Source organism: Camelus dromedarius, chromosome 15 (assembly GCF_036321535.1).
Source record: "Camelus dromedarius isolate mCamDro1 chromosome 15, mCamDro1.pat, whole genome shotgun sequence".
Taxonomy (NCBI): Eukaryota; Metazoa; Chordata; class Mammalia; order Artiodactyla; family Camelidae; genus Camelus; species Camelus dromedarius.
Window position 1 is genome coordinate 12,801,433 of NC_087450.1, and position 239,821 is coordinate 13,041,253.

At 45.8% G+C, this 239,821-nt stretch overlaps 4 protein-coding genes across 5 annotated transcripts; all 4 read left to right on the forward strand.

The window, feature by feature from the left end:
- The first annotated feature begins 32,064 nt into the window (after positions 1 to 32,064).
- CD207 (CD207 molecule) lies at positions 32,065 to 37,934 on the forward strand. Its single transcript, XM_064494251.1, has 6 exons — positions 32,065 to 32,173; positions 32,231 to 32,347; positions 33,774 to 34,148; positions 35,312 to 35,463; positions 36,452 to 36,570; positions 37,057 to 37,934. The coding sequence occupies exons 1-6, from the start codon at positions 32,065 to 32,067 to the stop codon at positions 37,205 to 37,207; spliced, it is 1,023 nt and encodes a 340-aa protein (XP_064350321.1). The 3' UTR covers positions 37,208 to 37,934.
- A 6,398-nt stretch (positions 37,935 to 44,332) lies between these two features.
- CLEC4F (C-type lectin domain family 4 member F) lies at positions 44,333 to 55,628 on the forward strand. The gene is made up of 7 exons (XM_064494252.1): positions 44,333 to 44,450; positions 45,232 to 45,348; positions 45,663 to 45,764; positions 47,603 to 48,778; positions 53,145 to 53,296; positions 54,153 to 54,271; positions 55,220 to 55,628. The coding sequence occupies exons 1-7, from the start codon at positions 44,390 to 44,392 to the stop codon at positions 55,362 to 55,364; spliced, it is 1,872 nt and encodes a 623-aa protein (XP_064350322.1). The 5' UTR covers positions 44,333 to 44,389; the 3' UTR covers positions 55,365 to 55,628.
- A 7,400-nt stretch (positions 55,629 to 63,028) lies between these two features.
- On the forward strand, positions 63,029 to 69,667 carry FIGLA (folliculogenesis specific bHLH transcription factor). 2 transcript variants are annotated; one of them, XM_064494409.1, is made up of 4 exons: positions 63,029 to 63,266; positions 65,738 to 65,890; positions 67,485 to 67,638; positions 69,597 to 69,667. In XM_064494409.1, exons 1-4 carry the CDS (start codon positions 63,066 to 63,068, stop codon positions 69,650 to 69,652), a joined length of 564 nt encoding a protein of 187 aa, XP_064350479.1. In that variant the 5' UTR covers positions 63,029 to 63,065; the 3' UTR covers positions 69,653 to 69,667. The 2 variants fall into 2 exon arrangements, with proteins under 2 accessions (XP_064350479.1, XP_031322330.2); XM_031466470.2 differs by lacking the exon at positions 69,597 to 69,667 and having other exon boundaries at positions 63,057 to 63,266; positions 67,485 to 67,805.
- Positions 69,668 to 76,116: 6,449 nt separating this feature from the next.
- ADD2 (adducin 2) lies at positions 76,117 to 171,728 on the forward strand. The gene is made up of 16 exons (XM_031467226.2): positions 76,117 to 76,450; positions 124,195 to 124,312; positions 128,368 to 128,584; positions 129,965 to 130,103; positions 136,390 to 136,541; positions 136,992 to 137,072; positions 140,572 to 140,721; positions 142,078 to 142,221; positions 144,199 to 144,297; positions 148,735 to 148,911; positions 152,642 to 152,899; positions 153,938 to 154,057; positions 155,323 to 155,412; positions 157,333 to 157,480; positions 158,767 to 158,892; positions 165,420 to 171,728. Exons 3-16 carry the CDS (start codon positions 128,402 to 128,404, stop codon positions 165,725 to 165,727), a joined length of 2,175 nt encoding a protein of 724 aa, XP_031323086.1. The 5' UTR covers positions 76,117 to 76,450; positions 124,195 to 124,312; positions 128,368 to 128,401; the 3' UTR covers positions 165,728 to 171,728.
- The last annotated feature ends 68,093 nt before the right edge of the window (positions 171,729 to 239,821 follow it).

The window sequence follows — 239,821 nt, forward strand, 5'->3', positions numbered from 1 at the left end:
CTGCTGAGACAGACTGCAGCAGAATTACTGCACAAAGTTCTCCAGGAGAGAGAAGATGAGGCAATGGAAACGCTGAGGGATGGAGAAGGCCGGGGTTCCTTCCCTAGCCTGGAGAAAGCCAGGGAAGGCTTCTCAGTGGAGGTGGCGGCCAAAGGTCTCAGGCAGGGTTTGTCAGGTAGAAGTTGAAGGAAGGACAGGGCGGGCGACCTTCGCGTGCATAGGCTGAACAGTGGAGAGCTTTGTGGGTTTGGAGACGCACGTAGTGGCCTATATTTTGCGGGAGTGTCGAGCGTGGGTGGGAGAGTCCGGGAAGGCGAGATTCACCATCCCCTCCAACGGAATTGGAAACCGACCTCACCACTGGTCATTTACACTATTTTAAACGATTGCTGCATTAATGGGGGCATACTTACATGATCATTATTTTTTAAGATTGTGTTTTATTGAAAAGGAGCTCACGTTTCCTTATTTAAAAAAATACCACTTGTCCCTTGGGAAGCAATTCCTTCTTTTAGCCACAATAATATATATCTTAAACACAATACATATATTACTTGATTGTTTCCATAATGAGAATATATTCATGTGTTATATGGTTAATTAAAAATCGTAAGTTAACACAAATTTTTTGTAAAATAATCAGACTGAATTGTAAACAAGTTTCTCTCTTTAATCCTCCCTCCAGAATTGGCATGGCTGATAGTTTTAATATTCCATATGCAAACTATATATACATATTTTTAATTGAAATATAGTTACAGTGTGTCAATTCCTGGTGTACAGCATAATGTTTCAGTCATATATACACATACATATATTTGTTTTCATATTCTTTTTCATTGTGGATTACTACAAGATATTGAATATAGTTTCCTGTGCTATAAAGAAGAAATTTTAAATCTATTTTATACATAGTAGTTGCAAACTATATTTTTTTTGCAACAATGGTTCATATTATCCCCGCTACTCTACAAACTGCCCTTAAAAAAATTAGCAATAGGCCATGACATTCTTCCATGTCAGTGGACATAGCTCTATCTCATTTTTAATAGCTGTCTATATCATTCTATGGATGTTTCACCATTTTCCCTCTATTTAAAAATTTACATAAATAAAATATGAAAGTCTTTTATATCAGAAAACAATTCAAACAATGCCAAAATATAAAGATAAAACATGAAACAGTGTGGCTTTGTCTGCTGTTTTGCCTCTTCGTGTTGCCACCCCATTCCTCAGAAGTGTGAGGTGACAGATTTGGCTGTTGTTCCTTTAGCCCTCCTTCTGGTGTTTAAAAAAATTGTTTTATTCATTCTCTTCAGCCCACACACTTTCCTTCTCCTCCCTGGCACAGTAAGGGACCAGTGGGTTGTGTTTACTGTGTGTATCTCTGTCATTTTATGTTCTCACAAAGTATGTGTGTGTGTGTGTTTCATTCATGTACATTGGGTTTTCTATTTCATTTTTTTTACATTACATTATTTTTAAAATGTTATTTTTTAAATAATTTCAAATTTATGGAAAGTTTGTAAGAATAGTACAACAAACTCCTGTATTCTGATTTCTTAGCTGCGTTTGCTTTATCATTCTTTTCCCTATGTATTTATAAAATTATTGTTGTTGAAGCATTTGAGAATCAATGACAGACAGCATGCTTCCTTATTCCTATTTCAGTATTTCCTAAGAAAGGAGACCTTCACCTACATGACCTCAGTGCAATGATCAAAATCAGGACATTTAACATTGATACAATGCTGTTATATAATCTTCAGATTTTACTCAAAATTTCCCAATTGTCCCAATAATGTTCTTTATATTATTTTTTTTCTAGTCCAGGATCTAATCCAGTATCACTCATCGCATTTAGTTGCTAGTCTCCTTTAGATGGAAACAATTCATCAACTTTTCATTGTCTTTTGTAACATAGACATTTTTGAATATAGACCAGTTATTTTATATACATTATGGTTTCTTTAATTCTTTTATTTTATTGAAGTATACTTGGTTTACAATATTTCAGGTATATAGCAAAGTGATTCTGTTATATATATATATATGATATATATTATTTTTCAGATTCTTTTTTCATTATAGGCTTTTATAAAATATTGACTATTGCTCCTTGTGCTATACAGTAGATCCTTGTTGTTTATCTATTATATGTATTTTTATTTTTAAAAATTTTTTCATTGAGGTATAGTCAGTTTACAATGTTGTGTATTTATGTATCTGTAGTGTATATCTGTTAATCCCAAATTCCCAATTTATCCCTCCCCCTCCACATTATGGTTTATTTAAAAAAATCTGAAACTTACAGAAAAGTTGTCAAGTGCGAAGATCTCACCCCACCCCAGACCCATTTGAGCATGGAAATTGCTGACATATGCTTTATTTTGTATTTCTAACCAAGGGCACTCTCCCTCATAATCATAATACAATCATCAAAATCATAAAATTAACATTATAGCCATCAACTACTCAGACCTGTTAAGCTTTATCAGTGGTCCTGACGATATCCCTGCAGCAGATGAATCCAGACGAGATTGTGTGTTACACTGAGCTGTCATTGTCTCTTCAGTCTCCTTCAATCTGTAACATCCAGTCTTGTCTTGACTTCCATGGCCGGTTCTCATGTTGTAGAATGTCTGTCAGGGTGGGTTTATCTGATGTTTCCTCATGATTAATTCAGATTATGCATCTTTGGCAGGCGTATCACTGAAGTGATGCTGAATTCTTCTCACTGTATCTTAACCAGGTGGGGTGTAATTTTGATCAACCCCTTTGCTGGTGATGTTAATTTTAACCATTTGAGTAAGGTGGTGTCTGCTCAATTTCTCCCTGTAAAGTTATTGTTTTTCCCTTTGTAATTAATACGTATTTTTCAAGAAGGAATTTTGAGTCTATGTATATATCCTGCTACTTATCAAATTCTCTCTGCATTGTTTATATCAACAAATCCAGTGGATTCCTATTGTAGTCAATGGGTTATCACTTGTTACTATCATTATTTACTTCATTGTTTACTTTGCAAATTGTCCCAAGTGTAGTCAGTTGGAATCCCTTCAAACTGGCCTCTGTGTCTTTTTAAAAACAGCTTTATTGAGATGTAATTCATATAGCATACAAGTCACCTATTTAAACTGTACAATTCAGTGGTTTTTAGTATATTCAGAGTTGTGTAACCACTTCTACAATCAATTTTATTGATTTATAAACATTTTCATCGCTCCTCAAAGAAACCTCAAACCCTTTAGCTGTCTACTCCTAATCCTCCCCTGTCCCCAGGCCCTGGGCAACTGTGTATTAATCTACTGTCTGTCCCTATGGCTTTGCCTATTCTGGACATTTCATATAAATGAAATCGCACATGTCACAGTCTCGTGATTGGTTTCTTTCATTTAGTGTAGTGTTTCCAAGGTTTATGCACTTTGTAGCATGTAGCACTATTTCATTCATTTAAAAATTTTTTTATTTTTATTTTTTAGGAATTTTCCATTCATTTAAATTTATTTTTATTTTTTAGGAATTTTCTCCCAAGTGGGAGTCCCATAGCTTTTATTTTTATTTTTGAAATATAGTTGATTTATAATATTGTGTTAGTTTCAGGTGTACAGCATAGTGATTCTTTTTTTTTTCTTTTTTTTTTAGATTATATTCCATTATGGGTTACTACAAGATATTGGGTAAAAACTTTACTCATTTTTAATGCTGAATAACATTCCATTGTATGGACATATCACAATATGTTCATCTATTGATCAGTTGATGGACATTTGGGTTGTTTGTACTTTTTGGTTATTATGAATAATAATGCTGTTATGAATATTCCTATAAAAGTTTTTGTGTGGGTATATGTTTTCATTTCTCTTGGGTATATACCTAGGGGTGGAATTTCTCAGTCAAACAGTTAACTCTCTGTTTAACTTTCTGAGGAAGTGCCATGCTGTTTTCCAACGTGGCTGCACCATTTTACATTCCCACCATTCCAGTTTTTCCACATCCTGGCCAACACTTGTAATTACCTGTCTTTTTGATTACAGCCATCCTAGTAGGTGTGTAATGATATCTCACTGAGGTTTTGATTTTCATTTCCTTGTTGCTGACTGTCTTTTCATGTGCTCATTGGCCACTCATCTATCTTTGGAGAGATGTTTATTCAGATACTTCGCCCGCCCATTTTTAAATTGGATTATTTGTATTTTATTATTGAATTGTAGTATTGTTTGTATAGTCTAGATATGTCCCTTGTTTGATGTCTTATTTGCAAATGTTTTCTCCCATTCTGTGGGTTGTCTTTTCAGTTTTCTGATCGTGTTCTTTGAAGCACAAAAGTGTTCACTTTTGCTGAAGTCCAATTTATCTATTTTTTCTTTTACTGCTTATACTTTTGGTATTATAGCTAAGAAACCATTGCCAAACAAAAAGTCATGAAGCTGTAGGCCTATGTCTTCTTCTAAGAGGTTTATAATTTCAGCTCTTACACTTAGATCTCTGACTCATTTTGAGTTAATTTTTTGTACATGGTGTGAGGGAACCATCCAACTTCGTTGTTTTGCATTATCGATATCCAGTTCCTCCAGCACCATTTTTGGAAAAGACTATTCTTTCTCCATTAAATTGTCTTGGCACCCTTGTCAAAAATTCCTATCTCTTTTTGACATGTCCTTATCATTCCTTGAACATTCCTTTACTTCCTGCCACAAGACGGTTCCATTTTGCCTTGTACTTTTCCATGCCCTAGCTCTTTCCCCAAAGGAGTTCTGGTTCTTTTGGTGGGAAGTGTTATTTAGAAGCCACGATCTGGGTCCTGTCTGTGGCCATCGCCATTGGGACCTGCAGCTACAAGACCTTCTCAGTGGCCAGGGCCAGGGAGTATATGGATGTACCTAAAACACATTTATACTTACATTTGCGGAGACTCATAAATTCACACCAATAGCTCCAATTCCAAAGCAGCATCACGGGGCTTCTTTCTAGTTTTCTTCTTTTCTGTGTTTGTAAGCTCCTTCTCTGAAGTGAGAAACCTGCTTCCTATTATCCTCAGTCTGGTTACTTGGTCATTTCCCTGGTGTGTTACCAGTTTTCTGTTGCCACCTTGCCTCCCCTCACCCCCTGGTCCAAATGCAGGGGCCCTTCTCACCCTATTGGGGCTCAGACACCCAGACTGAATCACTGCGTCTCCCTACTTGAATCCCAACCCTGGATCACTGTGGCCCGCACCCACCCTTGTGTGGACATTTGCCTTTCTGGGCCCCACCTGCTGGCTTTTGGGCAGAATTTTCAGGAAGGAAGAGCAACATGATGGTGTTAAAGATCCATCGCTGTTGCTCTGTGCGCACCCAGTCTGTTGCTTCAGGCGGCTGTAGAACACTCCACTGTGTGTGGCTCTGCTCTTCCCGGCAAAGACACCCAGGTGACTCTAACTCCCCTGCCACCTCAAATAACGCCACAGCGAACACCCTTGTGCAGGTTTCCTTAAGCACCTACATGAGATACCTTTGGGATCTGTACCCAGGAGTGGAGTTTCTGGGTCACAAGGTGTGAAAATGTCTAACTTGCCTGAACACTGGTAGCTCGCTGCCCGGATGGCTGCTCCAGTCCACACTCGGCAGCCATGCATGTAGTTTCCTGTATCCACATATCCCCTCCGCCCTCCACATGGCATGTCCCCCTCTCTAGTTGCAGGTCTACGAGGCATAAGGGGATATTTTGTTTTAATTTGCATTTCTCTGATGATCAATGATCTTGAGCATTTCTCCAAGTGCTTGTTGGCCTTTTGGCTTTCTCAGGTCTGTCCCTAAGCATTTAGCTATGTTAGACCTCTCTTTCCTTAAGATCTAAATTGATCTGACTGTGATAGTATTGTTCTCCAACTTTCTTCCCTCAATTAAAATGTCTTGAAAATCTTTTTAGCAGCTGCATGGAAGTCCACTGCTTGGGTGACCCATAAAATAGTAAGCCATTTCCCTACTGAAGGGCATCAGGGCTCTTTCAGGGGTTTCCCTGCCACAGACAAGTGCTCCCATAACCATCCTTGACCACACATCTCTGCACTGCGGCAAAATTTCTTTAGATGAGTTTCTAGAAGTGTGTTCTTTAATTTAGAATGCACGTTTGGAGACAGTGTATTTAATCACTTGTAATAGTGTCCTCCAGTCTACAGTGGAGACTTAGGACTCAGTCAGATGTAAGTTTGGGAAGAAAGAGGCATCACTGAGAAGCACTCCTGGTTTTGGAAATACAAAGAGGTGTTGAAGAGTTAGGTGGTGAGGAATGTTCCTAGGAGACAGAGCTGAACACACAGGAGGAGCCCACCATCTTGGCCAGGATATGCCAGGCAGTGGAGGGTGACCCCCCCGACAGGCTTCCTGAAACTGCCCTGTAGACTCCGCCAGGTCCAGAGTCAGAGGCTCTGGAAGGAGCCACCAGGAGTTCTGGGTCCACTGATAGGAGTAAGAAGTGTTATATCCTCATAGGAACAGTGACTGCCCTCCCCTTAAGCTCCCTCGGTGGCCCCAGAGTGTGGAGGTGGACAAGTAGACAGCTGCCTGATCATAGATTTATTCACAGTCTAAGTTTCTCTTCTCCATGAGGATTGACAGGATGTTGTTTTCGGCCATGTACAGTTGGGCAGTTTGTGCACTGTACAAGGTCACCTGACCCAGAAGGTAAACGGGAACTGAAAACCAGCCTAAGCTCATTTTCACAGAGGTGCTGCATGGGTTAGAAGTGGACCTGCTTCTGAGCCATGGAGAGGAGGCCAGTGTCCAAGGCTCCCTGGCCTCAGGCCAGCCACATGAAATTGTCCATGAGAGGGTTCTCAGGGCCTCTGTCTCACCAGCCATCTCTTTCTGAAGAGGGCATGTTTCCCTTCCCAACAGTCCCTCAAGGAGAGTAGCCCAGACTCTCTGGGAAAATCCCACCCTGTACCCCTTTGGGCTGCAGTGAACAGAATAGAAAAATTTTCACAGGCTACAAGCTGGGTTGAGCCTCCAACTTGCTTTCTTTGGGAGAGAGATGAGGAGGGCTAATTATATATACCAGCTTCTGGTAGTTGAGGAAGAAACTAGAAAGATAGTATTTCCTCTTCCTCCTTTTGGAATCCACAGCCTGTGACAGATACAAGCACAGGTAGAAGTAGGCAGAGCCAGACAGAGAAGTGGTCGTGGAGACCCAGGACCAGGCAAGGCACCCTCAGGGGCTAAGCATCCAGTGTGGGCTGGATGGACCACTGGGGGCTGGGGGAGGGACAGACCATCCTTTCACACAGCAGGGAGGCCAGGCTGCCTGAACAGAGCAAAGCTCTGTGTGGCTGGAGTCTGAGGCTCTGAGTGTCTGATTTGGACCGAAGTTTGGGCAGGGAGTCTGTAGGGCCCTATGTAGGTTTCCCACAGCCTCATCCCAACTCAGCTCCTTGGCTTCTCCCCAGCTCCCTGAGCAGATATTTTTATCAAGGCTGGTGCTGGGCACTGGTAACGCCAAGCAAGATGACTGACTCCTGTTATCTCCCCAGGGGAGCTCCCAGTGTGAGCCCCTGTGGTGGGTCGAGTGGGTTGGGGGGTGGGGGAAGGGAGCAGAGTCATGCACAGAGAGGCAGTTATGATGCAATAAGAAAAGCGCTGAGAAGGGCTGACGTTTATTAAGCACTTATTTGTTGTGTGCTTATAAGCTCCGTCATGACCCAGTGAGGTGGGTTCCACTACCCACATTCAATACATGGGGAAGCCAAGGCTCAGGTAGGTCCCGTAACTTGCCCAAAGTCACACAGTAAACGGTGAGGCAAAGTCTTTCAGTCTCAGGGCAAAGACTGTTCCCTTCACCACTTGCAACCTTGTCATATTGTATCACCCGGTCCTGGGTGTCAGGGACCGCGGGGACGTGCGCCAGGCATGCCACTAGAGCCCCGTCCCTGTCCTTCTGCTAATTTTGCCGCGAGGTGGGGATGCCCTTTCTCTCCTTCTCCCCCCACCGCAGTTGGGTGCCAGCCTGTCCTCCAGCCGGACGCTGGGCTTGCCGGCCACCTCCAGGGAAGCGGCCTCGTGCCGCCCCCTGCTGGCTGCAAATTTACAGCGACGAGGGGGCTTCCACCAGAAGGGATTTCCCTGCGCATGCGCCCTGGGCGGTGGGCGCCGGTCCTCACGGTTCCTCGTGACACCCCATCCCTGTCCCGGGGTCCAGGGTAGCGGTGGGGGTGGGGGGAATGTCTCGAAGAGAGGCCAGGCCGAGCAGCTGGTCGCGTGTCTCAGTTCTCTGGTTTACCTACCTGCGCCCAGGGCCCTGGTTCCTCCAAGGGGTGGGAAGGGGGCGGGACCGAGGGTCCCCTTGGGACCTGGGGCCCGGAGAGCTGTGGCCGGGGCGAGGGGCGGCCTATATGCCTTCCTGAGGTGCGTCCTGAGTACCGAGGGTCCAAGGATGATGAAAACACCCACTTTGAGGTAGCCCCGTGGGCTGACGTCGCCGCCCTTCTCTTACTGTCTTAGAGGCCATTTTGAGTGTCTCGTGGGGGAAACAGACATAGGAGCAGATGACACAGGATGACGCATAGGAGGTGCCAGGAGGGTCAGGGGTCACCAAGAGGTTGCACCCAAGCAAGGCTTGGTAGGCTCTATAGGACCCCACCAGGTGGACCTTTCCTATGCAGAAGGGCCCCCGGGAAGAGGGATGGTGGGGAGATGTTCCGATGTGGGCATCTTGTCTTTTCTGTTCCCAGTGGCAGCGCCTGTCTCTTTCCTGAGCTTCTTGTCTTATATCTTGGCACACTGGGGGAGATAAGGTCCTTCAACACTACGCGGTGACAGTTCCTTACTGTGTTTGCCAAGTTAAGAGGACAATTGTTACCTCTAACTGAAGAGATAAAACATGACCACAGGAACACCAAATGCGTCAGGGAAAGGTGAGTCCCCCTAAAGATCAAGAGGACAGACCTTTCCCAGACCCTTATCCTGTCCAGTGGGAAGGACTTCCCTGTTCTCCTGGAGAACAATCACAGAGGGGAGTTGGTTAGAGGCTGCTGGCTTTCATCCCTAGATCTGTCCACCTTGGACTATGGGTTTCTGCGGCTCAGTTTTGTCATATGTACAAAACTGGAGGCAATGGCCCTTGGCCATTAATTCATTGGTCTGTCTGATAGTGGGATCTGGGTGCTCCTGGGATGTGGTAGACCCCTGACCAGGACAGCGGCTATCAGGGGACATTGATATGGACAGATGTGTGGCTTGTGTAAGTGGAAATTATCTAAACTGGACCTGAAGGATGCCACTGGGAATTTGTGTTGTTTTGGGCACTGGGCCCATTTCAACATAAAATGGGATGCTGTATTCCTCAAGGCAGGGGGCATGACAGATATGCAGGTAACTAACTTGTGGTAGAAACTGATCAGGACTTTAAAGCAGCTGCCCCAAAGGCAGCAGAGAGTTCAGAGAAGAGAAACAATCTTCTTGTTGTGGTGTTCAGAGAAGACTTAATGAAGTACATTGTGTTTTTGATGGTTTGTGAAAAATGGGGGAGGGTTTCAACAGGCTGAGATGACACGGACAGTGTCGTAATCATTAAGACATTAGTTACTAGGGAGAGGTCCTTGGGACCTGAAGATAAAATGCTGTGGGTGTGTTTGAGAGATTTATTAACTAAAAAAAATCATGTTTAAAAATCCCAGAAGGAAACTGTGAAGGATAAATAAATAGGAAATTTGAAATAAAAGTTAAGAGTTATGGCAGGAGACATACAAATGCCAGGATCCAGATAACAGAAGTCATGGAAAGAGAGAAAATTAAATGTGTAGAAGAGGAAATCTTTTAAAAAAAAAATAACAGAAGTAAGTTTCTTGAAATGTTAAAAAGATGAACAACCTCCAGTTGAAAGGGTGTACAGAGTATCAGACAGGAGAGAGAAGAAAAAACTCACTTTTAGGCACATATGATAAAATTGAAGAATATTAAAGACAAAAAGAACATTCTAAAAGCTTCCACAGAGTAAGAGCAGATGATATCAAACACAAGTCAGGTTAACATTAGATTTCTCGGGTGGGGAGAGTAGAGCGCAGTGGTAGAGTGTGTGCTTAGCATGCATAAGGTCCTGGGTTTAATTCCCAGTACCTCCATTAAAAAATTTTTAAAAGAAATAAACCTACTTACTCCCCCCCCACCAAAAAACAAAGAACGAAAGAACCCCCCCCCCCAGATTTCTCAATAGTAACACCTGATACAGACAACAATTAAGCAGTATTTCTAAAATACTGAGGGGAAAGAATTTTGAAATTGAAATTTTAAATCTAGGCAGATTGTCATTCAAATATCAGGGCATAATAAACATTTTTTCCCTCAATATATACTGTAGAATGAGCTACACTGAAAGCACTGTTGGGGAAAGAACTTAAAAAAGAAGAGAAACAAACTTGGCTATACGTTGTTTAAAAAGGTACATCTAAAGCATAAAGACATAGACAAGCTAATAGTAAAGAGATGGAAAAAGATTTATCAGGCAAATAATAAACATTAATATCACAGACGTTAAGGACAGGGACTCTAAGGACTTTAAGATAAACCTCATTAGGGATGAAGAGGGACACTGATAATGACAAAACATTCACCAAGAAGATGTGACAGTTCTAAACATGGGAACTGGGGAGAAGCCAAGGAGCTGAGTTGGGATGAGGTTGTGGGGAGTCCACACAGAGCCCCACAGAGTCCCTGCCCAGACCTCAGTCCAAATCAGACCCTCAGAGCCTCCGACTCCAGCCCCATAAAGCTTTGCTCTGTTCAGGTGATGCTCAAGTTTCTGGCTTAGGTGGCCAGACATGGGGGCAGGGGCAGACTGGGTGGCCGAGGAGGGGCTGGGAACCGTGGTAGACAGATGTGGATGTTGGGCTCAGGTTTTGCTGCCTTTGAAGGGTCCGTGTGATAAGCAAGGAATGTCTCATGAGTTCTGACCTAGTGAGTGAGGGCGTAGGGGCGGGATTACTAGTATTACTAGCCACATTTATTGAAGGGATCTGGAACCCCTAGAAGGCCAGGATTCCATCATATCTGTCATCCGGTCCTACAGAATTCCAAGGAGGACCCGATTCAAGCACGTAGTAAAAGCATTAATCAGAGGGACTGTCCTCCTGTGCTCAGCCAAAGGTAATACTGCCATCTATGGGTCAGTGGAGGGGAGAGCATGGGTGTAACTAATAACACAAGGGGAGCGGCAGTGGCAGGACCCTCAGGAACCGAACTCCAGGTTCTTCCTGTTGACTATTGGGAAGTGAACTCTGCAGTGATGTGATGGTTGTTTAATGACCAGAGGCTTGAAAAGCAACACAAGAGATGGATGGACCAATATGTGAGCCTGAGCTTGACTTAGGAAGGGGGAAAAATTAAGTTTCTGGATGTCTGTGTCTTACAAAAGCAGAGCTAAAGGCTTCCTTTCTAGAATGTGACTCCCCCCTACAAAAAAGTGATGAGGATGGGGTACATAGTTGTGTTGGGAAAGACAGTGGATCACATCTTGGGGACCAATTTAGTGCTGAACTTACTCAAAAACAGCCTGGAAAGTCAAGTATGTGTCTCAGTTACTTAATAATACCCAACCCTTGCTCACCAAGTGCCAGACATTCTCCTAGGCATTTCAGAACACGTATTAACTCATTAACTCTCACAACAATCCTGTGAGGTAGATGCTATCTTAGCTCCCATTTTATATATAAGGGAGTTGAGGCTCAGGGAGGTTGAGTAACTTGCCCAAAGACACACAGCAGGGGGAAACCAAGACAGCAGCACCAGCACTGTCCAGCGTCTCTGACCAACAACTACTGTACATCCTTCTAAAATGCATCACATGTTCCCTAGCTTCCAAAGTGGAGCATGAGGAGCATAAAGTAAGCATTTATTGGTGGTTTTGATTGAAGTGTTCATCAGCCCTGACAGCACAAACACAGCGCTGGGTTCAGGGGCTGCTGAGAAGAGGCTCCCAACAGCCAGGACACTTGGGGTTCTTGAGTCTACTTTTTGTAACCTTTATCCCATGGAGGGATGGACAGTCATGGAGGTGTTTTAAGCAGGGTAATGACATGGTCTGATTTAGGTTTTAGAAATGGATTTAGGTCTTCTCCAAGGGTGGTGGACGTGGGAGCTCAGTGATGACTGTGGACCCAGAGCCCCTCCCTACAGGTGTGGCCTCCTGGCATGGCTTCTGGGGACTGGTGCGGGGAGGAGGGGGGACTGCGAGTGAGGAGAAGAGGGGCATGGAGGACCCAGTGAATTGTGGTCAGATACTTTCTCTCTCATTCTCTGTTCTCTGCCCCTAGTGCCTCCCAAGGTGACTGTCCTGCTGGAATGCTCTCGAAGACAGTGTCCCCTGACTGCCCTTGCTTCTGGCTTTTGCCTTTGCACTGTCTTGTTTCACTGGAAGAAGGACTAGGCGCTCGGTGAGTGGGGCTGGGGGACTCAGGGAGATGCAACCTTTTGTCTGTGCACTGCCCTGGTGCTGCTGACTGGGGGTGTAGGGCGGGGCTGTGCCTACCTGATGGGGCAGAGCCAAACGGCAGTAGCTGCCGGGTACCCCGGTGAGTGCCTTACCTCCTAGTGCTGTGGGCACCGCTACCCCAGCCCTTTCAGTGAGCGCAGAGCCCCAGGCAATGAATCCTGTGGGTTTCTCCAGTCTTGGGATGGGAGTGGGATGGGAATAGGATGGGGGGCTCCTTGGAGCAGTCCAGTCCAGGGCACAGGGGACCAGGAGGGGACCACACTCAGGAGGGGGAGTCTGGCAGGCACTGCTTCTCCCCTCCTTCTTCCTCAAAGTGCTCCCCACGGGGTGCCCACTGGACACTGCTTTTCCTTCTTGGCCCTTCTCTGCTTTGGCAGTTGTCTGTCCCTGGGCAGCTCTAGGCAAGTCCTCTGGGGGAAGATCTCGGCCTTAAGCATCTTAGCAGCTGCCATTCTCGTGCTAGATTCAGCTAGGGTGTGGAAAACGGAAGGAGAGAGAGTGAGAGAGGGGAGAAGGTGAGAAGGGAGATGTTGCTGACCTCAAGAAGGATCCAGCAGCAGCTGAGGGTAGATTTGGAGGAAAGGATCTTTCGTAGGTTTTCTTGAGAGGTCAGTCCTTCTCCTGTCCAGAGTGCAGAGCCCTAGTTGGGGGTGGGTGGGAGCCGTCTGACCCGAGCTCTGTCCTCAAGTCCTTGTGGTCTCCTGGGGGACGGATGCTCCCTTCACCTGGACCTGTCCTGCCGACTGCATGGTCGCAGCAGCACTCTGCTGGCCCCGGCATGAGATGACCCATAGGTCCTTTCTGGTTTTTCAATTTTTTTAATTAAAAGTTCTTTTGTATTTTTACATTTTAAATTTTTTTATTGAAGTATAGTTGATTTACAGTGTTGTGTTAGTTTCTGATGTACAGCATAGTGATTCACTTATACATATACAGATTCTTTTTCATATTCTTTTTCCTTGTAGGTTATTACCAGCTATTGAATATAGTTCCCTGTGGTCTACAGTAGGACCTTGTTGTTTATCTATTTTATATATAGTAGTTTGTATCTGCTAGTCATCTTTCTTCTTCTTCTTTTTTTTCATTTTGTTGTGTGCAGCATGAATCTGAAACAAGCAAGGCCTTCAAGAGCAAGGAGGATGTGTCCTGATTTGGCAGAAAGATTGAGTCACCGGCTTGGTGAGATCCTTCAGAGAAATTTCACGCCCTTGGGGGTTTCAGCATGAACCCTTTCACCCACTTCCTGTCCTTAATCTCCACTCTGCTAGACCCTCCCAGTGGCGAGTGTGAAAATGCACCTGTCAGATCTTCAACTCCAGGGAGTGTAATTGACAGAGGTCCTCAGGTGCTGCGCTCTGACATCCGTCACCTCCTTGGAGCTGAGACCGCGCTTTCCAGAGCGGCTCCCGGCCAAAGGCAGAGCTCAGTGGGGACACTAAGTTAGGATCCCAGGGGGATGCCTGGGAGATGTGAGACCCCTTTGATGGGTCACTGGCTCCAGTACTCCCCGTTGGCCTTACCAAACACTTGTTGGATGACCAGCCACTTGGAATGGTTCCACCCAACCTCCCTTCCTCTTCACTGGGGTCAGATTCGCATCTCCGTCATATGGCTCCCCAGCCACTTCCAGCTCCCTCCAGATTTCTGAGCACAGTTTGATTCTGTCTTGATGCCTGCTTCTGGGAAGACTTAAACTAAACCACCAACCTTGCTCAAGAATGGGAACCCCCTTACAAGTTTTTTTTATTTAATTTTTTAAAAATGGATTTACTGGGGATTGAACCCAGGACCTTGTGCATGCTAAGCAAGCACTCTACCACTAAGCTATACCCTCCCCTCTGGGAACCCCTTTTGAACTCTTCCTATCTGGGGTGCTAATCCAGACCCCCACCTTCACTGAGCTGCTGGCAGTGAGGGGTGACAGGGAGCAGGGGAGGCATTGAGGTGCTCGGTACCCTGGAGCAGATGCCTGCCCTCCAGCTTCCTTCGCCAGGACCTCCGAGGCCAGGAGATCTCTGTTCAGTGGGGCAGCTAATCTGTCGTGACTGTGGCTCTGGACGGCCTCAGCAGTGCATGGAGGGCAGGGATGTCCGTCTGCTTGCAGTGTCCGCCTCCCCCTCTTTCACTGCTCTTTGGCATCATTCTCTCAAACTGCCTCATTTTGGGTGCTAGGTAAATAAGAGACAGGGAAGAGCTGCCAACGGCATCACCCACCCATTCCCTCCCCACTGTCAGCTTCCCTTTGGTGGCCTCACAGGAAAGATAGGGCTCATGCAGTCTCAAATTTTGGGAATGCAGACAACTGCAAAGGACAAGAACTCTCCCACAAGAATAAAGCCAAGACACGTGGCCTCAGAAACTTCTGTAGCTTCCTTTATTTACTTATTTTAAATTTTAACATATTTATTGAATGTTTATTGGGGTAGACACTGCCACTCATTTTGATCCAGCTTTATAAGTCCAGGAGGGAGGTACTACTGATTACTCACTCTGCTGGGCTGAGCTGACTTGCTCTGAGGTCATCAAACTGGGAAATAGTGGAGCCAAGATCTGAACGGAAGTTGTCTGACTTCACAGCTGCTCATTCACTTAACACGTTCTGAGCACTTGGGATGCAACAGAGAGCAAAACAGGTGAAAATGCCTGACCTCATGGGGCTTATAGTCCACGGATTGTTCTGCTTCACCAACTGTCTTTGCCAGGAAGATGGAAGACTCAGCTAGGTTTGAACCCTTGCTCTGTCACATGATGTCTTTGATCCTGGCCAAACCACTGTGGCTTTCCCCCCCAGCTTCCTCTTGTTCAAGGAGGCAAAGCCTGTCTAGCCAAGAGAGGTTGTCCTGGATGGGATGAGGCCATGCAATAATGTGTGATACATTCTAGATGCAAAACAGAACATGCCCTAAACAGTACATAGGACTGGAAGGAGACGTTTGTGACACAGCACACCTGGGGCACAGGGCTGGGAGTGGAGGTGAGGCTCGTGTCAGACTGTCATGCTGTGGCAGGCGTGGTGAGGGCCTCGGCCACACCAGGGCCTGGCCACATGGAATACTGACTGCCTGGTGGTGGCCTGGCTGGCATGTCCCCATGGACGCTGGCGTCATCTCTTTCACTTCTCCCCAAGGCTTCCTCTGCTGTCCTGACAGGCATCCTGGAAGGATCTTCACCTTCTAGCTTGGCTAAGATGTGTTTAAAACCCTTGATGATACTCACCATGTTAATCTGAGCTCTGATGTACCTTGGTCTAGCTTTCGTCATGTTTCTTGTGCTTGGAGTTTGTTGAACTTCTTGGATCTGTGGGCCATAGTTTTCTTTAAGTTTGGAAAAGTTTCAGCTATTTTTCTTAAAAAATTTCTGTGCCCCCTCTTCTCAGGAAATCCAGTTGGTTGCTTAAAGTCGTCCAACAGCTACTGATACTTTTTTCATTTCTTAAATTCTTTTTTCTCTCTTTTGGGATAGTCTCTATTGCTATGCTTTCAAATTTACCAGTCTTTTCTCCTGCAATGTCTAATCTGTTGTTAATCCCTTCCCACGGTTTTCTGTTTTGTTTTGTTTTTTGTTTGTTTGTTTTGTTTTTTCAATCTTAGACATTAGAATCTTCAACTCTAGAAGTTTGATTTGGGTCTTTTTTTATTTTTAACTTCCATGTCTCTACTTTCCTTTTTATTTTAGTTTAATTTAATTTGTTTTGTTTTGTTTTAACATTTTTTATTGAGTTATAGTCATTTACAATGTTGTGTCAAATTCCAGTGTAGAGCACAATTTTTCAGTTGTACATGAACATACATATATTCATTGTCACTTTTTTTTCACTGTGAGCTACCACAAGATCTTGTATATATTTCCCTGTGCTATACAGTATAATCTTGTTTATCTATTCTATGTACAACTGTCAGTATCTACAAATTTCAAACTCCCAGTCTGTCCCTTCCCACCCCCTCCCCCCAGCAACCACAAGTTTGTATTCTATGTCTATGAGTCTGTTTCTGTTTTGTATTTATGGTTTCTTTTTTTTTTTTTTTTTTTTTTAGATTCCACATATGAGCGATCTCATATGGTATTTTTCTTTCTCTTTGTGGCCTATTTCACTTAGAGTGACATTCTCCAGGAACATCCGTGTTGCTGCAAATGGCATTATGTTGTTGGTTTTATGGATGAATAGTATTCCATTGTATAAATATACCAAATCTTCTTTATCCAGTCATCTGTTGATGGACATTTAGGCTGTTTCCATGTCTTGGCTATTGTAAATAGTGCTGCTATGAACATTGGGTTGCAGGTGTCATTTTGAAGTAGGGTTCCTTCTGGATATATGCCCAGGAGTGGGATTCCTGGGTCATATGGTAAGTCTATTCCTAGTCTTTTGAGGAATCTCAATCCTGTTTTCCACAGTGGCTGCACCAACTGCATTCCCACCAGCAGTGTAGGAGGGTTCCCTTTTCTCCACAGCTTCTCCAGCATTTGTCATTTGTGCACTTTTGAATTTGTCATTTGTGTGAGGTGATACCTCATTGTAGTTTTGATTTGCATTTATCTGATAATTAGTGATACTGAGCTTTTTTTCATGTGCCTGTTGATCATTTGTATTTCTTCTTTGGAGAATTGTTTGTTAGGTCTTCTGCCCATTTTTGGATTGGGTTTTTTTTTTTCTTATTAAGCTGTATGAGCTGCTTATATATTCTGGAGATCAAGCCTTTGTCGGTTTCACTTGCAAAAATTTTCTCCCATTGCGTAGGTTGTCGTTTTGTTTTACTTATGGTTTCCTTTGCTGTGCAGAAGCTTGTAAGTTTCATTAGGTCCCATTTGTTTATTCTTGCTTTTTCTACTTTACTTTTAAACATATAGAATGTAGCTACAGGTCTGTTTTAATGTCTTTCTCTGCTAATTCTAAGGGGGTTATCACTTCTGGGTTGATTTCAGTGGGTTGATTATTCACATTGTGGGTCTTGTTTTCCTGCCTCTTGACATGCCTGGTAATTTTTGATTCGATGCCATACATTATGAGTGTTTCCTTTTCGGGCACTGGCCATTTTTGTGTATTTGTGAGCCTTTGCTTTATCCTGGGGTGTCGTGGAGTGACTGGGTAACAGGTCCTTTCAGGTCTAGCTGTTACGGTTTGTAAGGCAGGCCCAGGGAAGTGCCCGGTCCAGGGCTAAGCATTCTTTACAGCTGAGACAGTGCCTTCCTGGGAACGCTATCCAGGGCCCAGTGAGTGACAAGTTTTTCAGCCTGGCTGGTGGAAAGAGGCGCTATTCCACGCTTTGTGTGAGCTCCAGCCACCTTTCCTTCTAATCCTTTTGCACGGCCTCCCCAGCTTCCTGTGTTTCCCCCACCCCAGGCTCTGCTGGAAGTGCAGGGGGCGCTCTGTATCCGTGTGGCTCTCTCCTCTTGGGTGCTCTGTCCTAGGTACTCTGGGTGCTCTGTTCTAGGTACTCTGGGTGCTCTGTCCTAGGTACTCTGGGTGCTTCCGTCTCCCCGGACTCTGGGAGTTTGCCTGGCTCCGCCTGTTCTTCCTCCCTGTGTGTGGAAACTCTCAAGGTAGTGAGTTGAGACAATCGTAAGGCTGACCTCACTTGTCTCCTTCATCCCATGGACCACACCCTTCTTTGCCTGATGTCCAGTGTCTTAAAGACCATTGCTTCCAGGTGGGAGAGTAAACACGGTCTCTGTTACTTCTTCTTGGCCAGGAGTAGAAGACTTCATTCAGCCCCTTTAGTCTTGAACTGCCAAGCCAAATTCCTGGGTGGCTTTAAAGATACAACTAGAGAGGACCCCAGGTGATCTCGGTGGATTTGGGCTCAGCCCCTCTTCTCAGGGGTCACACAGTAAAGGCAGCATCCTCCCCGCACCAGCTGGGTGTGGTTGGTGTCACAGGTGTGTGACATGTCCGCTTCTGTGGTCCCACAGTGGAGGCCTCGGACATATACCTGGGGCCAACACGGGCAGGAAACAGTCTCTCTGCCTAATAAAGGGGCATCTTTTTGGTCTTGGTCAAGGGTCCTTGAGACACGGGCTTTTGGGTAGAGTTGCTTGCTAGTTTCTATGTCCTCCATCAAGACATGTTTGCTTCAGGGCTCAGGTGTCGCTCTCAGAGGGCAATAAGCACTTGAGTCCAGGGGCTCCAGAGCACTTGCTGGCCCAGAAAATTTCCCCCTTGGTTCCAGCCAAGAGGGCTCAGGACCGGAGCAGCATCAGGGCTGTGGAGCCCAGGAGACACCTGGAGGCTGGGCTGGACCACACTGGGGCACGCATGCTGGTTCCCAAAATCCTGCTTAGGAGGGGCTGTCGAGCTGCATTCAGTGTTTTTTTTTTTTTTAAAGAAAATTCATAACTTGAATCTAATCGTGAGGAAACAACCTGACAAATTCAGAATTAGGGGCATTCTACAAGCAACTGGCCTGGACTTTCCACAATGTCAGTGGCATGAAGGATAATGTGCATGACTGATGGTGGAGGTGGTGAGGCCGTTCTAGGTTACAGGAAACTACAGAGCCATGACAATCAAACACAATACCAACTTTAATTGGATCCTAGAGTCAGGACTTTTTATTTTTTTATACATTTATGTGTAGCTTCGGTATTGTAGCCATGTTAAATTCCTTGGGTGTGGCAAAGGAATTGACTATGAGAGACTGTCCTTGTCTTTAGGAGAGAAATGCTGAAATGTTAAATAATGTGACCATGGTGCAATTTACTTTCAAATGGTTTAGCAACGAAAAATATGTATATGTAATACAAACATACATATATATATACATATATACATTTGCAAGTGCAAAGGGCCTGGGGAAGAAACAGGCTGGGCATATTTCCAAATGTAAAGAACGCCAGGGGAAAGCAGTGGTGAGTGTGGGAATGCAGAGACAGACAGGTGCTAGATCTTGAAGGGTTTTGTTAAAGATGATAAAGATGTTTTATTTTAAGGGTAATGAGAATCTTTTGAAGCAAGGGACTGACATGATCAGACTTCTATTTTAAAATCCCATTATGCAACTCATTTCTTCCCTTCTACCTGGGAAAGGTCCCCAGGTCCCTGGAATTGCGACACCCTTGGAAAGGATTTGTGTTCCTTGTAGACACGTAGCCATTCCCTCCACCCATCTCTCTGGTGGCCAGACATGGGGCCTTTGTGGTCCTGGTGGTTCTTGCCCCTGGGAAAGTACCCAGGAACCAGAGGGTTTCGCTGGCAGGTCACCCTCTCCTGAGAAGGGGACCATACATCACACCCAGGAACAGGAGTCATGCCCACATCAGGGAGATGTGGTTGTGAGGGGCAGCCAAGGAAGAGGAACGGTTCATTCTGGAATTTACAAAGAGAACTTCGAATAAGCAGCAGGACTTTGTTGGTGGAAACTGGTGTAAATAGACAAGTAAGCTCTTAGAATAGAGGATCTCCAAGAGGAATGGGGGCTCATTCCTTCCATCTTATGCTGAGTCTTTGCATCTTCTCCCCACTCTGGTCTTCCTGAGCACAAGCTTAGCATGCATGAGGTCCTGGGTTCAGTCCCCAGTCCCTCCATCAAGGAAAAAAATTAAATAAACCTAATTACCTCCCACCAGCAAAAAAAAAAAAAAAAAAAAAAAAAAAAAGGCTATGATGGGGATATTTACACAAGGATAATGGGCAAATATTACAAATATTACAAAAGAGGGCTCCCCCCCGTAGAACCGGAGGGCCAGTTGTTAATCGTATATGAGCATACCAGTACATATTCTATGTGTTTAAAATTCTTTTCTGCTCCTCCCCTCTTTTTTTCCCTCTTTTTTTTCCATATTGAAGTTTCTCAGGATTTTCCTTTTCTCCTAGACTAATGGACTTGACTTTGAGAATAGGTTTAACCTTGAGCTTGGTGCTCATAAAAAAGATTGTCAAGACGTAAGGAGAAGATGCTCCCTCCCACAGAACTGTTGGAAAGCAGACCTGTTTAAAGTGAGTGCTGATAAAGAAGTGTATTGAGAATAGTCACAAAGAGCATCAGTTTTACTCTCCTGCCAGTGGGAAGACTTGTTGAAAGTATATAATCCTGTTCTTTTGTCATATAACAGAGGAGTCTTTTAAGACGCCTGGATTTCAGAGATTGTTATATACTGTGAAGTGAAAGCCTTTGACCCTTAGAATTCCACAATTCTGACTGACTGTTGCTCAATGGTTTGATGCTGTGATAACAATATTTATAGTGGCATATTTTTTTTCTGAAGGCATAGCTTGCAAAGTCTTAAGTTAGTCTAGCACAGGGACTTGGGCACTTCCCTGCCTACCTCCACGCATGCGGAATTCCTTATTTAAAGGGTCTGAGAGCACATGAAATTTTGCAGGACCACTTTGCACCCCAGGGCCACTGTGACTATGTGGTCTCAGGGTTGCCTGTCCATTTCCTTGTCTTTGGTGAGTTTCCTCTTTCGTTCTCCTCTATGCCGTTGTCAATAGTCGGTCTTCCTTTCAGTTCCCCATATGCAGTTCCAAGCAGATGATTTTTCTTAGTTCCAGCAAAAGATCTTTTCCTCCTACTTCATCGAACAACCAGAAAAGATTGAGAGGTAAGTAGTCAGAGAGAACCTCCCAGGCAGTTTACTAGGAATAATGGTAGGAGCTAACCAAACCTGCTTCCACCCAACTAAAATGAAAAGAACACTGAATAAAAGCAGCAAAGGTCACACCAGCCAAGAACTTTGAAAAGTGTTATCTGGAGCCAAAAATTTGGAAATGAGATTATATAATCCAACATGAATCTCCTGGAGAGTTCAGGAGGCCTCGTGACATTCTGAAAAATGTCATTAATCCTGACACCCCAACATACTCTACACCAAACCCCTGACCTAGTCCTGTTAATTCTGTTCCTGATGTATCTGGAATCCTCCCAATTTCTCTTTATACCCATATTTTTTAATGGGTTATTTTTGGTGTCCAGGAAAGTTATTCATGTGGATTATTTTTGTCTATGTGATTATTGACTCTCAACAGTTTTCATAACTTTCAGATTTCTTAGGTAAAAATAATGTCATGTGCAAATAATAACAACTTTGTCCTCCTCTTAAAAAAAAGGTTCAGGGGGAGGGTATAGCTCAAATATTAGAGTGCATGGTTCAATCCCCAGCACCACCTTAAAAAAAAGATAATAAATAAACCTAACTACCCCCTCCCCCCCAAAAAAAGTCTGGGACTTGCATGAAAACTGAAAAATGTTGATTGACAGATATAAAGAAAATAGAGAAACTTCATGTGCATCTAGATATGAAGGTTATTTTTAAGGACATCAAATCCTCCTAAACTGTTTTATAGCTTTACTAAAATTACTGAAATTACTAAAACTGAGTTTTGCTTAAAAAGGACTCTGTTTAAAAAAAAGAAAAAAAAAAAAAAGGACTCTGTTTTTGTAACTTGCCAAAAAGTAATTTGAAAGAACCAGTTGAGAATGGCTAAGAAAATTTTAATTAATAAAAAGTTTAAAAAAGGGGGACCGGTCACATTTTAAGATGTTTCGTGAAGCGATTATTAGCTTGGTAATATTGAAAGGATTCCAAGATAAATGAAACAAAATTGAGAGGCCCTTAACAGACCCCAGAATAAAGCACTTTATTAAGATCAGAGGAAGCACCTGCAGTTAATGGGGAAAGTACAGATTAGTCAACAGAATGGCGCTGGCATCCTCTGCTTAGCATGGGCACTATTGAAGGGGGTGATGAATTTTTGTGTGATTAAACCGGGGAGGCGGCAAGACCACAGAGCAAACTGGAACTTGGAAAGCGGAGGGAACCGCCGTCTCTGTCTGAATTTCCTTCCTTGGCTTCAGGCCAGCGTTTCTCTGAATGGGAAGTGTCATCCATCAAGTAAATGTCGAAGACAAATGGTAACGGAACTCTGCTATAAACAATGTTAAACAGATTTTCTTAACACAGGACGTCTCAGAATCTTTAATATGTCCACGGTTACCTCGAATCTCTACGAAAGGTATACAGCATGGACTATTTACCAAACTTATTTAATGCTGGTACCCTTTTGAGGCAGAGTGTATTTCTGTGTCCCATGCAACACATTTGAGGAAAACTGGATCAGTCTTAATAGGAAAGGAGCCATGTTGGTGGGTATGTCATTCTGAGTTCTTGGTTGGAAGCACAAGCCCATGTCTGCATAATTTAAGCATAAAAGGAACTTATTGGGAAGGTAACCACTTGCTCTCAGACTCAAGGGGAAGACTTTGAAAATGGGGCAGGATGAAGGAAGGCTGGCCATCAGAGAAGACTCCTGAGATGTCCCTTGAAGAACCTCCGATATAGATAGAGCACATTGTCTCAGTCACGCAGACGGTGTGTTCTTGATTCTCTGTGCACGTGTTCTGTGTTCAGTGCATGTGACCGACAGACGGGGGTGGGTAGCTCTCCTCAAGGCTTTGTGCACAGAGCAGTTAAGCTATGGAGTCTTGAGGTTTGTTTTATTGGCCACAAGATGGCGCACTTCTCGTTTCCATTTCTGTTTCAAGACCCAGCAAAAGCAGGGCACTGAGCATCATTCCGGCACATAGTACCCGGAGAGCCTCCTTCCTTTCCAGCCTAACCCTGGTCGGCAAGAGCATGCGGAAAGCCATTTAATCTATTATACACTTAAGCAGTTACAAACTCCACATGATCACCAGTGACAGCAGGGTCTGCTCGGTTACACTGGCAATTTTACAAATGTGCTCCGAGAGTGAGGACCACTGCAATGGGACTTCGACATGTAGCTCTCATTCTCCTACCCCCTCCTCCCCCCGCAAGGGATGGGAGCTCTGGGCAAAGGCAGTGTGAGAACATGGTTGTCCTGGGGTTGAGGGTCAGATACTTTGCAAGAAACAGATTTGCAGGAAATGAATATATCTCTGTACTATGTTTTAAATAAAAGTAGTTTGGAAAAATGTCCTGTTTTACATCATTTTGAACTACATTTTTTTGGGTCATTGCTTTAGACTTAATCTGGGGTAGATCTTATTTTTCTTATTTGTAAGAAAGCAGGTAGATGCCAAGAATTATCCAGAGAGAATTGCAGCCCCCTGCAGGGCAGGAACCATGGAGGTTTTGTTCAAAGCTGAATCCTCAGAATCTGGCACAGAGTTGGGCACACAGTGGGCACTTGATAAATTTCCCCAGGTGGAAGAGTGAATGAGAGGCAATACCATCCATTTCCGTGGGGATGTTCCTGGTAGAAATGTGATGGAAGACGCTCATTCTAAGGGTTTTGGATCAAAGCAGCAGCAGCAGCAGGAACATTTCTAGGGAGCAGGGGGAGGCAAATGAAGGCTTAAGGTTCTATCTGGGAGACTGACTCAGCTCAAGGGCCAGGGATGGAGAGCTTAGTGGGGTAAAGAAGTTTGTAACCTTAGGAAGATGGGAATAGAAACTAAAAGCATAAAATCGCAGCTGAGAGCCGTTTTCTCATTTACTTTCTGAAAAAGAGGAAAATGGAAATTTTTGGAAAAAGAATCCAGTTGTTAAAGCTGAAAGAGAAAGTTGGAGGGAACCACCCACAGCCTTGGTGTATGAAATGAACGGTGTTAACGATTTATTAGAACGCGGGTGGATGTTGGGATTTTGTCATTTCTTGGCTTAATGATTTTGGTTTGTGGAGGATAAATGTCCTGTTATGGTATGGGAGATATTATCACAGGATTTTGGGGTTTTGGAGGTCCCGTTCTTTTTTGGGGGGCTGGGCACAGGTTTGAACAGTACACGCAGCACAAAGAAGTCCCATTAAGACAGAACTGGACAATTACTGGATTTAACTTACTCTGGGCACTGGGAGCTTGACTCCAATGTCCAAGCAGGATCCATGCGGTCAAGGACTAAATGATTGTTAGACAAGTTATTTATGCATTATGCATGGAGGTGAAAGGTCAGCTTTCATTCCACCCCCTCCCCACTTCTGGGGGAGGGGACCCTGAGCAAAAGCAGTGAAGACCGTGGAGGAGTGAATTACAAAACACGTGCTGTGGGTTATGCTGTTGCCACTGTCTCAGTTCTGTAGTTCCTCCTTGCTAACTAGTTAGTGTTAACTCGTGTTAACCAGCAACTAGTTAACTAGTGCCAACTCCTGACCAGCATTGCTCAGGGGACGGTTCTGATTCTGGGAATGCTCTTCTGGGTGTTCCATGACATCCTTCCACACAAAGGTGAGGTTGTGCCCATTTTCAACTCTTGTCCTTTCTGTGTTCACGGTCGCAGTAACCGGCGGCTCTCCATCGTAGCTCAAGTTTTGTATGAGCCGGAGAAGAATGGCTGGGGCGCAGGTGGATGGAAGAGGCTGTGATTCTTGCCCCATGTTGGGTCTGTGGTCTCCAGGGCTTTGGGGACTCCTAAAGTTAACTAGCCTTAGTAACCGGTTTACTGAACGAGCTGGACTAGTTGGAAAGCATCCTTATGATTTCCCATCATTTGCCCTTCAAGCTTGCTTTCCTTTCTGGTTCTTCCTCACACTTCGGTGGAACCTCAGGCAGGTGTTAGACCTTTTCTGATCACATTCATTCACCCCCCAGATCGAGTCAGATAATCACAAAAGTGCAAATACCGATCGGATTTGAGTTTCTCCCCCTCCCCAGGATGAGATGGTGGAGGGAGGGCTTGGTCTTGTCTCATTCCCCTCCTTTCTCTCTCCTTCACTCTGCCCCCGCCTGCACCCAGACTACCTTGCTCCAGGTGGCAGAAAGGTCCTCCCTGGTGGGAACAGCTGAAATCTGGTACTCACGCCTCTAGATGGAGCATGTTGTAAATGTCCGTTCCTTTTCCTCCACGTGCATTTGGAGGCCTGGGGGAGACTGTGTTGCCGGAGGTGTCTCACTGGCCTTTCTCTGTGTGTGACCTCACCCCAGCCCCTGCTTTCCTGTGGACCCATCAGGCACTCATCCAGGTGGTCCTTATCCGCTCAGTCCCTCTAAGTCAATGAAGAGTAGTTTCCTATGGGGTGAGGGTGTGGTGAGGGGTGGGGAGTAGATCTGGTCCATTAACACACATTTGTTCCCCTCCAAACTCTGGAAAAGCAGATTTCACTTTTACCTTCTGTCATTCTTCCCCACGCTGCTGTCCCAAGCAGTAGCGAGCTACAGCCTTAGATTCCCCCCTTCTTTTAAAACAGAACTTTTTAAGAGCAGTTTCACGTTTACAGTAAAATTGAGCAGAAAGTATGGCACTTCTCACATGCTCCCTCCCCCCCGAGGGTCCCCCCAGCCTCCTCCACTACCAACATCCCCCACCAGACTGATGCTTTGTTACAATCGATGAGCCAACATCGACAACATCACGATCACTCGAAGTCCATAGCTCACATTAGTGCGCATTCTTGTACATTTTATGAGTTTTGACAAATGTGTAATGACATATATCCACTATTCCAGTATTGTACGGGACAGTTTCACTGCCTAAAAATCCTCTCTGCTTCACCTATTCGTCCCTCCCCCCCATAAACCCTAGCAACCACTGAGCTTTTTACTGTGTCTGTAGTTTTGTCTTTTCCAGAATATCATATAGTTGGAACCATGCAGGGTACAGCCTTTGCAGATTGGCTTCTTTAACTTAGTAATATATATTTAAAATTCCTCTATGTCCTTTTATGGCTTGATAGCTCATTTCTTTTTCTTTTTCATTATTTTTTGAACCCCCAGACAAATTGTTCTTTTGAATTTCTTGGTTTTCAATTACTTCTAGTGTTACCTTCCATTTTTATTTTTATATTCCTCCCTTTCATTTTTGAAAAAAAAGTTATTTTTTACTGAGATAACATTATATAAGTGTCATGTGCACAACCTTGTATTTCTACCTTTGCATACACGACAGCATGCTCACCACCAAAAATTCAGTTTCCATTCATCACCAAGTAGTTGACGTCCTTTGCCCATTTCACCCTCCCTCCTGGCCCTGCCCCTCTGGTAAACACTGCTCTGTTTTCTGTACCTACATGTTTGTTTTTCTTTAATTTGGTTTGTTCATTTTTTTGTTGTTTTTTTATATTTCACATATGAGTGAAATCGAATAGAACTTATCTTTCTCCATCTGACTTATTTCACTTAGCATAACACCCTCAATGTCCATCCATGTGGTTGCAAATGGCAAGTTTCATCTTTTTATGATTGAGTAGTATTCCATCATATATATATATGTAAACACTTGGGTTGTTTTTATATCTTGGTTATCATAAATAATGCTGCAATGAACATAGGGGTGCATACATCTTTTTAAAACATTTTTTATTGATTTATAATCATTTTACAATGTTGTGTCAAATTCCAGTGTAGAGCACAATTTTTCAGTTATACATGAACATACATATATTCATTGTCACATTTTTTTCTCTGTGAGCTACCACAAGATCTTGTGTATAGTTCCCTGTGCTATACAGTATAATCTTGTTTATCTATTCTACAATTTTGAAATCCCGTCTATCCCTTCCCACCCTCCGCCCCCTTGGCAACCACAAGTTTGTATTCTATGTCTGTGAGTCTATTTCTGTTATGTATTTATGCTTTGTTTGTTTTTTTTTGTTTGTTTGTTTTTTTAGATTCCACATATGAGTGATCTCATATGGTATTTTTCTTTCTCTTTCTGGCTTACTTCACTTAGAATGACATTCTCCAGGTGTATCCATGTTGCTGCAAATGGCATTATGTTGTCGGTTTCTATGGCTGAGTAGTATTCCATTGTATAAATATACCACATCTTCTTTATCCAGTCATCCGTTGTGCATACATTTTTGAACTAGTGTTTTCACATTCTTTGGATAAATACCCAGAAGAGGAATGGCTGGGTCATGTGATAGTTCTTGATTTTTGGAAGAATCTCAATACTGTTTTCCATAGTGGCTGCACCAATTTACATTCCCACCAACAGTGTACTAGGGTTCCCTTTTCTCCATGTCTTTAACAACACTTGTTATTTCTTGTCTTTTTGATAATAGCCATTCTAATAGGCACGAGGTGATATCTCATTGTGGTTTTGATTTGCATTTCCCTGATGATTAGAGCTTTTGAGCACCTTTTCATGTGCCTGTTGGCCACCTGAATGTTTCCTTTGGGAAAATGTCTACTCAACACCTCTGCCCATTTTTAATCATGTTTTCCTTGTTGTTGAGTTGTATAAGTTCTTTATATATTTTGGATATTAACCCCGATCAGATATGTCACTTGCAACTATCTTCTCCCATTTGGTTGGTTGTCTTTTCATTTCTTAAATGGTTTCCTTTGCTGTGCAGGAGCTTTTGAGTTCGGTGTAGTTCCAATTGTTTGTTTTTGCCTTTGCTTCCTTTGCCTGAGGTGAGATATCAAGAAAGATATTGCTAAGACCGATGTCAAAGTTGTACTGTTTATGCTTTCTTCTAGGGGTTTTATGGTTTCACGTCTTACATCCAAGTCTTTAATCCATTTTGAGTTGATTTTTATATATAATGTAAATAGTGGTCTAGTTTCACTTTTTTTGCATGTAGCTGTCCAGTGTTCCAATACCCTTTATTGGAGAGACTATCCTTTCTTCGTGTTATGTTCTTCGCTCTTGTGTCATAAATGAACTGTTCATATATGTGTGGGTTTATTTCTGGGCTCTTAATTCTGTTCTGTTAATTTCTGTGTCTGTTTTTCTGACAATACCATGATAGCTCATTTCTTTTTAGTGCTGAGTAATATTCCATTGTTTGGATAAATAAAGTTTATTCATCTTACTATTTATTTATTATCACCTACTAAAGGCCTTAGACTTTTCATTCATGTGTCAAGTATCAGAACTCAATATCTCTCAAACTCCAAAGATATATATCAAACTTTCTGAATGGTTCTATTAAGGCTGCCCTAACTTAATATGTTGAGGAAGTGTGGCAGGCAGAATAATGGCCACAAAGATGTCCACCTCTTAATCCCAGAACCTGGAAGTACATTAAATTATATGCCACAGTGGAATTAAGGTTGCTAATCCGATGGCTTTAAGATAGGGAAATTATCCCGGATTATCTGGGTGGGTCCAACGTAAGAGATCTTAAAAGTGGAAGCAGGAGGCAGAAGACTCAGTGTCAGAGTAATGGGATGTGATAAAAACTCAATCTGCGGATGCTGGCTTTGAGCCAAGCAATGTGGGTGTTGAGAAGGGGGCGTAATTTCCCAAAAGAAAGGGTACTCTTGGTATCAGGAATGGAGATGAGAAGGATGCTGGGGAAAAGTTGCAGTAGGTGTCCCTTTTGATATATATACACAATTATAGTTGGTTACAGCTATGGATATAGATTTATATGTATATGCATACACATGTGGACAGCTAAGAAGAATGAAGCATGTGTACAGCTGTTTTTTTTTTTTTTCTGTATGTTAGATAATTTTTTCTTTTCACTTACCTGGAATTTTTCTGTAAGGAATATCATTAACAAAGAAATAAAAGATGCCAAAAGAAACTATGCATGCCTTTCCCAAGAGCCCTTTGTTACTTCCCTGCTGCGAATTTGCCCTTCCCACTAAGGCCCCGGGAAAGAAGGACTCTTTGATCTGGATGGTTCAGAGCAGCCTCCCCTTCCTGGAACACAGCGATCCTTCCACGCGGCCAGAATGCTCACTCATATGCGCACCACACGATTTACGATGGCACCAGACCAAACGGTCTGTTGACTGAGGTCCCTCCTGTTGTCATGGTGCCAGAGAAACACTGGCTTCCCACAATGTCCGAAAAAAGAAGAACTCATTTGCAGGGTCAGGGGAGAGCTGGGGAGGCCCCCTGCTGTGTCCTCCATCCTTTACAGGCTTGGGAGAGTCTTCCCTTCTCCCTAGGGTCAGCATGCCATGTTTCCCCAAAAGGAACACTATTTCTGTGGGCAGCCTCCATGACTGTCTTTCTCCTTGTGTCTGGGGCAGAGCAGGCATTCCAGAGAAATGGATAAATGGTCCCACCTGCTATTCCTTTCTTTTTGGTTTCTCTGCAGTATCCTCTGCTTGCAGGTCACACGTCCAGAGGGTGGCATGGAATCCGTCAGTTATCTAGGGTCTGCTGGTCAAATCCTGCATCACATCATACACAGGAGTCCCCTGTGAAGCCTGTGGATCAGCCTGACAGCTGTAGTCGCCGTCCCCTTTCTCATTTCACAGTCATTCTCCCTTCCTGTCCATCCCTCCTGTCCTCCCCACCCCCTCTCCCTGGTTTGCTGTCTACTCTAGTTTCCATTTCCAAGCCTTGAACGGAGGGACTCGAATCACCACTCCTAGGAGATGACATTTCAAACAGCCTGGGTCTCTTTTCCACTCCCATTGACTGTGTTCATGGTCCATCTCCAAGCAGGAGAGCCCCAGCCAGAAAGGAGACAGTGGCCAAACTGCCTCCTTCTTCCTCTTTTGCCCAGAGGAGGGCTTAGAACCCCAGGGGCATGGCAAGTGGGGAAACAGAAAATTGAGCACTGCCTTTCCTTTTCCTCATCACAGCAGTGATTTTTGACCGCTCTAGACTTGGCCCCAAGTTCCTCCTCTGTTTGGAAGAGCTGGCATCTCCTGAGTGTCCAGGAGAACTGCCCACCTTCCTGGCTGGAAAGCGTGGCTGAGGCACCCACATCCCACTGGGTCTCTTCTCCTCCCAGGCTGTCAGGCCGGGGGCCAGATGGGGCACCAGAGGGGTACGTGGGAGACGGCTCAGGAGTTACCTACAGATGAGCATGGCCAGAGGAAAACGGCTCGTGACTCACATCTTCCCTGCAAAGAGGGAAACGAAACCCCTCCTGGCCGGGACTTTTACACAAACCATCTCTGAAACCCCAGGGGCCCGCAGGATTCTGGCTGCTTCTTGCTGAGCTTCCTTCAGCTGGATCAGCCTTTGGTCCAGCGATCAGCAGGGTATCTACCTCTCACTCAGAGTAAATGCCTCCCAAGCCCAGCCCCAGCTTGGTGAGGCTTCCGGGCCCTTTCGTGAGACCACTGGGAGGGCACGTGGGCGTTCCACTAACAACTCATGCTGCACACCAGCAGAAGTTTGGGGAAAGTCAACTTTCCAACAGACAGAAGGGGTCAGACATTCCCGTGTGTTATGTGGTAGTTGTTCTCCCTCAAATGACCCTGGAGGAGACCAGGACCCCCAAGAGCTCTTTCTACCAGAGTTTTGAGGAACTTGGGTTCCCTTTCCAGCCCAGGCGCTGGGATGTGGGTGTGGGGCCGGGAGCCTGGAGCAGAAGGACTGAGATGACTCTGGGATTCGACTGGGTGCCAAGCATCTTCCATCCAGCCATCCATCTTCCATCCACCCGTTCACCCATGCATCCATCCATCCATCCCTCCATCCATCCATCAGTTCATCCATCCATCCATTCATCTGTCTTCCAATAATCCATCTTCCAGCCATCTATATATCCAGTCATCTATCTATCCATCCAATTATCTGGACTGACTGCCTTCCTTTTCTCCTTCCTTCTCTCTCTTCATGTTTCTCTCCCCTCCTCTCTTTCCTATCTTCCAAGAAATATTTGTTTAGAATCTGGTATGTAGCAGGTTTCTCAGATTTAGTAGACTTCATCTTTTCATGCTTCTTTAAAGCATGAGAAGTTGCCCACTGAGCTCCAAATCAGCTCCTCTCTGCCCTAAGCCTCTCCTTTGAATGAAAGAACATTCATGTTCTGAGTTGCTGAGACTCCACTTTGTTTGAGATGTTCATGGTGCAGGAAGCAGAGAGGAGAACCCAAATCTTACATTTCCATTTTGAATCTCCAAGCCTCATTTTATAAGGAGATACTATATCATCTAAGATGCCCTAATAACAGAGAGTAGAATATTTTATTGCAGTGGTCTCCTTACTGGACTCCCTACTTCTACCCTGGTCTATGCTCCTCACTGTGATCAGAGTGATCTGTCTTCAATGTTCCTGTCCTTGTCTCTCTCCTGCCTGAAGTGTTTCACTGGCTCCATACCACCCGCAGACCAGAGTTCAAGCTCCTTAACGTGGCCCAAGAGGATCTTTATGATCTGACCCCAGATGCCTCCTTAGCTCATACCCTCCCTGCTCCTGTCATATACTATATCCTCCAACAGCACCAAAAACCTTACGATTCGCCGGAAGCACCATGCTATCTTCTGCCCCTTATGTTTTGAATATGCTGATCCCTCAACTTGGAAATTTTTAAAACCATTATTCCAGTTTCTGAACTTCCTTTGAACTGTGCACATTCATCTGTTATACTCATCACCCTGTATTGTAAATTATTTGCTCAAGTCTGTCTTTCCTACCAGACGGTGGGAGCACTGTGAGCTATGCATCTCTGCGGCTCAGTCCTTGTGCGGTCCCTGGTACCTAGAAGGCACTCCATCTATATTTGTGGGATGAATGGCTGGCTGGCTGGCTGATGGGTGAAGGTCATCTTATAAGAGAAATGGGAGAGCTTGAGGACAAGATGGTTAAAGTGTCCATGTAACAGACCCCCAGAGAAGGTGACAAAGGCCTCTTCCTGAAAGCTCAGATCTTTAAGGAGAGGACTGTGCTGTGGTCTAGGCCAGGCGAGGTGTCTCAGCCAGAAACGGGGAACTTTGGGATGACACAGTGACCTCTGGGGCACCCACTTCCCATTTCCTCCAGATAAAAGGTCCTTGTGGAGGCAGCCGACCAGGGGCATCTGTGCCACGAGGGTGAGCGTGCAGGATGAAGGGCGCCGAGAGCGAGGTCCCCGACGCGCACTTCACTGTAGATAAACAGAATGTCTCCCTGTGGCCTCGAGGCAAGAACCTGCGCAAAGCCTGCTCGGAGCTTGGCGCCCAACCTGCTGTTTGCTGGTCCTTCAACAAATGTTCTCCTTTTCTTTCCGCAGATCCTCCTCCCAAGACAGGTCGGTCTCTGGTTCTGGGGAGATGTCTCACCGTCGGCGCTGCGGTCATCTTCCTGACGCTGGTCCTGCTCGCCTCGGTCCTGCTGCAGGCCATTCTCTGTAAGTCCTCGGCTTTGATCCGGGCTCAGCCCTTCTCCACGGCTGGTCAGTTCCCTCGACATCCAGACCCTCTCTCTCCTGCTCTCTAGTGGTCCCTCCCGCCTGTGGCCTTTTCATCATTTCCCCTCTTTCCACGTGCAGTCAGAGAGTCCTCCATCCCCAGTAAGATCAGCTGCTGCTCCTTTCTTTCCAGTTCCAGGGAGAGGGTCCTGACTGGGAGCAGCATGCTTGTGCTCAAGGGTGCGGCTCTTTTGTCCTCAGGGAACCTGCGCCCATCTTCATCCTCTGTCATTTTCTCCTTCCTCTCTGAGCACTGGGTCCCTTCGATACAGAGCCTCGTGGGCAGCTCCCACCAGTGAGCAGGATGTTTCCTGACCCTACAGGGGATGGAGTCCCAATTGTATCCTCAGCCCCTGCTACTAGATGGAGAACCTGACCAGCAAACCAACAGATCTCCACAGTTCACGCCCCTCACCCCTCACCAGGACCCCTTCATCCTCCTTTCATCCTCCGGTTCCCACAAAGATTATGTCAAGGGAGATTTCTCACTTCTTCACTGGACGAGTGACTCATCTTTCATCCTCTTCTGGCTTTGCCAAGCCTCACGGCCTCTGCTGCTGGTAGAAGTTTCTTTCTCTCATTAGGTCTCCAGAAAGCAGAGAGAAGGAAGTTCTGTCTTCTCCCTTCAAGGCTTCGGGAAATCTCCAGTCTTGGACTGGCAGGCTCTGAGCAGAGTCTCCTCTGCTTTGAACCCATTTGGTTTCTTTTGGTTTCTTCTACGGCACCTGAGCCTGTGGCCTGAGCAGAGTGTGACAGGGGTGGGACAAGGGAAGGGGAGAAATGGATTCAGAACTCTCCCTTTTCATGTTCTTTCTTTGGAGAAGCCACTTCCAGATTAGAAATCTGCATGACTGGTCCCTCCCATTGCCATGAAGGGACTATGGGCAGTCATGGGAGGGGTGGTGCTGCCCTAGCTGGGGGCCCCTGCAGGTGTCTCTGTAAAGAGAGGGCTGGGAATCAAGTGATGGGGCCCAGAGGGATGTGGCAAGGGCGACAAGGGGGTGATGGAAGGCAGCCCTTTACCAAATGTGCCCTGAACACTCCAAGAAAATTTGGGACTGGGTTCCAATCCCTACTTCTGCTGGCCTGTGAGGTCCTCTAACAGAGAGCCTGTGTTTTATCAATCTTTGCATCATCTGCATCTACCAGAGCTCCTGGCACATGGAAGATGCCCACGGCACGTGTGTTGAATGAGTACATTATGAATGAGTACATTATAAATTAGTGAAGGGCAGGCCACTGCTCCTTGGGTTGGATCCTTGGGAAACTTGAGCGCATCCTTTCCATTCCTTTTACCACCCTGGCAACACCTCCTTTCAGCCCCTGGGGTTCCCCTTGGCTGACCTCTTGACCTTCTCAAATCCAGATCCCTGGTTTCTGGGCACAATATCAGATGTCAAGACCAACGCCCAGGTGCTGGAAAGCCGTGTGGACAACATCAGCGCCCTGAGTTCTGAAGTTAAGAGGAACAGAGGCGGCGTGGAAGCAGCTGGCGTGCAGGTCCAGATGGTGAATGCCAGCCTGGATCACATGCGATCTCAGATCCGGAGGCTGGAAACCGGTGTGAAGGAAGCCAATGCACGGATCCAGACACTAACAAGTAGTTGGGAAGCAGTTGATAAGTTAAATGCCCAAATCCCAGGGTTACAAAGAGATCTGGACAAAGCCAGCGCTTTAAATGCAAAGGTCCAGGGACTCCAGAGCAGTTTAGAGAACATCAGCAAGTTGCTCAAACAGCAAAGTAAGTGACCTGGGAAAGAACGTTGCAAGCTGACCTGTGGCCTGTAGGACTTTGCCAATTTCAGGCATGAGGCCATGGGGCTGGGGTGTGGAGGGAAGAGAGAGAGGAGCTGGGCAGGCACAGCTCCAGTTAAGAAGAGAGGGCTCAGCATGAGATGGGCTTAGGGGCTGTTCAGGAGGGAAGGGACCAGGGCCCAGCCTCGGCGCCCACACCAAGGCATGGAATGTGATGGCATTACCGAGTCCCTCTGTTCTGACCCACACCTAGCCATTTTCCATTAGCTCCTTACCTAGAGCCCAGGGGCTCAGTCACTTGTGACGGCGCATGGAGAATTACTCATCCCTTGTGGAGAGATTGAGCCTTTTTTTATTTATATTGAAGTATAGTCAGTTTACAATGTGTCAATTTCTTGTGTACAGCACAATACTTCAGTCATATAGGAACATACATATATTTGTTTTCATATTTTTTCACTATAAATTACTACAAGATATTGAATATAGTTCCCTGTGCTATACAGTATAAAGTTGTCATTTATCTATTATATATATAGTAGTTAATATCTGCAAATCTCAAACTCCCAGTTTATCCCTTCCCACCCCTATTCCCCCCTGGTAACCATAAGTTTGTTTCCTATGTGTATGAATCTCTTTCTGTTTTGTAGATAAGTTCATTTGTGCCTTTCACATATAAGTGATATGATATTTTTCTTTCTCTTTCTGGCTTACTTCACTTAGAATAACAATCTCCAGGTCCATCCATGTTGCTGCAAATGGTATTATTTCATTCTTTTTTATGGCTGAGTAGTATTCCATTGTATAGATATACCACAACTTCTTAATCCAGTTGTCTGTTGATAGATATTTAGGTTGCTCCTGTGTCTTGGCTATTGTAAATAGCGCTGCTGTGAACACTGGGGTGTTTACAGAGACTGATTCTTGATCCATCCTCTCTCACTCTCCCTTCTCTGAGCCTGAAGATCTTACCAGTCTCACTCAGACTTTCAGGATCTGAGGGAGTGTCCCTAAACTCTTACAAGAAACCAAAGACCTCAGCGCCCAGACGCATTCACTCTGTCTCTGGGATCCCATTCAAGTAACCCTGCCTAGCCAGCACAGAGATAACAGAAACACCAGTGTTCACATTTCACCCTTGTTCCCCAGATGACATTCTACAGGCAGCTTCTCAAGGCTGGAAGTACTTCAGGGGGAACTTCTATTATTTTTCTCGAATTTCAAAGACATGGTACAGTGCCGAGCAGTTCTGTATGTCCAGGAATTCACACCTGACCTCAGTGACCTCAGAGAGTGAACAGGTGAGTGCTGTCCTGTGGGCTCTAGGAAGGGGTGTATTTTTAGCTGTATCAGTGAGGATGGGCAAGATTATGCTATGGTGAAAAAACCCCCAAATATCAATAATTCTTCAGAATTACTTCTCACTTATACACTACATGTCCTACAAGTGGCCAGGGGTTCTGCTCATTGTGGTTACTCCAGGAGCCAAGCCAAAGGAGACTTCATCTCAGCATATGTTTCCACAATTGCTAAGATGAGAAAAGAGAACATGGCAAATTGTGTGTTGGCTCTGAAAGCTTCTGCCTGGAAATAACAGACATCACTTCTGCTCACATTTCATTGGCCAAAGCAAATGAGGCAATATTCCTAGCACCAAAGAGGGCAGGATAGTACAATCTTTCCATGTGCCCCCCAAACAGAAAGATTTGTGAATAGTGTTAACGACACTGTCTAGCCCAAGACATCCCCCCACCTGGTGAGGGAGAAGATTGAACAAGCTCCCTTCATCTGGAGGTGGGCTGGAAAAGCAGGTCAGAACATGGGCTCTGGAGTCAGAATCTAGAGTCCCGACCCTGCCCCTAGCTAGTCCTAGAGCCCTGGGTGCATCACTCACCTTCATTAGGCCCCAGCCTATTCATCGATGAAACATACATGATAAAGTGCCTGCCTCGGAGAATAAATGAGTAAATGCACGTGAAGGCCTAGTGCCTTGCACTTATTAAGTGCTCACTAAATTTAGCTGTCATTACCTGAGCCATTCTCCAGGGCTCCTGCTCTGGGGTTTAGCTGAGTCTTTCTTGTACTCCAGCACCTGCCTCCCGAGGGATACAAATGCTTGAGTCCCGAGTCTGTGAGTGGCAGGGAGGGGAAGAGGCTTGAGAGAGGTCAGTGTGAGTGATGTGACTGTGGGTTCCGGGGCTGTCACAGAGGACGGATGAACACCCAGAGAGACAGATGCTCCAACTCTGAGTCGTCGCAGAACCTCTGCTCATTCTGTCTTTCCTGCAGGAGTTTCTCTACAAGATGGCAGGCGGACTTTTATACTGGATTGGCCTGACCAAAGCAGGAAGTGAGGGGGACTGGTACTGGGTGGATGATACCCCATTCAACAAGGTCCAGAGTGCGAGGTAAGCCTGGAGAGCCCCCCTTCCCAGGCTGACTTTCCTTGGGACAGGACCAGGGCTGGAGGAGTGGAGTAATGTTCCCCCCACCCATAGGGTTTGTGGTTTTTCTCTGTTCTCGGGTGGCAGGAGCACTGAACAGAGATTGAGCTGATCCTTACCACAATCAGCTGTGGGACCAGGAACAAACCCTTGGCCTATCCATGCCTTCCGGGGCTTGGCAGCATGGCCGTCCACCCAGCCTTGGCAGGGACCCCCTTCTAAGTCTAGGTCGTTGCACTGTGGGTTTGTGCAGGGCTTCGAGATGGGTGGGCTGACTTGGCCTTGACTTGGGGGGCAATTGCAGACACAGAGGTTGACAGTTCACCAGTCCCCTTCTTCTCGGGCATGGGTGCAAAGACTTGCTATGCTATCATCCAGGACCAAAGCTGGGGTTGAAGTCACTCATTTATTCCCTGAAAATACATTTTTCTTTGCTTTTTCTTTTGGTAGGTTCTGGATTCCGGGTGAGCCCAACAACACTGGGAACAACGAACATTGTGCCAATATAAAGCAGTCCTCACTTCGGTCGTGGAATGATGCCTCCTGTGACAATACGTTTCTCTTCATCTGTAAACGACCCTATATCCCATCAGAGCCATGACAGGACTGGCCCCCAAGCTTGCATTTTGAGCTACAATGTTTGCTGAATGCGAGGAAATGGCACTCTCTCATCTACACTCCAGGGTGACTCTGACCCTGAATTTTTCTTGCTTTAAAATTGTCCTAAAGGCAGCCTGGAGTCCATCTGCTTTGGCTGGGAATTCTCTGAGCTGAAATGGAAAGAAGATCTCGGGTTAAAATAGGAGGTGAAGGTGGAGAGGATTATGCATTCAAACTGCCCCAGTGAGGTGAATCAGGACCCACAAGCTGGGGCAGCACCTGGGGTCCCATCCCTTCAGAGAACCCTCAGTTTCATTGCATGAAGGTTGCTTCCGACCACCCAAGCAGTTCTCCTGAGACTGAGACTCAGGGCTTTTCTGGTTGACCCCCACAATTCCCAGTTGCCTGCTTAGGCGGCTGTGTTCTCAGTGGGAGGAGCTCTGTTCTTGGTGACCTTCTTCATGCCATGTCCCCGTGGCCCCTTCATCCCTGTCCTCTGAGATCGGAGCCCCTTCCTCTCTAGGATGGGCTCAACTGGTCCAGATCAGGGGCTGCCATGGAAATGTGTCTCCTTAGAGCTAGATCAGCATCCATTTGCCTTCTCCCTCCACCTCCCTCACTAAACTCTGGGGCCCGTCTGTCTGCCCAGCCCCTCTGCCTCACCTCCTTACCCCTCCACTTTCTCCTGCATTTCCTCTCTTCCCAGGGCACAGGGGAAGTGGTCTTCAGTAAAGAGGGCATCTCCAAGCTTCATCTGAATAAAATGCCGCCTGGGTAAAGGCCAGTCTCTTCTGTTGCTTTTGTCCCTGGAGGTACAGGTGAATGTTGAGGGGAGGACATAAGCTTTGCCTGACATGAAGTTCTGGGGTGTCCTCAGGAAACGGGAGTTCAAAAAGGACAAAGAGTAGGAAAGTTGTAGCCCCAGAAATGCGGTAACATATGAGCAGAACTTACCTCTGGTTTTGACTGAAATGCGGCAGAGCGCGGCGCCAGTGTCTGCAGCATCACCACCCTGTTGGCAGTCTCTCCTCACGGATGTTCACGGACCATCTTCTGTTCTCTGGCTGTGTGTCATGTTTTTTCATCCTTCTTTCACAAAGAGCAGCCTCTTGTTTTAGGTAAGTTCCAGGTTCCAGCCCCACCTTCTCAAGTTAGCAGCAGAAGTAGCATTTGCAATCTTCCTTGGAGAAAGGTGCAAGCCTGTTTACAACAGCCAAGACACGGAAGCACTCTAAATGTCCATTGACAGATGACTGGATAAAGAAGATGTGGTATATATACACAATGGAATATTATTCAGCCATAAAAAGGAATGAAATAATGCCATTTGCAGCAACGAGGATGGACTTGGGGATTGTCGTTCTAAGGGAAGTGAGTCTGAAAGAGAAAGAAAAATACTGTATGTTATCACTTATATGTGAAATCTAAAAAAAATGACACAAACAAACTTACTTACAAAAGAGAAACAAACTCACAGACATAGAAAACAAACTTATGGTTACCATGGGGGAAACGGATTGGGGAGGGGCAAATTGGGAGTTTGGGACTTGTAGATACTAACTACTGTATATAAAATAGATAAACAAGTTCCTACTGTATAGCACAGGGAACTATATTCAATATCTTATAGTAACCTATGGTGAAAAATAATATGAAAAGGAATATATGCATGTATATAATAAAATTTAGAAATAAAAAAATAAATAAAATGCACAAACTGGAAAAAATATACAAGGACCTACTGTATAGCACAGGAAACTATAGTCAACATATTGTAATGGCCCATAATGAAAAAGAATACAAAAAGGAGTGTATATATATGTATAGCTGAATCACTATGTTGTACACCAGAAATTAACACAACATTGTAAACCGACTATATTTCAATTAAAAAAAAAAAAAAAAGAAAGGTACAAAAGTGTGATCCAAGCCCCACTGATCAGATTCAACCAGGAGAGAACTTTGATTTGGTCCTGGAGTTTGTTTAGGCCTCAGAATTTTTCTGCATGAGAAATTTATTTAATTATTCCAACATTTATTTATATCAGTATGGATTCATGGGTTTTACACTTTGAGTTGTAATCGAATACTTCCTTATTTATTTTCTTGCTCAAATTGTTCCAGTTTAGGCCATTGGGAGCCCTTTCAGTCTGTTGGCCCTGCCCCCTTTTGATACACCTTCATCTTTATGTTTTAAGCATCTCCTTACTTTCTGGCACTGCAAGGTGCTTCAGGCTCGTTTTGTATATTTCTTGCCCCCGTCCTAGAACCAGCCGTTTCTCCAAAGAGCCCTCATTTCTTGCTTTGGAGAATAGTATCAGAAACCAAGATCTGGGCGCCTTATGTGGCCAGTGCTATTGGGGTGTTACTCCTGCTTTTTGGCTTAGAAAGCTCGGCCATGTACGTGTGAATACGTAATTTTTTTTAAAGATCACTCTGCCTGCAACGTGGTGACAGGGCTTCAGGGAGGCAGGACCAGAGGCAGGGAGAAGAGTCAGAAGATTAAAGCCGGGTGAGATGCTGGCCTGCTTCGAGGCCTGCACTGTGAGGGACTGGCGTTGCTGTTGGACTTGATGTGGGGCATAAAGTCCGGGCGCTTTGTGCAGACAGACGCAGGTGCTCACATAATGCCATGAGGCTGCCCCTCTCCTGCCCTCCCCCAGCTGCCTCTGGTTTGGAAATAGTGCCAAGCAGACCCTCCCCGATGGTGATCTGGGTGGCTCCATGCCTACAGCCTCACAGCTCTGCATCTTCAGAGGAAAGAACTTCCCTCTTCCAACAGTTCCAGCAAAAACTCAGCACCGGGTCGCATGCTCAGCCCTGAAGCAATGACGGAGGTCAGGGAGTTGGGTTATGTTGTTGGAGCCACAGGCTTATTCCTGGAAGTTGGTTATGGGCTCAGCCTCGCCCCTTCCAGGAAGACAGCGTGAGGGTGGGGTGGTTCTCAAGTCAAATCCCGGGAGAGAGGCCTGATGAGGGCCCTGCTTGCAGCTGTGGGTCTCTCCATTCCATCCAAACTGTGGGATCGGCCACTCCTGGAAGACAGCAGACCACCCTCTGTTGTTAGGGGTTAATGTGAATGGTTGAAAACTGCTGGGGTGTCTGAAGCCAGGGGTCTGCTCCTCTAGGAAGATGGCCCTGTCCGTTCTGCAGGGACAGGGACAGGGACAGCAGAGTGTGAGAGGTCCCCACCCATGACTGGTTCTGCTGTTAACGCACAAGATGTCCATTGGGTTTTTCTGGCCAGAGAACAGAGAAACTTCTCAGCAAGGATGTGGCCGCCTCCTGGTACTTCTTTCCTGTGGCAGGTGTCCTCGTTGGAGAAATGAGAGTGGGCAGGGGAATGGGCACAGGGGAGGGGGTGAGAGGAGGAGCCCGGCTGACCCAGCCTGGAGGGCTGTGCTCCCTCCTGGCCCAGACTCGCCCTGCTGGCTGGGCAAGGGTTCCCCAAAGTTCTGCTTTTGAGGCTCCCCAGTGTCTCAGGCCCCGGAATAAACAGCTCCCAAGTGGGCTGATCTGGGCCCTTCCTGTGTGTGGGGAAATAGAAACCAAAACAGGCGCTTTCTTTTCTGCTGTCGCCCCCGGGCTTATTTTGGGCCTCTTGGGAGGTACCTCCGGCAGCCCCCTCCCCTGCAGAGGGCAAAGGGCCTGGCGGATGCTCGTGGGGTCTTAGGCAAAGCTGCCGATTGACTGCTCCAGAGATTGGGTGCCTTCACATTCCTGTGTCCTCTCCTCTGTGTCAGCTTTCAAACAATGGGAGGGAGGTAGCAGGCTGGTGGATGGTGGCTCTGCATTCTACACACACACGTATGCACACACATGCACACTGCACACACACACGCACACATGTATGCACACACGTACACACCACACATGTACACATATGCACACACATATATACACATTCACACATCACACAACACACATAGCACACACATACACATAGACACATACACATACATGTCACACAGTACACACATTCACATATATGCATATACACATATATCACACATATACACACAGAGATATACGCACATGCATACACATGCAAACACTACACACATCTCACACATATCACACACATACATGTCACACATACACACATACCACATATACACAGATATACACACATGCACATATGCAGACACACATACATACACATACCACACACCACACCCATACACACATAACAATACACATTACACATACATATCTCACACACACACACACACACACACACTGCCACGGCATCACGAGCTGGGTGTAGGCAAGATCTCCCTTCCTCACCCTGCAGACCAGCTGTGCGCTCTGCTGGCTGCGCTGACGGTGACCATCCATGACGCGGGCTCCTGCCAGACCATCCGCGACACGGGCTCCCGCTAGACCAGAGCCGTCCTCCTGGCCTGGCCACGCGAGGAGGCACTAGAGCTTCTCCAGCACAGGAGCTGGGCAGTGAGCTTCTCGGGCGGTGCTCGGGCCCTGGGGGAGGCTGACTCCAGCATCTGGGGAAATGCCGTGGGAATGGGGAGTAGGGGCTGAAGGTGAAAATAGGAAAAAGCAACACAATTTGGATGAAACAAGCCATTTGCAAGGTGACTGATATCTTATAAATGGTCTGAGGGTGAGACCAGGGACAGATGGATAATTAGATTTTTAAGAATTGGAGAAAATGAGATCCATTTTGATAAGCTTGTAACCATCTGAAGTAATGGGGGACGGAGGAGCGAGAATCTGCCATTATGCTCAGAACTGGCTTTGGGAGGGCTGCCTTGGTCAGCCACTGGGGGGTATGGATTCTGTCCAGCTGGTCACCTCCACGGCGGGGGTGGGGGGACTTGGGCTGCAGGCCACTGGGACCCCTCTCCTCCGTGTCTTCTAGGTCTCCACCCACAAAGGCCAGGAACCCCCTAGAGCAGTGTTTGTCCCTCCTGGGAGTCAGGGGTCTCGCCGGAAAGTGGCACACCGGCTTACCCACTGGTTTCTCCTGAGTTGGTCCCCAGCCTGGCCGCCAGGGCAGCGCAGATCCAGCAGCTGAAAGTGAGATCTTGGGTCAACGTGGGTCTCGTCTGGTGTTTTCTGACGTCACTTCTGGCACCAAATGTGTGGTATTTTCTGAAACCAACCGATTCTCCGACGTCAGCTGGGTGTCCTACAACTCGATTCAATTCAGCTCTGACACTCACCCCCGGAGTCACCGCAGACCCTGCAGGTTAAGGGCGCAGTCCCGCAAGACTGCGCCACTTCAGGCGCCACCTGCAGGCGGGGTCTCTAGGCGGCCACGCTTCTGCTCAGCCGACTCCAAATCTGGGGGTCCCCATGACCCCTCTCAGGTGGATAATTCACTAGAATGACTCACAGAACTCAGGAAAACACCGTAATGCTATCGCAGCTTATGATGAAGGATACACGGAAGAGCCCGGTGAAGAGGTGCAGAGGACAGGGTCCAGAAGGATCCAGAGCAGAGCAGCCCCTGGCCCCATGGAATTGGGGCGCGACAGCCTTCTGGTACGTGGATGTGATCACCAACCGGGAAACTTCTTGAAATCTCCTCGAATCTCTCTCGTTGTTTGCGAGCTTTTATAACCCAGTAAGAGAGACGAGAGTTTGGTCTTTCTGGGACTATGTTCCATCCTGAGACCATCTAGGGGTCTATTCTGAGTCCTCTCGTTAGCATAAACTCAAGTGTAGCGGAAACGGGTTTGTTTGAATAACAAAAGGCACTTCTATCACTCGGAAAATTCCAAGGGTTTTAAGAGTTCTGTTCTAGGGACTGGGACAGAGGCCAAATATATATATATATTTTTTTCATTTATTTTTATTTTTTCAAGCTTGAGTCTTGTATTTTTATTTATTTATTTTAATTTAAAATTTTTTTAAATTTTATTTTATTCAGTTATAGTCAGTTTACAATGTTGCATCAATTTCCAGTGTAGGACACAATTTTTCAGTCATACATGAACATACATATACTCATTTTCATCTTCTTTTTCACCATGAGCTACCACAAGATCCTGTATATATTTCTCTGTGCTACACAGTATAAACTTGTTTATCTATTCTATATATACCTGTCGGTATCTGCAAATTTTGAACTCCCAGTCTGTCCCTTCCCACCTCCCTCCCCGCTGGTAACCACAAGTTTGTATTCTATGCCTATGAGTCTATTTTTGTTTCATATTTAAGTTCATTTGTCTTCTTCTTCTTCTTCTTTTTTTTTAAATTCCACATACGAGCGATGTCATATGGTATTTTTCTTTCTCTTTCTGGCTTATTTCACTTAGAATGACATTCTCCAGGGACATCCATGTTGCTGCAAATGGCGTTATGTTGTCATTTGTTATGGCTGAATAGCACTCCATTGTATAAATATACCACATCTTCTTTATTCAGTCATCTGTCGATGGACATTTAATTTAAGTTTTTTGTTGCAGTATAGTTGATTTACAATGTCGTGTTAGTTTCTGGTGTACAGTGTAGTGATTCACTGACACATATTCTTTTGCATATTCTTTTTCATGATAGGTTATTTATTACAAGCTGCTGAATACAGTTCCCTTTGTTATACACAGTAGGAGCTTGTTATTTATCTATTCTGTACATAGTAGTTTGCAAATACATTTTTTATTCTATCACAAACCTGAGGTCCTGAGTGGGCAGTGAGCCACCTCAGTCCTTCCTTTAACCTGCAAACGTCTGCTCCACCAACCCAGCCCCTTCCCTTGTCTGACCTCCTGTTAATTGATAGGGTCTGAGGCTAGGATTAAGTTAGCCATAGTCACAAGGATGTTTTTTTTCCCTGCAAAGCTGAGAAGGAACCCCTGACCCCCTCCTAGGTGACTGGGGCAAAGGTGTCTGTGACTTTGGGGTAGAGGCTTGTGTTTGGGGCTGCAGTGGAGTGTGGAGTGGGGGGAGGATGGGCCTGAGGGGAGGGCAAGGGAGGAGGGAGAGGATGGGGGGGAGGTGGCGCCTGGCGCCTGGGAGTCCTGAGGGGAAGGGCCCAGATGAGATGCTTCTGCAGAGTCAGCAGGGGAGGGAGGCAGAGCTTCGCGGGTGGTTAGGACTGACCCAGACGTATATAAGTGTGAGTATCTCTGCGGTTTTACTTCCCACCACCGCCGGCCCACAGCACGGCCCTCAGGAGCCCGCAACGGGGAGCAGCCCCTGGAGGAGGGAGGAGGCAGAGATGAGTGGTGACAAGGTCCGCTTCTGCACAGACAGCCAGAGTGTCTCCCTCTGCTCCCAAGGTGAGAAAATGTCCTGCCCCAGCCCTCGGCCAGCCTTCTCAGCCCCTGCCTGGCAGGCCCTGGCTGTCTCAGCTTCCAGGGTGAACAGGTCTGGAGAAGGAGGGTCGGGGGATGGCAGAGAGCCCCCAGCCCACACCCCATCTCCACGTGAAATCTCCTCAGACCCTTTCCCATGAAGATGGCAACCTGGCAGAGGAAAGAGTGGACTTTGAATTCAGGGGGACCTGGTTTTGAACCCCGTCTCCGCACACTAGGCTGGTCCCGCGAGGCCTCAGGGGTTCGACCTTCAAGTGGATTTCCCTGTGCTGTCAGCCCCCCGACTCCCAGGCACAGCCCTTCTTAGGACACCCACAGGGGGGCTTTCTGACCCAGCCGAAGGAGGCTCCAGGGCTGATCCATGGCAGCTTGTTGGGGCAGTGGCAGCCCCCAAGGGCCACGAGGCTTGCTCTGGTCAGGATTCACAGAGCAAGGCGAGCCCTGGGACTCCGTGGTCAAGGCTCCTGCTGTGTCTCTCCCTCCTTCCTTTCTGCTTTCATTCAGATGACCCCTTTGTTGACCCCTCCTCTGTGCCAGGCTCTGTGCCCTGCGCACGTCCTGCAGGTTCGGGGCTGTGGGCTTCTCTTAGCCTCTGAACTGCTACCACGCCCCCTACGAGCCCTGGGGAATGTTTCCAAGCACTCAGGCATGGTGACTGTCCTCAGCCCCTCGGACAGGCCGAGACACTGAGCCCGTCCAGCCCGCACAGCGCACTCTCCTTCAGAATCCTGCTTCCCCCCGGCAGGGCTGGACTCCGCGGCAGTGACTCCTGCAGCCTCCAAGATGCCCCGGCGTTTGTGGGCCACCCTGGCCTTTGTGGCTGTGACCCTTGTCTCCTCTCTTGTGGCTCTCTTTGTTGTGGGTAAGCTCCCAGGTGACCTGAACCCCACCGACTCTCTCCTTCCGGCATAAAGGCCCCAAAGAGCTGCAGATGCACCCCCTCTGCTCCCAGAAGGGCAGCCCCCCTCCAGTCCCAGGCCCAAACCAGAGCTCTCCTGGCACCCGACCGAGGCCGCTGTCCAACCTCCCCGGAGATGAGGCCTGTGAGGGGAACTTGGTGGGGGGTTGGTTGGTACCGTCTCCCCTCCTTCTGGAACCCTGACTGGGGGTGGGGCAGACTGTTCCCCCAGGATCAGTGCTGAGGGGCTGTGTTGACCCAGGAATGGGGTGTCTCAGTTCTACAGAACCCAAGACCTGAACTGGAGGCCTCCTTCCAAAAGTTTCAAGCCAGGGTTCCTGGAGGCAGCAGTTCTGGGCAGTTTCCCGGGGAGCTGGACCGTGAGTAGCCACAGTGGAGGGGGTGGGAGCCGGGGCCTGTGGGTGCCCAGAACCCAGAACACGCTTCCCCCGATACCCTGAGGCCCCTGAATGGGTTCCATCTCCTCCAAGAAAGGCATTACCTTTTTTTTTTTTTTTTTTTTAAGAAAACAGCTTTCTTGAGATATAATAGATACATAATAAAGTGTGCAATCTTGTAAGTTTTGACACATGTATAAACCCATGAAACATCATCGCAGTCAAGACAATGAAAATATTCAACCTCCTCCCCCAAAGTTTACTTTTGCCCTTGGCTATCCTTCCTCTCTGCTCCGCCCTCGTTCCCAGGCAGTTGCCACTCATCTCCTCGCTGTAATACAGATTGCTTGGCTTTTTTAGAGTTTTCTATAAAAGGATCTTTAGTATGTATTCTTTTTTTGACTTTCATCAGTCATGTGATTTGCACATTTTTTCTCCAAGTCTGTGGCTTGCCTGTCTCTTCTCTTAACAAGATTTACACTTCGATAAAGTCTAATTTATCCATTTTTAGTTCTTATATGAATTGTCCTTTTGGTCTTGTATCTAAGAAATCTTTACTTATCTCAAGGTCGCAAAGACATTCTCCCATGTTTCTTTCTGGAAATTTTTATAGTTTTCGGTTTTACATTTAGGTCTATGATTGACTTTGAGTTAATTCTTGTATAATGGTGCAAGGTGTAGATTGAAGTTCATTTCTTCTTTTTTGCATGTGGACATACAATTGTTCCAGCGCCATTTGTTGAAAAAGTTATCCTTTCTCCATGAATTGCCTTTGTATCTTTGTTGAAAATCAATTGTCCATACACGTGTGGATTCTCTCTTCTGTTCCATTGAGCTAAGGCATTTCTGGTCTTACCTCAGCATAATGGCTGAAGTTTCACACGCCTACTAGGTAGAGCTTTAGAAATAGGGCAGGAATCTTCTGGAAAGGATGCTTGTCTACTTGAGTCCTTCTCCCTATTCCTGAAAGGAGACTGGCATCAAAAGCCTCCCACCATGAGCGTCTGAGTTGAGGTTCTAGCTCACGAGATTCACAAAGGATGCTAGTGGGACCAAGGGCAGCTGCAGATGGGTTTGGTGGGAAAGACCATGCAGACGAAAGGGGCTACAGAGATTCTCCTTGAATGACCCCAACGACCAGGGCTTTTCACTCAGGTCTCCCATATCCTCAAACGGTTCTGCAGGGACCCGTGCCCTATGTAACATTGTGCGGGGGGGGGGGGGGGGGGCAGCCCTTTAAAGGGCCATTGCGGCTCAGGGTCTGTTATCAGCTGGAGGGCTTCTACCATAGCCCTGTGGTTGAGCAGAGTGCTTCCTCCATGGGCACCTATTTTGTTTAGCTTGTGACTTTTTCCCTCCACGGATTAGTGATCAGAAAATGTCTATGTTTGTGGTCTACATGGTTTTACGAAGAAACAACAGTGAATCAAGAGTCTTCGTGTTTGAACAAATGTAGCATAGGACTAAACATGGGCTCTAATCATATCTGTCTTCTTTGCCATAATGACCTAATGGTGCTAATGGTGACACTGCGGTGGAATTAATTGTCAAGAACTCTAAATGATACAATCGGTTACTTTCAAGTTCAATTATAACAGCCAAATCATCCAGTGGGCAAGTATTTCAGTCCTTCTGCTCCTGAGTTCATGTGGGATAGCTAAGTAGGTCTTCATTTCGTTTTGGGGTTCACATTCTCAGGTGGCCCATCCCCAGGGTCTGGGTGGCTACGGGGAGCAGCAGGCTACTCGAGGAAAACTCAGGGTCATGCCGTAGACACTTCCCTTGGAAGCTGTCAGCACGTTCTGGCTGGCCTCTATCGTGAATGCCCCGCTGTGTAATGGGCATCTCTGGCTGCCTTCTCCATTTCCTCTCTTCAGATCCCTACCACCTTGACAGGGTAGCAGAATTGCAAGAGGCTGTCCAGATGTGCAGAGGACATGTGGAGAATTCCAGCGCCTGGAGCTTGGAGATCCAGATGTTGATGTGCAGAGTGGACAATGTCAGTTCTCAGATCCAGAGCCTCGGGGGCCGCCTAGACAATGCCAGTGCTGACATCCAGATGGTCAAAGGCCGCCTCAAGGATGCCCACACCTGGAGTTTCCAGACCCAGATGTTAAGGAGTTCCTTGGAGGGGACCAGTTCTGAGATCCAGAAGCTAAAGGGAGACCTGGAAGAGGCAGAGGCTGTAAATTCTCAGACCCAGAGTTTCTTAAAAAGCAGTTTAGGAAACACTAGCATGGAGCTCCGTCTGTTAAGCAGAGGCTTAGATGATGTCGACACGGAGATCCAGGTGTTGAAGGCCGGGTTGGAAACAGCAAATGCTCAAATCCTGTTGGCAAACAGTAACTTACAGAATGCTAGTGCCCAAATCCATGTTTTGAGAGGCCATCTGGACGGCATTGATGATTTAAGGGCCCAGCAGCAGGATTTTAGACGTGGTTTGGAAGGAGCCACTAGTGAGATGCAGAGACTAAAGGAAAGTCTGCAAAACACAAACACTGTAAACTCCCAGACCCAGACCTTTATAAAAGGCAGTTTAGACAACACCAGTGCTGAGATCCAGGCACTAAGAAGTCATTTGGAAAGGGCTGGCGATGAGCTTCACTTGTTAAGAAGAGATTTGGAAACAGCCACTGCCCAGACCCAAAGAGCAAACGGTCGCCTGGAACAAACAGATGCTCAGGTGCAGGTTTTACAAACCCGGCTGGAAAATGCCACTGCCTTAAAGCCTAATATTCAGGTATTAAATGGTCAGCTAAGGGATGCCAGCCGAGAGATAGAGACCCTAAAACAAGGCATGAGGGATGCTGCAGCCCTGAATTCCAAGACCCAGATGTTAGAGAGCCAGCTGCAGAAGGCCAGTGCTGAGATACAGAAGTTAAAAGGGGATTTAAAGAACACCAAGACACTGACTACGAAAATCCAGGAGATGCAGAGTAGCCTGGAGACCCTCCGTGCAGCCTCTGCTTCGCTGGAGCAGCAACAGAGGACCCGAAGTAAGTGGGAGAGAGGAGAGGGCTGGGGAGGGCAGAGGCTCTCCCCAGCCCCCTCCTTTGGCTTTCTTCAGCATGCACTCTGCTGGGAAGGAGTGTGGAAGGGCCAGATCCAACCAAAGGCAGCATAACCGCTGCTCTCAAGTTGCTTATTGTGTGGCCAGAGGGGCCAAACAAAACTTTGGGAAACAAACGATGTCTGGTGGAGATGTATAAGGGGCCTGGATTGTGTTAGGGGGACCAGACAGCCTTCTTTCCAACTCTCTGCTATCCCAAATATGGAGCTTTGTTCAACTTCTCTGAGCATCACTTTTCTCATCTGCAAAGTGGGGACGATAATACTGGCTTCACAGTGAGGATCAAACGAGTTAATGCATATAAAGCATTTAACAAAGTACCCAGCATTCATGCAATCATCTGACAAAAATATTTTGACGTCCTGTTGTGTGTCAGGGGCATAAAGATGAACAAGCTGTGAAACACACAGATGGGTAGGGCAAGCGGCCTTACACGAGAGACATGTGGAGAGATGTAAGAGGCGTTATGTTAGGAGCCGGTCTAAAAACCGCGGGTGGGGAGGAGCCAAAAGAAGAAAAAGAAGAGATCTGGGGGCTAATGTCCTCTGGTGTAGAGAAGGATCTTCTGACGGGGGAGGAAATCTTTTGAGGGAGAAAGGATCAGAAGATTCTTTGATGGGAAGATGACCCTTGAACTGAGTCCTAAAGGACCAAGAGGTGTTTGCCAAGCAGGTAGGATAAGGGAGCAGCAGGTTACAGGCATGGAGATGTGAGCCATGAAGTTCAGGAAACTTCAGGCAGTTCGTCTGACTGGACGGTGGCCAAGAGGGCGGTGGATGAGGTGCAGGCTGAAAGGACAGTGGGAAGGGACCAGAGTGGTGGCTTTCAAACTGTTTTGAGTGTAATCAAAGCATGACATTCATTTTACATTGTGACCCACGTAATTATGTCTGTCTCTCTCACACACACACAAACACGTATCACAAAGCAAAACTTTTACCACATGAATGCACTCTGATATTTTATAATCTATTCTTCAAAAAAAATCCGTCAACACAACTCACTAGTGGGTTGATGATTGCAGGGTGAGACTCTATGGAGAAAGGTAGGTGGATCCAGAGAGACACCAGCTAGATGCGAAGGCCTCTGAGCTTGGGTTTCTTCCTTTAGGAAATGAAGCTTTACCGGAGGGCTTCACGGAGGTTGACTAGATGGGTCTCCCGACTGAGCCAGGGAGTAAAAGAGGAAGAAGAGCAGTGACATTTGGACATGCTGAGTCTGCAGTGCTTTGGGGATAGTCAAGCGGCTGTCATCTGCGGGCTGTCGGGAGCACAGGAGAGAGGCCCTGCTGCAGAGAGGGATGTGGGAGTCCTGGGCATGCTGGCTCTGGTGTGGCAGTGGGAGTGGGGGCGTTTGCCTGAGATAAAATGCTTCGTGAGAAGAAGGCTGGGAGCCGAAATAGGAAGTCAATCTTCAGGTGGCAAGAAGGAAAAGAGGTGTTTTTGGAGGCTGGAGAAGGCAGTCTTAGAATCAGCAGGAGAGCTGGGACATGTGCCGGTGGAGAAGACAAGGAAGGAGGGAATTCCAAGAAGGGAGTGGCTAGTTCTGGCAAATGTCTGAGAGAGGCCAGGTAAAAAACCAATAAGCATCCACTAACTTCGGGCAACTAGTAAGTCACTGGAATAAAGTTTCAGTGGAGAGTTGTATGTGGCCTGGAGGCCAGAACACAGTCAGCGTGGCGTGAATGAGGGATCAGGTGCCCAGGTCATTCAAGGACCTTGGCTGAGAAGAGAGGGACAGAGATGAGGCTGAGGTGATGGGGATGGAAGGGGGGAAGGAGGGATTAAAAACAACCTGTATCATCCACATTTATATCACAAAACTTTCATATTAATTATAGATAGCAAGGCAAATACTGAAAAAGGGAAAGATGAGAAAATGACCACTTGTATTTCCATAAAAAATGTCCATTTTTAAAAATAAGAACCCACTGCTAACATTTTGGTGAACTTCCTCGAGAGGGTTTTTCTGGATTAGCATAGGCTTGATCTGAGGTAAGAAAAAGGAACCAGCAAAGAGGAAGGAGGTTGAAGGAGAGAGAGAGGAGAGGAGGACCGCATTGCTGAGTGATTGGCCTTGAAGGGGTGGGGACAGTACTTGAACTTCTGAGGCTGGGAGGGGAGGAGGTGTGGAAGCAGATGACCACCCAGGTTTGCAGATGCAGCCACTCAGAACTGACGGAACTGATATCCAGTGGTGTCTCTGTAGGTAGAGGAGGAGGAGGTCCCTGGTTAAGGGTGAGAGAGGAAGTAGGGAGCGGGGAGGGAGGGGGTGGTTTGGAGCAGCTGCTAACGAGATGGGGCTGACAGATGAGGGGCTTGGCAGACAGTACCGAGGACCCACTCTGTCAGAAGCCCGGACGTGTTCCCCTCTTAATGCCTCTCCTATGCCCCTCTGCTGTCTAACTCCATCCTGTGTCTTCCCACAGCTTTGCTATAGACTGGTGTTTCTCCACCATGGGGTGCATATTGGACCCACTCATTAAGGTTTTAAAAAATGATGCCTGGAACCCACCCTCAGAACTCTTGACTTTTTTTTAAAGGAGGGTCTGGGATGCAGCCTGGGCATCAGAATTTTTTTAAAAAAGCTCCCTATGTGGTTCTACTGGGCAGTGAGGGCTGAGAACCATTAGTTTTAACTTTTTCTTAGAGGGCCAAGCAGTAGATATTTTGGACTTTTGGCTGCACGGTCTCTGTTGCAACATCTCTGCTGTTGGAGTGATAAAGCAGCCAAAGACAATGTGTAAATTAAAAGGCGTTGCTGTGTTCCAGTAAAACTTTATTTATAGGAAGAAGCTGCTGGCAGGCTGTAGTTTGCCAAGCCTCGGTTTAGACCACTGGTTCTCAGACTTTGGAGTGCATCAGAATCACTTGGGGAGTTTGTTAAAACACAGATTGTCAAAAAAACAATTTTGGATTCAGCTGGTCTGGGGTGAGTCTGAGAATCTGCTTTTCAACCAAGTTCCCAGGTGCTGCTGATGCTGCCAGTCCGGGATGACACTTTGAAAACCCCTGGTTTACACAGTCACCACCCATTATTCAGACACTTGCAGTCGTATTGCACCTTGTGTCTCTGGCCTGATTAAGACTGCCTTCTCCCTGTTCAGCCTCCACGCTGTCGCTAGGTTGACATTTTTACAGTGCAAGTCTGAGCGTATCACCATCCTTCTTAAAACCCTTCATGGCTTTCCATTGCTCACAGAACAAACAAACAAACAAACCCAAACTCCTATACACAGGATGCACGATTTAGTGCTGGTGAACCCATCCACGTTCATCTCCCAACCCTTGTGCACTGACCATACCAAGCATTTGAACAGATCAGGCTGTGCCACACTCTTTATGCTTTGCGACAACTCTTTCCTCTGCCCGGAATGTTCTCCTTGGCGCTGCCCACCTGGCAAACTCTTCCTCAGTCTTTCAAGACTCAGCTCAAGTGACCTCTCACGGAGAGTGTCCTTCTTGAGTCCCACTTCCAGCCCAGGCAGGACAGACCACACCCTCTTTCGTGCCTCTATTCTAACATACAATGGTTTTCACTCAATGCATCCGCGACACCTTTTTTTTTTTTCTTTTAACATCTGTTTTGTTTGCTAGACAGTAAGTTTCTTGAGGGCGTGAATCATGTCTTATTGATCTTTGTATAACAGTCCCTGATTCGTAGATGGTAAGGAATGTGGAACAGAAGAAATGAGTGAATAAGTGAGTCTGTCTTGGCACCACTTCAAACAGCTGTGTTACAGATGACGATGGTTAAGAGCAGAGGTGTCACAGCAGGGAGGGCTGAAACAGCTGGGAGAATCAGGGCTGGTGCTCATGGGGTGAGCTGTTAGGGTCTGAAGCTGTGAGGTCAGGCAGACCAGGGAGTGACAAAGGTCCCAGATGGGGTCCTGGGTGTGGGCAGCTGACGGGGATGGAGACCAGGTCAAGGAAAGGAGTGATGCTACAGGATGGCTGTGAAATCCCCCAGGGAAAGGGCAGGAATAGGGTGTAGAGGACTGTCAGGTGATGGTAGTGAGTCGGGAAAGAGGGTGGTATAGCCAGGAAGCAGGAGTCTCGAAAGAGTGATGCTGGGAGGCAGGGCTGTCTGAATGTCCCCAGGGTGATGGAGCCAGACATCCCGAGCTGATGTCTTCTGGTGTATTGGGTAGTTGCTGGGCGAGTGGCCTCCCAGACCTTGTCCCTGTGGCACTGGGCATCGAGCATCGCATGGGCTTGTGACCCTCAGTCCCTGGAGAGATGGGGAGCCGCAACCAGCTCCTGGTTCTCTCTCCTCCCCAACCTTTGCTCCAGATCAACTTCTCCAGCTGATCCTGCAAGGCTGGAAGTCCTACAATGGGAACTTGTATTACTTTTCTCTTGCCGAGAAGTCTTGGCACGATGCCGAGCAGTCCTGTGTGTCCCAGGGAGCCCACCTGGCCTCGGTGACCTCCGAGGAGGAGCAGGTCAGAGCCGTGGGCTTGGGGTGGTGTGGGATCGGGGACTTTGGGGCTTTGGGCTTTCCCCTCCCAGAGCAGCCGTGGCAGAGACCCGTGTGTCACCTCCGTCAGTCGGGGCGCAAATGTGTATTGAGTTCTTATAAGCATCTTGTCTGGAGGTACAAGCACTGCCTGCAAACCCCAATGTCCTCAGTGAACGAGGGAGACACTAGAGGAGTCAGCAGTGCGGAAGCACAGGGAGGTGGCACCACGTGATGTCCCTTAACGCGCTGGATGCCTGCTTCCCTCCCCACCCCCTCATTTTCCTCTCAGTCTCCCTCTCTAGTGGTCAGTCTTGATTTTAATGTCAGTCCATCTAATGGGTGTGGAAGGCCCATGAGCAGAAGACTCAGGCTTCCCGGGAAGGCCAGACACACATAAGAGTTTGAGGACCACCAAAGGCAGCATAGCTCCGCAGTGGCCCACAGGTTAAAGGCTCTTACCAGAATTTACTAGGGTTATTGACAAGGGACCCCTATAGTTTTCGTCAAATTCATTTTACAGACTTGCCCGTCTCTTGTGGTTCTCCTGAGACTGTTCTCGTATGTCTGTCAAAGGATATGCTATTTTATAAAACATACCTTCTTAAAAAAATCATGGTCAGGTCTGTCTTAATCCCAATAAAGCCACACTCCTCATCAAGTCAACACAGGAGAAGCTGGGCTTTGCCTGAGGGGACCTGGCTACTGCCCTAGATCTGGAAAACAGTGGAATGCATAGGGAGGGGCCCAGCTCCTGCGGAAGAGTGGGCTTCATGCCCCCCACCCCCCAGGCCTAGGGAGGGAGAGACTTTCACACGAAGTCACTGCCTTTTTCTCTGCAGGCATTTCTGATGCAGTTCACAAGTACCGCTTACCACTGGATTGGCCTCACTGACTGGGGCACGGAGGGCCACTGGCGCTGGGCAGATGACACACCATTCAACAGCGCCAGGAGCAGTGCGTGAGTCCAGCCACTCACTGTGTGGTGCCGTCCTGGGCACTGGCTTGGGCAGGCCTGGCTAGAGATGCTTGTGTGTCTCTGTCCTGTGTATCTATCCCTGCCCCGTAAGCGTTAGTGTTCTGTGTGATATATGTGTATGATGTGTGTATGTGTATGTGTGTATGGGATGTGTTTATATGTGATTGTGTATGGTGTGTGTAATGTGTGTATGATGTGTGTGGTGGGTTTGTGTGTATACATGTGATTGTGTGATGTGCGTGTGGTGTGTGTGTGTATTGGGTGTGTGTATATATGTGTGGTGTGTGTGGTGTGTGTATACCGGGTATGTGTATATATGACTGTGTGGTGTGTGTAATGTGTGTGTATGGTGTGTGTATACTGGGTGTGTGTATAGTTGATTGTGTGATGTGCGTGTGGTGTGTGTATAGATGACTGTGTGGTGTGTGTGTGGTGTGTGTGTATTAGGTGTGTGTATATATGATTGTGTGATGTGCATGTGGTGTGTGTATGCTGGGTGTGTGTGTAGATGACTGTGTGGTGTGTGTGGTGTGTGTATGGTGTGTGAACACCAGCACAGCTGTGGTCGTTGCCTGGGCCCCTCCACAGGGGCGTCAGAACCGGGCAGGCAGCCTGTCAGCGGGTCTTGCTGGGTTTTTTTGTTTGTTTGTTTGTTTTTGGTTTTCACCTATCCTGGTCCTAAAGAGCCTCGCCCCCATTGGAAGCTATCTAAATGTGACTTTGGGGGTGGGGACTTGGAGCTTTAGATAACCTTCCTGTTCCTCCATTCTCAGTAACTAAGAACGACCTTAGCAGCGCCACCTGCCCGGGCACCTCTGGCCCCATCCTGGGGCTACCAGGGGATTAGGGACCTGTGTCACGTCAGCTCCTTATGCCACAGCAGGAGGAGGGGACACTTCACCTGGCAGAATAAAGCCCTCTTGTCTTCAGGTTTTGGGACCAGAATCAGCCGGACAACTGGCGACACAGGAACGGGCTGACAGAAGACTGTGTCCATGTTCAGAAGAAGTGGAATGACATGTACTGTTCCGCCCTCTACCACTGGGTCTGCAAGAAGCCCATGGCCGGGGTGTAGCCTGAGGGCAGGCCCGAGCTGAGGGGTCACGGCAGCTGCCAGCTCTGGGTCCTTCTCCAGGACACCTTGGGACCCTCTGAACTCAGCTTGATCTCTGGGGCCTTCCATTGGGCTTTTGTTTTTCCTGACCTGTCCTTTTTTTTTTTTTTTAAATCTTTCAAACACATTTACCTCATGCAACCCTGCACAATCAACAAGTCCTCAAGGCCAGAGCCTTGTGCCACTGTATCCCCCTCCGCAACCAGCCTGTCAAGACAGCAGGCCCTCAATAAATACTCGGATGAACAGAAGTTTTAACTTGTCTGTGCGGCAGCCGCCATGCTCGCTTCTTCCTGGATTGCTTCTCCTTCCCTGTGTCCCTTCTTGCTGAAACAAGCCTATCTTTGTTTAAGGGCTTTATAGCTAGGAACTTTCAGTTGGTTCCTTGAAAGACGGTGGAGGTTTAACACAAACTACCTGGACTTGGTAGGGGTACAAATTCCCGGGAAGTCATGGCCACCCCGGTTGTTCTCTGCACTTTCTTCGTTGCAGATGGGGCTGGAGCTGGATTTTTCCAGACCTTTAAACCACTCCAAAAGCTCATTTATCTCCTGTGGCTGGCCACGTCCTGTCCTCAGAATGTTAGCTCTCAGAGCCACATCCTCCACTTTCCTTGTGCACATTCACCCTCCCCGGGACGAGGATTTCTGCCCGATCAACTGAGAATGAGAATTTCTAGGGCAGGTTTTCGCCCCGCCCACCGGAGTCCCATCCTAGGCATGCGCAGGGAACGCTATGCAAATTTCTGGAGCTGCTTCTCTGCATCACTCCCCTTCATATTCTGCCCCCCCAATTATAGAATGCTCAGTCTCCCCAAACTCCCATCTCTCTCTCCTCAGTTTAGTGGGCCTGCCATGCTCCCTGGGGACACCCTCCCCCCTGCACAGTGGTCTGGGAAGATCCTCCAGGAACAAACCCAGGAAGGTGGTTGGGTCAACCAGTCAGACCCCAGTTGTTGTCCAATGTCTGAAACAATTGTTTCATATATTTTGTCTAGTGTTCTGCTTGCTTATAGAAAAAGGGCTGGTCCGGTTTCTCATCATGACCAGAATTGCTTGTTTAGGTCTTCTGCCCATTTTTAGATTTTTTAAAAATTATTAAGTTGTATGAACTGTTTATATATTCTGGAAATTAAGGCCTTGTCAGTCTAATCTTTTGCAAATATTTTTTCTGTGGGTTCTGTAGGTTGTCTTTTTGTTTTGCTTATGATTTCCTTTGCTGTGCAGAAGCTTATAAGTTTAATTAGGTCCCATTTGTTTATTTTTGCTTTTATTTCTATTGCTTGGGTAGACTGCCCTAGGAGAACATTGCTGAGATTTATGTTGGATAATGTTTTGCCCATGTTTTCTTCTAAGAGGTTTATAGTATCTTGTCTTATGTTTAAGTCTTTAAGCCATTTTGAGTTTATTTTTGTGTATGGTGTGAGGGAGTGTTCTAGCTTCACTGATTTACATGCAGCTGTTTCCCCAACACCATTTGCTGAAGAGACTGGCTTTACTCCATTGTATGTTCTTGCCTCCTTTGTCAAAGATTAATTGACCAAAAGTCTGTGAGTTTATTTCTGGGCTCTATTTTCTCTAAACGTCCTGTGGAGGATGTATTGAAAGCTGCAATTTCCCCAAGAATGAGAAAGGCAGGGGAATTAAGTTCTCTGCAGACTGACTGGAGCCATCTGGGGAGCTAGAGTGAAATCTGCTGTTATCCTGAAGTCAGCTTGTTCCACTGATCCATACGTCTGTTTTTGTACCAATACCATGCTGTTTTAATTATTGTAGCTTCTAATAGCTTTTGTTTGTTTGTTTATTTCTAATAGCCTTTGACTCAGGTATTTCAGTATTACTTTGTTTAATGTCTAAAGATTCATAACCATGAAATCTACTAGAAGAATTTTACTTTTTTTTTTTTTAATGGAGATTCTGGGAGATTAAACCCAGGACCTTGTGCATGCTAAGCATGTGCTCTACCACTGAGCTCTACCTCCCTCTAAATTTTACTTTTTATCAATATTCATTCAATCAGGGAGTATTTATTGTGCTTCCGCTATGCACCAAGCACTCTTTGAGGGTTTGGGGATTCAGCAGTGAACCAAATAATGAAAAAACCCAGCCCTCATGAAGCCGGCATTCTAGTAGGGAGGAGAGCTGGTTAGGACATCCGGCCCCTTCTCATAATAGCCACAGGCAGGAGTCTTGTGATGCTTGCAAGCTGGGGCTGGGGCCTTCTGGAGTAGCAAGCAGCTGCTCACCATTGATCCAGCCAGCTGTGCTCTGTGGTCTGCAGCTAACGAATCAGGAACAGGTAAACGTGAAGGACTCTCTCCTGCTCACACTCCAGGGTCACGTGCTTGGGCTGGCCATGTCTCTCCTGTGGAGGATGTTCTGAAAGCTGCAATTTCCCCAAGAATGAGAAAGGCAGGGGAATTAAGTTTTCTGCAGACTGAGCAGAGCCATCAGGGGAGGCACAGTGAAATCTGCAGTTGTCCTGAAGCAGTCGGCTTGTCACCCTGAGGTGCTGGCTTCCACTGTGGGAACCCTGGGCAGCTGCCACTCTCAGTGACCACAGATGGCACTGGTGGCAATAGCAGTCTGTGGCAGATGATCGCCACCACACGGGGTATGCTGCTGCCCGCTGGTGCCCACAGCCTTTCCTCCCAGAGCCATCTTTCCAGTCTTTCTGGGTATAAGGACCCCACCTGACAGAGGCTGAGGTCTACACCTTGGGATCTGGGGGCGAGCCTGACTCTGGCACAGGGAGAAGACAGCATGCACTTTCTGGTTGTCATGAACTAACCTCCCAGGCCTGGTTTTCTAGGGGAAGGGAACAATTTCTCAGTCAGGAGAGAGAGCATGTTTTGGAGAAAGACGTCACAGCATTTTGAGGATGATGGAGGTCACTAGTTTAGAAGGAAAGGTACCCCTACTTATCATAGTTGACAATTCTGAGTGTCCTCTGCCAACTGATATCCCAGCCCATGCTCCGGAATTCTTACAGCACTCGCTCCCATATACCCAGATTTGGGGCTGGGCCTTGGCCCAGTCCCCCACGCATTCCTACACCATGCCCACCGGACAGAGCCTCTCCCTTTGCATTGCTCTCACTTATAAGGGCCTATTATAAGTGGCTGCACCTCTGTCTGCTACCAGCAATTCCTGGGGCTCAAAGCCAAACAACCCCAGAGACCCCCACCACCAATGAAAGCTCCAGGCTCCCAGGGAGAGTCACAGGAGAGTGAGGAGGCCTGGGTTGCATTTCGGAGGGGCAGTTTAGGGTAGAACAAGGGGCTGCCAGCTGGGCCTCAAAAAGGGCCCACATAGCACAGTGTCCACAGCACACTTGTGCCTCTCAGTTCCCCCCTAAAGCAGCCTGCACCCCGCTTCATCTAGAACTTCCCAGAGCCCTGCTTTTCTTGCATCTTACCCTCCTGGGATCTGACGAGCACTTCCCACTCCCAGCTGTACAGGTCCCAGGACTAGGATTCTGGGCCCCCTTCAAGGTGGCCCCAATGAACCTCTCATGACATCTCTGCTGTGGGGTCACTGGAACCGAGCCCCGTACACACCTCAGTGTCCCTCAACCAGCTTCTGCACTGTTGCTCAGAACATCCCTCTGCCTGGGTCACCTAGGATTTGTCTGTACGATAGCTGAGTTTCTGGATGTTCTATCTGGTTCATAAACTGTGATTGCTCTTCTAGCCATCACATCCCACATCCAATGTGGCGGGAGTTACATGAGGCAGGAGAGGCTTGTGGTTATAGACCCAGGGTGTGTAGCCAGACTGTCTGGGTTCAGTTCCAGCTTTGCCCCTTTCTAGCTGGGAAAGCCCATTACCTGACTTTTGTGTCTCAACCTCCTCTCCTGGGAATAAATTAGAATCCCTCTCTTGAGGCTGTCGGGTGGGCTGAGAAAATGAATGCACCACGGGCTTGGAATATGCATGGCACCGGGTCCCATTGTACAAGCCTTAGCTGTTACTGTTACGTCAGTGGCCTGGTGGATTTCTCACTGCATCACAGAGCAAGGTTCTTTTCTAATCCCTCCTTTACAGAAGGCAAGACGAGGCTTAGAATCTGAATGAATTACTCAAAGGCCCTAGGAACCCCAGTGTCTCAGAAGCTCTTCCCCTCTGACCCACGATGAACCCTCGGGCCCTTTTAAGTCTCAGCTCCTGTGTGAGGCTCCATAGCCCACAGGCCATAAGCATCCATCTACCCCTTTGCGAGGTGGCCCGGCATCTCCCTGCATCTTATCAGAGCTCCAGGCTCCTGGCTGCAGCCGAAACACAGCAGCACAAATGAGAAGGGCTTCAGCTGAGGGTCCCTGTGAGGAAACGACCTTTCAGCAGCTTCCTGGGGACAGAGCCTGTGGGTCTGTTCCTCTTTTCTGCTCTTGGTGGAGAAACACTTCTGACCCGCTGTTACCCCTGCTGGGGATGCGGCCAGGATGCTGACCCCAGCTTATGCCCAGGGGGTGAAGGAGGAGCACGAGGGAAGTGAAGTGTGGGCCACAGGGAGCAGGGCCTGCCTGCTGGTGGACCAGGTCAACCAGAAGCACAGGGCTGGGCCCAGAGACCTTGGGTTGGAGGCCGCTCAGACCTCGAGGAGACAGGACTGCCATGGAGACGGCAGACTCGAGTTCCAGCCTCAGCCCTGCCACTGAGCAGCAGTGGGACCTTGGCTAGTTACTCACTTGTCCGGCATCAATTTTCCCATTTGTCCAAGGGAAGTAAAGCCTAATTCCCAGGAATGTGGTGACATAAGATAGTACATGCTATGTAATAAATAATATGTAATAATAAATACACTTATGTGACTACGAATAATAATATGCAACTTCCAAATCCGTTTCGATGGGAATTCTGGGCAAGGTGAGCATGTCTTTATACTTTTTGATTCCTTTTAAAATGTCATTCTGGGCCTTCCTTTACTAAAGCTGTTATTCACCACTCTCTCACATCTTGGCTGAGCGAAGGAGATGAAGGGAACTGTGTCTGAGCAAGGGTTTAGTTGGGGTGGAGGTCTTCCAAGCACCCAGGATGGGTGTTCCCATCAGGAGGTGGGTGTTCTGCTCAGCTGGGTGCCAGGGTAGCGAACAGGCAAAGACTGATGAGCTGAATCTGCTGGGGCTCTTACTCTGTGTCTGGGGGTGGAAGATGATGTGGCTTGGCCCCCTCGCCCATTTACCCCACCCCCCTCCATTTCTCAGAACCCCCTGGACCCAGGGTTCCGGATGACAAGTCAGAAGATGTAATTAGAAACAAGTGTGTGATACTGTGAGCGTGGATGTGAGGCAGAGTGCCCCTCCTTGTCCTTTTGTCTGTTTCCTGCGGACAAGCCAGCGCGTGGGGACTCCAGGTGTCTCCGCCGCAGTGTTCCTGGCCCCGCCCCAAGCTTTGGAAAGCTGCCTGGTGGTGTGTCCTTGAACTCAGAGCTCTTCTTGCTTCTTCAGCCCTCCCAGTGATTGTGTAAGCACTGAAATCGCTGAATTAAACCCCTTGGCATCTGCTGAGAATATCTAGAAGAGTTTCTGACCCTGCTCTGAACCCTGACTGGGGCGAATGGCCTGAGGTCTTTGCTGCTGCGAGGTTGGTCCATGCTGGGCACCAGTGATGGCAGAAGCCTCAAAGGGGACAGCTCCAGTTTTAGAAATGACACCCAGGAGCAATGATGGAGGAGTGATGATTTGGAAGGAATCCAAGGAGGAACAGAGCTGCATCGCTGACCTCCACTTTTCACACTGTTAGAGGCGAGAGAAATAAACAGTTTTGTTCATTGGGCCCTTGCATTATTGGATGATGGTAAGTTATCAGCACCTTAACTCAGACTGGCTTATGTGATTGCTCTCCCTCAGAAAAGATGGCTCAGTTGAGGAATTAAATGCCAAGAGGCCAGAAAATTATAGTTGGAGTTGATGGAGGGCAGCGGGTCTGAGGAATAAAGCCTGGGGTTCTCACGCTGGATTCCTGATACACACCAGCTTGCCCACTCAAGTGTTTGGAAATAAAATAGAATAATGTCGATAATCTCCTTTTTGATGCTCAAGGAAAGCTAAGTAAATGGGTAAACCATTTCCATTTTAAGCTTCATCCCCACACATTTGGCTCTTCCCTCTGCCTCCCAGCAGACAACACCAAGGGAATTTAGAGCAAACAAAATTATTTTCCTTCTTAAAAATATGTATTGTTATTGGTGTTGGATTGGAGTTAGAGGAATAAGTGTGAACTTACGCTTTTTAAACATACCTATCCATCTGTATACAGAGACAGCTAGATATAGCTGTGTGTGAGTATACGCGCGCGTTGTGTGTGCGAATGTATAGTTTCTGTCTGCAGAAAGAACATAGAAACAATGACATTCCAAAAGGAATGAACAATCAAGCATCCAGTCTTGGTTTCTAAATCCCATCCTCCCCTAAAAGGAGAATTAATTGATTTCACGGATGGGGCTAGGAAAATTCGAGATGAGCCTGGAATGTATTGTGTCTCTTTGGGCACAAGTAAGAAAGTGCTCAAAGAATGATGGGCTCATGTCAAAAGGACAGAGAAGCCAGCTTGAGTGGGATCCCACAGGCCAAATCTGTGACAATTTGAGCATCAAAATAAGGATAGGAATGAATTACATCTTATTGAATAAAAGAGAAACCCATGAGCTCATGGTGACACAACAAAATTAATCAATAACTGGGGAGAAGGGAAACCTCTTCCCCGAAGGAGGATGCCAACTGTTTGGCCATTGTTAGTGTGGTGGTGAATTCAGGCAGGAGTCAGCAAAGGACACTAAGGATGTCTGCTCACAGAATATCAATTAAAAGGGGGAAAATATTTAAAGTGAAGAAACCTGGCAGAAACCACCTTGATGGGGTGATCAAGGTTATCATCACCAGGGGTGGAACAGGTCAACATCACGTGTCTCCTCATGTGACGCACCGAGGAAACCCCAGCATCTCTTCTACGGAGTCTCCGCCAAGAGGGCAGAACCTGGGTCTGGACACAAGGAAACACCGGGTAGACCGAGGTAGAGGGACACCTTACGGAATGAAAGGCTTCCACTCTCTGAAACTGCCAAAGTCGTGAAGACAGGGCAAGACCAAGGAAACGCTTTAGAAAAAGAATAATGAACACAGGAATATTCATAAAAAGAAAGGGAGCAACGAAGCAAGTGTGAAAAAAAGTTAGCAAGTAGAGAACCTAGGTCAGGGGGATACAGGACGTCTTCGTTACTGCTCTTGCAACCCATTTATTTCAGAGTGAATTTTTAAAAAGGTTTTTGTGTATCTATCAGTTTTTCCCCTGATGTGTGTGTATATACACGTGTATACGTATATCCAGAGAAACTCAGGCCCCGGCTTAGATAGGTTAAATCAGAATTTGCGGGACTGGTACCCGGGACGGTGGAGTTTTCAAAAACTCCCCAGGTGACTCCAGTGTGCAGCCCAATTTGCGAGCCCGCGCTGTAATCCAGGGTTCACGGAAATCACCTGTGGAACTTGTAAAACAGAAGGTTTCAGAGAAGCTTCCCGAGAGCGGGCCGGGCGGGTACGCAGGCGCGCAGGGGAAGCCGACAGGTGGTCCGGGCGCCCGCGCCCCCGCCCCCGCCCGCGGGCCCCGCGCTGCCGCAGGTGCTCCCGAGGGCGGGCCCGGCCGCCCGCAGGCCCCCGCGCGCCGCCATGGACGCCGCGCCCGCGCTCCTGGGCGCCCCGCGGGCCGAGGTGCTGGACGACGTGCTGCGGGAGCAGTTCGGGCCGCTGCCCAAGCTGGCTGCCATCTGCCGGCTCAAGCGGCTGCCGTCGGGCGGCTACTCGCCCACTGAGGACCTGCAGTTGGTGCTGGAGCGGCGGCGCGTGGCCAACGCCAAGGAGCGCGAGCGGGTGAGCGCCGGGCCGCCTTCCTCCCGGCTCGCCCTCGGCCCACCGCCCTCTCCAGACACCTCCGGGACCCGGGGTGCCCACTCCCCAGTCGGGGGCCCCAGGGCGACTTCGACCTCCCGAGGGCCGGCTCGTCTTCCCCTCAACCCGCTTGGGGATGGCGCCTCGCCGGCCACCCACCCGGACGGGTGCGGGAACCGGGCCTGGGGGGGGGGGGCAGAGGTCTGACAACTTCAAACGTCTCCCCTGGACGGGTGCTTTGACCCCTCAGGGCGCGGCAGTGCGCCTACATCTCACTACCTCCTGCTTCGGGTGGATGCTTGGGGTCCCCTTTCCTCTGTGTTCGGCCTCGAAGCACAAATGACGTGAGGGACAGGGGGCCTAATGCCAGATACTCATTTCCTTACTTTAAACAAAGAATGACAGCGCCTCGGTGTGCACCCAGACGCCCATTCAGCCCCGGCAGGAGACAGACAGTGGCTATTTCCCAGTCTGGAGGGACGCGGTGAATCCCCAAGCGGGATGGGCCCGCGGGCGGAGTCGGAGCGCCATCTACTGGTAGCTTTCAGTATTTCCAACTAAACTCTGGCCCTAAACTTGTCAGATCCTGTCTCCTTTCTGCCCTTTGCAGTTTAGGGGTTCGGGCTGCAGCAGAGGTGAGCCCAGAGAGGGAAGGGCGAGCGGTGGAAGAGGGAGGGCGCACATTTCGGCCTGGGGCTTGAGGAGAAAGTTCAAGTGGGGGCTGTTCCTGCACACTCCTGGGCCCTTTAGACATGTAGCCCCAATCAATTCGGAGCTTTGTTTGGGAAAAGGTGTGAGGAGAAAGGACCAACTAAGAGAAGACTTAAGGGAAAGGTGGGAACCCTTTATGATAACCCGGTGATCTGATGTGATGACGTGACCCTGAAACAAATACAGTATTTTGCATTTTACGTTGGGCTCTCCCAGCAGGAATTACTTTCTGCAGAGAACTTGTCCTGGTGTTATCCACTATTTCAAAACGAATGACCTTATTCTTCTTCATAATAATGAAATGACTACACCTGGAAAACAGAGAAACTATTAACAGGGACTAAATAGGGAAAAGAAACACCCATAATTCAAATATAACTACCATGAACTATCTTGTATAATTCCTCCTAGTCTTTTTTCTAGTTATGCTTGGGCTTGTATATAATCTTGTGATCTCATCTAGTGCACATCTTTGTATTTTTTTTCACTTAGCAGTATCAAAAGCATTTCTTCATATTCCTAAGTGTTTTTTTTCAAAGAACAGCTTTCCACTTCATAGTCCAACATATAAACGGACCATATCTTATCCAGTCTCCAAGTGTTGGGCATGTGTTCTTTTTTGCAGCTTTTTACTGGTACCTAGATCTACAGGCATGTTTGATGATTGCTTTAGAACCAAATGGCAGAAGTGGAATTACTGGGTATAAACGATGTCATGACTTTTGATACAAGTTGCCCAATTGCTTTCTAGAAAAGTTTATTAATTTTTATTCCCTTTTACGAGATATAGGACTGTTCCCTTTTTCCATGCCCAATGCTGGGTATGATAAACAAAACAAAAATGTTGCAAGCTTGGTGCATGAAAAATGGTATCTAATTTCTGTTTTAGTTTGTAGTTCTTTGATGATTAAAGTTCAGTATTTTCATAAGTTTATCAGTCATTGTATTCTGTGAACGGGCTGGCTCTATGTCCCTTGGCCACTTTGATGTGGGGTGGGAGGAGCTCTCAACATAAGTGAATATATCAACTTTATGGTGTAGTGGGAGCCAGTTCCTCAAAAGCCAGTGTGCCCCAGGGGGTGATCATCGGAATTCCAGGCCTTTGAAGCTGAAGGATTAGATCCCGGAGATTAAGGGGAAAAAGGTACTTCATTTTACTTTTCAAATCTCACCAACATGCAGACTCTCTGTACTCTAACACTTGACTGTTTATCATAACTAGACAAGCGTTTGTACATTTTATTCATTATTATTAGTACAGCTTATTGAGGACTTTCTATGGGCTTGGTCAGGAAGAAGTGTTTTTTTGTGTAATAATGTCACTTAATCACCGCAGAAAAATGCTCCATCACTGCAAGGTGGGTATTTTCCACTTTGCATCTAAACAAACCAAGTCTTGGCGATATGAAGTATCCTACACATTTTTGTAAAGCTGAACGGTAGAGCTGGGTTCTAAATCCTGATGTGCTGGCTCTGAGCTTTAGCCACTACCTGTACTGCGTCTACACTGCGGTGGGTGTGCTCTCAGAGGAAGGGGAGGAGCTCAGCGTGGGCGTAGACACTCCTCCCAGTGCCGGGTTCACGCCGGCCCCTCCGCTCGCCAGGAACCCGGGGAGCCTCGGCTCTTTACCACCCAGACAGGAGAGCTGTGGAACCCAGCCCTCACAGCCCACTTCTGTGGTTTGGGGAGAGGTCTTACAGATTCGCTTCTTTGTGCATCACTGTGCTTTTCTCCCTTGCAGATAAAAAATCTCAACCGTGGTTTTGCCAAACTGAAGGCCCTGGTGCCGTTTCTTCCCCAAAGCAGGAAGCCTAGCAAAGTTGATATCCTTAAAGGTGCGACTGAATACATCCAAGTTCTCAGTGATGTTTTGGAAGGAGCCAAAGACTCGGAGGTAAAGGTTTAAGAAGTTGGAACAATGATGCCCCCCGTTGATCGAGCCCTTTCTCTGTGCCAGGCATTCTGCACGTATATTGATGTGCGTGTTCTAGTTAGCTTGTAACAGTCCTCTGAGCTATTTATGAGCCCCATTTTACAGAGGAGGAAGCCACAATACAGGTAAAGGCCATGAAGCTAAGGAATGTCAGGACTGGGGTTTGAATCCAGGTCTGTGTGAGCTTTGGAGCCAAGTTCCTGACCAGGTGTATCCTCACCGCCTGTCTCTGTCGAGGCCTCTAGCTCCTGAGTGCTTAGCCTTTAACAGGACTTCAACAGCGGGGGCACGGGAGGAGGCCCCACTCGGTGGTGGGGTCTTCCTTCAGCAGGACGCACATCAGGCAGGACACAGAGAGGAAGAGGCATGTCCCTTGGGAGAGGCCCTCCCTGAGGGACAACCCTGCCCCAGAGCCCAGTGATGGCCTGGTGATGCCAGTTTCCTGGGGTTGTGCCACTGTCCAGTGGGACAACATGAGGGAACCTGCTTCGTAAACTGTGAAGCACCACAGTGTCACCACCATTATCGGGGCACGTAGCTCAGGGATGTCATAGGCAGCGGGAGGTGGAAGCTGGTTTCATGGGCTCACTCCATGGAGAGGTAAAGCTAGGAGGCCTGGAAATGGCATAGTCATCAGAGGAGGTAAGGTATGAAGAGAGGAAAGTCCTTAGAAACGACCTCTAAGTGACACTGCTGAGAGGAGGAGGAGGAGCCATCCAAGAGGGGCAGGTGGAGAAGCAAGATGGGGCCGAACAACCCGGGGAGGGAGGGATTTGGGGAGTCTGAGTGTGGAAGGTGGTGGGAGACGCTGCAGGGGGGCCGGGAAGACGACCAGGCCCAGCACATGAGGTGTGGGATGGGAGCGGGCTGGGGGTCCACTCGCGGTGGGTAGGGGGTGTGTCATTGGTAAACACCTGGAGGCCAGGCCTAGGGAGATGGTGAACTTCAAGTCCATTCAGCCTGGAAGTCTGAGCCTGGAAAGAAGGATCCAAAGGATGGGAAAGGAACAGTTGTCAGATCAGTGAAGGTCTTTCTAAGTAGCAATGTGACCCTGTTTAGGGACAAAAGAGGTCAGATAGTCGAGAGAAGAGAAACACACTCATTCTAGGAGCTTAGGGCAGAAGTAGCAGGTACATAATGGTACCCCCTCCCCTTGCCTGCTAGTCCTCCTTAGGTGACTTCTGGGAGGATACATTCTGGGATGGTGGGAGTGGATCGTCCTATTGGCCAAATTGGATGGCATGTGGACATGTGCCAGTGGCTGCCTCAGTTTTTCCTTGCATGTGAACTGTCTAACAGAAGTGCTCTGATAAAAGACAGAAACTGTTCCAGGCTATCATCTTTTTAATGCAGTTGCCAATCACACAAATTTTAAGGTTATAGAAGCACAAAATACGGTCTATTGGGCAATGATTTTTCTTTCCATAAGAACTTAAGCATGGCCCTCATCCACTTAAGTAAAATTTCATAGGTTAAAACTTTGAAATATATTGATGTAAGACTTCAAAACCTGACTGTCATATTATACTGTTTGACAACTAAATATGGTTTCTAGAGACAAGACCCAGATCATCAGAACTATAGCACCAGAACTTCCGAACCACATATATCCTTGGCCAGAGAGCCATCGAGAAACACCACCCGACATGCTGGCTGTGCTGTGGGCTTGAAGAATGAGGAGGAAGGGTCCTGGGCAGATGGTGGCAGTGGTGAGTCGTCACACCCTTGTTGCCAGAGGGCGGTGTCTGCGACAGCAGTTAGCTGCCCAACCAGGAGTCTGGTAAAGTGTTTCTTCTTAAATAGCCATGTAGCTGTCCAAAAACTCATAACGCATCCCTTGAGACATGTGGCATTTTATATGTTAAAACGTGATTGAAACCAGATCCTTGTGTGAAAGCAACGAGGTGGGGAGGTGCAGTTTGCTGGTTGGAAAGATCTATGATTATATTCAGAAGTTGCTTGGAAAGCAGCTCAAGGGAAAGGCAGCTCCTCCGGAATCACCCAATACAGACCTAAGCTTAATTTTTTATGACCCTAACTAATACATCAGACAGTTTTCTGGATTCTAAGGTCTTCAGAAAAAGAAATAAGTAGCTTGCCCTGCCTGGAGCTGCATGAGGATCCCATACACACACACACTCCCTTGCACGCACGTTTGCTCACACACGCATGTTTGTTTTTGAGTTGCCCTTTTTGGAAGCAGGGTTTGTAAGTAACAACAAAGGAGTTTTTGTAACAGCTGTTACTTTGCCAAACTAATGAGCTGCTGGAAGAAGCAGCTTGCTTCTCCACGTCTAGAGAGTGGACTTTTGGCCCTTGCTGTGTCTCACTGTTGCCCAAACAAGACTCCTTGCTCCCTCCTACAACACGACTGCTTGGAGGAATCTGGAACCAAGTGTGCTATAACAAGCAAGTTGCTGAGTGTGAAATAAGGACTGTGGAGTCACAGATGATGGTTAGTGGTGGGAGGTGGTTTAGAATAGCTGAGTACAGGCTCTGGGAACAGAATGCTGAGGTTCAAACCCTGATTTTGCCACCTGTCAGCTGTATGACCCTGAGACGTAAGAGAGCTACTAAAGTTCTCCAACCCTCAGTCTCCCCATCTGTAGAATGGGACTGACAATTGGACCCACGTAAGATAACTGTGATTTCAGAATAATTGAGAAGACCAAGGTGATCTTACCATCTTAATAAAGCCACAGATGGAAATATACTAATATGCTTGCAAAATTTTTCCTCCCCAACTGAATCAAGAAATTAGGGTGCATAACATTGTGTGTTACTTTTTATTCTATCATTGGCATGTTTAGAGGTTACTATATATTCTTTTTTATTTAGTTTTATAAATTTTTATTTATCTTGGGGGAAGGTAATTAGGTTTCCTTATTTATTTTTTAGAAGAGGTACTGGGGATTGAACCTGGGACCTCATGCCTCCTAGCATGTGCTCTACCATTTGAGCTATAGCTGCCCCCTACTGCATATTCTTTATAACAAGTTTTAAAGGACTATTAAGTGGACAGTTTTCTAATTGTTGGACATTTGTTTTTAGTTTTTCTCATACACATGGTGAACAAACTGTGCTTAGCTCTTTTTTGTATTTTGTTTTTAGGATAGATTTCCAGAAGTAGAACTGAGTCACAGGTAAGTACAATCCATGACTTGATGAATGGTGCCAGTTTATGACCCCACCAGCTATGTAAGAGTGCCGAGTTCATCATATCCTTGCCAACAGGGGCATCTATTAAAGTGGTACTTTTTTTTTTTTTACATATATACATATATTTTCAGATTCTTTTCCATTACAGCTTATTACAAGAAATTGAATATAGTTCCCTGTGCTCTACAGTAGGTCCTTGTTGCTTATTTATTTTATATATAGTAGTGTGTATCTGTTAATCTCAAATTCCTAATTTATCCCTCCCCTTCCCCTTTCCTCTTTGGTAACCATAGTTTGTTTTCTGTGTCCATCAGTCTATTTCTGGCTTGTAAATAAAATCTGTACATATAGCTGATATCATATGATAAAATGATAGAATTTTAGTGGGTAAAAAATGGTATCTTTAAATTTGAACATCTTTAATTACTTTTTTTTTCACTTTTGTTTTGTTTTTGAACTGTTTATTCCTATCGTTTAGTCATTTACAATGAGCTCTTCTCTGTTTCAGGTTCTTTCAAGTATGAAAAGTGGAAAGGCCGGCCCAGGGCTACCTTCTACAAATAAATGCAGTCTTGAAAGCTTGAGTCTCTTTTTAAAAAAAAAAAAAATTGTGATAATTCAAAGTTTAACAGTTACCCTTTAAATGGCCTTGCCTGTCACAAACCTACTTGACTCCCCTTTCTCAGTTTCAGGTACCCAGCTTAGGCCATATGGCACCTCGATGCAGGTTAGACACTCCAGCACCGTGAGCACAGAGGCAGTCTTCTTCTTTGCAACAACTGCTCGCCTGCTCACGAGGACCTAGCACTTAATAAATGTGCCTGTTCTCCATACTTTACATACGCTACCTTGTTCTCCTAACAGTCCTGCAGGATATCCCTGCTTTACAGGTGGAGAGACTGAGGCACAGAGAGCCTGCAGTCCTCTTAGGCTGCCACAGCTTAGACTGCAGACTGGGTGGCTTAACAGAAGTTTATTTCCCACAGTTCCGGAGGTTGGCTAGTCCAAGGTCAAGGCCTGAAGGGCTTAGTTTCTGGGGGACGTTGCTTTTCCAGACAGCTGCCTTCTCTCTGCGTCCACACATGGTGCAGAGAGAAAGAAGGAACTCTGGTCTCTCTTCCTCTTATAAGAACACCAGTCCTACTGGATTAAGGCCTCACCTTTATGACCTCATTTAACGTAATGACTTCCTAAAAGCTCTGTCTCCAAATACAGTCACCTTGAGGGTTAGGGCATCAATGTACAAATTTTGAGGGAACAAGATTTAGTTCATAACATTCCACCCCGAACTCCCCCAAATTCATGTTCTTATCACATGCAAAATACATTCATTCCATTCAAACAATCCCCAAAGTCTTAACTCATTCCAGCGTTAACTCTAAAGTCCAAAGTATCACCTAAGACACATATGGGTGAGACCAGAGGTGTGATTCATCCTGAGGCAAGATTCCTTTCCAGCTGTGAGCCTGTGAAACCAGACAAATTACGTGCTCCCAAAATGCGATGGTGAACAGGCACAGAACAGACATCCCCATCCCAAAAGGGAGAAATTAGAAGAAAGTGCTGGTGGGTCCCCAACAAGCCCCAAGCCTAGCAAGGCAAATTCCATTACAGTTTAAGTTTTTGAATAATCCACTTTGGCTCAGCGTCCCACCTTCCAGGCCCACTGGGGTGGCAGCACCACCCCTCACAGTGGCCTTGCCCTCTGAAACCAGCAGGAAACAGACTTGCCCCCTGGGCCTGTGGTCTGAGTGGCAGCCCAGATGGCCTCCCAAAGGCCTGTGGGTCATTGTTCCCTGTCCTTGAAGAACAGGGCATGTTTGCAACCGAATGCCTCTGTGGTCTCGTTGACAGCCTTCCTTCATTCTGTTCCGCTTTCTCTGTCCCCTTCTGTCCAAACTGGCAGTGTGTTTGTGGTAAAATCCCATCTCTCTTCCTGGCCTCTGCTGAGGTGGTTGATGGAGTCCATGACTTGCGCCCATGATCTCATTATCAAATGGTTGTTCAGCCCCACCCTCAGTGCTCTCTTCAGAGCAAGCACTCTCACTTCTTGCAATATAGATGAGAATTTGCTAAATCTCTAAGTTCCGGTTCCTTTTTGTTTAATAATTCTTTAATTCATCTCTCGCCTCTTGCGTTTCACTATAAGCAGTAAGGCTGACCCAAGCAGCACCTTCAGTAGTTTGCCTAAAAATCTCCCCTGCTAAATATCCAATGTCATCATTTGCGAGTTCTACCTTTGAGAAAAACACTAGACTATAATTTAGCCAAGTTCCTTGCCACTTTGTAACAGGACTGCCTTTCCTCTGGAGTCTGGGGCCTCTCCCCACCAGTGGGCCGTGGTGCCTCACTGCCCTGCATGCTGCTTCCTCATGTGGCTGGGGTTGCAGGTGCTGGGAGGCTCATCTTTTTTTTTGTTTTTTTTAACATTTTTTATTGATTTATAATCATTTTACAAGGTTGTGTCTAATTCCAGTGTTCAGCACAATTTTTCAGTTATTCATGGACATATACACACTCATTGTCACATTTTTTTCTCTGTGAGTTATCATAACATGTTGTGTATATTTCCCTGTGCTATACAGTGTAGTCTATTCTACAATTTTGAAATCCCAGTCTATCCCTTCCCACCCTCCACCCCCCTGGTAACCACAAGTCTGTATTCTCTGTCTGTGAGTCTATGTCTGTCCTTTATTTACGCTTTGTTTTTGTTTGTTTGTTTGTTTTTGTTTTTGTTTTTTAGATTCCACATATGAGCGATCTCATATGGTATTTTTCTTTCTCTTTCTGGCTTACTTCACTTAGAATGACATTCTCCAGGAGCATCCATGTTGCTGCAAATGGCATTATGTTGTCGGTTTTTATGGCTGAGTAGTATTCCATTGTATAAATATACCACATCTTCTTTATCCAGTCACCTGTTGATGGACATTTAGGCTGTTTCCATGTTTTGGCTATTGTAAATAGTGCTGCTATGAACATTGGGGTGCAGGTGTCATCCTGAAGTAGATTTCCTTCTGGATACAAGCCCAGGAGTGGGATTCCTGGGTCATATGGTAAGTCTATTCCTAGTCTTTTGAGGAATCTCCACACTGTTTTCCATAGTGGCTGCACCAAACTGCATTCCCACCAGCAGTGTAGGAGGGTTCCCCTTTCTCCACAGTGCTGGGAGGCTCATCTTAATCAGTAATAATGAGGCTGTACGTACTTTCCCTTGGTGTCCCATTGTGTCTGTATGATGACCCTGGGCGGCAGGAGACTGCGTCTGTTTTCTGGGGCTGCCATAAAAATGTACTGTAGACTGAGTGCCTTGAACCACAGAAATTTACCTGAGGTCAAGAGATGGAGCTGTCAGCAGGCTGGCTTCCTCTGACACTTCTCTCCTTGGCTGTAGATGGTTGTCTTCTCCCTGTGTCAGTCTGTGTCTATTTCCTCTTTTAAAAAGGCAGCATCCTATTGGATTAAAGCTCACTCACATGACCTAATTTGTTAATTTCTTAATTATCACTAATTTACTTCAGTATCTCTTTGAAGACCCTAATTCCAAATATAGTCATGTTCTGAGGTACTAGGGTTTAGGACTTCAACACAGGAATTCAGCCCATAACAGAGGGCAAGCTCCGTTACCTTCACTTTACAGCTGGGCCCTGGGGTCAGACTCTTCCCCGAGGGCACACAGTCCGTGAGACTGAGATTGGGAGTCCCAGGCCCTGGACCCCAGTTTAGTTCTCTTTCCACAACAGGCCTCAGCCACAGGGTTGGCTGTATTTTCACTTGTTGGGAGAACGGTGTGTCTTAAGGAGACCTAGACTTAGAATTTATCATTGGTCTTGCTTTGAAAGCCCTGCCCCCTACCCCCAAACTCAATTTCCCTAAAAAATAGGCCATGATTTATAGTTTACTGGGGAGGCAAGCCCAGGAAACACCAATAGGGGAGTGGAGAAGTGGAGAAGTGATACAGGGAAGAAAGCCAGACCACAAAAGATGCATGACTGCCATGGGCAGCTCGGGCTCAGTCCTGCTGGGGCAGCCTCAGAGCTGTCCTCCCGACACTTGGGAGGGAGGGAGCCGGGCTCTTTATACACTGACTCCTGATGGTCACTGATGGAGAGCTGATTCCCTCGGGTGTGGATTCCAACAGCACCTCCAACGTGCCCTGGGGAAGGCCATTGATAAGGATGCCTGGCCCCAGAGAGTGCTCAGGCCCTGAATTAATGATCTATTGCTGTGCAACGAACTTAGCAACTTAACACATTTATTATGTCCAGTTTCTGGGGCTCAGAAATTGTGTCTGGGCCTGGCTTAGCTGGGTCCTCTGCGTCACCATTTCTCCCAAGGCAGAAATCAAGGTGTCGATCTGGACCGGGGTCTCAGCTGAAGACTTACTTGGCTTGGGGAAGGATCTGCTTCCCAGCTTAGGTGGTTGTCTGCCGAATTCATTTTCTCTAGGACTTTTAGACTGATGGCCTCAGTTTCTAGCTGGCACCACCCTCAGTTCCTTGCCACATAGGTCTGTTAAGACACTGCTGGTGTCTGCTACCCTACAGTGCCCTCTACTCTCTTTACAAGTTATTGCTGGCTGGAAACATTTTTGTCGAGAGACTTGGAGAGGAGAAATAACTTTATTGCAGATCAGTAGGAAGTCTAATTTTAAACTATCTGGCCATTAGGGGCTAGCCCAATGTGATTCCCTCCTATGTTTTCCCATCCCTAGTTAAGAGCCAGGCATCTCGAGCTTTCTGCAGTGAGAACTTTGAATTCTAATGATATTCTGTGGAGCCAGCTAGTTCTGGTTCCTCTTGTTGGATTTCAAAGTGAATTTGGAGTTGAATGAGTGAGAACTTTGGGATCTCCAACTGAAATTCCATATGGGGTATTAACATGGAAATTAACACAGTGAAGTCTTATTTCCTGTCTGACGTCTGAACAATTCCTAAGGTCACAGGACGGTGCCATTCTCTCCAGCACTCCTCGTATTTAGATGTCACATTCAGATGGCATCTGGGAGAAGCTGGAGGGAATTTTCTTTTTAAGGTTCTGTGATGGCCAGAAGAGCAGAATCAGTGTTCTGGGAAAAGGAGAGTGTATCAGCTTTATTGACTTTATCAGTGTCTTGTATTAGTTCTGCTTTTTAAAGTCAATTTTTTGTCCCCTTTGAGGGGCCACGTGCATGGTAGTGGTTAGGGCTCAGCTCTGGAGCCATAGTCCTTGAGTTTGCATCTTGACTTGGCCAACCATTGGCTGTGCAACCTTGGGCAAGTTACCTAATCTCTCTGTACCTCAGTCTCTTCATCTATTAAATAGGGTAATATAATATTAGCATCCTCATAGAGTTCTTGTGAGGGTTAAATGAGACAAAATGCAGGTAAAGCTCTCAACAGTGGCAGGAGCCAACCAGAGTTTGCTATTATTAGTTTGAGAAGGCTTAATAACACCAGGAAGAGAACTTTCTGAGTGATGGAAATGACCAAGGGGATTTATAAAACCTGCTATTTCTGGATAGGACAAAAATTCTCTATTCCCTTTTTGGGTTCTATTTTGGAAAAAAACCTACTATACCTGTGATTTCCAGATTTCCAGGGCTCCAGAGGAAGTATTTCTAGCTTCATAGATATTATCACTCTGCACCAAGACTGCACGGCTGCCTTTAGTATCTCAATAAACATGCCATTTCCTGGTTCTGGCCAGACAGACCTCGGGTCCTGGTGGCTGAGCTGCTTGTATTTCTGACAGGTTTTGATGGGAGAACGGGAAAGGGGCATGTGGACTCAGTGATTCTGAAGGTGAAGTGGGAATGGACGAGAAGCTCTGAGTCGGGAAGGCTCAGTAGAGACCAGGGGATGGTGGGGTTGGAGGAGCAGAAAGACAAAATTTACCCTAGCATCTGAAATGTGATGCCTGCAGGTGTCCTGGGTTTGTTGTGGTGGGCATAGCTCAAATATGGTGGCATTTCTTATATGTTAGTGTGCAAAGGAATCACTGGGAATGCTTGTTGAAAATATGGGTTCCCAGACCCACCTCCAGAGATTCTGATTCTGCAGCAGCACTGGTGGGGGGGGGGTCTGGTGATTTTTATGGGGCTGTGGTGCCCCAGAACCTCGAGGGAGCAGGGAGGCCATGATCTGGTTGGGGGCAGAGATCAGAGGCTTTTCTGGATGCTGTACTTGCCCGGCCATCACATTTTTAAAAACATCTAGAGTGATTGTTGATTTAGGGGAGCTTTGGGGAGTTGATGAAGATTATGGGGATCTAAAGTCCCAAGCTACCACCGGACATCCCTACTCACTGAGGGCCATGCATTGAGAAACACTGTCAGAAAGAAGTGGGAGGTGCCTTAGGTACACTGTCATTTTACGTAGTAAGACCATAGGGCCCAGAGAGGTTAAGTGACTTCACCAAAATCACACAGCTAGTTAGTTATGGTAGATCTGAGACTGTACCCAAGTATTCTGGTTCTCTGTGCGGTTACTCCATTCACTAAACACCTGTTCCTCCTGGGGTGGGAGACTGGGGGAAGGGAGGCTATGAGGGGAGGAAGTAGTGAGAATTGGAGGGAGCCGGGCCCACAGACCCAGAGGACAGGGCAACAACAAAGATTTTGCCCTTGTGGAAAACTGACTCAGAATTAGAAGAAGGAGAATTTTGGCTTGGAATTCCAATGGTCAGTCAATTGCTATTAAAATCCCTAGTAGAAGTAATCTTCAAAAGGCAAGACGTCCTTCTTAGACAAAAAAAAATATTACAAGACTTTTTTTCCTTTTTAATCTCAAGAGGATACATACTCTAACGGAGGAGCTCACGTTTCAGATTTTCTTCCTAGTAACACCCTCGCCCTGGCTCCTGGGTGTTCCCGGCAGCTCGTGGTGCGGGAGTGGACGTGGGCAGAGGGCCTGGGCGGCGGGACTGCGGCAGCGCGGGCGGCGGGACTGCGGGCGGGGCCACTGCAGCACGGCGGGCCGCGGGCGGCCGGGCAGCCGCCCGCTAGAGGGGGCGCTGTGGGCATCACCAGGCGGCCTTTTGTCAGCGCACACGGCCAAGAGAGCTCTCATTTCCTCCCAGCCTTGTGCGGGAAATGGATTTAATTCTGAGAGCGGGGCTGTAGGAGACGAGCGGGAGCGAAAGCCTTTTGTCAAGGAGTAGCAGCCTCTGTTGTCTGTGATCACCACTGACGCGGAGAAGCTGCATTGCCGGTGGAATTCCAGGCAGCTCTGGCTGCAGGATGGGTAGAAAACATTGCTCTGCAGATTAGCTGAGTGAATCTATCAAGCCGACTCCAAAAAGAAAAAACCACCACCACCATCACCAAAACAAAACAGCAGCCCGCAGCAGAAGACCAGAGATGGATAAGATGCGGTGCAGGAGGTAAGTCCGTCTTGGGAATGGGCGCCATGGGCTGGCCTTGGTTTTGTTTATTTTAATCGAATTTGAGAACCCTACAGCATCCTTCCACCGTGCGGGAGCTGGTTGGTCCAGATCCGTGAGCATCTGTTTAGTGAGTGCGTCTGCGATGCAGACCTTCCCCGCGGCTGTGCTCTATGCCTAAAGCTTTTTGTTGCTAATATAACATTGGAGGTTTTTTTGGAAAGCGCGTCTGCCAAGCTCTGGCCTCGGCCTGGGGACGGTCGGATTCACCTGCTCCGAGCGCAGCGCCTGACAGGTGGGGCTTTCTTCTGGGTACGGCGGGAGGCAAGCCTCGCTTTGCGGGGCCGCCCCTCCCTTCCCTTCGCGCTCGGCCGCCGCCCTCCCGGGAGCCGCGGGGCGCGTTCCCCGGGCCTCGCCAACGCCTTGGCGCCGCCGCAGCTGCGGGGCGAGCAGGTGCGGCGTCGGCCTCCGCCTGCATTGGGAGCAGGGATGCTGGCACGTGGGCAGACCCCAGTGGGTCTGAATTTTTATACAGTCCACCACTTTGGAGGGAAAAAAGGCCACTCTCCCCGAGGAAGTCTGGGCAGTCTGTTCCGCTCTTAGATTCCATTTTCCCTCCCCTCTCTTCCCCTGCCTCCCCTCCCCTCCTGCACCGGGGAGGCGGCCACCCTCTACCGGAGAAGCGGGGGGCCTGCGTCTGCTTGTTTTGAAATCGCGACCACGGCCAGCCTACCTGATGTTGGGGGGTGGGAGGGGCGGACTGCTTTAGGATGCTGATCAGGCGCTCGGGTTTGCCCTATTGTCTTGCCTGTTTCCCCCCTTTCTTTTCTTCTCTAATCTCCACCCCCTGCCAAAAAAAAAAAAAAAAAAAAAAAAAAAAAAAAGGAAGAAGAAGAAGAAAAAGAAGAAAAGAGGGGGTGAGGAGAAAGAAAGAGAGAAAAAAAGAAGGGGGAAAAAACCCCAGCCCACACCCTATCAAATTCTTTTGAAAATTGTCATTTATCTTTGACACATGATTATAACCCATCTGTTTCTTTACACCCACCCTTCCCTCCTCTTGCAGTTTGTCGACTAAGATTCAACTGACTCGAAGGATCCTTATAAATACTCGAACTCAAACCTCAGTGTCCTGAATGGGCATTTTGTGCTTTCTGATTAACCCCAGATGGAGGGGTTGGGGGCATCCTGGCAGGAACAAATGATGGGGGAGGCGGCCTCCCTCCTTTCACATCCAGGGCGTGGGCCTGGTGGAGACACATGAGATGCTGAACTTGTGCAGTGAGCGATGTCCCTGTTAATGGGATTTGAAAATGTTTCATTTTAAGGGAAAAATAGTCGGTAACGTTTGAAGTGAGGGTGCTTTACACGAGTATGACCAGGGAAAATAGCTGTGAAGTTTCAGACTTGCAAGTCACTCCTCCCACTCACATATGAAGCGTGTATGTTAGAGATTTAAAAAACGGGGGTTGGCCTTTTAATATTTTACTTTATAATGTTCTACCTTCATTGTGTAAAGTGATCAGATTTTCTCAAAGCCTGTGTACCAATCTTGCCCGGACCCCCCCTCACTCACCTTCGCTCCCCATCCCCCACCCCTAATAGGGCACAGTAAAAGCAAACTTTTCATTATTAGTATGAGGCCAATACATTTTGGAGAGCTACTGAGGATAAATCACTCTTTGATCCAAAATCCACCATATTTGTTGCAAGCCCTATGCTCTTTCTCATCCACCCAGTTGTCTCGCCTGATTAGAAATGTGCTTGTCACATACAAAGTGTACAACCCTGCCTGAAATGACACACTGCATGTGGTTTCTAGGCTTTGGCTGAATTTACTTCAAATATCAATATGGTGCTGGAATTAGCAAATCTCAGCTATTCTTGAGAGTTTACAGGTGATCAACTGTGTTTGTTGGCAGAGGGTTTAGAGTTAAGATTTTAAATACATATAAAAAAGACTCTGATAAATATGTGTATCACCTACCTGGTTCTCCAAGGGATTTAAGACAGTTTATAGGGATTCATAAAATACAGCAAGGCAGACTAACTTAGAAGTAGACGGAAAAGAAAAAGGAAACTAAAGGTAGAGACATAAAATTGTAATAAGAATGAGGCTAGTATAGAAATACAAGCATGTGTGGGGCAGCTCTGAACTTTCCAGCAGCTCATACACAAAGGGAAATTGACCAGCCCATGGTTCATATGTTTTATTTATTCACTGACTCATTCACTCACTTGTTCACTCAACAAACATTCACTGAGGACCTACTACACACAGGTTCTGTGCAAGGTGCTGGGAACAAAGGGGTCAAGCAGACAGAGTTGGTCTCTGCCCTGCCGACACCCACAGATGAATACAAGAAACGGACACTCACGAAGACATCGCTCAAATGAATATCTGATTACAAGTTGTGATAAGAGCTGTTCAGGAAAAGCATGAAACACAAAATATCACCTGTCCAGACATAAAAACACAAAATAAAAACTTCTTCAGAGAAGCACAATTCTTGATTCTACAAGCAGAAAGGAACTTTTTTTTCAGATATGACGCAGTGTTTGGAAAAATGTCTTCAATCATGTCCTTGTCAGACACAAGGGTGGGGTCTCCCTCTGCCGTTTTCAGAGTGCCCCTCCGTGTGAGGGAGCCTGATGTCACACCACAGGTCTCAGGCCACTGGGCTTCTGGGGATACATGTATTTGGGAGGGTCTATGTATTCTCTGAAATTAGTGGTTTTATTTTAATGATAATCTCACCTAGTGAATAATTAAAACGTGTTCTGGATCATCTTGATGGCAACCCCCAAACCAGTGCTGGGGGCTTCGTTTGCCTCTGTATCTTCTCAGTGGGCCAGGAGCAGGCCTGGTGGCGGGGACCACAGCACAGATGGGGGAAACTGGAGCTTACATAGAGACATGTGGGGGGAGAGGTGAGTCCACACTGGGCACAAGCTCGCCTAACTCAAAAGAACAGCTCTTGACGACCACTGCTGAATAGGCAGGAAATGAAGCTCTCATGCCAATTCCACCTTCATATGGACTAAGTTGCAGCAATTTATTAGCCCAGGTGTTGCAATAAAAATGCAATGAAAAAGTTGCTGTTGCTGGTTTTAGCAATAATTGGATTAGATCTCCATTTAATGCAGATTTAGCACCACAACCTCCCCCCCCCCCGCGCCCCCGCCAAGTACTTTGCGTCCAAAGCAGTGAGACAGGCAATTTGGTGTAATGGTTAAGTGGAGCCAGGCTGCCCAACTTCAAGACCATTTTTCTACTTACTTGCTGTGAGGCTTTGGGCAAGTTACTCAACCTCTCTGTTCTATGATAATACGCGGATAAACAATGTGGTATTGATTTCATAGTAAGATTGTGAGGATTAGAGATATTACATATGAAAAACTTGGAGTGTATATATGCTCAATAAATGTTAGTTAATACTATTTTTATTAGAGTGAAATGGCACTTTTTATACAGGTACTCCAGGATGGTTTGATACCAGAACTTTAAATTATGATATCTGATTATCTTCAAGTAGCAAACACATTTCAGAGAGTATTAAAATTGTTTTGCATTGTAGATGAGTTGTCTGCGTTAGTATGTTGAAATAAAAATTCAGATATTGGTGACGTGTACTAACTAGACCTGAAGCTACATCTTTCCATTGTTAAACCGGAATGGTATTTTAGTTTCAACAAAACAATATTTTCTATTGCAGTAAATTAATTTTATTAACTTGGCATTTTGAAGTTGGACAGTCGCACCTATTTGCACATTCATTTCGGCATTCTAGTTGTATAAAAGCCATGAAGTGTCAGTATTTAGAGCTGGTCTTTATGAGTGTACATATTTAATTTTTTATATTTTATATTTTAATTTTAATTTATATTTTAATAAAAGGGACTTAGGTCAACTCTTGGTCCATGAGATTTTTTTTTTCCTTAAAAGGAGATTTCTATATAGTTCAAGCATTTTGAATTGCGTACAAGGATAGACCCAAGATTCTTAGAAAAGAATTTTGAATCTCTAGGAGATTGCAGCCCCAAATTTGATTTTATATAGTTTTTGCTTGACTGTCACAGTTTTAGTCTGAAAGAATTTTTTCCTCTGTCTTCAACAATAGCAGCGAAATCCCCTAGACTCAGAGAGCACCTATAGAATGGCAGTCTTCCAGCAAAAGTTCATTCTGGCCTATCTTCCAGGATAAACTCCAAATGAAAGGTTTGCCGGCATTATTTGAAGGAAGTGAAAAGAAAGACTGTTCTCTGTGGAGGAAAATGTTTGAATGTACGGATTAAAACAAGTTTGCTGATTACGTTGTTATGTTTTAAAATTTTCTTTGTTACCTAGGTGATCTGTCAAAGATTACAAGAAATGTGGTGGTCTCCCACTATAGTCATATTTTTGACAGCTTTGCTCTGGATATACACATATCATAGACATATGCATTTATACAGACACACACACACACACACACACACAGACACCCAGGGGTATAGGTGATGGTGTGTTACTTAGGACCCTGGTTGCCCAGGACTGATGGGTTTCTGGGGCTGGGGGACTTACAGTGCTAAAACCAGGACAGTGCCAGGCAAAGGATGACAGATCTATTTTAGTTTCAGAGAACAGGGAGAGAACAAACAACGGGCCCAGATTCTTTAGGGACTTTTGGGAAAATATGGTACAGATGGTGCCAATCAACATCAGCCAGCCTACGATTCAATAAGGAACCCTCCTGGGAAGAGGCAGGCATATCCTCCCAGTCGAGCCCTAATCCTCAGGCTGAGTGCACCAGCCTGGATGCGCTGTGCTGTGGTCGGGGAGAGGGTGGGGGTGCAAATCAGAGGCTCCAGGAACTCCATCAGCACCTTCCACCTTGAGTGACTGGACCCCAGATCTTGACATGTACCAAGGGAGCTCCCAGTAAATCTTCAAACACATCAGTTCACATCAACCCAATAGTTGCAGCTAAAAATAAAGATACGTAAGTACCTAAATAAATGCCACTTGGCCCAGCAGTAAATATCCCTAACATGTTTAATCTGACACAGGACCTCAACCCTTAAGCAACCGGGGCAGGACCTGGAGGCCTGGGAATTTAGGATGTGGGTGCCGGAAAGCACGTTTATTTCAGTGTCCTGTAGGATATCTGGAAAGGTCTTCCTTGGGCCCAGCCTTGAAGTGGCTGGAAAAAACGTATCAAGTCAAATAGCAAATTCCTCCGACTTCTGTGAATGGCAGCTCTGAGGACCATTTGACACCCTTCACCCCATCCCCCCACCCAGATGGCTGACTGGACCACGCATGGACCTGTGAGGACTTGGAATCTCAGGGCTGGTAGCCAGATTAGGTCAACGAGGGGAGGGGTCAGGGCGAGGAGAGATCGTGGGTCATCCCCTACTCCCCTCACCAATTTGGAGGTGGCTACAGTGATTCGAGTTCTGGTCGCTCCATGAAACCCAGCTGGACTTTGTGCCCTTTGTTGATGAAGCTGCCCGCCATCCTGCTGGTCTAGTTTGCTTGGTTGGGTTTCTGTTGCATACAGCCATGCGGTCTGGCTAGAACTCTGGCTGACTCCAGAACTTCCCACTTCACTCTCCTACATCGAGCCGGACCTCCCTCCATCCATCTGCGGTGATCTTTCTGAAACAAAAATCGAATCTTGTCACTCCTCTGCCCTCAGGATAAAGCCCAAACCTTTTCCTTACCTTTATTGCTTCACATCTTCTTCCTTCACACCCTACTCCTTGATGGGCTGGACCATCTTTCCGGGCAAGCCCTTCTCCACCCCTCCCTTACCTTTCAGTCTCTCCTCCACTTTATATGCTTGACCATGAATTTTTGTCTGCCAAGTTGCTTCTTTTAGAAAGCCCACCGAATAGACAAACTTCTAGCAAGCCTAATTTAAAGAAAAAAGGAAAAAATAACAATACTAGAAATGATATATGGAACAAAGGGGAGGAAATGAGATTTGAAATCATAAGAACATGATGCGTTTATTTTATCCTAACATATGTGACAATCTTGATGAAATGGACAGTTTTCACAGAAAATGTGAACTACCAATATTTACTCCAGAAATCAAATGTCATATTCCTGGATGGGCAGAATCGATGTTACAAAAATGTCAGTTCCTCACAGATTCTGCCGTGCAGATGGCAGTCTTCCTAGTACCCAGAAGTGATGCAGATTTGCTCCTATTTTTATATTCCCGCAGTCATTTTCTGTGGAATTTTGAAAGGGGTAGTTAACTACGTATGCTCAATTGCGAATCATTTTATTGAAGGGAAAGCCAGTATATGTGCATTTAAGTGTCATTTATAAATTGGTCTTCCCGAAGAACAAATGAAGTTATTCAACTTTGAAATGCATGGAGACTTTACAAAGACAGAATTTCATTTAACAGACATGATTTTCCACCCATATTATTTTACTGAGCATGGATTTCATCGTGTTTGCTTTCTTTCAGCATGGAGCCCATATAAAGATCTCTTGGGTTTTGCTTCTGAAAATCTATGGTGAAAAGACGCTAGAAAAGTGAGGGCAGGTCGCGTTCTTTCCCCCTTTTACTTGTGTCTGGTAGCAACAGCATGGGTATCTCAGCATTCCTTTATTTAGAACTCACTCTTCTTCCCTCTTAGCACCACATTTCTCTTGGATCCTCCCAACACCCTCATTTGTGTCCTAAATTAGCTACATCTGTTACCATAGTTCTGCAGCACCCAGCTTAACCCATTCCATGCTTGCTACGCCCGTATTATGCTTGAGACTTCCTTTCTTGTATTTCATAAAACATACCGTTATTTTTCCTTCTTTGTCACCTACCCCGCAATTTTTATTATTGTCAAGGCAATGCCTGTGTATAATTAATAAATCAAATAGGACTGAAGGGCTTCTAATAGAAAGCAACAATTCCAAATCCTTTAGCCACAGGCAAACCCATTTTAGCTGTGTTTTCTGTTCTGCTCGAGTTACCTCTGTAGCTCAAAATAATACGCAGGTGCTGCTGTTTCTGAATTGATCAGCTTCAATCATCAGCTAGTGACTTTCAGCCGTGAAACTCAAGGATGTAGTTTATTTACACCACACCTGCATCTCCTCCTGCCTTTCTTCTGGTCATCCGTGCCACTCCAGGCGATGCATTTATTAAAACCAGATTTCTCATTCCATGGACTGTTGGTTGGGTTACTTGACTGTCTACTCTGTAAGATAAGGCTGTTACCACCGCTCCTCCTCCTTTCTAGCAGTATGTTTACTTTTGCATTATAAAAATTAATGAAGTATTCATTGTGTCCCATAGCCATAGTGGGTTTCTATGATTTGTCTATAAGGTAATTCTAAAAGATGAAAACTCCTTTTTAAAAAAAATTGAAGTGTAGTCAGTTTTAATGTGTCAATTTCTGGTGTACAGCATCATGTTTCAGTCATACATGTACATACATATATTCCTTTTCAGATTCCTTTTCATTATAGGTTACTGTGAGGTATTGAATATGGTTCCCTGTGCTATAAGAAGAAATTTGTTTTTTTTTTTATCTATTTATATATAGTAGTTAATATTTACAAGTCTCGAATTGCCAATTTATTCCTTCCCACTTCCTTTCCCCCTGGTAACCATCAGTTTGTTTACTATGTCTGGTGAGTCTGTTTTTGTTTTGTAGATAAGTTCATTAGTGTCTTTTTTAAAAGATGAAAACTCTTAAAGTGTTGATTATCTGACTGGGTCGATACTGTTCTCTGCACGATAAGGAACATGCTAGGATTTCAGATCCTTTTCAGGGGCTCCAATATCTCCACCCGGGGACCACCAAGTGGAAGATGCTTCCCGGGTGAAGTTCAAATGGCTTCTGTTACCTTGGGGGCACCCGCACCATCATGGCTGCTCTCGTTCACCCCCTGCAGTGTGCACAGTTTCTCCAAGAAGACTCACCCAGAGGTCAAGTTGATGAATTCAGAAACAGTAGTATATGCACACTATTTTGAGATACGGAGGTAGCTACAGCAGGGTGCCTGGCTGTGAACCCCTGTATGTAGGGGGGCGGTGGTGGTGGGCAGGGTCCACTGCTCCATATAGACACTGCAACTTGTGCCCTTGTGTTCAGTTTCTTTTTTAATTCCTGCCCTCCCTAAAACCTGCCATCTCAGAGTCCAGGACATTTTTAGGGCTCTAGACAGATCATCTGCCTCCTTGGCTCCGGCATCCTCTGTCTAAAATCTAGACTGAGGCTTCTTTTGCTTTCAAACTTTAGTCACCAGTTCCCCATCTGTTTTTTTTGTTTTGGTTTTTTTTTTTTTTTTTTGTCCTCCAGAAACTTGTTAAAATTGCTTCTCTCTTAATGATCTGCTTTTACTTAGTCATTGTGGGAGTATGTATTTTTATCGCCTCATGATCAATTTAATGGAGTCTAAAAAGAAAGAAACATGGTGGTAGTTGAGATTAGGCCTGCCAGCTTGAATTAGGAGCCAAAAACGTTAACTTTCAATCAAGCCATGCACGGCAGTGATAAAACAAACTACTGGCATGGCCAGGATTTAAATTCAAACCCTAGTGAGGTTTACTTTTCTGTTGCGAAAATGCCTTCAAATAAGTGTAGTACCTGTCAACTCAATTCCAGTATCTTCTCCCATCTAGAACAGTCCAGAAACATTGAAACATTCTTCTGCCCCCACTCAAAGGTCATCGACTTTTAGTTCACATAGATTTTAATAAGCTGAATTGTTCCCCTTTAGAGACTCCAGAAAAGTGGAAGTGGCAAATTAGAAAGATGAGTTTGGCTAGTATTCTAAAAGAGATTGGGATAAAATGAAAATTAAGGCAAGATGCATACTTCTCCTAGGAACCCGGGTCACAGATGCCGGCCAAGTGCTGTGGGAGATCATTTGTCAGGGTTGCCAGTACATTCGATTTAGACCCAGAAAGTAAGGAACTAACAGAGTATATTCTCAAGGGGGAAAGGCTGCTGGCTTTTTTTTTTTTTTTAACCTGGATGAGAAGGAAGGATTTGTGAGCGCCAAAGGTTCTTTATCGCGGAAGTAAATCTGGAGTTATGATGCACAAGAAATTTTAGTTGCCTCTATGTTTCCATCTAATTTGGAGATTATTGCTCATTTTTCAGCCTTAGCAACAATCATTAAGACTGAGAACAGTTTTAGGGTTCCTGCTTCATATATCTCGACTTTGTTGAAATGACAGCCTGTAAAATCGTTGCCAGCTTTGAAGCCATTATTTGTTACATTTAGTTCTGAAATGAAGAAACATCAAGTTAAGGATGTCAAAGAATTAAAATCTCCTTTTCAAAGTCTATTTATGGGTGAAATGATACAATGTCTGAGATTGGTCTCCAAAGAATCTTTTTTATCGGGGAATTATTAAGCTTGGAGGTGAATTAATATGGACCATGAGTTGCCAATTGTTGAGACTGAGTTTAATCTATCATCTAAACTGGCACATTTTAGAGTGAAAGGAAGTGCTGTTAATAATTACATTGGAACAAGAGGTCTGACTTGGACTCTTCGGGGCAAAGTAAAATCTGCTCTGAAGCTAAGTGATGGGAACTTGGGGTTCCTTACGGTGTGCTCTCTAATTCTGAATATTTCCCAATTTTTCCATAATTAAAGGATGTCTACCGTTTTGTACTATTTGCTGTTTTATTAAAATTGGAGTCTTTCGTCTTAACCATGATGTTAAACATTAGTCAACTTCTAACACAAAATGAAAATAACTAGTGAATACTGTTAAGTGACAAATCTATTAAGTTGACTTATAATAAATGGAACAAAAATCCATAAATTCTGCAACTGGGCCCCCCAGGCAGCAATATGTAATTAACACGGCAATGTTACAAGCAGGTCCATACCTTCAGTTGTGCAAGGGAGCCTTGTTTTTATTGCTGTGAGTTGGGCTCATCAGGATGGACAGATGCAGCCCCAGAAAGGTCAAGTCCGCTGGGCAACGAGGAGCAGAGCCAAGAAAGCGGGGCTTTGATTTGTAGAGCGAGTCTATGGGCTGATCCGTAATTATCTTGGTGTTTCTCCTGTTTGAGGTTCTCCATTACCTTTTACCTGCTAAAATGCTCTTTCAAAATTATTCCGATTTTGAGAAGAAGGTCTCCATTCCTGCTTTGGAATCCCCACAGCACAGCACAGCACTGCACAGTTTAGTGAAGTGTTTACTGCCGCACTTGTCAGGTGGTGCAGGTGAGGCACTGGGACAAGGCAGCAAGGCTGGGCTCTGCCTCTCAGGATGTCAGTCACTTTGATTCTGCCAATCAGAGGGCCCAGGTGGTCGTGGATTTGGAGGTCCTTTGTGCCCCATTCAAGGAGGGGCTCAAATGGATGCCTTTCCAGCTCCCAGATGGCAACTTGAAAGGAGCCCAGGAGTACCAGGCAAAGGACTGCCGTATGTGGGTTCTCTCAAGGCTAGAGGGCTGCTCCTATAGGGTCAGAAGCCAGTTCTTTAAAAATGATTCGTTCTGATGCTGTTTGTGTTGCTGGTATTATTTACTATTGTGTCCCCCATTATTATACAGAAGGTCACATTTTAATTTATTGTGCTTTTAAATAATTTAATCTATTTTTTTTATTGTGCTTTCTTAAAAAGTCAAGTTTATTAAGATATTGTGTGTTATATTTATCATATACTATATATATAGTGAAATTCATCTTCCTTAGATGTATGTAGTTCTATGAATTTTGACAAATACATACAGTCATGTAACCACCACCACAGTCAAAATAGAAAAACGTTCCCTCATGCCCCTTTGAAGTGAATCTTCTTCCTCCACCCACAGCCCCTAACAACCACCCGTCTGTTTTTCGTTCTGCCCTTTTCAGAATGTCATATAAATGGGATCATACAGTGTAGCCTTTTGCATCTGATTTCTTTCACTTTGCATAATGTTTTTGAGATTCATCCATGTTGTTACAAATATTAATAATCTGTTCTTTTGATTGCCGAGTAATATTCCTTTGGATGGGTGTACCACAATTTGTTTAGCCATTCATCCATTAAAGGACATTTGGTTTGTTTCCAGTTTTTAATGATTGTGAATGAAGCCACTGTATATATTGGCCTACAGGTTTCTGTGTAAACACAAGATTTCAATTCTGTTGGGTAAATGCCTCAGAGTGGGATTGCAGTGTGGTGTGGTAAGTGTCTGCTTAACTTTATAAGAAACTGCCAAATGGTTTCCAAAATGACAGTACCATTTTGCATTCCCACCAGCAATGTTGCTCTTTAAAAAAATTTTTATCTATCACGGTAGGTGTGGAGTAGCATCTCATTGTGTTTTTTTTTTTTTAATTTAAAAAAATATTTTATTTACTTATTTATTTTTTAGGGGGAAGTAATTAGGTCTGTTTGTTTATTTATTTATTATTAGTTAGGTTTTTTTTTTTTTTTTTAAATGGAGGTACTGGCGATTGAACCCAAGACCTCGTGCAGGCTAAGCATACACTCTACCACTTGAGTTATACCCTGCCCCCTCATTGTGTGTTTAATTTGCATTTCCCTAATGATCAATGCTGCTGAGCATCTTTTCATCTGCTTAAATGCCACAGTATCTCTTTTTTGTTGTTTCTTGTCTTTTAAATGTCAGCAAGGCTCTGCCATCTAAGGTAAACAGGGAAAGGATGTTGCCTTAGTCTCAAAGAGGGAGCAGACGCAGAGCAGGGGGAGTGGAATGGGAGAGGTGGGGAGAGTCGCTCGGAGGAAGGTGGTGTGGGAGCCGAGTTGCTTCCCTCCTGCACTGGCTGCTTCTGCAGCTCTTCTCTGGAGGATGTTGTGGTTTGTATTAGGAGGGGCTGCTCCCTTGGGGAAGGAGAGAGGAAGAGAGGAAGACAGCTATAATATTGATTCCATTTTTTAAATTTGCTTACTCCAAGTTCTGGTCTTTATACTTTTAGTTCTGTAAATGTCTCTTTAAAATAGATAACTGTGGCTCAGATAAGCAGCCCTACTGTTGATTTTAGGGGGAGGGGAAAGAAGAGTTAAATAAAAGATCTTCAAGAAAATGTGTATTTAAATTTGTTTGATGTAGGGACTTGAAGACATTTGTATACCTATGTTCATAGCATTATTCATATTAGCTAAAATGTGGAAGCAACCCAAGTGCCCATCAATGGATGAAGGAACAAGGAAAATGGGATATATACATACAATGGAATAATATTCAGTCCTAAAAGAAAGGAAATTCTGACATATACTACAACATGGGTGAACCTTGGAGACATACACTAAGTGAAATAAACCAATCACAGAAAGAAAAATATTATATGACTGCATTTACACGAGGTACCGAGAGCAGTCAAAGTCACAGAAACAGAAAGTAGAATGGTGGTGGCAGGGGCGGGGTGAGGGGAATGGATGGTTAGTGTTTAATGGCTATAGAATTTCAGTTTTACGAGATGAAAAGAGTTACGGAGTGGATGGTGGTGATGGTTGCACAACATTATGAATATATTTAATACCACTGAACTATAGTCTTAAAAATGGTTAAGATGGTAAATTTTCTGTGTATTTTACAGCAATAATTTTTCTTTTACTGTGATTGAGGTGTATTAGCAACAATGAGTAATTTATCCCAGTGGTTGGTAAATTTGTATGGTTTAACTATGAATATCCGTCAGTGGACAAGGGTTTGCTGAACACCCTGTATGTGCGGCTACTGTGCCGGGTGCTGGGAATGCCGCCGTGAACTAGGAGGTCGCACTCTGGGAAGGAGAGAAAGATCCTAAACGTGCAAATGAACGAGGTGCCAGGCACTGATACTTGTTATGCAGAAGATAAATGCTGAGGAGGCTGCTTTAGCCAGAGTGGCCAGGAAAGTCCTCTCTGGGGAGATGACATTGAGCTGACTCATGTGGGTTAGTGGGATTGGGTCGGAGGGTGAGGTGGTGCTGACTGCACACATTTCGTTATGCTATTCGAGATGACACGATTGGCTGAGAGTAGGGGTGAGGAGGGCGAGGGGGAGATTTGAGGAGGGATGAGAAGGTGGGAAACCATCCCCTCGAGTCTACACTGGGGAAGGGCAGGCTGCCTGGCAACGTTAAGAAGTCATTTCAAAGTGTGGAGGGAATTCTGAAATGAGTCCAGTCCACACGGTTGTGTGCAAGGGTCAACTGCTCAGATGCGTGCTGGGAACAAGGTTATGTAGGGTGTAACCAATGGTGGGGCTCTGCGAAGTGACAGCAGTGGAGGACAGAGGGACAGAGGGGTCAAAGGTGTTTTGCAAAGGAGTGGTTACCCAGCTAGAGTGGTTCATTTAAGTTGGATAAGGAGGGATGTGAGGAGTGGAGTTTGGGAGGAGACAGTTGAAGATCAGGGGTTCTCGAAGACATTGAATTCCTAGAGAAGGGGTATCAGAGTAGGTGGGCTGGAAGGAGATGGTCAAAGAGTAGGATGTGAAATCCAGATGCTGGAGGCGGTGATCTAGTTGGTGACACCAAGATCTAGGGTATATGACCGTAGGAGTAGGAGGCTGAGGCTGGTATAGAAGGAGAGAAAATTGGCATTAGAGGTCAAGAAGATGTGATGTTGGGTGTTGGGCGGAGCCCTGCAGGGATGTGGATGCTGAAGTCCATATCTTCAGGAATGAGTAAGGATAGTGATGGAGGGGAAGATGGTCAGCCAGGAACAGAAGTCATCAGTGAACGAGGGGAGAGGCCAGGAGAGCGCTAGAGGTTAGTTGGAAGGAAGGATGATGGAAAGTCCAGTTGGAGGGTGTAGACTCCAAAGGCACTGGGGTTTTTGAAGCAGTGGAAATACATAGAGGTGGCTGTAGGGCGCAAGGAGGCCAGCTACACTGCGCCCAGGTGCGGGGTGTGTGCTGTGGGGGAGCAAGGAGCTCAGGGGAGAGTCAGGCTTTAGATTTTTGATTTTGAGATCCCAGAAATGGGGTTTATGTAGTTGGATTAGGGGAGGCTGCAAAGAATTATGTGATTGTTCGATGAGATTGGTTTCCAGGCAGGAAGGACGGTAACCAAGGAGGCATTATTGACTTTGGGCTTGTTCAAAACTCAATTAAAAGTAATTAATGGTATCTGGTGTTGTTTACCAAAGTACTAGTCCCGGGAGGGATCTCCTAGCTGTTCTTGTGAATTGTGAGATGGGGAGGAAAAACTTCCTCTCTTGAGGCACCTTGTGTTTTCATGTCATTAATTCCTGTGTCACCCCAGCAATAAATCTTATGGAGGAGATGGAAGATTTCTGTCTTTTTGTATCACCATCACGCCGTGGCTCCGCAATGACTCCTTGTCTAGACTTGCTCTGCTGATGGTGACCTTTAACGTAATAAAATGCTTACGGGAATAATGAGAATTGATGGGGAAGATGCACTTTCTTATAGTTTATGGCTCCTGCATTAGGGCAGGACATTTGTGGAGGAATGAAGCATGTTATTATGGGAAAGCGTGGGGTTTCTTAAATGCATAGCCAAAACTCTCAAAAAAGCACTCATCACTACCTGGCAATCCTCCTTTCTTTACATCTCTTCCCCTCCCCACCCCTCACCCACCTTGCCGTCACTGGAAACAGAAACACTGAGCTGAGTGGCCCTGCTTCTGCCCGAGGCCATCCTTCCTTCTGGGTTCTGGGCCCCTTCCCTCTCACCTCAGAACACCTCTCCAGCAATTAGTCTTTCTCTTTTCTGAATCGTCACCTTCCCTCTCTGCCTCTCTCTTTCTCTCTCCCTCTTTCAATTACAGCGTTCCCACTGGCACTCAGGCAAGCACTAAGTATCTCCTACCGAAGCATCCCAGCTACTACCCCATCTCTCTCTTTATGTTCTTAGCAAGTTTTGCAAGAGTTGCCTTTGTTCCCTGTCTCCCTTCCTCTTCCCCAGAGTCTACACTCAGGCCACGGAGATTGCTTTTGTTGGGTCACCGATGACCTCCACGGTGCCGAATCTCATGGCCTTTTCTCTGTTCTTATCTCACCCGCCACGTAAGCAGCATCTCACCCAGTTGACCACTTCTTGAAACATTCCATTGCCTGGTTTTCCGGAACCCTTCAGTTTCCTGGTTTCCCCTTAGCCTCCCTGGCTGTTCCTCCTCTTCCTCTGTGTGGTTCCCTTCAATGCTACCCCACCTCTACTGGGAGAGCCCCACCTGGTCTCCTTCTAGACTCTCCCTAGGACAGCTCACCCAGGCCTTGGCTGTAGACCCCATTTATATGCTGATGAGTCCAAAGTCTATCTCTCCAGAACTCTGGCTTTGTGCTTCTCAAACTTCAGTGTGCACACTGATCACCCGGGGATCTGGTTAAACTGCAGATTCTGATTTCATCGGTCTGGGGTGAGGCCTCAGGTTCTGCATTTCTAACAAGCTCCCAGGTGCTGCTGGTGCTGATGGTCTTGGGGTCTTACTTTGAGTGGTGTTGAGTGGTGAGGCTGCAGACTTGTCATCTCAGCTGCCTCCTTGACCCTTCCAATGGATGTCTTACAGGCGCCTCAGACCAAACCTCCCCTGACCCTGTTAGGGTTCCTGACTTCTTTCCTCAAACCCACTTTTCCCTGCATTGCCTCCCCCTCTCAGTTGCCCATTCCCAGAATCTCAGAATGGTCTTTGGTTTCTCTCTTTTCTTCGGCTTCTTATCTCATCCATTAGCAAATTCCATTGGCCCTAAAACATAGCCCAAATCTTGCCACTTGGCTCCATAATAATAGTGGTAACTGACATTTCTTGAGCACTTTTACATGTCAGGCTATATTAATGATTGCTATAGACCGAATGTTTATGTCTCTTCAAAACTCATATGTTGAAATGCAATCCCTAACGTGATGGTGTTTGGAAGTGGGACTCTTACGAGGTAATTAGGTCAAGTGGGCAGAGCCCTCATGAATGGGGACTGGTGCTCTTATAAGAGACCTCAGAGAGACTCCAGAGAGGTCCCCTGCCCCTTCTGCCACATGAGAACAAGCAAGAAGGCAGCTGTCTAGATACACACTGCTATATATACACTAGATAAACAGCAAGGCCCTACTGGATCGCACAGGGAACTATATTCAGTACCCTGTAATAGCCTATAATGAAAAACATATGAAAAGGAATACATATACATACATATGTATATATAATTGAATCACTATGCTGTACACCAGAAATAAACACAGCATCGTAAACCAACTGTACTTCATTAAAAAAAAAAAAAAGAAGACAATTGTCTATGAACCAGGATGTGGGCTCTCACTAGACATCAAACGTGCTGGTGCTGTGATGTGGGACTTCCCAGCCTCCAGAACTGTGAGGAATAAATTTCTGTTGTTTATAAGCCACTCAGTCTAGAGTGTTTTGTTATAGCAGCCCGAGTGGACTACGACAATGCTATACATTTATATTTATATGTATTTAAAGTCTAGTGATCACGATGACCCTATAAAGTAGATGGGGATTATTAATTTCATTTTTCGAATGAGAAAAACATAACTGGGTAACCCTACATAGACCTGCAGTTTATGACTTTAAAAAACCCAATCCATTCTTTTGGCTTATTCTTCCCCTTTGTTGTAAACATAACAGTCAATAGTGCTATTGATATAATTAGAGAATTAATATCTTCTTTTAAGCTTTCTGTGTCCTTGCTAAGCACAAATCACATTGCAAATGTCCACAGGCAAATGTCCAAAGGCTGTGTGCGTTACAGAATTTATAGTCTTTTTGGCTTCCTCATACCACTTTTGACAATGGCTATTTGCATTTAAAACGTTTAAAAATATTTGTGTCTGATGATTAGAATATCATGAGGTTCTTTACAAAGACACTGTGTCTTGTGTGTCCTTGTGAAAAGCAGGGATTCGTTCATTTCTCATGACGTCACTGCATCTTCTGTAACTTATGAAATACATTGAGAAAATGACTTTCAAGCTCCAAGATCTGTTCCTTTCCTAATCTTCCTGTGTGTTGATCAATTTTGAGAGTATTGTGCTCTGTGTTGGTCACATCATCACTTACAAAGTGTGATGAGAAGTGGCTGGGATTCAGGGAAAAAAAAAAAACAACACCCTACGCATTCAAGTAGATGAAAGCGGTTCAGGTGAAGGAAGTCCGAAGGCTGTTGAGTTGTTTGGATTGTAGAAAAAAGCAGGTTAAGCCACTATTTTGCTATGGTATTTATTTTAAAGAAAATCTTTAGTAAACTTGTTCATAAAATAATGACATCTTTTGTAATGTGAATAGTTAGTTTTATGAGTTTCTTTTAAGGATAGGAAAGGAAGACACAGATGCGTTACCTGACAATTTCTATTACACGTTTTTCTAAAGAATTAATATGCCAAGGCAAACATTACCCCAAACATAGCACTGCATTCCTTTCTCTAGTTCAATTCAAGGACATAGCCTAGGAAGTAAGATTCTTAGATATAAATGAAGTCAGAAAATCTCAAAAGGAGCCCTAACCAGTTGCAAGGGCTTGCCTGTCTATGTTTCTGAGTAACATGCGCCTGGTGTCACATACAAGAAACCTGGCCCCTGGAATTCCAGCCTGTCAAGGCGGAAGGGCCATAGAGATCTTCCAGTCTGCTCCCCGAGTTACAGGGTCAGACAGAAGGAGATGAGAGCAGACGAGACACTGACCCAAGGCGAGGCCGTAATTACTGCAAATCTGGTTTCCTGACAATCTGCTCTTTGGGGCATTTTTTTATAAATGTCAAATTCACCCTTTTTTAACATCAGAGTTTCCAGGAGGCTATTTGCTTTTAAGGAAAAGAGGAAGAATACAAGTTCCTTACAAGAATCTGAAATATGATAGAGGAGATGGGTGGGGCTGAGGCAGGCTCCCTAGATGGCCAGGCCTCCATCTTGATCCTTAATTCTCAGCCCTGGATACAGGTGGGAAATTGCAAAAATTAAACTTTGCCACAATGTCACAAAGTATATTAGCTTCCTAGGGCTGCCTGAACAAAGTAGTACAAACTGGATGGTTTAAAACAACAGAGTTTACTCTTCCACAGTTCTGGAGGGTAGATGTCTGAAATGATGTCCACAGGGTCATGCTGCCTCTGAAGGCTTGAAGGGAAAAATCCTTCTGGTGGTGGCCGGCAATTCTTCGTGTTCCTTAGCTTGCAGCTGCCGCACTCCCATCCCGCCTCCATCATCACACAGCCTTCTCCTCTGTCTGTTTGTCCTCTGAGCCTCTGTAGGTCCAAATCTCCTTTTCCTTATAACAACCCCATCACTGGATTTAGGGACCATCCTAAACCACTATGACTTTATCTTTTTTCTTTTCAGCTAAAATATAGTCAATTCACAATGTTGTGTTAATTCCTGGTATACAGCATAGTGATTCATACACACACACACACACACACACACACACACACACACACACACACACACTTCTTTTCGTATTCTTTTTTCATTATACGCCATTACAAGATATTGAATATGGTTCCCTGTGCTAAACAGTAGGACTTTATTGTTTATCTGTTTTATATGTAGTAGTTAGTATCTACAAATCCTGAACTCTCAATTCATCCCTCCCTCCTTACCCTCTTTCTCCCCCAGTAACCATACTTTTATTTTCTGTCTGTAAATCTGTTTCTGTTTTGTAAATAAGTTCATTTGTGTCTTTTTTTTTTTTAGATTCCGCATATAAGTGATATCATATGATATTTGTCTTTCTCTTTCTGACTTCCTTCACTTAGTATGATCATCTCTAGATCCATCAGGACCCTATTTCTAAATAAGGTCACAGTTACAGGGTCCAGCTGGCCATGAATTCTGGGGAGACATTATTCAACCCAGCATGCAAAGTTACAATGATTTTATGTTAACTTTTGCTAAGAATTTACTTGTATGCCTTAGAAATGCACGTTGTTTCCTTAGTCCAGGAGGGAAGGAGGGGGGAGAGAGAGAGAGAGAACACTGCTTTCTAGAGTGCATCTGGTGGAACACTATTCTGAAGCCATGTGACATGAAATAAATGTTTCCATGGTCAAGAGAATTTGGAGGACTCTGCATCCTATCCTCCTCTCAAAGCATCTTCAGGCATGTAGGATATAAAAGGTTGGGAAAAGTCCTGTAACAAGGACCTGGGTTTCCCCTACAAATTCCAAAGTTTATTGGCCAGGGAACTCTTTTGTTTTTTGTCTCAACGCACTATGTTGATTCAGGATTGCCTCCATCTTCATCAAACAGAAACTCAACCACAGCAGCGTAGTCCAATAGGGGTTTACTCCCCTCACCTAGAAAGTTCAGAGTTCAGCAGCCCAGGGTTGGCTCAGCGGCTCCCGGTGGCATCGCAGGCCAGCCTCCTTCTGTCCCTCTGCTCTGCCATGCTTCCCAGGTGGTGGTCTTCCTGTTGAAAGTCTACAAACCAGCGACTCCATTTCCAATCTCCCAACTACCTTCTAGACAGAGAGGAGGAGGAGGAAATGCTGAGGGAGAAGGGATAGTGTTTCTTTCGGGAAATTACACTCGCCCAGAAATTCCCAGCAGATTTCTGCTTACACATTATTGACTAGGACTATCAAGTTATTGCTTCTAGCATCAGGGAAGGCTGACAAACGCAGGTTTTGGGGGGAGGGGGAGGGGGAGGGGCACGTGGTACCTTGGACAAAACTGAGGTTCTTTTAGGAAGAAGGGGTGAACATTGCATGGGCAGCTGGCAGTGACTGCCACACACACAATTTCCTATGGCATTAGTGACTAGTTGATCACCCTTGTTAAAGATTCATCCCCAGTGTCCTTCACAAGAGAGCACTTCCTATAGAATTCCAGGGTTTTGGGATCAGCCTCCAAGTTTCATCCTGCCAAACCTTTTCACTTAGTACAACTCAAGCAGTTTGAGTGCCCGTCCTTGTGTGGCTCCACGCTACACCAAGTGCCTTTTGAATTATTTAATGGCTTGTTGTGTATTTGCAATCCTAAACTAATGTCATTTCCTTCAGTGTGCTCTAATGGATTTTGGAACGTCCCTCTCTACAACCCCAAATCCCTTAAATATATAGCTGCCATTTAAAGTCATACACTCGGAATGCACTGTAAAAGCATTGCTGGTTCTTCTGGCCAACATTTAAAGCAGTGAAAAGACAGAAGCTTCCACCTTCTCAGAGACAGTGGATGCTGCCTTGTGGCTCAGGAAACCTCGTCAGTGGCAGGGGTCTTCAGTGATCCCTGCTGAGGTCACAAATTCTAGTCACCAGGGGAGCCACAGCGCATGCCTTCATCCCCAGGTAGAACCTGCAGTGAGGAGCCTCCTGTAGGGGAGTGGCTCCTTTACTGTGTGTGGTTGGAGAGAGCACATGGACGGGGGTGGGGTGGGGGTGGGGGGAAGGAGGCAAGTCACTACAGCAGAACCTAGCTTAGCCTGACGAATACAACAAACAATAATGTCAAAGATAAAGCTACAGAGACAAACAACAGATTCCAAAAGAGGTTTCCTTTTGATCTCTGCTTGAATTTGTGACATTTCTAGTCTTACCTCTGCAGTCGGGTGAGGGGGAGGAAAGGACCCACATGATAAGGCAATCAGGTCATCAAACCTGAGACCAGGAATGAATTTCCTTCACAAGGGAGAGCCCAGTTGCCTGGGGGGAAACAGTCATAGAGATATGCCATTTTCCATTTTCTGCCATGAACACAAGCTCTTTCCTTCATTCTGTTTAGAGGTGACCAGTCTGGGATGTCAAAACACCTGTTTTTCCGATCAGCAAAAAACATGTCATGATTTTTTAAAGCCCATTAAAATTTTATGCCATTATGAATTTCTAAGAAAGCAGAGGTCACACTGGCCTCATATCCCGTGTGATATGAAGGCAGAGGCTGAAAGGAGCCTGTGCCCTTGTGCCATTTTGGTAGCTGACCCCCTGTACAAAAAAAAAATTGAATTTCAAACTATAATCCCCTTGAGTGCAAAGGAAACAATTTGTCGCTGATTAATGTCTCAGAAAGGTCAGTCTCAAATTGTAAGTGGTTCCAAGCCATGGACCCATAAAGAGGTACAGTCCCTGGAACATAAAATGTGTGTAGAAGGTATAAAGAAAAGAGTAATGTAGCAGAAGGCAGAATGGGGTTCTCTTGCCTGAGTGACTGTGCTGTGTGGCATGATGGGAGAGCACATGGCATGATGGGAGAACATGCAGCATGATGGGAGAGCACATGGCATAATGGGAGAACACATGGCATGATGGGAGAGCACATGGCATGATGGGAGAGCACATGCCGTAGAGCTCTGGATTGGAATCTCCAGGCTTGGCCTCCTTGTTTGAATCTACAGGAAGTCTTCATTCCTGGTGTGCAGGGACCATTTGCTAAATCTTTGCTGCCTCCTATCCCTTAGCCCAGTGCCTCAGTCAGTCTTCAAAAACTATGAGATGAGTCAAGTCATCAGAAAAGCACTGATGCCCAAGTAATTCATCCAAAAAACATTTGTCTTATTAAAAACATTTGGCTCAGACGCTAATCTGGCAGCCCCAGGCTGTGCTTAATGGGGGAAGCCCAGCCAGGGGGCAGTTGCTGTCTTGCAGGTGAGTGTGGATGAGACCTGGAACTCTGGGATTGCAGGGAAATTGCAGGGCTACACAGAACTACCAGACAAAGACTTGACCGCAGGTATTTTGACTCCCAGGCCACTGATTTCCCCTTCCCACTCCAGTCTGGGAGGTGGCAGAGTCAAAGTGCCTGAATTACAATCCTGATTGTCCCCACTTACTAGCTGTGTAAACTTGGACACATCTCTTCACTTCTCTTGCTCAATTTCCTCATCCTGGTGGCACCCACTTCATTTAGGTTACTGTGAGGATTAAAGGAATGATTGCATGGGGTTAGTGCCGGGCCTCATGAATTGTCCTGTAAATGTTAGCAGCTGCCAGCTCCATTACTCCTAATGCTTTTCATATCTGCGTCATCTTTGAGGCTCTAAAATGAGAAGGAAGCTGAGCAGTATGCTAGGTACTGAAATTGAAGAGAATGATCTGAGAGACTTACCCTGATAAATAATTCCACTCCCCAGTGGTGATGCTGGAAGAGCCTGGAGGAGAGGCCTGTTCATTCTGCTCGAGAGATCAGAGAAAACTTCAGAAGGGGTTGACATTTGATCTGGGTCTCACAATGTAAGTTGAATACTCCTGCTTGATTTGATTCCTTTGTAGAGGAATCTTTTTAAGTACAAAAGCTATTTTTGATTTATTGGGTGCTATTTTGTGAGTGACAGTCATGTTTGCAGGCTCCCCAGCTCATCATTATTTGAGTTCTGTCAAGGGGATATTTATTATTTACAACTTCCCCCCACCATTTGCAAAACTTGGAGGTTTTAAAAGTAAATTGGTTTCACGGTGAATCTAGGCTAAAATTGTCCTTGCTTGGGCCATAGTCTACATGGAGAGAGATTTGTGTAATATACCCAGTAATCTGTCTCTCTAATGATCAGCCACAGGGCTTGACTCATTTTATCTGCTCTCTGCAGGGTCTTTTGTTGTCCTTGGATACCCATCTGACATATGTCCTTGAGTGTATGCAACTGATTAATCATAAAAATGATGACATTCTTTGGAGTAATTGGACGTCAGAGAAAAGCATCTGTTGTCTTTCTCAAGAGGGAGGGGCAGGCGATCTCCAAGTCAGCACAGACAGCTGCTCTCCCTGGGCGGGTGTGTTTGGAGGCAGGAGTCTGGCTGTGGATGGGGACCTGGTCTCCAGCACATGGCATCTCCCTGCTTTGTGACGGGATGTTAGAAACCCCATACTAACCTTAGAGATGGGGCCTGTGCCTCTGGAGGAGACCAGCCCCCGTACGTCTAAGTATAATTTCCATACTCCCAAGGGCTCCTCCCACAGTGGCAATCTGCTCTGCTTCTGGTCTGTACTTTGTGGCACTGTCTGGAAAAAGGCTGTGGGAATACTAAACAAAACCAAACCAAACCTATAGCAAAGGTGGGTTAGGGGCATTTTATGGTTCACCCTGAAATCTTAGGTTCAGTTCCATTCAGATCCAAAGCTTGAAAGAAGAGAACCAGAGAGCACATCCAGGTCACCACCACATCCTGTTTGATATTTTCATCTCCTAAACAATCCCCAAAGCACTCACTTTTCTCTATTTCCCCCATGCTCTGAGTCCAAACACCAGCATCCCCATCACCTCCATCAGTACATCTGCAGCAGCTTCTAACTGGTCTCCCCTCTTGTGCCCACTTGTGCCCCACCCCCCGCTCTGTATTTCACACTACAGCCAAAATGAGCTTTCAATATGCAAATTGGACCTTGCTATCCTCCTGTTTAAAACCTATTAGTGCTTCCTGTTATTCTTAGAAAAAAGGCAAAACTCCTCTCTGCTCTCATCTCATAACACTTGCTCCCTTGCCCACCCAGCTTCAGCCACATTGGAATTCTTTCTACTCCTTACACTCACCAAGAGCTTTCCAGCCTCAGGGCCTTTGCACGAGCTGTTCGCACTGCCTGAACTGTCCTTTCACAGGGTCTTCCTTGGCTGGTTCCTTCTTGTCATTTATAAGTCAACCTAAGTTTCACCTCTTCAGAGGGCATTCTCTCTCTCAATATATTTGTACATTTACATACATAATGTACATACATATATTTACATCTACACACACATAATTTTTTAAAACAAATTGAGATTTGCCAAAGTGCAAACGTAATGCTTTCCATCTACCCCTAAATACTTCAGTGTGTTTCCTAAAAACAAAGACATTCTCTTACATAACTACATACAATGATCAAAACCAGAAAATTAACACTGGTACAATCCTATTATCAAATCTACAAGCTGTATTAACTTTTTGCCAATTGTTCCACTAATGTTCTCTAGAGCAAAAGAGAACAATTTTGGGGAGTCTGGTGTTCCATCCAGAATCACGCCTCTTTGGGATCCTTCCACCTGGAATAGTTCCTCAGTCTTCCTTTATCTTTTAGAACCTTGACATTTTTTAGGGATCCAGGCCAGTTCTTTTGCTGCATGGATCTGCCAGATGTGTTCTCATGATTCAGATTGTGCATTCTTGGCGAGACTAGTAGTGAGCTGGTGCTGTGTCCTCCGGGCATCCTCTCAGGTGGAACGCACCGACTTGACTCTTCTGCTGGTGTCTGCCAGCCTTCTCTACTGTAACGTTACTATTTGTCTCTCCTTCACAGCGGCTGTCACAGGTGCAGGTCCCTTTGTTTCTGCGGATACTGGTCAGTGCCTGTTCCCTGTGCCAACCTCCAGCTTCCACACTTGCTGGGATGTTGCCTGGCTTTGCTCACCTTTCTACCTCTTACACAGCACGTGCTGAATGCTTATTTCCTCCACTGAATCACACAACATCTAACAATAGTGTTCATCCCTTTTCTGCAAGTGTGTTCAATTTGGATGGAGCTGATTGAATGAGCAACTCGGCCAATGTAAATCTTCAGTGTTTGGTAGAAGAGTCTTGTCAGTGTGCTTTTAATCCTATGAAATGTTCAACAGCGCTATTAAATTATTCCTTACATCTGTCAGAAACTTGCTCAGTTTTAAAAAGTCAAATGCATTTTGTTAGGAATGTGAAGTCCAAATGCTTTCATTTTCAATGCTGACTGATTTGTAAGCATGTAATATTGTGACCCCAAATTGCCAAATTAAGCTCATTTGATTTATTAAAAATACCAACAAGCTATGCAAGCTAGAGGAGTCTTGTTATGTTTCAGAGGAATCTGGCTAAGTTTCTTATCAGAAAAATAAACCTCAGAATAATTTCTTGCTTGTTTTGAAATATTTAAACCAGCACTTTGCCTTGAAACAGCCAATAAACTCTGATATGAAAAAGTAATATTCTGGGATTGACTCTCCAAGGTGTTATGACTAATTCTGAGAAGGGAGTATTTAAAGACAATGTCTTAATTTTCTTGGCAAATTAAAACCTTGATTTGAAAAGCATTATCACTTTCCTAATCACTTCTGTTTGTCTTTGCTGTGCACAGACCTTTTTTTTTTTAATGGAGGTACTGGGAATTGAACCCAGGACCTCGTGCATGCTAAGCATGTGCTCTACCACTGAGATATACCCTCCCCCTAGAGATGACTTTATATAAGCTACAGCCACAGCTTCCAAGAAGCCTTACTTCTGGGTTTTTAAAACCAGGTTAAAAAAAATAAACGACAAATCTTTCCAAATTTTACAAACTTCTTTGTGATTTTACACACTTATCCAGAAGAAGAAACACTTTCTTCTCTTCTTGTATCAATGTTAAGTTTTGAAGCAGGCATCCTCTCTTATAAATTACCCGGGTGATTGTAATGTACAAAGCAGCAGCATAAAAAGAACCACGAGGTGCCAATGAAACTGAACATTTTCGTAGAGCAGAAGTGCCTTATGCTCACATGTATCTCACCGTAATGCAACCCCCAGAGAAGCAGAGTAAAAATACAACCAGATTATACTTTGCACATATCCTTCTATGAGTCGTACATGCAATATACACACTATACAGCTGCACATCCACATTACTAGGTAGGGTGATGCATACAACACCACGCTCTGTTCTTTACGGCCATTGAGATATTCAGTGATAATTTTGACTGTAACCAACTTCAGCCTGACTGATAGACTTTGGAACCGAACTCATCATAAGGTGTGACTTTGACCGATTAGCTAATTCCTTAAATACACAGCTTTGGGTTCTCAGGTGAACTGTGCTATCTGACAGCAGTATTAATATTTTTGTAGCAGGCTTTTCATTTAACACATGTATAACAGGATCCACAGCACAAGATCTAATGAGCTTTTCCCAGAAAGCATGCATTTTTCCTTCATGGGCAATGTTAAACGTGCATTGTCAAATTTAGACATTATATAACTTAAAAAAATAACATGAAGATTTTTGTTTTATACTGATTGTAGCTAAGAATGCCATTTTTAGGCTCACCGGGTACATGTTCAATGGCAGGGAACCTAGAGCTAGTTTTGCCAGATTTCTCTACACAAAGCATGTCAAGGACCTGAGTGGATTTTGTTGCCTGAAAAGGTGAGCCCCAAAGACAGATAATAGCTACTGTATTTCTTGTCTTTGACTTTTCGTGGACTTCCTCATATTTCACTCACTGTTGTTCTGTTAGGCATGAAGAGTCGAAGCCTCAGTAGATACTAGCTGAGTCTGACTTGATGTTTCACCTTGAATTTGATCACTTTGGTCATAAACATCATCCCATTTTCTTTTAAAATCCCCTCTCTTCAGCCAGCAGTCCATTGATCTTTTTAAGGGTAATTATTTCACCTCATCTAAAAGACAAATACATATAAATATTAAAAGCTAGAGAAGAACACCCCAAACTTAATTTTTCCCTGTCAAGAGCTGGCTCCAAGCAGGTGTAACTGAGCAGCTCACGGTATTTCATTCGGCCCAGTGCACGTATCCGCCGGTGATGTACTGGATGGTACATTTGCATGTGAGCAGACGTGAATGGGGCTTTACTTTCCAGAAAATTACCATCTCAGAAATAGAATTTTCCTATCCAAGGACATGTTTTAGGCAGTTCTCAAATCTGCAGATGGAAAAGAAGAATTAGCACAAGGTGCTGGTAGTCTCAGATGTATTTAAATTAGATATATTAAAATGCAGGGCTTATAAAAAGGAATGAAATGATGCCATTGGCAGCAACATGGATGGACCTAGAGATGATTATACTAAGTGAAGTAAGTCAGACAGAGAAAGACAAATATCATATGATAGTACTTCTATGTGGAATCTAAAAAAATGACACAAATGAACTTATTTACAAAGTGGAAACAGACTCACAGACATAGAAAACAAACTTACTGTTACCAAAGGGGAAAGGGGGGAGGGATAAATTAAAAATCTGGAATTAGCAGATACAAACTACTGTATATAAAATAGATAAACAAGGTCCTGCTGTATAGCACGGGGAACTATATTCAATATCTTATGATAATATAAGGAAAAAGAATATGAAAAAGAATATATATATGTATGACTAAATCAGTATGTTGTACACTGGAAACTAACATAACATTGTAAATTAACTTCAATAAAGTAAATAAATTTTAAAATGCATGGCTTATTATAGTTTTTTAAATAGTTAGAAAGGGTGGAATCAAATGCTTGTAGAGCTCCTAATGATTTTCTTTAGAAACTTCAGGGTTCTCAGAACACAGAAAACTTCTAATCCAGACCAACATCCTCATTTTATTGCTGACTAGAGAGATGTCAGAATTGATGAACTGATTTGCCTGCAAGTCCACCGCTGGGTGGGGTGTGTGGTGGAGGAGCTGAGATTATGATCCTGGCCAGCTGACTTTAGGGTGATTAGGACTGGGTCTGAAGTGAGAGAGGAAGAGGGAGAGAGAAACAAAAGACGGAAAAGAAGAGAGAGGGAGGGGAACGGAGAGGAGTGGAAGGAGAGACAGACAAGACAGAACCAGTGAACATCAAAGGAAGGCAATAAATAGTGATGGCCCAGCTAGAGCTGCAAGTGATGGTTACTAGTTAGATTTTTAAAAATAGCTTTAATTTTTTAAAGAGCAGTTTTAGGGTCACAGCGAAATTGAGCAGAAGTTACAGTGGTTTCTCATTCACTCCTTGCCCCCATGCATAGCCTCACCCATTATCAATATGCCCAGCCAGCATGATACATTTGTTACAATCGATGAACCTACACTGACACATCATTATCTCCCAAAGCCCAGGGTTTACATCAGAGCTCAGTCTTAATAGTTAGATTTTAAATGAGAGCTGTTCAAGTTGGAGGAGGGGCTTCACCTGGCCCTGGAAAGAGAGGTGGGGTCTAGATTGTCACCACCTGTAAAGTTTTGGCACCTACCTCTTGTACTACATCTTGCGGGCAAGTTGTTCCTCTGGTGGATCATGGCTCCCTCCCACCTCTCCAATAACTAATAGCACTTTACAAGCCAGTCCCAGCGTGAGCTGGCCAGGCTGGTCCAAGGCAGTGTGAGGCACCAGGAACCAGTCAGGGAAAAGGATCTGTTCTGTCCCTCCCCAACAACTGCAAAGCCAGGACTGGATTGTTTTCCATGTGGAGAATCACGCTCCTTGTAGGCTCATTATGCACAGAGCTTGTTGAAAAGACGACTCTGCCTGGAAGCTGCCAGATTAAATATTAACATCTAATGCAAATAGGCAGCCATTTTCCAAAATGAGGCCATTGCTGAGTACCATCACATATTCCCCCCTTCCCCCTATTACAGCCCCACCCCCCGCAGTTGGCTGGGCTGGCTTTGCTTGCAGGTGGCCTCCACCTGCCCTCTTTTTTTTGGTTCCTACAGCCCTAGTAGATTTTCATTTTCTGTATCTATACTGATACATTCCCAATGTTACATATTTGCTATTTCTCTTCCTTATTGAGTTGCTAAGAATGTGCCTATTTATTTATAACTAGCTCTTTTTTTAAAATTGAAATATAGTCAGTTACAATGTGTCAATTTCTGGCGTGCAGCATAATGTTCCAGTCATGCCTGTATATACATATATTCATATTCTTTTTCTTTAAAGGTTATTACAAGATATTGAGTATCATTCCCTCTGCTATACAGAAGAAATTTGGTTTTTTATCTATTTTTATATATGGTGGCTAACATTTGCAAATCCCAGACTCTCGAATTTATCCCTTCCCACATCCTTTCTCCTGGTAACCATAAGATTGTATAACCAGCTCTTGGATTAATTAATCAATTTTGTTTCCTTAATTTTTCTTCTTTAATTCCTTTCCTCTTTTCTTAGGTTTTTTTCCGTTTTTCTGCCTTTTAAAGTTGAATACTTAGATATTTTATCTTCATTCTTTCTAACAGAAGCATTAAGTTTATTTACAAATGCAGCTCTGGCTGTAGCCCCTAATTGTCAATATAAGTGTGTCCTCTTTGTCATTTTCTAAATAATATGCGATTGCAAGTTAGATTTCCTCTCTGAACAAACGTGATTTTGGGGAGAGTTTTAAGATTTCTAGGTGGCAGTTTTTTGTTGTTAAAATTTATTACCTAGTTTTAATGCTTCATGATCAGAGAATATGTCTTTCTCAAATTTTAAGGTTCATTGGCAGTTCCTTTGTATCCTAATTTGTGATAAATTTTTAGCAATGTCCTAGTAATATATGATGCAAGTATTTCTAAGACCTCCAGGCTGTTTCTCATGTGCAATTTATCTTTTCTTTCACTATGTGATCAGAATGGCTCAAGCGCCTACTCTACAAACTGTGGGAAGGCCCGTACCTTTCACAGATTCCCTAAGACTTCTTGGTCCATTTCTTACTCCATATTTATTGATGCTCCTGACCCTGATCTTACTCAGCTCTTATTCGTGACAGGCCCATTCACTGCAGTATCAAGCTACTCCATGAGCTTAGTGGCTAAACATGACAGAGATTGCTCTCTTGTTCCTGCTTCATGTCCACTGAGTTTTGGTGTTGGGGGTGGGGACCTGTCCCATGTCTTCTTTACTCAGAGACTTAAGCTGATGGAGTTATCAGCATCTGGAAATTGATGGTGGCTGTAGAGGAGAAAGGTTCTAAAGTGCTTCTTTCCAATATTCATAGCAGCACTATTTACAATAGCCAAGACATGGAAACAACCTTTTATCCATCGAAAGATGACTGGATAAAGAAGTTGTGGTATATTTATACAGTGGAATACTACTCAGCCATAAAAAATGAAATAATACCATTTGCAGCAACATGGATGAACCTAGAGATTGTCATCTAAATGAAGTAAGCCAGAAAGAGAAAGAAAAATACCATATGATATCACTTATATGTGGAATTCTAATAAAAGACAAATAAACTTATTTACAAAACAGAAACAGACTTACAGACTTAGAAAACAAATTTATGGTTACCTTTGGGGGTGGGGGGAAGAGGTAGAAAGGGATCAATTGGGAGTTTGAGATTTGCAGATACGAACTACTACATATAAAATAGGTAAACAACAAGTTTATACTGTATAGCACAATGAACTACATTCAATATCTTGTAGTAACCTATAGTGAAAAAGAATATGAAAATGATATATGTACATATATGACTAAATTATTTTGATGTACACCAGAAATTGACACAACATTGTAAACTGACTATACTTCAATTAAAAAAATAAAATAAAATGCTTCTTTCCAGATGAACCACCTGTCCATATTTCATCGACCACAAAAAGACACACGGCAATGCCAAACTGGAAGAGGGTGGGAACTGAGCATCCTCTCCTCTACCCGGAAGTAGAGAGAAAATAGATGCTAGTGAACAATAATGTCCATCACACTTGGGAGCTTGCCTCCCAGAGGAGCTGCCCTCTTTGTTAATACATTTGCCCTCACTAAACACTGTCCTTTCTCCTTTATTCTCCCAAAGCACCACTAACACAAGGCTCTTCTGCAGGTCAGACTCATCAAAGAGTTAGGCAAACAGACAGTATTTATAGTATAGGGCCAGAAACAACTTTTAAATTCACTGCAGACATCAGCGAGTCTTGAAATTTATTGGCCATTCTCCATCATAGGCTATTTTTCACTGTCTCTCTCTCTAGGCCTCTGTTCTTCGCTGTGCTCCGTCCCAGGGCCCCCGTGTGTCCTTGCACCTTCTGTCCTTCCCCATTTGTTGCTGGCGCGCTCTTGATTTTTTGTTGTGTCTTCCAATCTCTGGCTACAGTGTAGCACTGGAATCCGTGTCTGTCCCTGGCCGTGTGGCATGGCTGACACTGCAAACCTGGTACAGACGTGGCACCAGAGATGCTCAAAGAGGTGATATGTGTATGAAATGGCTCTGGCCGCTCAAGGAGCAACTTCCACATCACAGTGGGAAAGTAGCTAAATTTTCTGGAGGGGAAGCATTCAGTGGAGGAGAAATAAGGCTTCACTTTCCAGTTAATGAGCCTTCTGTCCTCCAAATGACAAGGACAATTGCCCATATCACTCACTATTTGTGCCTCTCCTTCAGTCTCACAGGTCTTGTGACAAGGAAATGTTCATCCATTGTTCTGGCTCTGGTCTAATTGTCAGTCTTCATTTTTGACGTTCTGATGAGTTATGATCTGATTTTGTATGTGAGTTGACGTTGGTTTTTAGTGAAAAGTTGGAGGAGGGTGAGTTATGGGTCACTAGCCAGACACCATCCTAAACTGGAATATCTTATAACGTTTGTAGTCATTTAAAAACTCCGGGTCTTCCCTTACTGAGTTCTGTTGTTGTTGTTGTTTCCAGTATGTGTAACTCATCCTTTTGATTGTTTTTTTTTTCTTTTTTTTTAAATTTAAGTATAATCAGTTATAATATGTCAGTTTTTGGTGTACAGCATAATGTCCCAGTCATGCATATATATACATATGTTAGTTTTCATATTCTTTTTCATTAAAGGTTACTGTAAGATATGGAATGTAGTTCCCTGTGCTCTACAGAAGAAATTTGTTTTTTATCTACTTTTATATATAGTAGTTAATATTTGCAAATCTCGAACTCCCAAATTTATCCCTTCCCATTCCCTTTCCCCCGATAACCGTAATAGATTTTGTTTTCATTTATAAATAAATTTCACAAGTAGTGGTAATTTAAAAAATTAATAAATAAATAAATGAACTGGAGAAAATTGGAGGCTTCATAGAACACTGGAATCTGGAATCAGATGAATACTGGTCTAGTGTTCAGTTCTGCTAGTTATTAGCTGTGTGTTCTTGGGCAAGTTACTTAAGCTCTCTGGGCCTCAGTTTCCTTTTCTGTAAAATGGGAATAATAATTTTCACTTTGAAGAGAGGGAGTGAAGATCAGAGGTGAGCTGGGGTGTATTTGCCAGAACTTGCTCTCTTTTGGCCTCACAGGGATTTGAGAAGCTGAATCACAATCAGAAGAATTCTTATGGCGATGGACTCAGAACAAGGGAACTTGGATGAAGTAGATGTTTCAAAACAGTGTCAAGCCAGAGGGCAGGGTATGGCTCAGCAGTAGAGTGCATGCTTAGCATGCACAAGGTCCTGGGTTCAATCCCCAGTGCCTCCAGTAAAGAATAAAGTAAGAAATTAATTTAAAAATACATAAAGAAATCTAATTGCTCCCCCCCCCCCCAATACAGTATCAAACCTGAAGTAGCCTTTTTATAATAGGGACGGTCTCTCTCTCCTGAATTGTGCCTTCATGAGCATCCCGGGTGGGCTAATGATTCTGCCTCTCTCTCTAAGCTGATGTTAATTAAATATCACTTAACTTTTTTTTTCTTTTTAAAGCAGGAGTGAGGAGAAATAGTTTCTCTTCACATCCAAAATAAGGAAAACCTTAATAAGATTTTCTGAACAGGCAGCTTCTTGAAAAGGCTTATGAAAAGTTCTAGAAGTTACATAATAAGCTGAGTAACTCTTCTCAGTATGCAGTCCTCTATCATGTCATTTCACTTAGAAATCTCAACCGAATGTGGTGACACACTTCCGGGGACTGTCATGCTCCTGCCAGGAGACCTGGAGGGGCATTTTGCAGAGACACTTAAAAATGGTCAGCACAGTCGAAGAGCTGTCACAAGTCTTCTGTCTGCTCAAGGGGAGCAGAGCCAGCTTACATTTCGTGGTGATGTGAGCAGGCGTGTGCGGAAACCTGGCTTAACTGGCGCTGTTTCTATGAAAACCCGGTTAAGACTGGCACTGCGTTTATACAGATACTTGAGTTCACTGGCGCCGGTGATACTGCAGTGATGCTGCATGACCAGTGCTCCGGGCATCTGCCCAGCTGGCCCACCCTTCAGTCCAACGACTGCCCCTGTGATGATGCTCACCTGCACACCTTCATGCCTGTCCAATGCTCCTCCATGTTCACATCATCTTTCTTCAGGCGATGGGACAAAACCTACCACCATCTGATGGTTCTTGGCCTTTCTGCTCCCCTGGCAGCTGAAGAAGACTCTGGGTTTGTGTACGCAACTTCTTCTGTTGCCATGCTGTGCGCTCCTGAGGGGGAAGCATGTCTGCCCAGTCAGACACGTTTGAATAAGTTAGCTGCTTCTGTAAGCCATGGTCCGAGGGCCATCTTTAGTAGACCTGCCATAGGCCTGTTCTTCTGGCTTCTGTGATGAAGTGTCTTCATCACAGCAGGTGTCTCACTGTAGCTTCCCCGTGCTGACGAGAATCAGCACCATTGTCATTATCATTAATACCAATAAGGCAATTGCAATAATTGGGGCCATTGGATAAAGCATCACTGGAAGGAAAGCCCCAACTTACAATTCTTTCTCATAATCCCCTCAAAACTGTGAGCACTTGGTGTAGGTGATCTCACAGGCTCTAGAAGAAGAGTTCACTCATTTATGAAAACTCAGCAGACCCTCATCAGTCCTAGTTTGTGCAAGCTATCCTTTCAGGGCTATGAAGGGGGGACAGATGGGCCACAAATACATCCTTCGGGACTCTTGGTTTATAAGGACAGATAAAACACATACCCAGAGGGTGTAACGCAAGGAAGAGGCTGTCACTTCCGGAAGGGGAACTGACCAGGCATTGGCTCAGGAAGTTCAGAGGATCGAGCACATGGGTTGTTTTGGGGCAAGACTGCCCTTAACAGGTGTCACTTCAGGGCCACTTTAATTTATTCCCCAGGCTTGGCTTTCACAGAGTTCATCCCTGAAGATGCCAGTGGTCCTCTTCCCTTTTCTGCCGGCAGCCAGTTCCCTCCCATCTTCCCCCATTTCCTTTCCATCTCAGGCTCCCCCTCCCATGGTGGTAGCAATACTGAGGTGCACCTCTCCCCTCCTCCCAGACCCTTGTCCTGCCCCTGAATCTCCAAATGCTACCACCTACTGGGAGCATTTCACCCAGGCGCCCACCCCAGGTGGCTTCCCTGTGCCCCTCCCTGCTTCAGGGGGAGCATCAGGTCTGAACGGTTGTGGGTGCCAGTGGGGTGACCCTCCCATTTGGAGAAACACAAGGGTGGATTTTTTGGAGAGAGTGCTGGGCCGGCTTTGGGTGGTCAGTCTGCTTCCTTAAGCCACTCCCGGTAACATGGGTCAATCAGATGGCGCTTGCCCCAGGCCCTTGACAATATTCCTCTCCCTTTCCAAATAGATAAACTCATTTTTTCCCCATAGATTTGTTCCTGAGGCCTGTGCACCCGCCCGCTGGTTGGTTTGGACTGTCCGTGGAGCCCCTACTACACCGGCCAATGCTAGCGATCTTGTGAAAGGGCCTCCAGTGTCCCCGATGGGGAAGAGATGGCAGGCCCCTCAGGCGAAGTGGGCAGAAGGCACCGCTGAGGCCAGGCCCGGACTTTCTAAATCTAGAGCTCAGAACAGACTGGTTTCCTTGACAACAGGGATGAAGTCTGCTCATCTGCTCCTGGGGGGTGGGGATGGGCTTTGTGTGTGTGCGTGTGTGGAAAGCATGGGGACTTGGGCACAGGAAAGGCGATCCTTTTTCAGTGTAGCAGCCCATTTCTCAAAACTCGCCAACTCTTACTGTATTATTAAACAATATTAAAAACTCCCCAGGTGGCAGCGTGACTTCAGTTATGCAATCTGCACATTGGGAATCCAGACAGAGAATCTTCCCTTCCTTTCCACTGCACTGGACGTATTTTACCAGACCTGCATCACCTTTTTGATAACCTGTTTTAAGATGTTGGTCCAATACGTACTCATCCCTAGCGCTCTCAAAGGCTAAATGAAAAGCATTTCTTGCTTCTCCAGCTAGCGATGCTTTGTGCGGCCAGGCTGCTGGGAGGAAATGAAAATCGGTTCCTGACAAGCCGAGGTTGGCTCAAACCCGCACTTGTCAGATGGCGTCCTCAGAAAAAGCTTTGGGATGCAAACCCTCATTCTTGATGCAAACCCGAGGACTCAGGCTAAAAAGTGGGTCCATTTGCTTGGCCCACCAGGCCTGATTTCAAGGCAGTACATCTTGCCTTGATGGAGGCTTGCTTGGTGTTCAATCTGCGCACCACCCTTCCCTTCCTATGCATTATTAAAGCCTCTCTAAAAAGCAGACTACAGATCAGAGGGGAGAAGACGTGCCAGCAGTGATTTCACATCTCCTCCAAGAAGCAACATCTCCTGCCCCAAAAAAATCTCAGAGAAAAGATTCTGCCAAATTGTAGCCCATGGCAGATTTAATAAAGATGACCCTTGGACCCTGAGCTTATAGAAGCAGCTAATTTGTTCAGATGTGTCTTATTTTTTTGTGTTTCTATGTCAGTGCTTGGAATTCTTGAATGCTAGATAATATAGATGGGAAATTGTGAGCGGGACTTAGGGACCGAGAGTGACTGTGACAAGATGGGAATTAATTAGCAGGAGGAGACAGATGTATGAACAGACAGATGGAGGCCAGAACCCGGTAAATTTCACAAGGCGTTCAGTTACTCTTTCTTCTTGTCAGGTTCGCAGGACTGTGGCTCAAATTTAGCTCCTGCCTATCTCCCTCCCCCGCTTACCAGAGGATGAGCTGTGGCATTCTAAAGCCTTCCACAAGTTCCTTTGTTTCCTTCACCTCCTCAAAGGAAGGACACTTACTCCCCCAGCAAACAGCAGGCTCTTCCAGGCTGAGTTCTTTGTTCAGAAGACAATCCCCCCCCCCCCCCGGCCCCTGACACTGTTGCTCTGACTCTAGTTTGCCACAGCATCGCCCTCTCTGTCCCCACCTCCACATCCCTGAGGGCCATCTGAGGACGGCTGGGAAGAGGGTGAGCCCTGGGGCTGTGTTTCCCACTTCAGCCCCTCCCCCACACGGACCAAGCAAATCACAAGCCTGTGTTCAAATCACAGACTCAAAGGAGTACCTCTAAACTGGACGGAACTCCAGAAGCTGCCTTGTCCCGCTCTTTTTTTTTTTTTTCCCCGAGTGGGGGAAACAGAAGCCCAGAGAGGTTAAGCGGCTTGCTGTGGATCACAGAGGGAGTGAGTTGGAGATCCAGAACCAGACCCGTGGTCTCTTGAGTCTGTCCAGTGCTCTTCCCCCACCACTCTGCCCCTGGGGTGCGCACCTTCTCAGTATGGTGTACGCGTCAAGCATATACCCAGGGGTCGGGAAAGCTTTGTTTCATACATATATGATCTCGATTGGGCCAGATGTGCTTTGCATTCAAATGTTTCTCAATCGCACAGGAACTAATTGAGAACTTCCTGCGAGCCTCACACTGAGCGAGGTGCTTCTGCGTGGGTCTGAATTTTTGTGGATGCGCTTTGGGTAGGAGCATCATTGGCTAAATCCAGTGCTGTTTTTGATTGATAGACAAAAGAGTTTTGCAAACTGTAGAGATCTGTAGGCTTCATACTATGTATTTTTGTACAGCTTCATGGTTTGGTTACAAAACATTAACTTTGTTCTGCCTACAGAATCATGACCAGGTTGTCGCCTCCTGTCTGTGAGGCATAATCCTCTGAACCGAGTGCAGGGAGGGGAAGATTAAACATATGGCCATAAACATCACCTTGGGGCATTGGGTCCAACAGAATATCAGCAGTTTTCCTTTGCCTGCAGTGCCTCAAACATGAAGGGTAGAAAGTGCCCCCAAAGAATTTCCCTTCAGTCTCTGTTAAGGCAGAGCCTGCCGCCCGTTGAACTACAGGTTTGGTTAAGAGAAGCGGAAGGCTGGTTGGAGCAGCATGTCCCTCCCATCGTGGGCGTCCGTGGGAAGATGCCTGGGCTGCTGGATGTGACAGGTGGGCTGGCCATTTAGCAGATGCTGCCTAATGAAGGCAGTGACCCGGGGGACAGCAGAACACAGAGCTGAGCTCAGCAGAGCTCAGCAGACATCTCCCTAGGGGCCAGCGGAGGGGTCTTCCTCTTCCTCGGAGGCCCAGCCGTAACTCCAGCAAGAGATCGTGAGCCACAAATGGCTGGTGGGCCTTCAGGCTTGCGACTGGAAGGCCTGGAGGAGCCCTCATTGTGTGTTGGTCTGTCCCATCTCATGCATTTGACCAGTTCCTGCAGAGCACCTCCCCTCTGCCAGGCACCATTCTAGGTATCAGGGATGCAGGGAGGAGCGAAATCAGACAAGCCTTTCCCTCTTAGAACTTCCAGTCTAGTGACGGGTGAAAGCTTGTTAATTTTTAGACTTTCGAGAAAGAAGGTTCCACGCAATGAGATTTTCCCCCATCACACGCAGTCTTTCCTGTTATTTTTATCCCCTGCTTCAGTGTCAGCCTTTTGCTCACATCTTTTCCTTTCCCTACAGAGAAGCAGCATCCCGAGGCTGTAGTGGGTGTGGAGGGCGGGAGCCTGTCCTAGGCAGAGCCCTGGGTAAGCAGACGGTCCCCCTTCCCTCCCTCTTAGGTGCCCCAGAAACATCCTGGTACCCCTTTTCCTCCACTCCCAGGTGCCCAGGGTCCCTTTTACAATAAAGCAAGGCAGCCTGCATCCTCCCATCCGTCTCCTTAAGTGTGCCGTGTCCTCCTTGGTTCCCCAGCCTCTGAGTCCCAGGTGTCTGCAAAGCTCCAGGAGGAAAGCCACCTCACTGGGTCACACTGATCAAGAAAGGATTAACAAGTATTCAATCAACTCTCCCAGGAAGGCTGGACTCTTAAAAGAGGAGATGTATTAGCCAAATAAACCTCTAAGTGATGCAACTTCAAGCACAGAGTTGTGGGGTGAGGATGGAGAGCAGCCTAGTGAGATTTGGGGGCAGGGCATCCCTCGTCCCCATCCTGCACCTGTGGTTTCAGTTTGCTCCACTTCTCAGGCTCACACACTGGGCTCACTGCCCTGTCACGGGCTGTGTGTGCATCTGCGTGTGCACGTATGGACACGTCTTCTTACTAGGTCACTGTTTAACTTACGGGCATCTGTGTAACTGATCTTGGCCCACTGGTCCTTTTGAGGAACGTCAGTATTGGAAGTGCCCCAGGTGGTGCTCTGCTCACATGTCCCCATCATCCAACCCCAGGCGGAGTCACCCTTGTCTTCTCCCACCACTCCACTCACCCTGAGCGGAAGAGACACAATACGGCACATGTACTATCCCAGAGCTGCAATTTGGGAAAAAAAAAAATAGGAATTCATTTTCTTGACACTTTCACCAGTTACAAATGGTAACAACTGCCTGTGGGACTCTGGAGAAATTATGAAGTTAATTAGCAGAAGCACTCTGTATTTAAAATATATGGCATATTTAAATAACTATTAAGTTGAACCTACTTTGCAGAGTGGAGAAGCCATCTGGTCCAAAAATCTGAGGAGTTGAATTTTGCTGCATATATTAAGGGACATGTCTAAAAGCTCCTGGAAATGGCAATTTTGTGTCACTTTTGTTTCCTTGGATATGAAAACCGAGGCAGGTGGTCACTTGGCGGTGGTCGCAGCGTAGGCTGCTCTAACCGATGTGCCTCTGTCTCCCAGAGCGAAGGTTTCATCACCCCTTCTGTCCAGAGGGTGTGTTTAGAACATGAAAGAATTATGACCGTGATCGTTCCTTAGAAGTCTCATATTTCACACTTGATCCCAATGACTCATGACTCTTTGGGCTTGAAAATGAAAGGCATGCATCCCCTGCCACATGCTGCAGAGACGAGGAGGACAGAGCCTGGAAACCCAGTCTCGTCACTGACAACTAAGTCTTAGTGTGTCTTTCTTTGGACACATCCCACCCTCTTGGCCTGTTTTCTCGTAGGTTTAACGAAGTGGGAGGGAAGGGCTGGGCTGTGCATCAGTCAGGGTCTAACAAGGAGAATAGGAACCTCTTCAAGTATCTCAACAGTGGGAATTTAATGCAGGATATTTGCACAGTAACGGAACAGCTGAAACAGACAGGGCCAGGGGAGGTAGCTCTGAGATTAGCCCCAGCAGGAAGTCTCTTCTCCCTCGAGGCTGGAGGGAGAAGGGGAAGAGGTGGTGTCACCCCAGCCCAGGGGCCAGGGCCACTCTGTGGAAGCTGGAACATGGGGGCCTCCAGGATGAGAGCTGGGGCCTTGGAGGGGACGCCACTTGAAGCAAAGAACAAGGGAGGAAATGCTCTGGCATCTCCCCCCATCTTGGGTCAGTGCCTCCTCTTGCCCTCAGCCCGGAAAGAAGCCAGCTGACGTGGAGCCTGCAGGGGTCAGCGGGGAAGGCTGAGGGATGGTTAGGCTGGGAGCAGCCCGGGCCAAGCTGCTGTTGGAGTCCCGTAACTCTGACCTTCAGTGAGAGCGTGAAGTTCAATGTGTCTTCAACAGTGTGCCGATGGGAAAACCAGGCCAGTAAGGCTGCACTGGGCTTGAATGAGACCCCCTCACCCCAGTCCCATCATCAGGAGCAAACGTTCCCAAGATGCACCTGCTGTGTTCTGCACTGGACTTGCCTTAATGGGGGGAGGACAAGGCAAGACTTTAGGGAAGGAGTTTGCAGGGGCGGCAGGGGTAGGGGGAGCGGGGGAAAGGATGAGAAAGAGGAGACAGAAAAAGGTTCCGACCTGTGGGTGGAGAACTGACCCCAAAGGCGAAGAGGCCAAAGAGCTTCATCCATGACCAGGGATGGTCACTATCTGTGCACAAGGATGCTTCCCATCATAAAATAATTCACAACAGGACAGTGTCCAGTGCAGGTGTTTTTTAGAATGTTTGATGGGTTTTCACACAAAACACCTTTTCAAAGAGTATCTTCAATCATTACCTGTCAGACCGGATTGGCTGGACATCCCTTCCCCTAAGGTGTTCTCCTCCCAAAGAGGGGAAGTGATGTTAGCTTTGTCCTCAGCTCGAGATGAACAGCTCACCACGCGTCAGCCCCAGTGGAGTCTGAGGGGTTAATAGGCCCCTATCTCTGAGCGTCAGACTCTCGCTGTAAAGTGAGGGGCTGGGTGTGTTTCAGGGCCTCCCAACTCTGCCCTCTGGGATCCGCCCCAGCCCCTGGCAGACAGGGGCAGGAAATGGCCCTTCAACCAGGCCGGGAAGAGGGCACAGGAGGCGTAAATGGGACACTTACATGGCCGCGTCCCAGGAGGTCGGGACTGACAGCGTGGTTGTGACTCAGGGGTGGGCTAAGTGACCACAAGCCCTTTGTAATAACTCGAGGTCTTGCGTTTCCTGACCAGGAAACAGGGAGTACTTAGAGCTCTGCCACGGTGCCTGCAAATCCATTGGCTTTTCAGCCACCTGCTGCCCTCACGCCTCACCTGCTCTCCCCTCTCAACACGAGGCCTTCAGACCCACCGGCTTCCTCGAAGGGCCTACCTCCCTTCTTGTCCCTTCTGCATTATGAAGCCCAAGAACCAAGGAGGCAGGGAAAGGGGGTACAGAGAAGCTCAGTTTGAGAGCGGAGGGGATGCATTCAGGGAGGGGAAGCTGGTGCCTGGGGGGATGAGCTGGGACATTCATGCATTAGTCATTTCTGTCCTGACTCATGTACAGAGATGAGCAACAGCAGGTGACAAATGAGACGTCCTAGAGCCGAGAAGAGGGACAGAATGGAAAGACCTTGCCCTGGGGAAGAGGAGAGGTCGGGCCTGAGGCAGACCACAGAGGCGGGGATACGTGTGCAGTGCTGGGGGCTGGCGTGGGCTGGCGAGGACCGGCCTGTCTGTTGGGCTGGGCTGGGCCTTTCATGTAGAGGACACCTTGGTGCTGGCCTGAGGGGCTTGAAAGCCAAGATGACCTCATCCTGTGGCCCAGAAAGAGATGGCATGGTGCCACGCCCCTGCCCGGCCACCAGCCCACAGCAGACACTGGAAACCAATCCCCGCGTTCTTTCCCCCTGAACACAGAGGAGAACTCCGGCTCTCCTAAGGCAGCACCACTGATCCACCGGAGTTGATCCGTGATAGAAAGCCTGGTGACCGTCTGGCTACAGATAAGAAGTCACGGATGGTTTTTGTGAAACACTTTAGACATGTAACCATGAGTGTGGATTGGAATCAAGGAGGGGGTGCTGGAGAAAGAGATCAGCGGGGAAATGACTGTAGTGAGAATTCAGGCTGAGGGGCATCTGTCTCTTCTGCCCATTCCTACACTGGATTTGGTGGACCAGGCTTTTTTTTTTGTTCCTATTTTTAAACCTAGGCTCTTTTACTGGATAAGTCTCCTCCCCTCCCACCCTCATCCTGGGGCACATAGGCAGCGACCTCTCCCTTCTTGTCTGTCAAACTGAGCTTCTCAGTAAGAGCCCATGCTACGTGAGAGGCACACTCTTATTTCCTTTTTGGACCAAGCACTTTTCTTTCTTGCATTTTTCTTAAAAGTATATTTATTTACTTTAAATGGAGGTTCTGGGGATTGAACCCAGGACCTCGTGCATGCTAAGCCTGCACTCTACCACTGAGCTCTACCCTCTCCCTCGAGTGTTTTTCAAGCCATAAAAGCATTCTGGCAAAAGTACTGATGTAGGAGTCTCCGTCAAGTTCATTGGAACTAGAAAACCGAAATTCTTTCACCACACTTTCCATTCTCCCAGGGGCCCTTCGTAAGCCAGGGAAGGGGAAATTTTGTTTTTAATCCAAAAGGATGGGACCACTTCTCGGTTGACCCTGTTAGAGAGGGATGAACTGGAGCAGTCAGAAGTCATTAGCATTGCCCCAGTGAGCTGCTGTTCAATTTAGAAGCATTGACTGAGCCCAGGGAGACGTTACCACCAGAGGTCAATGACTTGCATCGACTCTTTTTCCTGCAGCTGAAAGCGAGGGCCCCTCCACTGTCACAGGAGCCCAGCGTGGTGGCCAATTGCATCTACAAATTCCAAACTTTTGTTCCAGGGGTCCCCTTGGCCATCACAGTGCTGCTGATGACAAGATACTCTTAAGAGGCTTTAAACCCTTGTTACAATCTGTATGTACATTAGGGCTGGGGAGGCCAGAAGTGTGAAATTAAGGTGTCATCAGGGCTGCCCTTCCACTGAAGCCTCCAGGGGAGAATCTTTCCTTGCTTCTTCCAGCTGCTGGTGGCCCTGGTGTTCCTTGACTTGGAGCTGCCTCACTGTGACCTCTGTATCCATCTTCACGTGGCTTACAAGGACAGTTGTGATAGGCGTTAGGGCCCACGGGATAATCCAGGATGATTTCATCTTGAGAGTCTTAATTACATCACTAAAGGTCCATTTTCCAAAGAAGGTCAGGATTCTCAGGTTCTGATTGTTGGGACATTCAACCCACTGCAGACCCCCTGGAACATCCCCAAGCAACGTGCTTCCAGCCCTTTGCCAGAGCCCGCCCTCCTCAGCTGGTCAAGCCTGGTGTTCTGATTTACCCATACTGCCCAAACTGCCAATAGTACCGATAGCATTATCGATCCCTTTTCTATGACATTGTCCTACATGTTTCCTATGGATGAATCCACGTGACAACAACCCCTCAGGGCTGCGACCATAATTACCACCTCCACTTTATGGCTGAGGACACTGAGGCACAAAGTAGTTCAGGAACTTGCCTAAGTTCTCACAGCCAGTAGAGTCGAACCTGGGATACAAACCAGGCAGTCTGCACCAGAATCTCTGCTCTTAATTAACCATACATAATAATGCTTCTGAAATTATGGAGGGTTCAGAAGGTAGAGGAGACAGATGGCACCAGGGCCCTGCGTCCCACTTCCCAGGGAGGCTGGGCACAGGGTAGACCAAGATGCAGTGTGGGCTCTCCTGTTCCAAGCCCACAGTGCATGGAGGTCAGGGGATCCCCAGCGGTTGGTGCCTGAAGGATGGGGAGCAATCTTACTCAGCAGTGAGTGGCTAATACAGCGCCGATTTATAATGTGTTAATTTCTGTTATACAGCACAGTGATTCAGTTCTATCTATCTATCTATCTATCTATTCCATCTATCTATCTTCTATATTCCTTTTCATATTCTTTTTCAATATAGGCTATTACAAGATATTGACTATTGTTCCCTGTGCTACATAGAAGGACCTTGTTGTTTTTTTATGTCTTTTGAGCTTTGGTCTTCTCATCCTAGTCTGGTCCTGCCTTATGATATGCTCCTGTTTCCCCAAGGAGGGAGTACCTTTCCAGCGGAACGGGGATATATCCTGTCTGGGAGCCGGGCATGTCAGTCTGTCCTGCTGCCGTAGCTTTCCAGACACCATGCCTGGCACAGGCAGGCATGACAGCCAGCAGACCTCATCTGCTGAGTCAGGGTGTCAGGGGGCTCCCCTGAAGCCCTGAGACCCGTTCTCCTGCCTCATCCCTCGGCTTCCCGACTAGGTAGATGCCCTGCCGCCCCCATGGGAAGGGCAGACTCAAAGTTGGTGGCACTCACTTCCAAGATGGGCCCCCATCCTTCATCAATTCTAAGGCACACTTTGCCCTCACATTTCAACATTCCTGAAATTGGGCTGTGTCCTCCAATTAATGACAACTTATAATTAGCAGCATTTTTCCTTTTTTAGTAATATTTAAAGTAATGTTGTTAATTAACCAACAATGGCCTAGATTTGAAGAACTACAGTGATGCCAATGTTTACTATTTTTTTAATCCCTCAGTATAAAACCGGTATCTCTCTGCCTTCACTTCTGAGGCTGGTATCAAATGTCTTCCGTGTGCTCATGTCATTTCTTCAAGCAGGAGGCATCCGGGATCTGACAGCCCTCGATTTGTTACCATGGTGTTTACCTTTCATTCCTCCTTCCTAAATCTTAACAAATGTTTTATGGATTCTCAGGAAGTTAGGAAGAAGAGGCTCATATTTTAAGATTTGTGGGCTCACCTAAGTGTTCGTTTTTTTTAGTTTGATGTTAATAGACCAAGCACCCTGTGACAGAGAAGTGAGTTTGATTGAACTTCATTAAATTTTCTGTAAAAGGAGTCTATTTTACTTAGATATGAGATCAGGCTTACATCCCATTTTCTTACATTTAATACGGCCCGATCCAGAAGGAAGGGGGGTGGGGAATGTGGATACCCAGGAAGAAAAGGAAGTGAGTTTGGTGAGCCCATGGCATTGTCTCTGACACATGGACATGCAAACATACATACAGAAGTTGAAGTAGCTCTTTCCTTAATATCTTCATGATAAAATCCAAACCACACAGGATCATAGGCGGGATCATGGACAGAAGTGAAAGGTCAAACAACATGCGTGCTATTTTTTCCATCTTGTTCCTGACTCACTGTGACACTCTGAGCCTGACTGCTCGTCGGGCTTTGGGATGTCGCTCCATGGATGTTCCAGAGGCCAGCTGGGTTCCCCACGTGAGCCTTTGGACCCTCCCACCGTTTAACATGTTCCTTCCAGTTAGCACCATCCCCTCTTCCCGGGCCTATCAACTCTCCTCCTCTCCCTCCTCAAACCAGCAAGTCCCAAGTCCTATTGAAACTTGTGAATTTTTACAGCTCCCTCAGTAGGGAGAGGGGCGGGATGGTGTCAGATCCCCTTCAGATCCTAGATGCAAGGTGTTCTTTTAATTTTCTCTCGAGCCCAGTTAGTGGAAAAAAATCCCAACAAAACCAATGAAGAAAACCCAACATAACAATTTTGACCTGAATGTGCTAAAAGAGCATTTTTTCTACCTCTGTGGCCAAGGATATGGTTTATTCTACTAAACATAGAAAGACATCATCCAATAGCCGTTCCCCTGGATGTCTTGGCTGGATGTGGGGATGGGGGCAAGGGCAGTCCTGCCACATGACTCAGTGGGTTACACTTCAATTTTCTATTGAAGGACAAATGTTCTCAGATTAGGCCAAAAAGCAGCATCAACTGTTTTATGTTTGAACCTGACCAAGGAGAAACTTTTCAACATACAGCTCCATTGGTTTTTATGTACAGTCTTGCTGGAAGGCAAAAGGTAGACCAGATGACCACTTAAAAGTATCTATGACTGATTCCAGGACAGCCTGAGGTGTGGAACAGTGAATCAGAGGACGTGTCAGTTCAATTAGACAGCCTTTTTGATGAGCTTTTATCCACATAGTATGCAAGTTTGGCTGACCTCTTCGCTGGAGGGACTGGGTATTTGAAGGCTGAGCTCAGCCATCCTGCATGTTCAGCACTGTATGCATCACCGGGGCTTCCTGAATCCCCCTTCCTTTCCTTTTATTGACAGCATGAAGTCCACATGGTTTTGTGACTGGTGGCGGGCGTATCTGGCAAGTGGGTTAAAGCTCACGCTGGCGCTTCAAGTTTGGGACCTCCCGGGGACCCCACCACTCACGAGCTTGTACTGGAGCACTGCCCCCTAGTGTTGTAATGATTTATGTACCTCCCAGGGCTGTAAGGATACCTCCCAGTATTGTAATGATCCCAGTAGCCCCGTGGCCCTGATCAAGTCACTCCATTTCCTGAGCCTCAGTTTCCTTATATGAAAACCAGGATGATGGCCCTTCACCACAGTGCTGATGAGAAGGGCTGGATGCAACACTGCCACCTATTCGGGTTTAATACCCCCGATTTTTTTTTTTTAAGTCAAATAATGTCTTCCTTCTTAGGCCTGCAGCAGTCAGCAAGTTAAAGGATTCTTCCAGCCAAAGGGGTTTTCAGAGATGGACAGAGGGAGGCTGTCTCCTTCCTCCTTTTCCCTTCCTTCTTTTAAACTATTTTGTCCTAGTGGTCACAGCAGTTAATACCTAATGCAGAACCGTGGAAAATTCAGAAATGTGTGAAGAAGCTGATGACAAGCTTCAGCCATAATCCCACCATCCAGAGACATGAGCTTTCTCTTTATCTGAAGGGACCAGGTTGGGTGTGGTCCCGTCCCTCATTCAACAGTCTCCATTTACTCTGCAGAGTTAACAGCAGCCAGGCCTTGAGCAGCTCCTCCCTCACTTTTGGGAGTTCCATTTCGGGATTGGTGAGTTTGGGCTCTGACTTCAAGTCTAGTGCTGTGCTGTCCTAGTCTGGAGCTGACCCCGGGGGCCAGGGGCATGGACCTTTAGAGGCTGGTACCACCCAGGGGGAGGCTGTGCCTGTGGCAGCTGTGGGAGCTGCGGGGAGAGGACCGCTTGCAGCATCTTTCCACTTTGGGCTCAGGATGCCGAGGGGTGCAGGCTGTCTGTTCTGTCTGCACACTTCCCACTGAAGTGGCAGCAGACAGGCGCACCTGCCTCTCTTGTGCACGCACGAGGCTTCAACAGCTTTTAACAGAAAGTCAGACAACTCAGGAATCTGCTACTCCTAGACCTTCTGTTCCTTTTATATCTACAAGGAACAGCCCGTAGAAATGTGATTTCATGCTCCAGTGGTTACATATACCTGGTCTTCAGTGGGACAGGGAAGAAAGTGACCTGTGACAGGGAGCGTCTTTCATGATTTGTGACCTCCGGCTGCTCTCCTAAGAGGGCGAATCCCAAGCCGAGTCTTGGACGAGTAGGGTCAAGAGTGTGAGGGTACAAACTGGAGATGGAGAGGAAGCAGAAGGTCCTGGGGACGGAGGCAGGGGAGGGGCTGCTGGAAGGAAGAGGTGAGAGGTGGAAAGAGGGGAGGGGCTGAACTCTGCGGAACCACGGGGGTTGTGGAGCATGGTATGTGGTGTCTATTACCTTCTCTGTCTCCCCACAATGGGTGTTACATTGTGGAGTTGGATTTGCTCGGAGTTGCAATCAATTCCTGGACTTCTCCCTCAAAATAGTCAAGAAGAATGGCTGCCAGAGCAGACTCATTCGGGTTACATAACAAAAGGACATGCTATTTTGGAGAAGGCGGTTTAGGCACCAGGGTCCCTGCCACGCCCTCCCCATTATCACTCAGCGCCTTACTCTGAAAAGGGCTGCTCAGGGATCTGTCTCCCCACGCTGTTCCCTGAGCTCCCGGGGGGGACTTACTCACCTCTGGGCCCCCAGGGCTGGATAGTGCTGCTTTGCTGACCCATCCTAACTCACCCTTAGTTGAGTTTTAGTTCAACGTCTACCTGGCATCGGGCCCTATGGCAACTCGGGGAAGAGAGAAAATGGCAAAGACACAGGCCTGCCTGCTAGGAGCTCATGGTAATAGATTGGCTCCAGGGAGACATCAACATGGACAAAGGCACGAGGTGGGGACCAGCCTGGTGCCTGAGTCCTGGGAATAGCTCCTCCCACCACTGCCCCGTGTGCACCAAAGATACGCAGGGATGGTGGGGGTGGGGTCTGGGAGGCCCACGGGGCTTTGCACACCAGCTTAGGGGGCGTTGTCTTGAAGGGTTCAGTCCTTAAGTGAAACGAGTGGCCAAAAGGCAGGGTCCCCAGTCCCCTGGCTGGTGATGGGCAGGTTTGCATTTCCAACATGGCGTTCGCGTTCGGTTTGAAAGAGCAAATTTAGACTTAAAATTTTATATTTGATAAATATCAAAAGGATGGCTATCACTTTGGTAATACAATCTAAATTTGACTAGATTTTGGCTAGAGGAGCAGAAATTAGAAAAAAACGGTGAAGGAACACCATCCCAGGCGACAGGGAGCCATGGATGGGGGGAGGGGATGCAGGGCAGTGATAGGCTGGGCCCGGTTTGCGTTTTTTAGAACAGCGACTCTGGCTACTGATTGGACAGTGAGGAGGTGGGGGAGTGGAGTGTATGAGAGAAGAAAGGCCAGGCAGAGACCATGAAAGGGATGGGGAGAGGCTGGCTTGACTCAGGGCGTCGTGCTCTGGGTGAGGGGGATTAAGACCAGAGAACTTGGTGACAGAGTAGGTGCACAAGGGAGAAGTCAAGGCTGCCTTCTGGGACGCTTGATAGGTGGCCAGCTGGGTGGGGGGAAGGGAGGAGGCGCTGGCTGGAGGAGAGAGGCTCTGGTGTAGGTTTGGCCAGAGTGATGGTCTGTTCTGGGAGGTCATTTTTAAGGTGGCCGTGGGGCATTGGGGTCGGCAAAGGCCCTTGAGTGCCTGTGACTTGCCACAGTCTAATGAGCAGCCAGCCAGAGTGTTTTGGTTTTTTTTTAAAGCACCATTAGGTGCTGATTTATTTTAAGGACTGCTGGGAAATTCTTAAAAAGAGTCATGGTGGTGCAGACAACAACACCCTGATATTTGTCGTGTTTGTGTTTTCCAGTTTCCACCCGGATGTTTGAAATCCTGTAGATGTGGTCAGCGACCCTGGGCGTGGAGCCGAGAGTGCAGGCTGAGCGCTGAGAAGAAGCAGCCTGGGACAAGGCTGATCCAGCCTCCTGGTAAATAGTCTGTAGCTTTTGGTGGTGATGGGGGTGGTGAGACACATTTTTTGGCTGGGTCCATTCTCACCAGGATGAGCTTCTAGACACTCAGGTCATTGCCATGAACTCCCCCCATCCTGCTGACTCCAGAGCTACCGTGGAATCTGAATGACCTTAGAGGTCACTAGTCTGACCTCCAGCAGGACAGAAGCCCCTCTGCAGCATCCTGTGGTCACTCTGACTCCAAGGAGAGAGCTCACCACCTAACAAGGCAGCCTGTCCCATCTTCTCATCACTGAGCAGCTCCTGCTGGTGGAAGGTTCACCCTCATACCTGCAGCTAGAATCCGCCTGCCTGAGGCACTTGGTCCCGTGGTTCTGGCCCCTGAGGTTCTAAGGAATCAGCCTGATCCCTCCTCCACATGGCAACCCAACAGATATTTGCGGGCAGTTGGAGTGGAGGAGTGCAGGATAGGGGGCCAGAGACAAGCCTGGTTGAAATCCTGACTCCACTATTCCCTGTGTGATCTGGGGCAAGTTAGTTAACCTCTCTGATTCAGTTTATCGGTAAAGCTGGGGCAATAATTTCTGCCTCACAGAGTGGTCCTGGGAGTGAAACTAAATCACAAATAGAAGTTGCCTGGTGCTGTTCCCTCACCAATTCTCTGACACTACCCTGAGTTACAGAGCACATAAGTGCAAAGACAAGGTTATGGACAAGACTCCTTCCACTTCAGAGGCCAGCTGCTGGCGTGGTCCCCTCACCACCTGCACTTCTGACTGACTTAACTATAAATTTGATGGTTCCCACAACCTCCCTCTCAGTTTCTATAATTCCCTGGAATAACTCACCGAACTCACTAAAAGTGCTGTAACAGCAATTACAGTTTTATTATAAAAGATCCAACTCAGGAATAGTCAAAAGAAAGAGGGGCAGGGTCTAGGGGTTGAGGGCAGGGTGCAGAGCTTCCACGCCCCCTCCTGGTGGGATCCGTCACTGCCCAGCGCTGCAGTGTGCTCATGAACCAAGAAGCTCCCCCAGGCCTCGGTGTCCAGCATTCTTTAATGGGGTTGTGTGTGTTATTACTGGCGTAAGTGATTAAATCATTTGCTACCTGACTGAATGCAGGCTGCAGCCCCCCTCCCCTCCCTCCCTCGGCAGTTGGGGTGGGCTGAAGTTCTAACCCTCTAATCATGTGCTCAGTCTTTCTTGGTGGCCAGTCTATCCCTTGAAATATCTAAGTGCCCACTGCTAGTTACCTCATTTGCATAAAAACTCAGGTTTGGGGAAAGCGGCTCATTATGACTAACAAAAGATATTCCTCAGGTCTTCTGGACATTTTAGAAATCTCATGGTGTTTTGAAGCTCTGTGCCAGGAACCCGGGCCAGAGGCCCCATGTATTCTTTCTCTTTTTCTTTTGTTTAATTGATGTATAGTTGATTTACAATGTTGTGTTAGTTTCTGGTGTACCGCGTAGTGATTCACTTATATATAGACACATATGTCTTCTTCTATCTCTGTATGACGTCACGCCTGACCCCACAACTGCCGATCTCCTGTGATCTTTGCACTGTTTCCCTCCCTTTTCTGGGATCTCCAGGTTGCTGTGTTCCCACTATCTGGTCAGAGAACAAGGCATTCTCGTCGGTCTTTTTCTGGATTTTCTTTTTGTTAATATAGCTCAAGATTGAATTAGTTCGGGGACTAAAACATATAATTACAGTTATTTAGTGTGCACCTGTTTACAATTGAATCATAAGCCTCTCATTACTTGAGTTTCTAACGCTACGATGAGTCTAGCCCCTAAATGGCACATAATGAGAGCCAATGCTAATAGCGCTTGCCTCACACCAGGCACTGTGTGAAGTACTTCACGTACATTAACTCACCTAATCCTCACAACAACCTAAAGAGGAGCTAAATAGTTGCAATGGCCATTTAATATATGGGGAAGGTGAGGCACAGAGAGGTTAGGTAACTTGCCCAAGATCACACAGCTCTTAAGGGGCACAGCTGAGATTTGAGGTCTAGTTCCAGAGGCCATGCTTTTAACCACTAAGCTGTACTGCACACAACTTTGATCACCTCCCAACATTTTGGGAAGGGAAGGAAGGGGCACAAAAGGATGCCTCTGGTTCACAAAGCCAAAGAGTTTGCCCAGGCCCTGGCTGTCATGGTGAGGGAGTCAGGATCTTCATGTCCTACCTCACCCCATCAGAGCATCTCTGGAGCAGCCCTATGGGCCTGGGCTGTAAGAAGTGAAGGCAGGCCTGGGGGCTCCTGTCCATCAAGCCCAGAACTTCTTCATTCCTCATGCTACGTAGGGGAGAGCTACTTCAGAGCCTTCCCAGACCTGTTGCTGGGAAATGCAGCTACTCCAAAGGGAAAGGAGAGGACTGGCTTCTTCCTGCCTGGATGAATAGGATTTAGGCCAGGAAGATTCAGCACCAGGCGGAGCTAGTCCCAGAGAAGCTGACAGCTCAGTTGGTTCTGAAGCTGGTGGGACTTGGTGTTGGAAGGAACGCAGGGATCTCCCCACTCACAACCAGTTTACCCATCAGGGGGTGGCTTCTTGCTATTTTTAAAGTAACATCAAAGAATTGGGGCTGTCAAGGTGCCAAAGAGAATTAAAAGGGTTGAGTACAGTGGAGTGATGTCTCTGGAAGAATTCTGGTCTGCAGCGCTGTCTGCCCAGAAGGATCTGGGTGGTGACCCGATGTCTGCATGGCTCCGATGCATTCCCACTGTGTTTGACCTCGCCGGCTCTTCTTACCGCCCAAGTACTGGAGATGAGGCTGGGTGGGAGCATGCTGAGGGTGAAGTATTCCCATGAGTATCCCATGCACGTGGGATTGACTTGCAACCACAAGGCAATGTCAGGAGGTCATGTGTGTTCTTTGCATGTTTCTCTTTTGGCATTTGGCTTGAGAGAGAGGCACTGGGGAAATGTAGAAAGAGGGTGTCTTGTTCCAGGAAACCTGGATCCTCTGTTCTTCTGCCTTCTCTACATAAATCTGTCTCTCTCCACACCGTGTCAGAGCTGGAAGAGGCCCCAGAAGTCCACTGTGTTCACTCTCCCTTGTAGAGATGGACAAAATGAGACCCAAGTGGGCAATTAGTTGCCCAAGTCCATGCAGCTACAGAATTCAGAACTGGGGCAACACTGCAAGCTCTGACTTCTAGTCCAGACATCCCTGATGGACTCAAGCACTTTTTCTCCACTTAAATGAAGAATCGGGCTTTCAGTGTCACTAAGTCTAACCTCAACCATTCTAGCAACCTGCCAAATGGGTTTCCAAATACTTCTTTGGTGAATGTTTATTTGGTTTGTTTGCTTTTGGCCACTACTCCCAGACGACTCCTTCCTCCATCCTCCAGCTCATGGACATGGCTGGTAAGGGTGGTGCTAACTGGGGGAGATTTGGTAAGCGTTTTTATAAGGGATGAGTAATTAGTGGCAGAATGAAGGTCAGAGGTCGTGGTTTTTTAAACTTGTAAAAGTGTTGGTGGGGGGGGAGGTTGTGGTGGCATTTGAATACAGATCCACCAGTAATTCTTTTCAAGAGGCCAAAGTAAAGTTGGAGAAAGGCACTGCACAAAACGTTTCCTGCCTTTTAGAATTTCCTCTTTCTTTTTTCCGTTTTCTCCTGTGGATTTCCCACCAAATGTTTTTAGGAGACTTCTTCGAGGTTTTACATTTTAGATCAAGTACGAATTCCCAGTGAATAGCTATACACTGCGTGGATAAGCTTCACAGAAATGGCCCCAAAGGCCTGCAGGTCGCGCTCGCACTGGGGGACCGGTCTACATGAACCGGACTGTGGCCAGGAAAGCCGGGCGGTAGGGCAGGGAAGGGCGGTGGTCCCCCAGCCGGGGCCCTATTTTCACTTAGTCGGACGGTGCTTTAGCGCCCCCTATAGGCCGGCAGTTGCCGGAGCCCTGCCCTCCAACCCGAGGCCCCGCTCACACCCTCCTGGAAGTAGCCGCAAGCCAGGGCGACTCCCCTCGAATCCAGGTCCTGTTTTAGGAGACGTGTACCCCGACTGGGAGCCCCTTCCTCCCTTCCCCGCAGGGTTCCAGGAGTGGACTGTACACCCAGCAGGACAATGAGTGAAGAGACTGTCCCCGAGGCTGCCTCCCCGCCGCCCCCACAGGGGCAGCAGTACTTCGACCGCTTCTCCGAGGACGACCCTGAGTACCTGCGCCTTCGCAGCCGAGCCGCGGACCTGCGGCAGGACTTCAACCTGATGGAGCAGAAGAAGCGCGTCACCATGATCCTGCAGAGCCCGGTGGGTGGGGTCTGCCGCGGGCGGGGCGGGGGAGGAGGAAGGAGGCCGAGGATGGGGGGAGTGGGAGGGGAGGGGGGGTGGGGTGGGGGGAACGCTGATTCACCCAGCGAACCTGAAAGATAAATAACTCCTCTTCCGCTCTCTCGGGGTCGGTGCAATTTTAAGCTCTCTGAGCACCGCGCTCTGGCAGCGTGGGTGTTTGAGTCTCTCCCTGGTCGCTGGCGGATGGCAAAACCTGGTTTCTGTGCAGTGGTTTGGCTCGGTGGTAGGAGGAGGTCGGTCTGAGAGACAGGAGCCCCATCTCGGTTTCTTGTGCCCTTTCTGAGCCTCAGTTTTCGGTCCTCCTTTCCCTCCTCACCAAAAACTAACAGAGACCTAAGAGACATTTGTGTAAACCGGGGGCCAGCGGGGGGCGCCACGTAAGCGGCTTGGGGCCCTTTTCTGAACACCACAAAGAACTGTGTCCCCAGCCCCCATGTAGGTGGGCTGCATGTGACCCTGGTTGAGAGCACACACGGAGCGCTCAGACCTCTCAGGACAGCGCTAAGGGGAATGGGCCCGAGGTCTTGATGACAGGTGACACTGTGTCAGGAGAAATATGACAGGTGCTAAAAGCATTAGAATGACAGAAACCCTGAGTGTGACTAGAAGGGATGGCAGGTGTGATAGGAGAAGTGACAGAGTCAGTACCAGCCGAGGTTTGGGAGGCCCCCAAGGACGAGACTCTTCTCAGGCAGGAGATGGGACAGGAGGAACTCATGATGCTTCTGTCCTTTTGTAGATCCCCCAACACCTGGGTTTCCTCCTGAGTGTCCCCGGCTGCCACCTGGTGGGCAGGCACGCCCTATTTGTGGCCTGACGGTCTGAAAAGCCGGGCTTAGGGTAGCGGGATATCAGAGTGGAGGCGGCCTCTGAGATGATCAAATCTTTTTGTGTATGAGGAAACTGAGGCCCAGAAGAGCCATAAGCCTGGCTAGTGGACAGGCAAGGTGGCACACCTTGTCATCCAGTTCTGCTTTTTAAAGTGTCTTTTAATTGCTAAAGTGAAGTCCTGCCATGTCTGATAGGGGGAGGGGTCTAGGTATCACTAAGACACAAGAAGGCCCTGGAATCTGGAGTATTGCCCACAGGACAAAGGGAAAAGGATAGGTTCCCAGCATCTCCTTGTTGCTGCCCACCACCCCAACAGCAGTTTGTTGAGGCTCCTGAGGTCCCAGTGGGACAGCCCAGTGCCCTCTGGGGCCCAGAGATTCCCACATGTGGCCCTGGCCTAGCTGACCCAGGGGCGATGGGTGGGCACTTGGAAGAGCGGCCCTTGGTTTCCTTCACTGGACGCAGTGGGAGGACCAGCGCCTCGGGGTGGGGGGGGGGCTGCTTCAGTCTTTCAGGGAGGAGCTGGAAGGCCTCATCCAGGAGCAGATGAAGAAGGGGAACAACTCCTCCAACATCTGGGCCCTGCGGCAGATCGCGGACTTCATGGCCAGCACCTCCCACGCAGTCTTCCCAACAGCTTCCATGAGTATGTGGGATCTGGGGATCTGCCAGGAGCAGAGGTGGAGGGAGTTGAGGGGGTGGGAAGGAGCACTAAGAAGCAGCTCGGTTGCCAGGCTACGGAGTGGTGCAGCTGCATTAGGGGACCTGGGGGAGCTAGGCAGCTCTCTGAGGGGTACCTGGCTCTGCTTCTGATGCTACTATGATTTAAAGGCCCAATGGAGAATTATCCCTGATGCCCGGGAATAGGGCGGGGGTGGTGATGACTTAAGGGAGAAAGGAAAACAAAAATCACTGTACTTAAAAAACCAAGAAATTGCTGTTATCAATATTTTGGTGTATATCCTTCCAGCCCTTTTCTCTTAACATATACAGGCTATGCAAAAAAAATGGAACCACATTATACATACAAATTTAATAGGCTTAGGATATATTGACTAATTTTTCACAGAATAAAATATGGTTCTATAACAATTTTTGGTGGATCTATTCTGCACATGACTGAATAGGCCATAGTTTATTTAATCAGTTTCCCATTTTGGACTTTTAGGTTGTTTCCAACTTTTTGCTATGATGGAAAACAATGCAACAAACATCCTTGTAAATAAATCTGATTATATCCATGACTATTCCCTTAAGATAAATTACTAAAAGCAGAATTGCCAGACTAAATTATAGGCATATTTAGAGACTCTCCAAATTACTCTGGAGAAAGATGGAATCAATTTACATTCTTACCAGAAAGGCAAGAGTGCCTGTTTCCTCCACCCTGATCTGTAGTATGTGTTACCATTTAATGTATATTTATTTAATTACTAATTACTAATGAGATTGACCATATTTTCATATACATATTGGGCATGATTTTCTTTTTTCATAAATTGCCTATCACATCTTTGCCAGTTTCCCTACTTCGATATTCTTTTCGTACTGATTTAAAAATCATTGTAAAGTAAGGCTATTTCCCTACTCCCCTGTCAAATATATTGCAGATTTTTTTCCCAGTGTCTCCTTTGCCTTTTAATTTTGTTCATGATAATTTTGTATTGTAGAATTCTTTAATTTCCATGTAGTTGAATCCACTATTATTTTCCTTTGTGTGTTCTGCTTTTGACTACATGCATAGAAACACCTTTCCCATGTTTTATCATACAGCAAAATACCCTTAATTATCATTTGCCAGTTTTTCTCAACCATCGTACAAGTTGATTCTTTAAAATAACTTTAGAAGTATTTTGTCAAGTCTCTCCATCTACCTCAAAAGATTTCTTTTGGGATTCTGATTGGGATTACATTAAATGAATATATTAATTTGGTGGAGAATTTATTAATGTACAATTTATATTAAGTATATGCTGCATGGAGGAAAGGAAATTTATATATTTTGTTCACTATTGGAATAGTGTCCTGGACTTAGAAAAGTAGCTGACACATAACAGGTGCTTTAAAAAATTTGCATGAATGAATTTTAAATCTTTTCAGAAATGACATGTATCTTCTGTGTATTTAAGTCTTCTTTAATATCCATTAGAAAAGTTAGTGGTTATTTATACAGTCCCTACTAATTTCTTATTAAGTTTATCCTGTTAAATTTTATGTAACTTTGTCAATGTTTTTTTCTTTTTCTTTTTCTTTTGCAATTAAATCATCCTATTTTTCTTTTTTTTTTTTCTTTTTCTTTTTTTCCTTGAAGTATAGTCAGTTTACAATGTCTTGTCACCTTCTGGTGTACAGCACAACGCTTCAGTCATACATGAACATATATATATTTGTTTTCATATGCTTTTTCATTATAGGTTACTACAAGATACTGAATATAGTTCCCTGTGCTATACAGAAGAAACTTATATATCTATTTTATATACAGTAGTTAGTATCTGCAAATCTCAAACTCCCAACTTATCCCTTCCCCCTGGTAACTAAAAGTTTATTTTCTATGTCTGTGAGTCTGTTTCTGCTTTGTAAATAAGTTCATTTGTGTCTTTTTCTGGGTATAGCTGTTATCTAGGGAAATCGTTGCATATATACGTGCTTTTAAACTAGCCCCTTATGGAACTCTTAAATTCTAACATCCTCTCAATTCGTTTGGGTTTTGTATATAGAAAAATCACACGATCGGCAAATAATGGTCATTTTGCATCCTTCATTCCAGTATTTACTTTTTTGGTTTATTTTTTCCAGCTTTCTGATTACATTCATTAGAGCTCTCCGAACAGTGTTTAATAATAGATTAGCGGCTCATCACCCTTATCTTGTTTCTGACTTTAATGGAAATTCTTTTACCACAGGAGTTTGAGATAGTTATTCTTTATCATGTTGAAGAAATATCTTTTTATTCTAGTTCAGTATGGGTTTTTCTCAGAAATGGATATTGAATTTTATAAAATGCATTTGGGCATTTATTGAGTTTTCTTTACTTGAACTATTGATGTGATGAATTGTATTAATAGATTTTTGAATATTGAACTCTTTTTTTCACTCCTGAAATAAATCATTTTTGGTTTTGATGCATTCTTTTGATAATAGTCTACTGGATTTGATTAGCTGGAATTTTATTAACTTTTACACCCATATTCACACATGATAAAAAGCAGTTCTCTTGGGGAACCTTCATTTAGTGTTGGTACTAAGGCTATAATTTCCTACAATGAATCAGGGTGATCCCCACCCACTCTTTTCTTTGCCCTGGTGGTGTTTAAATTAGATAAGAAGTCTTTGCTCATTGAAGATTTATTTTTCACTTATAAAGCCATCCAAATCTGGAATATTTTTGATAACTTTTTTTTTTCTCAGTTTCATCTAAAGTTCTTTGAAATTTTATTTTGCTGCTGCTTGGGGAAATTTTCGTCATATACTTTATATAAAATAATCTATTTCATGAGGCTTTAAAAATAACTAGAGTGATTTACAATATTATTTTTGTCATTTAAACTTTGTGTTGTGAATGAGATGACATCCCATTCTCATTCTTGGTGCCATGTATTCCCAGTTCCTCTTTATTGACCAATCCAGAGGTTGGTTTATTCATAGATCGTCTCATGGAAGCCAATTCTTGAACTTACATATTGGTTCCACTAATTTTCTTATTTCCCAATTCATTGATTTTGTTTTTCTATTCATTCATTCTTTTCCATAACTTTTCTTTGGTTTATTTTATTATTTATATTTTTTCTACAATAGAATAAAATGGATTTCATTTATTTTCCTATTTAATTCAACAATAAAGACATTTAAAGCTATGAATTTTTTTTCTCTGAGGATAAATTTGGTCTTACTCTGTAAATTTTGATTTCCTTTATTGTTAATTTCTAGTTTGCAGTTGCTGTTTTGGTTTTATTTTTATTCTAAAATAAAATAAACACACTCTGGGAGTGTGTTTTCTCATTTCCAAATGGTGAAATTTGTAGTCTTTTAAGGGTTTGTTACTAACATCTAGTCTTGTTGCATTACGTTTAGAAAATGTAGCCTATTTAATGTGTGTGTTGCAGATTTATTGAGATTTTCTTTGTGGCCTAATAACATATTTAAATGATACATGGATGTAGGCTGTGTCTCTGGGCATAGTATTTAATCTATATCTTCATTTATAGTTTTAGATTTTATAAAAAATGAAAGTTGTGTTGTCTCCCACTGTGTTTGATTTCTGTTCATTTCTCTCTGAATTTCTGATAGCTTTTGCTTTGTGTATCTTGACGAAATGCTTTTCAAAATGTAAGTGTTCTTTATAGCTATATAGCTTCATTATGGATTATGCCTTTAATCCATATAAAATGACCTACAAAATGGCCCTTTTCTATCCAAAATCATATTGTTTTCCCTGACTTTTACTTTGATAATATTATGGCCTCTGTTTTGGTTTGTTTTTATTTGCCTGGCATCCTTTTGTGTGGTCCCTTTATTTACCTGTTTTCTGTCACTCTGCTTCAGTGTTTGTTTTTTATGTTTCCAATAATATTATCTTTTCATGTCTCTTGCTGTAGCAGAGAAATCTGAAACTTTCTACTATTGGCTTCTTTGTATGTAACCAATTTTTTTCTAGATGCTTGTGGATTTTCCCCCTTACCTTGTATTTCAGGAATGTAGTCAAGAAGCATGTAATTGTAGGTTTTTTCTTTTAATGGACTTCTCCCCCTGGAATACACTAAGTTCTTATAGTTTATATATATAGGGTTTTTGCTTTTTTTTTTTTTAGTTCAGGAATTTTTTCTTCTATCGTATCAATACTGATAACTTACAGCCAGGCTCTCTGGTCTTTGTCTCCTGTATCTATCACATTTTTTCTCATCATTTCATGACTCTGACCTTATACTCTTCTTTTTGAGAGAGAAATAGGGCTGACGAGCATTCCCATTGCCTCGCTGATCAGCATCTCAGAAAGACAGTTGGATGCCTGAAAATGTGACTGGTGCACACCAGGGTGTTTGAGTTGGGGAATGTGGAGACAGGAAGTTCCAAGTGTCATGAGTTCAGGCCCGGATAGGTTGTTCTTTGTCCAGCTCCATTTGCCTTAGAATTTGTTTGTTTTCTTTTCCCCCCTATATAGTGAGTTCTTCGGTCAGCTTTCAGGGGTTTTGATGACTTTTCATCTTTTTCTGTGTTTTCTTAGGTACTTTGAAATAATGGCTCAGTTAGATCTGTGTCGTAAATGTGGTGCTGAGCCATCCTAGCTTTAGTGAGGCTGGTCAGAATAAGCATTATTTCTATGAATAGGTCTCTTCTGGGCCTGTGGGTGGGGTAATCTTTTTAGGGAAGCTCCACAGGGTTGGGGAGGGAGACTCTTTGATATGGGACACAGAGAACACGACAGACTGAGTGTTTCTAGACCTGTTCCGCCCCCCTGGCCATCTCTGGGACTCCATAGCTATTTCTAAGAGAAGGATTCAAAGAGCTCTTGAGTCTGAAGACCCTCCCAACAGCAGCCCCCACCCCCACCCCTGCCTGGCTTTGCCTGGGAGCCTTATGCTTTTAATATGCCTCCCTTTTTGCTGCCGGGGTGAAGCAAAGAGGTAATTACTTGTTTGGGGAACTAGAGAGGAGGCAGGGATCCCAGACTGGTGAATTTGAACTCGAAATCCTTAACTGTGGGGTTTTGTTACTGCTCTTCTTGCCAGATCAGCCGAGCCTTTGGACCACTTCCGTCCCTGTCAACTTCATGTACTGGACGTATGCCCTGGAGGTGTACCACCGCTGGTGGGCATGGGCCCCCTGGGTGCACCTTCCTGACATGGGGTGTTCGGGACTTGCTCTGCTGGCTTTATGCACCCAGTCCACCTGCATATTCACAGACCATCTCATCATTTCAACTAATGGCAAACCTGATACAGGACATACATCACACGGTGTAGCAGTGAGGTTTATGGAGATGGTGGGAGCTTCCGAAGAGCATTTAAATCCATTAAAGGCTTTAGTGGGATGCTGGGAGAGGCAGCATCAGGAGGCTCCCAACCAGACATCATTTTCAGCCAGAACCCTTTCCTATTGATTCTTTTATTGTCTCCTAGACACTGACTGATCAGAGTGCTGGGGCTCAGATGCCCTCCTCTGCCTTCCTGAGACACGTAGGCAGTGGTCATCATGGTTAGTGGGACAGACTGGGCATCACCTCCTAGACCCTTTGGGTGCCCTGAGCATAAGACTGTCACACCCTCTAGGCCCATTTCCATATTACTTCCACATCCCCCTCACATGCCCAGAAGGAACCATAAATAACCAAGGGATTACACATTCAGAGGGGAACAGACGTGGCCCGCCAAGGCCTCCAGCCCTTCAGCCAACCATGGCCACACTGACTTCTAGAAGTTTCTAACTTGTCAAAAAAAATTGAGGAATTGACTTCCTGTCTGACTTGGCTTTCTGTTTGCCTTGTTTCCCAATCAGAGAAAGGGTCATCTTACACAGTACAGTCAAAACAAAATGATAATAGTAGGCCTAATGATTAGTAACTACTTCTTTGAAGCTAACTAGTGAAATGTCTCCATATTTCTACTCAAAAATTTATTTATGCTTTTATTCAATGTCCATCTTAAAATTTATAGCAAGCTTGGCACTGTGAGAACCTTTCATTCAGTGGCCTGAGTCTTGTCGTGATTTTCGACCAAAAGCAATGCCATTTTTATCTGAATGAGCAGAGGACTTCCTTAGGCACAATTTCATGGATTTTCCTCCCTGTGGTCAGGGTCAAAGAATGTTTAATTCCATGCCTACGGGAGTCTCTGTGCAGTGACAGTTCCAGTGGGAATTTGGAGAGGACCAGGGCAAAGAAGAGGAGGGCAGACGGGAACCCCTGACCTGCAAGCTGCCCTGTCTTCCCACAGGCTTCTCCATGATGACCCCCATCAATGACCTCCACACAGCCGACTCCTTGAACCTGGCCAAGGGGGAGCGGCTCATGCGGTGCAAAATTAGCAGCGTCTACCGCCTCCTGGACCTCTATGGCTGGGCCCAACTGAGTGACACCTATGTCACGGTGAGGAGAGCGTCTGGGAGTGGGGTGGGGCACTGCGTGTGGCCCCTGCAAAATCCGAAGGCAGAACTCCCGACCTTGGCATGGCTGTGGTACTTCTGGTGGCCTGTGGCCGAAATTCAATGAGCCCCTCCAAGGTTTCTAACCACTGCGCTTACCTGAAATCGATAACCTGCCTAGGGGGCACTTCTCTGGATGAGGAGCCAGGAATTTCTGGATCCTAATTCTAGAGCTACACTTGGCCACTGGGAGATTCCTCTTGTAGCTCCATTTCCCCAGCTTCAAGTAAAGACGGAGTCATCTTCATCTCTCATGGGCCAGGAGGAGATAAGGGTTCTTGGTGGGGGGAGATTTGGGTACAGTAGATTTAGAGGAAGTGGGGATTCAAGTAGTGTGTCCTTGGAAATGACCCCTCTCCCTCTTTGCTGCTGAGAACACGTGTCTTTCCTCCAGCTGAGAGTCAGCAAGGAGCAGGACCACTTCCTGATCAGCCCTAAGGGAGTTTCTTGCAGCGAAGTCACAGCATCCAGCCTGGTGAGTAGTCTGGCATCTCACCACACATTTCTCATTGAAATGACAGTACCCTCTCTGCTCCAGGCTAGCTACTGCCATGCTGTCCTTCAAGCAGTTTGCAATCTGGTGGGACAGAGGAGTCCCATGGACACCAAAACAGACTCAGTGCTCAGAGCATGATGAGACCAAGAGACCAAATGTGAGATGCAGGCAGCAAGCACAGTAGGAAGGAGAGGGGAGAAGAGATGGGCCTGGAGACCTCTGGGCCTGGGATGGGACCACAAAGGCTGGGAGCTGGGAAGCCTTCCTGGTTGGGGCTGTACATTGCAACAACAGCCGGTGCTTTGTCCCAAAGCAGTGCAAGACTCTTCTAGTGCCGGTGCTGAGCGAGATAGCTTCTGGGTCTCCTCCTGCTCCTTTTAGGTGTGGTAGGAAGAAACTTCCGGCATCAGTTTCTTTCAGGAGAGATTTCGGGGTTGGGGGGAGGGAAGCAGTAGAAGGGACTGTCTTAGAAGCAGAAGAGACCCAGTGTCTCTTAGATGCATGGGCTGTGGCTGCTTGATCGTGTGCTTGGGAGCGGAGAATGCCACCTGTGGCCTCTGCCGGGCATGAGACACACTCATGAGCCCAGGTTGAGTCCAGGTACTCAGTTAAAAAAAGCAGGCTGACGATGTCTCAGAGTATCTGGGCAGGGCAGGATCAGGAGGACGGGCCAGGCCACTTTACAGGCAGGAGAGGACACTGGTGCCCAGGGAGGGTACGTGACTTGCATAGGGCCACCCAAGGCGGTCATGGCCGAGTCAGACAGGGACCACAGACACAAGGATGGCCCAGGCTCTGTCTTTAAGGCATCCATGGTCTGGAGAGGGAGACAAGCGAGGCAATCAGTGATTAAACTCTGAGTGAAGAATGCTCCAAGGCAGACTAGAGATGATATAAGCTTGGGGAGCCTGGAGAGGGGTGCCAAGCCCAGTGGATGCTGTAGGAGGTGGAGGGGATGAAGGAGGAGCTTCTAGGTTGAAACTGTGGTGAAGATGCAGAGTTCTCAGTAGCCCAGGGTATAAGCGGACATAGACCAGGGCTCAGGGAGGAGCTGGGCAGAGGCGATGGTGCCCTCGGCAGGAGCACACCAAGGCCGATGCTCGCCAGATCCTGGTGCACCTGAGGACAGGCGGGTGGCTGAATCTGGCTCACATATTCTGTCTGGAGCTGAGGCTGGGAAGGAGAGAGGGACTAGGAAATCGATGGCATTTAGGCTTTACTCTGCTGGGCACACAGAGCCTTGGAAGCATCATGAGGCAGGCGAGTGGTGCGATCAGGTTCCCGTTGGAGAAATTGCATTCAGACAGCTGTGTGGAGGCAAACCATCCTTGGGACAACCCGCAGGGGCTGTTACAATGATCTGGGAAGGAAATTCTGGGCCAGCAGTCTTAGGGGGCCTGGTGAAGCCCCGTTGGGGGTGTGGGATTGAATTTGAGAGCTGGTGGGACATTGAGGAGAGAGGTCAGCTGGCATTTGGTCATCCTAGGTTCAGAAGAGATCTGACCTAGAGATACAGGTTTACTAGCCATGGGCATGAGATGTTCAGGACATGTGTAGACGCTGGGCTGCTCTGTCTAGTTGTGCAGCTCACGCACTGCACAAGGGAGCCTGGCTGGTAGGGTGGAGGAGGGGAGGATGAAATCCCAACCTGCGCTCCACTGTAAGCTTGTCCTGGGTACTGGGCTGCTTGTTCACATTTGCTCAGTGGCAACATCCATACACCAAGCCCCGTGGCCCCGGGGCCATCCGCAAGGCAGGGTACCGTTTGCCCACTGGACAAAGGCACTGCATGGGATAGTGCTGTCCTATTAGGCTGGAGAGATTCTTGAGTGACAACAGATCCCGCATCCAAGGCTGAGATAAGGAACACATGAGATCAGAGAGAGGTGATCCGAGAGAGGGGTGTCTGAGTGGGCCACACAGCAGAGGGGCTGGGTGAGCTGGACCGAAGGGAAACCAGGGTCTGCATCAGACCCTCGCGGGTTTAAGCACCAGAGACAGGAGGGTTGCTGCCGCTTTCAGGGGTCAGGCCACTTGGAAGTCATGTTCATCCTGTAACATTCACTTAAAATAGAATTTTGAGAGAGCGGGTTTGCTGGGCATCTTACGCTTCTGCTTAAGCCACTGCTGTCGGTAGCCCGTTCCTTCCTTTGGCCCCATCTCGTCTGCCCGGCTGCTGGGCTGGGCGGGGGGGTGGACGTGTGTGGAACTGCCCTGTGTGCTGCCTTCAGGATGTACAGGTGCTGCAGGTTAAGGGTCAAAGCTGTTGTGATTTTTAGAAACTAAAATCCGGCTTGTTAACGTCCAGCAAATGCCTCTAGTCAATACAGCTAATTACCTACCGCTGCCGGGAGACTGCAGTGCAGTGGGGGGCAGGAAGCGTGTTCAGCCCGAGGGTGTTTAGAGTGGGGGGTGCTGTCTGAGCATTTGGGTTGTCTTGGTGATTTGGGGGAGGAGCCTAAGAAGGAGGCATTGGATAGGCACTGTCAGCTGCCAGACACCGGACCGTCCTATGGGGGAGGGGGATGCGGAGCGAGGCTGAAGCTGCCGTTGGTACCGCAGTGGCAACAGTGAGTGTGTCCTGTTAGCCGGGAGGAAGCGTGGGTCATTTTTGCCTTTGACATGATTAAAGAGTGACTTTTGTCTGGCTGTGTCACAGTCCAAAGAGGTCTTCTCCGATGGGGATGTTCTGTGAGACTGTTCATGTTAAGTCTGGAGCGCTGTGGCTTAACTGTGTGCCAGGCCAGCCACAGCCACCAGCAGCAGCAGCTCGCGCATGCGCACACGCACACGCACACACACACACACGGGCGTGTGAGTTTTAACCATGACACCCACTCGCCCCTTGGAGTCAAAAGCAGATGATAAGACCAGTGAGTGACTACTTTCCATTTGTCTTTTAAGAACTAACTTTCAGGCAACTCGTAAATGGGTGTTCATTATGCTAGTCCTGTTACATTGGTGTATGAGCTAAACTTTTTTCAAAATAAAAATTAAAAGGAAAAGGCTCAGTTTCAATGCCACTTCCTCTGGGAAGGCTTCTCTGCACCCTCTGGTCTCCCGGCATTAAAGACTCGTCCTATCTGCTTCTGGGGAAGTCTGTGAATGACTCTCTGCTCCCACTTTGCTGCTCCAAGTGTGGTCCGTGGTCCCGCAGCAGCAGCAGCGGTGTCACTGGGAACTTGTTAGAAATGCGGACTCTCTGGCCGTTCTTGGCCTGCTGAATCCGAATTTGACAGGGTCTCCAGGTGATTCTTAGGTACAGTAAAGTTTGAGAAACTCTGCTCTGGCATTTTTCGTGCTGAATTATCACCCACCAGCCCGTGTGCTCACTCTGAGGGCGAGGTGGTGTCTCTTGTCCCCACCCCAAGCACAGGCATTGCCCCGGGTGAGGTGGGTGGGCGTGTGCCCGGGGGAAGGGAGTGAGGGGCCCCTGCCTGCCGGTGGCCGGAAGTGTCTTCCCCTCCCCTCCGCCCAGATCAAGGTGAACATCCTGGGAGAGGTGGTGGAGAAGGGCAGCAGCTGCTTCCCAGTGGACACCACGGGCTTCTGCCTGCACTCGGCCATCTACGCCGCCAGACCCGACGTACGCTGCATCATCCACCTGCACACTCCGGCCACCGCGGCGGTGAGTGTCCTCTCTTCAGCCAGCATTTCAGTCCCCAAGGCCAGCGGTCGACCCCCAGCACCTGTCTCTCTGAGGGTCTCCCTGAGGCTCCCCTGCCAAGCTAGTACCAATTTCCCCATTTAAAACAGTTTAATCAGGCCAGGGTGAGGAGAGGGAACACTCAATGTGGGAACCTCCTCTCCTCCATTTTTCTAACTCTGAAAGTCTCAGTCGGGGGAGAACATGTAAAGATGTGCAATGTTCCTCCAGCGCACCCCCCACCTGCTGCGTACCCAAACTGGTACCCCTGACCTCGGTGAGGGCGACCCCTGCGTCTCTGCTTAGGTCAGCCTGGCACCAGATTTTGATAGAAGATCAGATGGTGGGAACCTGCCCTGTGCCCACTTTTTGCTGCCTGGGGTGGGCTGAGAGCTGGGGACAGGAGCAAGGAGAACGGGGAGAGGGTATGAGGAAGACCCTCAAGGAGCAGGTTGTACCCCAGAGGTCTCTGGGAATTTCTCATGTCTACCTTAGATGCTGCAATGCACTTGGAAAGACAGCAGACACCCAGTCTGCACGTTCCCTCAACCCTCACTCCACCTTACTGACGCCCAGGCCACTCACCTACAGAGGCAGAACAGACCTGTCACTGGCTTGTGGTTTTCTCTGCAAAGCATGCTGATTACGAACACTCAGACCTTCCAGAATTTGGACTAAGACTGGACGATATATTTGTGCCTAGGGTTCATTTCTGCAGAGCCCGGCTTCCATGTGGGGCAGGATGAGTGAAAGAGGGCGAGAGGCTCTCCTGACCTCTCCATGCACCTTGCTTTTAATAAAAGGCAGGACTTGGGACGTGAGGATGACAGCCTGGGTTTTATCTCTGTTCCCTGGTACTTGCATTGCCCCATTGCTCGTGACATGGGGCTTCTCAGTGGGCCTCCCTGTCAGTGAGGAGGCGTGGCTGTTTCTGCACTGACCGCAAAGCTGAGGGTCTCAGCCGACTCACCCCAGGGACCCTGGACCCTGCTTCACCCCAGCCTGGTGCCAACTCTGCCAGCCCTGCCTTGTCCCGGGTCCTAGGGCAAGAGCCAAGCAGAGGTGGGCAGCAGCACACTGTCCCTCGACGGTAATCTTTGCAGCAGTTTTAGAAGGTGATGTATTGATGTGGCTGCTGTGAAAACTATGATGAAAAGACATTAGAGGAAGCAGCAAGAAAGCAAGAGCTGGGCCAGTGGGGAGGGTGTTCATTTCTCCTGTGCTTGCTCCCTTGCCCCACCCGTCCCCACATAGGACTTGACCGTGCCCTCTGAGGAACGGCTGTGACAGAGGGGCGGGGGGACCTGCAGTGCTAATTGTTCCATCGTGTCCCTAAAGGTGTCAGCCATGAAGTGGGGCCTCCTGCCTGTGTCCCACAACGCCCTGCTGGTGGGGGACATGGCTTATTACGACTTCAATGGCGAGATGGAGCAGGAAGCTGACCGAATCAACCTGCAGAAGTGCCTTGGACCCACCTGCAAGGTGGGTTTGGCTCAGCTGTTCTGGGACGATGCTCTGGGGTGGGGTTGTCAAAAGCCAACATCGCAAAAGGGACAAATGTTCATTGGAAAATGTTTATAAGTTGCAGATAAACAACACCACCAACAAATGGAATAATAATCTTTCACTCTACCCTGAGATTTTAGTGCACACCCCCATATATAGTCACGTAGACTGACAAGACTAGGATTCTAAAATATAGTCTCCTCTTTCTCATTAGCATTGTGAGTAAACACCTTTGCACATTATTAAATATTTTCTCCATCACTTTTAAATTATACCGCATTGCTTGAATGGCTAACCTGCCACTTACCTGAACGGTCCTCTGTGATTGGTCATTGAAAAGTTTTTCCCACCCCGCCCAATTCTCTCTTAATGTAAACAACTCTGTGATGAAAAATCCTTTCAGCTAAATCTTTGTGTGTGCTTGGGATGATTCCTTAGGCTAAATTCTGAAGGATGCACATTTAATCCATGTGCTGCCCAAGTGAACGCGAGGATGCACATTTGACAGCTCTTACTTCCTGTTCCCAAATTGCCCTCTCCTCCCATCATGACTAGTATGTGAGAATGCTGTTTCCTTACAGCATCCCCAGACTTGAGTGTTATCACTTTTTTTTTTTTTGCTAACTCTATAGAGATAAACAATCTCATTATTATTGTCTGATTTAAGTCTGAAGACCTATTTTATAGCAGCACATAATTACGGCAGGTCAGCTTGGTACAGGAGGTTTCAGAGCCAAGCCTGGGTTGATGGGGGCTTATCGCCTTCCTTGAAAGACACTCACTCCCTGAGTCATTACCCACCTGAGAGTCCCCGTCTTTCATCTCCACCGCAGAGCAGAAATCCCTGCCACGTTCTCTAAAGCCTCATTAGCAGTGCCAGGAGAGGTGTGACGTTCACATCTGTGAAATGCCACCAAAATTTAAGAGATGGGGCGCTCATTATCTGCAGAATCCTTCGTGGTGCAGAGTCATGGTCTCTTTCCATTTTTCTGGCTCTTGAGAGGAAAAAACTCCAGTTGTTTTCAGTCAGAGAAGATGTCGTGATTAGGCCAGGTCCCAGGTGCCGTGAGGACAGATCTGATACGTGGATCTGTGTCCCAGCTCCCAGGTGGGTATCCCCTGTGTATCATCCAGAGAGTTTTTGAGGATAAAACCAAACAAGAAGAGTTTCCAACAGGGAGGGTGCACCCGGACCTTGAGATAGATTCATCTCTGTTTTATCCCCTTTGGTGATCTGCCTGCCCCTGGCTGAGTCAGCGACATTGCAGCGACAGGGACAGCCTGGGTTCTGGTTCTGACTCTGCCCCTAGTTAGCTGGGGGACTTTCAATTTCTTTAGGCTTCTATTTCCTCATTAGTAAAACTAGTGAGTTAGATTAGAAGGTTGCTACGACCTCTTTCAGGGAACTGAAAATCTTAGAGTTGCCAGGGCCTCCTGGAATTCATAGAGACGAAACCTGAGGGCCAGGGAGGTGACCTGACTCACCTGTCTCCGCAGAGCCATTTCTCAGAGGGCCGCCCCCCTAGGTTTGACTCATAAGTCGACTACGTAAGTCAAAGGAGGGCAAGAGATCGCTTTGAGGTTGGACCCTCGTATTAGACAGCAAGTCATTTCATTCACTTTAACACAAACATCAGTTTTTCAGACTTCTAAGCTCTTCAGGGCCTAAAACCCTCAGGCGTTGCCCAAAGAATCCCACCAAGCTATTCAGTCTCAGTTTTAAAAAGCATCTTCAATTTCTTAAGGTGGATGCTTTAAACCTGCTTTAGAGGTTCAAAGTCATGGCAGGTGGCATTAGTTGTGTGTATAGGGAGAATGAGTAAGGAATTGGAGGGGGTGGGGTACGCTCCAAGATTGGATATGGAAATTGATCTGCGTAAAATGAAAAAATTTCTCCCCCTTAACTAAAGTTTCAAGGCTTAAAGTTTTAATTGGCTGTTTACGCCTCTACAGATCCTGGTGCTAAGAAACCATGGAGTGGTTGCTCTAGGTGACACCGTCGAGGAGGCGTTTTATAAGGTCTTCCACCTGCAGGCTGCGTGTGAGATACAGGTGAGCAGGCCCAGGAATGGCTCTGATGGGGGACCGCTGGCAAAGGTGGTGGCCCCATGGGCTGCGATTTAGGGAGACCTTTGAGTGTAGCCCTCTGTAAGCCTGACCCTGTTTCTCGGCCTTGGCACCATCTTATTCTTCTACAGTTTCACACTTAGAACCAGTTTTGTAGCTTTAAAAATTTTTTTATCATTGTCTAACAACCAGCACCCAACTCTTGGGGGTCAGTGCTCAGGATGGGGAGTTGCCTGGGCTCACCAGTAGGACAGTGGGAGGAACCGTAACAGGGTATAAAGGTTCTTACCAGGCTGGGGGTGTACCTGTTACATCTAGCTGTGCCCCCCAGACATCACACAGGTAGGTCTTCTTTTCTTTCTTTCTTTGGAGGAGAGCAGTTTGCAAAGGCTATGGATGTGGTCAAGTCCAGAAAGAGCTGTGGAGAGCAGGCCAAGGTCGCGTGTTTACATGGCAGGCCTGACACCAGGGAGATCCCAAGGTGGTGTCCAGGGAGCCCCTCCTGAATTTCTTCTAAACAGTAAAGGATGAGATAGAGGGTGGGTGGGAAGTGTCAGTGGAACTAGAAGAGTTAGTGGAGAAGCAGTACATAAACACGCATCCTGTAGTTTTATCAGATAACATAGCATCAGAAAAGCCAAGCACATGCTCCTTTCAGTGTAGCGAGCCGTCAGGGGTGAGGTGGGGGCTTTGCACTGCTGACTGGACTCCACCCTTCGCAGCCCTGGGCTGTGTGCCGTTGGGTTGGGGACTTGCCTTCCGCAAACCTCCATTTCCCATTTCCTCAACTGCAGACATGGGTCTCTACATAGACCTTGTGAGGATGACCTTTCAGACAAGGAGAGGTGTCGCTGATGGTGTTTTTAGGACTCAGTTGACAGAAGGGGAGGCTAGCTGCTCCAGGATGAGTCAGCTCTTTGCAGGGCCCTTTTGGTGTCCCATCTGCCCTCTCCTGGTTGGTCTGGGCAGAGCAGCACCCCAGGAAGGCCTGCCCTTCATTTGGGCATTATGGGGGGAAATGCGATAGTCCCAGAAGCATCACTAGTGGAGGTTCTACAAGTGGTACCTTTCTCAGTGGCTTTTAGAGGAATATGCAGAGAGGATGGTGATGAAGAGGTGTTAGAAAAAGCGGTGTGAGACACTCCTCACACCCCCTCCCCCATGTAATAAGACTGGCCCTGAACTCTGACCCCTGAATGACGTTAGAACTTGGCAGAGCCTCTGGCATGTCCACTCTCCCTTCTCCACATCTGAACTCCGCAGAGTTCCCCATCTTCCTTCCGAAGAAGAGGCTTCCTTCTTGTGAAAAGGCTTTATCTCTTTGCAAAGATAGCCCAACCCTAGAAAATGAATGGAGAGAGGTGCCCGGGTGTCCCCAACACAGTAAAGTGCACCTCCCCCAGACTCCAGACCCTCAGAAATGGCGTGTGCAATTTAAGCAAAGCAAGGATGGCCACCTGGCAGCTGGGGAGATGAAAGGACAGAGCTGCCAGCCACTAGCCCGACAGCCCCAGCTGCCTCTCTTGGCTCCGCCTGCCGTCACTTTCTTTTCAGTCAGGACCAGTCTGATGTGACCTTGTTGAAGCGCATCAGGCGATGGGGGTGGAGAACCCCCAGAAAATCTCCAGTGGCTTCTTTTTTCAGCTGGTGGAGCAGGAAGGCTTCCAGAGGGAGAAATGAAGCTGGAAGGTGTGGAAGAAAAACAGGAGAGATTAGACCAAAGGTGTGGGTGGATTAAGGCAAGGAAGAGCCCAGGTACCAGCGACCTGCAGATGCTGTTGGGATTGCAGCCCCTGGAAGGGTCATATCTGGTCAAATGGCCAGCACTGAGGTTCTGTTCCCATCGTGGGACTAGTTTTCTCCCTCCATAACCTTGGCCAACAACTGGATGTGTCCGTGGTCATTTCAGTGGTTCAAGGCTAAGAGCCTATTCCATTCTCCGGGGGAACAGCCTTCTCTGCTCCCCATCAGTTTGGGGTTCCAGGAAACTGGGTCATCCTCAGCTGAGAGAGGCGGCTCCTTGCTCTGCTTACAGGCAGTTGGGGAAAATCTCAGGCAATTCTCCATCTGCTACCCATCGCCATGGAAACGGATAGGGGAAGAGGGAAGTGGGAGGAGACAGGGCTTGCAAGGATGTGGGCAATTCACTCCTCCTCCATGAATGACCAGTCCCTAGGGGATATTGTTTCTCAGCCTTTCGTGGTAAAACCTAAGAATTTATTTATCATAAATATTTATAGGGCACTCCCTATGTACCAGGTGCTATTCTAAGTGCTTTATAAATATTACCTTAAATAATCCTCATAAGGTAGATACTGCTATTTTCATATTACAGATAAGAAAACTGAGGCACAGAGAGGGTACATAGCTGCTTAGAATCACCAGCAAGTAAGTGGCAGAGCCAGGATCCAAACCCAGGCAGCCTGGTACCCAAGTCCATGTCCTAAACACTATGTTGCACTGCCTCTCATGGCAGTAAGAGTTGGTGGGAAAGGTCGGCTGACAGGCTGGGACTTCTCCTCAGGGGGCTGGCACTTCAAGTTGGGGTTTTAGGGTCCTAGGGCTGAAGCCCTGACTTGACCAGATAGGGGTCCGGATGAATGAAGTAACGGATCAGCTAGCTGGGGTTTGCTGTCTTAGAGAGCTTGTTCCCGTGCACTCAGTCTCAGTGCTGGGTGTGAGGGACTTGGGAATTAGAAAACTTGGCAGCAGAGGGCAGAACGGTGACCAGTGAATGAACGTAATCAAAAGGTGGTTTCACCTCAGTGTAATCTCTGTCAACTCACTGTAACCCCTCTAACCTTTGTACAACATTACAATAGGCTGCTTTCCCAAGCAGGGAGCTGACCACCTTCTAAGGATACTGGACGAGGATTCTTATTTTTGGTGGGATGATGGAATAAACAGCCTCTAAGATCTCTACATGTGCCAGGGTGTGGAGTCATCTTTTTAAGGTCAAAAATAGAGGCTTCAGTGGGACATGTGTCTTGGATGACGAAGGCACAGAAAATGATTGTTCTTGCTGCTTCCTCTTCACAGTGATGGGGGTCACCTTGGAAAGGCTGCCTGGCTGACCTCCAGGAAGTCTCAGAGGGGCCATTTATTACACTGGTGAATTCAACACACTCTGAAGTGTGTCCAGGCTCCTCGTGGGTTCATAGACCTGTGTTTGTTGGCAAGCTCAATTAGATTCTTTTATTTCCAGTTAAAAAAAAAACTGGCGCAAAAACTGGAATGCTGACAGCTTTACATAATCAGAGCAGTTCCCCCACAGTAAGGACGTTTACATTGGAATATCAAATATTGATCCGAACACTAGTGTCCTGTGCAGCGTAAGACACCGGCTTCACTGCCTAGAATACTTGGAAACCATCAGTCTCTCTGTATCTGGACTTACCTGGGAAGCCAAATCATAGCCAGTCATGTCTGAGTGGTGGACACAGGGAGTAACAGAATGTACTTTTAGATGAGCATGAAATTAGGAAATAAGATTAGTTGGATGAATGAATGTTTTTAAGATCATTCTAAAATTGCCTGCTTTATAACACACCTCTTGCCCTAAAACTCAAAGTCCATTGCCTCTAGCCACCTGTATTGTCCCCTCCCCATGGAGCCTTGACGGTGGGACCAGTGCTGTAAGTTTGTTGGTAAAAACTTCCTAACCCTGCACGGTGCCTGGCTGTGACTGCCAGCATTTCACCCGTCTCCTTTTTCTGAGCTTCCTTGACTGGCTAACGGAAGATTTTCTTCCTTTAGACCTGTTAATTCACCTCAACAGGTTCATATTTCACTGGCCTAGAAGCCAGCCTCTTTCTTTCAAGTGACTTTTTTAAAATACATATTTCAAAGAGAAAAATGCAGAGAATAATATAATACACCCAGCTATTCACCACTCAGATTTAACAAATATTTTTTAAATTAATTAATTTTTTAATGGGAATTGAACCCAGGACCTCATGCATGCTAGGCATATACTCACCACTAAGCTCCACCCCAGATTTAACAAACATTAACAGCCTTTTCCTTTGGAAGGGACAAAACATTACAGCCAAGAATTGAAGTCCCCTTTTCTCTTCCTCCCTCCTTCCCCAAATAGTCACAACATGAAGTTGGTCTGTGTCCCAGGTAATTTTTCAGTCCTCTGCATTGTTTTATTCTCAACATTTAACACTTGCTGTGTTCTCCTAAGCACTGATGTTAGGAAAAGCATCCCCTGGAAATGCTTGTGTGCCCAGCAAGTTTGGAATGGCTTTCCTCTGGAAGGAAAAGGCCAAATGCTGCTCACTTTTCCAGACATTTCTGTTTCTGATCTTCCCTGATCCCCAGTCTCTGTCACACACTGGAGCACGGGTGAGTGTGCAGGGAGGGGTGTACACACATCCGCACACATGCACACCGAGGGCTCTCTGCTCTTTGCCACAGGTGTCCGCTCTGTCCAGCGCGGGTGGCGTGGAGAACCTCATCCTTCTGGAGCAGGAGAAGCACCGGCCCCACGAGGTGGGCTCCGTGCAGTGGGCGGGGAGCACCTTCGGGCCCATGCAGAAGAGCCGGCTGGGGGAGCATGAATTCGAGGCCCTCATGAGGATGCTGGACAACCTGGTGAGGCCCCTGTCACTGTCCCTCCAGGCCAGTCAGTCCATTACAGATTAGTCCCTACCCTCGAACCAGTCAGTATGAGGCATGAGGTGGGTGTGAGAAGTGCCCGCATCACAGTTAAGTTGTTAAAGCCCTTTGATTGGCAATTTGACTCAGAATTGGCGGTCATTCAAGTAGTGGTTGAGTTTTCTCAAATGATCGCTTTTGCCAGCTCCTCTCTCAGGGCTGGAGCTCATCAGGCCTGCACGGTGCTCTTTGGAGAAGGGGTAAGAAGTTCCTGGTTGGTATGGGAGGTAATAATCTAGTAAAACTCAGAACCACAGAGCTTCTCTCATATTGCGGCTTGGTTCCCTCCTCTTCTGTAGTTAGTTCCTCCTTTCTTTCTAATCTCATGACTTTAAGGCAGAAAACACACAATACCACTCATTTCCTTATTCCTGGTGAGCAGCATTATAATAATATCCTAATGTAATAAGTGAATGAATCAATCATGTAAGGAGTTAACCAATATGTGTCTAGGAGTGGGCTTTAAAGGATACAGAAGAGTTATGAGACATCCTTCCTTCTGGAGCTAATAATTTAATGGATGATATGTGACGTAAACAGGAGATCATTCAAGAGCAAGAGGGAAGCACATACAATGAGGAGCAAATTGCCAGAAGAGACTATAACTTCTTAGATTGCTCAGAAAAGTGAAGGTGAAACCTGTCTTTGTGACATTTCTGTATCATCCCCCCCCTCCCACCTCACTGCTGCTGCTTTGGACCCTGTCTTTACTGTGTCTAGGTCACTGCAATAATTAACCCTTTTCTTCTTGCCTCCAGTTCCTCCAGACCATTTCCGCCTGATCACCAGGCCGACCGTGAGGGTCACTTTGTAATGGTGAAAGTTACGATCCACAGTGAAAATACAACTTCCATTGACATTTTGTGTTGAGTTACCTATGCCTGACTAAGACGCCAGGACCAGATGGCTTCATGCAGAAATTCTTTCAGACCTTTAAGAAACAGACTGTACTTATGCTATGGAAACTATTGCAGAGAAGAGTGAAAGAAGGAAACCAGACCATAACAGTTAAAACACATTCAGACCAGTCTCACCTTGTCTTGATAAAAAAACACATGAAAACCAGTGAACAGTACCCAGCATAACATTAGAATAATAAGGCACAATAACCAAGTGAGGGCTCACTCTTAGTACTCAAGGATGGTTTAATATTATAAATCTTTTAAATATATGTCATGATACCAATACATCAAAGGATAAAAACCTTTCTGATCACTTTAATAGCAATCAAAAGGTACTTGATAAAAATCTAATATTAATTTATAAAAATAATAGCTGTTGTGTAGGACAGGTGGCCACGTATTTAACATGATTAAAATGATTTCTTTCTCAAAACAAACACCAGTATCCTGGTGAAACACTAGAAGAATTTCCACTAAATTTTGAAACAGAACAATGATCCTGTTCTCAGCACTCTTATGAGCACTATTAATATTGTTCTGGAATAATATTGGAACTCAATCCAAGGCAGTAATGCATAAAAAAAGTAGGCATACATATTGCAAAGGAAACAGAATTATTTTTCTTTTTAGTTAGTATGGTTACATGCCTATAAAGTTCAAAAGAGTCAACTGAAAAAAGTTAGAATAACGAGTGCGTTTTAAAGTGGTCAATTATGAAAATGTATGCAAAAATTAGTAGCTTTTTGTGTCTTGACATAGTAATAATATATTTGAAAATGTAATAATGAAAGAAAATAGTCCTAGTTGCAAATGCAGAAAAGTCATGAAACTTTAAGCAGAACCCATTTAAAGAAAACTGTAAAACTTTACCAAGAAACATCAGAGAAAACGTGAGATCAGTGAAGAGCTATAATTTATTCTTGGCTACGGAAGCTTCCATAGGGGAAAGAGGTCACCTATCCAAAATAATCAATAAACTCAACATCGTTTCCTCAAAAGTGAGGGAAGGCATAAGGACTCAGCAAAATGCTCTTCCAGGTGAAATTCAGTGTGGATAGGAAAATCCTATAAAAAGAAGAACAATTAGGGATGCTTTTTCCACCACATGGCAAAGTGTGATAAGGCGTGAGTAACTAAATAGAGAAGCACTAGTCCAGGATGGACAGGCAGATCCATGCTACAGCCTAGAGAATCCAGAAATAGATCCCGAATACATGAGAATTTAACACAGGACAAACAGGCCTCTTACAAATCAGCGGGAAAATATACACTACTAGCCCTTTGGGAACTAAAACTAAAGCTGAATACTTCCTTATTCCTCTCAACAAAATAAATTCCTGATGTGTCAAAAAATTTAAACAAAAAAAGTAAATTCATATAGGTATTAAAAAACATAGATTGATATTTTTGATGCTCTTCTGTTGGGAAAGATCTTGTCAAGCATGACAGGAAAGTCAGAAATCATGATAACAAATATTGACAGATGTGATTACATTAAAATTCAAAATATGCGTTTTTATAAACTGCTCTACCCACCATGAACAAAGCTATAAGATAAACTATGGAGGGAAATATTTACAACATCTGTGACAGTCAAAAGATTAATATCCTTAGTGTAAAAGGAGATATTACGAATCAATATGAAAAACATAAACACAATAGAGAACCTAGTTTACAAAGGGAGAGATTCAACTGGCCATTAAATGTAATTAGAAATATCTAATCTTACTAGTAATCCAAAAAAGAATTAAACAATTATAACTATGTGAGGTACTGGATGTTAACTAGACTCGTGATGATCATTTCACGATACATACAACTATCGAATCACTATGTTGTGCATTTGAAACTAATGTACTGTTACATGTCAGTTGTATCTCAGGTTTTTAAAAAGCTGCTTATGTGACACAGTCCTATTTATATACTGTAATATATATATTATATATTAATTGTATAATTATAAATTACATATGTATGTATGCTTAGAAAGATGACTGGAAGGATTTTCAGTGGTTGTATCTGGGATGCAATTTTGCATAAAACCCACTTTTTCCTTATGTTTTTTCATATTGCTTAATTTTTCTACATGGCTCCGTACTCTCTAATCAGAAAAAAATGTCTTAATACCACTTTAATTTAAAAAAAGGTAACAGGCAGAGCCGAGAATTGTTCCAGTAGCTGCCAGGATTCCTGAGTGTTCACTCTCACTGAGCAGCAGTCCGCCTTTGAGGGACATGGTCTTGCTTAGGAGACAGGGATGTTCTTGAGTCAGTTTGGGGGGTTCCAAGAGGAAATAGTCAGAAGCTTCAAAGTCAAGGAAGGCAAGGCTGACTGTTAGAATCAGCTGGGGAGCTTCCTAAAATCCTGTAGCCCAGACTGCACCACTGTCCAGTGAAAAGGGCAACTCCAAGGTGGGCCCAGGCGTCCGCACTTTTAAAGCTCCAGCGAGATTCCGATGTGGGGCCAGGGTTGAGAGCTACCGGACCAGACAAAAGGTTGGAGGTCTGTCTGGTCCACAGGGGTCTGGAGACTTTCTCATCCCCGATCAGAGGGCTTGTTGGGGTGGGGGAGAGGAGGGATGGAGGGATGAAGACAGGGAACAATTCTGAGATAAACCAGGGGTGCGGCAAGGGCTGGGTTTTATTACGGGGACTTTGGGTTAAACTGAGTCCTTCAGATGGAAGCGGGTGAAGTGTTGGGTGGGCGAGCAGGCACATACTGACCATTTTCCCCACCAAACGCAGTTCTCTTTTTGTCCTTTTTAGGGTTACAGAACAGGCTACACCTACCGCTACCCCTTTGTTCAAGAGAAAACCAAACACAAGAGCGAAGTGGAGATTCCAGCCACGGTCACAGCCTTCGTGTTCGAGGAGGATGGTGCCCCGGTGCCCGCGCTGCGGCAGCACGCCCAGAAGCAGCAGAAGGAGAAGACCCGCTGGCTCAACACGCCCAACACCTACCTGCGGGTCAACGTGGCCGACGAGGTCCAGAGGAGCATGGGCAGCCCCCGGCCCAAGACCACAGTAAGGAGGGCAGAGGGGCCCCCGCTGGGGAGGTCAGGCTGGAGGGAGAGTGTCCGGCACCTGTGTGGCTAAGCAGCTTTAAAAGGGGAACGGAACCAACCTCCCCTGAGCCTGCATTAGCAGTCTCCCCTTAGGACTCCCCACTGGGTGTCTGGGAGCAGCTGCTCGTTCCTACAGAGCAGACCACCTGCTTTTGCACCTCTATGCTGAGTTTGGGGTCCAGAGGGTGGCTGGACCAGGTGATTCCCAGCAGCATGAAAATTTTCTCCTCTATCCAGAAGGGGCTTCTGGGATGTTCAAAGGATGGATATTGAGCATTTGAATTGTCCCTCTGATGCAAAACCAGGGAGTGGGTGAATGATACCTGTTTCTGTTACGTTGTCATCTTCCTTTAGAGCCCTCTCTCATAGAGGGGTGCTTGCTTTAGACATTAGATGTGTCTTACAGACCTGCCCACAAATTGAGTTTTTATGAATTTTTTGCTCTTTTCCTCCCTCCCACATACACACACTCTGACTCTTAATTTGATTTTCACTGATAAAGTAGCTGGCAGCCAAATAGAATAGCTCTTCATTAAAAAAGAGAGGAAGAAAGAAAGAAAAAGAAAGGAAGGAAGGAAGGAAGAAAAGAAAGAAAGGGAGAAAGAAAGAAAGAAAAGGGAGAGAAAGAAAGAAAGGGAGGAAGAAAGAAAGAAAGGGAGAAAGAAATTAAAGACAAGAAAATGAAGCCTTGCAAATTAACATCCACAAGTCATCTAATACTAAAAATGCAAGTGGCTGCCTGTCAAAGCTGGTCACCAAGGCTCTGTCCCTACTCTTAAGTACTCTTTATGGCCGTTGATCTGGGGGCCGCCTTTGGCTGCTGGGCCACTTGCTGCCCATCTCTGCTCGGGGAGACAGAGGTTAAAGAGGCCCAGGAGGTGGGAACCTGTATGTCTAGGCTTGCCGACCTTCGCAGTGGGCTGATCGGCCCAGATCTCATGGGGAGGACGGTGGGCCGTATGCCTTTGCCTCACCCACCGGCCTTGTGTGTGTTCAGTGGCTGAAGGCCGACGAGGTGGAGAAATCCAGCAGTGGCATGCCCATACGGATCGAAAACCCAAACCAATTTGTGCCTCTCTATACCGACCCCCAAGAAGTGCTGGACATGCGCAACAAGGTAAGGTGGTAGCTAATTACCCCGCCATCTCTCCTCCCTCGAGGGCGTGGGGAGGGGGATTCCCCGGGATGTGCCTGGCTTACCAACATCCCAGATGCCTCTGTGGGAAAGAATCTCCCATTTACTGGCCACACTCCAGGCCCTGTGCTAAGTGCTGTGCTTCTGTGGTCCTGTACAACCGAGAGGTGCTAGCTTGAGACATTAGATGTGTCTAAGAGACCTGCCCCCAAATTGCATAAAATTTTTACACATTTTATGCTATTTCCCTTCTGAGTTATTTTCAAGATTGCAAGATCCTTTAAATTTGTTTCTCCACCTCTGCTTTACAGTGCACTCACTTATCTCTCTAATGTTACTTTAAAAACCTAAGTTGTCACAGACCACCTCCAATGGGTCAGATTCGCTCACAGAACAGCGTTTCGATGTGTGGTCCTCTGAAGGGCTTGCTTAAAATGCAGATCCCTGGGTCACCCACCCCTGGCCCTCCTCCCACTCCCACGGGACTTAGATTCAATGCGTGTGGAGTGGCCCCAGGAATCTGTAGTCTAAACAAATCCTGAGGGGCTTCATAAGAATATTAAAAATTTTTTTTAATTGAAGTATAGTCTATTTACAATGTTGTGTTAATTTCTGGTGTACAGCGTAGTGATTCAGTTACACATATATATACTCCTTTTCATATTCTTTTTCATTATAAGCCATCACAAAGTATTGAATGTAGTTCCCTGTGCTGTACAGTAGGACTTTGTTGTTTATCTATTTTATATATAGTAGTTAGTATCTGCTAATCCTGAGCCCCCAGTTTATCCCTCCCCACCCCCTTCTCCCAAGCTGTGGCCATAAGTTTGTTTTCTACATCTGTGAGTCTGTCTCTGTTTTGCAAATAAGTTCATTTGTGTCTTTTTTTCTTTTTTTTTTTTTTTTTTTTTTAGATTCCACATGTAAGTGATAATCATATGGTATTTTTCTTTCTCTTTCTGGCTTGCTTCATTCAGCATCTCCCTCAAAGATCTACTATGCCTCGTTTCACTCTTCACCTCTTCCCATGACCTTCTGGGAGTGAATGAGAATCTGGTGTTTGCATAAACTGCTCATTCACTCTGAAGCAGCCATGGAGATTGTCTCAGGGTGGATGGACTGAGTTAGAAACAGAGGCTCGCATACCACTGGGTGACCTTTTTAGTGTGCCCTGGGAATGCTCCCTCCCTAACTCCACACCCTGTCGTTGGACAGCTAGCTTACTGTCCCCCTCCCTTTGCACACAGATTCGAGAACAAAACCGACAGGATGTGAAGTCGGCAGGGCCTCAGTCCCAGCTGCTGGCGAGTGTCATCGCTGAGAAGAGCCGAAGCCCGGTACAGCAGACGCTGCCCCTGTCTGGAGGGGAAACGTGTTTGCCTCCTGAGTCTGCAGTGCCCGGGGCTGGGCAGCAGGACCCCTGAGTCCTCACGCCCGCCTTCCCCTGTGATCTTGGGCGCTGGTGCTCTTGCTGCAAAACGGATGCTGTGAGGACTGGGGACGCTGATCATCCCCCGTGGGCACCAGGCAGGGGAAGAGCAGCCCAGCCCGCCCACGGGAGTGATGCCGACTTCCATGCTTTCCCCATGGAACTCCCCTCTGCCCTCTGTCAGGGTCGTGCAAAGTGGGATCACAGGAGTGCAGCTGGCCGCTCCCAGCGGCTCCAGGCCTGCCTCCCCTGAGCAATTCTGGCTTCTGCTCGTGGCATCATCCGTCCATAGCTCTGGGAAGATGCTCTCGTGCTCTCAGAGGGGAGATGTGTAGATAAGGACTGGTGCTCCCATAGGATGGCAAGGGGCACAGACCCACATAGATTTAGAAAATAAAAGCTTGTTGTTTTCATGTGTGAGATAGAACAGTGTTTATCTAGTGCTTAGCAGAAAGGGTGAAGGTCAGAAGTCTGGCTTGTGTCAGAAATCATCACTGCTTATTGCAAAGTATTCCTTAGCAGTAAGGAGCCAGGGAATACAGGAACCACCCCTCTCTGCAGCAAACAGGGGTGATGTCATGACTTCAGATTGCCTACAGCCAGCAAGGCGGCCCCTTAGGGGAAATGTGAAGGTTATGTCCTCACCTCCACCCCACCTCAGCTCAGCCAAGAAGAGGAACATCAAATGTGCCATAGGGTCAAGGATAGAAATACCCCATAATAGTGGAGACAGATGAGAGTTCAATCCAGTGAGCAAAATTAATGAAAACCCTGCCATTTATACCGAGTGCTCTCCTCGGAGCCCCTCTTCTTGGGATTCTGGTCTTGGACTCTCTTTTGAATCCCATGATTCCTTAAGACAGGCCTGGTGCTGCCCCTCTTTTGGAAGGAGCCCATGGGCCCATCATCAGAAGACCTGAGGGGCCAGGGAAAGGTGGCCCGGAGTGCGAGGTGTGGGCCAGCTGCCCAGGCTCACCTCCCCGGGGGCTCACGTTCTTTGTCTCCTCCTTGGCTTCCAAGCACTGCCTTCTCAAAGGCCAAGATGAGGATGCTGAATTAGGAAAAAGCGCTGTAGAGTCTGAACTTTAGCCCCCGGCTTGAGCTAGAGGGGTCAAAGGATTCCTGAAGCTTACACGAGGCCCAGCTGGTGAGCCCCTCAGAGCCAGGGGATCCACAAAGGTGGTGAAACACAGTGATTTTGCCAGTGACCCTGCAGGGACCTGCAGTACAGGTCGGGTGAAGATCCAAGATTTAGGACCTTGGCCTCCTTGTAATTTATGACTGTGTGTGAAACAGGACTAACAGCTTGGACTGAGAACGCCAAAGCCACTGTGTGTTTGGCATGTGACTTACTGCTGTGTGCTGCGGCTTGTGCTGCTGGTGGGGAATCGGGAGTGGGGGGTGGGGCAGGTGGGGGGGTGTGCCTGGCATGAGCTGGCTGAGCCCACACTTTGCTTGCTGGGTTTTGGCTGACTGTGGGCCGCCGGCTGTATTTGCCTAGTGATGGCTTACGAGTGTCCACAGGAGAGATTGCAATAAAGGCGTGTCTTCCTTCTGCTTGGGAGCATCCTTTGGTTTTATTTCCAGGGTTAGAGGGAGGACCCCCTGCATTCGTCTAGGCAGTTGCAAAGAATCTGGGTCTAGCAGTGAGGCAGCCATGGGAAGGCGTGAACAACCCCCACCCCGAGGTCCTGAGCTGTTTCCAAGGAGCTGCATGCCACGCTGTCCCTAGCAAGACCACGGGCAGCCACATGAGTGTGAAGGAAACTCGGGCCTGGGCCCCTACCACGGCGTTCAGAGAGCAACACACTCTGTGGTTGACTTTCAGTCTACAGAGAGCCAGCTGATGTCCCAGGGCCAGGCGGACACCAAAGACGAGTCAGAGGAGACGGTGCCCAACCCCTTCAGCCAACTCACTGACCAGGAGCTGGAGGAGTACAAAAAAGAGGTGGAGAGGAAGAAGCTGGAACTTGACGGTAAATAATGCGGGGGCACCGGTGCTTCAGGACCTCCCAGGATGGAGGGAGGGCTCTGGGTGGCCGGAGCCCTCCCTGCTCGCCAGTAGCCCTGGGCCCCATCCCTTCCTGCCTGCCTGGGCCCTGGCCTTGTCTTGCTTTCATTTTCAATCTTCATTTGCTTCTCTCGCTCTCTGTCTCTTCTGTGTCATGCCCTCAACTTGACCTTCCTGCTTCATCACTAAATAGATTCTTTTTGAGCATAATGCTGTTAACCCCAAGAACGCCCCTCATCGGCTCATGCCTGACAGTTAATGTGGCGCCACCGTGACCCCCCGACCCTCTCCCCTGGGTAGAAGGAGTTAATCTATGTGGGGTGCTTGGAATAGTGCCTGGAAATCTGGCTTAGGTCGGTGAACATCAGACAAATGTTAGCTATAATAGTAGGATCATTATAATAATGATAATTATTATTAATGACCGATCAGATTTGGCATAAGCCTCTTAGCCTGGCAATCAGAACTCCGGTCAGGCCCATCCCTCCAAGCTGGCTCCCAGATAGTCAGGCTGCTGGTAGCTTGTTCATGCCTTTGTCCTTTTCTGTTATAGTTGCCCTTGGCTTGCCTGATTGAACGTATCTACACTCCAGGCTCCGTCACAAACCCCTGTCTCTGTCCCCTACGTTGAGCTGTCTCTTCTCTTTGCTTTAAGTCTGGGGATCTGAGACACAGAATCAGCTCTTGGTTTGGTCCGCCAGGCAAGGCTTCCATTCCTTCAGGGCAGATCCGCCTTCCAAGCCCCCAGCCCCCAACCCCCACCGCCCGCCCAGAGTCAGCCCTTCTCCCAGGCACAAAGCAGGCACTAGACAAACCCTCCCTGACTTGCTTGGAGTTCTCAGGTCTCAGCTGAAAAAAAAGTAGATAGAAAAATACCGTGCTATTTTTCTCTGGAGATTGTTTGGGCTGAACATGTAAATGAGATAAATAATAAATGAGCAACATGCGAACAAATTGTGGGCGGGAATTCTGCAGTCTTGCCGTCCACATCAGGGGTACCATATTCCAACGACGAATTTGCTTTGATGGAAGAAACAATACATGACTCTCACTCCGCCCATTTGCCTTCCCCAGGATGTAGCAGAAATTAAAAAAAGAAAAAAAGTTAGGGGAAGCAGCTAACTCCAGTCGGGAGAAATGAGGATGAAGTAGGAGAAAGCCACTGTTTCAAAGCGCTCTCTCTCTCTCTCTCTCTCTGCCCATCTCTCCTCTGCTCCACCTCTGTCCTGAGGCAGTTTTCTGTGTTTGCAGGAGAGAAAGAACCCACCGCAGAGGAGCCTGGCTCACCTGTAAAGTCTGCACCTGCTTCTCCAGCTCAGAGTCCAGCCAAGTCCGAGACGAAGAGCCCCGCGGTCTCTCCCTCCAAGTCTTTGGATGGTGAGTGGAGCTGAGCAGCTGGGAGGGAGGAGGCTGAGACGGGTCTGCGTGCAAGGCGGGCAGGTGCGCACACCGCAGGGCCCCCGCCTTTCAACAGATGTTGCCTTCCTCCCAGAAACTCTTTCCCCTCTGCTATTTCTGGGGAACCTGATATAGGGGTTGTCAGCTTTTAGCTTGTTCCCTTCACAAGTTGTGGCAATACACCTTACGGTTTACGCCCGGTCTAGCAAGGCTGCGTAAGTTAGTGAGTGGCCCACGGTCTCCTCATCTCTCACTCAGACCAGTTTGGCTGATGGGCTTTTCTTAGAAGCACCAGCCCAGTGCTCAGACTTTCATGTGCACAGGGATCACCTAGGGATCTTGTTAAAATGAAGGTGCCGGAGGTCTGGGGTGGGACCTGAGTCCCGGCATTTCCAGCGAGCCCCCAGGCTGAGGCTGAAGACGTCCTTCTCAACCTTGTCTGCATGCTGGAATCACCTGCGGGGCTCAACGTGCCTGACACCTGCCTGGGTCCCACCCCCACAGTGGTTCTGAGTTGAGTGGTCTGGGGGTGAGGGCCGGGAAGAGCAGCTTAGAGTTTTAAGATCTCTACAGGTGAATCTCATGTGTAGCCCAGGTTGAAAACCACTTCCTTAGACACTAGATTAGAAAACTGAGTCCTAAGCCCAATTCAGCTGCTGATTTTAGAAAATCAGACCATCTCTATGCCTCAGTTTCCTTGTCTGTCAAATGGGGCTACTAAGATTTTCCCTTTTTAAGATTCTATAAGAGAAGTTGTAGATGATAACATACTTGAAAAGGGTAAAAGCATGGTTTAAATGTAAGATTGAATTACGGTTACGATTAGTAATATACATATGGTGGATAATATTATAGTCCATACCTCCTAGATCATGAAACTGTCTTTATTGAGCCCTTGGAATCACTCTGGGGCATGAACACTGCCCCCCTGGGTTCCCCGGAGCCCTCGCCAAGGAAGGCTGTACCCTACGCAGAGAGTACAGATAGATGGCCTGACAGAACCATCCCCCTCCTGGTTAGAATGGCCGGACACGTGGATGCTGCTAGACCCCACACCCCCTGAGCTCCCTCCGTAGGTGAATTGCCGCCTTGAGCACAGGCCCAGCGTTGCCAGGGGAAACCCATCTGCTTGAGGCCAGAGCCCCGAGTGGGTGTCCCATGACTGTGTTCATTGTTGTCAGCCTGTCTCCACAACGTCTTCCTTTCTCTTCCCATTTGTGCCTTCACCAAAGGAGTTTCCTCTGATTCTGAATACTTGTCTCTGTAGTGAGTATAGAGAGGCCGTTTACTAATTCACCCCAACACTCGCAATGCAGGGAGGGAGGACTTTTTCAAAGGACATATGTTGCTCCCTAATTTTTTCTTTTGCAACTCACAGCTCTGCCTTCAGGAGGTTTCCTGACTATAAAATTCATGACCAATTCCACAAGTGCTGTGCATGGACTAGGCATCGCTCTAGGATAGACACACACAGGATGCACTCTTACACAGACTCCCATCCTCACACAAGCCACACCACCCACAAGCAACAAGCCCCCCCAGTGAGTGGGCAGTGGGACCAGCTGCTGGGTGCTCCCTGTGGTGGAGTGTTTATGGCTCTCAGTCTATCTACGTCCCTGTACCTAATGCATGGGCCCCTCCAAGGAGCCCATGACCTCCTCTAGAGTTGTGGGCCAGAGCCTGAATGGCCTTGGGGAACCACCGCCTTATCGAGATGCATCAAGCACCTGGCCTGACTGCCGTCTGCAGCATCCTGACACCAACTGCAGGAAGACAGTCCCGCTGGAGAGGAGGCTCGTAGCAGCAGTGGGACAAAGGGTGGCAATTCCACTGCAGCTCTTGGGAGCCCCTGGGAGCGATCTCTGTGATTCAGTGGGGCAGAGGGTGGAGGGGGGCATGGGAGGGGCGAGATAACTGCTTCCCCACCCCCGCCGCCCGACACCGTTCCCACGGCAGCCGGGTTCCGCTTCTCTCTGGTCCAAGTCGACGCTCTGTGGAGCAACACATCCTGGTTGAGTTGTTGGGAAAGACTTCCTGTAACACAGACAGAGCTTGGAAGCATGGACCGCCTTGGAGCAGACCCCGCCTGATAAAGCACCGCTGGTAGCTGTCTGGGGTGGCCGCTCCTCGGGGCAACAGGGCTGACCCTCCGAGCAGCATCTGCACTTCCACATTTAGCTCACCCCTCAGATCAGAAATGGCTTTTTCACCATTTGTCACCACGCTCTCAAAGCCTCTTGTGTTAAGTCACCTCAGTGTCTCTCCCGATCTGTGTCCCTGACTCCGACCCCATCAGCCTCTCTGAAGAGTCTTTCAAAGTCTCTTCCCTCACATCTGGCCAACTCTGGCGTCACCTTGTCTTTGACCAGCTCTTGACTGTCCCACCCTAGCTGCTGACTTCATCCCCCAGAGACCCCTGAGGAGCACTGGCTATGCCTGCAAAGAAATAGCCCTGCATGTGACGTCAGAAGGTCGGCTGTTGCTTACTGATTTAGCCATCTCAGATAAGTTGCTTAAAACACCACAGAATGGGGGACTGACACAAACCCTTGCCTTTCCTAACTCACAGCATTTTTATCGAGATAAAATGAGCTAATAAGTATAAAAGAAACTTGTAATGTGCTTATATAAATTAGTTCTCATTCTGTCCTGTGTTCTCGGGATTGTGAGAGAGAACATCCCACCTGCTGTTTTAATCCACTAAGTTTTGGGGGCTGTTTGTTACGCAGCCATAGGTAATTATTAAATCCTAGTGCATAATAAGAACTGGCTTGATGGAAATTAGTTCTCCTTTGGGTTGACTTGGCTCAGCTGGATTGTTCTTCTGCTCCGCTGATGTGAGCTAGGGCTGCAGTCATCTGGGTGCCTGACTAAACTAGGACTTCCCAGATGATGCGCTCATAGGTCAGGTGCCTTGGCAGCTGGAAGGCTGGGCTCAGATGGGACAATGGAATGGCTGTGTCTCTTTGTCTGTCTGTTTGTCTGTCTCTGTCTCTATCCACATGATTCTAGATCCTTTCCATGTGGCCTCTCCATCTGTGTCTCCATCAAGGTAGTTGGACACCATACATGGTGGTTTAGGGCTCCCCAAACTACAGAAGCAGAAGTTGCTAGGTCTTCTTAATTTTCCTGCCTGAGGCTGGCTCAGTGGCACTTCCTCTGCATCCTGTTGGTTCCTCTGAGCCACAGGGCCAGCCCTGTGGGAAGGGACCACACCCAAGTGTAGGCTCCTAAAAAAAAAAAAAAAGAGAGAGAGAGAATGACACATGCAAGGATAAAATCAACATATTGGTAGCGGGTTTAGAGAAGGGCAAGTCCATTGTCAATGTCAAGAGAGGCTTGAACCAGACCTTGGGGAGGTGTATGCTTAGACTGGCAGATAAGAGTAGAGTGGGTGGTCCAGGAAGGGGGCGTTCCTGGAAGTGGACCTTGAGGACTGCAAGGCAAGTATTTGGAGGCAGAGAAGGAGTAGTGAAGAATCCAGTCGGTGAGGTAGAGGACCCAAACAAGCTCGGCGTCTCCCAACTGAAGCACCCCTATTCCTCCTCCAGCCTCTGCAAGCCTTTCAGTCCTTTGTCTCCCAGCCCACAAGGATGTGGAAATGGACCCTGGCTGCCACGTTCAGTCTTGCCCCAAACCACCCATTCTCCCTGTCTCCTCTCCCCTTCCCCCTGCTTCCACTGTCCTTGGTGTCTTTGGCCACCATCCTCGGACAGAGCTTCTGCTTTTCCAGCCTCTGCCCTACATCTATCTCCTACTCCCAGAATTCCAAGTGCCCCATCTAAGAGAGAAAGCTGGTGGTCCTTAGGGGATGGTGGACGGTGAGTTTCCATCTGCCCGTAGCTCCTGGATCCCTTCCCAGCCTGGTCTTCTAATAGCTGAAGACCACATAATTCTGACCTTAACTGTCCTGGGCTGTTAACAGAAGAGGGATCTGAGCTCTCAGAGCTGATCCTTGATACTTTCCTAGGGTCCAATAAGGATTTATTTCTAGAGCCCTGTCCTGCTGCCCCTCCTCTTGGCCAACCACACCCTCCAGTGGCCTCTGTCCCCTCCAGCTGAGGGAGTGGGGACCTCAGTTTGGAACCTGACTCCAGGGTCCCTGATGCCTCCCTGCCCCACTTTCCATTTGCTGCTGCTCCCCCAAACAAGTCACAGCATGGCAGCTCTCTGAGATGCTGACGGTGCGCTTGGGGTGGCTTCATTTTCTGGATGGTGAGAAGAACCCTGGGTGTGCTCTCCTAAACCAACACACAGATGGGGCCGCGGCCGTGGGTGAGGCTGAGAGCAGGGCGGGTGTGGGTGGAAGATGCTGTTGGGGTGAGGGTACCCATCACCACCAGGGCAGGAAATGGCAGCGGGACAGAAAGGGGGAGCCCTCTAATCCAAAATCATGTTCATGGAGCTGGAAGGCAGATAACAAAGTCATCTGAGAGGGTGAGGCTTGAGAAACACATCCTCATGAGTCATTCAAATGAGGGTCTGCATTGAGTTGCACGGTCATGGGAGTTACAGGAGCCCAGGAGGAGGAGAGTGGGGACAGGGGACAAAGGCCAGCTGTTTGTTTACCGTCTGGGTCCAGTTCAGCATAGAAGGCTCCGGCTGGGACAGACAAGAAGAGATATAAGGTACGGTGTTGGCTTGGTTAGAATAAAACCGTTCACACATTGATTTGTTCGCTCATGCATTCAGCCATTCATGGTTTCCACAAACATTATCTCCTATAAGCCAGTTACATAAATAATTAGACAGTCTTGTCTAATTTATTTCAGTTTTGAGGAGGGAGATAGGCAGAAAAAGGAAGCGTGATTGTTTTACAGCTGCTATGATGGAAATTTATACAGTCGGGGCAGAAGGAGAAGGAGTGACAAATTCTACCTGGAAGCCGGGATGCGATCGGGAAAGACTTTCAGGGAGGGTTAGCACTCAAGTTGACTCACTGTGTGGAGTGAAGATTGGGGACACGGAGAAGAGAGAGGAGGGCCTTCCAGACGGAGGGGAACAGACTGTGATAGCAAGGAGGGGACCCGGGACCAGAGGGGTCATGAGGTGGAAGAGCAGGAGAAGAGAGGAGAGTGGTCAGGGAGAAGGTCATGTCTGGGCTGGCCTCCTGCGTTGGAGAGCATTGCCAGTGATGACCGTGGGAATGCAAGAGGGGAGGGGAGGGGAGGGCAGTCAAGGGCGTTAGAGAACTTGGTAGCTGGATGGTGGCTGGATGCAGGCCAGGCAGTAGGAAGGCTGGGAGCTGGGGGCCAAGGTCTCTGGTACTCAGGGACAGTCCTCAGGAGCCATCTAGGGGAGGACTTTGACTTGCGCAGAGAATTTCAGAAGTTACAAAAGACCTCATTATAAGAGCCTGCCCAGATAGTCAAACTAGCCCATTCTGTTGTCCCCAGATTTACCCATCTGTCCCATCTTCCATGGAGCCGTACATTTCTCTGGTCTTTACCCCAACAAGAACCCCAGCCTTTTCCTAAGATGTGTGTGTGTGTGTGTGTGTGTATTTTTTTTGCCCCACTCCTTCTGTAAGTGACACCGGTCACACCGTCCCCCAGTACCCGCACTCCCTCCTAGCAGAAGGGGTCAGGGTTCCTCTCTGTGACCTGATACCCCTCACACTCACACACGCTCCGCTCAGTTTCACACAGTACAGAGAACGCTAAGCTGGGATGTCTGGGGGCTGAGGTCTGCCCACTTTGTTTTACCCAGTTTTCATATCTGTAAAACTAGCCGATCTCTACATCCCTTTCACTTCTCAGAGTCTATGGTTTTATAATTTTCCCTCTGCCCTCCCTGCCCGGGCATTTCGGTGCTTGCATGGAAGCGGAGTAGGGGGCGGTGGAGGGGAGAAAGGGTAGCGGGGAGGGTTTCGTTTCTGGCCTGATTGAACAGGGTGGCAAACTGAACAGGTTCCCTGCTGCTAGAATGAGCCAGTCAGGCCTCTTCCCCTTGTGGTTAATCCTTACATCTTGGAAACGCAGGTCCACGCCCCTCGGGGAGCTCCCTCCTCCCTTGGCCGGCCTCAGATACTCTCCATTGTTCCAAAAGCTCCTCATTGGTGTAGGAAACGAAATGGGTGTGAAAACATGTCATTTCCATATTTTTACTGGTGAGACTGAACCAGTTACAACAATTCTCAGGCACCTCACCTGAGTTGGGCGTGATGCCCCCCCCCATAGCGTCTCTGTAGCCTGCTCCCTCATTCCGTGCCTAGGAAAGCTCTCAGTCGGTCCTCGCTGGGTGATGCCACGTTTGCACATCGTTACCTGCTCACATTTGTAGACAAGAGCCCAGAGTCACTAACCTGCCAACGGGCTGTTTGCCGGGCAGGCCCTGTGGAAGGAGGTGAACAGAACCCCCTCCCCCTCCCCCTTACAACCTCAGCATCCCCTCCCACTGCTCAGGACTGACTTAATAGAATTGCCTAGAAATGGCTCTGTTAGCTCCAGGCAGAAGCTCTCGCTTGAATGAGATCTCATGGGTCCTGTCTTTGGATCTTTTTCTAGAAGACATGAAGAAGACGGAGACAAGCCCAGCCCCCGCGGAGCCCGACACCACGCAGCCAGAAGGAGTGGTGGTCAACGGGCGGGAGGACGAGCCGACGGCAGAGGAGATCCTCAGCAAGGGCCTGAGCCAGATGACCACCAGCGCCGACACGGACGTCGAGACCTCGAAGGACAAAACCGAGTCAGTCACCAGTGGCCCCATGTCCCCGGAGGGCTCGCCTTCCAAGTCTCCCTCGAAGAAGAAGAAGAAATTCCGAACCCCATCCTTCCTGAAGAAGAGCAAAAAGAAGGAGAAAGTGGAGTCCTGATTCGTGGCCCCCTTGGGCTCCCGTGCGCATCCTCCCCCTCCCCTCTCCCCTTCTCCCATCTCCGTCCCTGGAAGCCCGGGGCCAAGGAGGGGTCGAATAGGACCCCCGATCACACTCTGACGGGAAACTTAGAGATCGCCCGACCAACCCCTCGTTTTACGGTTGCCCCACAGAAACCAGGTGACTTTCCCCAGGTCACACAGCTAGCAAGTGGCAGAGCCGGCACTGGAATTCAGGTCCAGCGCTCTTTCCACGACACAACACTGCCTAGTTGTGGGCCGCCTTTGTGAGGATGCTGCCCCCGATCTGAGCCCAGGGCGAGGGGCCAGCATCGGCCACAAACTCTCACCGGTTCAGACCAAATCAGACAGGTCAAGGCTTCCCAAGCAAGGTCCTTTTCCTTGCCGGAACCCAACCTCCTGCTGACAGAGCGATCACTACATTTAGAAATCTCTCTTCTCTTTTCCATGGGGTGACTGCCCCGCTGCTCACAGTAACCAAACTGACCTGTCCCGTCCCCTCCACCAGAAGTTAATTCTTGTTCCTAAGGGCTGATTGCTTAGCTTGTGCTCCCCCAACCACTAACCCTGAGCTTTCTTCGTGGAACCTCTAGAATGAAGAGTCGTAGGGAGTCGGCAGGTGCAAGGGCAAAGCAAGTCAGCCGTAGGGTAGGAGACGGTTTAATCAATCTAAGAAGCCAGGAACTGGACCCATTCGAATTGTGCAGCTCAGGCGCTTCAAAACTAAAACCAAATTTAGCTTAGAAAAAAGGTGTCTCATGCTCAGGGCCAAAATTTGAGGGAAGTTTCGATCCTCTGTTGGCTTTGGGTTGTACAGGAGGGTCAGAACAGTACAGGATGTGCTCAGCCTTTCTAGGGTTGCCTGACACTCGGAGCAACGTGGCTGTCCCTGTCGTCCTCAAGTGTGGCATCAGGGCTCCCCTGGCCTTCCCTCAAACCTAGAAGCCCTGGCCCACAGACTGGAACTGGCATCTTACCCTAGGCCCCTAGACCCTTGGCCTCCTCTGGGTTCTGACTCAGTCAGTCTGGGTCCAGCAGGGGAGAATGAGATGGGCCCTGCAGAAACAATTGTCCTGGACCAGCTATCAGAGGAATGCTCGGGTGTCCCCAGCCCTGTCGCCCTCTGTCCATCCCGGGGCCTGTCATAGCCCCAGATGTAGTTTTAAAACACCATCACTATCTTTTCATACTCTTCCCTGGGGCCTTGATTCCTGAGCGTCACTGGCTCCTAGAAAGTAGACAATCCGTTCCCTTTAAAGCACAGTGTCTTCAAAGAGTATTTTCCCTTTCTGTCCTGATTTTTGTAAAACTATTTTTGAAAGTTCTTAATCACAGTTTTCCATCTTTGAGCACTTACCCCCCCCACACACACACACACTGTGCAGGCTTCACAAGCATTATTCCTTTAACCCTCGAAGTAATTCTGTGATGTGGGTCAGATTATTCCTATCTTATGGGTGAGGGTACTGAGCCCCCAAAGGATAACTGACTTGTTCCAGTGACTTGGCTAGAAAGCTCCAGAGCTTAGATTTGAGCCCAGGTGGGTCTGAGTCCAGAGTCTTGGCTCTTATCAGCTGTGATGATCAGAAAACTTTAATCCCCAGGGGCGGCTGTTTTAGTCCAGGACCTGTTTCTGTGACGGCTCCACTGCATCGTGTGAGCACTGGAAGTGGAGGGAGGAATCTACCCGCATTCTGCCTCGTCAGGTGAATGTGGCCTGTGGCAGGGCCAGTGGGGACGTCTGACAGGAGAGGTGAGAGCCTTCAGCCTGCAGGGGCAGGAGACACCACCCACAGTTGGGCTATCTCTTGAGAAGGAAGGAGACTGACACCTGACTAAGGAAAAGCCAGTGCTGTGTGTGCAGTGGAATTCTACCCAGATCCCTCTCTCCGCTCCGCTTCTGACTGAGTCACGTCTTGGGCTGGGCCACCCAATGGTCAGGGGCACCGAGGGCTCAGAGAAGTCTGTGATACGGCAAATGCCTTTCAAAGCCAATCCTTTGATGCCTTCTTAAAGAAATCAATTTCACGTTCATTCATCGATCCCAATATTTGTTAAGCATCCAGTAAGCACTACGCTGCCATTAAAAGAAAAGGGTCATTGTGATGAGAAAAATCAGCGGCAGGCAATGCGAAGAGAAGGGTGGAGCAGACAACCATGGAGGCAGCTTTTTGGGTTTGAGTGGTTGCAGCTCAGAGACGGTGTTGATTGGCGCTTTGCTTTCTGCCAATAATTCTCTTTACTCCTTTTCCAACAAGGAGGCCACACTTAGGTGAACACGCTGGAGCCTTGCAGGAGTTTATGCCGTGGGTCCACCTTACATCCATCCATTTGTTCATTCCTTACTCATTTAAAAACCAAGCATGAACTTGGGTTGTGCCTCACTCCTGAAGGCAGGACGCAGTCCCTGCCTGGAGGAAGTTTATCGGAGGCACGAGGACGCGTTACACAATGGACAAGGGTGCGGAGGAGGCATAAGGAAGCAGTGATTTACTGTCTTCCGGGCCAGAGAAACCTTCCTGAAGGGAGTGATGGATGAGTTTGGTTTTCAAAACAAAGAGGAATTTTCCAGGACAAGAGGATTAGCAGGACATTGGTGATGAGGGAAGAGCATGTGTGAAGACGCTGAAGCGTGAACAGCCAGGACGCATCCGCTGAGTATTTCAGTGCCTCCTGGGCAGAATGTGCGAGGCAGGGGGATGGGCGGGGCTGGGTCATAAAGTTGTAGAAAGTGCGGAGGAGCTAGATTTGATCACATACAGGGTTTGGAGCTGCGGAGGGCTTGCGATCAGGGTAGATCATGATCGGGTTGCATTTTAGAGGAACTGTTTTGGTGGCTGAGTGGAGGGGACGGCGCTGGAGGCACGAGAGGTCTTGCGACCAGGCTGTTCCGCAACGTGAATCGTGGTTGGTGATCTGCCTTCTGCTGCATTTTCCTTTGTAGCAAATAGTGAGCCTTCCAGCACAGAATTCATTCCCTTAAAATTCTCTGGATGAGGCATCTTAGGAGAGATTTTCAACCGAGAGAGGGGACTATTCAAGGATCTAATGCATAGTGCAGTTTATGGTTCTATTTGTCTTGGTGGAGAGTTGCAGGGAGAGCTGTCCTGGCGAGTCATCCTGCCCGTGTCTCATCCCAGTGTCCCAGCAGGACGTAGCAGGTGTGTCTCCAGGCTCGAGGCTATGCGCTGAGCGCTGCTGAGGCAGAGGAGACGTCCCACCAAGACCGCGGGCTCTGAGGGTGCGAGGAAGGGACACAGCCTTTGAATAAAAGTTGGCTGAATCCTTTGACCAGTATCTGTCTGGAGGAAATGTATATATGGAGAGCTCAGAATTGTGAGGCCACCAGATGGTTTCTAGTAAAGTTTGAATACGCCACAGAAAAGGGAGGAGAAGATGTGGACGAATCTGCCGGTTGCAGATGCTGAGATGAATGGAGAGGTTTCTGAGCCTGTTTCCCTGGGAAGACGGGCCGGGGTAGGAGTGAGGAGGCAGAGGGAGCGATGGTTACGGATAGACAAGCTTGGATCCAGTGACTCCACGCACCGGCGGCGGGCATCCAGCAGTGATGCGTGAGAACCATCCACACCATGTGACCTTTCCTCCAACTTTGCAAAACGCGCCACCAAGAGACAACCCCCAGCCCGGATCCGGGCTCCCTGAGAGCCTCCTGGCCTGCATGTGACCCAGGTCACTGTCCGACTTCAGGCAGGTTATACACAGATGAAAACGACCTTCCTGAACACTGCTGTAAGATTTTCCTTACGTCTTCCTCTGCAGACAAATTCTTTTTAAAGTTCTTAGGGGGGTTTGGATGAGATGCCTGGACCAGGAAGAACCCCACTGGAAAGCATCTGGTTATGTCTGCGGGGCCTGGAATCCTGCTCCCTGCCTAGTTCTGTGTCACTCACTCCTGAATGTGGCATTCAGATGTCACTCTGCACTGTCATCACAGAGGGCCACTGCTCTCGTCAACACAGGAAGAAGGGCAAGGAGACCACTTCTTTGGTGGCTGTGGATTTGAGAGGACCATTCGCCCAACAGCACAAGCCACTCCTAGAAGATGAGAAGGAAGTTTGGGTTTCTCCACTGAGGTATGCATAGAGCTGGAGGTACACAGAGCCTCCTCCCCTCGGCCTCTGCGCCATCTTTTGCACAAGTGTGAATTTTATGTTCTAGATCCAGGCAGGAGTATTCGCTTTTTGACGCTTGCACAGATGAGAAAACGTACAGCCTTCCTCGGGGTGCTCATGCGGGGCAACCTCAGTCCCCGGGGCGGCTGGTCTCCTGAGCTGCAGTTGCCCCTCTGAGCGTAGAGGAAGGAGGTCTCCTTATGTCTCACCACTTGAGCCGAAGCAAACTCTCTAAGATGGTAACATTCTAAGAGGCTGAGAGGAAATGAGGGAGGGGATAAATCTAGACTTTCCACGCCCCCCCCCCAGATAGGACAGGGCACCCCTCGATTCCAAACCTGACGGGATATCATATTGCCACTGCTCCACATTATTCTGAAAGGGATCCTTTAAGACGAGGAGTCAGAGGCCCCACTGGCTAATGAAATATACCCGTTGGTTAGTTACCTGTGGGCAGTTCCACTGGGGCCACAATATGCACATGCGCAGTACACAGGAGTGATGATTCCCGAGCGCTGCCTAAGCCAACTGTCCGCTTGGAGGTGGCGTGCTTTTTGCCAGAGCTGAGGGCACACGCGTACAGCCCTGTCACCGATGCCCACCCAAGCCCCTGGAGCCTCTCACAGTGAGAAGCCACGCCACCCCGGAATCAATGTGAGGATTTCTGGCGCAGTGTCCCTCTCGCGTGGAGAATGTGTCTTTCATCATTTTTATATAGACAGGCTTCCCTTTTTAGGAATGATTTGGAAGAATCTCCAGGTGCGGGTTTTCTTAAAAATACAGAAGCAGAGGTTTGCGTTGGTCTGTACGTAGGAGCTACCAGGTTTTGTCAAACTGATGTCTAGCGCACTTTTGCCTTCAGGACTGCCCCCAAAGTTGGGTCATCATTATGAGAAACGGGGGCCTGAAGTTGGATGAGAAATGGTCACCATTACTGACATGGGGAGGGACTCGGGTGTTGCTGGAATGGGGCCCGTTGTGGGACAGTGCTGGAGCTTTCCCACGGATTCTCTCACCCACCGCTTCCAAGCAGCAGGATGAGGCCCACTGTGATGTGGACAGTCCCCTCTCGGGAAGTAAAGAAAACATTGTGAGGGCTTTGGGGGCGGTAGGGGACTAGCCCAGAAAAACCTAAACTCTTCTCCCTGACAGTAGATCATCTCGTGTAATTTTTAGAAGCTCAAAGTCCTGATCTTCTCTTTTAAAGTGAATCAGGAGGAAGACAGTTACACCAAGGGCCGAGGGGCCCCATTTCAATACATCAAAGGCCTTATAAATTGGGAATGTATTGGGGGACCCCATCCCCACATTTCAACTCCTCCCCACATTTCAACTCCACCCCACACCTATGGGCCCTGCATTGTGGGTGATTAATCTTCACAGGCTCTGCCCCACCTTTAAATTCCAGCCATCTGGACTACACTGCTGAGTCCCCACCTCCCCCAGGAAGAGGTGGGGCCGGGAGAAGAAACGGTCTGAGCCTGGCCACCTGGTGGGTGGCGCAGGGGTCTAGGTAGACTTGTGCAGTGCTCTCTAAAGCTGTGGATGGTTTCGGTGAAATGTCTTTGTCTGACAATCGTCTTCCCTTGTACATACATGATCTGTGTTGAGCTTTCCTTTGTATTGTGAAGTTTCAAATAGGGGTTCCATGTAAATACTGTTTCTGCTACTGAAATGCCAGCCCCCTGGATTCATGCATCCTCCCTACAAATGGTTTTGCCTTTCTCTCTGCTAACACTTTTTGAGCCACTGATGTGCAGATTGATTAGTTTCTTGGGCTTTTATTTTGCAATTTTATATATATAGACACACACACATATATATATAATATATATATATATATATTTATGGGTTGGTTTTGTACAGTTTTCTGTTTGAATCTCTGAGCACCAAAGCTGCCCTTGGATTTTCAGGAGAACTTTCCAAAGCCACTTCCTGAGCCCCCTCCCGCCGCTGCTTTGGTGTCTGTGGTGCCGGGTGGTATCTCCGCCGTGGATTTCTGTATGTATGTGCTGTTATCTACCTGCAGATATTACCCTAGTAAACCTACCGTGCTTGGCTTCCCGGTGTGTGACCCATCTCTGTCGGCCACCTACTTCTTCCCGCCCCCACAGGGAGCAGAAGCCAGAGGAGGGCTCATCCCACTGCATGAGACACTCTTCTAGTGGACACCTCACACGCGGAAAGCTGGACATGTGAATCATTGCGTTCTGACTGGGGAGGGAGGTAACAATATGCTACAGTTCCCTGGAAAGAGAAAGGCCATGTGGGTTTGCAAACAGCTCTGTGGAGGGAGATCAATTTCAGTAGGTGAGGATGGGGAGGGGGTTGCAGAAACAGACATGTGGGTGGTCCTGGCCTGGAAGCAGCAGGGACAGATTCACAGGCCAGAATGGTAAGAGATGTCAGGCCAGAATCAGGGGGCTGGGGAGAGCCAAGATGTCACTCCAAAGGGAGAAAGGGGAACAGAGACACCAGGGCAGTGAAGAAGAGGAAGAAAGTACCATTTTCTCCCCGACCCCCAGCTCATCTTTACTCAAATAAAGAGCCCAGTATTTGTCGGGTGTCCACACACATCGGTCAGGCGCTGTTTAAACATCTTGTATGTAGCATCTCAGTTAATCTCCATAAAACCAAGAGGGCGATCCTTTCATTACTTATTTTACAGATAAGGAAACAGGCTCAGAAACAAGGAAATTGCCACGGGCCACAGATTAATATGTGGGAAGCCCAAATTCAAACAGAGGTCTTCTAGCTAACCAAGTTCTTTCTACTGCTGCCTTCTGCCCAGTGTTCTGAGCAAAGATATCTCCATAAAAGCAGCCTCCGATAGTCACTCCCAGACCCACTGCTTCTCCAAAGGGACCTGTTCCCCCAGTTCAGCCTCCTCCTACATCCAAGTGCCACGAAGCCCCCTCTGGCTCTTTCCAGGGGCCCAGACTCTCCCCTACCCCCAAGCCATCAGTTTCTCCTCTTCTGAAATCACCAAGGAAACCACCTGTCAACACGACCTCTCCACGCTGCCATCTCGCAGCTGTGTGCACTGATCAGGCCAGGGACCGTAGTCAGTGTGCTGACACCCCTTCAAGATGCTTGCTGCCCCTGAAGGTGGCGGTTGAAATTCACAAGTTGAACCCCCAAGCCCCTCCCACCTAAATTTCCCAGGCGCAGACTGAAGGGGTCCAAACATAGGAGAAGACCGCCCTCTACCTGCCAGAAATGCTGAGGAATTTCTTCAGCGTATGTAGTGCAGGATTTAGGGCCAACTAGTGCAAAAGGAGAGCCTACCCGGAGAGGAAGGAGGAAGGACCACAGTGGAAGCCAGCTCGCACCTGCACTGGAGCTAGCTGATGGCATGAGAGACACCGAGGAACTGGGGACACGTCGCGTGGGGAGCGATCCTGGCCGCCAGGTGCAGGGTTCACACAGCTGGGACCCAGTTTGCAAGGTCAAAGTAACAAGGGGGGAGAGGGCATGCCTCAGCACCAGGATCCTGACAAGGGCCAGAGTGCCGTGACCCCATCTAACGCGGTTCCCCTAATAAACAGGAAAAACGGAACTTTGAGCCAAGTTATTGCAGGTTCCACCGCAGCCACACGGATAACTAGATCTCTAATCTGACAAAATGTAACCATCAGAAACAGGAATCTTTCCTTTTCTCTTCCTTTGGACCTTTGGACAGGGAGCCACACATCTCTGACGGGAACCATCTTTAATCTGATAGAGAGCTCACTTTTTCAGGAATAAGCATGGAGAAAAAGAGTGCGGTGATGGTTTGGTAGTTCAAAGCAGAAGCCCGTCTGAGAAACGGTAAAAACATGCTTCTCAATGAAGCCAAGTTATGGCAAAAAGCAGGAGGAAGGTTAAGGAAATCTCCATGAATATCCGTTTACCAGACAGGACTAGCCAGTCATGAAAAGGCAGAACTTTAAATCAAGAAAACTTTTTTTATTTTTTTGGTGATGAAAAACAATGTCATATTTTAAAACAAGGCTTGGGCCATCAACAACAGGTTGAGCATTGTTGATGAGGAGAACATAAAGCTAGGTATAGACAGGTAAGGGTTCCACGTCCACCACTCGGAAAAAAGTAGCCAATCACGTGTCCAGCTGATTGGGAAATCCCGATAAGTGAGTAACTCAAGAATGGGAAAGACATAGGCTTAAACGGTGGTAGTGAGCAGTTATATCCAAGAAGTTTATACCTATATTTTCATTGTTAATATAACAAACTTAAAACAACTGTCTAAAAAGTAGTCACGAGCACACATACACACACAATTTGGAACAGCAGAGAGGTAAAATATGCTAAATTTATCATTATTGAGAAACAGGATCTAATAGATTATTTCATTTTTGAGACTGTTATAGGAATACTGGTTCAATTACATATAAAGTTATGAACTTAGAGATGATTCATAAAAATTTAGAGAGAATTTTCATTAAAAGGCAATACAGCTTCCAAATCATTGAAGAGAAAATTAACAATAAAAACTTAATCAATCTGGCTAAGATGGAGTAACAGAGACCATATTTACGATCCTAAAATAAACCCCAAAATGGATAAAATATATGAAGCAATGATTTTTAAGACACGTGAAAACGATCATCCACTAGGACCTTGTCCTGCCACCTCCATACCAAGGCGCTAGGCCTCCTACTGCCACTACCAACGATGTCCATCAGGAGGCGACATTTTCCTTCCTCTGCTCCTACTGCAGAGCCAGTCCTGAGCAGTCCTGTTCCAGGTTTTGGCAGGCAGCCCCAGCAGTGCTCGCCTGGGCCTTGGTCCCTTTTAGCCACCAGCAAAGGGATCAAGGATTATCAGTGAGCCTCCTTCCTCATCCAAGACCTAGGAACCTATCTGATTCCTGAGCAGCCCTTCACTCTTGTCTGCTGTCTGGTACTCTCCGCCCGGCTTCCCATGTCCCCGGCTTGGGCAGCCTGCACGCTGGCCCCGGCCCATCAGAATCTGTTCCCCCGGCCAAGAGGCCACGCGCGATCGTGAGCAGGGCTCCAGGACTCTGGAGCCACGCGGCTTGGACTGCGTCCTGGCCCGGGGCTCACGAGCTCTGTGCCCTTGGGTGAGTCAGTTAACATCTCTAAGCTACAGTTTCCTCATCAGTAAAATGAAGACATAATCAATGCAGAAAAAAATCAGAATTTGGGGGGACTAAATTTCTGGTAGTTGAAGATTATTTTAATTTTGAGTTATATAGTGAGGGACACCATATAATTTTTACTACTTTGGACTTCTAAAGGCCAGCTTCTACTTTTCTTAAAACTAATGCATGCACGTACACACAAACACACGTGCAGACACACTCACTCTGCTCCACATACATCCCCAGGTACACACACACACAGAGTCACAGTCATGTACCCCACACACACAGAACATACACACAACCACATACATCCCCAGGCTCACACACATACACGTCATACACACCTTTGGCATTATTCTAAATCAGCTTACAATTGAGGGTCTCAGTGTCCATTGTTTTATCTGCTCAGAAGATCCTGACTTTGCAGCATGAAGCAGGAGCCCCTCCTCTCTGGAGATGGTCTTTGCCTCTTACAGTATCAGCAGGGCCGACATAACTGCTCTGGACCTTTGGAAGTGCAGGGCCAGAGCACACCTGGGAGCTCACGTCCTATATATCTGAACATTTTAAGTGCAGTAGGTTCTAAACTCCTGCCTTTACAAACATACATTCATTACAAGGGGGAAGGCCAGATTCAAATTTAGAATTCCCAGACTCAGGGGAGTCCCGCAAAGAAAGTGACTGTGTGGGGAGAGCTGATTCCCAGTCTCTGACCACTAGCCTGACCCTTTTCTTCCCAATGCTGGGTCCATCCCATGCCCCAAGGGGCCTTGGATGCATACATAGGGACACCCAGACCTCATGTCCGGGCTCTGTCCATCCCCTCCATGCAAACAGCTGCCCTTTGGCCTGTCTGTGAGTCCTGGGAATCTGAACTCTGGGGAGAGCCAGTGCAGACACTAGAAGTGGGTCAGGGGCTGCTGAGGCAGGGCATTCGGGGTCCTGGGTTTCCACAGCACGGGATGGAGCCAATGGGCGTGTCCTCTCGGCCCTGCTGACTCCACCCCGTGGAGGGCGTGGCCAGAGGAAGTGTCAGGGCCAGAGGGACCCTCTGTAGTGCAGGACCCAGGGCAGCGGGCCCGCTTGCCAGGGTCTAAGGGCAGAAGCCCTAAGGAAAGGTCTGAGAAGGCTGTAAGGTATCCTCATTCCCATTAATTAAAAAAAAAAGCTCACCACAGGCGTGGGTGGGAAGGGTTTAGTTATAACGAGGGAAGGCTCTTGCCAAGGTCTGGCCATAGAGGGCTGGTGGGTTTGCCAGGTTGATGAGGAACCGAGAGGAGCCTCCCCTGGGTGTAAACACTGCCTGAATTCCTCCAGGTGACACTGAAATGCAGTGAGACACGGAACCCTCTCAAGGTGTTAAAATCTTCATGGTGAGCCATTCAGCTCTCTCCTTGTTCTCGGCTACGAGAGCATGATAAACACAGGCGGGAAACTCATCAGCCTGTTGGCTGGTTCACTGTCCGTCTGGCGCCCCCTCTTGTAGGAGTCTTTATCACATCACCCAGGGCTGACCCGGCTCAGGATTACAGCTGATTTTCCGCAGGTGGCATCACTTCCTGGTGACACGAAGGAGGGATGTTAGCCACCTCCCAAACACCGAGGCTCCTCCTCGGAGGAGCCTGCAGGCCTCCAGCCCAGCCTCTGCGCCGCGATGCTCCTTCATGCCACTCCCGGCTTGCTGCCCTGGCCTCTAGCTCTGGCCGGAACCTCACTGGATTGTCTATAAATGTCACCCATGCACCACGGCTACGCTTGGGGGCCAGATGTGACCATGGCTCCTATTTTCTTCCCATCAATTGATTGTTCCGTCTTTATATAATCGTGTCGGCAGGAAGGCCAGCACTGCCCTCTTCAGGTCTCCCCCAGCCGCCTCTGTGTAGAATTGTCCTAGCACCCCGGGGGATCGGGTCTGAAGCCTGGCACTCAGACACGAGGACGACAGCTGGAGAGACAGGAATCCACTCCTGCTGTGGCTTCTACTGAGGCTCGATGTGGCCATGAAAACGGATCCCACAGGCCCTGACATCACTTGACCACAGCTGCAGGGATGCTCCCTCACTGCCCCGTTCCCCCAGAGACCGAGGGCTTTCTGCTTGTTCCCTAAGGCCCCACCCCCGAGGGGGCACTGGGTCCAGTGGGGCGTCCAGCCTGGTTTCCTGCCAGCCCCTAGGGCCTTGGTGGGGCCTGGAACATCAGCTACCCTCCCCTTAGGGGCCCGTTTGTCCTTTCCAGCCAACAGACCTAGGTCATAAGCACTTTAACTCACCTGAGGGTGTTTTCCTCGCTCCAGGGGCAGTGAGGACGGGGCTTCTTCACGCTCCAAGTGCCCCAGGTCTGGATGCAGACAGTCTGGCTCTCCCCCCAGTCCTGCAGTTCCCGGCCACACCTGCTGCTGGTCACAGTCTGTGCTGTGTTCTCTTCCAGGACAAGGGGTGCACTCTGCCCCCCGCCCCGCCCCCACCAGCGGTGGCAGAGGCGGCGGACAGGCAGGTGAGCTGGGGCCTGAGACCGTGCCCGCAGATCAGTGCCCCAGAGGCCGCCGGTGACTAGAGGGACCACGGGGCAGAAGGCAGCAGGGGATGGGAGGGGGAGGAAGGTTCAGGATAAGGAGATGAAAGGGGGAACGGATAGCACTGTGAGGACCTCGGCCATGAAAGGGAAGAGAAATCACAGTGACAGCTGGAGCGGTGTCGGCGTTAAAAGCTGCGGGTGTTTTTATTTAATTTTATTAATTACCATTCTACATAGTAACATATTTTTTATTTTATTAAAGGTTATGTACCATGTCGTATAACAGGATATAGTATGTTATTATTTATGAAATAACACATAATAGTAGTAGATATACTAGCATATTATGTTCTGTTTATTTATTAGCAGATAGTATATAATACATATGTAGGTATTTATATACATAATATATAATTCATGCATCTATATAATATATAACACATAACACATAATGTAAGATTATGATTAATATATTTTATAACAAGATTACATAACAATAATGATGTAATATTACCCATTCTGTGTCTTGGTTCATGACACATTCTCATCTTAGGTGCCTGTCAGAGGTATTTATGTAATAAAATTAATATTATAAGAAACAGTTGTGAACGTATCACCCAGCATCAGAACAGGACTATTGACAGTGACATACTGTGTCCTATCCTGCGCTTGGCCTCTTCTCACAGGAAGTAACCAGCATCCTGAATCCTGGCTTACCCTTGTCTTGTGTTACTTTCACACACACAACATTTAGGATCAGTTAAAACAAGTGAACTGCAGGTACATGCAACGAAGAGGATGCATCACACACTCTATGATAAAATGAAAAAGTAAGCCCTAGAAGGTAGCCGATAGTGTGCTATGCTTTTAACTGTGTATATATATATGTCAACTAACCTCACTGAATTAAGAACAACTACAGCTAGAGTCCAGGTGGGAGAGGGACAGATAAAAGGTGAGGTGAGCAGATTTGCTGCAGGTGAGCGAGTTCCTTTCCAGTGACATGTCACTCTCTCTGAAGCAGGAGGCAAGGCCATCTGCTGGGAGTCAGGGAAGAGACAGAGGGAAGGTTAGAGGTGTGCAGAGAGCAGAGAATGTTGACACCACTGGGTGGTAAGTGGGGAAATGTGCTCACTAGAGAAACCCTGGAGGATTGCCTGGCAGCGGCAACATGGTGGGCATTGATTTGTAGTCTTAGAAATCTGTGCTGGGAGAGCCTGCTGCCTGCAGGCTCAGAACACATAGAGCTGGGTGAACCGAGATGGAAGTCGGCCTGGTGAGGAACTGAAAAGATCAAGGGTCAAGGGAGTTTTGTTTGTCTTAAAGAGAGTGCTGACTGTGGGTGCAGAGCTGGAAGGTGGGGAAGTGGAAGTAAGAGGAACTTGGACAGGCAGGAAAGCAGAGGGGTCAGTGGTTGATGCCCCAGTGAGGGTGAAGGAGGGCCAGGGAGGCCGGTGGAGAAGCAGCTGGATGGTTAGAAGTGGGCACTAAAAGGAGAGAGGCTGGACCTGGGGTGGAGACAAGCCCGGGTATGAGCCCGGGGGTAGGGTGAATGGGGGGTGGCTGGCTCAGGCTGACGGAGGAGGAGACCCTAAAATGACCATACTGGGTGGTGGAGGGAGAACCAACTTTGACGGTAGGAGGTGAGGCAGTGCAGAGCTGGTGGTCCAGGTGCTCCTGACTGAGGGGGACGAGCAGGGAGGCCAGGGTGGCAGGCACCGCTAGGAAAGGATCTGGGTTATCCAGGCGCTCCCAAGAGAGGAGGGGCAAAGGTCTGAAGGTGGAAAGTAAGCACAAGGAGGCCAACCCAGGCTCCTTACTGTGACAAACAGGGGGTGTGAGGGGGCAAAGCGTCAACTCCAGAGAGGGTTGCCCAGGAACCAGGGACCACGGGTGAAGTGAGGGGACACTCAGAGAAGAGAAGGAGAGAATCTTCTGGGTGTAGGGGGAAGAGAGGCCCCAGGACAAAGGAGCACAGGGGCACAGTGATGAGGATGGACTGACTATGGTGACACTGCGGGGGTGGCTGGATCTTTGTCCTGAGGGCTTAGGTTGGGGGGGCTACTGGCCTCACGAGGACTCCCCTCTCAGCATCCTGGACAGAGGTCTCCCGCTCCTGAGAGCTGTGTGACCGCCACTGTTCTAGGAGGCGGTCTCCCTCCATCGTCTCCCATCAGACTTTCCTGCCCAGCCCCCGACCGCCAGCGAGGGAGCCTGGGCCTCATGGCTGCTTCCCGGGGAGGGACACAGGCTCCTTGGAGAAGCAGGCTGATCTTACTTTAGCCCTTAGCCCAGGGCCTAGCAAAGCGCCAGCCCATGCGTGGGCCATGCAGGGGCTTGAATATTTACTAAACCAACTCAAAGCAGTAGGATATCAGAGCTGAGGGAAGTGACCACTGAGCTCACAGAGTTCACTGCCCGCCCCCCTCCATTCTACAGACAAGGAAATGGAGGCCCAGAGGTGAAGCAGCCTTGGCCAAGGTCACGCTGCTCCTAAATGCTGGCCTGTGTCGGGCATGCCAAGTGATGAGCTGCAGGGAAGGGGCTGAGAGGGGACTCTGGGGCCAGACGGCTTGGGTTCCACTCTCAGCTCTGCCATTTACTAGCTGTGTTAATTAATGAATGTCCTTACCTGTAAAGTGGAGCTCACAGTGGTGCCACCTCATTGGGTTGTCGTGAACACTGGGAGTTCCTGGAACAGCAGGACAGAGTTCTGTAAGGGTTTGCTGTTGCTTTGGTTACTATTATTATCACCAAGTGAACCCTGAAATGAAGAACAAAGGCAGCAAGAATTTTTTTAAAAAGGATTTTAAAATCCCATGATGAATGTTTGATTTTATCTATTCAAGTTTGCATTTGACCCTTATTAACAATCGCACAACGAATTACTTTTGAGGCAATCTTGCCTCATGTCTTTAATTCTCACTAACGACACAGGCTATTCAACAGGCAGCAGGTTCTTTTCCAGGAAGAGGGACAAAAAGTTAAAAATAACACATTGCCTCTTGATCCCCCAGTAAGTGAGTTGGTTGCGACCTGTCAACCCAGCTTTGGGGAAGTGCCCGCCCCTCCGCGGCCTGCAGGGGGCGCCGTACCCCAACACGAATCCAGTCCCTTGGTTCATATCTTTGCTTCAGATCCCTCAAGGACTGCCCAGTCCCCGGGGCCCCACCTGCCCGCCAGCCTCGCCTGCTCAACCATCCTCTGTTCCTACGCCCGCCCCACTTCACTTTGTCCTTCACGTGTGGGCTCCTGTGGCTCGCCACCCAGCAGGGGTCTCCCCGTCCTCCACCTTGGGTAACTGCATCGTCCTGCACGGTGCCTAGCGAACCCGCATGGAGGCAGGAAGAATCTAGAACACAGGTGCTTGCAGGGGCTGTGTTTCCCACTGCACGGGCCCTGGGGAGCTTTCTCCCAGCCGGTCACTGACAGGCGCTGAAGCTGTGGAATTTCGACGTCACCAGTTTAAAGGGCATCATCATTAATTACAAAAGCAATCATTTTTTCAGTAGCAAAAAGAGAAAAGACTGTGCAGCCCACCTCCAATTTTTTTCCTCCGTCTTCAGATGTTTCTCGCTCTCTGGGCAAGCGTAGAAAGCAAAACACAGGATATTATTTTTCAGTTATCTTTTTCCCACTCTGACGATCGCTTTCCCAGAACTGATTAAGGCTAGAATGGTTTGGCTTTCCTGGACTGAGGATTCAGAGGCACTGGGAGAGGGGGGTGGGGGTTGGGGGGGTGGGAGAGAGGAGGGGAGTGGGGGAGGGTAGGGGGAGGTTGAAAATAACATTTTAATCTAGGACAGTCTATGCTGTTCTTCCCACATAATCACTGGAAATCTGACTAAATCTTGCACAAGCACCAGCAGCAGGGAAGTTAGACCTGAGCTACAACAGCCTGCAGCCTAGGGTGGAAGGCAGGACGGTGGCTTGCCTGGAACTCTGGCTCCGAATCTCCCTCTTACTTCTGTGTAATCTGGAACTTCCCCAAACACTTCCACATAATGTCTCACTAGATTTTCTTATCAGACTATCAGCTCCAGCTTTGCAACCAGCAGACTTGCTTTCACGTAACCAGCAGACTTGCTTTCACGTACCCAGCACATCTACTTACCAGGAGTCAATTAGCCTCTCCAGGCCTTAGTTTTCTCATCTGCAAAATGGGCTCCATGATAATACCAGGCCACCTGAGCTACTGTGAGGGCTTCCTGAGATAAGGCAGGTGCAGCCTCACACAAGATCTGGCACCAGCAGGTGCTTCACGAAGATTACTGTTTTTATTACTGTTATTATTTCTCCCATTTTTAACGTAAGAAAACCAAGACTCTGGTTAAGGCGTTTGCCTAAGAACTGCTACACAGACAGAGTGGAAGCTGGAATGCCGTCTCCTGGCTCTGGTCCACTGCCCTTTCCCAGTGAGCTGCGATATTCCTGCCATGGTGACAGCCACATAGTTCCTCCTCCATCCAAAGGGAGGAAGGCGTAATTAATGCTTTCAAGAGATTCCAGATGCCCAGATGAAAGGACGCTCAGGCATGTCATTACCCAGCGTTTTTGTTTTATCGCTGTCTTTGAAGTTTGTTTTGGAGGAAGAACCTGATGGTTTCCCTGGGTCTGGTCCACGTTTCCAGCCCTCTGGGCCCTGGACTCGCCATCACGCTTGCCAGCTCCTGGGCCTCCCCCTCCAGGTCCTCCTCCAGCCGGCAGATGCAGCTTCTGGCATCAAAAGCCCACTGTCCCCATCAGTTCTGAGCAGAAGTAGCAATGAGCTGGCTGGAAGCCCTCCCACCCCCTGCATCACCTTCTTCATACAGAAGGCTTTGTCCCCCTGCGCCCCTCCGGGCCCTGTCACTGCTTTGCTCTCTAATAGTGCGGAGCGCTCCCTGGAGGAGGGGAGGCGACACCGCTAACACAAAGGCGTGGGCTATTGCTTTTAGAAAGATTGTGGAACTGCTGTCAACCTAAGGGAAAGGGGAGCGGGGAGGGGGAAGTGGAGGCCTCAAGACAAACTTCTCCTCCCTCACAATTACGGGGGAAGGCTGAATCATTAAAGATATGAATCAGATTTATTCTCGTGGCTTCTAAAATAAACACCACAGGGCCAGCATGACCTGACAGCCTGTTCTGGTCCACAGTGGCCTGTGGTCTCAATTAAAAAAAGAAAAGACGGCATGTCCCAGTCCCAAAGATTGTGTCATCCTGAAAGGCTGAGACCATCATTCTTGCCCTTCATGGTGAGAAAGAAACACGTGACCGGGCGCTCCCATTTCTGTGTCATTGTGGGCCTGGTTGGGTCATTGTGGCAACTGGAGGGGAACGGAGCCTTGGATGCAGGACAAAGGCGAGCGTTCTGTTGCTACCCGCTTTCTCTAACTTCCCAGCCAGAGCTGAAGCCCTGGGTACGGAGGCTGCTGAGGTACGGGTAGCAGAAGGGAAGGTCCATCTCTTGGATGCAGATGAGTGTTTCTCTCCCCGAAGGCCCACCTTCATGTCTGAGCTCCTAGTAGAGGGTGGAAACTCAGGGAGGGTGATGGAGGATTCCAGGAAGGACATTTTCTCAATTATCTCCTCCACTGCCTTCCGCTGAATTTGAAATTCTGTCTCTCAGTGTTCACTTATTCCATTTATTTAGCAGTCAAAGGAATCTTTGATTTTTTTAAGAGCCTTTTTTAAAATGCAGGCTCACCTTTAAGCGATGATATTAAAGCATTCCCATCAGCAAGCTGGAAGAGCTGTCTTCATGGGGCAGGGGCTGGGCAGAGCCAGGCTGCCCAGCCCTGACAGAGGACAGCCACGCAAACTAGTGGTAAACCTGCGGGGCCAGGGATAGAAACTCTGTTTTCCTGCCTTCAGAATATTTGGAAATAAAATCATTGCAGATGAAATTATACTTCATCCTGGGGGAGGGTAAGCCGTTTATCCAATATGATTGGTGCCCTTTTAGAAAGAAGATGTGACGATCGGAGGGGAGAATGCCAGGTGAAGGCACAAAGACACCCAGACATAGAGAACAGATGGTCATGCCACAGTGGTGGCAGAGATTGGAGTCAGATTGTCACATGCTGAGGAACTTCTGAGGCTACCAGAAGCTGGAAGAGGTAAGGAAGTGTCCTCTGCTAGAGCCTGGAGGGAGTGTGGCCATGTCCACCCCTTGATTTTTATACTTCTAGTCTCCAGATCCATGAAAAAACACATGTCTGTTGTTTAATGCCTCCTGGTTCATGACACTTTGTTACAGCAGCTTTAGGAGGCTAATACCCACACCTACTTCAGTATCTAACTCACCAAGTGACCTGAGCAAATGTTGGCTTCTATCAGGGGTTCTGTCAAACGAGATGCTTGGACTTAAATAAACTAGGCTCCCTCCAGCTCAGCAATGTTGAAGTGTTGTTCTGAAGTTAGGAAGGCAGTTCATTCATTCAGCGAGTTATCTTTGAGTGTATTCTGTGCCAGGCTTGAGTGGTGAGCAGGACCTTGCTCTCAGGGAGGGTATGTCCTTGCCTCTCAAAGGGAGGGTGAGGCTGTTAGAGAGGACTGGACATGGGCTAAAGCCAGGAGGAGCCTGAGCCCCTCGAAGTGTCCCTCCAAGCAGGTCCTGAGGGGCTAGGGTGGGGGTGGGAGGGCATGAATTGACTGAGAGCTGGACTTTTGAACAGGAAATGCAATGAGGGCAGAGGGGCAAGGCGGCAAGGAAACTAAAGATTTCCCAAGAGGTCAAAAAGGAAATTAGCAACATGATAAATTAACGTGGTTAATGTTTAGGAAGGTGTTAACTTGCATTTCTGTGTTACCTGCAAATACTTAAAATGATAGCTACACTTTTCTTGCTTGTGATCACATTCTTTTTCTCCCTTTGAAATAACAGCCCACTTGAAGAAATATACACCTATAGAAAAATAAAAGGTGGTTTTGGGGATCTTGGTGGGGTAAGATTGTTGCTATTTTCTCAGCCTTACCATTGGGTCAGGGCACCCAAAAAAGGTACCACAGCATGAAGAAGCAGCCACGAGACCAGCAAGCAAAGGTGTCAGGAGAAGTTAATCAGTTTTTAATATTAATTTTTATTTTAACAATGCACATAATTTCAAACACCAACTTGAGCTAAACTGTTTATTACAAGCTATGATTCCCGGTCCACCTTTTCCCCGTGTCCGCTCCCCAGAGGTCACCGCTGTCAACTGCTGCCTTGCTGGGTTTGCTCATCTCCGTGTTTCTAAATAACAAGTATATGCTGTTGTTTTTTACTTTATCAATTTCAGATGCTGTCTACTGACTTCCGATTACGATAGAGGAAGATCTGGTCCTTTACACCGCCATCCCCATCCTTGTTTCCTGTTCCCCCTTCTCCCCGTATAGTTACAGTGCTTAGAACAATATTCACTATTTACATAATATGCTTAGACAAATATTTTTCACAGCTGAGCATGGTAGTGCACTGAGATTATGTTTCTTTCTTAATTTCTGTTTTATCTGTAGTTAATAATTGCCTTGGTTTTTTATTTACTTCATTTTTTTTTAACTTAATTGCTCATTCACCTCACAACTTCCACAAGTCTCTCAGAAGATTCTTCTACAAGGTTAAGCAATCTAATTTTTCCTTTTTTTAATTTTTGCTTTTTGCTGTTGAAACCATCCCTTATGAAAACTTGCTTTCTCCTATCTGGGCTATTTGCTCTCTAGGCTGTCTTCCTGGGACTGAATTCTCTTTGTTGTCATCCTTGGAATATTTCTGGGGTGGGTAGAGTAGGGAGAGGTAATTAGGTTTATTTTTATTTATTTAAATATTTAACAGAGGTGCTAGGGATTGAACCCAGGACCTCACACATGCTAAACACACTCAGGGTATACCACTGAGCTATACCCTCCCGTTGGACTTCACTAATTCTCCCGAATTCTATTCCTGCAGACTCCTACAAGTTAGCATACAAATCCCTGAAAATACTCCTTGCTGCCAGCAGAGGGCGCCCTCATTGTGCCCACACTCCTCTCAGAAAGTGCCCTCTGGAGTCCAGGGGAGCTTTTGGTGTGGGAAACATTTCCCCGGGGTTTCTGGTTATCATATTTCCCCAACAGGCACCTGTTTGACTGGCATTTCCTGGCACTCACCCATCTTAGCATATTTCTTTGTCGGTTGAGTTTGGCTTGAAGGGAGGTTTCAGTAAATCATTGCTTCACACCGTCAGGTGAGTTCAGATTGCCTTAGCTTGGAAACCAACCTAAGCAGAGTGATGAAAATAAACATGATCTTGAGTAACTCTACACAGATTTTGCTGTTATACTAATAGGGTGTTAATTAGTGAAGAGCGCTTAACTCTTTTTACTGCCAATCTAAACAAGCTGGCTTTGTTTTTGGCTGTGGGCCCTGCAATTGCTTCTCAAAGTGATTTGCAAACATTAATTAAATACTTCAATGTGCATCCAAGTAGTAGGTATCATCCTCCAAGATGTGGAAAACAGATGCCCTAAGCCAGTCTGGGACTTACCATGGTTAACACCCAGCTGGGGCTGGATTTACAATTCTACCAACAGTTCCAAGGATCTGTACCCATTTCCCCAGACCTCTCCAGCAAGTCACCACCTATCAGCAGACATGGACACCCTTCCTGTGCCAGCAGCTCCAGCATCAGCTTGTTCCAGGATGGCGCTGCTGTCTCGTGCCCTGCCCACTTGTCCTTGTTGAGACCTTTTAAGATGTCAGTTCCCCGTCTCCTAACTTTTGTTTCAGAAAATGTGATCTTCAAGATCTTCATGGCTGCACAGACATTTCACGGTAACTACCATGCTGTAAGCACATTCCTCGCCAACATTTAATGTCCTCTCTGAAAAGGGAGGCTCTGTCTTTCAATCACGGTGGGACCCGGGTTCTGGACCATGGGGCTTGGTGGACCCAAGCATGGGAAATGCTCAGGTTCTGTGAGGAGTAAAGGGCTCGTTCCCTGAGTCTTCTATTCTCAGAAAACAAATAGCACAGGGTGGACAGAGCAAGGAGCTCCCCTCTCCCCCAACCCGGCATTCCACGGTGTGCCCAAGGCAAACTGTTTATCCTTTGCCCGGCCTGGGGGACTGTGGCTCACAGGCAGCCTGGGCTAGTTCAATAGACAAGAGGGTAGAACCACCTCCCAGGCCCAGAGGCCAGCCTGGCTGTCAGGAGTGAGCCCTGCAGAGTATCGGACTCAGCACTTCTGCTCTGTCTATTTCAGACACGTGCTGTAGTTGCAAACCCAGAAACCGTGACACACCCTGGGCTTCACTGCCTGCTTCCAGGTGTGATGTCAGGCTGACCTGTCCAGTTGTGACCGACATCCGAGAGCGAGCTAATGACTCCATCCTGCTGAGTTCTGACTGTTCTCAAAGGGGTTTCATACCACGTGGGCAGCATGAACTCAGGACGTGGCTAGCTCTGTATAGCTCACACCTGACTCCTCCCCTGGGAAGGTGCTCCATGAGGACTTCCGCACCTTCAGTTAACTAAGCAAGCAGGAGTCTCGGGGATTCCTGACCTCTGGCTGGTTACTCAGCAAGGGCTGCCTAACTGGGATGAGGTTCACTTCTGTGGAGAGCCAGATGCCTGCTCAGCTTCCGTTCACCTGTTTCATTGCTTTCCTTACTTTCTAAAGGCAGAGCAGAATCCCGTGAGTAAGTGAACCTTCAGGAGATAAGTCATTGGACTTCGGCTAATACGGGATTAGAGCGTTTAGCTGCAGTAGCTCATGTCTGGAAATATGTTATGGGTTCCTGGAGCCTCTGGCAATACCCCCAGTGGATCTCCTAAATCACCAGAGGGGCACGTAGGTTAAAGATTGTTGGAGTCTCTCCAGCCTCTGGATGCCCGAGCCTTGCCAGAGGCGTGAGGTATCAAGCCCCCGCTGTGAGTGTCTATATGGGTAGGAGTTGGAGTTTACAGAATGAATGATTGAGGGGAACTCATTTGTGGAGGTCACAGGATAGCAGCTCAGTGGCCAGAAGCCTTCCTCCTGCACAAATTAGGAGTAAGTTTTGGTGACATGTGCCACTTGATTGGTCCCCATAATTACTTCTGGAGCTGAGGGTTCTATGCATGTTCTACAGACGGTTGGAAGGTGTCGCATTCATTCTAAAGTGTGTGGGGCCAGAAGGAGGAAGGGGAGAAGAGAAAGAGAAGGAAGGGAAGAAGAGAGGCTTGTGGAATCCAGTTAAATCAGAATGTTGGGATCCGAATGTCAGCCTCACGCAGGTGACAGATGGAGATAATGACAGATCTAGGGGCTGTCCCAAGGCTGCCCCCAGCTGTATGGATAGGTGTGTATCGATTTATAGTCACACCTACTGGACAACACAACACACAATACAAATCACCACTAAATGCTGGATTAAACAGTATTTTCAAATACATGCTGTCAAGAAAGTCAAGAAAATCTCTAAAGGCCACATGCCAACCGAAGCAGGAATCCAGAGAGGTGAGAAATAAGGTCAGCGGAAGCCCGAGGGGCCGATGACAACCCCCCTACCGTGACTTGGAACTTCATTTGTGTGACCACACACAGGACAGAGTGTTCCCAGGCTGGAACGTCATGTTGAAGATCCAAATACGGCAGTGACTGCCAGGGGTCACCCAAGCAGTTACAGGAGGAACCAGAGAAAATGTTGATCTCACAGAAAAGAAGGCAGCAAGAATACAAGGCTAACAGAAGCCTTGGCTCCAGCTAGAGGGAAATGGGGTGGCGGGGAGAAGGAAGAAGGTCTCTCTCCCTTAAGAATTTATACATAAAAGCCTGCCTGTATACAGTTTGGGGCCAGAAATCATACTCTCCAGGTTGTTCAGAGAGCTTCAAGCCTCCCTAATTAATGATACGCAGGCTCATTTAAGGAGAAGTCTACTGATGCCTGCAATTTACTTCGCGATGCATCCAAAAATTAAGATGGATGGAGGGATGGATACAGAGATTCAGAGATGGCTGGACATGTGGCAAAGCAGACATGACGAAGTGTCCACAGTGGAATCTGGGCGGTGGGTGTCTGAGCTCTCTATGATTTTTAGTTTTCTCATTCACGAGTATGCCCGAAGTCCCCACTTTAGGTTTTCTTTCACATCCTTCTATAAAGTTGAATAATCTTCACAGATACCTTACTTATCTTTTATTGGATTTATTCCTATGGATTTAATATTATTAAATGTTATTATCAATGTACCATGAGGATTTTTCAAGATATCTAGTTTTCTCCATTACCAGAAATTAATTTTTGAGGTTTTCAACCCTTTTTTATAGAGTTGGCTGCAGACGAGTTTTGTCTATGTTTGACTGTGTCACTTAAAAATCCATTTTCTAACTAATGAGCCCTTTTCTAATTGGAACGGGAGTGTCCCAGACCTTGTCAGCCTGGGAGATTGCGTTTCTATGGTTGCTCAGTATGAAAATGGTCCTCCACCCCCACGATGCTTTCCTGCAGGAATCCAGTGTTTATCTGCCAGTCTCCCACCCACCAAGGACTTCCGAGGCTCAAGCAGAGGTGCTTACAAGTTCCCCTGTCCCTCCTGGGGGCTGCTTGCTGCAGGCCTGGGTCCCACCCCGGTCAGCTGATTCACAAAGAGCCTGCAACTGGCTCGTTGGCCGATCATTTCCCCAGTCACCTCTTTCCAAGTGTGAGCACGTAGCCATCCCTTAATGCCTTGAGCAGTGGCTAAGGCAGGAGCTAAAGGGTCAAGAGTCCAGGGGTGGCAGGTAGGGGGACGACATAAATGAGTAACAGACAGCTGCACCCAGTATGGCCCAGGCCCAGAATCTTGCCTCTGTGTGGCAGGAGCCAGCCTCTCCCCATGAGAGTCCTATGCCTTCAGCTCCAAACCTACTCTCCCAAGACCCAGAGAGAGAAGTGGGTTTTTGAATCTTCTGCCTCCCTTCCTCCTTTCCCATCCCAAGGGAAGAGTCCTCACAAGGTGGTTGGCCACGGGAAATTCTGCTTCCTTTAGGGAGAAACCTCCGCTTACAATCAAGGGGATGGGGCCTTGTGCAGCGGGTCCTAACCAGACAAGCTGTTTAGACAGTTTCAGGCAGCATGACTCATTATAAACTTGTCTTTGATAGAAAAAGGTGCTGGGGAGTCATAATGGCCCTGGTGCATGCAGGGAGGGGTGGCACCAAGGCCTGCCCATCCCCTGCCCATCCAACAACAAAACAGCTTGGAAGAAGCCGAGGCAACACTAGAAACTTTCAAAAATTAGGTAATTGATCACTATGCAAATTAATTTTTGGTAAATTGGATCTGCTTTGAAAGCAGCTAAAGCCTCTAAAAGTCTTAACAGAGAAACACCTTGTTTTGTCTTGATTTTAGCTGAGATGTCTCATAAGTTTTTCTGTTGGTTATTACAGTGGCTGCTGGTTTCATTTTTCTATTATTTTTTTTTACCATATTAAACAAATATGCTTCTGTATCTAGATTTTAGAGCATTTGTATCAGTATTTTGACTTTACACAGTATTTCTAGTTAAAGTTCTATTTCTCCAAATCAATTAAAGGCAATTCCTATAGCATAACCTTAGGGTTTTTTCCCTCCTACTCTCAGAGTTTTGCAAGTGAGTCTCTTGGGAGAGGAGTAAGCATTTTGTAATTCACTCACCACTTGCTTGCTACGTAAATGACATGATCCAAGAGAAAATACTTCTGTTTCTGTTGTCTTGGGTATATTTGTCAGGGACAGGAAATCCTCATAAAGACAACAGTATTCTTTTTTTTTTTTTTTTTTTGGCTTAGATTTAGATCTTAATCAGCCTTGATTTTTACAAAGGCACATTTTAAATTTATTAATTTCTGTCACCTAGGAAAATCAGATAATGCTGTTCATATCTGGAAGCTGTCTAGTTAGGAGATTATCGCTGAGACAAGTAACTAATTGAAATTCACCATGAAGGGAAATTAAAATTAATGGCAATTGTTCCTTTGAGTAGATTATGACATAGAGTTCACAGATCCATTTTAACTGCTCATTGCAACAAAAACAAATCCAAATTGCCTAGAAGGTCTAGAAGGAAGAATTTTTTAATACTTGTAGGTTCCCTTCTCCTTTTCTCTTCTGATGTACCCTAACTGGAAAATACTGTGAAATTCCTTTGTTCTCTAGTATAGACTATAACCTCTTTCCCCAGGGTACGCTTGTGTGCCATCAGCCTGGGTTGTGTTTTTGAAAATAATGATGATTGCACCCTCTGCTCGTTCCCATCTTCCATTCCTAAGCATCACACAAAGCCCACTGCCAGGAGGACCCTCCCTCTTCCACGACAGCCTGACAGAAACCCCTGCGAATGCTGGAGTGATTCTAGAGTAGCATTATGCATGAGTGAAATACAAAATAAGCAGGCACTTATCATGGAGCCATGGAACCATCCACCATTCTGTTCTGTTTCTTTGGGATGAATTTTGTTTTCTTCTCTTCATCTTCTTTTTAACATGCATAGGGCTCTGCGTACCACATGTTATGTTTTGAGGCTCAGTGTGACTTCCAAAGTCCAGTGTGACATAACCCGAATCTGATTGTTTCCTCTGCGTTCTATTCCGTAAGTATTACTGGGATTCCAGGAATTCCAGCCCTCTCAAGACTTTGACCAGGAAGTTCCCATTGACCTTGCCCGAAAGTTAAGCTGTCAGTACATCCACTAGCCCTCCAAGCCCCTCTACCCTTGCCTTGAGCAGCCACTGCTCACCAGCAGACTCTCTTCCCTTTCTGCAGACACGGTTCTATTTACACTTGCCAGTGGACTTCACCATTGCGATTAGCCTTGATGGTTTGGAAGGAATTTGTATTTCTGGAGTTGGAAACAAAGGATCTTGTTCAAGAGAATAAACTAGCATTTAGAGACTACCTAATATATCCCACGTCGCAGACTATAAAATCTTTGACCAACACACCTCATTTAATTTAACCTGAAAAACAAGTGTGCAAGGTGTTTGGTTTTTACAGAACTGTACAATAATGTTCTAAGCTTGCCCAAGTTCCCTTGGATGATCAGGAACAAGGATTCTGACTCCAAAGCCTGTCTTCTCTCTCTCTCTCACAGAGCTGGAAAATGTTCAGCACATGGAAACAAGGCTAAAATATCATAGAATCAAGCAGACTGCGTTGAAGTAAAACTAAAACCTAAAGAACTATGGAGTTATAATGATGTGAGTCATTATAAGTAATAACAATAATTGCAAAAAATAATGGAAAAGTTATTATGTGCCAGGCACTGGAATTAACTCATTACCATGAGGCAGGTGCAGGTGATTTTACAGATGACACGGAGGACTGGCTAGGTGAGATGCCTCACTTAGGGTCTCTAATCCGGGTCTGTCTTTCCGCTTGCAGAGTCTAGCACTCCCCACCGCCCTGCCCCCTGGGGTGTGGCTGTATTAGAGACACTGCCTGGGAACACCACGTGGGATCGGCTGTGTCTGCAGCTCTGCTGATTCTCAGGTGGGATGCCTGTCGGGGCTGGAACTGAAAGGACTACTCTGATCTCAAGAGCTCCCCAGTGTTTCACCACTGTATGTCTTTCCTCCAATCCCACATCACCTCTAAGCCCATTTTCATGTCAAAGGGTGAGAGTTTCTGGCAAACAAGAGCTGTTAAAGCCAGGTGTGTTTTCAGTTAAAAAACAAACAGGACTTCCCATTTGGGTAAGAGCAAATTGATGTAATTCAGACCAAACCTCCCACTGAGGACGATGAGGAAAGCTGGGTAAGGCTGTAAACCCCTGAGCTCATTTGGTGATACTTAAACAAAACAAAACTTCCTTGTTCATTTTTGGAGGATACTAGGGAATCAACTCATTACTCTAAAATCTAGTAAATGAAAGGAAGCATATCAAGCACTTATCCTTCCTTTCCTTTACAAAATAACCAAACACTTGATAAAGAGAAGTTTCTCTTTATAGAATAGTCCAGCTAATAAGTGAAGAAGGCACAATAGAATTGGAGCATCACCATTTCACAGCCCCCAGTGAATTAATGGGTCTGGGTAATAATTTTGAGTGACTACTAACATCACAAAAAGAGACAATCACAGTAAGTTTAAATGCCACAAAGCTTGCTGCTCTTGCTGAGATTCAGCCAGTTTTTCTTGCATAAAGGTATCCAGAGGTTCCCAATACAGTTGATTTTCAGAGTTCTAAAAATGTTTATTCTAATACTTTTTTCCCGTTTCATGGTTGCTTTTATGAAGGTGTGAATTTTCCAAGGTCCTTACTCTACTTTTGATAATGGCACTCAGATTTGTTTTTTTTAAAATATATTTGTCCAGACATTTCATAGTAAAGGAAACACAAAGTATTCTCAAATATATAAAATGATGCTCAATCTCAAACATAAAGTATCAAACACTTTTTGTAAACATTTACTATGAGACAATGATTGTCACTTGATATTAGTGTGTTGTCTAATTCTGATGTAATACCTGAAAGGAATGAAATAAAGATTAAGATACAGTTTCAAAAAAAAAGAATAAAGAAAAAGTCTATTATCTCTTCAGGGTAAAGATAAATTGCAATGAATATATTAGTGAGTTCCCTATCAACAACAGTGTTCTTATGCAAATAGACTGAAGGGCTGACCGACTGACTATGCCAGAATATTTGAAGAGACAATAGGTGAAAACTTCCCAAATGTAATGAAAAACATTGATCTACACATTTGAGAAGCTCAATGAACTCCAAGTATAACAAATTCAAAGAGCTCCACATCTAGGCATAATAATTGAACTGTCAAAGCAAGAGAAAAAAATGGTTGAGATTAGATTTCATGTTGTGTTCTTACTACAATAACAATTTTTAATTAAAAAATTAAATACCTTAAAATATTTAAAATTTAATTTAGAATTTTTAAAAAAGTTTTAAAGAAAGAGAAATTAAGACATTCCAAGATAAACAAGAACTACAAGTTTGTCACTAGTATACTTGCCGTATGAGAAATACTAAAGGAAGCTCTTCAAGCTGAAAGAAAGGACACTAGGTAGTAATTCAAATCAATATGAAGAAATAAAGATTGCCAGGAAAAGTAACTTGTAAGTAAATATAAAAGACAGCAAAAATGTATTTTTTTTATTTGGAAGTCTTTTTTTCCTTATCTTATTTAAAAGACAACTGCATAAAACAATGCTTATAAATCTGTCTTGATAAACACAATATGTATAAAGATGTAATTTATGACAATAACAGTACAAAGGAGGTGGGAGGTTGGAGCTATAGAACAGCAGACATTTCATATGCTATTGAAATTAAAGTGGTTTTAATCTGAACTAGATTGTTATAAATTAAGATGTTAACTGTAATTCCCAAGGCAGCCACTAAGAAACTAACACAAAAAATATAGTAAAAGAAATGACAAGGGAATTAAAATCATACACTAAAAAGTCTCTAACCCAAAAGAAGGCAGTAATAGAGGAAAAGAAGAACAAAAATGACGTAAGGTATGTAGAAAAGAAATAGTAAAACGACAGACATATATTGTACCTTATCAGTAGTTACACTAAATGTCAATGGATGAAATTCTGCAGTTAAAAGACAGAGATGTAACTATGTGCTGTCTAAATTCAAAGACACAAATAGGTTGAAAGTACAAGGATGGAAAAAGGTATATTATGCAAACAGCAACAAAAAGAGAGCCAGAGTGGCTATATTAATGTCAGACAAAATAGACTTTAAGACAAACATTTTTATTAAAGACAAATAGGACAGTCTACATTGATAAAAGAGACAATTCATCAAGAAGAAATGACAATTATATATGAAGCTCACAACAGAGCCCCAAAACACATGAAGCAAAAACTTGACAGAACTGAAGGGGGAAAGAGACAATTCTGAAGGTACTTGAAGACTTCAGTACCCCATTTTCAATAATGATGTGTTACAATAAGAATAGATTTGGTCTTTGTCCCGGGTTCTTGGCACAAAGCTAGTAAAACCCTTAGAATTTCCTGAGTGATAGGACTGTCTTTTGTTATTCATAAAGAGCGTCTTTGAGAACATGTGAGTTTATGCTAATGAGGTAACTTAGGGTGTGATTCCTACAGAGCCTCAGGATGGGGCTGGTTGCCAGAGAGACCAGGTGATTATAGGATTGGAGTTTTCAGCCCTACTCACTGACCCCAGGGAAGCGGGTAGGTCCTGGAGATTAAAGTTCTATAAAAACTCTTGAACAACAGAATTTGATGGGCTTCTGGGTTAGCGAACACATCCACATGGTGGGAGAGTGACACACTTCAGTTCCGTGGAGAACGAAGCTCCTGCACTTGGGATGCTTCCAGACCTTGCCCTGTGTACTTCATCTGGCTGTTCATCTATACCCTTTATAATAAATTGGCCACTGTCAGTAAAATGCTTCTCTGAGTTCTCTGAACCAGTGAGGAGGGGTTTGTGGGAACCTCTGCTTTATAGCTGGTCAATCAGAAGCACAGGTAACAACCTGGACTGGTGACTGACATCTGATGTGGGAGGACTCTTGTGGGACTGAGCCCTAAACCTGTGGAATCTGACGCTAATCCCAGGTAGATAGTGTCAGAGTTGAGCCAAATTTGTGGGACACCCGGTCAGTGTCCACTGAGAATTGGAGAATCGCTTCGTGGTGTTGGAAAACATTCCAGCAATGGCTAGAACAGCTAGGCAGGAGATTAAAGAAACAGAAGACTTGAATAATACTATTAACCTAGTAGATCTAACAGACTTCTGTAGAACACACCGCCCAACAACAGCAGAATGCATATTCTTCTCAAATGCACATGGAACATTTTCTAGGATGGACTGTATGTCAGGCCATAAAACAAGGCTCAGTAAGTCTAAGAGGACTGGAATCAAACAAGGTGTGTTCTCTCTGTCCACAGTGGAACTAAATTAGAAATCTGTAACAGAAGGAAACTTGGGAAATTCACAATATTTGGAAGGTAAGCAATAACCAGTGGGTCAAGGAAGAAATCCCAAGAGAAGTTAGCAAATACCTGGAGATGAATGGAAACGAAAATACAATATACCAAAACTTGTGGGATGTTGTGAAAGCTGTGCTCAGAAAGTTATTTATAGCTGTAAATGCCTGCACTAAAAAAGGAGGCTCTCAAATACAAAACCTACCATTGTAGCTTAAGAAACCAGAAAAAAGAACAAACCAAACCCAGAGCAAGCAGGCAGAAGGAAATTAAAAAACAAACAAACAAACAAACAAACTAGAATGGAAATAAACAAAGTAGAGAATAGAAAAACAATACAGAAAATCAATGAAATCAAAAGTTGGTTCTTTGAAAAGATCAACAAAATTGACAAATCTTTAGCTAGGCTGACGAAGCTAAAAAAGAGATGATTCAAATTACTAAAATCAGGAAAGAAAGAGGAAGCATTATTACTCACCTTACAGACATAAAAAGGTTTATAAGAGAATATTATAAACAACTGCATGCCAACAAACTAGGAAACGTAGATGAACCGGACAAACTCCTACAAAGATATAAAACACTCAAAATTACTTAAGAATAAACAGGAAATCTACATAAACCTATAACAAGAAAAAGATTGAACCAGCAATTAAAAACTTCCTGCAAAGAAAGTCCCAGGACCAGATGGCTTCACCCGTGAAGTCTACCAAATTTTTAAAGATGAATTAACATCAATTGATCATAATCTCTTTTCTAAAAACTAGGAGAGCCTACCTCCTAACTCATTCTACAAGGTCAATATTACCCTGATACCAAAATCAGACAAAGACATCCCAAGAAAACTACAGACCAATATCTCTTATGAATAGAAACAAAAATCTTCAATCAAATACTGGCAAACCAAATCCAGCAGCTTATAGAAAGGATTTATTCCAGGAATAAAAATTTGATTCAATACAGAGAAATGAATCAGTGTAACACACTGGATTACAGTAGACCAATGGAGGAAAAACCATATGATCATCTCAATAGGTGCAGACAAAGCATTTGACAGAATCCAACACCCTTTGTGATAAAAACATTCAATAAACTAGGAAGAGAAGGGAATTTACTCAACCTGAGAACGGGCATCTATGAAAATTCCACTGCTTACAACCTGCTTGATGGGGAAAGACTGAACGCTGTCCTGCTAGGATGAGGAACAAGACAAAGGTGTCTGCTCTCACCATTTCTATTCAGCATTGCACTGGAAGCTCTAGCAAGTGCAATTAGATAAGAAAAAGAAATAAAAGGCATCCAGGCTGGAAAGGAGGAAACAAAACTATCTCTCTGTGCAGGTGACATGATTGTGACCTTGAAGGGCAGATGCTGGAATGGTCCCTGGCCATCTTCTAGCCTCACTGGCTTCTGCTTGGAACAGCCTGTCCATGAGGTCTTAACATCCTCTTGCTCGTGCCCACACTGCCACTGAGGTGGGGCTGCAGTTGTCAGATTCACGCTACCTTTCTCCTTCTTGTCCCAAGGACGAGATCTCTTTGGGTCTGCTGACCCTCTTGCCCACCTCCCTGCACCACATTGGGGGTGCATATCTCTGTGAAGCTGTCCTCAGGTCCACCCACCGAGATGCTTCACTCAGCCATGAATACAGCCCTTCCCAGGTGCCGTACTGGAGGGAGGACTTTCAGCCTCCCAGGCTACCCCTGGGGATGCTAGGGCCCAACCTTCCCAAAGAAAGAGAGAGAGCTATTCAAGGCAGGACGTGGAAAGAAGTTCCTGTGAAGAGCCTGAACACATGGGGATGGGGAGCAGTGATTTACAATGGATCAAGAGTCTAAGGGAGAATTCCCACTATTGGCAAGGGTTGGGAAGGACATCATCTGTGGAGGAAAGAATCAGAGAAGAAATCGCAGCTTGGTGTGGGAGGGACGGATGTGAAAGTTTTCATTGGCAGAGGGGACTGGACCACGGCACGGAGGAGGCTGGTGCGGGAGCATCCCGGCTGTGATGGGCCCAAGTAGCCGAGGCCTGATGAGGCACGTGGGCCATGAGCCAGGTCAGCAGCACAAAGTCTTTGCTCAGGGTTACAGACAGGTTGATACCCAAAGAGATATACCTAGAGACCATGTGCCAACGGGACCAGTACCAGGCCCTGGCACCTGGGGAAAGAGGTTCTGTAGCTTCAAAGAGGTTCCCTTTGTGAGATCATGAGTCACATTTCTGAAGAAAAACTTCCAACGTGTCACTCACTCATGGTTATTAATAGAAACTGGTGTCAGATATCCATCTTTCACCTGCAGCAGGAAGTCCACGTGAAAAGCTGGCATGGGCATTCCCACGTGCCCGGCAGTCGTGCAGCTCAATTAAAGTCAGTTCCACTCAGCACAGATGTCTCAGCTACCCCCTAATTCTCAGCACGATGCTATCACTGTAGATTCAGCCAGGATGTCTCATAACTGCGAACACTTTCATAAAAATCATTGATTAAACGTGCAAATAAATGGGTTCACTTGTTGTTCCTTTTGTTCACACGTACTTATAAATCAGAAAAAGGCCTTGGTCAGGCCATGTGTCCTGATTTTTGACCCAGAAAAGACCAATCATTAACTCCCCGTTGCATAAGTTGCGCAGTGACTGAGGCCAGTCCCCCAGGTCTCATGCAGTCAGAGCAGGAACAAGCGTAAAAATGGGTGCTATAGGCGGTGAGCAGTGTAATTCAAAGACAATGAACTGCGCCGGGCCCAAAACCTATAAAAGTGAAAAACATCCTCCCAGCCCCTAGGCCACTGGGCAGATACCCACTTGCCCTCTGAGGTCATTCAGTTTTGAGCAGTAAATTTTTATGATGTCTAAATAGGCACTCTGTGCACAAAGAAACACAAAGCACATTATGTAATGGATTTCTCTGGATATAATGGGAAGAGTGTTAACAGGCCTCCGTGTGACAAAGCCTGGGTCCCGATCCCAGCCCCACCACGGAGACCGGTGAGCCCGTAGGTAAGGTCCTTACCCCGCCTGACTCCCCGCTTTCCCTTCTGTGGATGGGGATGCTCAGATCTGCGTCACAGGATGCTGGGAAGGCTAGGGAAGGCCTGCTCAAGAATGCGTCCACAGCAGGTGTTAAATACATGCCTCTTCCGTTCCTTCTTATAGTAGAAGGCAGAGATGATACGAGCTAATTTGGGACCCACCGAGGACTCTGCACTGCCAGGGGGCAGAGGGAGTACCCTGGACTTCTCTTACTCTTGGATTGATTTGGGTGCCCAGGCTCAAGGCTCTATCTAAGCAGAATTTAGTTGCACAATGCAGTCTCCGACTTGAAAACACACAATTTGTCTCCCTCTCCCTGGGCCATCGCAGCCGTTCTCGGCAACCCCGCTGAGTAACGCGTGAGCTCCTCGGAAGGCTGAGCTCCGTTCCTGCGCCAGCTCAGCCGCGCCGCCCCAGAAGGGCGTGATATATCTTCTCTCCATGGAGACTGTCACGTCCTGGAACACAGCCTGCTTTCTCTGGGTCTGGGCTTTTCAGCTCCCAGGCTGACGTCAGTCCTGCCCTCTCTGGGGCTACACACGAACCGAATAGGGGTTCCACAGCGAGTACCCACCCTGGGGTTTTCAGCGGCCATCGCGCGGGGAGCAGGGCAGCGGATGTGTCCCCAGCGCTAGCCGTCTCTGATGATGTGGCCCTAGAACCCTCGGGTCACCAAGCCAAGTGCTGAGTCGGCGGGAGTTCCTACGATCACGGTGCCCAGTCCCCCACGTGGTATAAAGACGTGCATTGTCTTGGCAGCCTAAGAGATGATTAGATGAATAAGGCTGGGAGCAAAACTGCTTATTATTACCTGACCTCAGTTGATTCTGTGCCCCAACAGTGAAATACAGGCAATTCATGGAATTCCTTTCTTTCTTTCACAATAATTACACAACACAAGCTATGCAAGCCTGCTGCCAGTGGTATTTGCAAAAGGATGTCTTACAGACCAAATTCCACATTAACATTTTTTTCCCCGTGTTGAAAGATCATCACTAAAATGTCTTCTTTCTTTCTTCCTCTTGCCAAGAGCTTATATCTGCCCTGGCCCACAGGTCACAAATTAAGATACGGCTGAGACTGCCCTGTTAGTTCAGCTGGAAAACCACCTTAGTTCTTAACAGTGGGGCTGCCACTGCTGGTTCCGTGTGTCCAAAGAGAGCTGAGTGCTCACACCCAACTGAAGACCCTTGACCTTGTCATGGTCAGTACCTTCTCTCCTTCCACATCTTCAGTGCTGCCTCCAGCTTCCTAGTCAATCAACCCCCTATTATGCCAGCAGAGAGGACCTACCACCCACTTTATCAAGATAATTGAGGTGGGCACCCGTGTACAATATACTTTCCTTTCCTGTTCCCCATCTGCAAATTATTCACTTTCCCCTCAATCTTTTTACCTCCATCTCCCCACACTCAGAGGACCAGGTGTCTGGACTTGGGCTCAGAGCCAATTCACCCCCCATGGCAAGCAAAGGGAAAGAAAGACATAAACTTTATGGGAAAACAATAAATTAAAAAAATGAAATGAAGAGCTGGTTCTTTGAAAAAAGATCAGTAATATTGATAAAATTCTAGCAAGACTGATGAATGAAATAAAGAGAGAAGACACAAATTACCAATATTAGGCATGAAACAGATACACCACTCCAGACTCCACAGACATAAAAAATAATGGAATACCCCAATTACCCTTCGCACACACATCTGACAAGTTAGATAAAATGGATCCTTGAAAAACACAAACTACCACAACTTACCAATAAAAAATAGATTTGTGTTGTCTTATAACTATTAAGAAAATTATATCTATAATTTTTTAATTCTCAAAAAAAGAAATCTCCAGGACCGGATCATTTCTCTAGAGAATTCTGCCAAACATTTAATAAGATTTAATGTTTCTTTCTGTACAATATCTCCCAGAAAACAAAAGAGAAGACAAGATTTCCCAGTTCATCCTATGAAGCTAATATTACTCTGATACCCAAACCAAAGACAGTAGAAAAAAAGAAAAATACAGACCAATATCCCTCACGAACAGAGATGCAAAAATTCTTAACAAATTTAGATTAACAAATAGGATTTAGCAATCCACGAAAAGAATTATACACCACGACCAAGTGGAGTTTACTCCAGGGGTGCAAGGAAGACTGGTTCAGTATTTAAAATCAATCACTATAATCCATCAAATTGATAGGCTAAAGAAGAAAAATCTCATGATCAAATCAATTGGTGCAGGAAACATTTTTGACAAAAGTCAACACCCATTCTTGATAAAAATTCTTAGAAAAAATAGGAATAGAGGAGAATGCCCTCAACTTGACAAAGAACATCTACAAAAAACCTACAGCTAACATTACACTTGATGGGAAAAGACTGAATGCTTTCCCCCTAAGATAGGGAACAGGGCAAGAATGTCTGCTCCACTCTTGTTTAGCAAGTTCTGAAAGTCCTAGTGGGTACAATAGGGAAAAAATAAAATTTAAAATAATATAATATAACATAATATAATCATACAGATTGGAAAGGAGAAAATAAAACTGTCTCTGTTTACAGAGGACATGATTGTCTACACAGAAAATCCCAATAAATATATTTTTTTTAATTTTAAAAATTTTTATTTACTTATTTTATTTTTTTAGGTGAGGGGAGATAGTTAGGTTTACTTATTTTATATATTTTTAGAGGAAGTACTGGGGATTGAACCCAGGACCTTGTGTGCGTTAAGCATGCGCTCTACCACTTGAGATATACCCTTCCCCTGCCAAAAAATATATTTTTAAAAACCCTCCTAGAAGTAATAAGTGAATTCAGTAAGGTCTCTTTATAACTATATGAGTTATTTCTATCTATTAGCCCTGAACACATGGATAGTGAAATTAAAAATACAATACCATTTACAAACTAAAAAGAAAAGAATACTTAGATATAAACCGAATGAAACATGGACAGAACTTCTGTGCTGAATATTACACATTGATGAAAGAAATCAAAGAACACTTAAATAACGGGAGATATCATGTGTTTATGAATTAGAAGATTCAACACGGTAAAGATGTCACCTCCAAATTGATATGCAAGTTTAACACGATTTCTATTAAAATCTCAGCAGGATTTTTAAAGATATAGATAAGAGTATTCTAAAATTTGTATGAACAAGCAAAGGAACTTAAAAAAACTCAAACAATTTTGAAAAAAGAATGAAGTAGGAGCAATCAGTCTACCCAATTTCAAGACTTACATGGCTACTGTAATCAAGGCAGCATTGGAACTGATGAAAGGACAGACACACAGACCAACGGAACAGACCAGAGAACACAAAAATAGACCCTTACAAATTTGCCCAGCTCATTTTTGACAAAGATGCAACAGCGATTTAACAGAGGAAAGATAGTCTTTTTAACAAATGATGCTGGAACACTGAGACATAAACAGCAAAGCCAAAAAAAAAAAAAAAAATCCTGTATCCAAGTCTCACTTCTTACACAAAAATTAACTCAAAACTGGACTATGGACTTTTATGTAAAATGCAAAACTATAAAACTTTTAGAAAGAAAAAAACAGGAGAAAATCTTTGAGATCTAGACCTAAGCAAAGAATTCTTATACTCGACCCCAAAGGCACAATCCACAAAAGGAAAAACTAATAAATTTGATATCAAATTTATTTTCATAGAGCAACGCTAAGTGGATGAAAAGACAAGCTGTAGGGCAGGAGAAAATATTTTCAAACCACATGTCTGACAAAGGACTAGTATCTAGAATAAAGAACTCACAAAACTCAAGATTCAAAAAAGCAAACAATCCGATTAGAAATGGACAGAAGACATGGTGAATGAAACATTTCATTCAAGGGGATGTACAGATGGCAAATAAGCACATGAAAAGTTGTTCACCATCATTACCCATCAGGGAAATGAAAATTAAAACCCCAATGAGGTATCACTCTACACCTGTCAGAATGGCTTCAACAAAAAATAATGACACCATAAAACACACTGAGGATGCAGAGAAATTGGGTACGTTGCTGATGAGAATGGAAAATGGTACAGCCACTCTGGAAAAAATGTTTGGCAGTTTCTTTAAAAATTAAACCTGCAACTATCATATGCTCCAGGAATTGCACTCCTGGGTATTTATCCCAGAGAAATAATGACTTCTGTTCACACAGGAACTTGTACCCAAATATTTATAGCAGTTTTATTCTAAGAGGCAAAAACTGGAAAGACAAGATGTCTTTCAAGGGGTGAACGGTTAAACAAATTGCAGTACATCCTTTCCATGGAACACTGGTGCTATGGTCTGAATGTCTGTAGCCCCCCGATTTCATATGTTGAAATCCTAAACCCCAAGGTTATGATATTAGTAGGTGGGGTCATTGGGAGGTGCTTAAGTAAGGAAGGTATAACTCATGAATGAGATTACTGCCTTTTAAAAGAGGTTCCAGAGGGACTCCTAGCCCCTTCCATCATGTGAGGACACAGCATGAAGGCACTGGCTATGAACCAGGAAGTGGACCCTCAAGACAGCACGACCATGCTGGTGCCTTGACCTTGGACTTCCAGCCTCCAGAGCTGTGAGAAATAAATCTCTGTCGTTTATAAGCTACATGGTCTGTGGTACTGTATTATAGCAGCCCAAATGGGCAAAGATAAGTACCCAACAATAAAAAGGAATTATTAATACAGATATACACCCTGACATGGATCAATCTCTAGAGAATTTTACTAAGTGAAAAAAAAAAAAGACACAATTCCCCAAAGTTACATACTGTAAGGTTCCACTTATATAACAGCCCTGAAATGACACAATTACAGAAATGGAGAACAGATTAGTGGTTCCCAGAAGCTGATGAGAGGACTGGGGAGGAAATAGGTGTGGTTATGCCAGGGGAGCGTGGAGGCACCTTATGGTGATGGAAACGTCCTGTATCTTGACTGTACCAATGACAATGTCATGGTTGTGAAATTGTGCTATGTAGTTTGGCAAGAGGTTGAGGAAACTGGGTAAAGGTACAGGGGATCTTTCTGCATTACGTCTTACAACTGCATGCGAACCTACATTTATTTCATTGAAAAATAACTGCAGGAAAAAAGAAATTGTCCCTTGTGCTCCTTATAAGGAGCCTCAGGGATGATGGGTTAGTTTTGTTGACCAGACAAGCTGATGTAATGAAATGCTAAGGAAACATAATCATACAGAACAGAGGGACAGAGAGAAAGAGAAAAGCAGAGAGAAAGAAAGATGGAGAGGCAGAGAAAGGAGGAAAAACTGGAAACATTTAGATTTAGAGCACTTGCCGCAGAAATCATGAGAAATCAGTTAGGCACAGGGAGATTTGTTTAAGGATTTTACGAGTTATTTTGTGCTATGTAATCCTCCCTCCTGGGTCTATGATAATACTTCAGTAAAAAGACCTGTATTACTTACTATTTTTTTTTAAGGTGGGATCTGTGTTTACTTGGATGTGACACCATGGCAGTGGTCTGCAGGGAAGCCTGGCACACTCGGGTTATATTTGATGGTTTGTCTGGGCTTTGGAATTTTAGGTAAATTACCTCCCTAGAACTGTGACAAGAATGAGCTTTCATGGTGACCATCCAGCTGTTATGCTCCTGGTACCAGGGTACAGAGATCAGCCCAGTGGGAGTTGTGCCATCTTTGGAAAGTCTTCTTCAAAAAGAGGGAAGTGGGGACTATTCTGCGATCAGAATTAGAACCACGGGGGCCTGGACTTTTAAGGCCCAGATGTATGAAATGGAGAGCCACACTGACGTGGCTTTATGTAGCCATGTGGCTGACAGTCTAAGTCTATCGGAAGGTATAGGCTGAGAATTAGCATTTGTTCAGTATTGTAGATAAATGCACCATTTCTACAGATGTTAGAATCCTTCGTGGATGAAGCGGTCATTGGCAGACATGCCCGGGCATGTTCAGAACCCCTGTCTGGCCGCTGGAGAGCAGAAGGTCATGGAGGGACCAGCAATCAAGCAGACCCCCTGCTGTACCACACTTGTCCCTCCTGTGGTCAGACACTCCTCCAAACGCTGCAGGGTGGCGGACCCTGGAGGCTGGAAGCAGAGGAGGTTAAGAGGGTGTGCAGGGCCCAGCCCTAATAATTACCTGTGGGCACAAAGCCACAGAGGCCAGTGCTGGCAGAATGCCTGCCAGCCCTAGAAAGGCCCACAGCAGAGCGGAGACGTGATGGAATTCGGAGTTCACCACTGCGTGTCAAGGGGAAGGGGAACAGGAACAGGGTATGTGGTCAGGACCTCAGGACTCCTGCAGTTCGTTCCGGGGCACAGCCACGCGCTGTTTGGAAAGGCAGGAACAGCTGGCTCCGATAACTGAGGCACAATTATGGCTCATGAGGGAACTTAGTACCCCCCTTCCCCGGAAGCCTGATTTCTTGCTGCTGGGGAACCTAACACAGGAGGCGGAAGAGAAAGCAGCTCCCCTTGGGGAACCTGATGGAGCTCACCGTGGGGTTGGGGCCGGAAGCGGGATGCAGACCTGAGCTCTGGCGATGAGGCAGGCATGACTCAGTCTGCTGAGGTCAGGTCCCCACTAGACAGGTTTGGTGGGTGGAGCTGAGCTGATGGCAGAGGTAGATTGCTTTATAGGAGAAAACAAAGGGAGGAAGAAGGTTTAGGGGGTGGTGGGAGAGGATGGGGAACTGAGCAGCTGCTGGGAGGAGGAAGAAGAGGTTCTTCGGAGGATTTTAGGAAGCACCACAGTGTCCATGTTGTGTAACCAGCTCTCTCATCTCCATCCTCAATTAGCCACCAATAAATGTTGACCAAACTCGTTTACTGAGAAGGCTCAGCTCACCGGGGTACAGCCATGAATCGGTTATTTTTATTTCTTTTCAGTCACACCTCTCTCTCCCACTGGGTGGTAGCTCCCCTGTCAACAGCTGGCCAAGACTCCAGACTCTTTTTATCCTGTTTCAAATCATTGAAATAGTCTCAGTTCAGCATTGAAAACTCCAGGGCAGGCTAAAGTAGTAGCCCCAGCGGGTTGGAGATGAGGGTGGGCTGGGGTGGAGGTGGGGGACGGGGCCCACCCCTCAAGTACCTCCCATCCCCTCCCATTTAAGCACAAGCTCTGAGTGAAGACAAGGGAGAGGTCCTCCTCGTGGTCCCTTTGTGAGTGTCACTACTAGAAAAGTAGGTAACAGTCATGGGCCCCTGGTCTCTGAGGGTCAGACACCCAAATGCTGTCCTCTCTTGGGCCAGTAAGGCCCCCCTGATGCAAGTTCCCTGACTCTGGTGGTCCCTTCCCACCTCAGAAAATGCTACTGGGGTCCCGTCACCTGAAGGATGCTCACACCCAGCCACCTTCTCCGAGGTCCACTGAGCTGTGGGAAACTCCCACATATTTGCCAAGCCAAACAGCGGAGGTGTCATGTCCTGCAGGTGCCCTTCCAGCAGCTCAGTCATCTCTCCACCATCCCTTTCTCCAGGATTAGAAGTTCTGTGGGTCTGAAGACTCAGCAAATCTCAGACGGAACACTGCCAGGTCCCAGCTCGGTAGAGGCAGGGATGATCCACGTTCTCTTGGGTCCCCCGCCTCTGGCGTGAGGACCTCTGGCCACCTCTCCTGCCTCAGCTGCCCTGGCCCCATCTTGCATTTCATTCCTGGTCACAGCAAAGCGTGTCCATTTTCTGTGCACGGTGGATTTCCACAGTTCCGGGTTCTGTGTCTTTCTTGTCCCTGGTCACCTGGAAACACTCCTCCTTTTGAAACCAGTTAATCATCTCTCACTCAGACGGGACTAAGCGTCCTTTCCTCTGCTCCACTCCTACCCGGTAACATGTATGTTCCTAGCATGTGTCTCATGATATTCAAACAACACCTTTAAGGATCTAACGCTCCCACACTGGACCACATATTTCTTGAAGACAGAAACTGGCTTTTTGATTTCCATGTGTTGTGCCTACGTCAGCTTCTGATTCATAGAAGACGGTCAATAAGTGCTTATTAATCAGACTAAAGAGAAGGAAGAAGGGAAACGGACTGAATCTCTTTTCTCCCACAATGAGGGGAATGTGCGGTTGACACTTGCTGACACGTGCTAGGTGCAGGGGCCAGCCTTTCTCCACTGAAGTTAATAAAGCCAAACACTGACCTCCCAGACCCCTGGTGATTAGCACCCAGGTGGGTGGTGTAAATTCAGCTAACAGGAAGCCCTGCCCAGGTTTTAACCTGGAGGAGAAGTCCAGAGGAGACCTGTGCCCTGGGGCTGTGGTGGCAACAGTAGGGTGTTAATCAGGCTGGTCCTGGTACGACCGGGTCTAGGTCCTTGGCCTCCTGCCTGCTTCCCCAGCCTCACTCTCCAGGCTTCTCACCAATTCTATAATCTACCTAATAGCCTTCCACTAAAATCCTAAAACTTAGCAGAGTGTTTCCCTTATTTGCCAACAAGGGCCCTGACTAGTACGCTTGTCAACAGATGCTAATTTATGCTTGATCTTGAAAATGATATGTATACATATATATGAATAGATAAACATATATTTAATCTAAATATATATTCCTTTATGTATATTTAATCTGAAGATAATCAGTAGCAGAATGAAGTGGGATATAAAACTTACAAGTTACTGTTCAGCACTATGCTGTACACCAGAAACTGACACAACTTTGTAAACTGACTATATGTCAATAAAAAAAAAATTACTGTTCAAGAAAAAAGCAAGTAAAAGTTGATCAATATACCAAAAGGGAGGACGAGAAGCAGCGTAGAAATGCAAGTTAGCATAAGAATAAAGAGGGTTGAGTGACAGTATCAGTTATAATAAATGCAGCTGGGCTACTGCACTCCCCATTCGAGACAGAAGGGCTCTCATAATTCCAAAGGAGAAATCCAACACTGTGTTAGTTATTGTGTGGCAGATTCTTGGAATGGCTCTACTAGCTTTCATTCCATCCTTTCCATTTGGAGATGTTGTAAGACTAAAAACTACCCTTTCTCAGAGGCCTTCAGAACGAGGGTGCTGTTTTTAAGTTGCTTGGGCCAACAAGGTACCCTCAGCACAGGTGTGCTACTTTGGTTGGTAGAGGCCATTTTCCTGCTGGTGGTTGACCAGAAACATGTTCTAGTCAATCCGAGGCAGCGGTGGCAGGACGTGGACCTGTGTTCCAGCGTCTGGCCACTAACTCAAGGGGAGAGGGGCGTTGTGCTGGCGGCAGTAGCTTCCTCATCTCTCTGCAGTAACGGAAATCAATAACCCAGTGGAGAACCCCAGCCTCCACTCCTCCAGCCTCCACTCCTCCAGCCTCCCCTAAGGCTTAATAAGCACAGAATCCTCTATATTAAATCCTTTCCACTTGAAACACATAAGGTGGTTTCTATTTCCTCCACAGAAATCTGAGTAATATATGTTGTTGACAAAAGGCAGGCCTAAAATAAAGTGACCCAGTAAAGCTCTTCTTTAAAAGGTTGACAAAGATATGGGACATTAATGAAAAGAAAATAAAGCAAAAACTAAAATAGGGATGGCAATATTCATACTAGAGAAAAATTCAAGAAAAAACACAATGTAGAATATTATATTAACACAAGATGCAAATCGGAAAGAATATGTAAGAATCATGAATGTTTATGTTCTGCATAAAACAGCATCTAAATGTTAAAAATAAAAATCTTAGAAATCAAGAAGAAATTGTTAGGACTGCTGTCTTAAAGGTAACCTTTATCATTTCTTTATGCACATCAGTGAATCAAGTGGACACACAAAGAAATTAAATAATAAAATCAATAATCTTTTCAACATACATAGTCCATAAACACCTAAATTCACGGTCCTTTAAAATAGCCCCGGGACATGAGGTCATCTATTAGGTCACAAAAGAAATTTCAGTAACTTCTTAGATTTAAACTTTCTTTGACCATAACCCAGCAAAACAAGGAATTAGTAAGAAAAATATTAAATACCAGGAAATTAAGCAATATTCTTCTAAATAACTCTTGGGTAAGAAAGGAAATAAAACATATAATTAAATAGTGTTTTGAAAATAACAGTAATAATAATACCAGGTTTCAAAACTTCTGGCATGTGACAAAGCTATACTCAGGAAAGAAATTACATTCTAAAATGCTGTTACTGCATTATTATTTTTAAAAAGGGACAATGAAAATATGTGAATTAAGCATTCAAAAAGGAAAGTTTCTTTTGTTGTTTGTTTTCTGTTTGTTTACTGGGTAATTAAGGTGGCTTCGCCTCTTTATTCACCTGCCTCTATCAACAGCCTTCACTGTCTTTATTCAAATACAATTAACAAATAATAATTGTAAGTATTAAGGTATACAGTTTAATATTTTGATATATGTCTACATTATGAAATGATCACCACAATCAGGCAAGTTAACATATCCACTGTCTCACATAGTTCCCATTTTCTTTTTCTTTTCCTTGTGTGTGTGTGTGTGTGATGAGAACACTTAAGATCTACCCTCTTGGCGAATTTCAAGTATACAACACAGTGTTAGTAATTATAGTCACCATGCTATACATTAGCTCTCCAGAACCTATTCATCTTGTATATAACTAAAACTTTATACCCTTTGACCAACATCTCCCCATTTCCCTCTCCCAGTCCCCATCCTTCTCTCTGTTTCTTTGAGTGACCATGTTAGACCAAGAAGAAAATATAAAATAAATGTAAAGCTGTTACAAGGTATTAATATAATGAAAGCAGAAATTAATTCATTGACAAATATCATTAATAATTTAATACAAGCTGGTTTCTGTAAAATAAAGACAAAAACAATAAATTAGACACCCTCCTAAAAATGTAGTTAAAAAAAAAACAGGGGAAATATGCTAGCGTCTTTGAGGATCTTGATGAAATGGGAGATTTTGATTGGGATTGCATTGAGTCTATCGATGCAGTTGGGAAGAACTGACATCTTGACAATATTGAGTCTTCCTACCCATGAACATGGAATATCTCTCCATTTGTTTAATTCTTTGATTTCATTTATCAGAATTGTATAGTTTTCTTCATGTAGACCATGTACATATTTTGTTAGATTTATATCTGAGTATTTTATTTTGGAGGGTGCTAATATAAACGGTATCGTGCTCTTGGTTTCAAATTTCACATATTTGTTGCCAGTATATAGGAAAGTGACTGACTTTTGTATATTAACCTTGTAATCTGCAACCTTCTATGATTACTCATTAGTTCCAGGAGGGGTTTTTTGTGTGTGTCAATTCTTCTAAGATTTTCTGTGTAAAGGATTGTCATCTGTGAACAAGAACAATTTTATTGCTTCCTTGCAATTCGTATACGTTTTCTTTTCTTTTCTTGCCTACTGCATTAGCAAAGACTTCCAGTATGATGTTGAAAACGAGAGGTAAGAGGGGACATCCTGGCTTTGTATCTGATGGGAAAGCTTCAAATTTCTCACCATTAAGTATCACATTAGCTGTAGGATTTTTTTGTACATGTTCTTTATCAGGTTGGGAAAGTTTCTCTTTATTCCTGTTTACTGAGAGTTTTTATCATAAACGGGCATTGGATCTTGTCAAATGCTTTTTCTGCATCTATTGATATGCTTATATAATTTTTCTTTTTTAGTATGTTGATGTGATGGATTATATTCATTGATTTTCAGATGTTAAACCCGTCTTGCATACCTGGATAAACCCCGCTTGATTGTGGTGTCTGTAGTTTCCTTTTTATGGATGAAAAAAAATTAGGAAATCCAGAAGCAGATATAAATATACATAAAATGTTAATACATGATATAGATGACCCTCCAAACCAGTTAAATAAAGGATAAAATTTTCAAGATTTGGTCAAATGACAAACAATTTTGAAAAAAAAATGAATTTCCTCTGTGACACAATTAATCAGCATCACCACCAGATAAAGATGTGAATGTAAAAAGAGAAATTATAAAAATCCTCAAGGAAAATAAAGAAACAGTTATATAAATGTATATATTTTTGGGTGGAGAAGTACTTTCTAAGAATGATACCAAAGACAGAAATCATCAAAGAACTAGATTATTAAATTTTGACAATATTTTAAAAATCTGTATATCAAAGCAAATCTTAAACAAGATTAACATGCAAATGACAATTTGGGAGCGAAATACTTGCAAATTGTAAGGGAAACAAATATTTGACGTTCATAACATAGATACTGCTCTTAGAAATCAACAGGAAAAAGATGAATGGTCCAACAGAGAAATGAACAAAAGAAATGAGCAGGCAATTCACAAAAGAAGAAATACAAACAAATGCTGGTGCTGAAAAAATGGTCCAGGTCAACAGTGACCAGGAAAATGCAAATTAAAAAAAAAAACGAGGTATCATTGTATATCTACCCATTTGACAAATATTTCCTAATGATAATGATACCTAGAATTTAAGAAGATATGGAGAAATGAGTCCACTCCTACCCTGCTTGTTTGAGTCTAGCAGGCAGAGAGTCTTTGAAGGATAATTTGGAAACAAGTATAAAAAGCCTGAATTATGTTTACATACTTTTGACCCAGAAATTCTACATGTAGAGTCCATGTCCAGAGCATTTATTAAAAATAAGCACTTCGGCCTCAAAAGAAAAAAAAGGCTTTGACCTAAAAAAATCCTTGCCAATAGCAAAAATCATTAGAAGCAATCTAAATCCATGACCATAGGGAATGGATTAAGTATATTAATATATATTAATTATATAAATATACTTGGTATAAAACAGTCCTATGCAACCATTAAAAATAATGTTTAGAAGCATACTTATCAGATTGGAAAGACTGAAATATATTGTTGAATTAGAAATCAGTTTACTAAACACATACCTCATTTTTATGTCTGTAAAACAACATATAACAAAATACATGTCAATAGTGATTATTACTGACCTGTGGGATTCCCATTTAATTTATATTATCTTTCATTGCTTACTGCCTTTTCTAAATTTCTTACAGGCAACACAGCACTTTTTAAAAACTAATAAGTTATAATTAAAAAAAACCAATAAATGCTAAAACAAACAAACATAAAAATACTACTATAAGGTCACACCCCCAAAAGTGGCAAAAATTCTTTCTGTTGGGCTTGTGAGTTGCCCAGGACAAAAGTGGCAATAGGAAATCGAAAATGAAATTATTATTCTTGCATTAATTACTATTATTATGGAGGCACAATTGCAGTCTGCGGGTTGCCGAGTTCCTATTATTACCTGCGTCTAAGTTTTCAGGGAGTCTTTGTGCCCCTCTGGCCTCTTTCATCAGCAAATCTCAGAGCAGCACATAAACATCCCCTTCCGGGTGAATTAGAAATGTGGCAAAGACCGTCTGGCTTCTGGATGGACAAACAGAGCCCAGAGAGTAAAGGGGTTCCCCCATCCCAACAGCAGAATCCCTGAACCTCTGAGCTGGAACTAATCTCAGGAGGCACCTGCCACCCAGCGTACTGCAAAGTCCCTGGTAGAATGCTTTGCTTGAACCCAAGGCCAAAAAAGCCTCCGAAAAAGCCTTCTTTTTGCTTTTGGGGACATTTATAACAGTCAGAAGTCCCCTCCTGATATCAAGGCAGAATCTGCATCTTTGGAATTTCCACTCACTGGCCTTGTTCAGAGAAAGCAGAATTTCTTGAGATATTCTAACGCTGATCTGGATTCTGCTGGGTCATCATTCTGTCCGTCCTGCAGGAGACATGAGAGTGATAACTCTTTGCATCTATAAAAGCTGTCCATCACCTGCCTGTTTCTTTCTTTTTTTGCTTAACAGCTTTATTGTGGTGAAATTCATGTATCATTAGTGTACAACTCAATGATTTTCTAGTAAGTCTACAAAGTTGTGCAACCATTACCGCCATCTAATTTTAGAACATTCCCATCACCCCAAAAAGAAATCCTGTATCCTTTTGCAGCGACTCTCCCCCTTCTCTCCCTTTCTGTCTTCTCCCTAGGTGTCCGTTTTACGCAGGGGCCTCCAGCTAAGGTGAGTTTCTTGACCATTTTTGAGGCTAGCATTGTCCCCATAGGTTTTTTGGGTTTTGTTTTTCCTTTTTAACTCTTTAAAACAGTGTGCTCTGTTCCTTCCAGCTCAATTCTGAGAGACTGCAGAGCACAGAAGGTCAATGAGATTAACGTGCCTTGGTTATGCCTGGATGTCAGGGTGCTAAACCAACCTCCACCCACACACTTTGCAAGTCTTTTGAATAAGGTAGCCAATGCTCCGGAAATGAACATTTCGTGGGATTTAGTTCTGTTTACCAGAGATCAGCAACGCCTGGGAGAGGGCAGAACCTATGATTCACCTTTGAACACTGCAGTTTTTTGTTTTTTTTTTTTTTAAAGAAACCCTTCTTGTTCCCCTCACTGTGATGAGAGACGATGATTTAAGAATAACGTCAGCCCCACATCACACTGAATTGTAAGCGGTGCTGGGTGTCTTAGGCAGAAGCCCTTCGTGCAGCAATTGGAGGCTAGGGGAAAAACCTCCCTAATCCACATCCAGGGCACCTGGGGATGCGGGGGAACCAGGAGAGTTTTGTAAAGATGCGGCAATTAGAGTGGATTGTGAAATGGAGATGTGTGATGTGGCAGTGCTCGCTTTACCCTCACGATCTTTTGAGGGAATGAAGCTCATATCCTATTTGTTGAATGCACAACAAACACAGAGCCTCAAAAGGAATGACTCCATCCTAAGGAGGTATTTTCACGTTGTCTGGAAGTCTTAAACTGTGAAAATACGTCTGTAGTGTACTACACCGGCCATACGTTTTAAATTAATTCCATCGTCCCCCTCTACCAACTTTCAAGTGAATATCATCAAGCTAATCCTTTAATCAGCCACCCACTTCAGCCCACCTCCACAAACATCTTCTGGTTATGTTTTTGAACCCTCCTTCCACAAATAAGCCTGCAGCCATTATGTGTAAACTAAACTAAGGTATGTAAGGTCTCATAACATCCTAAGTTGTTGAAAGGTTTCCTCCCAAACTACCATTACCCAACCTATTTCCCAGGAAATGCTTCAACCCCTTCCCCAGTCTGAAATAACTATTTCTGGGGGAATAGTGGAGGTGAGTGTTGAGGAAACCCTCTGGAAAGTGACAATAAATCTCAGGAAAAGGTTTGAAATTCCTCTTGAGTTTACATCTGAATCTACAGTTCCACTAGCCTCAAACCACCTTCCCTTCCTGTCTCTCAACTGTTCGAGGACTTTTTTTTCTTTCTTTCTTTCTTTTTTTTACAAAAATTCAAGAGACTTCTAAAAAACCTGAAAAATAGGAAATGGTAGATCTCAAACTCTCAGAAAATGTGTGACACCAAATGTAAAGCTGATTTCCAAAGTGTAAAGGCTCAGAGTCGGCACCCCTTCCCTTCCTGCCCCACCCCATCCCCACGTACCCCACTCAGAGCCAGCCCACTTTCTCTAAGAGATGAGAAAACCAATTCACGCTCCTAAGGTGAAACCACAGATTCTGATTCTTTTTTAAATGCTCGGAAAAGTAGAAATAAGGGCAATTTAACTAGTTCCCTTAAGGATTTTTAAACCACTAGAAGGTCTTAGCCAGTTGAGCCACCCCTGTGAGTGCCCCAGCATACACATACACACATGCACACACACATAAATGTGCACATTGTGAATGAAAAATATTGCCAGCCATATCAGTAAACAAAAGATGCTGTGGCCATCAAGTCATCAGCCGCTACCGCCACCCTGGACAGTGAGTGGAGGGAACTCAGGATGCGGACAAGCAGGCAGCCCAGCCTCTGTAGCCACCCCTAACTGTGTACCCTCAGGGAACTCCCAAGACATGGAAGAACAGAACACTGGCCCTAGATAGCTAGGTGCATATCAAAAGAATGATTTCAATGAGCCCAGACTTTTGCGCCTTCCCATATATAGGAAAATGCTAAATTCCTAAATTTCAGATAACTGGTTTTCTTTAACAGTAACATTTTAATGTTCTAACTACTTGGTCTTCATTGCAAAGAAACTCCCTGTATATCCTGGCTCTTCCCTTGCCTCGATGGGACAGTCTCTTAGAGCAATCTGAGAGGCTGCCTCCCAGGCTCAAGTCCTCAGAAATTCTGCTGAATGAAACAGGACTCTCAACTTTCAGGTTATGCATTTCATTTCAGTTGACAATATGCAACAACACCTACCCACACACTCCTCACGCGTCCATACATATCCCCTGCTGTAGCTTCTTCATCGAACAGGTTGATAAGAATGAAGCAGGGGGACTTTCTGTCTTTAGTTGCACATGTGAGATGCTTGGAAGTAGCCACTCCATTCTAACAACAAGTAAAAAGCTGAACAGGGTGAAAAATCAACAGCTTTTCTTGGATCCAGAAGAAAACGGAGGACACAGGGCAAACTGCTGCTCCAGATTGGAGAGAAAGGCCAGCCATAGAGAGAGTCCCAGATGCCTGGAGCACAGACCCACAAGTGCAGACCACCAAGGGCACAAGCACCCGGGTAGGGAAACCTGGAAGATCGTTGGTGAATTGCTGGGGACTCAGTGCAGACAATCCTGACATTTACAAACTCCAGGGGCATCAGTCATGGGGAACCCCCACAATTTACCTCCAAGGGCTCGACCAGGATCCCAGAGTAAATACTGGAGAAAAAAAATCCCCTTGTGCTTCCGGCAGGAGGTGGGGGCAGGGGTGGAGGACAACACGATTTATTCTGAAATGGCCAGAGTGCTCTGTTTTTATTAACAAGAGCTGCTCTAAGGGGTAACTAGTTAGCCAGAGCCCAACCTGCTAGGATATTATCAGAGCAAAACCAACCTAGGGGAAGAGAAATATGCAACTCCTGCCCTCTCTAGCCATCCTGTCCCACCTAAGAGGAGAGCACAACTTTTAAAAACACTAGCTTTTGAAAACACAGTCCAGAGGCACGGGCTCGCTAAAACTCTGAGACTTAGTCCTTTTCCCACACTCGTTACCACATTATTAAAGGATTATTTACAACACATCTTTTTACCTGATACCTCATGCTCAGCTTTCAGAAAAAATTTACAAGGCATACCAAAAGGCAAAAAACACAATTGGAAGAGACAGAGCAAGCTTCAGAACTAGTTGGTGTTATCAGAGCAGGAATTTAAAACAATTACAATTAATATGCTAAGGATTCTAATGGATAAAGTAGAGAGCATGCAAGAACAGATGGGCAATGTAAGAAGAGAGATGGGAATTCTCCCAACTAAAAAGAACCAAAAAAGAAATGCTAGAGATCAAAAAGACTTTAACAGAAATGAAGAATGCCTTTGACGAGCTCATTAGCAGACTGGACATGGCCGAGGAAAGAATTACTGAGCTTGAGGATATCTCAGTAGAAATCTCCAAATTGAAAAGCAAAGGGAGCTGGGAAAAAACAAAAACAAAAAAACCCCAGAATATCCAAGGACTGCGGTGATCAAAGCTGAATTTCTGTATTGTTGTTCAGTTGCCCATTTGCACGCCACCAGCAAGCTGTCAACAAAATCCCAGAGAGCTTAGAAAGAATGCTACATTTATCCATTAATTCATGTATCTCACGACCTAAGTCATGGCTTCAGGGTGCCTTGGTTGAAAGGGACAGGATGTTAAGAAGTAATAAGAACAGCCAATGCATATATTGAGAAAATGATCAGTTACACCAGAATGCAAAGAAATGCAAATTAAAAGTTGGCAAAGGTGAAGAAAGATAGTGAAAAAGTTGTTTGCCGAGTGCTGCTAGGAATGCGAAAAATGATTATTCATAGGTTTCAGGTAGCAGCACAACCTCCACGGCTGCCAAATTGTCGGTGCCTTGATTATAAGCTATGAATGTGTTCAGGAAACACTGGTATTACCCTTGGTGCCCGAGCCAGGCTTTAGAAGCCAGAGACGGCAAGGCTGAGACCGGAGACAGCCACCTGCAGACTCATCATAACCGCCACAGACTGCTGGAAAGCCTCTGACCTTGACCTTGACCCTCGCATTTTTTTTTTTTCTTAAAAGGGAAAAAGCCTAAGAAAGGCACAGAAACCATTTTTTAAAATTTTTATTGTTTTAATGGAGGTATTCGGGATTGAACCCAAGACCTCCTGCAATGCGAAGCACACACTCTACCACTGAGCTGTACCCTCCTCTCTAAACCACTTTAGAATAGATGAATGATATTAAAATTTGTGCGGTTTGTAATTTGATGAGCAGATCCTATAACAAAGCCCTATAGCATCTATGGATGACTTTTCAGAATATATCAGTCTTGAGGATAGTTTTATAGCTTCAGCCGCATCACTTTGACATGAACAACTCGCTGATATCCCATTGGTTAACAACTGGATACAGATGTGTCTCTAGATCACATTGCAACGTGCTGCAGAGCAATAGAGCAATTCCTGAAGCGCGGGTGGAGCCCCAGATGGATGCAATCTGTTATTTACAGCTGCGTGATTGAAACCAAACCACATAATCCTAAAAGCTTTAATTATGGAGGTGATCATTTATCTTTTCCTGCTTGTTTTCAGGAGTAGGACAAAATCCCAGCTAATGAAGCAGACCCTCTTTTTTCCTGAATGTTTAAAATTCATACCTTCAGCCTAGACTGATAAATTTAGCTGTCTACTTGACATCTTTGCTTAGACATCTACTTCTAAACTTAGCTTGTCCAAAATTGACCTTCCCCCTAAAAAACTTTCTCCTAATAAACTTGTCCCTGAGCTACTAGAACAATGCTTGGTACGTAAATATCATTGAGCTCCTCATGTCAATAAATGGCATTTCCAACCTCCCTTTTGCTCAGACCAAAAATCTCTTCCTCTGATACATCCGTCAACTAATCGTACTACGTTTATCATTGATACATACCCTAAATTCACCCACTTCGCGCCAACTCTACAGCTACGGCCCCGTTCCTAGTAACCATTTTCTTCCACCTGCATTCTTGCAAGAGCCTGATCTCCTGTGTGTATTCTTGTACCTTTCACTGTACTCTCATCACTACAGCCAGTGTTCCTTTTCAGATATAAATCAAACCATGTCACTCCTCTGCCTAAAACCTCCAGTGGCTCTCATCTCACTCAGATAAAAGGCAAAGTCCTTACAATGATCTGCAGGGCACTGCACAGCCTGCCCACCACCACCACCAACGTCTCTACTACCCCCACTGCTTCCCTTTGCTCACCTGCTGTTCCCCTTAGAGGCAGACATGCTCCTGCCCCAGGACCTTTGCACCTACTTTCTCTTAGCCTGGACTACTCTTCCCTACGTCTATGCATGGCCTACTCCCTCACCTCCTTTAGAACTCGACTCAAATGTTATCTCTTAGTGAAATCTTCCCTGACCACCCTTTTAAAAAGTGCTGCTTACCCCTCTCATTTCCTCTCCCATTCCCTGTTTTATTTTTCTCAATAGTACTTCTCACCAGCATATATTGTATATTTCATTGTCTTATCATCTATTTCCCGACTAGAATGTAAGCTACACGAGGGCAAGAATGTTTGTTGTTTGTTCACTGTTGTTACTAAGCAAGTAGAACAGTGCCCCATCCATAAGTGTTCAACATTGATGAATGAATGAATGAACTCTGATTTTTTTTTTTAATAGTAGTACATCAGATCAAGTGTGATGGCCCTCTGTGAGTGCTATGAACATGTTTTCCAATAATGAGAGAGGATAGGAACATTTTGCTATGGGAGTCATCAAATGGCCCAAAGGTTTCTATGCTCTTACCTCACAGACATCAAGATGGCCCAATGAAAAAGCTTTCTGAATGCTTGTGGGTGTGACTACTGTCATTCCCTTCAGGACATAAACTCAAAACTGCTTGCATATATTTTTCCATAATCGCGGATCACCAACAAATTGAAAGAAATGTGACCCAATGTTCTGCTGTTATTTCTGCAGGAGGACTTAATTTCTGATAATGTACAATAGCCTGGGAGTGAGAAAACATGTCAGTACATTTCTTCTGGGAGTCATACTTAGACACGGCTTGTGCTATGAAAAGTAGTCTAAACATTTTCCAGAACATGTAAATTCTTCCAGTTGCTGGGGTCTAACGAAGAATCAGATCCTACAGATAAATGTTTATGGCTTTGCATTTGGGGCAAACCTTATATATACGTTGACTCACTCAGAGCCCATTTCCAGCCCTTCTTCCTTGCCGCCTCCTGCTTTAGAGGCTGTCACGTGAATTCCAGATTCCCCAGCTGCTCCTGCAGCCAGGAGTGCCCACGGGACAGTCTGGCTGATGAGACACGGGAAGGAGTCTGCCAGTTTCACACGCCTTTCTCTCCTCCCACATTCTCTGCTTTGGAATGGAAAGGATGCCTGGAGGTGTGGCAGACATTCTAGCAATCATGAAATCAAAAGAAAAAAGTGTGAAGCACAGTGAACCAGACATGCAGAAGGGGCCTAGAACATTAATGACATCGTGGGATGGCTACGGTAGCCTGATCTGCCTGCCTCTAGCTGCTAGTTGTGTGAGAAAATGAATATCTGCTTTGGTTAAATGACTATTGAGAGAGTTTTCTATTACCTAGCAACCAAAACATTCCTAAATTTTACAAATAAATATGTACGGGACAGGTGAGTTCATCCTACACTGGGGGTGATGATTCCTCCATATGTGCCTGGACTTTCTCAGTTTTAGCACTGAAAGTCCTATATCCCTGGAGCCCTTAGTTGTGCAGATGTGGACAGTTGGTCACTCTATATTTGTGCAATGCATACACTTAAGAAAAAAATACGGGGAACACTCAAAGGTGTAGGCTGCCTTTAACATGCATTTATTCATAAAGAAATTCATCTGTGTTATGTTGAAAATTTGCCTTCTTTACTCCTAAGTCGTGTGATGGTAGATGCTGTCGTGTGAGACACTTATTGTTCGGGAAAATGACTTGGATGTTATGTCACAGCGCAGAGGACTGATGCACAGAAGAGCTAAGGCTTAAACATCTGCTGTCTTTGAGCCTTCAAGACTCTTCCCAATCAAGTTGGTTATAGGATTTCCTGGAAGCAAGAGTTATTTCTACATTCAAAAAGAACAGTCAAGGATCTGAATTCTGGTGAAAACTACGCCAGCTTTAAAGTATTATAACTCTGTGCAGATAACCAAGACTGTGAGAGAAAGAATCAGTGTAATGGGCTTGAGCCTTCCGCAGAGAGAGACAGGTTATCAGAGTAACACCCGGAAAATACTGGCAATGGTGTATCTAGTGGATCTGATGCCTGGAACCGGCTGGAATTTTTATCCTCTCTCTTGTATTCTATGAAATGACTTTTAGTAATAATCGTGAAATGAAACAAATGACAATAATAATGACAGAAGACATACAGACAGTAAAAATCTTTTGTTGAAACTTCTATAAATGATCATGTCAGTTAAAAAATACTTAAAATATTACTGTACGAAAAGAAAGAAATGTAATAGATTTACGCATCTTAAGTACATTGACATGTTCTTTGAAAAGGAAAGGAAACATCCAAACATATCCCAACATATCCATGTAGCAGAGTAATGAGCTATAAAATAATACATAATAATTACAATTCATGGTTTTGAGCCTTAACTTCCACAAATTTGTCACTGCCCTCATCAAAATTAGCCTTTTCACATGTTCGTGCTCATTGGACAGTATGGCTAGAGTTATCAATCTGTCTTTGTTCATAGGTGATAAAAGTTATTAATTTCAGTTTCAAAAGTTTCTGTCACAAAGAGCACCAGATACACAAAGAGTTAGCAAAAATCTAAACGAGAAGGATGGGTTTGGCAGAAATTACAATTCCAGAAACTGCAAGACTATCACTAAAATATCTTCACCAGGAAATTCATCACACTTTTCTGTTACATTTTGGGAAAACTTCTGAAGTTTTTCTTCTTACGTTAAAATTATTTTTAAAAGGTGAATGATAGCAAACGCTATGGTTTAATCTGTTGCTTTAGAACCAGTTTCTAGTCATGGTGAAAACCACCGAGGCAGTCAAGCCTTGCCTTTTCAAGTTCTTCTGGCGATGGTCACATGGCCAAATTGAAATAACTCAAAGTTCAGTTTCTTTGTCCTTATACTAACTGTGTTATTACTGTTTATTGTGAATCTGTTCATTCAGTTTAGGACTGCACAGTAGTACCACAGAATGGGAGACTCAAAATTCTCCTGAAGCAAGATCAAATGATTCTAAATGGTTATAAATTTACTCTCCAAACAAACCGTCACTAAAAATCCATGTGTCTAAGACTGACTGCTTAATTGAGAGGTCTCTGAATTAATTTCCATGCAGGATACAATGTTTATTAAAGGTTAAGCAATGAAAATCTCTTAGTTCAAAGCATATATATGAGATTTAATTAATATATATGACATACAATATATATACATAATCATATATATACACGTATGTAATTAAAACTCAACAATAACTGCAACAATTATTTAGAACTTAACAAAATAATTTCTTCAGGGAAGAATATTTTATCACTGACATTGTTTAGAATTTCCATTGTAAAGTAGTAGTAAAAAGGAGATAGGATTTCAGTCAATTTATTATTTTTAAATTCTACATAGCCAACACATCTTCCTATTGCCTGTATACAAGGAGGAATGCTCACCCCAACCATCTAATATTTTTCTAGGTAAAAAATTTGCTCTTATATTAAAAATGATCATCTTTCCAGGATTTCCCATCAAGATGGTGGAGTAGTAGGACCACGAGCTCGCCTCTCCTTGCGACTACAACAAAACCACAACTGACTGCTGAACAATCATTGAAAAAAAGACTGGAACCTAGCAAAAAAGTCCTCACCTGGAAACATAAAGAGGGAGCCACAGTGGGATGGTAGGAGAGGCCTCCCCACAATATAATTGGGCCCCATGCCCCCAGGGTGGGCGACCCACAAGCTGAAGAATAATTAAGTCACAGAGACCCTCCCATGGGAATGAGAGCTCTAAGCCCCATGTCAGGCTCCCCAGTCTGGGGTTCTGGCATTGGGAGGAGAAGAAGAACCCAAGACATGTGACTTTGAAGGCCAGCAGGGCTTAGCTCCAGGAGCCCACAAGACTGGGGGAAACAGAGACTTCACTCTCTTGGGAAGCGTACACATAATCTTGGGTGGGCCAGGTCCAACGGCAGAGGCAGTGATTTCATAGGAACCTGGGCCAAACCTGCCTGCTGGTTTTGGAAGGTCTCCTGGGGATGTAGGGGACAGCTGCGGTTCACCCAGGGGACATAAAAGCTGGTGGTGGACATTCTGGGGGTTTTCATCTACAAGGGCTTTCCTGGAGGCTGACATCCTGATTGGATCATTAACACAAAGACCTAGCCCCACCCAACGGCCTGTAGGGAAGCCTCAGGCTAAATAACATACTGCGTAAGAACACAGCCCCACCCATCAAAAGACTTCCTAAGCCACAAACACCTCTAGACACAGCCCTACCCCCCAGAGGTCTAGGACCAAGCTTCACCCAGCAGTGAGCAGGCATCGACTGCTTCTGCCAGGAAACCAGCATAAGCCTCTAGTCCAGCCTCATCCACCAGGGGGCAGATACCAGAAATAAGAAAAGAACAATCCCAAACCCTGTGGAAGGAATCCACAAACATAGGCCAGACTCTACACTGGCCCTTGGGTGATGACAGAGAAGTGTACTGATGGGACACGTAGGATGTCTTCCACCTCTCCAAGGTTGAGAAACATAATGAATCTACCTAAAAACACAAATAGAAAGATAGAAAATATGAGACAACGGAGGAATATCTCCCAGGCCAAGACACAAGATAAAATCCCAGAAGAAGAAATAAGTGATGAGGAGATGGGCAATTTATCTGAGAAAGAGTTTAAAGTAGTGATGATGAAGATGTTCAGAGAACTCAAGAGGAGTATAGATACACAGAGTGAAGTTTTTAGCAAAGAGTCAGAAAATATTATGAATACTCAGAGTTGAAGAATAAAATCACTGAAATGAATAACGCACTAGAAGGAACCAAGAATAGACTAAATGAGGCAGAAGAATGGATCAATGAGCTAGAAGACAGGTTAGTGGAAATCTTTACTGCAGAACAGAAAAAAGAAAAAGAGGGAAAAGAAATGAGGATAGTTCAGGAGAACTCTGGACAACATAAAGTGCACTAATATTCACATTACAAGGGTCTCAGAAAGAGAAGAAAGAGAGAAAAGGACCTGAGAAAATTTTTGGGTAGATAATAACTAAAAACTTCCCCAACTTGGGAAAGGAAACAGTCACCCAAGTCCAGGAAATGCAGAGAGTTCCACACAGGATCAACCCAAAGAGGAACACACCAAGGCACATAGTAATCAAATTGACTAACGTTAAGGAAAAGGAAAAAATATTAAAATTAGCAAGAGAAAAGCAGCAAATAACATACAAGGGAGCTCCCATAAGGTTATCAGCTGATTTTTCAGCAGAAACTCTACAGGCCAGAAGGGTGTGGCATGATATATTTAAAGTGATGAAAGGGAAAAACTTACAACCAAGAATACTCTATCCAGCAAGGCTCTCGTTCAGATTTGATGGAGAAATCAAAAGCTTCACAGATAAACAAAAGCTAAAAGAATTCAGCACCACCAAACCAGCTTTACAACAAATGTTAAAGGAACTTCTCTAGTCTTCAAATCACAAGAAATTAGAACAAAAAGAAGAAAGAGAGAGAGAAAAAAAAAAAAGACCTACAAAAGATTGCTTTGGCAGTTCGGGATTTTTTATGGTTCCATATAAATTTTGGAATTGTTCGTTCGTAAAAAGAATATCTTTCCATTTATGTATGTCTTTTTCAGTTTCTTTCATCAATGTCTTATATTTTTCAGTGTATAGATATTTCATCTCCTTGATTAAATTTACTCCCAAATGTTTTATTCACCTTTTGCTATTGTAAATGAAATTGTTTTCTTAATTTCTCTGACAGTTTGTTGTTATGGTGTATAGATAAGCAGCAGATTTATGCATATTAATTTTGTATCCTGCAACCTTACTGAATTCATCGATGAATTCTAGTAGTTTTTGGTGGTGTCTGTAGGATTTTCTATATAGTGTATCATCATCTGTGTCAATAGTGAATGTTTTACATCTTCCTTTACAATTTGTCTCTCTTTTTTTTTATTTTTTTATTTTTTTTTGCTTGTCTGATTGCTGTGGCTAGGACTTCCAATAATATTTAGAATAAAAGTAGTGAAAGTAGGCATTTTGTTTTGTTCCTGATCTTAGACGAAATGCTTTTAGCTTTTCATCTTTGAGTAAAATGTTGGCTGTAGGTGTGTCATACATGGCTTTTATTATGTTAAGCTGTGTTTCCTCTATACCCAGTTTGTTGAGAGTTTTCATCATAAATGGATACTGAACTTTATCCTGTCATTTTCCTGCACCTATTGAGATGATCAGATGATTTTTATCTTTCATTTTGTTAACATGGTATATAATGTTGATTTATTGATTAATGTTGAACTATTCTTGCATCCCTGGAATAAATCATGTTTGATCTCGTTATATGATTCTTTTAATGCATTCCTTAATAATGCTCCAGATAAAACATAATTCTCAACTTTTAGGTTGTGCAATTTTTCAGTTGACACAAAATAAGTAAGTTCTGGAAATTTATTATACAGCATTGTGTCTATACCTAACAATACAGTACTGTATACCTAGAATTTGCTGAAATAGTAGATCTTACATTAAATGTTCTTACCACATACACACACACACAAAGGGTGTGGGAGAAAACTTTGGGAGGTGATGAATATATCTATGGCCTTGATGGTATGATGGTTTCACAGGTATATACTAACCCTCAAACTAGAATTGTATACATTAAATATGTATAGCTTTTTACAAGTCAATCATACCTCCATAAATGTTTATATTTAAAACAATGTAGTGACTTAACACAACAACAATCATTTTATTATCTCCCTTGGTTTTTGTGGGTCAGAAATGCAGAAAGGGCTTATCTCTACGTTTCTGGGGTCTCAATCAATTGTAGTTGGATGGTGAGTGGAGCTGGAACATCAGGGAACTAGAGCAGCTAAGGGCTGATCAGGCATTCATATAGTCTTCTCTTCATATAGTTTTGGGACCTCTCTATGTGGTCTCTCCACATAGGCTAATTTGGGCTTCCTCACAGCATGGCAACTAAAGTCTAAAAGAATAAATATTCCAGTGAACCAGGTTGAAGCTGCATCGCCACTTATGACCTGCCTAGGAAGTCACACAGCATACAAGTCAATCCATACTCAAAGAAAGGAAAACCAGTCTCTATGTATTAATGGGGCAGTGGCAAAGTCACATTGTAGAGGAACATGTGGGATTTGAATTGGGAATGCAATCCAATTTGGAGAGAATTGCTCTTTAAACAACATTATATGTTTTAATCCATGAACATGGTATATTTCTCCATTTATTTAGGTTTTCACATTTTTTTCTCTTCAATACTTTTCTAGTTTTCAATGTAGAGATCTTGAATATCTTCTGTTATATATATTTCCATCTATGCATTTGATGATTTTGATGTTGTTGTACTTAGTATTTTTATTTCATTTTAAATAGTTTATTACCAGTACATAGAAATTAACTGATTTTTATATTGACCTTGTATTCTGCATCCTTGCTAAAGTCACTTACTAATTCTAATTTTTCATACATTCTATTGAATTGTATACATATTCAATCATGTCATCTACAAATAATGAAAGTTTTACCCCAAGTTTTATACTCTACTCCTGCCTCCAAGACTTTCAGTGCTATGTTGAATAGAAATGGTGACAATGGACATTGCCTTGTTCTCAATCATACAGGGAAAGCATTCATTATTTCACCATTAATTATAATATAAGCTGTAGGTTTTCTGAAATATACTTTAGTCAGATTAAAATCTTGTATTCCTAGTTTGCTGAGAGTTTTACCATGAATCTACATTCAATTTTATCCATTTTTTTCTTTTGTCTATTGAAATTTTTTCCCTCTATTTTGCTAATATACTACTTGCATTGATGTTTGCAATGTTAAAACAAGTTTACATCTCTGGATAAATCCCATTTAGTCAAGATGTATTATCTTTTAAAATACATTTTCTGGATTCTACTTGCTAAATTTTATTTAGAATTTTTTATTTTTATAAGAGATATTGACCTATAACTAATATAATTGTTAATAGTGCCTCCCTTCACTCTAAATAGGATAAATTAAATGATCACCCTAATAAATACTGTAACTTCTTGCATTTTATTATTAAGTTGTAACCTTCCTGAGTTTTCCTCCTGTGTCTACAATAGATTATTTCAAACAGTCTTCAGAATTAAATTCCCTTTTCTTTGTTCTGTAGAATTTTTTACGTATGCCCAGTTTTGAGGTATGAACAGTAGGACTGGGTTTTTTTTTCTCACCTCCGACTAAGATGAAGTGTTTCCAGACTTAATGTTGGTCATCAGTGAGTGTAATTGTGTTGCCCTTGGCCACACTACCAGTCCACTGTCTGGTGAGCATCTCCTCTGCAGACCTGGAGTGCAACTTAATGTGCATAGTGTCTGGAGCAATTTTCAGTTTCTAGCAGGCATGCATCTACCATGGCTCCATTCCACTGAGACAGCAATTTCCGCCACCTGCTTCTCTATTCCTCTGACCCACAGAGTCACCTGCAAAACTGCAGCTGATACTGTGTACTGCTATTAGGGATCTTCCTGTCTCCACCCCTGCCTCTAGTGTTTAACTTGTAAATACTGCACCTCCCAGGAGACAGTACAAAATTGCTGGTTCTCTCTCCTCCCACCTCTCCCTGACATATACACACACTTCCTGACCAGTTATTTCCTGGGTGGTGCTACCTCCAAATGAATGTAGTATTAGCATTCTCAAAAAAGCAGCCTTTCATGTTCTAGCGGGTACAGATCTTGGATCTCTGTGTCTGTAACAAAAAGTGGGGGCAGCTGGCTTCCCATTGGGCTCAATGACATGAGACATGACCTGGATAGATTTGTACCAATCCACCGTGTCCCACTTTATAATTAATGAAAATGCCTCCTGGAATCTAATTAAGCCATTGATTGGATCAAAATTTCTAGTGTTCTTTTGAGTTCCTGTCTTTTTCTGTTTTCATAAACAACATAAGGGAAGTTGGGAGAGGCTGCCTCATACACTTCTAGCCAAATGGTATTAAAGCCAGAAGTCATTTCCTTGTGGCTACCTATTTTTTTTATATATGTGTTTAGATCTGTCATTAGGGAGAGAGGTGAGGTGTCAGAAATCTCTGAAATAGGACTGTTTGCTTTTGGTTTGGCATGAATGGCATAAGGAAATTGAGTCCAAACCTCAGAGAATGCCATTATCTCATCACTGCTAGTGAGCTATTTCCACAGGACCTGTTTTTCTGTACACACATCAGATGTCACTGCATTGACTTCAGCACAAAGAGACTCCCTCTCCTGGCTCTCCTCCCCCAGGCCCCTCTTGACAAGTCACGTTCTCTAGCCGCTGGACCACTCTTTCCCAGCAGTTGAGACCTCCACTCACCACTATGTTCTCTGCAAAGTAAAAGCTCCAGTCTCGGGTTCTTGTCTCTCAAATCTCCTTCTTGGGTTTATTCTTTCAAAAAAATTTGATTACGCGGTTACAGCTGGGAAAATGCAAGAGGAAGGGGTGGTCTGGTGGGACCCTCCCCCCCTAGAGGTGGAGGGTGAACACTTGATTAAGGTGCTTAATCTGCAAGGGCTCGAGACCCACTCCTGGTGAAAGTCAGTCTTCCCTTTACTCTTCCCTTTAGGAAAACAAAACAAAACAACTCTGTTTTTCAAAAATTGTGATTTCAGACTCACAGGGCTAACACTGATTTCTCAAAAATATGTTGGGTGGTGATAGTTTCATAATTTCATTTTGGTAGAAGTTGGCAAAAAGAGGGTTTGGGGGTCTTGAAAGACTCAAGGAATTTTCAAAGATTAATTCACCCATTCATTGAATGAATACTCGATTGTACTAGGTAGATTTCTAATAGGGAAAGGTGAACATAAAACCAACAATTGTGGAAGTCCTCATGCAATTATAATTGTGGTGTGGGTATAATAGTTATGGATTTAGAAGAAGGAAGAGATCCTTTGCTTCTACTAAGTCAAATTAAATCTCCCTGGAGAAGACACTTGCCTGGGTTGATGAAGTTCACCCTGGTGATCCCTGCTACCCTTCAGCTGATGTCATACTGGGTCCCCATCCTCAAGCTTGGTGGCTCCCACTTGGCTGACATGGCCCTGCAGTAGTGGTCCATTCTTCCAGACCATTCTCCATTTTATGTTTGATCAATGAGGGTCCCCAGCAAGAGCTCAAGTTTGCAGACTTAGCAGTTGTCTGTCTAGGCCTTGCCACCCCAGAGAAGATGGTGCTGTGTGGCCGGGCTTATAAAAACAGCAGCCTTCTCCTCCAGCTCTGATCCCTCATGGTTGCAATGCCCAACTTGGCTCCCACTCCCACCCAGGAGGCCCTTGGTCTTCACATCCAGTTGGAGATCCTTCCACTTAACACTCCAGGATCCTTGTAAGCCCCAGATAGCCTAGTGAGGGGTGGGCGGGATGGAAGGGCATCTGTATCTGCATTTTGAGATCAGACAGAACACCCTGAGATTCAGACAAAGGAAAAGCTATGAGTGCCCTTGAGAAGCCTGCAGGGTACTCTCAGAGCTTATGGGTGGCCCTGACCATGTGTGAGGAAATCAGAGGAGGCTGCCTGGAGGAAGTGATATTTAAGTGAGCCATGAAGGGGAGTAGGAGTGAACCAGGGAAGTTTTAGTGTTGGTGGCGTGGAAGGCTTTGTGTGTGTGTGTGTCTTGAAAATGTAGTAAGGGTGGGAAATTTATTAAGGATGACATTTTGATTGTGAGTATAGCTTGGTGAGAAGGGCTACTTCAACTGAATCTCACATTTAGTTGTTTCTTATCTTCTTGGGACTTTTGGAGACATTGCCAATAGAACAGGTACTGGTTCTTACTTCCCAGCAGAATTTGGCAAGAGTCAAGGAGTTGGGACATGTCTCCCCAGTTTTTGGTTGTTTAGAAGAATCTACAGAGGTAAGTCATTACACATGTTCCAGACTCTCCTTTCTTCTGACTTTGATTTCTTTCAAATCAGTCACCACCACCATGCATGTGAGAACACGTTTGGTGTTAGGACTCCTGTATGTGGAGCTCTGCACAGGTAGAGCCCCTCCCAAAGGGAGGCATACACATCATTCCCCATTCTCTTAGTCACCAGGTTCTCTATCCACCTCCTATGTAGCTTTTTTTGGCTGGCATGCTTTCAAACAGTTTTTTTTTTTAATTGTTCCTTTCTCTTTTTTCCCACTAGTTTAAAAAAATAAGAAAGGGGTAAAGCCAGCTTTCTTTTCAGAATGAAAATGCAGAATAAATGGGAAAATGACAGTATTGAACCTTCCCAAGTTTGAGCCTCTACAAATAATGCAACTTCTATATTTTCAACAGCCCTTCTGCGTACAATCCATCTTCTCTGACTTGGTTCCAAGTTCTATCTTTGTTCCCAATTATGCCAATTCTGTTGTCATTTAAAAAGAAAAAGCCATCTTAGTTGTTGTCAGAAACTGCTATGGAGCCCACCCACTCCAGGACCCAGCAAACTGCAGGGAAGATGGAGGGAAATGTGAGCAGGACACAGATGCGACGCGGGAGGGCTACTTCGTCAGTCTGTGAATCTGGTTGTTAACATTTCTATTATCTCCTGACAATGACTCCTGACTGTTATTTTCTGTGAGAAGTAGGGGGGGTTCCTTTCTTTTTCATGCAGCTAGTACATAAAACAGCCATCTCATCAGCTGAGCTGGCAGGGAGGATCCAGTGAGCCCAAGAGAGCGCTGAGATCTGAATAGTTAATTTCACAGCAGGACTGTCTTCATTTCTCCTTGCCAAGGGTCCTAGTGCTGGTAATGTTCTTCTCCAGAGAGATGGCCCTGCAAGAGAGAGGCACTGACCCTTGTTTAGCTTGTGGTAAGAATAATCCAGGGCCCACTCTGGGCCAGTCCCTGGATTTGAAGTTTCAATTCTTGCTCTGATACTTCCTGATTGTGTGACCCTAAACAAATCACTTAGTTTCTCTGAGTCTCAGTTTACACATCTGTAAAATGGGGATACATTAGTAGCTTCACCACACAGAGTTGATGTAAGGATCAAATGAGATAATTATGCAGAAGCTCTTTGTAAGTGGTACCATGAGAGGGAATAGCTGGTTATCTTATTCAGTGTGATCCAACCACCATACCATGGAATCTTCTCTATCTGGAGGTCCCATCCAGGGGGATTCCAAGGTCTCACCCAACTAAGGAAGCAAGTCACTTGGCAGATCCCTGTCTGGCATCAGGAGACCCATGACAGCTGGCAGGCTAGATGTCTCGTGTTATGTAGGTGAAGGACCCAGCAAGAGACACCGTGGGCAGGCACGTTTGTGCTCAGATATGTGGTGCCGTTTCAGACAGAGGTAAAGGCTGGGTCGTGGGTAAGAACCAGATTATGCTGAACAGCTTACTGCTATATTTGCACACATGTACCCTCAAGCTCATAGGAATGATCACAGGAAACAATTATTAAAAACCAGAGGTTCAGTCACACGAGAGTAAGAAATAGAATAACAGCATAAAATATCTTTCAGACCAGGATAGAAGTCAAAGGATTTTTGTTATTGTGAATTTAACATGCATACACACTAAAAGGGAAAAGAAATTGAGTGAATTATGGGAATCACTGAATAAAGGCCAACTAAACTTAGATTTTCTTTTAATTAAAAAAGATAAAATGTCAACATACTCTCTTAAAACTAAGGATTAAATATAAACTCTTACTCCTTAAAATTAAATAAGAAATCATTTGAAGGGTCAGTCTCTTATACTGCTGGTAAATAGAAGAAGAAAGTGAAAGATGGGCAGAGTAAGGAAAAAATGAACAGGAAAGCTGGGTGGAGCACGAGGCAGGGTGAGGGGCGCCTGGGAGGCAGCAAGGAGGACCAGCTGAAATAGAGCTAAAGAAACTGCTCTTGTCACTTTGTTACCAAATTGGTTGACTGGACCCACACTGGGGTCCTAGCCTGGGCCCGGCTGGGGAGGATTTTACTGATTGTACTCCCCCAGCCAATAGTGAACCTGATGCTGAGGCTGGTACAGCCAAGAAAGGACAAAGGATGGAGACGAGGGAACCTAGTTCACAAATCAATTTCTCAATCCAGTTCGGGCAGAGACATCAAATATACAGGAGGATCGAAGAAAAAGGGAAGGAATTGGAAAGAGTGGGAGGAATATCTATGGGTTATATGAGAACAGGGGTGTGGTTTGGACCTGGAACTGACACAGCCCTCCTTTTCAGTCCTTGTATGGGCTTTTCCCATTGTTGTCATGGCAACTGTCAACTGTCATGGCGCCGGTGGGTGTGTCATTCAGCAGCTACTGTATTCCAATGAGCCTATAAGGAGGCTCAAACTCCACTGGAAGTCAAGTCTTCCACCACCTTGGGCCTAGTTGGTTCCAACCAGTTCTTGTTTTTTTCTCTTTGCAGCTTCCTCCTGAAACTTAGATAAGAGTAATTGGTTTCTATTAAAGTGAGGGCAGGGGTGTGATTCTGGGGCAACAGCCTTAGTAACAACTTGAAGCATGGACCTCCAAGAAAGTTATTACAAACTTTTAGTTTTCCGATTATTTCTCAGAGCCTAGAAATACCTCATCTCCCTGTTTTAGGAATAAATGCTTGTTTCCATTGGAACCCTTGAAAGTCTGTAATATGTGAAGGAATGGCTTAAATTTTAGATATTTTCTTCGTGTGATCTTAGTTATATCTTAAAATCTGTTGGCTTACTTTTTTCTGTGCTCCTGTTGGTGGCTGATAAAAACTCAATGGAGAGAAAGAAGTGGGAATGTCCTGCCTCACTGAACAGCTATTCCACTTCTTTGTGTCAGATCTTCAGAGATTCAACTCGGGAAAGCATCCTTGCAAAAGATGACTGAGGAATCCTTAGGACCTGAAATATGACAAGTAAATATCAATTCAGATATTTGCCTCTAATTATGTTAGCAACAGGTTGGATTTGATAGGCCACAGGCTGGTAACGTAGATATAAATTAGTGGTCTCACCTTTCCCCTTTCCATATCGTCCACATGCACACCGCACTCCTGCTGGGGACGTCTGTCATCACAGGTGGCCGTTCTCAATCTCCCACTGCTAGAACAGCACATCAGACCCCATGGGCAGGTCAGATGTGGAGCGCAAAAGCCCCTCCCCAACGTTTCTACGTCCAACCCATTTGATAGTTACTGATATTACAGTAGTTACTCGAGAACAAGCCAGCATCAGACAGAAAATCGCTCTCACTGCAAGCTGTGCCTTGCCAGTCCTGCACAGGCACCAGTTTAGCCTCGTCTTCCTGAACTGGAAAAACACTGCAACTGCCTATTCCATATGAGGCGACAATAGTTGTGAGTCACAGCAGTGACAAACATCTTGCATTGAATGGTTTCCAAGCATCAGGCTCTGATGACACCCTTAACCTTTCTTAATGACTCTATGCACATATGTGTTATGATTATCCCCATTTTATAAGAAAGAAAAGTGGCAATCAAAAAGGTTTAGAAAGTTGCCTTTGGGTCATTAGTGCCAGGGCTAGGATTTGAACCCAGAACCTATGAAAGTCCGCACAATTTCCACCATGCCACCGTGGCCCCTGGAGCCCTTCCCTATAGTCGCAAGCACAGTCTTTCTATGTAGAATCACCTTGACTTATGATTTAAAGACATCTTTGTCTGATAGAACGTCTACCCCTTTGTAGGTCTAATTTTCTAAGAGGTGGGGGTTTGAATGAGTATCTGAAAGGAAAAGAGTATTTTAATCTGTGAGAGGTTGAGCACTGACCGGAAGAGAGGGGGGAGGAGGAGGCATGGCCATGAGTATGTGGGTGCTTCCAGCCTAGAATGGGTTTCTTGCAAAAGGTCAAAGGTCACTTGTTCCAGCTGACCGAGGCACTGGGAATGCCCCATTTCCTGGGAAATGAATGGACAATTCAGGGGCCTAGTCAGTTACAGCTACTTCTCAGCCTTTAAGCCATAAATCTAAAAAAAATAATAAACAAGGGAAGCTCTTTAAGACTCCCTCAGCAATCCAGTCTGATTGATTTTTATTCAGGGAAGATGCCAAAAAATCCCCGACTCACTACAATTTGTTTTTTTTTAAGAAACTGAAAAGAGGGAAAACTCAAATGTTTTCGCTGTCTCTCATTTGAACGTTTCGAATCCAAAGTAAACAGGGGACCTCTGTCCTTTGTGTTGGACGGTGGCAGACACAGGGCCCTTGTTCCAGGAGCGCGGTATCGGCCCATCACAGGCCCCAGTGCACACTGAGGCCCCTGTGTCCAGGCCAGTGGGATGGGCTCCGACGCCACCACGCTGGTGCAGCCATGCAAACAGTTGATGTTCAAAATGCATCTCTCCTCGACCCCCGTCATCATCTGCACCTTGGCAAAAAAAGAGAAACCCTCCCATCTCCCATTCTCAGCAACTCTGAAACCCACCAAACTGTGCTCACCGTCTTTCTTTCTGAGAGAAATCGGTTTGTTTTGTATTGCAAAAGTGAAATAAATGCATTGTGGGATATTTAAATCAGCAGAAGTGGAAAGAATAGACAAAGAATCACTCCGTTCAACCATCCAGACATAAGTGCTGAACATTTTGGTGTATCTGAGGCCTTTATCTGTTTCTCTATGCGTGGATATTAACATATTTATGGAGGAGGTACAACATTCGGATCATACTGCACATTGCTTAGGGATGTATTGTAAATCATCACCAAAACAATCTCCACTGGATTAAAGAATTAAATGTACAAGGCGGTGGAATAAATATAGATGAATATTTATTTCAGTTGTTAATGTGGGGTCCGTGCATAAGCTTCAGAGAGTCTATAAATGCATATAACAATATGCACAATTTGGTATACAAATATACATACAGATAGAGACATGGCTTTATGAGGGAAGCAGGAAAGACAGTTCATAGTTTTCCTCAGAGTCTCCAAGATATATGTGACTTCAAAAACTAGTAATTTATATTAACTTGGCTTGGGGGAAAATACTCAATGTAGGAAACACCTATCACGTAGCTGATAGGGATGTGAATTGGTTAAACTTTTCTGTAGTGCAGTTTGAGTAATCCTGCACGTGTGTGTGTGTGTGTTTGTGTGTGTGTGTTTGTGTGTTTGATTTAAATACCAATAAAAACATATTTGAAGTTAAAATCATGCAAAACTGTAAATTGGGGAGTAGAGATAGACAGACAAATCATTAATACAGAATATAAAGCCTGAGAGGTGGATAGGACCAAGAATGTAACAGATTTGTGGTATGATAAAGGTATTATTCCAAATCTGTAGAGAAAGAATGGAGAAAGTTAATGGGTATCAAAAACCTGAAGATTCTTCACCAAATCAAATTATATGGAGCATGTTATAGAAGAGTGTTTAGATTAACATCCCTGTTTGGTTCCTGCCTCTAATGTTTTCATTTGAAGCATTTTATCTGGGCTGATTTCCCACGGGTATTCCTTATGTTAATGAAGTGGCCTGTATCTGCTTAATTAAGAACATTCCCTGCAACTATAGAGATAATTATGTTTTATCTTTGATTTTAAAATGTAAAAAAAAAAGAATTTGTAACTATGTGTAGGATAGATGTTAACTAGACGTATTGTGGTGATCATTTCAAATATATGCAAATCGTTCATCATTATTTCGTACACCTGAAACTAATATATGTCAATTACATACCAATTTTTAAATGTAATTATTTATTAATAAAGTATTACCCAAATTACCAGAACAAACTCTACTTGGTCATAGTATATTGTTTTTAATAACAGCCTGGATTTGATTTCCTAGCACTTTATTTTTTTCATCTTTGCTCTTAAGTCAGATTGGTCTTTTTTTTGTTGTTGTTTTTCCTTTTTTGTTTGTTTTTGCTACTCCTGTTAGTTTGTGATATCAGGGTTGCTTTATTTTAAAAAACTGAAATGGGACACTTTCCAGCCTCTTTTATGTTCTGGAGCATTTAAACATCAAAGACATTAAAATCCTTGAAGGCTGAAAGAAATATACTTTATAACTCTGTGGAAATGGCATCCTTCACAGAGTAATTAACAACTTTTCCATTTCTTTTCTGATTATTAGTCTTCTCTCGTTTCTACTTCTTGAGTCTATTTAGCAATTATATTTTTCTTAGAAAATATATTCATTTTAATGAGATTTTTTTCAAATTCAGTAACATTGAGTTATACATACGATATTCTTATCATCAGGAGATTTTTTTCTACATATGTTCTATCCCACTTCTCATTCCCAACACTGTAAATTTTTTCATTTTCTCTTCACTCTTCATGATTAGTTTTACCATGCTTCTATTATTCTTTTCAAAGATGCTTTCATTTATTCTGATTTTTACCTTTTTTAACAGCCATTAACTTCTAATAACCTATAATGGAGTATAATCTGCAAAAACACAGAATCACTATGCTGTACATCTGAAACTAATACAATATTAGTAAATCGACTATGCTTCAATTAAAAAAAAAAAAGCAGCAGCAAATTTCTCCCCAGAAGCCTACCAGGAGATGTCCCCTGATATTTCATTGGCCAGAACTTAGTCACATGACCAGCCCTAAGCCAATCACCAACAATGGTCAAGGCATTGGCTTGTTCACCCACATCACCTTCTGGGTCATAACATGTTGTCAATCACACAAAATTGGGATTCTCTCAGCAGGAAGAAAAGGAAAATGTTCATCCTATTGGCATCCAACTGAGTGCCACAACATATTAAAAATCAGGAGTTAGGCTCAACGGTAAGTTTTACTCCATTACCATTCACTGCCACTTCTTTTACAGGATTCCTTTTACATTATTGCATTCATTTGCTTGGCTGGATTATTTTCTGTGGCGTCTTTTTTTTTTTTTTTCAATAGGAGTGGTACATGAATGGTTTGCTTTTTTATAGCTGCTTGTCTGAAATATCTTGATAAGAAACCAAATTTTATGTCACAGTCATTTTCCCCCAAAATGCATTTTCCCTGCATATTGCTTTGTTGTTTTCAGCATTTATGTAGCAAACACAGAGATGATGTGTTCCCTTCAGAGGTTACCTGATTCTTCTGCCTGAGCAGCTTCACAAAGTAGAGTGCACTTTATTTGTCCATTGCTGAATCATTAGTGCCTAACCCAGTGCCTGGAACATAACAGGTTTGTCATGGATATATGTAGAATGAACGGGTGAAAGAAACAAGAGCCAGTTGTCTGCGGGACTCCCAAAAGAGCAATTTCACCTTCACCTTGAAGAGTTTCTCTCCCCTGCATGTTGTAACCACGTGAGGCTAGCTGGGAGCCAGTGTGGCTGCCCTCACGATGACCCCTTGGAGATGTTCTTTCTGTTCCAAGCATCAAATGTGAGCCCCCCATGGGATCTCTGTCTCATGTGAACCCCAGTACCTGAGCACTTCCTGGATGCTTCAAGAGGATGGAGATTTCCTCTCCTGCCTTTCCTGTGATTACTTTTTGCTCTCAGCTCTTGTCATAATCAACCCTGGGAGCACGGTTGGGTTGTGTGTGTGGGGGGGTACCTCCCTAGAGATGCCTTTCTTTTCTGTGGGGTGAATTGAAGGTTGTCAAACCCTTCTCTCAAACTGGTCTCATCTGCGTTGTCTTAGAGAAATTCCTTGAAATGTCTGCTATGTGGGTGGAATCCTTTTTCAGTTTTGAACAATGACAGATTTCCCCCTATCATTATCTTCCTTTGGCTGTTATCAGTGGGAGTTTCGAAGAGAGGCAGGATGAGAAGTTCAATGTGACGGTTTAAATGTCTGTTACAGAATGGAAGTCTGTCCTTGCACTTTTCATTGTCTCTTTAGACAAAGTCCCCCACGCCCACCCTATAGACCTATGGGATGTTTAAGCCCCTCCTCTCATCGCTGACCCCTCCAGTCTTGGGATACAAGAACAGTTTCTCCTCTATCAACAACATGCTACCTTTCTGGGCTCTCTGTTAAAAAATATTTTGGATATCCTGGCTTTGTCTCATCTTTTATCTCTCATCATTTTTTTCTCCTTTTCCTCTGAGTTTGGGGAGAATTTCTTGAGTTTATCAGCCAGACTGATCCATCACTAAAAAATAAATTCTTAAACCCCCTTTGCAGCTCTCTAATCTTTCCTTGATTTTTCCTTCCTTAGTTCTTTATATCTTCTTTTTCCTGTCTCTCTTTTACAGTCGAGCGCTGCGTCGACCCTGTTTTCCATCAACATCATTAGTTCCACTTGCCTAAGGATCTCTGAGCACTTGATTTAGGACTTTCCCCCTAGAACTCCTGAGAATTTTGGGGGCAAGCTTTCTAGTCTTCAGAATGCTGTGATGTATGGCTGAGGCTGCTGGGGGTAGGGGGGACAGCAGCAAAGACAGAACTGAATGCATAGCTCTTCTGCCTCCAAGCGTGCTTAGCGGAATGGTTTGACATCAGCTGTGCTGAATCCTCTGGGTACCTCTCCTGCATCCTGGTCAACTAGGCAGTTCATGAACTGTAGGAGAAGATGATGATTTTAGTTGTAGCAGCCATCTGGTAACTCTGAGTCTTAGAGACTCTGACTAGTACCTTGACATCTTGGAGCTGCTTGGACCACCCATGGGAGCATCAACCTCCAGGCTTCAATACTGGGCTTTAGAGCCATCCTGTGACATCCCTTGGGAAGGAAGGCTTCAAGCTGAATACACAACTTCAGTGTGCATCCCCGAAGTGGACCTGAGAGCTGGGGGATGGAAGATGTTAAGCAGGAGGTCAGACTAGCCTTTGGATAACACTGGCATGAAAAGTGCCCAGGTAACTGAGCACAAAGCAAACTCCTCTTATGTCTTCTTACCCCACCCACTATGCTGGTGATGAAAACTATAAAAATGAACTTGGCATTAGGTTTCCTACCTTTTCTCTTGGCTCCAGATAAAGAATACACTAATAGCTGAGGCTTCACAGTGGGCTGATACTTGAACAATACCTTCCTTTGGATTTGATTTCTTTTCTTAAATCCCTAACACATTAAAATCTCACTCGGCCTGAACACAGTTCTCCAGAGTCCTTTATAAAACCGCGCTCTCTCTTTCTCTCTCATACACAGATGACATTTGACCTTTGACATCCTACTGAGTCAGGTACCCTCTTCTGTTTTCCCTCTGAGTCCCCCTGTCAGCTGCTGCCACCGAGGAAGGTCCTGCAGTCACCTGAAGCCTCCTCTGCTCAGGGCTCTCTTGTCTGCAGGAACTGTAATTCCTTCAATGCAGTGGCCCATGGCTGTGATTCCTCTCTAAGAATGTCTGGGCTGTTTACTCACTAATATCCTGGGTAATGGCCATCTAAACAGCCAGCTCTGCTGGCTTGAATCATTCAAGGAAGGCTCTGGGGCTTGTGGGATCACTTCTGCAAATGAATCAGGAAGGAGGTGCAGGCTGATTACAGTGAAGAAGGGGATGCTTTCCCCATGCACTAGAAGAAAGGAAAGGGAGAAACTGACAGTGGGGCTTCACTGGCTTCTGAGTAGAACATAGCTGAGTTCTCTTGTTTGCACAGGCAGGAGAGGCTGGAATTGGCTTGCTACAGAACGCATTATCTTTGAGCTCAAGGCCAGCTGAATCAAGAGTGTGCAAAGGCAGCCCAAGCACATTCCTTGTAGTAAGGCCACATATTCGTCAGGCTCCACATGCACAGAGAAACAGGACCCTTGGTGGCCAAGCGAGACAGTGCCTGGAGGTGAAGGAACACAGTGGCATGTCTACATAGCTTCCAGGGGCTACAGCTGGAATTTCACTCAGCCTGGAGCACAATGTATTCCACCCTGCTAAAATACAAAAACATCATGCCGCCCTGCAGGAAAAATGATTTCGCTCTAAATCGCATTCTGTAATCTTTTTTCTCAGTCCTCTTCCACCAAGGGCTGAGAAACAAACTCACAACTCCTTATTTACCTATAAAACTATCCCCCGTAGGAAGGTATGAACACACAAGCCAAGGAACTGATACGGAAATGATTTTTTAAAAAAAGATAACAGTAGGAAATGGAGAGAGGGGAAATTTATGTCCACTGAGAGAGTTTTTCTTTAAACAATACTTGTATTTGTTGATATCAAATAACGTGCTAAGCATGCAAATAAATTCTTCCATTTAGTCCTCTCATCAACCCACTGAGTTCAGTATTATCCTTATTTAAAATGTGGAAACTGAGGTAGCTTGGAACCAGCTCATTTTGCTTTCAAAAATCTGGCTCTGCCACTTGCTGGCTTTGTAACTCCGGGTAAGTTACTAAATTCTCTAAGTTTTGATTCAGTTCATATAAAAGGGGAATGGAATCTATCTCATAGTGTTGTTGTGAGAATGAAATGAGATATATAAGATGCCAGAGTGTTAACCTTTTAGGATATTGGATTTCCTTCTAGTTCTATAAAAACATGTTCAAAAATTATTTTTCACTTCACCAAAAATGTTGTAGATGTTTAAGGCAAAAACAAAAACAAAAACAAAAATGAAAACCTCAACCCCTGATTATCTGTTTGACTTAAATGAGTGGGAATGTTTATAAAACTTCAGAGATGGGCCAGCTATTGAAAATACTGGGGAAGAATGAGTTATTTTCAAGCATTAGAATGGTACTTTGATTTGGGTACTCTTTAGTTTACAAGACATCAAAGTATCTCTCGATTAAAAAGAAAATTTACATCCTAAAGGGGACAAGATGACTGGCTTGATTCTACTGCTGCTTTTCTCCACCCACAACTCTGTGTGCAGGCAGGGGCAGAGAAGGGGAAATGGCTGAACCTGACTCTTGCCGTCTTGGACAGTCAGCCCTCAGCCACAGTGAACTTGACATGTGTGTCACAGCTGGAAACAAGGTGATAGGTCAATTCTCTAGTCCCAGTTGGGGTTCCTGGAGAAATGGAGAAGGGTGTGGAGAACCCCTGATTTCTCCCCCCCTCCCCCATAGGCAAGGCAGGCTAGTCCAGGAGGGAGACACAGGTAAAAGAACAGGTCAAGACCAGCCTGAAGGACAAAGACACGGATGCTGAAGGGAGTCAGGGACCACTCACTAACAGGACTGTGTGTGTACATGCATGGCTGTCGACTTAAGATGTACTCCGGGACTTACCATGAAACTCTCACCACAAATCATTAAGGGTTGAAAGAACAGCAGTGAATCCACTGACAAATGCATTGCAACGAATGGTTTTGCACAGTCAATTTACACTGTTTTCAAAATCCCTTTCTCCACTGGTGTTTCCTGCTCAAACGTTGAGGCCAATGGCCTGGTGCTTCCTTTCTGAAACTAGGCCCCTCAACTCCTATGAAATAAACTTAACAAATGTGAAGCCTGAAAGTCTGAGCCTTGGGCCAAGGAAAGAGCAAGAGATTTCCTCCTGCCCCTTCAAGGAGCGTGGGTCT

Bases quoted from the DNA above. Each gene is read 5' to 3' on its own strand.
- ADD2 (XM_031467226.2), top strand. From the start codon at position 128,402: ATGAGTGAAGAGACTGTCCCCGAGGCTGCCTCCCCGCCGCCCCCACAG. The intron at 137,073-140,571 runs GTGAGTAGTCTG...CCCTCCGCCCAG, and splicing joins AAGTCACAGCATCCAGCCTG to ATCAAGGTGAACATCCTGGG. The intron at 140,722-142,077 runs GTGAGTGTCCTC...GTGTCCCTAAAG, and splicing joins ACACTCCGGCCACCGCGGCG to GTGTCAGCCATGAAGTGGGG.
- CD207 (XM_064494251.1), top strand. From the start codon at position 32,065: ATGAAGGGCGCCGAGAGCGAGGTCCCCGACGCGCACTTCACTGTAGAT. The intron at 32,174-32,230 runs GCGCCCAACCTG...TTCTTTCCGCAG, and splicing joins CAAAGCCTGCTCGGAGCTTG to ATCCTCCTCCCAAGACAGGT. The intron at 35,464-36,451 runs GTGAGTGCTGTC...TCTTTCCTGCAG, and splicing joins TGACCTCAGAGAGTGAACAG to GAGTTTCTCTACAAGATGGC.
- CLEC4F (XM_064494252.1), top strand. From the start codon at position 44,390: ATGAGTGGTGACAAGGTCCGCTTCTGCACAGACAGCCAGAGTGTCTCC. The intron at 44,451-45,231 runs GTGAGAAAATGT...TCCCCCCGGCAG, and splicing joins TGTCTCCCTCTGCTCCCAAG to GGCTGGACTCCGCGGCAGTG. The intron at 54,272-55,219 runs GTGAGTCCAGCC...TCTTGTCTTCAG, and splicing joins AACAGCGCCAGGAGCAGTGC to GTTTTGGGACCAGAATCAGC.
- FIGLA (XM_031466470.2), top strand. From the start codon at position 63,066: ATGGACGCCGCGCCCGCGCTCCTGGGCGCCCCGCGGGCCGAGGTGCTG. The intron at 63,267-65,737 runs GTGAGCGCCGGG...TCTCCCTTGCAG, and splicing joins ACGCCAAGGAGCGCGAGCGG to ATAAAAAATCTCAACCGTGG. The intron at 65,891-67,484 runs GTAAAGGTTTAA...TATGGTTTCTAG, and splicing joins AAGGAGCCAAAGACTCGGAG to AGACAAGACCCAGATCATCA.